The sequence below is a fragment of the Lepidochelys kempii genome, chromosome 11 (assembly GCF_965140285.1).
Source record: "Lepidochelys kempii isolate rLepKem1 chromosome 11, rLepKem1.hap1, whole genome shotgun sequence".
In the NCBI taxonomy this organism is placed as follows: domain Eukaryota; kingdom Metazoa; phylum Chordata; order Testudines; family Cheloniidae; genus Lepidochelys; species Lepidochelys kempii.
In genome coordinates, this window is record NC_136390.1 from 75015058 (window position 1) to 75303415 (window position 288358).

At 47.9% G+C, this 288358-nt stretch overlaps 1 protein-coding gene and 1 non-coding gene across 9 annotated transcripts; both read right to left on the minus strand.

Annotated features, from left to right (window-relative positions):
- Positions 1-32371: 32371 nt before the first annotated feature.
- Positions 32372-170617, minus strand: SH3BP4 (SH3 domain binding protein 4). 8 transcript variants are annotated; one of them, XM_073306875.1, is made up of 7 exons: positions 170535-170598; positions 131861-132130; positions 92308-92487; positions 75083-75345; positions 63677-66039; positions 38925-39113; positions 32372-32900 (listed from the first exon to the last, which is right to left on the minus strand). In XM_073306875.1, exons 4-7 carry the CDS (start codon positions 75198-75200, stop codon positions 32676-32678), a joined length of 2895 nt encoding a protein of 964 aa, XP_073162976.1. In that variant the 5' UTR covers positions 75201-75345; positions 92308-92487; positions 131861-132130; positions 170535-170598; the 3' UTR covers positions 32372-32675. The 8 variants fall into 8 exon arrangements, with proteins under 8 accessions (XP_073162976.1, XP_073162974.1, XP_073162977.1 ...); XM_073306873.1 differs by lacking the exon at positions 92308-92487; XM_073306876.1 differs by lacking the exon at positions 92308-92487 and having other exon boundaries at positions 131857-132130.
- Positions 170618-200141: 29524 nt separating this feature from the next.
- On the minus strand, positions 200142-200213 carry TRNAD-GUC (transfer RNA aspartic acid (anticodon GUC)). The gene has a single exon. It is a non-coding gene; the product is annotated as a tRNA-Asp (tRNA).
- Between the last annotated feature and the right edge of the window lie 88145 nt (positions 200214-288358).

Genomic DNA, 288358 nt, shown 5'->3' on the forward strand with positions numbered 1-288358 from the left:
CATACACTGGCGTAGCTACGCCCCGGAGAGAAAAATCCCCACCCCTCAGGTACAGATCTATGCCAAGCTGATCCCCGGTGCGGACAACTCCAGGGAGATAGAAGAATTCTTCCTCTCGGGGAAAGAGAGTAACTGCGGCGATGGGCGAACCCCTCCTGCCGCTGCGGTGAGGGTCAACACGGACCCCCTGCAGCTGCGCTGGTGTAGCATTGTAATTTCAACCAATTAGTTTAGCGCACGCTAAAGTTCTGTTGCTTTGTCTCCATTAAGAGTTTTACAAACTGCCGCTCCCCTCAAGCGAGGCAGCTCTAACATCAAGTCTTTAACTCCTCATCCCGACACTGATTCCTCACCAGAGCTGCTCAGTTTAAACCCAGGGAAAATCTGGGGGTTTCTGGCTGCCAGCCCTACACACTCATCCTGCGTTTGGCCTTCACAAGAAGAAGGATGGTCCAATGCCGAGGACCCTACCCTGGAACTTAGGAGGTCCGGGTTCAAACCCCTGCTATGCCACACACTTCTAGTGCGACCTTAGGCAAGTCACTGAGGCCCAGATCCCCTCAATCCTTGATTTCAATGAAAGTTAGGAGCTTACAGACTGAGGATCTGGGCCTTAGCTGCCCGTGTACAAGGCGATAATGGCCCTGTCCTGTCTACCAGGGACATTATGGGAACAAATACATTAAAAATTGGGGGGGGCGCTCAGGTACTGCAGTGACGGGCGCCCGATACGTACTGTAGGTAGCGAACGATAAATGGGCCAGAGCCACAGCTTCCCCTCAGGTACAGACGCACAGCCCCGTTTAAAGCCCGTAAAGCTACAGCTCTACCTGAGGACAGGAAGGGGCCAATAACTTGGCAAACGGAAAATCAGGGGGAACTGGAGGGTGCAGAATTAAATGGCAAGTTTACCAGCACACGGAGGCCAACACACACAAACCTCGCACCTCAAGAGATACCCTCAGGGAGCTTGTTTTACACCCCGTCATCAGCACAGTGCCCCCTGGGTGTTGGTCCCGTTCTGACTCAGGAGAAAGAGTGCTGCCCATTGGCTCACCATCATTGCTGCTGGCAGCAGCTCTGGTTTACCTTGGAGTTCTCCCCTCCAGGTCACAACCTGACGAAGTTGGCTTGGCCCAGAGGAGCCTACAGGATCAGATGAGACCAGTTCTCCAAGTGGCATGGCTATGGCACTGCATCTGTAAAGATGGGCTCTTCCTGGAGGGAAGAGACACAACCTGCCTTCCCTGCCCATCTCCCACAAACCCAGCAGAGTGCCTGAAATCCTCCAGAACTCACCCAGGTCAGTGGAATTATTGTGTGGACTGTCTCAGGGGGCAGCTTTCACAATGAAGGAAATAGGAAAAAGATTTAGCAGGACAATATTTGCCCCCTACCTTACTTGTGCCACTATTAATCATCTCTGAGCTTTAGGAGACACACTCTCCCATCCCAACCTCTCTGGTAGCTGGGTCTGGCAGGGAAGCTTGTGCCTCTGCTTATGATCTCAGACTGAAGTGTTCCACACTAGTGTTTTGGGGTCCAGCTGGAGACAGATTTGTAGAGGAAGGGGGCTCTCTCCTTTCTGAAAGTCAGGCCCTTCAATATGTCTCAAGCTAGGCACCCTGACCTGAGGCAGCCAAAATCACTAAGGCACTCTGGCAAATTTAGGCTTCAGTCTTTAGTCACACAAGTTACTGTGTTGTAATAAAATTCCCCGATAACTTCATTGCAGCAGCAGGGTTCTATAGGAAGAGAAGATCTAGGGGGAGGAGCAAACACCCAACTCACTGGTAATCACAATGGAAAAGTTAAGACAAACATGTATTAAAGAAATGGAATACATGGAATAAAGAATGGAAATCTGCCATTCAGAAATTCTCCCATCGAGCCATCTCCTTTCCTCCATGCAGTCTGACACGGCGAAAGCCCTGACAAACATACGCTGAACATCACACTCATGTAGACCTAGTGAGGATCCCAAATAACCACTGGAAAAAAACTATTTGTCACTCCATCACTCTGGGCCTTAGTTTCCCTATCTGTAAAATGGGGATCTATAAAATCTTCTCCCCACACCTTGTCTATGTCAATTGTAAATTCTTTGGCACTCCCTCTCACTAAGCGTCCGTGGCCAGAAGGGACCATTGTTCAGCTAATCTGACCAACCTCCCGCCCCCAGGCCAGAGAATTTCTCCAAGCTGAGGTGCTGCACAGATGCCTGGCTGGGGCAGCTGTGTTCTACTCAAATACTAGTGATAAATAATCTGACATTCCTGGGTCTAATCCAAGCCTTTGGACACTTTCCACTAACTGTTGTAGCAACCCCTGAGCAAATATAACTTGGTTTCTGCCATTATGGCTTTTTTCAGACCATAATGAACCACAGAAGACCTTCGCTGGCATGGAGCTACTTTCCTCCCTGCATGGCAACATGAAGCAGTAAGGGCTGGTATCTGCTGCTGATTCAGCCACTCAGGTATCTGGCTGGGTCTGAAGTTGATGCACATTCCAATGTGATGAAGCATTCCTGGGGGCAACTGCGCAATATAAATCAACTCAGGTTCAAGAGAGGAAGCCTCCAGAAATCATCCTGCATCTGAACCCAACAACCAGCATGGAGGAGCAGTGGGGCCAGACCAGTGTGTCAGTGCAAAGTCATTCCTGTGCAAAATAGGAGGCCGCTAGGAGCGTAACCTCCCTGTTTGGAAATATTGATCTCCATGGTCTGCTGGCCAATTCCCTGGATGGTGTCCTGATCCTGGGGGGGAGCCCCACTGGGTATGTCTACAGTGCAATTAAAACCCCGCAGCTGGCCCATGCCAGCTGACGCAAACTCGCAGCATAGTTTAGTTGCAGCGAACCTCGGGCTGGGACCCGGGCTCAAGGACCCTGCGAGGTGAGGAAGTCCCAGAGCTGGGATGTCTAAACCACAATTAAACAGCCCCGCTGCCAGAGCCAGCTGGCACAGACCAGCCTCAGGAGTCTAACTGCAGTGTTGGCATATCCATAGACATAACTGTGGGCATGTCCCCACAACTGTGGATGGAGTGGCTTTGCAGGATCAGGACTGCGTCCTAGACATCGCTCGGGACTGTTCACACAGCGTCTGGGCAAACTTTGTTCCATTTGTTCCGCTGGCACCAAATGAACTCTTATGAAATAACCAGTCGCATTTTATATTAAGGATCCATTTCTCAAGAGTTTGTGAAAGGCTAATGCGGGATTACTATGTTTTAACACACGGTTAATCAATTGGTACAGCTGTTAATCCAGCCAGGCTCTCTCAAGGAATTTTCAAGCTATTTTTCAGCTGGGGTAGTTTCTTTAATTGAGCCTTCTTAATAAACCAATCAAATACTTACTTCAACGTCTGGGGAAACAAAGCAGTCTTCTCCCCTGCTCAGTCTCTCACACTTGTATTTCCAGTAACCAGGTTTCCTGGCTCTTGTTTTAGCAGTCCAGATGCCCAACCTCTCTCCCCGCTCATCTGTTTGGTTTTCTGGAGCAGTTCCCGCAGCAGCAATCCATCAGGGCCTCTGACCCCTCAACTCCTTATTCCTTCACACTCCCTGCCACCCAGCACCAATGCTGCTTAGAGAGAAGCCAACACCTCGGACTGCGAAGGGAGAGTCAGGCCAATGTTAAAAGCCTCAGATTCCAAGGCTACCAGCTACTCATTTCCTCAGGCGCGTTGCAGGAGATTTCTGACATATTCTGGTAACATCGGTGCCTGGGATCACGCAGCAATTCTCCCGGCTGCCACAGCCTTTTCCTCCCTCAGGTCCCTGAGTTAAAAGCAGCTGATGCTCCCAACGCTCAGCTGAGTGACACTCTTGTTTTCAGACTCTGGTCCAAAGCAAAACGCTGCTGCCATCACATGCCCCAGCCCCCCTTGCCCGGGGAGCTAAGATCCTAAGTCAGTGGGGCCCAGAGCCTCAAAGGTAGGTAGGTGCCAAACTCCCACTGGAATCAATGGGAGTCAGGGGCTTAAATACCTTTGAGTGGCTCGGCCAAGCAGAATAGAGGCCTGAACTATGAGCCTCGTTTGGGGGGCAAGGAACATTTCCAGTGTGGCTGGGTGAAGGGATCAGCCCCGTTCTGTTAGAGCCGATTGGCACCTTGCAGGCTGTCAGCGTGGAGCTGTACAGCACCTGCAACAGGGCAGAGGCTTTCCCCCTCCGTGCTGGCTGGCAAGCTGAGGGGACAGAGCTGAGGATCCACCTATGCCTCACCCTGGCCAGCACACTGTCCACACACCTGCCTGGGAAGAGGATGAAAAAATAATAATACTTTGATATGAGGGGGAAAGGAGTCCAGGAGAGCTGGCTGTATTTGAAAGAATCCTTATTGAGGTTACAGGGACAAACCATCCCGATGTGTAGAAAGAATAGTAAATATGGCAGGCGACCAGCTTGGCTGAACAGTGAAATCCTTGCTGATCTTAAACACAAAAAAGAAGCTTACAAGAAGTGGAAGATTGGACAAATGACCAGGGAAGAGTATAAAAATATTGCTCGGGCTTGCAGGAGTGAAATCAGGAAGGCCAAATCACACCTGGAGTTGCAGCTAGCAAGAGATGTCAAGAGCAACAACAAGGGTTTCTTCAGGTATGTTGGCAACAAGAAGAAAGTCAAGGAAAGTGTGGGCCCCTTACTGAATGAGGGAGGGAACCCAGTGACAGAGGATGTGGAAAAAGCTAATGTACTCAATGCTTTTTTTGCCTCTGTCTTCACAAACAAGGTCAGCTCCCAGACTGCTGCACTGGGCAGCACAGCATGGGGAGGAGGTGACCAGCCCTCTGTGAAGGATGAAGTGGTTTGGGACTATTTAGAGAAGCTGGACGAGCACAAGTCCATGGGGCCGGATGCGCTGCATCCGAGAGTGCTAAAGGAGTTGGCGGATGTGATTGCAGAGCCATTGGCCATTATCTTTGAAAACTCATGGGGATCGGTGGAGGTCCCGGACAACTGGAAAAAGGCTAATGTAGTGCCCATCTTTAAAAAAGGGAAGGAGGAGGATCCAGGGAACTACAGGCCAGTCAGCCTCACCTCAGTCCCCGGAAAAATCATGGAGCAGGTCCTCAAGGAATCAATTCTGAAGCACTTAGAGGAGAGGAAAGTGATCAGGAACAGTCAGCATGGATTCACCAAGGGCAAGTCATACCTGAACAACCTGATTGCCTTCTATGATGAGATAACTGGCTCTGTGGATGAGGGGAAAGCAGTGGACGTGTTGTTCCTTGACTTTAGCAAAGCTTTTGACACAGTCTCCCACAGTATTCTTGCCAGCAAGTTAAAGAAGTATGGGCTGGATGAATGGACGATAAGGTGGATAGAAAGCTGGCTAGATCGTCGGACTCAACGGGTAGTGATCAATGGCTCCATGTCTAGTTGGCAGCCGGTATTAAGCAGAGTACCCCAAGGGTCGGTCCCGGGGCCGGTTTTGTTCAATATCTTCATTAATGATCTGGAGGATGGTGTGGATTGCACCCTCAGCAAGTTTACAGATGACACTAAACTGGGAGGAGAGGTAGATACACTGGAGGGTAGGGATAGGATACAGAGGGACCTAGACAAATTGGAGGATTGGGTCAAAAGAAATCTGATGAGGTTCAATAAGGACAAGTACAGAGTCCTGCACTTAGGACGGAAGAATCCAATGCACCGCTACAGACTAGGGACCGAATGGCTAGGCAGCAGTTCTGCAGAAAAGGACCTAGGGGTGACAGTGGACGGGAAGCTGGATATGAGTCCACAGTGTGCCCTTGCTGACAAGAAAGCCAATGGCATTTTGGGATGTATATGTAGGGGCATTGCCAGCAGATTGAGGGATGTGATCGTTCCCCTCTATTCGACATTGGTGAGGCTTCATCTGGAGTACTGTGTCCAGTTTTGGGCCCCACACTACAAGAAGGATGTGAAAAATTGGAAAGCGTCCAGCGGAGGGCAACAAAAATGATTAGGGGACTGGAGCACATGATTTATGAGGAGAGGCTGAGGGAACTGGAATTGTTTAGTCTGCAGAAGAGAAGAATGAGGGGGGATTTGATAGCTGCTTTCAACTACCTGAAAGGGGGTTCCAAAGAGGATGGCTCTAGACTGTTCTCAGTGGTAGCAGATGACAGAACAAGGAGTAATGGTCTCAAGTTGCAGTGGGGGAGATTTAGGTTAGATATTAGGAAAAACTTTTTCACTAGGAGGGTGGTGAAGCACTGGAATGCGTTCCCTAGGGAGGTGGTGGAATCTCCTTCCTTTGAGGGTTTTAAGGTCAGGCTTGACAAAGCCCTGGGCGGGATGATTTAGTTGGGGATTGGTCCTGCTTTGAGGAGGGGCTTGGACTAGATGACCTCCTGAGGTCCCTTCGAACCCTGATGTTCTATGATTCTACGGTCGTCCTTATCAACATCTCTCAAAGTGCTTTACAAAGGAGATCACGGTATCATTAGCCCCATTTTACAGAGGGTGAAACGGAGGCACTGAGGGGTAAAGGCACTTGCCCAAGGTCACCCAGCAGATCAGTGGCAGAGTCGGGTCTCCTGAGTCCCACTTTTGTGCTCGATCCATTAGGCAACACTGCCTGGTAGCAGCTATAGCCCTCCCCATCCCCCATACATGGACCAGCAAAGCAGGTAACCCATACAGGGGAATGAGGCAGTGCCCTACACTTTCCCCAGCCCCCTTAACTCCCCTGCAAGGTAGGTATGGGAGGCAGCTCCTAAGCGAGCCTTTCCTGAGCTCGGGTCTTTGCTCTGAGGGACAATCAGGGAGCGGGTTGGTAATTATGTTCCCTACAAAGGCACTGAGGTTTGTACCTCAGACGGAAAGCGTTGGTGAACAGGGCTGGCCTCTGCGGGGATGACAAGTGCCCATGAACATGTCGCCAAGCCAAACCTTTGAAGCCCAAACACCCCTTCGCTGAGTTGCCGATGCCTTCGTCCAGCAGCCTGTTCCCTGGTAACAGCTAAGGGCAGGACAAATGTCCGAGCCAGGCACTTGCCGCTCATGGCATCACTGTCATCTGCTGTTGCTGGGGAAACTGAACCCTGAGTTCATGTCTAGGCAGGAACAGGGAGGAAACCCTGAGCTGCAGAAGGTGTGTGAAGCAGGGTTGAGACGCCTTCTGCGAGCTCTGCAGGCAGCGAACCTTGACTTTCCGCCTCTAAAGAAATGTTTGGCTGTTGCTCTGCCCTGAAGGCAAATGCACGAGTGGTGTGAGAGAAGCAAGCAGGCACCAGATGCCTCATTGATCCCACGCTTCACTCAGTGGGGGCAGCTTTACCTGTTTGATCAGGCCCAGGTACCGATCTTGGGCTGCAGGACTTAAGCAGAAGTCATTTCTATGCTTGATCTGCTTTGGCCGTAAGCCACTCTCCAGCCCTGGCAATGAATTCTGTCAGTGCTTCAGACTGAATACTTCTCTTCTTCCCTTAGGGGACTGAGTTTCCAAAGGACAGGGTGAGATTGTTAGCCATGTGGCTTCTACGCACCCTAACAAGCCCTCTGCAGCTAAAATCCCTTCACGTTCCTTGGCAAATGCATCACTTCCAAATATTATTCACTCAGAATAGGCCTCCGTTTTGCAAAACTCACACCACTTGCACTGCACATTTAACGCCTCTTCACAGTTGTTTCCCCCTGACTTAAGAATCGAGAATGCTGTTGGGTTATTTTAACAGAAACATCCAGAGTCACAAGGGTAAGGATGAAAAACAGAAAAGCCTCAGCTGGAGTCCAATTTTGGTCACCGCTGTATAGAAAGGATGTAGAGAAGCTGGAAAGGATCCAGAGGTGAGTGACGAAGATCAAAGGGACGGATCACAAGCCAGATGATCAAAGGCCGAAGGAACTGGGTATGTTTAGTTTGGAAAAGAGGAGATTAAGGGGGGACACAATAGCGGTGTTCAGATACTTGAAAGGCTGCCATAAAAAAGATGAAGAAAAGTTGTTCTCTTTTGCCATAGAGGGCAGGCCAAGAGGCAATGGGTTCAAACTACAGCACGGCAGATTTAGATTAAATCTCAGGTAAAAGAATCATAGAATATCAGCGTTGGAAGGGACCTCAGGAGGTCATCTAGTCCAACCCCCTGCTCAAAGCAGGATCGATCCCCATTTAAATCATCACAGCCAGGGCTTTGTCAAGCCTGACCTTAAAAACTTCGAAGGAAGGAGATTCCACCACCTCCCTAGATAACGCATTCCAGTGTTTCACCACCCTCCTAGTGAAAAAGTTTTTCCCGATATCCAACCTAAATCTCCCCCACTGCAACTTGAGACCATTCCTCCTTGTCCTGTCATCCGCTACCACTGAGAATAGTCTAGATCCATCCTCTTTGGTACCCCCTTTCAGGTAGTTGAAAGCAGCTATCAAATCCCCCCTCATTCTTCTCTTCTATAGACTAAACAATCTCAGTTCCCTCAGCCTCTGCTCATAAGTCACGTGTTCCAGTCCCCTAATCATTTTTGTTGCCCTCCACTGGACTCTCTCCAATTTTTGCACATCCTTCTTGTAGTGTGGGGCCCAAAACTGGACACAGTACTCCAGATGAAGCCTCACCAATGTCGAATAGAGGGGAACGATCACGTCCCTCGATCTACTGGCAATGCCCCTACTTATACATCCCAAAATGCCATTGGCCTTCTTGGCAACAAGGGCACACTGTGGACTCATATCTTTTGGCCCAATCCTCCAATTTGTCTAGGTCCCTCTGTATCCTATCCCTATCCCCCCAGCGTATCTACCACTCCTCCCAGTTTAGTGTCGTCTGCAAACTTGCTGAGGGTGCAATCCACACCATTCTCCAGATCATTAATGAAGATATTGAACAAAACCGGCCCCAGGACCGACCCTTGGGGCACTCCGCTTGATACTGGCTGCCAACTAGACATGGAGCCATTGATCACTACCCGTTGAGCCCGACGATCTAGCCAACTTTCTACCCACCTTATAGTGCATTCATCCAGCCCATACTTCTTTAACTTGCTGACAAGAATACTGTGGGAGTCCGTGTCAAAAGCTTTGCTGAAGTCAAGGAACAACACGTCCACTGCTTTCCCTTCATCCACAGAACGAGTTATCTCGTCATAGAAGGCAAGTAGATTAGTCAGGCATGACTTGCCCTTGGTGAATCCATGCTGACTGTTCCTGATCACTTTCCTCTCCTCTAAGTGCTTCAGAATTGATTCCTTGAGGACCTGCTCCATGATTTTTCCAGGGACTGAGGTGAGACTGACTGGCCTGTAGTTCCCAGGATTCTCCTCCTTCCCTTTTTTAAAGATTGGCACTACATTAGCCTTTTTCCAGTCGTCCGGGACCTCCACCGATCCCCATGAGTTTTCAAAGATAATGGCCAATGGTTCCACAATCACATCCGCCAACTCCTTTAGCATTCTCGGATGCAACGCATCTGGCCCCATGGACTTGTACATGTCCAGCTTTTCTAAATAGTCCCGAACCACTTCTTTCTCCACAGAGGGCTGGTCACCTCCTCCCCATGCTGTGCTGCCCAGTGCAGTAGTCTGGGAGTTGACCTTGTTCGTGAAGACAGAGGCAAAAAAAGTATTGAGTACATTAGCTTTTTCCACATCCTCTGTCACTAGGTTGCCTCCCTCATTCAGTAAGGGGCCCACACTTTCCTTGACTTTCTTCTTGTTGCCAACATACCTGAACAGTTAGATAGTGGAACAGACTGCCTCGGAAGGTTGTGGAAGCTCCTTCCCTGGAGGTTTTGAAGAGGAGGCTGGATAGCCATCGGTCTTGGATGGTTTAGACACAAGTCCTGCCTCTTGGCAGGGGGTTGACCCTGGCAGGCCCTTCTAACCCTGTGGGTCTATGTAGAAGCCAGTCTCCAGCTCCCATTAACACTGCCTTGGTACACCCCAGACAAACCCACACAGCCCCAGCTCCTGGCTGGCACGGAGGGCATTCCACAGGTTGGGGCAGAGGGGAGGGAGCGATGCTGCTCTGGAGCTCATGTCATCCCCTCCACTTGGAGAAAGCAGGGGGGAGGGCTGAGTGCAGCTCCGTATCTTGGGAGTGGCCCCTTTCCCGGGGAGGGGAGAGAAGGGTACAGATCTAGCACATTTCTGAACTCACAACGAGGGCCGGCCCACAACATTTTGGCACCTGAGGCTGGGAGCTCAAATGATGCCCCCTTGCTTGGGCCAAAACTTTGAAAGGTCTCAATTCTGCCTTCTTCCTGTTCTACTCCTCTCATGGTGCTGCTCTGCTACCTACCCCAGTAAAGGAGAAGTAACAACTTAAAATGCCTTGTTCAAAAATTGTAAGTAACACTTAACTTTCAAATGCCTGAACAGTAAATGTAACTTTTCTTGTCTGCATAGCAAACACTGGCATTTTTATCTGTTTGAATAACCAAAGTGGTGCTTTCCATGCCTTCTTGGTTGCAAAGATTTGAACTGCTTCCTGCTGAAGGTCCACAGTCTGGGCCAGCTCATGCTCTATTGAGAGGGTTGCAAGGCCGACCAGCCTCTCCTGTGTCATTGTGGAGGGTAGATGTGTTTTTATGAACTTCAGCTTAGAGAAGCTGCATTCTCCACTGGCAACTGTTACAGGAAGTGTTAGAAGTATGTGCAGAGCAACAAAACCATTTGGAAAGAGGGTGGTCATCTTATTTGTGCACATAATATTCCAGAACAGCCTTTGGAGTTGATCCTGCTGAAATGTATCTTGAAAGGGCTTTCAGTTAATCACCTAAATCACTCGCATCAATATTGTGCATGTCATCATGTCAGCACTGTCTCTAGTGCGCTGCATTGCTGGTGTAGGTCTTCTTCAGGTATACTGAGGAGTTTTGGAATATCATACAACATCTCAAATATACTGCTGTGTTCCTTGAGCTGCATGAAATGTTCTTCAACTGACTATTGCACAGTCTAGCACCTGGCTAAAGAATTCAACTTTGAATTGTTGTTTGGGGTCTCTTATGGGATTATTCTGTGCCTCGTAATCAAAATGTCTTCTTCAGTGACTCTTGTATTCTTGAATGGGTGGAAAATAGCTTCAGTGTGAGGTTCCTCTGCCAATTTCTGTGTACTCTTCAGAACATTTTGAAATCCCTCATCTGACAGGTAAGACCGTAGGTATGACTTTACTTTGTCCAGTTGTTCCATTGCTCCAGATACATCAAGGTCAACACCTTAGAGTCTCTTGCTTACAAGATTTATTTCAAACAGTATGTTATGCCACAACACTAAGCCACACAGAAATTTGAAGTTATGTATTTTTCTGGTGATTCCATTTCCCTCTGCCACTGTTCTCCCATGAACAGTTCCTGTCATAGCATTATCCTCCATAATGGCAACTATGGCATCATCTATCTTCCCAATTTGGTGTTTGATAGGCTTTATCACCTCCACTCAACTTTCCCATCGTGTGGCACTCAGTGGTTTCAGTGTCAGAGAGGATGTTCCCAGATGTTGCTTCAAAATTTGCCATCGATGAGTTGATGCAGAGAAAAATACATTTATGCTTTGAATGACATTAAAAAATTCAGCAGCCTCACTAGAAGCTGATGCTGCCGCACTGACCACCAAGTTCAATGAATGAGAATAGCATGGGACAAAAAAAGCTCAAGGGTTTAACTCTCAGATCCATGTCTGCTCTCCTCTGTTCTTTCCTCTCATGTTGGCACCATTATCGTAGCCCTGACCTCTCATGTCAGCTATCGCAATTCCCGTCTCTTCCAGCTTTTTAAGAAGCACTTTTGTCATACCAGCTCCTGCAGTATCATTAATGTCAATAAATTCTAGAAAATGCTCTGACAGTCACCATTGCAGGGACATTTTCACCCGGTTCTGTTGTTACAAAACGCACCATTAATGTCCGGTGTGCAGTCCAGAATAACAGAGGAATCTCTTGCTGACTTCAGATCTGCCACAATCTTCTGTTTGACTTTTGTTGCCAGTAACTGTATCTCATTTTGAATTGTTTTTCCAAGGTAGTGGTGTGTATACATTTCTTGGGTGGTGACCCTTCTTAGATGATCCTGGAGTACAGCATCAAACTCAGCCATCAGCTCCACAATTTTAAGGAAGTTTCCATTGTTTGGCACATACAGCGGATCTGAAGTGCCACGCAGGGCTAGGGTTTGGGTTGCAAGCACTCTCACAATGGCAATGAGCCTTTTCAGAACATTTTGCCAGTAAAGATACTCTGATACAATCTTCTCTTGATGCCGATCATCTATGGTGACCTTTAACCTTAGTCTCATCTCAAGCTCTTTCCACCTATGGAATGCTCTCTGCTGATTTGCTGCCTTCTCATGGCATGCCAGATTTCTAGACAGATTTTTCCAGTCCTTTGTTCCTGTAGAACCCAGTGTGGCTGGAACATTAGACTGGAAGAGCTTGCAACAAAAACAGTATACAGCATTCTGGGTTTTTGAGTACATAAGCCAGGCCTCTCCACTTTGTCACCATTGGGGATTTCACACCAGTAACGTGTTGGATGGAAACTTCTATTTTCATTGTCTTTGGGGAACATGATGTTTTTCACTTGCTGTGGCCCATGCAGTATAAGGAAGTCCCTCAGGCTACTGCTCAAGTGGATCCACGGTCCTGAATCATCTAGACTTAAGGAACTAAACTCAGCAGCAGCGGTTTCTTTTGCCTCCACCACACTCTTCTCTGATCTACGCTTTTCTTCAGGAATGTGCATGGTTACATCCATTTGAGATGGAGATATGGATGCTGCAGTAATTGCCAGGTCATCTGCACTCTAGTGGAAGATCAGGCATCTCCTCACCACTCCCATCCTCCCTGGGGCCGGAAGGTCCACCGTGAACATTTGTGTCTATGTATCTCAGGAGAGCTCCTTCCTGCTTAGATAGAAAAGCTTCCTTTGCTTGCTTTCTTTTTCTGCATGCTGCCCCAGAGGGGCGTTTTCTTCTTTCACTCATGGCTGCTGTTCTGTGCCAGCTAGAGTGGCTCTCAACACTCAGTTGAAGGGGACAATAAGCAGGCTGGTAGCAGGGCCTGAGGGAGGGAAGAGATCGGCGTCTGAAGGGCCTAACTGGCTCCTACTACTTCAGTTGACTGCCTGCTCTCCTCAAGTGGGTTCCGGGAAGCAGCAGGAAACAGGAAGCGCCCTGAGAGCTGGGGTTAATCAGTCCAGGCTCCTGGGGGGGCTAGAGAGGTACATAAGAGGCTCCTCCTCCTCTCTCCCCCTGCAGCTCCTGCTGCTTTCTGTTATTCCCTCTCACCTTTTCTCCTGCCTGCCTGTTCTGTCTCTTGTGCCCTCCTTCCTCCAGCACAGCTCTCCACCATCTCTGCATCTAGAGCAGAGAGAACCAGCAGCAGACACAATTTTCTACACTCTGGGTCCTAGTGGCTCCCCCCTCCACAGTCTGGCACCTGAGGCAGCCGCCCTGCTCACAACAACAAAAACCCATAAATATCTGATGGGGAGGGTGGATCACCATTTGCAAGTGAGAAACTGCTCTTTCCCTTTCCCCTACATAGGAAGCCCCCCACCCGGAGACACGCACAAAAAGCCCTGCAGTCTAGAAACCACTGCTAGTTAAACAGCTCTGAGTCATTTCCCTCTCCCTTTATGTTTGGGGAGGAAAAAGCCGCAGATGCATCACAAAGAGAAAGAGCCCATGACTGGCATGTGACACAGCCCCTTTACACATGACCATACCAGCACCAGTTTCACTGTACTCAGAACATAACCTCTTTAGAGAGCCAAATGGCTGGGAATCCTTCACTGCACCTCAGGGCTGGAGGGCAGCTCAGACCCTGGCGCCTTCTGCGGGATAGAAGGGCTTTTATAGGGAAAAACTCCTCCAAACTCATGTCATTTCCCTCTCCCATCACAGCCCCAAAAGTGAAAGCATCACTGAGGTTAAAATGCGATGTGTTTGCATATATCATAAGAATCCCTACAACTGCATGCTACACAAAACACAATAAAAACCATTAATCCAATGTTTAAAAATGCAAGGATGCTAGCTTGAGTCTCTGGCTGGGCAATCGCAAAATCTGAGCCCAGGTGATGGCCAAGTCAGCATAATCATTAGCTCTGGGCAAATCAGTGAATTTTGCCTTTTTGGTTTGAGAGCGGTCTATGAACAAGATCCAGTTTCAGTCAGATTTATTCATTATTCAAAATTAGGTACCAGGCAACTCGAGGGATGAACGCTGGGTCTGCCAATTGTTCTCCGGTTGTATGTTTGTTGGACTAGTTAATATCTGAACGTGGCGAGACATGTGTTTGCTTTGACTCTACACACCTCACAGGCAGCTGTGCTAAGATTGGGTTCTCATTGGCTTCCCAACTCTCAGATTTAGAATGGTGAAATTTATCTTCATGGTGTCCACCAACATTCTTGCTAGTGAACTGGTCCTCTACAGTCAGAGCCTGATCCTACCCAGATCTAGACACATGCTAATTTCACGCATTGCCAGTAGCCCTGCTGAAATCAACTGGGAGGCACAGCCTTCGAGCTACTAAAGAAACTGGCCCATGCTGCACCATTTAACAGTAAGAGGGCTAAGTACCCCTTTGTTTGGGGTTTTAAATACTTCTATAACACCTGGCATTTTGATAGCACTTTATACGTACAGAGCACTGAGATGTTAACTCATTGATCTGTAAAACATGCTGGCTAAATTGGAGGTTAAACGTTCTGCTCCCCGGTTTACAGATTGGGAAACGGTCAGAAAGATTTCAGAGTAACAGCCGTATTAGTCTGTATTCGCAAAAAGAAAAGGAGTACTTGTGGCACCTTAGAGACTAACCAATTTATCTAAGCTTTCGTGAGCTACAGCTCACTTCATCGGATGCATACTGTGGAAAGTTTAGAAGATCTTATATACACACAAAGCATGAAAAAATACCTCTTCCCACCCCACTCTCCTGCTGATAATAGCTTATCTAAAGTGATCACTCTCCTTACAATGTGTATGATAATTAAGTTGGGCCATTTCCAGCACAAATCCAGGTTTTTCTTACACCCGCCTCCCCACACAAACTCACTCTCCTGCTGGTAATAGGTTACCTAAAGTGACCACTCGCCTTACAATGTGTATGATAATCAAGGTGGGCCATTTCCAACACAAATCCAGGGTTTAACAAGAACGTCTGGGGAGAGGGGGGGTAGGAAAAAACAAGGGGAAATAGGCTACCTTGCATAATGACTAAGCCACTCCCAATCTCTATTCAAGCCTAAGTTAATTGTATCCAATTTGCAAATGAATTCCAATTCAGCAGTTTCTCCCTGAAGTTTTTTTGTTGTAAAATAGCGACTTTCATGTCTGTAATCGCGTGACCAGAGAGATTGTTCTCCGACTGGTTTATGAATGTTCTAATTCTTGACATCTGATTTATGTCCATTTATTCTTTTACGTAGAGACTGTCCAGTTTGACCAATGTACATGGCAGAGGGGCATTGCTGGCACATGATGGCATATATCACATTGGCGGATGTGCAGGTGAACGAGCCTCTGATAGTGTGGCTGATGTTAGTAGGCCCTGTGATGGTGTCCCCTGAATAGATATGTGGGCACAGTTGGCAACGGGCTTTGTTACAAGGATAGGTTCCTGGGTTAGTGGTTCTGTTGTGTGGTATGTGGTTGCTGGTGAGTATTTGCTTCAGGTTGGGGGGCTGTCTGTAGGCAAGGACTGGCCTGTCTCCCAAGATTTGTGAGAGTGTTGGGTCATCCTTCAGGATAGGTTGTAGATCCTTAATAATGCGTTGGAGGGGTTTTAGTTGGGGGCTGAAGGTGACGGCTGGTGGCGTTCTGTTATTTTCTTTGTTAGGCCTGTCCTGTAGTAGGTGACTTCTGGGAACTCTTCTGGCTCTATCAATCTGTTTCTTCACTTCCGCAGGTGGGTATTGTAGTTGTAAGAATGCTTGATAGAGATCTTGTAGGTGTCTGTCTCTGTCTGAGGGGTTGGAGCAAATGCGGTTGTATCGCAGAGCTTGGCTGTAGACGATGGATCGTGTGGTGTGGTCAGGGTGAAAGCTGGAGGCATGTAGGTAGGAATAGCGGTCAGTAGGTTTCCGGTATAGGGTGGTGTTTATGTGAGCATCGTTTATTAGCACTGTAGTGTCCAGGAAGTGGATCTCTTGTGTGGACTGGACCAGGCTGAGGTTGATGGTGGGATGGAAATTGTTGAAATCATGGTGGAATTCCTCAAGTGCTTCTTTTCCATGGGTCCAGATGATGAAGATGTCATCAATATAACGCAAGTAGAGTAGGGTCAGAAAGGTGAAGCAACTTGCTCAGGGCAATGGAGTGACTCAGTGGCAGAGCTAGGATTAGGATTTAAGACCACTTGGTTCCTGTGCTCATCTCTCCAGACGTTACTGTGACAGAGATGGCAATTTCCTGCCATAGCCTGGAGCAGGGCCAGATTAACTCTCCCATGGGCCCGAGGTGACTAGATTTTGTGGGGCCCTGTATACAAGTCTTCTTCCTAATTTGAAGCAAAATGATCACAATTATGGCACTGAGGCTATTAACACTATACTAAACTTGCCTTTTAATTAACATAAAGCTGGTCTGTGGTTACATTTCAGTCTTAAAACATGTCAAGTATAGTTAAGTTAATTCAAAATAGCCTACTTCTTACCTTAGAACAGCTGCTATATTAGTTTCTTTCTGGAAGGCAGTTTGGGTGCAGGAGGGGGATTCTGACCTGGGGCAGGGGGTTGGGGTGCAGGGTCTGGGAGGGAGTTTGGGTGCAAGGCACAGGCTCTGACTGGGAGGCACTTACCACAGGTGGCTCCCGGCCCACGGCGCAGCAGGGCTCAGGCAGGCTGCCTGCATGCCGTGGTCCCACGCCACTCCCGGAAGCGGCCGGCTGCTGGCACGTCTCTGCGCGCCCCTGGGGGGAAGGGGACAGCGTGTCAACGTGTGCTGCCCACGCCCACAAGCGCTGCCGCCAGAGCTCCCATTGGCCGGGAACCAGCCAATGGAAGCTGCAGGAACGGTGCTGAAGGCGGGGACAGCGCGCGGAGCTGCCTCCCCTCCCCCCCACCAGGGGCCACAGAGACATTCCAGCAGCCGGCTGCATCCAGCAGCAGCGTGGGGCCACGTCATGCAGGCAGCCTGCCTGAGCCCTGCTGTGCCATGGACCCCCTTAGTCCAGGGCTGCAGCCCCTAAAGCCCCTGCATTAATCTGGCCCTGGCCTGGAGAGACTTCATTGGATGAAGTGTGAGGACCTTTAGGGGTCCGTTGTATTAAATGAATTTGGTATGGTTGTGGGCCATGACTCTGTGTAACCTGGCGGGGGGGATCTGAAACAGTTACCAACTTGAATCATAGGGGAAACCCCAGGTGTGGTTTTGAAGGCCTGACACCTACCAGAGCCTGAGGCTGGAGTTGGGATGACCTCTTGTAAGCTTTTTATCATGCACGTCGGTTCTTTTGTTGGGTTTAGTGTTTTCTCTGGAATATTTTCACCAGAAGAATAAAGGTGCTTGCTTATAGATAGCTGTGTGGTAATGTAATTGCAGGAATTACAGCTCTTCTAAGCCTTCAAAGAGTCAGCCAAGGACAGATACTGGTCTGTTTAGGCAGGGAGCTGGGCAGCCAGGAAGACCCCCTATCAGGAGGGAGAGAGATGCGGGCTGAGGAGCTGGGATCCCAAGGTGGATGCCCTTGGTGGATCGCAGAGGGGGAGCATGTGTACTGTTGATCTGACCTGTGACCAATGACACAACTCAACACATCATATTAGCTGCATTTTTTCTAACCCCTCAAAACAAAAAATCTCTCAGCTACTTGCCCCAACGTCTGCAATACACTAGTGAAAAGGCCTTGCTACTGCCATGAAAGAGTTGGCCACGTCTACTTCCCTGGGTAAGAATTTCAGCTTTCCACATGGCATCTTGCATTCCACCTGCAGAGCCTGCACGTGTCCCGGTACCCAAAGGATGATCACAAGTGCAAAGCCGGAAATACAGTTCCCAGGACTGTAGGCGCCGCATCAAGTCTCTTCACTGGTTGTGCAACAGAACAGCTCTTTGAGTTTGCATGGATGACTGTCTGGGAGGGCGCACCTGACAGTAGGGAGCGAGATATTCTTAACCAGACTGTCTGCTGCAGAACACAGGGCAGGGATTAATTATCACCTACAGATGCATTTATAGACACGAGTGTTATTTCTAGTTAAGTGAGGAGATCTGGAGAGAGCAACGGGCTGAAATGGGCCAGTCACAAAGTCAAGTTCTGCCAAGGAAAAGAACCATCCCAGGAGAACCTGCAGAGTAAGTTCTGGGAGCAGAAAAGGGTGACAGCTCAGGGACTGGCAGGAGCTGCCAGGCTGCTGGAATGGGTGTGACCCAGTTCTGCAGTGTCAAGTTATCACACAGCTGTTTGTTACCCTAACTGAACTGTTCCTAGTGCACAAGGCTTTGTCTACACTAGAAACCAATGTCCCTTTTCCAGTTGCCCAAGCACCAGCTAGAGCATTGGGAGCAATTTTCAAAAGCACCTATTCAGTGTCCAACCCCCATGGGCTTTGAAACCCTCCGGTAAGAGCGAGTGTAGACCATCCTCGGGGTTTTTTTCCACTGGGTCATGAAGCCCTGCTTTGCTCAACAGAACAGGGTTTTATAACCCCCTGGCAAAACTGCCTGAGCGAGACTTTGCATCATTGCTGGCACTCCTGCAGCCACACAATTGCTGGGAAACAGGGAGATCGCAGTGAGGTTTGGAGGGATTCAATTTTTTAATCAGTAAGTGTTGGTAAGTGTTGATTTCACCATGCACAAACCAGCAAAAAAGCATTTCCATTAATAATAATCAGCATTTACAGAGAGACAAAGAAACAAACAGGTTGCTGGATAACTTATGCGGGTTTGATGTAAGGCTATTCACTTTGTAGATTTTGACATGTGATGCTGACCATGTGTGTTTTAACAGTTATAAAGCTTTAACTTCTTGAATCTCAACATCTCTTGTCATTAAACAATCACTGTCTGACCCCCCAATTGTCTTACTCCTCATAATTTCCAACAGCTGTAAACATTTAAATCAATGAAAACCGGGGAAAAAAATGCTTAAAAATAAACATCCCTATTAGCTGTTGAAATTAAAATAAAATACAAAATTCTGCCAACCCCAATCATTTTTCGTGTAGTAGCTTCCCATACAGCCTCACCTCCCTCTCTGTCACACACACACAGTCACCTCAAAGCTGATGCGATATGGATACTTCTTACCTGTAGAGGTCACCTCTGTAGGGCAGGTCTAAGGCGTGTTGGCAGGGCAGTGTGGGAAGGAGCTGGGCACTGCTATGGTCTGTGCAGCTAAAAGCAGACTCAGGCTGTAGTGCCTAGAGCACTGGACTGGGACTCAGGAGATCTGGATTTTGCCACTGGCCTGCTGGGTGGCCATGTCTGAGTCACTTCACCTTTCTCTGCCTCTGTGAAATGGGAATAGTGAAACTGACCTGCTGTGTAAATGCTCGGAGATCTCTGAGGAGCGGGATATATAAGCTAGGGGTTAGCAGCAGTGCAGTGCCACTTAGCAGCATTAGCCTTCATTTTGTGGAAGGAATAGAAAGCATGCTTTACAAATAAAAGCAAACTACAACCCGTTTCCTCCCCTTCTCCTGACCTCACTAGGAATATTCTCCATTGCACTCGTCACTGAGCTATCTGGAACAGCATGCCAAAGGCAGATCTCCAAGGAAAAAAACTAGCAAAGGGCGCCGAGACATCTGGAAGGGAAGAGGAAAAAATCAAAGATCGTACCCCGAGGCAGAAATCCCACTGCCAGGCAAAGAGCTCTGTGTGTGGGAATCACAAGAGACAGAGTTCAGGGGGAGGTGAAGCCAGATGGTACAATTTTAGGTCACATTCGGCCCTTCATTTATGGGCAGTAACAAGTGTTATTTTATTGCTTTTCTTTCCAGTCAGAATAATAAGGCCACATAGCCAGGATCTGATGGTTTAAAATTCCAGAACCAGGTACAAAAAAGCAGCTCCCACCTTCTGCCAGACGGCAGGTCCTGTTCAAATCCTATCCCACCGCCCATCAGCCAGCACCTCAATCGCACTAACTCTCTGGGCTGTTTGGATCAGGGACAAGGCGGCATTCCAGAGTGCCGAACCCTTGCAGCGAACAGACTGCCAGCCAACCCGTGTGTCACATCCAGGGGATCTGGCAACCCCCCGGCCTCCCAGTTCATTGGCTAGGTGAATCTGAGTGAGCAAATGGAGGGCACATGAAAACCCCGCTTGAAACCACCAGTGAAAATAAAGTGCAGTAAGCTTGTCCTAGTGGCCGTGGGTAATGCATCCCTCCCTCAACGTGGCAAAATAGGTACAAGCAGTGCCCACGTTTGTGAAAGCTACGGTACGGCTGGAGGTCAGGCCTGAAACTCACCTGGCCAGTCTGCAACATGCCTGGTCCAAACTCAGCCCCAGACTTCTCTTAACTAGCTAAAACACACAGACTACGGAGGGGAAAGGGGCAACAAAGTACCCCCTTACAGATGCCAGAATAAAACACACTTCTATCTACAGGACAAAATCAGCGGGGGTAAATAACTGCTGAGCCATGCAACGGATGGCTATTTTACATAACATTTTTGCCACTGAAATGACCTTGGCAAAAACAAGGGCTCTGAATCCATTTACAAGCCCATCCTCGTCCCTTCAGCGCTCAGACGCTAAGCTGAGGAACTGAAGGAAGGAAAGCCCAGTGACAGGCACTAGGAAAGCAAGCAGCATCCGTTGCTAAGCAACCTTCTATGGTTCATTTATTTCTCTCAGCTGGGGACCAGAATGTGTCCGGGTGACTTAGTCCGTACCAGACATGACTTCACAAAGCAATTGCTGAAAGCTTTAATTAACGTTCAGTGGGGGAATCCAAAGTGGGGCACAAACCCACGGTTAATTACACTCCAGAGCTACTCTTGCACTATGTCCAGCTTTTGTCATAAAGGGTCAGTTTTCCTTACTCTTTGGGGGTGGGGGTGTGTCAAAGTGAGAGCGTCTTAGTTCCCTGCCACGGGTGCTTTAGAAATACATCCGAGGGAGCAGATTAGATAAGGGAAGGCAGAGTAAGAAGAGGAACTTGTTAGAGACTCCTACCAGACAATTCACTTGCTGTGCTGAATTCAACCAAACTCCTTTTTTTGGCAAAGTGTGAATAGCCTTATGGAAAATCTTACTCATATGAAACACTGGGAAAATGTTTCCCCACATCACACTCTTTGCCTTCCTTTCATTACACATGCGGATTCTAATATGCCAGCTGCTAATTTTTTTGTCCTTTCCTCCATTGCCTTCATGAATAACATTACATACTTAGCACTCTATTATGGTTATAGGATAATGCTTGTAATTATTGTCTTGTTCACCACTTGTGGCTCATTTGTCCCTTGTGTTTTGCAACTTTATCCCGCATTAGGTTTTCTGTGACTCAAGCAATATTTCTAATAAAACCAGGTGGTCATTTACAGCTAGGGTGACCAGACAGCAAGTGTGAAAAATCAGGACAGGGGTGGAGGGTTATAGGAGCCTATATAAGAAAAAGACCCCAAAATCAGGACTGTCCCTATAAAATTGGGACATCTGGTCACCCTATTTACAGCTTGGAAAGCCCCGATTTTTGTAGTCAAATTACACAGGCAGACATTGCAAAAATACCATCTCTAAAGAACTCTCCAGAAAGCCTGTTATCCAAGTGAGGAATCTGATGATCAAAGATGTGGCTGGGAGATAGCCGCTAATCTGCAGTGGGAGCCACAGTGCAAAAGAGGAGGACGGGCTCCATTAATTTGCAGTAGCAGAACCCACTTTTGAAGAAGGATCAGGGCCAATTATGTTGATTGAGGTCATCTGGGCCCATGAGGGGAAAAATGGGAGCCCCTGGCCCAGACATGCCAGGATTGTTTAAGAAGCAGGGGGCTGGATGGTCTATTAATTATCGGCCATCTGTGCCTTGCTGCAGTCAGGAACGAAAAATAATTAGAGCTTTGCAAGGGGCATTCTGTGCAGCCATGATAGCAGGTGAGTGCGTAACATGGCCTGTGCTCTTCCCACTCCCTCCTCTCACAAATCCTCTGTTCCTCCTTCCCCACCCCCCAGGAGAGATGGAGGGATCCACTCCCACCCACCTCCCTGTGCACGCGGCTGCTCCTGCCCTCTGGAGTTGAAGCACATGGAGACAGCACCCGCACACAGGGTGAACAGCTGCCCTCCCTGCTAGGAGACAGCGCCCCTTGTGGTAGTTTGGGAGAACAGCGCCTTTAATGCAGAGCAGGGAGTTCACAGAATTGTGTCAGGTTTCAGAGCAGCAGCCGTGTTAGTCTGTATTCGCGAAAAGAACAGGAGGACTTGGGGCACCTTAGAGACGAACCCATTTATTTGAGCCTAAGCTTTCGTGAGCTACAGCTCACTTCATCGGATACATTCTTGTTAGTCTCTAAGGTGCCCCAAGTCCTCCTGTTCTTCATAGGATTGTGGAAGATGAGGGTTGGAAGAGACCTCAGGCCTAGGAGGTCATCTAGTCCAACCCCCTGCTCGAAGGATAGGGCAGCCCATTAGAGACGAGCTCAGTCCCGCCCCAGCGAAAGCGCTGCGGGCCAGGACGCTGGCTGGCTGGGGCACTAGCTTGCTTTGACCAGGGTAACCATTAGGCACAACAGCTACGCAGACTTTCTGCATCAAAGTTCACACTCTGCCTATTGAGCATGGGACAGGGCAGCCAGGAAGTGTCTGACAGCCAAGGCTTCAGAACAGAGCAGGTCCTAGCTGCAGGTGTCACTTGATTGCCTTTTACATTAAACAGGCTTTGCTGCTCCAGTTAATGCCGTTCCCTTTTGCCAAGGGACGCAGGCATCTTTCCGCAGAGCCTGCGGAATAGCATCGAAAAGGATCTCACATTTGACTGTTGGTCAGTGAAACAGACCAGTAAGGAAGCAGATTAATTACTGCCCAGTAAGCACCTCCAGGGCACTTGGCACACACACAGACAGTCCCCTGGGCTAAGGAAAACTGACACTATAGATCGGACACATGGTGCAGTGGGAGATTGGGAGAAGTTTCAGCTTTAAAATACCAGTTAAAAAGTAATACAGAATGGGCTGGTGCCAGCCATGGCTTCTCGCTGGGGTAGGTTCTTGGATTTCATAAATAGACACTGACGCGCAAGTGCATAGCTGCATTAGGCAGTTTCTGAGCTCTATCTACTAGTACGGTCTCTCTTCGAGCATAGTGTGTCAGAGAGGCATGGAGAGAGCGCCGCATTGTTGTTGCATGTATTCCTGGTATGCCTTTATCGGCCAACGCCTGCAAATGGATCGTTATGGCTCAGGAACTGGGCCCAATACAAGAGAACTTCCAACAGCAATTCGTTGCATTCTCCGGCTCCGTGTTTTCATGAAACATCTCATCTCCAGTGAGCAGCAATGTGGAGTGGAGGAAGAGACCCCGGTGAGGAGGGAGGGATAAAAACGTAGCACGAGACAAGCCGCTTGAAAGACAATCAGCACGACCGAGGCAGCTTCTCCTGCAGTGCCTTACGCTCACAGATCGCTTCTCAGCCTGAGTGCGACTGAAGTGCAGCTCCAGTGAAATGCAGCCACCTCTGGGCAGAACAGGGGGCAGCCAAGCAGATCGCAGCACAAAGCCAAACATTTCCCTTCCCCTCACTAGGGCACAAAGGCCAAAAAAGCAGATTCCTGAAGATCTTTAACATTTCTTAAGAACAGGCAGGACCAGGATGTAAAATCCACTTCCCTCCCCTCCCCTCCCCAGATGCTGCTGCATACTATACCTTATATTTATGCTGGATGGATGAAAGGCTGATTCACCAGGGGTTCCAGGGACAAGCAGATATTCCAAGCAAAATGCTTAGACCCCCCCCCCCCCATTACCCCTCTGAGCTGTACTAAGACTTGTAATCAAACCCCAAGACCAGTCTTGACCTCCATTGTCTTTATCTAGGCACGAGGTTAGTTCAGCTGAAGCCTCTCCACACACGGGTTTGCGAATCCCATCCCCTTCCTTGTGAAGCAATGCTTGGACTCGTGCGCAGCTTCCCCCTTCCAACCATGAACCAACCGCAAACTGGAAGCAGGGCCAAGCCAGCTGCCTGAGGCTACTGCCAATGCCCCACGGCTAGCTGGCTGGGGAAAACGCTCGTATCATCACCAGCCAAACATTCTCCACCTCCCCGTCCGAGCTCCAGTACATTAGGGACACGCCCCGCGTGGGACCGCAGGCTGCTTCCCTGCAGCACGCCCCAGCGCTATGGTGCGGGAAGGCACTCAACGCAGGAGCCAGCTTCACCACTTCATGCCAGCTCAGGGCTCCCCTGCCCCAGGGGAATTCTCAGCTGGCCCATTGCTGGTGCAAAACGGCCAGAACAGGAGAGGTGATTCTGGGGTGGGGGCTTTGTATTTCGGGGGCGGGGAGCAGGGCACGGTACCAATTTTCTCAGGTTCTCATTCATTCCTAGAGTCCAAGGCCAGAAGGGGCCACTGTCTTGTAGTCTCAAAAAGAAAAGGCGTACTTGTGGCACCTTAGCTACAGCTTCATCGGATGCTCACGAAAGCTCACGCTCAAATAAATGGGTTCGTCTCTAAGGTGCCACAGTCCTCCTGTTCTTTTGGCGAATACAGACTAACACGGCTGCTGACGAACACTCAAACACAGACTAACACTCTGAAACCAGTCTGGTAGTCTGACCTTCTGGAACCTCTAGTTAGCTGCTTTCCCTCTGACCTCCCTGGTAGGGTGATCATATTTTCCCAAAGGGAAAACGGGACACCCCCAGGCTGGCCTGAGCTCCTCCCTTTCCCACTCAGGGCTGGGTTGAAGTCCCCCTCCCCCTGAGCCAGCCTCAGCCCCCAGACTGCCTGAGACCTCCAACCTCCCACCCACACAGAGCCAACCTGAGGACCCCTTTGCAACTAGCACGGGGGCCGGCCTGAGCCCCCCCACCGCATACGGGCCTGGCCCTCCAAGCCAGCCTGCTGCCCACGAGCCCCCTCCCGTCCTGTGGCCCCCTTTCATCCTGCCTGTGGGGCTGGTGGTCCAAGTTCCCTTGCTGCCTGCCCGCAGGGCCGGCTGGCCCAAGCTGCTCTCCCTAGCCCTCCCTCCAGTGCGGGGCTGGTGTTGCCACTTGCTGCCCCCCCCATTCCTCTGTGCCCCGCTAGGGTCCCACCCCACAATAGTTGGCAAGAGCAAACGGGACAAATGCCCAGTTTTGTCAAAAAAGTTGGGAGAGCCGGGACAGGGCCTAAAAAAGGGACTGTCCTGGCCAAAACAGGGCGTATGGTCATCCTACTCCCCAGTAATAAAGATTATGCCCTGTTGCATCTGTGCAACTCCACTGCCTTCATGTCATACCATTGCGGACACCTGTGCAAGCCCTGGGCATTGCGGTGCTCCAGCGGAGGGAGGGAAGTGGAGCTTAGCGAATAGCTGGTGACACATGGAGGATCAGACTCGCCCCCTGAGCCCCCTGGGCTCTGCAGGGGGAACATCAGTAAAACCTCCCAAGTGACCCTCACAGGGAGCAGGGCTGCCGAAGAAGCAACCCATTAACTCATCCAGTGCTGTGCGGCCACACTTCCAAGCCACAGTGAATATACCCAATGCACACCCCTTCTCCTCGTCCAGATATCTGTGATCATGGGTCAGACGTACGAACACACGATTACCACTGGAAATCTGGCCTTTATAGTGTACTAGGGTATTGTGCAGACTCGGAGCCTGCAGCCTCCTGTTAGTGGCTCTCTTGAATGGCCTGGATGAGTTTTCCTGTGGTCTAGGACTGTTCAGGTTTGCTGAGGTCCCTCTAGCTCTCCAAAGGCACGTTCCCTCTGAAAGCCAAGGCCAAGGAAGGGTCAGCCAAACAGCACTGGGCAAACACCCAGGATCTTCTTACGAACATTTCCACTGAGCTGCAGCTTTGCAAACCTTCCATTTGCAGCATTTGGATTTGGGGAATTAATTTAATGCTCACAAAGGGGATGGACTAATATCCCTGCCTTTACCTTGCCAACACCCACCAGCCAATACCAACTATTCTAGCTCATGAGTCCAGCCCCTCCCCCCATCCCAAATCATACTTAAAAATTGTGAGATTAACAAAAAGTTGTGGGTTCTTTTCAATGCCAGCTGGTTTTGCGCCTGTAGTGATCACATTTTCAAGATTTCCCCCTTGTGCTGAGAAGCTGAAACACTAAGTGCTAGACATTTTCATTTCAGGAGAGAGGTAAACTGAGATTCTCAGATGATCTTCTGACTCCAGGAGCTAAGGCTTTAAGAACATCAAATATCATTCGGGTCACATTGAAAGTCACAAGACTAGGCAACACTGTCCTGAAGTTGGCCTAACGGGCTGGTGTTATGTGTAAGGGGACTGTTGCCCCCTTACTAACATTCAGTGGGGGTGTTTTGGTTGCTAGCTCCCAGTACTCAAAGGGGGAAGGGTCGATGGGAAATCAGGACCCTGAGACTTTCAGACCCCAGGAACAATGGAGAGAGGCCAACGCTCCAGGTCAGCCCGAATGACAGGGCGGGCAGGCTAATCAGGGAGTCAGGAGGGCGGGGGGGGTCCCCTCCTCCCTGTGAGCAGGAATTGCCTGGGTCAGACAGAGTGGGGCCGAGCTAAGGAGAAAGCAGGGGCCCGAGCTGAGCTGGGGAGCAGAGCTGAGCCAGATCCAGAGGGACCAGAAAAGCAGCCCAGGAAGCAGGTCAGAGTTGGGAGCAGTCACAGATGCAGCCCAGGGGGAGCAGATCCTGTGCTGCAGGGCCTAAAAAAGGGTTGAAGACTGAGACAGCCTCAGAGCCAGGTGTGGTGAGCAACGGGGGCCAGCCAAGGGGGGACCCTGGGCAATGGGCCCAGCGCAGAAAGACACCCCCAGCCAAGCGTCCTTGCAGGCCAGACTGAGAGGGGGATCTTAACTCGACGTGGGGCTGATGGTGGGAAGAAGGGTCCCACCGCCCAAAGCCTGGAGGGGTCTGGCCATTGCAAGTGTTCAACCCGCAGCATCCCTGCAGCACGGCTAGGGCCGGAGAAGGGGCCTGGGACCTACAAGGAGCAGACTGTGAACTGCCCTGACGTCTAGAGACACTGTTTGTGATGTTCCCTGCCACAGAGCGGGGTGATGTGTTTCCTTTCACCTTTCCCATTTTTCATTATTCTTTTTTTAAATTAATTGTTAATTAAACAACTTGTATTTGTTTTAAATTGTATGAAATGATCAGGGAAGTGCCCAGTGCAGAGAGAGTACCCCGGAGTGGGGACACCCTAGCCCCTGTCCTAGCTGACCACCGCAGGGTTGGGGGTCAAGCCCCCCAGGAATCCTGGGCCCAGCCTTGTTGGGGTTACGAGGACTCTGCCAGACAGGAGAGTGGAAGGGGAGTCCTCAAGGGCAGGGAGGCCTCTGGGTAAAGGAAGTGGGAGCGAGGACTCAGATCCTTTCGCGAGCCCACTTCACCGGGGTCGTGCAGAAGCCAGGAAAGTTCCCCCCAATAGCAGGACCACTCCCCCACTTACATACGCAAAGCATTCCTGAATATCGCTGCAGCCTAGGCCCACTGCCGAGACTCTTAAGCAACAACAAGTGCCCATCATGCAGAGTTGTGCCAAAGGATGAGGTGAGCTTTCCCGACTGCATGAACCAGGAGTGAAATGAAATCACCAGAATCAGTGCACTCACGTGCCGTCCAGGTCAGCAGGCTGAAGCCAACACATATGCCACAGTATCCCACAGTATTCTTGTCAGCAAGTTAAGGAAGTATGGGCTGGATGAATGCACTACAAGGTGGGTAGAAAGCTGGCTAGATTGTCGGGCTCAACGGGTAGTGATCAATGGCTCCATATCTAGTTGGCAGCCGGTATCAAGTGGAGTGCCCCAAGGGTCGGTCCTGGGGCCGGTTTTGTTCAATATCTTCATAAATGATCTGGAGGATGGTGTGGATTGCACACTCAGCAAATTTGCGGATGATACTAAACTGGGAGGAGTGGTAGATACGCTGGAGGGGAGGGATAGGATACAGAGGGACTTAGACAAATTGGAGGATTGGGCCAAAAGAAATCTGATGAGGTTCAATAAGGATAAATGCAGGGTCCTGCACTTAGGACGGAAGAACCCAATGCACAGCTACAGACGAGGGACCGAATGGCTAGGCAGCAGTTCTGCGGAAAAGGACCTAGGGGTGACAGTGGACGAGAAGCTGGATATGAGTCAGCAGTGTGCCCTTGTTGCCAAGAAGGCCAATGGCATTTTGGGATGTATAAGTAGGGGCATAGCGAGCAGATCGAGGGACGTGATCGTTCCCCTCTATTCGACATTGGTGAGGCCTCATCTGGAGTACTGTGTCCAGTTTTGGGCCCCACACTTCAAGAAGGATGTGGATAAATTGGAGAGAGTCCAGCGAAGGGCAACAAAAATGATTAGGGGACTGGAACACATGAGTTATGAGGAGAGGCTGAGGGAGCTGGGATTGTTTAGCCTGCAGAAGAGAAGAATGAGGGGGGATTTGATAGCTGCTTTCAACTACCTGAAAGGGGGTTCCAAAGAGGATGGCTCTAGACTGTTCTCAATGGTAGCAGATGACAGAACGAGGAGTAATGGTCTCAAGTTGCAGTGGGGGAGGTTTAGATTGGATATTAGGAAAAACTTTTTCACTAAGAGTGTGGTGAAACACTGGAATGCGTTACCTAGGGAGGTGGTAGAATCTCCTTCCTTAGAGGTTTTTAAGGTCAGGCTTGACAAAGCCCTGGCTGGGATGATTTAACTGGGAATTGGTCCTGCTTTGAGCAGGGGGTTGGACTAGATGACCTCCTGAGGTCCCTTCCAACCCTGATATTCTATGATTCTATGCCACTAGAAGGGACTACCAAGACCGGGCAATTTCAGAACAGGTGCAAGCTCAATTCGGACCTCCAAAAGCTGCTGCCAATGCTGCACCAGGCCCAAATCTGGCCACCTGTTTAGCTCATGAGTTTCCTTAGATTGTTAACAACCACCTGACAGCCCACAGGTGGGAACCAGCGGGTGTTCGACTGTTCAGGTAAAAAACCAGAAACTGTTCTATCGTTGCGGTCACACCCAGTGCTATCGGGCCAGTAACACCACAGGTGGATCTTGGGGAATTGCTCTAGCGTTGTCTGAATTTTCACACACACTCCTCTTCCTCGGGGGCTTTACAGGAACCTTCCAAGAGTGATGAATTATCTGATCGTTTTCTCCGGCCAGAAAAATGCAAGAGGAGCAGCTGAGTAATACAAATGTCTGCAGCACACGTAGTCATTTCTCCGCCAAAGTGCCTCTCATTTTTAAAAGTCAAAAGTCTGTCTAGTATTTAAATGCAAATACCAGCGAGGGGTGGGGGGATGGGGAATGCAAATGATTTTATAGCTTGGAAAAAAATTAAACCTATGCAGATATTTGACTGTCAAGTTGCAGCCCTGCTCTGGTTTTGATGAGCTGCTTTCAAGGAGGGAAGTAGAACTTGGCTGAGAATTTGATGAAGGTACAAAGCTTCACGGACAGTTTCCTAGATATTGATTTTGTTTCTGTCAGGTACGCCAGGGATGGGAGGGGGGCTAATGGGTCAACCAGCTGCTGGAGGAAGAGATCATCCAGTGGGAACCCAGAGAGGTTCCACGCACCAAGACAGTCCTATGACGGAGGCAACTTCCCAGGAAACAGAGCATATCGAGACCTCTCCGGAGTGTTCAAACAACAGCTTTAATTGTAATATATTTCCCAAAGAGTTTTTAAAAACATTAGCTGTTAAGTACAATAAGCAATTGCTGTCCATACCAAAGTAATGCAACGTCCAGCCCAAGGCTCCACGGCAGGGCCTGACAGTGGTGGGTGACAGGCATCTGAATGGACACGTGGATTTTAGTGTGTGAAGGGAGGCGGATTTTTAAATTAAGGGGGGACAGGGGAGGGGGTGGGAAAGTCACGCAGTGATTACACCGACTCATTCCAAACCATTGCAGTTGTTTGGGCTCAAATGATTCTCCGGGAGGGGGAAGAACAGACTAGGCTGGGGTAGAATGGTGGGTTTCTGCTTCCGTTGAAATGTCCAGCTGGGCGTACAGGACCTGAGGTAGTCAGAAAATCTGGGAAAACAAAACTAGCCAGTAATTTCCCACCTTGTAAGAATCCCAGGAGGCTAAAGCATCTGCCCGGTAGATTAAACGCTGCTGTAAGAGTGATATGGCCACCCTGCTTCCCCACTGTCTTCATCTGAAGTAGGTTAGACCCTAATTCTCCAACTAGATCCCTGTGCAAAGCCCCTGTTGAAGCCATTCAGCAAGCTCTGCCCAGGCCTCTGCAGACCCACTGGCAGGATCATGGCCTTTTAAACAGCTAGCTTGGTGAAGAACACAACAAGTCTGTGCTTTGAACAACTACTTACAAGCCCTCTGCTGATGCACATGGCGTCATTTGGCAGAGTGAACTCTTTAGGCAGGTCTGCTCTCTGTGGCCAGTCAGAGGCTTTTGGAATGCACTGAACTTCAGCTTCCGTTACACAAGGATTCCAGCATGTCCACGCAGCGTTCAGGCTGGTGCATGAAAAAATATTTAAGGTGGTCTGTCCCTTTCAACAGCAACAAAAAAAGGAGCCCGCATGTGAGCGTCACTGCCTGCCAGGTTTTAACTCTGTGCTATGATAAGTTGCATAGGAAATGCCTTAAAGCCCCTGAGGAGAAAATCCATGAAATTAAGGTGCTATTCTTCATTAGTGGGAGTCTTGTTTCGAAGGGAAATTCTTTCAGGGTAACATTTGGAGGGGAAATTCGAGGCACAGTCTCCATTAAACTGTGTCTCCGTTCTTTGGAGGAGCGGGGTTCCCAGAAGCCACACGTGTCTCACTTGTCGCTCTACTCTCGGGAGATTCTGGCAGCGCCTGCCTGGACACACAACTCACTTGGGGTCACAAGAATACTTCTAAGGTCTGCCTGTCGTGTGGTGCAGGCAGACTGCACCAAGCAGTTTTTATTTTAGACACTGGATGAGACGGTCCTGTGAGGCCAGTCAGCAAAAAACTGTTCAGAGCAAACCTACTGGTGGATGGATGACTGACACCAGCTGTTGCCTCCTCTACAGGAACTTGACAATGGAGAAAAAGAATTGCGCCATTATCTCCTGCAAACATGCGATCGTGGATCCGTCAATACAAGACCACGATGCTTCTAGCGAGGTCATACCAACCTCTCGCTCGTCGATATAAAGCTCAAGGAATAAAAATAGACTTCCAATCTCGGTGATCAACCCAACAAAAACAGGTTTAATAGGGAACATTTTCACCAGTTTTTCACTGCGTGGGGCATTGTTATTTTATGTGATTTCACACTCAAAATAAACGTCTTCGTTCTGTGCAAAAATATGTTTTCCCTCCGTGTGAAACATTTCAGAGGTGGAGGGAGAGAGAATCATTCAAAAGGGAGGTGGCTGTTCACAGAAGGGGTAAGATTTCAGTTCAGTGTAACCATTTCTCTGACCGAGGATTATTTACATGGCAGACTGGAGGTCAGTAGCCTTGAGGGGTCCAATCCAAAGCTCAGGGAAGTCACTGGTAGTCTCACCACCAACTTGAATGGTCTTTGGATCAAACCCTAAAACTTCAAGAGCCTGACTGAAATGGCACCTAAGTCAACATAACAACTCCCACAGACTCCAATGAGCTTTGGATCAGATCCCAACTTAGCAAACACATTTTTTAAAATGAAATTAATACAGCTCTTCCCTCCTGACCACTTCTGGAGCATGCAGGTCCCCAGCCAGAGATCACCAAGATGCTCTTATTGCAGTACAGAGCAGTCAGCAGAGAGCAAAGTTACCTTCAAGGAGACTGGCAGCTTTGTAGTTAATGTCCCTAAAAAAGATAAAGAGGGAAGAAAGGGAGGGAACGCCGCTGAACCAGAAATCTTTCCGGCTCCTTCCAGAATGCTAATTGTAGCAGCAAGCAGGAGGGACGCCCCCCTTTGCCTGAGTGCTAAGGCAGCACTGACTTCAAGTTAAGAACTGCAGTGGTACATTTGAAAAATAGGTATTGTGTATTTCCAGATCCAGACATTAGAAAAAGTGTATATATAAAAACACAGATCAGAGAGAGCTACTGGGAAAACAAGTACAACTGCTTTTCTTTGTAACACTTTCTCAGGGCTGCAGGAGGTTCAGAGTTACTGCAATGGTGAATATAAAACAGTGATTCCAGAGTCTCACACTATAGAAAACCTTATAAGGGGTGGGGGGGTTGAGGGAAGGGAAAGGAGAAATTCACAATGTGCTTTGTTTTAAATACATATTTACATGATTCATGGTCAATTTCAGAAGTGATCATTTAAAAAAGTTCCTACACAATGTAAAAAATGCAACATTTCTCCCATCAAAGTGGTTTCAACCTTTGTTGCTCATTACAAAATTAGATATTTATTTGCAAACGTCTAAAAAATAAGTGTGGGGTTCCCCCCCACTGTTAAACTTTACAAATAGAAAGTGGTGTAACTGGTATCAACCCCCCAGCAGAGAAAACCCAGCTCTTCTGGACTCTTTCTACATGAGGGAGAACACTCAAAAGAGGTCCCGCTTCACTGTGCGATTCCAGTCCCAGTGCGAACATTCAAACTTTGGCCTTTTGTCAGCTCCCACCTGTTTTTTGTCCTTGGCTAAAACCAGGAAGATTTAAACATGTCAGGAATCCCCACCATCAGATGGCAAAATCTTCATGGTCTGGAGGGCTAAAGGCGGCTGCACGGAGTATGTCCAAGGAATTGACTAAGATCAGGGTTCCTGTTAAATGTTTCCAGCGCTTGGTGATGGGGTTCTTCATCTTATCCAGCCCTATGTGCAGCTCCTGGATGACATCTCGGTAGCTATCTCCAATCTGGTTGCTCCAGGTTAGCAGAAAGTCGTAGGCTGGTTTCCACATGGCCTGTGTTCCATGCCGGAGAGACAAAAAGAGAAAGCAAACCCCAACAGAATTGAGAGATCTGTTCTTGTTACTTAGACTAGACACTGCTCTGCTACAGAAACGAAGCAGTTTGCTGGGAATTTCTGTGGCTGCTTCGGGGCACAGGGATGGCAATACTAGAAGAGGCTCTGGCCCAGCTGAATGCTTTGGAGAACACACAACACTGGAGCGGGATATTTGCCCATCCCGCAAAGGGCTTACGTCCATCCCGATTCATAGGGCCCTACCAAATTCACGGTCCATTCTGGTCAATTTCACGGTCATAGGATTTTAAAAGTTGTAAAATCATGCTTTCAGCTATTTCAATCTGAAATTTCAGGAGATTGTAATTGTAGGGGTCCTGACCCTGAAATGAGTTGTGTGGTGGGAGTCGCAAGGTTAGTGTATGGGGCTTTGCGGTACTGCTACCCTTACTTCTGAGCTGCTGGTGCTGCCTTCAGAGCTGGCAGCTGGAGAGCAGTGGCTGCAGGCCGGGAGCCCAGCTCTGAAGGCAGAGACGCTGCCAGCAGCAATGTAGAAGGACGGACGGCCTGGTGTGGGACAGCCACCCTTACTTCTGCGCTGCTGCCTGCAGAGCTGGGCCCTCAGTCAGCAGCCGCCGCTCTCCGGCCACCCGGTTCTGAAGGCAGCAGTGCAGAACATTGGCAATACCGCCCCCCCTCCCCGCCCCCGCCTAAAATAACCTTGTGACACCTCGCAACTCCCTTTTGGGTCAGGACACACAATTTGAGAAACTCTGGTCTCCCCCCGTGAAATCTGTATAGTATAGGGTAAAAGCACACAAAAGACCAGATTTCACGGTCTGTGATGCGTTGTTCACAGCTGTGAATTTGGTAGGGCCCTACCTATTCAGCAAGGGACTTGCACACATTCAGCTTCAAGCAAGTGTTTAAATTAGGGCTGTCAAGCAATTAAAAAAATTAATCGCACGATTAATCGCACTGTTAATAGACAGGTTTCAGAGTAACAGCCGTGTTAGTCTGTATTCGCAAAAAGAAAAGGAGGACTTGTGGCACCTTAGAGACTAACCAATTTATTTGAGCATGAGTTTTCGTGAGCTACAGCTCACTTCATCGGATGCATACCGTGGAAACTGCAGCAGACTTTATATATACACAGAGAATATGAAACAATACCTCCTCCCACCCCACTGTCCTGCTGGTAATAGCTTATCTAAAGTGATCATCAGGTTGGGCCATTTCCAGCACAAATCCAGGTTTTCTCACCCTCCACCCCCCCACACAAATTCACTCTCCTGCTGGCGATAGCCCATCCAAAGTGACAACTCTTTACACAATGTGCATGATAATCAAGTTGGGCCATTTCCTGCACAAATCCAGGTTCTCTCACCCCCCTCCCAAAAACCACACACACAAACTCACTATCCTGCTGGTAATAGCTCATCCAAAGTGACCATTCTCCCTACAATGTGCATGATAATCAAGGTGGGCCATTTCCAGCACAAATGGCCCACCTTGATTATCATGCACATTGTAGGGAGAATGGTCACTTTGGATGAGCTATTACCAGCAGGAGAGTGAATTTGTGTGGGGAGGTGGAGGGTGAGAAAACCTGGATTTGTGCTGGAAATGGCCCAACCTGATGATCACTTTAGATAAGCTATTACCAGCAGGACAGTGGGGTGGGAGGAGGTATTGTTTCATATTCTCTGTGTATATATAAAGTCTGCTGCAGTTTCCACGGTATGCCTCCGATGAAGTGAGCTGTAGCTCACGAAAGCTCATGCTCAAATAAATTGGTTAGTCTCTAAGGTGCCACAAGTACTCCTTTTCTTTTTACTGTTAATAGAATATCATTTATTTAAATATTTATGGATGTTTTCTTCATTTTCAAATATATTGATTTCAATTACAAAGAACACAAAGCGTACAGTACTCACTTTATATTTATTTTTATTACAAATATTTGTGCTATAAAAACAAAAGAATTCACCTCATACTAGTACTGTAATACAATCTCTATCATGAAAGTTGAACTTACAGATGTAGAATTATGTACAAAAAAACTGCATTTAAAAATAAAACAACGTAAAACTTTAGAGTCTACAAAAGTCCATTCAGTCCTACTTCTTGTTCAGTCAGTCACTCAGACAAACAAGTTTGTTTACATTTGCAGGAGATAATGCTGCCCGCTTCTTGTTTACAATGTCACCTGAAAGTGAGAACAGGTGTTCACATGGCACTGTTGTAGCCAGCGTCACAAGATATTTATATGCTAGATTCGCTAAAGATACATATGTCCCTTCATGCTTCGCAACCACTATTCTAAAGGGCATGCTTCCATGCTAATGAGACATTCTGCTCAATAACAATCCAAAATAGTGCAGATGGACGCATGTTCATTTTTATCATCATGAGTCAGATGCCACCAGCAGAAGGTTGTTTTTGCTGGTTCAGGTTCTGTGGTTTCCGCGTAGGAGTGTTGCTCTTTTAAGACTTCTGAGCACATGATCCGTACCTCATCATCCCTCTCAGATTTTGGACAGCACTTCAGATTCTTAAACCTTGGGTTGAGTGCTGTATCTATTTTTAGAAATCTCACATTGGTATCTTCTTTGCGTTTTGTGAAATCTGCAGTGAAAGTGTTCTTAAAATGAACAACATGTGCAGGGTCATCATCTGAGACTGCTAGAACATGAAATATATGGCAGAGTGCAGCTAAAACAGAGCAGGAGATTGACTGAACTCCTTGGGGTAGAATAGTATAATTTAATGAACGCTTTTTTTGTTTTTAACGAGTATCATCAGCATGGAAGCAGGTCCTCGGAATGGTGGCTGAAGCATGAAGGGACGAACGAATGTTTAGCATATCTGGCACATAAACTTGCAATGCCAGCTACAAACATGCAGTGCGAACGCCTGTTGTCACTTTCAGGTGACATTGTAAATAAGAAGCAGGAGGTATTATGTCCCGTAAATGTAAACAAACTTGTTTGACTTATCAGTTGGCTGAACAAGAAGTAGGACTGAGTGGACTTGTAAGCTCTAAAGTTTTACATTGTTTTGGAGTGCAGTTATGTTTATAACAAAAAAAAAATCTGCATTTGTAAGTTCCACTTTCACAACAGAAAGAAAAGGAGTACTTGTGGCACCTTAGAGACTAACAAATTTATTTGAGCATAAGCTTTTGTGGGCTACAGCCCACTTCATCAGATGCATAGATGGAACATATAGAAAGAAGAAATATATACATACAGAGAACATGAAAAGGTGGAAGTTGCCATACCAACTCTAAGAGGCTAATTAATTAAGATGAGCTATTAGCAGGAGGAGGAAAAAAAACTTTTGTAATGGTTATCAAGATGGCCCATTTCAGACAGTTGACAAGAAGGTATGAGGATACTTAACATAGACTCACAGAATATCAGGGTCGGAAGGGACTTCAGGAGGTCATCTAGTCCAATCCCCTGATCAAAGCAGGACCAATCCCCAATTAAATCATCCCAGCCAGGGCTTTGTCAAGCCTGACCTTAAAAACCTTCAAAGGAAGAAGATTCCACCACCTCCCTGGATAACGCATTCCAGTTCTTCACCACCCTCCTAGTGAAAAAGTTTTTCCTAATATCCAACCTAAACCTCCCCCACTGCAACTTGAGACCATTACTCCTTGTTCGGTCATCTGCTAGCACTCAGAACAGTCTAGATCCATCCTCTTTGGTACCCCCTTTCAGGTAGTTGAAAGCAGCTATCAAATCCCCCCTCATTCTTCTCTTCCGCAGACTAAACAATCCCAGTTCCCTCAGCTTCTCCTCATAAGTCATGTGTTCCAGACCCCTAATCATTTTTGTTGCCCTCCGCTGGACTCTCTCCAATTTTTCCACATCCTTCTTGTAGTGTGGGACCCAAAACTGGACACAGTACTCCAGATGAGGCCTCACCAATGTCGAATAGAGGGGAACGATCACGTCCCTCAATCTGCTGGCAATGCCCCTCCTTATACATCCCAAAATGCCATTGGCCTTCTTGGCAACAAGGGCACACTGTTGACTCATATCCAGCTTCTCGTCCACTGTAACCCCTAGGTTCTTTTCTGCAGAACTGTTGCCGAGCCATTTGGTCCCTAGTCTGTAGCGGTGCATGGGATTCTTCTGTCCTAAATGCAGGACTCTGCACTTGTCCTTGTTGAACCTCATCAGATTTCTTTTGGCCCAATCCTCCAATTTGTCTAGGTCCCTCTGTATCCTATCCCTACCCTCCAGCGTATCTACCTCTCCTCCCAGTTTAGTGTCATCTGCAAACTTGCTGAGAGTGCAATCCACGCCATCCTCCAGATCATTAATGAAGATACTGAACAAAACCGGCCCGAGGACCAACCCTTGGGGCACTCCGCTTGATACCGGCTGCCAACTAGACATGAAGCCATTGACCACTACCCGTTGAGCCTGATGATATAGCCAGCTTTCTATCCATCTTCTAGTCCATTCATCCAGCCCGTACTTCTTTAACTTGCTGGCAAGATGTGGCAAAATAGATTCAAAACACGGGAAAATAGATTCAATTGATTCATCTTGATTATCACTACAAAAGATTTTTTTCTCCTGCTGATAATAGCTCATCTTAATTAATTAGCCTCTTACAGTTGGTATGGCAACTTCCACCTTTTCATGTTCTCTGTATGTGTATATATATATCTTCTTACTATATGTTCCATTCTATGCATCCGATGAAGTGAGCTGTAGCTCATGAAAGCTTATGCTCAAATGAATTGGTTAGTCTCTAAGGTGCCACAAGTACTCCTGTTCTTTTTGCGGATACAGACGAACACGGCTGCTACTCTGAAATCTTTCAGAACAGAGATTGCACACTACAATACTTGTATGAGATGAACTGAAAAATACTATTTCTTTGGTTTATTTTACAGTGCAAATATTTGTAATAAAAATAATAAAGTGAGCACTGTACACCTTGTATTCTGTGTTGTAATAGAAATCAATATATTTGAAAAAGTAGAAAAAAATCCAAAACATTTAATACATTTCAATTGGTATTCTATTGCTGAATTTTTTTTAATCACAATGTTTTTTTTTTGAGTTAATTGCGTGAGTTAACTGCGATTACTCGACAGCCCTGGTTTAAATGCCATCAACTTCAGTGAGGCTCAAGCCTGCGCTTTGCTGAATCAGGGCCCAAGTCCAGAGTCAGGCTGTTTGCTCATCAGCTCGTGATGCTTCATAGCAAGGCGACCCTGCTGCTGCCAGAACCCTGCAGCACGCCCAGCCAAGCTGTGCAAAGCTGGACCCGTGGGGAAGAGGATGACGGCTAGAGGCCTGCCGTGGTCAGATCTCAGCCCAGCATACTGATCCCTATTTCCCCTAACAAAATGTGAACAATGAACCCAACAAGAGCCCCCGGTTTGGGGAAAAACCTCAGCTCAAGCCAGAGGGCAGCATAAGAGAGTGGGTCAAAAGTTATTCAAACTGAAGTGACCCCAGGATTTCAGTCAGTCATTGAGGTGCTATTTCTTTTTAAAGGAGCAGCAGAGAGATGATTGAAACTGACCAGCGTCCAGCCCACCCCAAACCAAAACCACCCTGTGAGATGTGAGTACTGAGTCTACACTGGCGGGTTCATTGCTCCACTCCCATAGAGGTGTGGGGGGGGGGGGGGGGGGGGGGGAGGGTGTGAGTGTCAATCAGGGCATCACAAGCCATCAGCAGAAACACACTGTGATTTGCCTCCCTTTCAGAAAGGGAAAATTCGACAATTGTGAAGAGGAAACACTCGCTCCCCCTGCTGGCAGCTTCTCAGACTCAAAGACCAATGGAGCTTCTTCTCTAGGGGCCACTTTCAGGCACACTTACCTCTCCCGATGGGAAGGAACCTTGCTCTGGCTTGCCATCGCCAAAGGAGCGTTCTTATTTGCTGACACCTCAGCCAAAAAAACAAAAAAGGCAGCCGAAACCAGGCTATTGCACACCACTAGTCACACTGCAGGGCTTTAAGGGATTTTAAAATCTAGTCTCACCTCACTGTCCACCACTCCATTCCTGTCTCGGTGGGGGGCTTCATAGGCATCCATCTGTTGTTTGGAGACCTTGGCTAGCTTCTCTGCCAGCTCCCTCCAGCGCTGAGCCACTTCCACGGCCGTGGTCAGGAGCACAAAGTCCTGAATGAGCCTGACGACCAGCCCCTGGCAGTCCATTTTCAGCAAGGCCTGAGAGAAGACAGAGCAAACCAAGTAAAGGTCAGCTACAGTCCCAGGGTTTCATCTTCTAGTAGCCACAGACTGTGTTCTTCTGGCACTCTAGCCTAGCAACGGCTGAGAACAGTGACAACTCATTTCTACAATGACAGCAGCACTTCCTTCTTTGCTCTCAAACACAGAGGTGATAAAGCCTGTGAGAGAAGGAAGCCAAGGCCATCCCTACCAAAATCCAACTCAGTCTCCCCTTCTCTGAAACCCAGCAGCAAGGCAAGTCTTGCATTCCCCTTTCTGGCTGCATGGCTGGTTAAACAACCCCATCTGTGTACACAGGGAAATCTCTTTAATCATTAACTCCCCTCCCCCATACAACAGGTGGTGAAATACGGTCACTGGACCTGCGGGAAGAATTATCTCATTAAGTGGTTTCAGAGTAGCAGCCGTGTCATTATGCAAGGCACTGCATTTAGCCGTATGGAGTGGAAATCTATCAACTTCATGAACAAACTTGTACAGATACAGACAGACATCATCTTCCTTTCCAAATGCAAACAGATGGACATCGTACCAAAAGGACTGAAGGTAAAAAATCCATTACAATCTACATACCACACAGACTATGTTGACAGCTTGCGTCACACGCTCTCAAAGAAACTACGGAACCACCGGATCAACATCCTCTACAGCAAACGGGGAAAGATTAAGAATGAGCTCTCAAAACTGGATACTCTCATAAAAAAACAACCTTCGACACAAACTTCCTCGTGGCTGGACTTTACTAAAACTAGACAAGCCATTTACAACACAAACTTTGCTTCTCTACAAAAGAAAAAGGACACTAAATTATCTAAATTACTACATGCCACAAGGGGCCACAGCAATGGTTTCCTTAACCCACCCAGCAATATTGTTAATCTATCCAACGATATTCTTAAACCAGCAGAAGAATCTGTCCTATCTCGGGGCCTCTTCTTCTGCCCCTCCACTCCCACGAACATGATACAGTTCTGTGGTGACCTAGAAGCCTATTTTCGACGTCTCCACCTCAAGGAATATTCCCAACACACCTCCGAACAACATACTAATCCACAGAGACCTTCCTACCAACACTACAAAAAGAAGAATTCTAGGTGGACTCCTCCTGAAAGTCGAAACAGCAGACTGGACTTCTACATAGAGTGCTTCCGCCGATGTGCATGGGCTGAAATTGTGGAAAAGCAGCATCACTTGCCCCATAACCTCAGCCGTGCGGAACACAATGCCATCCACAGCCTCAGAAACAACTCTGACATCATAATCAAAAAGGCTGACAAAGGAGGTGCTGTTGTCATCATGAATAAGTCAGAATATGAACAAGAGGCTGCTCGGCAGCTCTCCAACACCACTTTCTACAAGCCATTACCCTTTGATCCCACTGAGGGTTACCAAAAGAAACTACAGCATTTGCTCAAGAAACTCCCTGAAAAAGCACAGGAACAAATTCGCACAGACGCACCCCTGGAACTTCGACCTGGGTTATTCTGTTACCCAAGATCCATAAACCTAGAAATCGTGGTCGCCCCATCATCTCAGGCATTGGCACCCTGACAGCAGGATTGTCTGGCTATGTAGACTGCCTCCTCAGGCCCTACGCTACCAGCACTCCCAGCTATCTTCGAGACACCACTGACTTCCTGAGGAAACTACAATCCATCGGTGATCTTCCTGAAAACACCATCCTGGCCACTATGGATGTAGAAGCCCTCTACACCAACATTCCACACAAAGATGGACTACAAGCCGTCAGGAACACTATCCCCAATAATGTCACAGCAAACCTGGTGGCTGAACTTTGTGACTTTGTCCTTACCCATAACTATTTTACATTTGGGGACAATGTATACCTTCAGATCAGTGGCACTGCAGTATGCCAACATTTTTATAGCTGACTTAGAACAACGCTTCCTCAGCTCTCATCCCCTAATGCCCCTACTCTACTTGCGCTATATTGATGACATCTTCATCATCTGGACCCATGGAAAAGAAGCCCTTGAGGAACTCCACCATGATTTCAACAATTTCCTTCCCACCATCAACCTCAGCCTGGACCAGTCTACACAAGAGATCCACTTCCTGGTTACTACAGTGCTAATAAGTGATGGTTACATAAACTCCACCCTATACCGGAAACCTACTGACTGCTACTCCTACCTACATGCCTCCAGCTTTCACCCAGACCACACCACACTATCCATTGTCTACAGCCAAGCTCTACGATACAACCGCATTTGCTCCAACCCCTCAGACAGAGACAAACACCTACAAGATCTCTACCAAGCATTCTTACAACTACAATACCCACCTGCTGAAGTGAAGAAACAGACTGACAGAGCCAGAAGGGTACCCAGAAGTCACCTACTACAGGACAGGCCCAACAAAGAAAGTAACAGAACGCCACTAGCCGTCACCTTCAGCCCCCAACTAAAACCTCTCCAACGCATCATCAAGGATCTACAACCTATCCTGAAGGATGACCCATCACTCTCACAAATCTTGGGAGACAGGCCAGTCCTTGCCTACAGACAGCCCCCCAACCTGAAGCAAAATACTCACCAGCAAGCACACAGCACACAACAGAACCACTAATCCAGGAACCTATCCTTGCAACAAAGCCGGTTGCCAACTGTGCCCACATATCTATTCAGGGGACATCATCATAGGGCCTAATCACATCAGCGACACTGTCAGAGGCTCGTTCACCTGCACATCTACCAATGTGATATATGCCATCATGTGCCAGCAATGCCCCTCTGCCATGTACATTGGTCAAACTGGACAGTCTCTATGTAAAAGAATAAATGGACACAAATCAGATGTCAAGAATTATAACATTCATAAACCAGTCGGAGAACACTTCAATCCCTCTGGTCACTCGATTTCTGATCTCCAAGTGAGTATCCTTCAACAAAAAAACTTCCAAAACAGACTCCAAGGAGAGACTGCTGAATTGGAATTAATTTGCAAATTGGATACAATTAACTTAGGCTTGAATAGAGACTGGCAGTGCTTGAGTCATTATACTAAGTGAAACTATTTCCCCTTGTTTCTTCCTCCTCTCCCCCCCCCCCCCCCCCCACTGTTCCTCAGACATTCTTGTTAACTCCTGGAAATGCGCTGGAAATGGCCCACCTTGATTATCACTTCAAAAGGTTTTCTCTCCCCCCACCCCACTCTCCTGCTGGTAACAGCTCATCTTAAGTGATCACTCTCCTTACAATGTATATTTTTTCATGGTCTGTCTGTGTGTATATATAAAATCTCCTCATTGTACTTTCCACTTTATGCATCCGATGAAGTGAGCTGTAGCTCACGAAAGCTTATGCTCAAATAAATTGGTTAGTCTCTAAGGTGCCACAAGTCCTCCTTTTCTCATTAAGTGGATAAAGCACTCTGCCTCGATTTTAGAGGCAGAGCTGGGTGCCAGATCTGCCAGGCAAATGCACTAAATATTTAGCTCCATACTGCAGTTTAAGCCTGTAAGAACTGAGAAAAATAGCAGCATGTAATAAAGATAATTAACTCAACATGGTCAAAATACATTGGGGTGATAGTGATAGAAGAACAGAACAAGGCTTTCACTACAGAGAAAAAGAGGGTACAAGGAATAAACGCACCCAGGTACTTGTTAATAACCAGAACATCTGCTAGCTAATAGCCGCATGCCAACGCCGAGAAGACTAGGTCTAGATCCGATGCCAGTGCCAGCCAGTTGCCTGGGCAAGTCAGAGATTTAGGTGGTGTGAAGGAAGCAGTCAGTCATTTTGCTGAGGACTCTGGCTCACGTTACATGGCTTTCATTCGGCACACACTAACTTTTTGTTCATGAGACTCGAAACTCTTTTAAGAGGAGAGTTTATTGATTTACAAGCTGTGATTTCTGAAAACCCTTCTCTGGGGTCGCTTCACCTAGGGACACTCTCCAGCCTCGCCAGTCTTTGACCAGTCCACAACGGACATTGAATGAATCCAGAATTCCAGTGACATTAAAGACTCAACACCATGTGACCTCAGCCTGGCTTTGCACAGGACTGAGCAAACAGGGATGCAACCTGCAGAAACCGGCCTGTAAGTGCCAAGTAGGACTCTTGCCCATGACATTCCAACTGGCCTAGGAAATTAAGGGCTTAAATAGTAATGAACAACATAGAATCACAGAATCGTAGGACTGGAAGGGACCTTGAGAGGTCATCTAGTCAGTCCCCTGCACTCATGGCAGGACTAAGTATTATCTTCTAGACCATCCCTGACAGGTGTTTGTCCAACCTGCTCTTAATCTCCAATGATGGAGATTCCACAACCTCCCTAGGCAATTGATTCCAGTGCTTAACCACTCTGACAGTTAGGAAGTTTTTCCTAATGTCCAACCTAAACCGCCCTTGCTGCAGTTTAAGCCCATTGCGTCTTGTCCTATCCTCAGAGGTTGAGAACAATTTACCTCCCTCCTCCTTGTAACAAAAACTGTAATGTCTCCTCTCAGTCTTCTCTTCTCCAGACTGAAACAAACCCAGTTTTTTCAATCTTCCCTCATAGGTCATGTTTTCTAGACCTTTAATCATTTCTGTTGGTCTTCTCTGGACTTTCTCCAATTTGTCCACCTCTTTCTTGAAATGTGGCGCCCAGAACTGGACACAATACTCCAGTTGAGGCTTAATCAGCGTGGAGCAGAGTGGAAGAATTACTTTCCGTGTCTTGCTTACAACACTCCCTCTAATACATCCCAGAATCATGTTTGCTTTTTTTTGCAACAGTGTTACACTGTTGACTCATATTTAGCTTGTGATCCATTATGACCCCAAGATCCCTTTCCGCAGTACTCCTTCCTAGGCAGTCATTTCCCATTTTGTATGTGTGCAACTGATTGTTCCTTCCTAACTGGAGTACTTTGCATTTGTCCTTATTGAACATAGAAATGACAGCCCGAATCAAACTTATGCTCCATCTAGTCCAGCATGCTGGCTGCAAAACTGGCCAGTACCAGTTGTTTCAGAGATTACACAATAACCCATTCATGGACAATTACCTACCTATGAGGAAAATCTCATCTTAGCCTCAGGCAGTTAGTGACTGATTTGTGCTCTGAAGTATGAGAGTTTATATCCCTTATTTACACAGGATTTAAAAAACGATTAACTGTAGATGAGAACATCCACCAGTGTCTAATCATTCTTTATGTCCTAAGCCCTTGGCCTCAGGGACATCTTGTGGCAGTGAGTTCCAATGGTTGTGTAAACATTCATTTCCTTTGCTCAGTTTTAAGGTTTGTTGCCTTTCAGATTCATTGGGTGCCCTCTGTTCTTGAGAGATAAAAGGCAGGTGTCTCGAGACAGGCAGAGTGAAGGTTGTGGTTCCAGAGCTACCCAACGCAGAACATGTCAAAGAACTTTAACAGGGACTCAGCTCAACAGTATCGGGAATACACACAATACTGGAAATGCACACAGACCGAAAGGGAGGCCAAGTGGATAAAATCCCCCAGCGGCATTTTAACTTAAACATGCTTGTATGTGAATGTGCTACAAGCAATAAAATACTTCCTCAAATTGCCAAAAGGTTTGTTTCCTTTGCATATTCAACCCCCATAACTACATCCCAAGGAGAAAATCATACTCCTGACACCATAGAGAACAGCACCCTAGGAAGAGAGAAAATTTATGTCTAGTTCCTAAGCTTTAAACTACCAAATCTCTCAGCGCGAAGTTCCCAGAGGCTCACATATTTATCACCTAAGAGTCTATCCTGCTCCCCCTGATAATCCCCCCTCCTGCCTGCCTGCCTTTTGAAATGAACCCTCTAGAAAGCAGCTACAGAGCACTTGCATTGTCTTGTTCTCTGGTAAGCAGAGGCAGAGGGAAGGAGGACTGCAATCAAGTTATGGGTGGGGAATTGCGTTAGCTCTTCTAACCAGAGCTCTCACTGTATTCCCGTATCAACAACGGAAGTAATAAACTCTTGTGTTAAGCAAACAAGGTAAGAAATGAAGGCGTATAAAACTTTATAAGTGTTATAAACTGCTCAGATAGGAGAGTGATGAGCTGCAGAAATATACTGGCATAACCTGCAGCGATGGGCTCGAACTCTGGAGCGACACTCTTATCAAGCCAATTGGGTCAGTGCCATCATTTCCCGAGGAAGATTTAAGACCGTCCCACAGGGGATTGGAACCAGCGTTTTCGCCTCCCGGCCATCTCCTGGAAACTGCCAAACAACAGTTCAAGCACAAATTCAGTACACTGAACAAGTGTGAACTGTAGTAGTTAACTAACAAACACGCCTACGGTCTCAGCTGAGAGAGCGCTCTCTCTGCATAATCACCTGTGTGCAGCGACCCCGGACGAGTCCTCTGCAGGCAGCAAACACGGGACTTCAGCATCCAAAGCAAGAGTGCCCTAGATCACGCAGCAGCTGATACAAGGAGAACGCCCCTCTCGCAGCCCATCCCTCCTCATGCACACTGTGCTTGTCACAGCACTCGGGGGTACACTCAGAGCCCAGGGCACGTGGTGTAGGGGGGCCAGGCTCTCTTCAGACGTGTTCCCAGAGTCCCTTGGCTAAGCAGCTGGGCTGCCCCTGCTGCCTTTCGGGCTCAGCAATCCCACCATTTCAGGGCCCAAAGGCCAGATCATTACCAGGGGCTCCGACTCTGCTGCTCCTCAATGCTGCAAATCAGCGAGGAAGGAAGAAAGCCTGGCTTAGCAGTGGCAAGGCTGAGTCACTAATTGCACTTGAACACAAGCATTTCGCTGTGTTTCCTAGACAATTTGAGTTAATTACATATGTACAAACACAGAAACTACCCAGTACTTAGCAAACACTGCAGCAAGCCACTCTGATCTCTTCTCCAAGCAATCCATGGCAGGGATGTTCAGGAGAAAAGATGCCTCGAGGAGGCAAAAGATTGCTGCCTCTTTATGTTTTAGTCATTTGAATGGATAGTTAAATCTAATGGCAAGCCACAAGCAGCGTGGGTTAAATGAAGTAGACATGCAGACTCTGAGAACTACCCAAAGACTCATTTACAGAGAAGTCATCATAAAGCCAAATTCATGAAATATTGAAAGAAAACAGTCCCCTCTTTTTACTATGCCATCTTATCTGTAAGCAGTCAAAATAGAATTTATTTATTTCTCTAAAAGTCTGGCTGGGAAAATGCTGTCTAGTTTGGCACAGGGACCAGTTATATATTGTACATGTAACCCTTCTGCCCGTCAGAGCTGATAGCAACAAGGGCCGGGTTCAGTATCTAGGGGTTCCGTTCCAGTAACGCAATGCAAAACCGGCTCGTGCCCCCACCCAGTGACCTGGGACAAACATATACCACCCCCTAAGAGGCAATACTTCCCCTCTTGCAAGCACAGAGTCTGAGTGTAGCAAAAGCCTTTTAATAACAGAGAGACAAGGTGGCATTATGTTGGGGAACCACCACCGACAGGATTCATAACACAAACCATGAGCAAAAACCCACCCCAAGCAAATTGGGCCGCATCCTTTCCTTTTGGTTCTTGAGTCCAGCAACCCAAAAACCACCCAAAGTCCCAAAAGCCCAACAACCCCAAAGTCTCTGTCCCTGGTCAGTGCAGCCTCAGAGTTCAAAAGTTTATCTGCAGAGTTTTACTTCCCAACCTTGGTGGAAATGGGGGGGGGGGGGGAGGGAGGGTTAATGGGCATCTTACGTGGTCCAAAGCTGACTGCCCCTTCTCTCTGCGGGACTCCGCTCTGCTCCACCAGCCGTCCCACAAGCCACTCCACAATATATCTTCAGCCCCCCCGCCCACTTAACACAACGCTCAGTGATTTCAGCTCTTTAGTGATTTCAGCTTGTAGCAGGGGAGCCTCTCTGCTGGTGCACCATTGGCCCAAAGTGAATTCAGCCCAGCAGCCTGTAACTAGACTCCTAGTGGAATCAAAACTAGCTCTGATATTCCACAGTGGAAAGAGGAGAAGATGCAATTGGCATGTAACGCCCTCACCAGGGGCCCATACCACCAGGCATTAATACCTGTCCCCAGCCTCTCTCAATTCGCTGGGTTTTGGAACCCATGACCCTTGCCTAACAAGTGTCTGCTTAGTTGATGGCGAGTCCCTCCATTGTAACAAAAGGCCAAGTACAGGTCCACTGTCCTTGATTCACATAATCAGAACAACAACAGTTTATTCTTCCTGCTCCAACAACAAAGAAACTGGGGCTCCTACAGCAGCCAAAGTGACCATCTAGGCGGGCTGGGTGTGCTTATGCAAATGAGATCAGCCCCTAAAGTTCTTTTCCACAATCCACCACAACTCACCACCAGATGTCAGGGTAGAGCTCATCCTGACTCTGCTTACATCCACATACACCCCCAGCGTGCACACCCATGGGTGCTTACACATCAATTAATGAAAATTAGTAAATTATTCTCTTACAGACAGCCATAATTACAATACTTGTTTTAGGGCGCCTGCGAAACTCCTTGCAACTGCAGATCTTAAACCAGTTTTTAAGTAAGAGGCATATTACTAATGTCTGTGGAGCCCACAGAATTCGCGGAAGGACTCCCTCTTCCTTGCAGGAGCATGCCACAGGATCTCAGCTTTTCTGGATGTTTCGAGCCTTCCTGGCAGGGAAAGAGACTTTTCCAGCTGAACTAAGAGTACATGGATGCCACCAAGTCTTAGGAGCAACCCAAAGCAATATGTATCTGAGAGGTGTGAACGGCCCCAATTCATCTCAGTGGATTAACTCTGAAACCTACGGACGATGATTGGAATATCCATGTCGCTCATGTCACCTCTGATCATTTTAGCAGAAACACCCATCTCAGGTACTTCTCCGCCAGCCCTGGATTGCTTCTCTCGGTGCTAAAACCCCAGCTGTCCCTTAACCAGCGGCAGCTTCACCCTCCCGCTACAGCTGGGATATTATGAGTTATAGATACAAAAAGGCACCAAAAGCGGAAAGTGTGAGGACAGATCAAAATATATAAAAAGTCAGCACAAACGTGCTGTTGTACTGAGGGTGCGAGTCACGAGCCCCTGATGTGAACATGGCTGAAAGCGAAGCCAGGCCAGGGCAGGAAAGTAAAGCCAACTGAAGACTTAGCGTTTACAAAAGGGGCTTGGAGTAGAGACAGAGAAGGGAGGGTGGGTGACCGAGAAAAGCAGCCACAATCCAAGTAGATGGGGTGATGGGTTGAAGAGAGAGAAGGGGATTATGGGACCAACCCCTGCCCCCACCTTGCCCCTTCTGCAGAATGCTGAAGGGAACGATGCAATAAGTGAAAGAACTTGATAGATTAAAAAGGAGACAAGAATTCTAATTTCCAGAGTCTGTCCAGCACTAAAACCAGACCAGGGCCATCAGGGCCCTGTAAATACCCTAGTAAATATGGCTGGGGATTCCCAGCCAGCGAAGGCAGCCCCCTTGGGCTGAATCCCAAGAGTGAATCGAAGCGGGTTCTGCTCTCTCTACGTGACCACTGTCCTCTGCCTGGGGCCTCCGGTCGTCATGCGTATGGGAGCTGTGGGAGCGCAGCCGAGGCACGACACCAGCAGATCAGAAGGGCGGAGTTTTACACCCATTACGCACGGGGGAACAACGAGCCATGCTGCAAGGCAGTGGAGACTCAGGCCTCTGGCTCAGAGCGAACCCTTGTGCTGCAGCACTACAGGGAGCTTCCTTGCTTTGTTCCCGAGCACGGGGAGGGCCACGCGGAGCCTGTTGCCAAGCAGGACAGAACAGCGAGGGCCGGCGTGGGTGGGTGGTCTGCAGGCAAGGCTGGGCATGAATGAGCAAGGGGCCAGGAGGGAGAGTCTCTAAGAGACGAATGGAAGATTGTAGAACTACAGGATTGAGAGAGGTGAAAAACGTGAGAGGCACCCGGGGGCGTGTGGGGCAGGACATGTTCACAGCAGCCGAGTGATGTTTCGTCCTCATGCGTCTACATCAGAAAGAGTCCATGAGTCTCTCTCACTCTCACCCCCCCCCCGCAAAGGCCCACAAATCAGGACAGCAAGAGCAACTGCTCCAGATCATCTCTGGCCTTTGGACAGCTCATGCCCTTTGCTGCAAAAACACATGCAATTAAATCACAGATACCTTTGCTTTCAAAGCGATTACTGGTCCAGCTGGGATTAACAGGGTCACAATAGACCTTAATCCCGAACCAGGCTTTTTTGTAGCTACACTTGCCCCTCCCCCGACCCCAATACAAGATAGCAAAACACACAGATTCATCTCTTAAAATACACTCAAAATATTCTGGTTTCCACAGACATCAGGATAAATCAGTGGCCTGAACATGGCTGTACTATTATTGTCACTGCTTGAAAGCACTACATTGACAATGCTCTTCGAAGTATTCATTACCCTCAGAGCTCCTCTCAGCCCTGCTACCAGATTAGCATGCAGCGCTGCACAGAACGGGGTTTGATATTCAAATGATATTTCAAAGCAGTGCAGACGAAAACACATTTAAAAGACATCTAGAGAGACAGCATTTGCATCCCAGCTCAGAAAGGCAGAATCCCATTTCCAATCTTCTAATAATGGAAAATAGCATCTGAGCAAAAGGGGAGTGGATTGCCCAAAGAGGAATTCAGTACAAAGCTTTGGCTGCTATTTAGCAACACGATGGTGTTTGCAGAATCATGCAAATTTCACCTCCCCTCCTCAGATTAATTTAGTGACTCTTCTCCGCATGCAAGACTCATTTCAATTTATGGAAAATCCATTTGTATCCCCAAAGGAGACAGTGCTAATTGCAGAGGGTGAGAAAGCCAGGGGCCTGATTCTCCATCGGCTCATATGGTCAGCGACGCAGCTGGCATCCTGCCTAGAGGATGGGAAGATGCACTTGGTGTGATAGAAGTGATGAAGTCTGCAACGCAGCTGACCTGTTGTCCTGGCTGATCCCTGGTGTCCTGCTCATGGCTCTGACACTTGCTGGGTGGGCATGGTGAACTCACACCCACTCCTCGGTGCCAACCGCCCTACCAGCCCAGATGGAAGTAATTATGGAATGCAGAATATTTTGTATTAGTTAATGACTCCTGATGCCATTGAAGTTGCCCAGCACTCCAGAGGTTCAAAGCATTGTGACGCATTGGAGAACATTACCACATATTAGTCTGCGTCCCGTCTTTCTGCAGTGCCATAAATAAAGGTAGCTAGCAGGGGAGGCGGTGGTGGTAGAAAAAGAAAAGGAGGACTTTTCTCTAGAATATCCAGCGCTCTACAGAGATGCTATAATAAAGGATTCAGAGGAGCAGCCGGGTCAGTCCGTATTCGCAAAAAGAAAAGGAGGACTTTTCTCTAGAATATCCAGCGCTCTACAGAGATGCTATAATAAAGGATTCAGAGGAGCAGCCGGGTCAGTCCGTATTCGCAAAAAGAAAAGGAGGACTTTTCTCTAGAATATCCAGCGCTCTACAGAGATGCTATAATAAAGGATTCAGAGGAGCAGCCGGGTCAGTCCGTATTCGCAAAAAGAAAAGGAGGACTTTTCTCTAGAATATCCAGCGCTCTACAGAGATGCTATAATAAAGGATTCAGAGGAGCAGCCGGGTCAGTCCGTATTCGCAAAAAGAAAAGGAGGACTTTTCTCTAGAATATCCAGCGCTCTACAGAGATGCTATAATAAAGGATTCAGAGGAGCAGCCGGGTCAGTCCGTATTCGCAAAAAGAAAAGGAGGACTTGTGGCACCTTAGAGACGAACCAATTTATTTCAGCATGAGCTTTCGTGAGCTACAGCTCACTTCATCGGATGCATACTAAATAATAAAGGAGTGATCTAAAGTAAAGCTATGATGGAAAAGCTACCCACTGCCTTTGAGAACAATCTAGGAAGGAAGGGGGATGTTACTCTGCTTTGTACACTGGATTTCTCTAGGGCCAGGAGCTCTAGCCAGACAGATGGGATGTGAGTCCCCCCTGCCGCATTAGAAACCTGCAGCCCCCTGGTGTCATGTGACACTTCTGCTCCACTCCTGGCTACTGATGTCTTTGAAGTAAGTTCTTACCTAAGCAGATGTTATCAATGAGGCCACGTTTTCCATTCAGCATGCCAGACCCGAGTTATGCAACAGGAAATCCAGCTTGACATGGCCCCAATCCCACACCCTCTCCCCTCCTCCTGCCCCCCAGCACAGCATCCCTCCCCGTTTTATAGTATCATCACTTTAGTTCTACTCTGCCCAAGCTTTTGATTTTCAGGGCGCTATGGACTTTTGTATTAAACACGCCCAGTTGCCCTGTGGCCGAGGGCAGGGGGAAGCGACGGGGTTGGAGACAAAGCCATGCTTTGCGCACCGGAGAATACATCTCTCTCTCTCTCCACCTTTGGACATGGGCAGAAGTGACCCTAAATTTCAGCTAGGAGGGCAATACTCCTTAGTCCACACTCCAAAATACCTTGACAGTCACTAGCTGATTCATAGATACTAAGGTCAGAAGGCACCATTTTGATCATCTAGTCCGAACTCCTGCACAATGCAGGCCACCGAATTTCACCCACCCACTCCTGCATAAAACCTCTCACCTATGTCTGAGCTACTGAAGTCCTCAAATTGTGGTTTAAAGACTTCCAGGAGTAGAGAATCCTCCAGCAAGTGACCCGTGTCCCATGCTACAGAGGAAGGCAAAAAACCTCCAGGGCCTCTTCCAATCTGCCCTGGAGGAAAATTCCTTCCCGACCCCAAATATGGCGATCAGCTAAACCCTGAGCAAATGGGCAACATTCACCAGCCAGATACTACGGAAAATTCTTTCCTGGGTAACTCAGATCCCACCCCATCTAACATCCCCACCCCACCCCATTGCAGGATCTGCCAGTACAGCCCAGGCTGGAGAAGGCCATTAGCTTTCCAATGTCCACACTGAATTAGTGTCCTGCTGACATAAGCATACTCCTCATGCTGTCCAAAAGGACAGAGGTCATCTGCTGCTAGGCTGTCTGCTAACTGTGGCAGGTCCCCCAGCATCAGGTACGCTGGACACACTGTGAAAGTGATTTTCACAATCAGTCAGAAGCACAGGAGGATATTTATTTTTTAAAACAGGAAGTGTAGATTCTGGAACAGTTCTAAATGAAAGCATGATTATAAACAACTATGTTGGGACACAGGAACCTTTACCCTCTGCACAAGTAATGGGAGAACCTAAAAGCTTAGCATCAAAAGCAGCTGCCCTTTGATTATAACCAGCAGTTGGGTCAGAGGGGGCTACTATCCCCTACCTTTTATTTTGTGCATTTCACCTGTGCTAAACAAGTGCTGTGGCATCATTTTGCCTGATTGAGGAATGTAGCTTCCTCCTGGAATTTAAACACTAAGAACCTTGCAGCCAAAAGCACATGTGCAGATGTTCTATGTCCATATCATAGAATCATAGAATATCAGGGTTGGAAGGGACCCCAGAAGGTCATCTAGTCCAACCCCCTGCTCGAAGCAGGACCAATTCCCAGTTAAATCATCCCAGCCAGGGCTTTGTCAAGCCTGACCTTAAAAACCTCTAAGGAAGGAGATTCTACCACCTCCCTAGGTAACGCATTCCAGTGTTTCATAGTGAAAAAGTTTTTCCTAATATCCAACCTAAACCTCCCCCACTGCAACTTGAGACCATTACTCCTCGTTCTGTCATCTGCTACCATTGAGAACAGTCTAGAGCCATCCTCTTTGGAACCCCAACGTTGAGAAGCTTTGGAGAGAGTCCCATGTTGCTGCTCTGCAGCTTTGGGCTACTTCAGCTGACTGGGGCTGAGCCCAAGAAGTGGGTAGAATGCTGCTGCAGTGCCCTTGGGATGGGAGGTCATGGGCAAGCTATTCCTGTGCCTTCTCAGCTCACGCATGTTCGATGCATTGGGACAATCATCTAGGGCCTGATCTTTTCCCAGTGGAAAGATTCCCACCAACAATCGTGTGTGAACTGCATCAGGCCCCTTAATTCTTAGTTGGGTCTTGCCTCCACCCTGGCCCTTATAGGGGCCTCAGCTGGTCAGGAGAGAATTCCCCCGGCATGCACGCAGTAGGGCCACATGCATGACCCGACGCTGCCCCAGGGAGCAAGCCTGGTAGCACCCAGCACTATGGCGACCTGCTCAAACTTACACCATAGCAGTTTTGGCCCCGTACCAGCCCAGAATGCCGATGGTGCAAAGGAGGCGTGAGGCCGTCTTCACCTCTCTGCTACTCCGAAGTTGCAGCATGAGGTCTGTGCCTACTTTGTCCCTAGAACATACCTGTTACTCTGAGGACATCAGCAGTGCCAGAACATTTTTCCAGAAGTCTGAATTCAACAACAACGCAAACGGCCGGATTTAATGGGATGAAAAATTCATTTTTTGTATAAACCTCAGTACTGGGCTAACCATCGTACTGTGCAAGAGAAGTTATAACATGCTGTGATTTTCTTCTCCTCTAGCATAACTAGTAGCACCCTGAAATACTGAATTTCAGGAAAGCAACATATTGCTAGAAAGGGCTAGAATGATAAAAACACTAGAAATTCCAAAGGGAAGTCATTATCTCACAGATACAACTCTGAAGAGCCTGGCAGTGTAGTTACTGCTTAGTGAATCCACTGGAGTTTCACTTCATTGCTCTTTCTAGCAGCAACTTCAGCTTGTAGGACATGCTGAGCTGCTGGGCAAAATGTTAAGAAGCAGATAAGTGCCTATGTCACTTTGAAAAATGAAGTGTTACCCATTCTCTAACTGAGGCCTGACGTGGACCGTGAGTACATACGAGGCCTCTGAACTAGGAGCACGCTGGGCATCTTAATACCGAAGGAAACCAGAATTGCTCTACTGTTCTGAACCGATCCTGCAGTGCCCTTTGTCTTTAGTGGGTCTGGGAACCAGTGCATCACACATAGGCCTCAGCTGAGCAGGGCACTTCAGCACACGCTTTAGGGCTTCACCGAGTCAGGAACTTATTTTCTGCTCTTCCTAGACTGAGACATGCCAGTGTTGTTAGGATATAGATATTCAGGCCTGTCTGTAAAGGCCTGTACTCTAAGAAAGTAGGTATATGATTATTATTTAGCTGGTTATAGAGGTATAAAAGAAAGAATTAAAATTGCTGTTTGCATGTGTAAGGGCTTTTTTTTTTTACTGAGACAGTCTGAGACAGTCTGTTTTTAAGCTACGGCCTTTGGCGAACCAGTGGGAGCAGCCATAAACTGGGTAAAGTATGGTTACATTCTTACATTTCAAACTAGTTAGATTGAAATAAGGCAATCTGGGGCTGTTAGAAAGGTGGCTTGATTTATTACCTTCAGAGAAAGGGAAGAGCCTAGAAAATGTAAAAGGAAATTTAGTTTAATAGTTTTTGTTTGATAAGAACTTTACTTAATAAACACAGTTGGGAAACCCTTATGTTTTTATAGATGTAGTTGTAAAATTTTTACTTTTGTATTGTTTTGTTATTATAGTTTTTACTTTGTTGTTGTTTATTTGCATGGTTTTGTCTGGTTTTGTAATTGTTTTTGTTTGCTGTATAGTTAATTTTGTTGGGTGTAAACTAATGTAGGTGGTGGAATATAATTGGGTTAGCTAATTACGTTACATATAGCTAAGAATATTACTATATAAATTAGGGGAAAACAGGAAGTAAATTGGGATTCGAAAATAAGGAAAAAAACTGATTTAAGCTTGCTGGAAGGTCACCCCAATAAACATCAAATTGTTTGTACCTTCGGACTTAGGGTATTGTTGCTCTCTGTTTATGCAAGAAGGACTAGGGATGTGAGAGGGTGAAGGAATAAGCCCCCTAACAAGTGTCTTTTCTGATTTTGACATCATCTTTGCAGGGGAGGTTGTGAAAGAGTTATCTATTTGAGTGGATGGCCTAGGTTCTGAAGACTGTCCCTTTTCCCCCTCAGGCATTACTGCTAATGCTAGATGAAAAATTGATTATTATCAAGAAGCCTGGATGATGACACGAAGTTCACTTTTTTGCCTCATCAACTTAGAGAGTCGAATGCCCAGGCCCAAGATGTGCGATCATCTACTCTGATCTCCTGCATAATACAGGCCAGAGAACTCCCTCAGAATAATTCCTTATGGAACTAGAGCCGAGCTTTTTCAGAACAGTCAATCTTGATTTAAAAATAGCTGGTGAAAGAGCATCTACCACAACGCTTGGTAAATTCTTTCAGTGGTTAATAACTCTCTCTGTTAAAATTTTACCCCTTATTTCCAGTCTGAATTTGTCTAGCTTCAGCTTCCAACCATTGGATCATGTTCGACCTTCTCTGCTAGGCCCACTGAGGAATATTTTCCCCCATGTAGGTATTTATAGACTAATCAAGTCAACCTTCTCTTTATGAAGCTAAATACACCGAGCTCTTTGAGTCCATCACTATAAGGCACAGTTTCTAAAACTTCCATCATTTTTGTGGCTCTTCCACAAATTTATCATTCATATCATCCAATTTATCAACCTCCTTCTTGAACTGCGGACACCAGAACTGGACACAGGATTCCAGCAGCACCGGCACGCACCATTGCCAGATACAGAGATTAAAAAAAAAATTCTCTCCACCCTTACTCAAGAATCCTGTTTGTGCATCCAAGGATTGCACTTGCCCTTTTGGCCATCACATAGCACTGGGAGGGCATGTTCAATTGATTATTCACCATGACCCCAGAGTCCTTCCTTTCCAGGAGAGAGTTCCCCCATCTTGTAAATACAGCCTACACTCTGTTCCTAGATACATCCATTTGCATTTCGGTGTATTAAAACAAATTGTTTGCTTGAGCCCCGCTTAACAAGCGATCCAGATGGCTCTGAATCAGCAACCCCTTCTCTTCATTATTTACCACTCCCCCAATCTGCGTGTCACCTGCAAACTTTACCACTCACTGTTTTGAGAAGTACTTCCATTCCAAACTATTTATAGGTCGCTAGTTTTGCACATTGCTCCTTCACTTTTGGAAAGTCATTTTTCTTGACTTTAGGATTAGAGAAGCCTTTATTCCTTTTCCAAACCAAAAAACAATTTCGAAGTGAAATGTGAGATCAGAGCTTAATCCAAGAGGTGGTTCTTGTGAGCAGATACTGGACAGAAAAGAAAGATCATATCAATGGACACAAGAGAAATCACCATTTTTTAAATTTTAAAAAAATATTACCCCTGAATTCTCATGCCTTGAGTCTTTCCTTAGATCAAGCTCTAGAAGCACAGGAGGATTATACATCTAAAACTCTGATTTCTGAAGAGGTGTCCACTTTCTCTAGGATGCGATCCCATCTTTTATCAATAGGATCTTTCACAGTCAAAAACCTTAAGTGTACTGAAGCCTTCAAGCAGAAGGCTGGGGTTGGTGCTAGCGACCCAAGAGATTTAAGACTCTTTGGGAGCAGTAGGTTTTTGCAACTAGCAATTCTCACTGTTATTTCATTATCTTGTGAATACTCAGACAGAGAGCGTTTTCATCCTTTCCTTCTTACTTAGGTGAGGCACAGCCCTTTAGAGCCAAAGACAATGAGTCCAAAGTAAAACCCATTTAACTATTACAGTTCTTCAATGCAATAAAGCAAACTATAAGAGCTCCTGAAGCATTTAAGAAGATGAGTAAATATAGTATTTCAGTCTTATAAAGAGTCCGTTTACATCCATTAAACAGAACTACACACATTGAAAACAGGCTGTTTCTAAGACAAAATCATCACCACCTTCTTAACCCCATAGAGCAGTGGTTTTCAAACTGTGGGTTATGAGAGCTCTGGTCAGTACCACCGACCGGGCCGTTAAAAGTCCCATTGGAGGTGCTGCCGGGCTAAGGCAGGGTAGATCCTACCTGTTCTGATACTGCGCTGTGCCCTGGAAGTAGCCAGCAGCATGTCTGGCTCCTAGACGGGGGCACACGGGGCTCTGCAAGCTGCCCCAGCACTGGCTCCGCACTCCCATTGGCCGGTTCCCAGCCAATGGGAGCTGGGGGGCAGTACCTGCGGATGGGAGCTGGGTGGAGCCACCTGCGCGCCTCCGCCTAGAAGCCAGACCTGCTGCTGGCTGCTTCCGGGGCGCAGGGCAGTCCGCAGTGCCAGGACAGGCAGAAAGTCTGCCTTAGCACCCCCGCTGCACCGCTGACTGGGAGCTGCCTGAGGTAAGCCTGTGCCCGAATCCTCTGCCCCAGCCCTGAGCACCCCAAACCCCTCATCCCCAGCCCCACCCCAGAATCTGCACCCCCAGATCAGAGCCCTGACCCCCTCCTGCACCCCTGCCCCCTCCCACACCCTGAACCCCTCATTCCCGGCCCCACCCCACAGCCGTCACCTGTGTACCCCTACCCTCTGCCCCAGCCCTGAGCCCCTCCCACACCCCAAGCCCCTCATCCCCAGCTCCATTGGGTTGCAGGTATCGACCATTTTTTTCAACTGGGTCACCAGAAAAAAAAGTTTGAAAACCACTGCCAGAGAACCTTCTACCTTCCCACCTCCACGCTCACACAACTTCCCCAGTCAGCAAAGTCATGCAGCACATCCTAATGTCACCAAATCCAGGTCTAGAGGAACCACAGGGAGGAATGTACAGTCCAGGGCCAAACCCCCCTGCCACGAGGATGTCTTGCCACCAACTCTGTCCCATTTATAGCAAGAGGGGCTGTTCGCTGGAGCAACTCAGATGATCCAAACTGCCCCAGCAGCACACTGGAAAAGACGCAATCTTTGAGGTATCCGAAGTATTTAGGGCTTTCAAAGTCAAGTCAGCATCTTATACTTCACCTGGAAATGCGGTAGCCAGCACAGATCACAGCAGCAGCAAAAACTCTATCCAGTTTACCACTCAGGATACGTCCTCCCCGCGCTTAGTCTGGACTGTTACGCCCCTCACTCCCCACCCCTCTGTCCACACATAAAACCCCTTTCACCTGAGTTTGGTGGTGCTTTAAACTTGGGCAAACTGGCCTGGCTGGAGCATGGTGCCACTTACGCTCTGATTGGCAACGTACCCACTTTACAGCAAGGGCGCAGGCTAAATCACTCAGTGCTGATAGTCCTCCAATGCCTTCCCACAATTCCCCCACGTGGCCAGAAGGACAGACACCTAGTCCACAATTCACCGGGGGAGGGGGGATGGGGATCAGAGCAGCACAAAGAACCATGGGATATGTCCCCAGAAGTCCTAGCAACGCACCCGGCGAGCGCAGCACCAGTGAGGAGGACCCAGTAACTTGGGCAGGGCCTTGCAATGTGGCTGCTCACATCCAGGCTAGGCTAACCCGGTGGCCCAGACTGCGGTGCCCATGGCCCGAGTAAGCTGGGAACGCAGACCTTTAGCCAGAGTGGTTTTTGCAGAGCTCAGGTGGCAGGTGACTTTTTAAGTCCTGTTTACTTCGAGCTGGATCTGTTTTAACCAGAAAGCTTCAGCCGAAATTTTCAGCAGATTAGTGATTCCGGGTCCCTCGGTCAGCATGCCTTGAAAAATCAGACATCCCAAAACAGAACGCCGGCCCAAGGTGCCTCTAGCTGGGACCCAAAAGCTCCTAGCCGTCACTTTTCAATGTTTGGGATTCAGTCTTCGACAGCTGGGATAACAGCAGGCAATAGACTCTCTGAGCTATAAACCCTTCCAGTGGTTCTGAACTCTTCTAAAGTTACATAAGACTGTTCCGATCTCTCCTGCCATCCTCCTAATTGGGTTCCTGGCTTCGTTTTGTACGCTTCTTTGCACGTGTGAGCTGTGCGCACAGTTCACAGGGATCAGGAAACTTCTATGTAACTAAGAATTATTTAAAAAAAACAACCCACACTGGCGAGGGTTGGACGACCCTGCTCCAAGCGAACTGCCTGTGTAACGTCTCACTTTCTGGATCAGGACTTTAAAAAAAGCTACATTCAAAAAGCAAGACAAACCTAGTTATTTTTAGAGGAAGCTCAATAATTCCCCAAGAGGCCAGGGATTCTGGTACCCCTAGGAAATAAGTAAAGGGAAAAATACATCTGCTGAACATCTGCGAGGGCCCACATTGAGGAACAGAATTTGGCCTGAAGGAAAGAACTGATTGCAAGTATATCCCTGTAAGATTGCAGAAAGATGGGAGCCCATGGATTTTTTCAAACCCTCTCTCTTCCATTTTTAGATGCTCATTTGCCTGAAAACCTCACCCTCAATTTTGAATGAAGAATTCCCTCAGCAGCAAAGAGGGGGGTAAAACCCCCAAACCTGTTTTTGCTTTTGAAGCAGAAGAGAGTCTGGGAGAGCTCTGGGGAATGGTCATGATCACCAGACAGTGCTGAAGTTAGGGATGGGTTAAACTGGCCTGTCAATGGGAAACAGAGGTTCATCTTGGCATTCTTCCATCCTACATCTGTTCCCTTTGGACTAATGGTTTGATCTCACAGTACTGCCCCGCACCTAACAATATTTCTCTTTTCAGCTATAAAAATAGCTCACGGCCCTTGAGTAGCCTGCCCCATTTGGCTTTCCACATCAAGGATTTTGTCTGAATTCCTTTCTACCTGTCCCTTCCTTAAAGTAGACTTTGTGTTTCTTTGTTCTTTTATTACATACCAGGTTTTTTTTAAAAAATGCATCCATATCCTTTTCCTTTTGAGCAGAGGCCTTCTCAGCAAGAACACTTCTTAAGGGTTGCTTTTCCTTTGAGTAAGAGCTTGTGCATTGAAGCTTTTCAATGATCTCGAGGCAGTTCAGCATTTGGGATGCCATTTTCCATTCCTATCAATGCCCTTCTGTACAAAGGTGAACGGAACTTCGTGTCCCAGTCACAGGCCCACTCCCACAGGCTCAAGCAAGATTGTTGCCTGCACGTAAAGACCCAACTGGAGGAACGCCATAAGCAGGTATGAAGAGGATCCTTTCTCTGGTGGATGGCAATTTAAATTGCTGTCTAAACAGGTAGTTAAGTAAAAGGCAGATGGAGTGCCTGCCATGGCCGATTTTTAAGAGCAGGTTGGACAAACACCTGTTAGGGATGGTCTAGGTAATACTTAGCCCTACCTTGAGGCCAGGGGACTGGACTAGATGATCTCTCAAGGTCCCTTCCAGTCCTATGATGCTATGATGTAAAAAAAAATAAAATAAATAAAGTAGCACCTGTACTCGAAGTAACAAAAAGCTGATATATTAAGCAAAGGGAAGTAAGGCCTTTCAGTCTCTTGGGAAGCATAGAGAGGAAGCGCAGGGGCAGAATATTCTCTCATTGACTGGAGAAGAATGGAACATACATGGCTGGGAGCAGAGATGGGGGCAAGACGACACCAGGTTTCTGCATGAATGAGAATCCTGGCCTATGCAAAACGCTTCCCCCTACTCCTCTTCATTCTCATTCTCCCCACTGAGGCGAACGGTCCATGCCAGTAGTAACTGACTGATGTTTTGCTACTTCTGCGTAGTCAGGGGTGTTAGGAACTGCACAACTGAGCAAGGAGACGCCCTGGCTCAAGTGGACAATAAAGAGTCTTGAAAACGCCTGTTGCAGATCTGAGCTAGTTCCTAGGCAAAGCCTCTCCACGTTCCTCTCCACAGCCTGCATCTCTGCTAGACTTCGTAAGTTATCAAAGCAGAAGGGGACGCTACAGCTTTAAGCCACTTCAGCTAAAAATGTTGCTCCTGTCAGAAATCTTCATCCACGGAGAAGAGGGATGCGCCTGGCAGCTCTCCGTCACCCTAACAATAGAGCAGCAGAGCTGGAATGGTGTGGCAGGAAGGAAAGAAAACTTGAAAACCCGATTCCCAGCCTTCCCCCACCTCCATGCACCACAATATATAACCCTGTGCAGGAGTCAGGAACCCAGCATCTTTCTTGGACCTCATCCTAGCTTCAGTCCCCTCCCTCACCCACACAGCATTTGCCATCCTTGCTTTGTCCTTGTTTAAGCCTAAAATTTTCCATTTAATATAATTTCTTGTCCACCTGCCGCTTCTCTTCCTGTCGGCTGGCTTCTGTACAGACTCTGCATGGCTGCTAGTTTAAACTACGGGAACTTAGTTATCAAAACTTTAACATGGCAGATTATGGGATGATTTACAAAGGATCAAAGTGGCAATTTAAATACGTCTAAACCCGTCTCTCTGTCACAGCAAGCTCTCGTTCGACAGCACTATTTTAAGTTTTCCTCAAACAATGTTATGAGCAACTTTCACTGTGAAGTTACAACAAAGAACATACCTGAATTTGAGGAAACCTTGACTGAGCTATTCAAAGCAATCCAGGGGATTTAGTCAGGGATTGGTCCTGCTTTGAGCAGGGGGTTGGACTAGACGACCTCCTGAGGTCCCTTCCAACACTGATAGTCTATGATTCTATGATACATCAGACTTAAAAGCTGATGTTTCAAAATGCTCTAAACGGTTTTGAAAAGTTCAACCCTAATTTTATGATTTATTCACTTTTAATTAGTTCATTAGGCAGCTCCCATGATCATATGAATTCTAGTAAAACTCAAAGTTTCTCTCTTTGGGGTCCAATATTTTCCCATTCTCCATAGGGATATCAAAATTAGGTAGGAGTTTTGAAAAGAGCTTTTTCAATTCTATCAGAGGGAACAGTCACAAATGAAACCCTGCACATGCTAGATTGGGGGAGCCATTACTCAACTACGTCCTTTCTTCATGATAAAGAACAAAGTTTACACCGGTTTCAGAGTAACAGCCGTGTTAGTCTGTATTCGCAAAAAGAAAAGGAGTACTTGTGGCACCTTAGAGACTAACCAATTTATTTGAGCATAAGCTTTCGTGAGCTACAGCTCACTTCATCGGATGCATTCATCCGATGAAGTGAGCTAAAGTTTACACCTAATCCTCAACATTCACCACTCCTATTAAATGACAAAGATGTGAGTTATTACACATTTCGACCCATTTTGTCTACGAATAATTTAGTTCCTAAGCCTGAAACCACCAAGAGAAGCTTTTGCTATTCAATAGTGAAGTTTCCATTTTAAAAATGTGATTTGATGTTGCCTAGTTATCTGCTTTTGTGAAAGACACCATTTCAAGGACAAGGAGTGCCGCAAAGCTTGTCTAAAATACAAGCCCTGAACGTTTTTGGCTTGTTTCCTCTGAACCACAGAGATCTGCTCTGCGACAACAAATTTTCAGTGAGATTTTCTAAGGGCATCTAAGCGAGAATCACAGGATTCAAGTTTCCCCTGAATGCAAACAGAAGTTTATTAGAACATTGCTGGATAAGCCATATTTTCAGATGTTCTGTATGACTAACATGACTACCCCTGTATGACTAACATGGCTACCCCTGTATGACTAACATGGCTACCCCTCTGATACTGTACGAGTACTCCATTGTTCAGAATGAGCCACCTAAATTCAAGCTGCTACAATCACATGATCTACCTAATATGCTTAAATGATGTTCAGGGAAAGGGAAACTGCAAACAGGTTCCTGATTAAAAATAACCAGCAGGAAAATCTTGATTAAAAAACAGGCTTTTTAAAATCCTGTATAAGTGAAGATGCAGAATTCCCTCTTCCCAGTTGCAATCTTTATAAGAAGCCTTTGCAAGAGCAAGAGGTTTTTAATTGACAGTTAACCAGTGTATTCCAGTACAGGAGTTGTTTTTAATTTCTTGCTATAAGCCAGTTTGTTGTGTCTGATTACAAGCGGTCACATAAAGCCTCCAAACAGCTGTTGATGCCCAACAAACTTTTAAAACTCTTTTTGTTTTAAGTTGCTTCACCTCCATGACTAGGAGCTCTTCACGATATTTCTTAAAGTACATATTTATTCCTGGCTTCAGAGGAGAATTAAACTCCCCATTTTAGCACCGATGACCACTTTAAAGCCAAAGAGTACTGAAGCTAGGGGAACAATTGCCAATTACTTCAATGGGCTTTGGACCAGCTACTTTTAAAATAAAACACACACGTCTACGTATCTGCCTAAAATCCTAGAGAGGCTCTGAACATATAGTGTCCACCACTCAACGAGAGAAGGATTGTGAAGTGCCTCTATAGCTATGTAACCATAAATGCCCCACCCTCCAATCTGGAGATACAGCTTCATTTGCATTTTGATTAACATTTTAAACTGTGGAACAGAGAGCATGTTTCACTGCAGCTATGGTGCAGTGCCCCACTATGCTTTACGATCACGATAATTCCCTATGCTGTTAGGGAATAGAAGATTTATAAATTGCCCGAGCAGTTAAGTCGTTTTCACTGACCTCCACTGAGAGGCAAAGCGGTCTATTGGATACTGCAGTGGAAGGAATGTCAGGAGACCTGGGTTGGATTACCAGGTAGCCACTGTCCTGGTGTGTGACTTGGACACGTCATTTCACCTCTCTGTGTCTCCTTTCTATGTTAGCTATTCAGGGTAAGGACTCTCTCTATGAGTATGTACAGCACCTAGCACACTGGGCCCCTGATCCCACTTGGAGATTTCTAGGCCCTGCTGTAATAGGAATACAGTGAAGGATGGCCAGTTTCCCATCAAAATGCGCTGCAAAAAACCCACACATTCAGATGTACTTTCATTTGTATGGACTGTTTACAAAGAATTGCATTCCTGCTTCTACCCCCAATTCAGAACACATTTCTTAATAGATTAAGAACCTCTCTGGCAGGCTGAGTACTCACCGCCATTAGCTCCTTCTGGAAAGATTTCCTCTCCTTGTTCTCAGTATTATTGCAGTCTTCTTTCAGCTTCTCCAGCACCGAGGCTACCCGTTCCGACTCGCTGTCCAGTTCCGCTCGACAGAAGAAAGTGAGCGGCAAGTTCACGTATCCCAAGGCGTCTGCGAACGAGCGCCAGCTGCTGATGTTCTCCATAAGCAGAGTCCTGACTGAGGCGTAGATGTAGGTCAGAAATTTGCAAGGCCTCAGGATTTGCTCAAGCAGTGCACTGGTGGTGAGATCAGGTCCAGAAAAATAGCAGGGCTTGACTTTCCCAACCACTAGCACGTTTTTGGCATGAACAAGGCCAATTTTTCCTTGGTAGTAGCCAATGTACCATTCCTTGGTCCACAGCTGGCCTTTCAGTTTGATCTTCTCTTCACTGAGCAGCGCGATGACATCTCCTTTCTTATATTCCAGTAAATAATGGTTCTTGTTTTGGCGCACTACAGTTTTAAGCAGTTTGCCATACTTCAGGCTCGCAACCGGCCGCTCCTGAAAGGCAGGATATTTGCTAGTGGCAGCCAGGGAGGACAGAATGATCTTCCCAACCTCATTCTTCTTGAGGAACCTTCTCTGCCCAGTGGACTTGATGGCACTTTTAGGAGGTGGCTGTGGTGTTTGCACGCAGAACTGGGTCAATATGGCGTCCTTGTCATCCTTGACCTGTATCCTCAATGTGAAGTCCGAGAGCTCATTGAAGTCATGGGACATGATTGGGAAGATGAGGCGGCTGACTTTCCCCAGCTTCATCTGGAAGCCTCTGACGATTTTGGCTTGTTCGCTGGCCTTCACCTCGTAATTAGTCATGTTGGAAAACATGCAGAGTTTCAGGTCCTGCGGCCGGGCCAGAGTGAACTGGTGCTTGCCCCACAGCTGCAGGGCCACGGGTGCCACACCGTGGATTTGCCGCGTAACCTCGGTCACTAAGAGAGTCTTTGGCGCACACTCGTGTCCAAAAATAGCCACGATGGTTTTAAAAGAAGGATGTATGTGTTTGGGGCCATAGACACCCACTGTGATCTTTTTACTGATGTAGTCCCAGACCGTGTAAGGATAGATGACGTTCTGTCCTTGGGCCACAACAGCTATGTACATACAAGGTTCCAGGTTATCCAGTTGCACCTGTATCGTGTCTCCATAGGAATAGCTGAGTTGCATTGGCGTATAGGGTCCTTCTTTTGTGTCACTCCGCAGGCACTGTAGTCCCACCAAGCTCTGACTCACGATGTCATTCTTGACCTCCGCCGACACTTTCATCTCCAACATGATGAACGTTTTTACCTCCAAGTTGCTCAGTTTAATCTCCAGCACCGGGCTTATGGTGCTGCATTTGTCACTGTTGAGCTCCAGGGGCGGGTCTAACAGGGCTTTCATGGAGATCTGCTGCGTTTCCCCCGGCAAGACGTGACCTTCTGGCACATGGATGCTGATGTTAGTATCTGGGAGCTGAACTGCTCCACCAGAACTATCCAGCTTGCAGACGATGTTGGTCTCCACAGGTTGCGTCTGACCCCAGCCAGGGTTCTGGCCAAGCAAGTCCAGGTCGTGGCACGACCGTGCCAGCTTCCTGTGGTTCAGCCAGGCAGTTCTAAAATCTTCCCTGCTCTGGAACTGCTCTGGGGTAGGAGATTTTAATCCAGTAAAAAACCCCGATGATGTTGGTATTTCCGATTTTGCCTGAAGGACAGACAGCTCCGACAAACTGTACGAGCGTTTACTTCTGAAGAAGGGATTGTCCCGCCTCACAGGCTGTTCAAACTCCAATCCATTTGTGGATGGAAGTTCAGCAAAGATGTTACCTATGCTGCTGTTCATTGCAGAACCGGCCCCTGTAAACAGAGGAGCTGCCGTGTCAAACAGCAGTAAGTCCACAGTGGTTTTGGGGGTGCACTCTTTGTCTGAGCTGGGTGTTATTTGCAAGTTTCCATTCAGAAACGGGTTGGTTTGGACCCCGTTTAAGAAAGGGTTGTTACTGTAGCTGTTGGCAGAGTTTCTCTTTACGTCAGTCCACTCTCCAAGCAGATCTAGCTCTCTGACTCCTTCGTCAGGGCTTTCAAGCAGATTGTCTATCATGCCACTGTCAGTGAAGGATGAGTTGCGGTAGTTTACAGGCTGGACGTAGGAGGAAGGTATGTAACCCATTTCTGTGGTATTGTGAGCATACCACCACTCGCCTCCTGAGGTATCCAAGACATAGAGGTGGTCACCCTTGGAGAACTTTAAGGTTGTGAAGTTAGTTGGGCAATAGTCTTTGATTGCTACAACTTCCTTTGCATTTACAAAAGGCGTGGGATTGTCTACCAGCAAGGCACTAGGAGAAGGCACTGCAAAGTGAAAAGAAACAAGTGTCACAAGCAACCTGCAGAAGTCATAACACTTATTTACTAAACCTTCATCTTGGAAAAGCAATTCAATTTCTTTGACCAGTGAAGGCCAAACAAGTTTTATCATATCATCTGATTATTTTACTTTTTAATCTCTTTAAAAATTTACCCACCCAGTACTTCGGATGCTTTGATATGTAGTGAGAGAGAGCTTCTGCCCTAAAGATCTTACAATCTAAAGAGACCAGACAGCCCAAGGGCTGAAGGGAAACCAGAGATGTGACTTGGCCAACATCACCCAGCAGCCCAGTGGCAGAATCGGGACCAGAACCCAGGACTCCTGATTCCCAGTCCAGTATTTTACCAACTAGACCACACTACCTCCCCTTTCAATTAAGGTCCTCACAACCTCTTGCTTGGGAGAATTTGGCACTCCATGCTCTTAAGTCAGTGCGCAGAAAGAAGGAAAAGGCTCTGATAAATGGCACATAAAGCAGATGATTTAATGGGGCTCAAGACAAGCTCTTGAGCTTACATGGAACTCTTCCTCAGGTCTCTGATGATCAAGAATGATGTAAACAAAATACAAACCTTCTAAAATTCCTGTTCCCCTGAACTGAGAGTGTGGAAGGAGACTTTTTTTTTATTAAACAAAAGATTTTAGGATTTATTCACAAGGACAGATACCGACAGACTAAAAATCAATCCTTCAACTAGTCCTCTGATCCAGCACAACCAACTCATATTGGTCTTCAAACACGTACTCAAGTCCTCATTGATGTCAGTGTGCTTTTCTCAATTGAAGTGCTAGTCACTTGTTACAGAGTTCCATGCTTTTTTTGTGTGTGTTCCGACCAAAATCAGCGTGTTGTCAGCTTTCCCCTCCCCTTCCCCAAGGTTTGCATTTCAAGGCTATTTAACAAAAATTAACTCCGTGTTCAAAGAGAGGTCCATGTAATGGGTCCTCCCAAAATAAACACTGCAGCTTACCACTGCTGTATTATCAAGAATGAACCAGTGTTTCCAAACTCATTTCCAGGGTAGTCTTCAACTGCAGGCCAAACTGCACAGTATTTTGCCACACTAACAGAGCTCCTGATACAAACCTAAAGCAATACAATATAGCCCACAGATAGGCAGCCTTGCGTCAGCTTTTTGCATCCACAGTTAGACCGTGTTTGCTGCAATAAATGCTAAAGTAAAACTTAGATCGGTCACCAGCATTCAAACATTTGTTATCTTGCTAGACAAACCAAAGATTTATGCCTAAGGGAAAAAAAGTCCACTTTTGTAAGTATACTCAGCCAAAAAAAAAAAAAAAATAGGGGCTAATATCTATTTTTTAAAAATTGTTCAAACTGGATTATCCCAGTATCAAGGCTGAGGCAGAATCAAGACCCTGCCGCTCAAAATAAAAGGGTAATAAAAGTGACTCCCAGATTCATGTATGCATAAAGCCACTAGCCCAATGTAATTCTATGCTGCCTGAATATAAACGGTTTCAAAGACAGAGAAGACACTTGAAAGGTTATTTTGATAAGCCATATTTTGCAACATGATGCTGTTATATCAGCAAAGAATTCAAAAAGTAAAGCTCACAAAAGGTCTTTAAACACCTCTGCTAGCTCTTTGCTATTGCAGCACATATGCTATACAATATTACACACTGACCTGATGCTCCCTGAAGTAACGTAGGCACAAAAAGGAAACATGGTTGAAATTTAAATGTTTGTTTTCTTTGAGAGCCTTAGGGATCCCCTTTGCTTTCTGCTGTTGCCTTGTGCTACCCTAGACGGGAGAACATCATACTTTAAATACAAAAATGTAGCCCCGCTACTGTAATTCTAGAAACTTGATAAAGTTTAAGGACTCAAAACTCCTGCAAAGATGGGGCTTGACACTATAAGCCAATGCCAAAGAGCTGTTACTATTGCTGAAAATTCCAGATGACAAGCCATGATCAACTTAAAGATCTCAGAGTGTTTTTTAACTATGGGAAATGAAACTTACGGGGATTTTCTTGCCCTTCAACCAAGGAGAAATGCCACTTTTGAAATAAAATATTAAGGAAAAAAACAAAGGAGCAATATGCCTATGTTCCTATCTACTTATGACTGGGAATGGTTTATGTCCAAGTTCTATGCCATATTCTTTGAGCTTTAAGGAGCTGTGGGAGTTGGTTCCCTTAATGAATACACTGTACTAGGTGAAAACCCCCTGTGACAGTACAGTTATGTGGGTAAAAAAGCCAAACATGTCTCAGAACTGACAAACTGGACGGTAACAGCCTGCGAATCCCAGGGATGACCGAGCCTGGTGACGTTCGGAACAAAAAGAGCCCTCACCCGGGCTTGCAGTTGTTTCCAGCACTCCCCACCTGACTCAGACGTTCCAGGCTTCAGAGTCACACAGACAGTGACAAGGTAGGTGAGGAAATATCTAGACTGCACACACACAGTGACAATTCTGGAATCTTAATTTGAGGACAGGGATCTTAGCCCTCCACTTTGCAAAGTCCATTTATTTACTGACTGTAACAACAAGGAGAGAAGGAATGACAGCTTTATCCAGTGCCGCTGGGCAGAAAGCAATGCTTTGACCAGAGCATTTCCCACTCCGTCAGAAACAGGAAGAGGGGAGAGGAGAGAGAGGGAGGGTGCATGCGGGGGCGGGAGGGGAATTAACTGTCCCCAACCCACATTTATTGTCAGTGAGACATGTAAACCCTCTGTGAAATCTTTCTGGCATCCCGCTATGAAGCAGCCATTAACTCAATTAAATGCCGTGAAACCTGTGTGAGGTGCAGCCATCGCTCTGGGTTACTAGCTACTTCTCTATCTGGCACCAATTCTCCCAGCGCAGCTGTGCTGTCCCTGGTCTCAGGTAGTTAACTGAGCCGCCATGACTTCGTGACTTGGCCACCCAGCTCTAAACAGAGGCCGGGGTTTGCTCTGTTAATTCCACTAACGTCACTAGATACTAGCCATAGTCTTTTCTCTAGATCACTTCTGGCTATGAAGCAGCCGCTGAGTATCTAAATCAACTGCTCTGTAGAGACCCGATCCTGCAGGGTGCTGGGCATCCACACACCAATCCAGCCAAACTTTTAAGCATGTGCTTCACTGTAAGTGTGGGAGGCCTGGTCTTCACTACGTAAAGAGCTGTCTTCTGAACTTGTGTTAGCTAACAGGGGAACCCTAGTGAAGACAAGGCAGGTTTAACATGAGTTAGGAAGTTGAGGTAAACTCTAGGCCCCCCCATACTCCATCTTGACCTGCTAACTCGTTTTTAAACTACCTTGTCTTCACCAGGATTTCACCTGCGCTTAGTTACCAGCTGTTAGCTCTCAGAGGTAGGTAGCAGAACAGAGGAAAGCAACACACTCTTGGGACGGGCAGCGGCACGTTTGCAGAATGTGGCAAGTGCCATCCGGGACACCTCGGTGCTCCACCCTCATGGGACGGACCCAGGAGCTCTGCATTGGCATTACCTTCCCCTTCTGGCACAGGAGGAAAAGCCCCCGCCATGAAGATCTCCTAAGCCGCGTAGGAGTCATGCTGTGCTCCTGCACAGTTTAGGAGCAGTGCACAGCTCCACATCCTCCAGCCACCCCCCCTTGCCCTCCGGCACGCCCGCTGGGCGGCAGGGCTGGCTGAATAGAAGAAAAAAAGTGTAAAGAAGCTGTGAATGTTGCTCACAGTCCCCCCCACCCAATTCAAGAATTTGACAGACAACTTGGTCTACTGGCTTCCCAATGCAAATGGACCTTGCCACGCACAAAACCTCTGACCCAGATGGAGCCTATTCCTCTGCTACAGTATACAAATCGCACGCAGACATTAGTTTTTCAGAATGATCTGGAACTCAGTTAATATTGCAATCATTCCCGCAATGCTGCTAGGAGTCTGAACACATGCAGGGTCATGTGGGTAACTCCCTGAATGCTCTGCTCCAGGAGGGCACTGCAGCTAGATGGAGATTAATACCACTATTAATTTCCAATGTGGAACTGTATCAAATGTCTTACTGAGATCCAGGTAGATTAGATCTACTGCATTTCCTTTCTCTACAAAAATCTTCTCAAAGATAGTGATCAGGTTGGCCTGGCATGGTCAACCTTTTGTAAAACAGTGTTGTATTTTATCCCAATTACCGTTCACCACTGTGTCCTCAACTACTTTCTGTTTCAAAATTTGTTTTAAGACCTTGCATACAATTGAGGTCAAACTAACAGGCCTGTAGTTTCCTGGATCACTTTCCCCCACCTTTCTTAAAAATAGGTCCTGTATTAATAATTCTCCAGTCACAGGGTACAACCCCCAGAGTTTTCAGATTCATTAAAAATCCTTGCTATTGGACTTGCAGTTTCACGTGCCAGTTCCTTTAACAGTCTTGGATGGAGATTAATGGGACCAAACCGGGGGGCCCAGATAAACTGTTTGACTTTGACTCCCTCCTCATATGTGGTAATTTCTACTTCATATCCTCATTACCATTAGCCACCCTGTCACTACCCCAAGCTCTTCATTAGCCTCATTAAAAACTGAGGCAATATATTCATTTTGGTGTTGGGCCATGCCTAGATGATCTTTAATCTCCACCCCATCCTCAGTGTTTAGCAGTCCCACTTCTTTGTGTTTTCTTTTCACAGAACCTTTTACTATTGGTTTTAATTCCCATTGCAAAATCTAACTCTGTTTGGCTTTTGACAGTTCTCACTTTCCCCTACACTTTCTGACCTCCAAGAAGTAGCTTTCCTTGCGGATCCATCCCTTCTTCTATTCCTCTTGGCTGTCTGCTCTCTCTTAATAATCTGTTTGAGATGCTTGTTCATTCATCTTGGCCTGCAACCCTTCCCTAAGAACTTTTCCCCCTAACTTGAGATACAGGCCTCAGGTAGCTTCTGCAACTTTGATTTAAAATAACGCAGCCGACCTCAGCCCCGATGTAGATACTGCGATGTCAACAAAATAATTCTTCCATCAACCTAGCTACTGTGTCTTGGAGAGGTGGATTTACTACAGTGATGGAAGAACGGCATCTGATCCTGTAGTGTCTATAATGCAGTACTGCAGCGGTCCTGCTGTCGCATTTCTAGTGTAGACATATCTTGAGTCTGTAGATCCAGGCTCTGCGACTCACTGCTGTGTGGGTTTTTTGTTGTTTTTTGTTTGTTTTTTGCACTGTAGACATACCCACTTGATCCTGCAGTGGCCTTAACTCCCGGAATACTCTGCTCCAGGAGCAGGTACCCAGAGGGCACCGTAACTAGGGTTCAACAAACTCGATACGAACACCATGTTTTTAACACAACGCAATAGGACTAGTGTGGAGACACTAAACGCAAATGCCTGGCTGAATCACAACTTTAAACAATCTACTAAGTTAACATTTTCAAACAAAACCCCAGCTGATAGCTACAATGACTTTTGATATTAAGTTCTACATTTGGCTACTCTTGAAACAAAGCCATCAATGGGGGGTTTTGTTGTTGCTTTTAACGACACCTATCATTTGCCAGCATTTGCGTCATTGTAACTGAAATTATTTCTCATGGCTCATTTAGACTAAGTCAGTGGCGAGATTATCTGGCACTGTGCTGGGTACAATAAGATTATTTTAAAAAGTATCCAAACGTCCATTACATTCCATTTTCTTAGAGAGTGTACTTCACTGGGGAAAGAAGAAACCCCAACACCTGGTTCTCCTTGGGGAAAGCTCTTAAACATTCCCTGCTTCTGTGCAAAGAAAAGGTAAAGAAGCCACATTGATAGTACATACCTTTCCTAGTTGGACAATAGCTACTCTGTACCATTCCCCGCCTTAATGGAATTGGAGGAATTGCAAACTGGTTTGAAGCTGCCGCATCTTTAAGATAAATTGTCTGTTCATGAATGAAAGTGCTTCCATTGATGTATTTAATGTAAACAAGTGGTAGGGAATGGTTAATGCCATTCTAGGATTCAGCCTAAGAGCGATGAAGCAAGGAAGCAGTCAGCCTCCAGCCAACAAACAAGCAGGTTAAACTTACGCACTGTTCAGTACATCATATGGGAGTAGGGAGATGTTCTTTACTTCGGGGAGGTGTGGACACTTGTGCTCACGGAAGGAAGGGGAGGGGAAACAAGTAAAAATCACACTAGGAGCCTAAAGCTGGGTGAAGAGCAAGTTCCAAAGAAATCAGTATTGTGTGGTTACTCCGCAGGCTCAGCACCGGGGTCTCTGAATTACAGAGCTAAAGTGCTAATGACACAGGTATTCCCACATTAAAGGCTGCCCTGAAGTTTGGCCCCAGTCTTAGGGCTTGCATACATGGGGAAACTGACTGCCATAGCTAGTACAGAATAACTGTTCTGGAATCATAGAATATCAGGGTTGGAAGGGACCTCAGGAGGTCATCTAGTCCAACTCCCCGCTCAAAGCAGGACCAATCCCCAATTTTTGCCCCAGATCCCTAAATGGCCCTCCCCTCAAGGATTGAACTCAAAACCCTGGGTTTAGCAGGCCAATGCTCAAACCACTGAGCTATCCCTCCCCCCCAAGGGGAGTTATTCCAGAACAGCTAGAGAGCTTTACATTCATATCCTACCTTATTCCAAAATAACGTAAATAACCCTTTACATTCCTTAATCAGGCAAACTATCAGCGTCGCCAAGTCTTATGATCTCATCATAAAGCTTATGAAAGATCATTTTAAAGTCCCAAAGTCATGCGATTAGGGGAAAAAATCTCATCTTTCATTGTAAAAAAGGTAAGTTCCTACCCCTTATGGTTGCAGTAAAATACATGAACACACAGTTCAAGGACACCCTAAAGACTCAGAAGCTGTAAAAGCAAATAATATGGGGTGGGGGGGTTGGGGGGGAAGGGTTCCTCTCTTTTGAAATCTCAAGATTGTGTGTGGCCTGACTCATGATTTTTGAATGCTTGAGGTTGGCAATACTGCCAATGTTGCGTGAGCTACAGAGTCTGCATTGTCTTATAGCATCAAAACTCCTGCTCCATCGCGGGAGTGCAGCCTGCCATTAGGACTTGTGATTTTCAAAGGGCATGTGGGGAAAGTGAAGGAAGAAATGGATTAAGGAAAGACAGGAAATGAGCATTTCTTCGTCCTCTGTATATGGCTGCCAAGAGAACACTCAAACTTTTCTAGTTGTTTTTCTTCTTCTGTCCACATCACCCCCCCCAGCTGTACGGGCCGCCTGAGCTTCACAGTACTCAAGGTACGAAGCTGACAAAGAACTGGGTTAGCAAGCTGGTCTAGAAGAAAACACCAAGCCATCTGTGTAAGCAGCAGCTGATGAGTCACAAGGACCTTTGCCACTATTATCCGGTGGAAACAAAGAGTAATTATTAGAGCCTGGCAAAAGGCCACATCTCTCACAGATGCCAAGTGGGCAAAATGGAGATGGTTTATTCTGCTGATGGGACATGTTTTAGGACTGCATGAGGAGTTGGTCCCCACTTGATGCTTTATGCTGGGCTGGGAGACCCGAAGGTGAGCGGTTTTCTCCAAAGATGCCAAGTCACGTGTGTGTCTGCACAATCCCAAGGACAACCATCGATTTTGGCTGACAATCCATTTCCAATCCTCCCCCTACACTCGCCTCAGTAGTGGGCGCTGTGGGTTTCATTCTCGTTTTTGATTATTCACTAACCAATTCATTTGTTGCAAGATAAAACGGACATGTTCCAGGCAGGAGGGGATGCGTACAAGGCCCGTGGTTAGTGCCGCAATGGAAGGCCCATCGCTGTCCTTCTGCATGCGTGAGGGGCAGCCTAGAGCTGGAGGATGGCTCTGCCATTTCGTGTAACGAGCCCCACAGGCCAGGGAGGGGAGAGCAGCTCAGCCAAGGATACATCTTCTCCCCCCGTCCAGCTAGCCCCCTAACTAGAACACAGGAGTTATTCTGCAGCCACTTGCTTCCAGTGAGGGAAACGAGAAGAGGGCTGGAATGCCTGGCTGCTGATTGACAAGGAACAGAGCAAACCCACTGAAGGAGAAGTAGCACTTAAGCAAGATCGTAAGTCACCATTGCTAAACAAAAACCATGTTTGTTTCAGTTCCATTTGTACCAGGCCAACCCGCTGCCCCCAAAGAACATACAAACGACCATACTGGGTCTAGTCCAGTATCCTATCTTTCCACAGTGGCCGGTGCCAGGTGCTTCAGAGGGAGTGAACTGAACAGGGCAATTTCGAGTGATCCATCCTCTGTCATCCAGTCCCAGCTTCTGGCAGTCAGAGGCCAGGGACACCCACAGCATGGGGTTGCGTCCCTGACCATCTTGGCTAATAGCCATTGGTAGACCTATCCTCCATTACCTTATCTCATTCGGTTTTGAACCCAGTTGTACTTTCAGTCTTCCAACATCCCCTGGCAATGAGCTCCACAGACTGACTGTGGGTAAAGAAGGAAACTGCACAAACTACTTTCCTGCCACTCGCAAATCAATGTTTGTTAGATAATGAACTAAACACAACTGTAACAAATTAGTTGAAAGTGGCCCTTTCAGGAGATGACAATGGAAATCAATCAGGAGCCTAGTCTATTTTCAATTGCTTCCACCATACCGGCTAGGGTCTGTGTTCACAGAGCCCTTGAATCCAAACTGCCTTGACACTGAGTGCTCCTGTCAGTGTGGAAGATCCCAGGTCTTTCTAAGCGTTTACAAAACCCCCTCAAAACGCTGACCCGCTAAGGAGGAGACATTTTAAACTAGAAAATTAGAGAAAACAAACTGCAGGGGAAGGCGATCGGTGCTGGTTAAGGGACTAGACTAGGACTCAGAAGATTGAGGTTCAATTCCTAGTTCTGCCACAGACTCCTTGTGTGACCTTGAGCATGTCACTTCACCCCTTCACTTCCCACCTGAGGAGCCAGTTTACCACCATTCCTTTCTCCCCAAGCCCCCTTTGTACGTCTTGTCCAGTACTGTATTATATGTGCATACAGAGCCTAATGCCATGGGACACTGGTCTTAGTCAGAGCCTCAACCTGCTACTGTAATACAAATATCAAACGCTGCAAAATTCTGCTCACCTTTGACGTCACTAAAGCTGGTTTCCGAAAACCCTTCGCTGAGATCGATCAGTGTCCCCTCGGACTTGCAGCGTGGGAGGCCACTGGAGTTGGCAGCACGAATCCTCTGAGCTGCCATCCTGAAACTTTGCCCTGTCCTGGGAAACGCTAGTGGGCCATGTTTCTTCTCGGGGTTCTTGCTGCAGGTGCTATACCATCTAGCATGGCAAATTCCAGCTGCCAAGAGGACAGTGTCCAGATGCAACTTTTACAGCCCGAAGAACCTGAAGGGAGAATAAAAGAGCTGGTTAGCGAAGGCATTTGCAGCTCACTTGGAGAAGTAATCAGGTGGCTGTAGAAAGGATGAACATGTGGTTGCAGCACTGAGGTGCAACTGAAGAGGTTCTGGTTCAAGCTCTTGTGGGTAGGGGTGTCTCCTCCAATGTGTCTAGCATAACGGGGCCCCGATCACAGGTGCTACACGTACCATTTACAAACAGAAAAACAGTTCCTGAATTCTTCTTGGGCATCAAGAACTAACTCCTGTACCGCTCCTAGCAAAAGCCACCAGTTCTGAGGAGCTAAAATCTCTGCTACCGACGACAACTGGACTTTGGGCCTCATTTCTCACTGCTGATAACAGTCTCTTTTTTGCAGAACGTAACCAATGCTCCTTCCTTTAAGGACCAGTTCAGGGTGCCAGTTCTCAGGGTTATAAATTAGTCCTTCCTTCCCACTCAGAGGCACTATACTGTAGGGTCTGTTACAATACGTACTATGGGATTGTAAACTGTGGGGTCTTGAGCGGTAGATCCTGAAATGCCAAATTATTAGAGTCAACTCACTGAGTGCACTCTTGGAGTCATTTTCTGCAAGTCAAACCACGCTGTTCCTGCCTCCTATTGAAGTACCAGGATGTTCTTGACATTTCTCATTAAGATTTCAGTACTGAGAGTTCCCGGGCTTTATAATATAGTGAAATACAGATACTGCAAAGGCAGGTGCTGGAATGCTTAAATCTCATGTGTCCGGCAGGCAAGAGAACGGCTAAGTGTCATGTGTCTTCCACAGCCAGCTTGTGAGAGGACACAGAAACGGCTGATCCCGGAGACTACCTATCAGCAGGGCAGCCACGCTGCACCAGGATGGTACTTGCACCATAATGATCCATTAGTAACCCCCTGCAAACCCAACAGGCACAAGTGAAATCTGCCATACAGAGGAACACCAGCCATTGGCACAAAGCACATTGGCACGTCCCACAGCATCAGGTAGGTAGGTCGTAAGAGGGATTAATACGTGCCCAAGTCAGTGGCGTACTACATTCAGACAACCAGTTGTACAGACAGCCCACAGTTTTTTGGCAAGTTTGGTGCTTGAGGCAGTGACAGATCATTAGCACTAGCTAGCTCACCTCCAACCTGTATCCCACGCTCTGCGGATCCAGGCTTGCAGAGAGGCTGTTAAGTGTTCCTTCCCACACAGATTCGTGACCGTTCTACACTGGCCCATGAGTGGGAGAACGGGGGCTCCTGGAACATCACTCATTAGGTAAATCTCTGCTTTCTGACTTGCTCAGAGGTGAAAAGTTTCTCTTCTCTGTACCTTTAACTCCACAGCCTTGTTAATTTTTTACTGTACTTTAAGTTAAAATTCTAACGTCGTATTTAGAGCAGTGGACCAACAAAGATTTCCAGGTACTTCTAATGAAAAAATCCAGAGCGCTTGTAACTTAAACATGCATAGACTTTCCAGATTAGCATTGTGCATTGTTACCAAGGCAAACAAGGGAAATAAGTAACCCTGCCCACTTCCCTTTAGGCTGCAGCACAGAGGATCTCGAAGCCTCTTCCACCATGGCCACAGGACAGCTATGAACAGTATTCCTGTTTTTTCTTTTCTCACAAAGGGGAAGGAGCTCGTGACACTTCAACATGTGGAAACTCATGTTTCTGTTAATTGCGGAGTTGCATACCTCAGGAAAGGGAAAGGATTAGAGCATCAGCATCAGATTTTCATTTCTAGTATCAAAATATCGGTCTACAAATTTAATAAAAATCAAAATTTGCCCCGAGAAGTAGGTACTGAAGGAAACGGTCAACACTTACTTCTTCAGACTGAGTTCTAACGTTTGCCTCAAGTGAAGTCATTACCCGCTTCCCTTTGCTAAGCACCAGTTACTATCAGTGCCAAGTTTACAATGGCGCCCGCGGTGCCATGGAGCCGGACCCATGCTCAGAAAGGGCCCCAGCTTGCCCTGCGGCCTGAGACCCCACTGGCTCCACCCACTTCTTGCTTCTCTTGGCCTGCCTGACGAGGGCTCCTCTTCACCCCCTGGCCCCATCCGCTGGCTTCTCTCTGCCCCCTGGCCAGACCCCAGTGCACCTCTGGCTCTGGGCAGCCTCCGCTTCCCACCACCTGTGGGTCCCCACCTGTCTCCCAGGCGCTGAGCTGCCTGGGACTGGTGCAGAATGCGTGCCGGGGGGGGGGGGGGGGAGGGGAGAGGACAGTGTCGGGGGCTTGGCTGGGCCCCCCCAGGCAAGTGGGTCCTGAGGGAGGCTGGCTGGGGCAGGCCCTGGCCTGGCTGATCACACCGAGGGGGCCAGAGCGACTCCCTGTCCTGGGACCTGCACTGGCGGCTCAGCCCGGCAGAGAGAGTTGCCTCCCAGCAGGGCCGGTGAATGCGGCTGGGAGGCAGGGCATGGGTGTCCGGAGGGCTGGGGGGGTGGGGGTGCTGGGCTGTGAGGGCGGGATCTGTGTGTGCTGAAGCACTAGGGAGTGGGGGTTTTGTGTGGGGTGCTGTGCAGTTGTGGTGGGGCGCTGGGCAGGGGTGGTGTTGTGCAGGACACTGCATTTGTGGCAGGGTCTGGGGGGGCGCTGGGCATAGTGGGTGCAGGGTGTGGCTCTGGCCATAGGGAATTGGAGGGCTGTTCCAGTGTTGGGTGGGGGGGGGGCTCTGTGCGTGGCATGGGCCCACCCAGGAGGGGAAGGGGCATGCTGGCAGCACAAGGCTGGGTGGACCACTGTGCGTCTGGCAACTGTGCCAATGCACAGCTACAGACTAGGGACCGAATGGCTAGGCAGCAGTTCTGCGGAAAAGGACCTAGGGGTGACAGTGGACGAGAAGCTGGATATGAGTCAGCAGTGTGCCCTTGTTGCCAAGAAGGCCAATGGCATTTTGGGATGTATAAGTAGGGGCATAGCGAGCAGATCGAGGGACGTGATCGTTCCCCTCTATTCGACATTGGTGAGGCCTCATCTGGAGTACTGTGTCCAGTTTTGGGCCCCACACTACAAGAAGGATATGGATAAATTGGAGAGAGTCCAGCGAAGGGCAACAAAACTGATTAGGGGTCTGGAACACATGACTTATGAGGAGAGGCTGAGGGAGCTGGGATTGTTTAGTCTGCAGAAGAGAAGAATGAGGGGGGATTTGATAGCTGCTTTCAACTACCTGAAAGGGGGTTCCAAAGAGGATGGCTCTAGACTGTTCTCAATGGTAGCAGATCACAGAACGAGGAGTAATGGTCTCAAGTTGCAGTGGGGAAGGTTTAGATTGGATATTAGGAAAAACTTTTTCACTAAGAGGGTGGTGAAACAGTGGAATGCGTTACCTAGGGAGGTGGTAGAATCTCCTTCTTTAGAGGTTTTTAAGGTCAGGCTTGACAAAGCCCTGGCTGGGATGATTTAACTGGGAATTGGTCCTGCTTTGAGCAGGGGGTTGGACTAGATGACCTTCTGGGGTCCCTTCCAACCCTGATATTCTATGATTCTATGAACTGCCGGTTTGTAAATAGTGCCCTCTCACTGGGCAGGGCGGAGCAGGGCCGCCCATGCCAGGCCCCCGGCCAGCTCCTCGCTCCAGAGACCGACCCCCCTGCACCACTCCCCACTGCCCCCTTGGGGGTCCACAAACAAGTTGGGCGCCAGGCCCACAAAAAGTTAATCCGGCTCCGATTACTATACTTGGCTTGAAAAATCCAGACATACTCAAGAGCTTTCCCTAGCAAGTACTGGATCCTCAGACCCCATTCCTTCAAGATTTAAGCTCTAATGCAACACAGCTTAATGTCTAGCCCTTGTGGTTACAAAGAATCTTCCTTCCAAATGTGAACCAGATCAACATCGCCTTCATCACTGCTCAGAGCAAGAGCTTCTGCAACTACTCCTAGGTGCCACAACGTGAAATTAACATGAGATTCTGGTCAGTTTCATGGCTGCCATTCCAAACCCTTTGGAAAGCAGTGAGAAATATCAAGAATAATTTTCTTGCAGGGTCCAGAGACAACAACCTGGTAGAAATCCTCGGCAACTTCCCCCTTCTAACAGGTGGGTAAGGCCAAGGTGGTGGTTGGGTTGCATATTTTATATCTCCATTATATAGATGTGTAAACCAAGGCACAGATCTTTCATTGTCTGCCCAAAGACAAAACATGTTAATGGCAGAGCTGAGAAGAGAATCCCAAAACCTCACTCCCAAGTACAGTCTCTTTCATAAGGCGCATCTTTCACCCCAGCTTCCTGGCCAGAACAGAGTTTCGTTTCTTCACAGAAAAGCAGAATATCAGCTCCAGACATCTCTCCCAATGACCCCAATGCCATATCCATTCAGGACTGGCTCATAAGACAGCCCAAACACTTTGATGAACCTCCAGGTCTATATCACAGCTGTGCACACGTCCCATATACACAAAGCAGGAAACGTGCAATAGAATGGATCACCCATTCTAAGAGCTCTCTAAAAAGACTGCTGGGATATAGTGCAAAAACTTCATTACAAAGGAAGAGGCAGAGTTATAGTGAAGACTTACAACCTTATCTTGGGGGATGGACTAGATGACCTCCTGAGGTCCCTTCCAACCCTGATATTCTATGATCTTTGAGACCCAATCTAGACAGACGTGTGCTGCTGACACAGAAAAGGCTTACTGGAAAAGCAAAGCAAGAGCTCTTTGTTTGGGCTTATATAGCCTCAAGCTTCCTTTTCTTTTCTCCCCTCCCTCCTCTGGGAGGCTCTAATCAAACCAGGTAGAGCAATCTGGATTAGTCATTTTGAGAAACTCCCCTTAGGTCTGGCCCTGGTGCCACATGGCTGGTAATTGGATTTAAGGCCCGCGCTCCATTCCACCTCAGCCATTGCAAAGATTTCCAACACCTCATTGGTCTGCTACGTGCAAACTGAGTGGCACTGGCCACTGCACAATTAGAAACCACTTTTCACAACCCACCAGACCTGAAGTGGCCCACACCAACCTAAAGAAGAGCTCTGCGTGGCTCGAAAGCTTGCCTCTCCCAACAGAAGCTGCTCTGGTCTCTCTAATGTCCTGGGACTGACAGCTACAACTACACTGCATCCCTACCCTAACCAGCCCTGAAACTCCCATCAAGACAAAGAGTGACCCTTGCTGCGTTGGTTTCGCATGAAGTTTTCAAGCCACTATGGCTATGTTCTTAGAACTTGGAGCTTTCCCCAGCAGACTCCTAGGTTAATTAAAAGCATAACCTCATCCAAAGGAAGTTGCTCCTGGTGATCTCTTTAATTTCAGCCTCTCTGTGGCGTGCTCTCTCTCTTTTTTTTTTTTTTTTTTTTTTTTGCAGCAAGACATCCCAAATGAACTCTTAGATGGACAGCAGCATATTTCCTAATGCCCAACAGCAGCAAATCTAGGATGGGCCTCGCACGCTCCTGGGATAAGTAGCACAGAGCCGACCTGCAGGAAGAAAGAGGAGCAAAGGAAGCAGGATAGATCTAATGGAGGTGGCTTTGCAAACCAAGCAGGGTGTGGGTGGGGGAAGGTTTAAACAATTGCACCTCAGGTATTTTTGGAGTCCTTTCAGAGGCTTTAAAATGCAGATACCAGTAGAGTCATGAAGAAAAGGATAACGCAAACCTCGGCCTCCCATTCCATGTCACGCTTATGCTCATTTACACAGAGATGACGGGAGCATAACCAGGCTACACACACTTCTCCACCCTCTTTGTAAAGGCTTCATAATCCTTTCGCAAAAAGAAAAGGAGGACTTGTGGCACCTTAGAGACTAACCAATTTATTTGAGCATAAGCTTTTGTGAGCTATAGCTCACTTCATCGGATGCATAATATATTTTACTCATTTGCACCAGACACCAACCTATGTGCAGTTCCACTGCAGATAACACTCTTGGCATTCGTCGTCCGGCCTGCCTAGCACAACATATGCCCATTCTGCTTATGGTATATTTCTCCTGCCCATTACTGATGAGACTGGACACTGTTTTCACTTGAGACCCCAGAAACTATATACTCTCCCCCCCCCTCCCAATTAAATGCCATCTCTTTGAAGCCAGCTGTCTTCGTTATTACACTGGTACCCCAAAAGCACCTAGATGTCCTTACCAATACCGTAGCTCCACTGTGCTAGGTGCCGTACAAACATGCTTACAAGAAGTGGAAGGTTGGACATATGACCACGGAAGAGTATAAAAATATTGCTCGGGCATGTAGGAATGTTATCAGGAGGGCCAAATCGCACCTGGAGCTGCAGCTAGCCAGAGATGTCAAGAGTAACAAGAAGGGTTTCTTCAGGTATGTTGGCAACAAGAAGAAAGCCAAGGAATGTGTGGGCCCCTTACTGAATGAGGGAGGCAACCTAGTGACAGAGGATGTGGAAAAAGCTAATGTACTCAATGCTTTTTTTGCCTCTGTTTTCACTAACAAGGTCAGCTCCCAGACTGCTGCGCTGGGCATCACAAAATGCGGAAGAGATGGCCAGCCCTCTGTGGAGATAGAGGCGGTTAGGGACTATTTAGAAAAGCTGGACGTGCACAAGTCCATGGGGCCGGACGAGTTGCATCCGAGAGTGCTGAAGGAATTGGCGGCTGTGATTGCAGAGCCACTGGCCATTATCTTTGAAAACTCGTGGCGAACCGGGGAAGTCCCGGATGACTGGAAAAAGGCTAATGTAGTGCCAATCTTTAAAAAAGGGAAGAAGGAAGATCCTGGGAACTACAGGCCAGTCAGCCTCACCTCAGTCCCTGGAAAAATCATGGAGCAGGTCCTCAAAGAATCAATCCTGAAGCACTTGCATGAGAGGAAAGTGATCAGGAACAGCCAGCATGGATTCACCAAGGGAAGGTCATGCCTGACTAATCTAATCGCCTTTTATGATGAGATTACTGGTTCTGTGGATGAAGGGAAAGCAGTGGATGTATTGTTTCTTGACTTTAGCAAAGCTTTTGACACGGTCTCCCATAGTATTCTTGTCAGCAAGTTAAGGAAGTATGGGCTGGATGAATGCACTATAAGGTGGGTAGAAAGCTGGCTAAATTGTCGGGCTCAACGGGTAGTGATCAATGGCTCCATGTCTAGTTGGCAGCCGGTATCAAGTGGAGTGCCCCAAGGGTCGGTCCTGGGGCCGGTTTTATTCAATATCTTCATAAATGATCTGGAAGATGGTGTGGATTGCACTCTCAGCAAATTTGCGGATGATACTAAACTGGGAGGAGTGGTAGATACGCTGGAGGGGAGGGATAGGATACAGAAGGACCTAGACCAATTGGAAGATTGGGCCAAAAGGAATCTGATGAGGTTCAATAAGGATAAGTGCAGGGTCCTGCACTTAGGACGGAAGAACCCAATGCACAGCTACAGACTAGGGACAGAATGGCTAGGCAGCAGTTCTGCAGAAAAGGACCTAGGGGTGACAGTGGACGAGAAGCTGGATATGAGTCAGCAGTGTGCCCTTGTTGCCAAGAAGGCCAATGGCATTTTGGGATGTATAAGTAGGGGCATAGTGAGCAGATCGAGGGACGTGATCGTTCCCCTCTATTCGACATTGGTGAGGCCTCATCTGGAGTACTGTGTCCAGTTTTGGGCCCCACACTTCAAGAAGGATGTGGATAAATTGGAGAGAGTCCAGCGAAGGGCAACAAAAATGATTAGGGGACTGGAACACATGAGTTATGAGGAGAGGCTGAGGGAGCTGGGATTGTTTAGCCTGCAGAAGAGAAGAATGAGGGGGGATTTGATAGCTGCTTTCAACTACCTGAAAGGGGGTTCCAAAGAGGATGGCTCTAGACTGTTCTCAATGGTAGCAGATGACAGAACGAGGAGTAATGGTCTCAAGTTGCAGTGGGGGAGGTTTAGATTGGATATTAGGAAAAACTTTTTCACTAAGAGGGTGGTGAAACACTGGAATGCGTTACCTAGGGAGGTGGTAGAATCTCCTTCCTTAGAGGTTTTTAAGGTCAGGCTTGACAAAGCCCTGGCTGGGATGATTTAACTGGGAATTGGTCCTGCTTTGAGCAGGGGGTTGGACTAGATGACCTTCTGGGGTCCCTTCCAACCCTGATATTCTATGATTCTATGACAGCCCTGGCCCCAAAGAATGTATGCTGTAATGAAGCAAGACAGGTAGAGGATGGGAAGGGAAGGGGGGCTGAAGTATCTTGCCACAGGTCACAGAGCGGAGCCGGAAGCAGAATCCGTGTTTCCTGATGCCCAGTCCAGGCCCAATAGACTAGACCACACTGCCTCTCAAACAGCTGCCTCGTCACCCTAGCACCTGGGCACCTCACCATCTTTGAGGTATTTATTCTCAAGAACTTTGTGGGGTAGGGCAGTGCTATTACCCCCATTGTACAGATAGGCAACTGAGGGAGAAAGCAGCTAAGGGTCTGTCTACACTATGAAGCTCAAGTTGGCCTAGCCATGCGGACATAGCCTGCATGGGAAGACACGACCTATGCCAACAGAAGATGTTCTGTCCATGGAGGAACAGCACCTCTATCAAGGACGTTAGCAACGCCCACAGAAGTACTTCTCTGTCGACATGGGTGTGTGTACACTGGGGGGGCTGGAGGATGGCAGTCTGCATAGTTATATCAGTCGGGGTGATTTTTTCACCTCCCGCACCAGCATGGATATGCCGAGATAACATTTAAGCGGAGATGAAGACCAAGTCATTTGCCTAACTCACACAAGACGACTGTGGAGGAGCAGGGAATTCATCCCTGGTCTCCCAAGTCTTAGGCAAGAGTGCTACCCACTGGACTATCCTTCCTCAGCCCTCCCACTGGCTCTGCCTAACACAGCACACGTAAATCATACCAAAAATTAGAATGATTTGACATTGAGAGTCAGCAGCCCAGACAAAGTTGAAGTTGCTTCCAATACTTTTCTTTTAAACTCTCTGCTCACAAATGGAAAAAAACAAGACTTGTAACTTGTAGGAAACACACACAAATCAGAACCCCTTAGATAGGGCAGGTCTTTGATAGGAACAGTGAGATAATAGGAAACATGAAGACACGCTTTTTAGGCCTCTAACCATCCTGGCTGAGGCTGAATGTTAACTGCTGAGTTTCTCCCACGAGGAAAGAGTGTGCCCTGAAGGATAGAGTGCTTTTGCTGGAATGCAACGAAAGGAAACTTACATTTGAGAACTAAAGGCTGAAACACAAAACGCTTGAATTCAATGTGTTTCCCCACAATCTTTCCCATCTCAGCATGTCTGGAATGTGGCTAATGAAAGGGGAGGGATGCATCAGATTTGGACAGAAGATTACCCCCAAGTTTGTGTAATTTTTGTTTTAATGACATTGTTTCAGGACATGCCACTAACATTCCAGAGTTTGGACTCAGAGATTTACAAATAAACTGAGCTTGAGTTGAAATAACAGACTCTATTGATCAAAAGGTTTGGGTCAGGCAAGACAACACAGAGAAAAGTAACTCCATTGACAAGAAGGGAAGATGGGGTTGTCGGGGAGAAGAACTGTGGAAAGCTGTGCCTTTAAAAGAGTAAATTTACACATTGCTAATTTTTGGGACATACAATTAATCCAAGCGTACCCTGCATTTATTTATTGGCCGCGATACAAGCAGAAGGGTGTAACCTTTCCTCTCCCTTAATGTGGAGGTGAGCGTTTCGCAGCAAGCAATGCTACAGAAAGGTGTATGAATAGTCCAGCTGTAAGACGCTTCGGTGAACAAGCGTAACAATTGCTACAGAACTCTCTTGCTCATGAATCTCTCATATAAAGGAGAAATAAGGTTTAGATAACATCTTCCAAATCAGCCATGCAGATCTGAACAGTTTTGTTGCTGCCCATCCCCATACTAACCACATCCTGGCTATCAGGGCAAGCCTGACAGTCAATAATTCAACTAGCATTCATTTAAGTAGCAACCCAGAGAAGCATATGGGTTTCCCAAGGGAAAAGGATAATTTACTTGCCATTCAGCCAGCTGGACCCTTCCATTCACCAGCATTCTCAACCAGCAAACTTTAGCCAACAAGCCATGAAGAGAGAAACAAACCTTTACTTTCACAGGCACACGCTACAGAAGTTGAGTGCACGTGTACTAAAACGATCGCATGGAGGGGAAGACGAACAGACCCAAAATGAAGCCTACCTTTCATACACTTGGTGCTACACAAGTATATGCAAAGACACTGCTCCTGACCTTGGGGACACATCCATCAATTTCCCCAAAACGAGATCTGAAACATGGATCTAATGCACACTTCTCCACTGAGCAACCTTAGAATAACTCTCCCAGACTAAACTAATGTGTTGCTTTGCGATCACACGTGCATGAACGCCTATTCCAAACAGTCACACACTATGCTGTCGATCTACCGGGTTGTTTTTAAATACTGTAGGCAGGGCATCGAGATAATCAAGAATCCTACTTCCCTGAAGCGTGTGCTTTGAGATCAGGATTGATACATATGCTAAGGGTGGAGCAGACAGGCAGAGCAACACGGACAGCAGTGCAGCTAATGTCTTTCCATTTTAGACCTAGACACTGAGTATCTCACGAGTAGCCCAGGGAATTCTCTGAATTAAGCTGTTAAAATGTATTGGGTGGTGGGCCAGGGCTCTGAGCAGTCAGTCTCTCTCTCTCTCTCAGGAGCACGGTCTCACTGATCACCATATGTGGGGTCTGGAAGGAATATCCACCAGGTCAGATTGGCAGGGACTGGGGTGGCGCAGGGAAGGGTTCGCCTTCCTCTGCGGCGTGCAGTGCGGGTCACTCAGCAGCATTAACTGGGTATATCTCAATCATTTTGCTGGCATTACAGGGGTTTCAGACACCTGTGCCAGTCAGTCCCTCCCATTCTCTGCCTGTGGCACGTAACAGTCCACCCTCCTGTCGTCTTTTGGTCTCATTTAGGGTGACCAGATGTCCTGATTTCATAGGAAGAGTCCTGATTTGGGAGGCTTTTTCTTATATAGGCACCTATTTACCCCATCCCCTGTCCCGATTTTTAACACTTGCTATCTGGTCACCCTAGTCTCATTCTGGTTGTGGGGTGCAGTGTGTGGGTGCCGGGTGGTGTTGGTGGACACACAGGCGGTCAGACTGATGATCTAGGTTGTCCCTCTAGGACTCTAGTAACCGGGTCACATCTCCAAAGACAGGAGCATGGCCTTATTTGTAATGAAGCAAAATAAAGCCTCTGATAGGCTTCCCAAGTCACACCAAAATTGTGATGAAGCTACACTTAGGCCTTGTCTACAGTAAAGTAGTACCAACAGAGCTAGATTAGTATAACTGAAGGGACGCAACCCCTCTAGTGTGGATGTAGTTATAGCTCTATAAAGCATCTTTATATTTGCATAGCAGTTCCTGAACAAAAAAAGGGGAGATGGGAGAAGTTTGGTCTAGAGGATAGAGCACTGGACTGGGAGTCAGGAGACCTGCGTTCTATTCTTTGCTCTGCCACTGGCCTGCTAGATGAACCTGGACAAGTTGTTGTGCCTCAGTATCCCCATCTGTAAAATGGGGATGATACTGGCCTCCTTTGTAAAGTGCTTTGAGAGCTACAGATAAAAAGTATTACACAAATGCTAGGGTATCATTATAAGGTAACAGTATAATTGTCCATACTCGGGGCTGTTCCAGTGTATAAATGATCCCCCAACAGACAATTATAACACAAAACTGACACGCAGACCAGGTATTACCGTGACAGATAAACAGCATCCAAATCACAAACACACATCAAGAATGCACTGGTGGCTCAGTTTAACTACTTCCCGGAAACACCTAACAACTTCCCCAGTTACGGTCTCCACAAAACATCTGTAGTACCTTAGCTCTCAACCAGGGGTACACATACCCCTGGGGGTACGCAGAGGTCTTCCAGGGGGTCCGTCAACTCATCTAGAGATTTGCCTAGTTTTACGAAAGGCCACATGAAAAGCACTAACAAAGTCAGTACAAACTAAAATTTCATACAATGACTTAAAAAGAACAGGAGGACTTGTGGCGCCTTAGAGACTAACCAGTTTATTTGAGCGTGAGCTTTCGTGAGCGACAGCTCAATAAATTGGTTAGTCTCTAAGGTGCCACACGTCCTCCTGTTCTTTTTGCGAATACAGACTAACAGGGTGGCTACTCGGATACAATGACTTGTTTATACTGCTTTATAGACTACACACTGAAATGTAAGCACAATATTTCTCTTCCAATTGATTTATTTTAATTACATGGCAAAAATGAGAAAGCAAGTTTATCAGTAACAGTGTGCTGCGAAACTTTTGTATTTTTATGTCTGATTTTGTAAGCAAGTGGTCTTTAAGTGAGGTGAAACTTGGGCGTACGCAAGACAACTAATCCGGAAAGGGGGACAGTAGTCCGGAAAGGTTGAGAGCCACTGCCTTAGAGTGATCACTTTCAGGCTACTGATCAGCCTCCCTGGGTATGAATGCCCAACAAAAAGTAAAAAGAAAAGGAGTACTTGTGGCACCTTAGAGACTAACCCATTTATTTGAGCATGAGCTTTCGTGAGCTACAGCTCACTTCATCGGATGCATACCGTGGAAACAAAAAGTAAGGGGCCATTCTTTAGTGAGAAGATAAACCTCCATGCAGTAGCAGGACACAGACACAGGAGCTGACGTAGGACTGGATTCCCATTAATGGGAACGTGTTCGCCACATCTGCCACGGTCCAGCAGTTGCCAACTTCCCAGATTTAGAATCTTTATGCATATTCTTGCATTTTCCGGAAAACACGCTTCCTAAAAACTAATCTTTCCAGCTGTGAAGACATGTTAGGCCTGTAAGTCCATCTGAATGGAGTGCGAATTTAAAGCTTATACACTCATCAAGCTCAAGTACAGCCTCTGTTCTGAGTCTGGCACTCTTCTGCAGTATAAAGTACCTCGGTGTGATCCCAGTATTAACAGACTCCCACACAAAACCCCAAATCCTCTCAAATCAGTCTGGAAGCAGCCTTGCTAGCTCAAATCAGCAGGTATTATGGGCACGTTAACCAGGCAACACGAGTAAACTTTTGCAGCAGAGACACTGATTTGGGGGAAATTGGCTTTTATAACTATGCATATTGTTACGTGTGCCCCCCGTGGCAGATCAGTTTCAATCAGTTGCTCATAATTTAATATAAATAACTAACTACAAAACCAGAAAAAAGAAAAAGGAGGACTTGTGGCACCTTAGAGACGAACCAATTTATTTGAGCGTGAGCTTTTGTGAGCTACAGTTCACTTGCATCCGATGAAGTGAGCTGTAGCTCACGAAAGCTCATGCTCAAATAAATTGGTTCGTCTCTAAGGTGCCACAAGTCCTCCTTTTCTTTTTGTGGATACAGACTAACACGGCTGCTACTCTGAAACCAGTGTTGCCAACTCCTGTGTTTATATCACAAGTCTCGCAACGTTAAGTTCATTCATGCCCCAGCTTCTAGACTTATGTAAGCACGTGGGAATCTCAAATTTCAACACAAAGTTTCTAGCCATCATAATAGTGTGGAGGGAGGAAAAAAAGCCCGAAATTGTGTTCCAAGTGCACTCTAAAGACACAAGCCAGAAGGCAAATAAATCAATTTAAGAATCAATTTTTAAGCCCATCTCATACTTTGGGGGGGGGGGGGGGCTTGACTCCTGAATTTTGAAGGTTTGGGGTTAGCAGTGTTGCGAAAAATCACATGAATCCTGTGCTTCTAAACTCCGATACAAGGCAAACCACCATCTGGAATCAGCTTGTCGCCTCCAGCCCGGAACAATCAACTTGCAAGAACAAAGAGCAGACAGCCTGGGAGCAGGGGATGCTTGTTGGGAAATCAGAGACACAGGTGGGCTTGGAAACAACAGTGGTGCAGGCACTCCTTCAAAAGAAGCTAAAAAAAGAACAGGAAAAGCAACCCAATTTGTTTACCCACAGCATCCTGAATGGATGTGGGAAACAATGGATGCATCATAAGGAACTCCATCTCCTCCTCAGTGGGCTTGTCTGACCATTGCCAGTGGGAGACAAGAGGTGGCAGAATGGTAGAACAGACCACAGAGAGGGAGAAGGACGACAGACTGTCTGACATGCTGCTTCATACTCGGGGGAAAGTTCAGAAACAACAAACAATATCTTCCTCCCTGGAGAGAAAGGAAAATGTAGGGTGAAAGGAGAGGGAAATGCATGAACCCAAGTTAGATTTGAGCCATTTTCCCACAAATTTGGCGTTTGGTTTCATGGACAGTAATTTTTTTTCATAACACTGAAGTGAGTAACACATGATGTCACAGAACTTCTCCAGTAGGTGGTACCCAATTAAAAAGCAGCCCCGTTTTACAACTAAAGCAAACAGATTTCTGAATGCATCCGATGAAGTGAGCTGTAGCTCACAAAAGCTTCTGCTCAAATAAACTGGTTAGTCTCTAAGGTGTCACAAGTCCTCCTGTCCTTTTTGCGAATACAGACTAACACGGCTGCTACTCTGAAAGATTTCCAACAGCAGTTCGAGCTCCAGCCTGGTCAGTCTGTTTACCAAGGGCTGTGCTCTGTCTGGAACACTGTGCAGAACAGAGCCCTCTAGTGGTTAAACAATATATTGCAAAGAAACATGTTAGACCCATAATGCAGAACACAGACGCTACACACAACCAGGGACTGTTTAACAACCTGAAAATCAGTAATCAGACTACAGTGGGTATTGGGGATGTTCTCATTTTATTCCTCCCAAAAGCCCAAAGGGACCACAGGAATTACTTGAACACTTTACAAGTTTGCTTAATAACTGAGCTAGCGTCCGCATTAATGCTAGTTGGTTTGCAGCCCAAGCAAGTTAAAAAGTGCAGCACAGAGATGAGATGTTCAATCACAGTATTCAAATTCACACTCCCTCCTCAGTTTAACTGACTCTCACAAAAGCTTTTCACCCCTCCCCCGCAGTTTACTTTTGTTAGATTTCTCTTCATTTTCTCCAAGAGTCTGCATCCTGGACAGTTAAGGATAGATATCAGCCTTCAATTATTTTTAAAAGTAACTCGCAGGACCGTTACAGTTTGGCATCCATTTGCGCTGTCAATAACCAACGCAGAGGAAAAACAATCAATGCTCTTTAAGAAAATTACAACCTCGAGAGCGACAATGCTTTTCAAAAGGATATCTGTCTTCACATAGAACAGCTGTGACAAAACACATTTGCATTCCCAAAATACCAGGCTTAGGAGAAAACAGATTACAGAAATGAAAGCCTAAAGACAGCAAACTATTATGCGTATACAGGTGTACTGTGCTTTGAGATCCACCAATACTGGCCGTGGATATGCAGGGTCAGATCCTCAACCAGTGAGGATCGACACAGCTCCACTATAAGTCGGCATAACTCTAGCTTCCATCAGGTGAGGATCTGGCCCAACACCTTGTTATTACAGATTTCAAAGCAAACAGCGGTTTGCAACATATCAAGAGCTGGGTGAAATATTACTGACCCCGTTGATAATCCAGTGCCTGTATTCTTCCGCATGATTGCGGGGCATAAGATACTGTTGTGCTGGGGAAGTTATTGGCTGCCAGCAAGCATCTGATCTACTGGCAATCACAGCTCTCTCTGAAGCTGACGGGCATGCTAGCCACCACTCAGATAGATGGAAGAGACATTTCAGCTTCTTTATGAAGTAGAGCTCAAACACCAGATGCCATAGAATCAGAACCACAGAATATCATGGACGGAAGGGACCTCAGGAGGTCATCTAGTCCAAACCCCTGCTCAAAGCAGGGCCAATCCCCAGTTTTTGCCCCAGATCCCTAAATGGCCCTCTCAAGGATTGAACTCACACCCTGGGTTTAGCAGGCCAATGCTCAAACCACTGAGCTATCCATCTCCGAAGGTGCTGGACTGCAGGGGAAGGCCTGAGCAAGAACTAATTCAGGAAAATAGGAGAGGTTTTCCTGGGACCGAGTCATTGATTGGTTCAGCTGCACGTGCATCAGAAGCAGCAAGGAACCAGAAAGCCAAGGGAAGCAAGCAGACTGAGAGAGCCCTATGACTAAGCCAAGAGCTTCTTTGGGCAGAGGACTGCCTGCAAAACAGGCTTGGATTTTGGAACAAGGAGATTGCCCGCTGTTTGTTCCTTTGTGTGCAATCTGCATAAACAAACAGAACTGTGTCAAAGAATACTGACTTATATTACCAATTTTCTCAGCCTAATGAAAACAACCAGGCCAGGCCCCGAATAACCTCAAACTCCTGCAAGGTTGAAGGATGCCCTCTGAGGCACAATAAGCTCACTCACAGACAGAGCTTCTGGCCAAGGCTGCTCTTGACAGAGATGGGATAGGGGCAAAATAGTCTCTCACCTGGAGAGTCTGAGGCATGTCCTAAAGACCATGCCTTTAATACCACAGGATTTTTCTGACAGTAACAAGGTAGCGTTTCTGAATAGGTTTCCCATTCCACCACCTGGAGGGAAGAGGGAAGCATGTGAAATAAGCACGACAGATTAAAATATCTCTGTAAAAAGAAGTTTATGAAACTTTGCCAGTCCACTTTCCCAAATTCCGCCATCCAAACTACACAATCTGTAAGTCTAGCCCCAGACCATCTACCCGGCTGACAACAAGAAGTGCATTATCAATTTATTATCAACAACCCATCCCCTTAAGAAAGGAGCAGCGGCAAAGAAAGCATCGATCCTTTCTCCGCCTACAGTCAAAAGATATTCTGGGCTGTTCTATAAATGGAGAGAGTGAGAGAGGTGCTGAAACAGTGTGAGAGTTGCTGAAACGTTGTCATTTTGCTAAACCTCACACACAAAATTCTGCATTTGTGTTCTGAGACACCATCCGAGATCAACTCATGCTGCTGATAACGCATGCCCATTATCAACCCTTGTTTGAGATATGAATAATATTGCTCCGGCTACCTTACCCAGACCTGAGGAAGAGCTCCATGAAGCTCAAAATCTTCTCCCTTCCACCAACAGAAGTTGCTCCAATAAAAATATTATTTCACCCACCTTGTGTCTCTCACCATCCTGGGACCAACGCGGCCAGAAGAGCAGCAAATAATATCTTTCTGAGTCGTTTAAAACCCTATTGATAGGGCAGGTTATGATGTGGCTGGCGGGATTTGAAAGGGACAGTTCCCACTGTATCCAGATGGAGCAATTGCAACGACCTGTACTTTCATCTGGGCCCTGCCGCCGACAGAGAGGAAATTTTAAAATTTGATAAATCACAGAAGTTATTTGTAGGTTTCCCCCCCTCACTATTAGCTGACTCAGTGGTTCTCATACTTTTGTATTGGTGACCCCTTTCACACAGCAAGCCTCTGAGAGTGACCCCCCCCAATTAAAAACCCACTTTTTTTTTTAAATATTGAACACTATTGTAAATGCTGGAGGCAAAGCAGGGTTTGGGGGTGGAGGCTGTCAGCTCATGACCCCCAGTTGACGGGAACCCACCAATGCAGGATTGAGACTAGACCAGATAACATAGGCCTTTCCCACATCAAATGGTCATGATTTGATTACTGAGGTAAACGCTACTGCCATGGGCTTGACTTTGCAGGATGGAGATGGAACATTCATAGATGCCCTAATTCCTTTGTACAGTAGGACAAGCTAATTCTGAACTCCTCGACAGAAGGTTGTTAAAGGACCTATACAATTTTAGCAGGTGGACAGGTCATCTAAAATTTTGGGGGTTATCAACACATCCCTTGTGCATATAGCAGCAAGAGAGTTGGTGTGGTAGGGACACACAGAGACCAGCAGGCACTGTATGTAGATTCTACAGTTAAGCGGGCAACACACATTTCCCTTGGTGTTGATGGTAAGAGACCAGGTAGGACCCCAGCCACTACAACTGAGGTCCTATCCTATTGGCAGCAATGGAGATGCTCCAACTCCTGGAACGGCGTCAAGAACAAAGCCACCGCCTCCGCCCCTTCCCCAAATCCCCGGCCCCGCCTCCTCCCCTGGGCGTGCCGCATTCCCCCCCCATTGCTTCCTGCGGCTCCCCCCTGCAGCCCTCCGCGCCGCCTGCTCCCCTGAACACGCCGCTGCTCCACTTCTCCCCCCTCCCCGTCAGGAAAGGGGGAGGCAGCGCGTTCAAGGGAGCAGAGGGGAGCGAGGGTGGGGGGGGAGTGCAGGAAGTAATGGGGGGGGGGAGAGGAACCCCTCTCCGCCCCAGCTCGCCTCCGCTCCACCACCGCCGCCTCCCCCGAGCGCCCCGCCGCTCGGCTTCCCCCCCCTCCCTCCCAGGCTTGCCGTGCAAACCCTGGGAGGGAGGTGGGGAGAGGCGGAGTGGCGGTGGCACATTTCGAGGGGCGGCATGGCAGGCGCCGGAATGCCGCCCCCAGAAATGGGCCGCCCCAAGCACCTGCTTGTTTTGCTGGTGCCTAGAGCCGGCCCTGGGCTTACTGATCTATTTTAAATAAAGAGACTGTAAATGAACAGAAAGCCACAGTGTGCAGTGAAAGACAAGGTAGTTACTTCTCCACATCACTCGTTGCAGGGTTCTTAAAATTACCTCATAAATAACTCTGCTAGAACCGCCCACGCCGGCGTCTGCCACTGGCAGGCAGCAGCTTGCTGAAGACACCTTTGGGAGAAAAGCATGCTTGCGCCTGGTCTGAAGTCCACTGACTTCACATCAGCCCCTCAATGCTGCTGTAAAACCAAAGGGCAGCTGAGGGTCTACACCAGCTGAGGACCTGGCCCCAACATCTTAGTGTTTATTGGGTACAAACTAGGAGAGACAGAGAGAGAGTGAGTATGTGTTGGCCCCAACATCTTAGTGTTTATTGGGTACAAACTGGGGGGGGGGAAGAAGAGAGCGAGAGAGAGAGAATGTGTTGGCCCCAACATCTTAGTGTGTGTGTGTGTAAAATCCTCTGATGTTTGATGACTGTGGAAGCAGGGTGGGAACTGGTCTACAACCTTAAGCAGTATGTCCAGAAACAGTTTCAAATGTTGTTTTAAAATGTGTGTCACAGTAGGGTGGGGGTTGGAAGTGATCAGCATCAGGGACCCTAGAAATCAGTTTGCCACAAAAAAACATGGAATTTGCAGTTTGAGAGAGAACTGTTAGTTTTTACATTTTGGGCAAAAACTAACACATTTTACAGTGGAACCCCAATGATCCTATCTAAGTGGGACCAGATCGGATAATCAAAAACTCGGATAATCAGGAGAATGGACGGAGCTCGGGCTGTCGGTTTAAAATTGTAAATTTATCAATAAAACATTGTGGGTCAATTGATACAGAGATATATTGTGGCTAGGCCACTAAAGTTCAGGGTTTCATTTTAATGGTGGAATTACGCAGATTTTTATGTTTTTTTAAATCAGAATTTTGGGGGGTTTACCATGGAAAACTAGGATCCCTGATCATCATGATGTGAAATGTTAATAGTAGAACACCCAGTTTTTACAGGGCTGGCCCCTACTCCCCTGAGAGTTGTTCTCAGCCGCAGATCTTCAAGCAGCTTTACAAAGGAAGTCGCTCTCATGATCCTCCTTTTACAGCCAGGCAAAGAGGAGAACAGAGTGGGGAAGGTCAGACCGCCGGCCAGTGGGGGGAAGAGAAGGCAGGTCTCCCAGAGGCTGTCCAGTGCTCTAACCACTAAACCACGCTACACGAAAAGAGTCCAGCTTTAGCGACTTGTGTTAAAAGGCAGAAGAGTGAGAAACACGAACAAACGCACAGAGACGCTCTCCCCCTGTGCTGCGCCATCAGCTGCAGCGAGGCCTGGGCCCAACCTCGGTCACTCAGAGGGGGGAGAGAGAGAGGGAACGTTAAGGAAGCAAACTGCTTAACTGGAGGGGAGAGGTGTCCAATCATCATGAGACTTTGCATGTATATAGCAGCTTTGAAGGACAAATCTCCAAGCGCTTTTATAGATTAATTAAGCCCCTGTGCCCCACGAGGCAGAAGAAAGAATAACCAAAAGAAATTCGCACAACCACTGGCGATAGTTTCTCTTAACAGTGCAATTAGCTGCTATACAGTGCTGCACCCTCCCCTCTCATCGGAAAGGGGGCACGTCAGTGGTGGTAACATCCCCCCATTATAGAAAACAATGTGAAACCCCAACTACCGTGTGCAGAATTTTACTCCCAATGAATTCAAGGAAGCAAGCATGAGGCTCATTCCCCCGGCTTAGCCCTCAGTTCTGTTTATACTGAGCACCCGGAAAAACACTCTGCTCTTTAATACTAGTCCCCCAAACAAAAAGTCTCTCTCTTTTCCACGGTGATAGGATGACTGTGAGCCAAGGACCCATTGATGCCAACTGGCAGAGGGTTCAGGGGTGCATCAGGGTTACAGGGATCCTCTTGGTCTGGTCTCTGTGTACTAGTTCATCAAAGGGGGTCATGGGAGGTCCCTCCTGAAAGCTCATGCCCTGACGCAGAAGGGTCTATTTACTCACAGGCCCCCAATACTTACTCGTGTTATGGTGGAAGGTGCGTTAAGCCATGTGAGCTGCGGGGTCCTCTGGGACTGATTGCAAACACAGGGCTGGGTTGCAACAGTAAGAGAGGGAGGCAGTAGGGTAAGTGAGGCCAGCAGAGGAACAGAGCTCCTTGTGGCATAGAACTGACTGGAGAAGAGAGCTTGGAAACTGTGTAAAGAAACTGCCGGTTCTTTGTTCCTACTGTGTTCAGGCAAACAGGACTTTGATTCAGTCCTGTTTCTTTACAATGAATGTACACAAAGTACCACTTGCCTCAACCTCAGGGCTGGCCAAAATTCAGGATTTTCATTGTACCAGAAGTTTAGATTTTCCAAAATCTGTTTTTCAACAATTTTTTCCAAAACTTCCAGTAATGCCGAACCCTTTGTTGTAGAGACACCAAAACATTGTTTCTGAGATGAAATATGCAAAATTACATACTTGTCAGCTTAGCTGCTGCCACTTACTGAAAAGCAACAGCTGAAACTGACATAATCAGTTTCAGGGGAGCTGCTGCTGCCAGGGTCTGCGGCTCCAGGAGTCTGTAAGCCCTGGGGTCCCTGGCCAGTCTGCATGCGGGGCTGTCTTGGACCCTGGAAGCTGGATGCACTACCTTCAGGCAGCTCAGAGAGCCCCAGTTGATCTGGGTTCTCAGGTCTTCCAGGCTTCCCTGCTGTAGACCTGGGAGCAGAGCCCTGGCTTGACCCAGGGCTCCATGGGCTTTCAGGCTCTTGTCTTCAAGCAGGGAGTCAGGAACCTGGCATGGTGGGGCTACCCAGAAGTCCTGGACAGTGATAGGGCTTCTAGTTGCCCCAATCTGCAGCAGGTAGACAGGCTAACCTGACAGCCCCTGCTCCCGTCATGGCTGCCAGGCTCCATGGCTGGACCCCAGGGTAGCCCAAATGGTGGGACTGTCTCAGATTTGCAGACCCTGGAACCTGGGGTCCCCAGCAGGCCATAAGGAATCCAGCACGCTTCCAATGGACGCTACCTGCCTGAGTTTTGTTGAAACTGTAACGGAGTCAAGAACACATTTCGTTTCCTCAGATCAGTGTTTTTTCCAACCAGTTCAATCTATTTCTCATCCTAAACAACCTAGCAAGGCCCTCACTGGCTAACTGCTTCGGCCATAAAGGACAACACCTAGAACCCTTTCAGTAACTTGTACTGCTCGGAGGTCCTCCTGACCTATGTAAATCGGAATACGAGTGCCCATCAAATATCACATCCCTTCGCCTTCCACGCTGCCCAAGGAAACGAAAGAGCTTTGTGAACACTACAAAATACCCAAACTGATTCCACCGTTAGCGTGGATATTAATGATCTTGTATCATGTCTCCTTGGGCATAATAAAGCATTCCATTTCTTGTATGACAAGTTCAATAATCCATCTGTGATTCACATACACATGTATGATCTCCTCCCCTGACTCCCACTATTTAGAAAGAGATAAAGATGTGCATTCTCTGATTACTCAACCACTGAAATCAAAGGCATGGAAGCAATCATTTTCAAAGAATGCACAGTCCTGGATTACAAACCAAAGTTGTAATTTGATCTTGAGGTTCGCTGCCATCTGTAAACTGGCTGCGCTGCACTTGTGGGGGGTATCGTGAGCAGAACGCATTGCCGAAATTAAAAAAATGTGTACAATAGATTCTTAGAGTTCTGAAACGATCGGTCAACCACACACCTCATTTGGAACTGGAAGTATACAATCAGGCAGCAGCAAAGAAAAAAAATACAGCACAGTATTGTGCTAAACGTAAACTACTAAAAAAACAAAGGGAAAGTTTTAATAAAAATATTTGATGAGGTAAGGAAACTTTCTGCGCTTGTTTCATTTAAATTAAGATGGTTGAAAGCAGCATTTTTCTTCTGCATAGTAAAGTTTCAAAACTGTATTAAGGTACTGTTCAGTTGTAAACTTTTGAAAGAACAACTCTAATGTTTTGTTCAGTTACGAACGACCTCCATTCCCGAGGGGCTCGTCACCCGGCGGTTCGACAGTACTAACTCTCAGATGACGCCGCGTACTGAGAGTGGCTAGAATTCTAGGAGATAAGCAACTGTGGCAGTATTCCACTGCACATTTTAATTTGGGGGGAGCGAGTTATACCTGGGATCCTTACAAACAAACTGATCTAGAACTACATTAGGCAAGAACTAGAATGGTTTGTCTTAATCAGCAACCGCCCTCCCTCTCCCAAACTAAATAATGGGCCAGGGGCAAGGTCTCCAGTGGATAGAGGCAGAAGCCAAAGCAGGGACTGCTGCACTGAGGGAGAGGAAATAAAGTAGGGTCCAGCCAAGGGCCGCCTGTCCCCCCAGCAACCCATGGACCCAGAACAGGGGCCACCCCATCCCTCACATTCTGGAGGATGCCCCACTGCCCCCACCCTGTGTGTTCGTGGGGGAGAAGTGTCAAGAGGAACCAGCCCGAGACTCCAGGGAATGGGAACAGCTGCAGAAGCAGCCAAGCAGGGACCTTCAGCCTTTGACTGGACTCTACCCTGTGCTGACTGTCTATCTGCACCAACACTCCTGCTCTCACTCCCTTCTGTTTTCTTTCCATGTAGCTGACCTCTTCCTAAGTAAACCCAAGCACCCCCCAAAATCCTGGCACTATCATGCTGTCTGCCACGATCCCACTGCTCACTCCACTCTGCAGAGGGGTTCTATCCCTTCACCACCCTGGGTCTGGCTCATCTGTTTGGCTGGTCAGACTGTGGGCTACTGTGTGTTTGAAAACGGCCTGGCACAGTGGGGCAACATTCTTGGTTGACCCTGAATTATGTTCATGACAGAGGGGCCTATTAACACCACTCAGCCTCCGCTGGGGTAAGCTTGGTTTAAATGGAGCTATGATAGTTTTCACCAACTAAGGATCTGCCCTTCGATGTTTGTCTACAAAGGATAAAGGGAGTGTGACGTTGCACTCTATATGATTTTATGAAAATATGCTAATGAGTGTGAATTTAATGTAACTGGAATATGCTCCATACAAAAGGTCTCTTGTAAGGTATTATTACAAAGCTTATAATCTACTGAGTCTGGTCATCCTATTTGTATAAATGTGTTACTCTTGTATCTGAAACTAGAAATATGAAACATAACCGCGAAGTCCTATTGTAGTTATGCAAAGTGTGGGCCATTAATGGTGGTTTGGAATCTTGATGGCTCCCATCAACCAGGACAATTGACTGTGGATGGCTCTGGTTGCAGGCAGGCCTTCCTATAAGTCAGGCTGGGAGGAATGAAGGCTTGGGGTCTCACAGGACATATGACCATGTCACCTGAACTGGAATCCATCTTTAACCTGGTGCTTTTCCATTGAGAAGGAGGGGTGGGAACCCAGAGAGGGACAAAGGATTCCCGCCTTGTGCAAAAGCTATATAAGGGGGTGGAACAGAACAAAGGAGGTGGCAGTCATGAGAAATCCCCTAGCTACCACCTGAGCTGGAACAACGGCTGAACCAGGGGAAAGAATTGTGCCCCGACTAGGAAGGCGTCCAGTCTGTGATAGAAGCTTATTGAAACATCTCTGAGGGTGAGATTTTTGTCTGCATTCAGTTTTCTTACTGTATTAGGCATAGACTTGCGTGTTTTGTTTTATTTTGTTTGGTAATTTCCTTTGTTCTGTCATTACTTGGAACCACTTGAATCCTACTTTTTGTATTTAATAGAATCACTTTTTACTTATTAATTAACCCAGAGTATGTATTAATACCTGGGGGGCAAACAGCTGTGCATCTCTCTCTCTAGCAGTGTTATAAAGGGTGAACAATCTATGAGTTTACCCTGTATAAGCTTTATACAGGATAAAATGGATTTCTGGGGGGTTTGGACCCCACTGGGAGCTGGGTATCTGAGTGTTGGAGACAGGAACACTTCTTAAGCTGTTTTCAGTTAAGCCTGCAGCTTCTGGGGGATATTGTTCAGACCTGGGTCTGTGTTTGTAACAGGTTAGCGTGTCTGGCTCAAACAAGGGAAGGTTCTGAAGTCACAAGCTGCCAGGGAAAACAGGCTCAGAGCTAGTCAGTTGGCAGTCCCGAGGGGGTTTCTGTGATCTGCCACAGGGAGGTCTAACGATTACATGAGAAGTTAAAAAAACGCAAAAAAAGGACCAAAAAAAATAAGAGTAAAATTTTAGAATTAGGTACTGAATGACCCAAACAAGAACAGGACAGAGTATTTCTGTATAGAACTTATTGATTTTATACCCTCTTCAGCTATACATTCAGCTTTCCCCGAGCGGCTTGCCACCTCATGGCTCTGAGACTGGGGTCCCACAGCGCTAGGCTCTGTGTGAACACACAGGGAGAGACAAGGTCCCTGGCCTGGACAGTTTGTAATCTACATTCAGCACTGCCAAAACTTGTAGTGATCCAAAGCGTTGCCATTTCAGGGGGCACGTAGTTCCAAGTTGTTTCTTTTCTTGCAGCTATTTTTATTAAACAGTATCTCTACACTTCAGCTTGTTTCGGCCGCCAATTTACATTGCACATGCCAGGCCAGTGCTTGGCTTGGAGGTAGTTTGATTTATAAGGCTGTGTTTATGTGTTTGTAAGAACAAACTGTTCTGCAGATTGCAAACAAACAGCGGATGAACATTGTAACCAAGTGCCTGAACAAAGTCAAGCAGGCAGCCACCACCCTTCTCAGCACATCAGAGAGAACATTGTTTTCCCCGTGAGACTCCCTTTTCCTCCGAGCAGGCTCAGTTCTAACAGCAGAGACAGCAGCACTGAACGCTGACCCACGCCTCAGCACCAACGGTGCAGCCCCAGAGGAGAGGACTAAAGAGGGTTTTAAGCTGTCTGGGGGCTGGACAGGCCCTTGATTTATTTCGCCAGCTGGGGGGCCCTATGTCATGACAGCCTCCTCTGGGCCGCCTGGATTCTCCACAGCAGCGGCCTCACCGTGACGCACCCCTTATCCAACACGCCCCTTTGGGCTGGAATTGGGGGGCAGGTGGGAGCAAAAGATGCAGCTGCCTTAGAGAGATCTTCTGCAGCACGTGTGCCGGGGAATCCTCCAGATACACGCCTTTCAGGGTCCCCTGTTCCCCACAAGAAGGTTGGAGCAGAGCTAGAGGGCCACAGGAGGAGTGTGGATCTCACCCTGGGGGTGAAGTTAGTCTCCCTAAAAGCAAATTCTACTCTGTCATCAGGTAACAGACTTCCTCTACTGACTGAGCCATATCCCCACCGGGGCTCAGGTCGGTTTAACAACGGTGCTCAGGCGTGAGCATCTGTGTCAGCCCTCAGCCCCACAGCTATGTCAACCTCATCTTTAAGTGGAGACCAGGCCCCACAGCACCATTTGTCCTCTTGTCTGCTCCTGGCGCAGTGAGGCTCTGGCCTGCCCCAACTCAGAGCAGACTGGAGACTTACTACCCAGCCCTTCTGCGGCTTTAGAAGCCATTCAATAATCCCAACTCTCTAGCTCTAGCCATAAAATCACCAAGCGCTCCCTTCCCCGCCATTAACCACCAGGAGCCATTTGTTTTCATAAAGGCACCTGCTTGGGAGCGCTGATCAAAATTAATATGTTCTCAGAAAAGTGTTGCATTTTTTGGCTTTTGCGTCTCACCCTTTCTGCCTTTCTGTCCTGCTTCTCCCCCCCTTTTTTAGGGGGGGGGGCAGGGGTTGTCTTCCCATTCTCTTCTTTGTTTGTTTAAAAAACATCTGAAAATTCTCCAAGGGAAGACTGTCAGGGGAGGAGGGAGCTACTTTTGGTCAAAAAGCTTTGAACAAAATAATTCAGCCAGCTCTTCCAATCATCCCTGTTTCCCACCCTCCCACTCACACAAACATTCCCACTGGAAGGTTAAGAGCCCCCCTCTGTAGCACCTCTTGTTATTTTTAAAAACACAGTAGCCTGAAAGCTGTGAATCGAGTTCTTACCCAAGTCATTTGATTTCTCCTTCTTTGCACACCCAGTCCTACATAATCCTTCCTTGTCTTCAGGAATCACTAATGAAATTAACACTCTTTTGCAGGCAACTATGAAACTAGTTCCAAGTTTTAAATTTAGAAAGCAGCAACACAGACAGGATGTGCGAATTACAGAGCTCATTTGCAAGCGTCAAAGAGAACTTGTGCAAGTGAGGAACAGCTACTAAATTCTGTGTTGCGATGCCAAATAGATAAGGAGTACAGTTTTTGAAAAGCATGTGACTGAGTAAGGAATCCAAGTCCCATTTGCATAAGGGAATCAATGAGACTTCGGGCCATGTCAGCTTGGGGAAGTGGAACTCAGGCCCTTTGGAAAGTTTTACCCAACATATCATTTTCCAAAAATATCACACGCTAAATTGCCATAAGGGATGAACCCCTACCTCCTCCCCTCAGCCCTCATGGAATGCCACTGACTTGAATGGGGGCCAGGATTTCACCCAAGATATTTTTGCTGTATGTAACACTGACACATAACCCTACCACATTCTACAGAAGACAGTCTAATGTATACTCCAGCCTCTGAGAAGTGCAGTAATGTGAGGTCAGTCTGTTTTAATCTTCTCCTCCCTTCTTGGATCTCAAAGAGCTGAGCCATTTATCTATAAAGGAGATACCGACTGGAATTCTTAAATTAGACGCATGAAAGAAACCTGCATTCACCTTTCATCATCTTAGCTTGTACAGTCTATTTTTGTTTCCTCAAGTCTTCTATATGGGCTGCAGATACCACATTCAAGAGCCGTGTTTGCTCTGACAAGCTCAAGTGACTTTAGCCGATAACCCATATTGCTAGGTATGTGTTTCACCCATCCCAGATGATGGATCATTACCACTAGCTTTTCCAGGCAGACAGGAATTCAGTTTGACTAAGAACAGTGAAACACCCCACCAAGGTAAGTACAAGGATGGGGTTATGAAATGAGCACAGGTGGACATGTCTCTGGCTTTGTTTAACAAGTAGCCTTGGTGACGCGGATCACAAAGGCCAAGAGGATTTGCACAAGTTTCAAATTCTCCATACCCAATTGGAAACCTCAGACTATTGACCTACATTAACATTCAAGTGGTGCCCAGACAACACAGCCAAAACCAGTAGCCCACTGTGCATACACACTGGAAGAGACAATTCCTTCCCCCAAGAAGTTTACAGTCTATACAGGCTCGACAGACAAACGGCGGGAGAAAAGCAGTATTATTTCCATTTTGCAGATGAGCAATTGTGGTACAGTGAGATGAAGTAACTTGCGCCAGATTGCACAGCAGGGCTAGTCACCATACCCAGCAAAATCCAGTGTCTTGACCGTAAGACCTTCCATTCCTTCATCATGGCAGTCAGGAAACACATCAATCAGATGTTCAGATCATAGGAAATAAGGGAAAGTAGCTCAGACAATGCAAGGAAGAGTTAGCCACGTGACTCGTGAGTTTTCAGCACGCCTCAGGTGGAACATTCACCCCTGCAGAGCACATACAGATTTGCAAAGCAAACTCCACATGCATCGGCTTGACTTTACGTAGACTATTTTGATTAAAATGAAGCAGCGTTAACCCCAATGTACTAGTACTCGCCTGCCCCCCCCCCCCCAGCAGAGATGGGAGACTACTCTGGACAGTAAAAAGAAGAGGTTACTCACGCTGTGCACTAGTCATGGTCCGAGATGTCTCTCTTCTGGGTGCTCCTTTTCAGGTGCCCAATGCGCCTTTGAGTGCAGACTTTCATTACCAGCATCCGTTCGGCTCACATGTTTGCCCTACACAACCTCAGGCCCCACACCGAGGCTCTACAGGGCTGCACAAGCAAACTACCCTCAGTTCCTTCACAGAGCCCCACAGAGGAAACTCTGAAGCAGAGGGGAAGGATGACTGGTAGTGGAGTGTGCAGAGGGGGACACTTCTGGAAGAACTCCAGTGGGTAACCTCTCCTTTGAGTAGTGTCCCTATGGATGCTCCTCTTCAGGTGACGCCCAAGCAGTTTCCCCGCAGAGAGGAGGGAGCATCATAAATCGAGTCCTGAACTGAAGACAAAACCGCGTTGCCAACTGCTGTATCAGCTCTAGAGGCAGAGACCAGAGCACAGTGCTGAAGAGAGTACGTATGTGAAACCATGTAGCGGCGCTGCAGATCTCAGAACCTGCAACGTCTTTCCACAAGGCCACAGATGTTGATTACCACATCGTAGGGTGAGCAAACGCCCCCAGGAGGAGGCTGAATGCTGGCAGCAGCATACCATGCAGCAGCATAGTGGGTACAGGGCACCTGGAACTCCAGAAAGCCTGCGACAAGGTCCCTCACCAAAGGCTCTTATGCAAAGGAAGCTGCCAGGGGATAAGAGGGAAGGTCCTCTCGTGGATCAGTAACTGGTTAAAAGTAGGGAACAAAGGGCAGGAATAAATGGTCAGTTTTCACAGTGGTAAGATTTAACTAGTGGGGTCCCCCAGGAGTTTGTACGGGGACCGGTCTTGTTCAACATGTTCATAAATGATCTGGAAAAAAGGGGTAACCAGTGTCATGGCAAAGTTTGCTGAGGATACATAAATTACTCAAGACAGTTAGGCCCAAAGCGGACGCGAAGAGTTACAAAGGGATCTCACAAAACTGGGTGACTGGGCGACACAATGGCAGATGAAATTCAATGTTGATAAATGCAAAGTAATGTATTTTAGAAAACATCGACAGTGATGGGGTCCAAATTAGCTGTTGCCACCTAAGAAAGGTCTTGGAGTCCTTGTGAATAGTTCTCCGAAAATATCCGCTCAATGTGCAGCAGCAGTCATAAAAGTTAACAGAATGTTAGGAACGATTAAAGAAAGGGAGAGATAAGACTACAAAAACCAACATAACGCCGCTCTATAAATCCACAGCACGTCCACACCCTGAATACTGCATGTAGATCTGGTTGCCCCTTCTAAAAATATATATATGACTAAGGGGATGGCACAGCTTTCATCTAAGAAGAGATGAAAAAGACTAGGACTGTTCAGCTTAGGAAAGAGACGACTGCGACAGTCCGTAAAATCATGAATGGGGTGGAGAAAGTGAGGGGAGGGTTATTTACCCCTTGAACACGAACCAAGGGTCACCCAATGAAATTAGTAGGCAGCAGGCTTAAAACTAACAAAGTACTTCTTCAAAACGCACACTCAACCTATGGGAACTCATTGCTGGGGGATGTTGTGAAGGCCAAAAGTATAACTTGGTTCAAAAAAGAATTAGATAAGTTGATGCAGAATAGGTCCATCAATAGCTATTAACCAAAATGGTCAGGGGTGGAACCCCATGTTCTGGATGTCCCTAAACTTCCGACTGCTAGAAGCTGGGCCTGGATGATGGGATGGATCACTCAATAAATTGCCCTGTTCTGTTCACTCCCTCTAAAGCACCTGCCACTGGCCACTATTAGAAGACAGGATACTGGTCTAGATGGACCACTGGCCTGACCCACTATGGCCAGTCTTATATTTTTATTAATACATACAGATCCACCTTGATACTGTTTGGGTGGAAACTGTGGAGCGTTTAGATCTATCTGCAATGGAAACAAGCAGTCTAGGAGACTTCTGAAGTCGTTTAGTCCTACCAGGTAAAAGCCCAACACCCGGGTGGAAGGCCAAATTCCAATCCCCCCGACCTAGTAAGGGAATTCTAGCTCTGTGATGGGGTGTACAAACCCCACACTGCAGAACAAGGGGTTCAGCAGCAGCTCTAGGCCCAGGCGGCCCCATGGGCTGCACCCGCAAAGCCTGCAGCCGCTGGAGCCGAGGCAGGCTCAAGGCAGATGCATTACAGCTCTAGTTGAGGCTGAGATGGCTGAGGAGGAACTGAGGGCGGTTCGCCTGACAGCTTTGGAACGGGGCAGGACGACGTGGAGGGCGCCTGTGCAGGTCGAACAGATACCACTAACATGCCTGTGATGGGAGGCGCATGGGCATGGAGAGCCCATAGTGGCGCTTCTCAAACAACCGTAGTGTCTCTCTCCCTTTCTCTCAAGGTTATGGCCAAGTAAGGTAGATTTGTGTTCTGCCTAAGCTGATTAGGTTTAAAAACCATAAACAAAGAAACATTTTGGGGAAACGGGGAAAATATTGGAGCCCAAGAGCCTCCTCTTCAAAAGAAAAAGGGGATGCATTTAAAATGAGGAACTAACAACAAATGCCAACAGTTTGAGATTGGTTGTATAAATGAAAGTCAGGAGAACGAAATCATGAACGGGGTTTATTTTTCCCCTTAACTTGCCTGGCTATTGTGGCAGTTTTGCAGCATTTAATTAGTCTTCAGTTAAAAGCAGAGAGAGTATTGGGCAATAGTTGCATCTATGTTAAAGGCTTGACTTCACTAGGTCGCTGGGGAGGAAGGTGTGTTCTCACCTCGAGCTGGTAAACTAGCATTAAAATCCTAGCAAAGACAAGGCAGTCTAGTTTTCACGCAGGTTGAACTAAAGACTACCAGAGTCAAAGGGTTACCTTAATCTAACTTCGGAGAAAAGTACCAACTGCCTTGTCTTCATTGGGATTTTCTCTCAAGTTAGTGAACTCCTGTTAAGACCACATCATTTTTGCAGTGAAGACAAAGCCTAAATGGTACAAATGAATGGGAAAACCCCAACCTGTTCATTCTTTCATCCTTTGTTCACAACACGCTTATTCTTGCAATGGAGCATCTACTCTGGACACAGATTATAACATCATGGCTACTTCTCTCTGCACCAGTGGAATGGAGTTCATCTTTTTTGCAGGGGAAGGGCAGGGGGAGAAATATGTTTATTTTTTTGGTTGGTTCCAACAGGTCAGTGGGAGGAGCCTTCAATAAAACAAATATGCCTTTTCCGGAGCAGTGGATCCACACTAAGACCCCAGAATTACAGCTTAGCAAAGTGCTACTGCCTTCCCCTTCTCTCCTTGCATACTTCCCCATTTGATTTTTGAAGCTGTGAAGCCCAGGATCTGTGACAGACAGGTGGGGCCACGCATCCATCAGAACTTAAGTGCTAGGTCAGTGTCTTCCTAATTTTATCAAACAATACTCCATCTTCTGCTGACTCTAAGCGGCTCACATATGAATACAGAAACTGCTGAGAGAGCCTACTTGTGTCCAGTTTGCTTTGCTGCCCTAAATATACATGAGGGTGTACCTTTTAAAGTCAAAATATGGTGCTCAGCTGCAGACTTGATGCTGCTGTAACCACTTAGTGTCTTATTTAAGCAATTCTTAATTTTTAAACACAATGTGATGATCCCTTTGCAAGGCTGGTTTTCTATTTATCGTTTCTCTTACTTAAAACTCAGTTAAAAGTTGGCTAGAAGTATTGGGAGATGAAAGTGCAAGGATAAAGAAGTACGGGAATGTAGAAAAGCGTGAAAACTTAGGCAATATACAGAGAAAAAAGTGAATAGTTTCATGGTTGGGAATTAATTTTCTAAAATACCATCATGACAATCTCAGGAATGCTCATTCTAGTCAATATTTTACTTAAAGACCGTTTGTGTTTTTATTTCAGTTTCCAGTTACAAAAATTCTCAAGGTAACACGACTAGTCACAGAAAGCTTAACAACCCGAAATTCAGTGAAATAAGTTTATAAAGGACCACATTTTCTAGATAGATGAGCTTTAGCTGTCAGTACCGTACTTCCAGAATTACCTGTGATTAGTTGGTCTCAAGAGTTTATCGTGTAACGGCCAGATTGCTATTCAAGCTAGACTTCGTGAAGTTCTGCCTACATCAACAAAATTTTCAAGCAAAAAAAGACAAACAAACAAACAAAAACCCCACACCTCATGTTCTGCGCTAAATAAAATACCAGTAACCGTTCTGTCACCTCCAAGTCTCTTTACAATGAAGAGGTAGGTTCTGTCTACATTCGGGTTCTTTAGGCCCAGTTTAACTGCACTGGTGCTTGTAGAGATGGTAACCGCCCCAGTGAATTACACTAGTGCAAACCTCACTTTGCACCAGCACGGCATGTCTGCATTAGGGGTTTGCACTCAGCCTAACTCACATGGATGTTGCGGCAGTCGTGCAGGCCCTGCATTAACTGCCAGGCCCCCATGAGACGCATATTCTGTACTTACTGGAGAAGCAAGGAAGCTGAAGCCAGTGACTCATGAAAGGTCAGAGTGGAAACCAACACTAGAACATGCCCCAGGTCACAAGACTGCTGTTAGCTAGAATACAGGTGGGGAATTTTCTACTAGCTCAAGGCTTCAAACAGAGTTTATGGAGACATGGAAGATTTAAGAAGTTTGCCTTTTACTCAAAAAAACCCAAAAACGTCAGTTGGAGATGTGTAAATTGGCCAATCTAGCAATGCCATTCTTCAATGGAAACAGGAGAGATGCTGTCTTTGTGGGAAGGAGATTACGCTGCATCTTCTTGTGATTTGAGGACTGCTGTCTACTCTAGAGCCAGGTCTCCACTAGTAAAGTAGGCTGGCATAACCACGTGTAGCCAGACAGCCGCCCCCCGCCCCCCAGACCAGCATTGCTGGAAACACAGGAGGAAGCCGGAACAGGGCACTTAACATATATTCCAGCACAGCCTTTGAAGCTGTGAAAGCACAGGTGTGCTGCTACAATGTGCCTCTGGGAACAGATACAAGGATTAAGCTCACAGCAGGCAGAGGCCCTGTGACAGACATGGCTCTTCGCCCCTACTAAATAGCGTGATGCACACACACCAACATCCTAGGTGGGAAAATATTTACCCTGATAAAAGAAATGTCCAGTAGTCGAAACTTATTGTTTCTCTCCCTTGCAAGTGTAAACTACTCTTGCGAAAGCTGGCGTCACCCCGACAGACCAGCCCCAATTTGGCATAAGAAAGGAGAAAGAGAATAAAGGAGTACAGAGGTATAAGTAGGGGACCTACAGCACCATGATTTTTGAGTGCTTTTCACTATCTATCTGCTGGTCAGATAAGTGACAGCCTCCCAAGGCTTCTGCATCTAAGAGGGTCCCTACGCCTTGTCCCTTATTCGTCTTTCCGCGGAATTGAGTGACCGATCCTGGCTTGGCACCGCTGGAATCGAGAGATGCAAGGAGGGTAAGAAGCACCCACACCTGATCTCCTATCTTTAGTGTACACATATTTTGAAATAGAGCTCTATACTTTGTTTTCTTTCTTTGGGATTGTGGCTTCAGTTTTGTAACTTGTTTGTGTGTGTAACATCTCTACATTTAAATAAGTAGGCACTAGCAATTTTGTAACCACATGATTAGAATCTAGCTTAATAAATTTTGGTAACCATTTATGCATAAGCCTGACTTGTTTTCTCTGGTTTACTGTAAAGCAGCCAACACAATTAAAGAACCTCAGCCATTTTGGCTCTAAAGCCTGGCCATTAGGTGAGAGTACTAAGAGCCTAGCGTTGAGTTGTGCCGCCTCCACGGGGCAAACTCTTGGGGGCACCTGTCAGTCAATCCTGGCTGCCCGCTGCGAAGGAGCTCTGAGCTCTAGCAGTTAAAGTCACGGGTGTGGAGAGGCTCTTAGTGCTGCCATCGGGGCACCTGTCAGTCAGTACTGACTGCCCGCTGCGAAGGAGCTCTGAGCTCTAGCAGTTAAAGTCACGGGTGGTTAGGACCTTGGGGCATCCGTCAGCCTAGCCCGGGCTGCCCGTCGCGAAGGGACAGTGCGTCCTAGCGGTTAAAGTCACGGATGGTATAAACGGGCATAGCTGGCACTTCACCAAACATCCTTGGCCGTCGGCTAACACCACGTCACTCCAGGGTGTGAAAAATCCACCCCCCTGAGCAACACAGTGAAATCAATTTAACTCCTGGAGTAGATAGCACTAAGTTGACACCTAGCTACCTCCTCTTGGGAAGGTGGAGTACCTACACCGATGGAAGAATCCCTCCTGTCGGCATAGGTAGCCTCTCCACTGAAGTCCTAGACCTGCCCTTGGTTTCATCCTTCAATTGTCAGTGGCAAACTCCACATCTTTAGTCTCGTAACTTTAAATCACACTCCTGGACCCCTAGACAGCTGCCACTATATTTAACAACTTATGCACAGCCTTAACCTTTGCTGGGGGGGGGGGGTGTAGGTGGGGGGGAAGCATCTGTACCATGTATAAAGACATTTGCAAAATTCAACTTTTTTAGGGAGAAAACTGATTTTAAACAGGGCTTTCCTTCAAAATCTTTGCTGGAAGAGACTGTTTGAAGGGCTGGATATAGGAAAGGAATCACAATAGGTTAAATCCTAGACTGATATCTACATTGCAACTTTGTCAAATCTAAATGCTTGTTTACAAGGGGACTAGAACAGAGTGTGAATTTAACGTGCTGTAGCTATTGAGGGAGTTACTCTGAAATAGCTAAAGTGGAATAGTTACAATGGAAATGCAATGCTTCCCCAGTTTCTCCAGGTAGACAAACCCTAAAACAAAGATTTTGAGGCCATCTTTATACATCAGATGGGAGCAATGAATAGAATGTGCTTTTCTTTCTTTTTTTTTTTTTTGAACTTTGCAGCTCATCTTTGATTTTGCAGGTAAGTACTAGATGGTCATGGTCAAGGGTTATATATCATTTAAAAACAATTTGTTGCTAACACTTTGATAACACAAAACAGATTTCTAAGTCATATATTCCACTCCATCCCTGCCCTTTTGTTGCAACCTCAGTTGCAATTCTAACTAGAGAAGAGATAAACAATAGCTTTTGCAGGGGTGCCAAGTTTCTTGTGTCTCAATGATTTCCAGAGCAAGTGGCACAGTTCACAGGTGAAAAGATTTGCTTTGCAAACCCAACCCAAGCTGTTAGACAAGCTAGATTTACTTCTGCCCCATGGATCCCTCACAACCACTGAAAAAATCCCACAGGCAAAATCCTGCCCTCAGCTATGCCCAGGGAATCTCACTTCCCTCAGACTCCACAGAGATGGGCTCAAAGAAGGGTCAGATAATCCCCTAGGCTGGTGGAAGAGGGAGCTCTTATTTACAAAATAAAGTGTGTGGATTTCCAACAGCAGTCTACGCCCTTGGCTGCATGAAGACATGAATGCTCTGCCAGAGGCTCCAGGTGTCTGTAACAGCCAGTCACAGCTGGCAAGGAGCCCAAAGACTCACTTCACACTTAGGTTTAGAATCATAGAATATCAGGATTGGAAGGGACCTCAGGAGGTCATCTAGTCCAACCCCCTGCTCAAAGCAGGACCAATCCCCAATTTTTTTTTTTGCCCCAGATCCCTACATGGCCCCCACATGGATTGAACTCACAACCCTGGGTTTAGCAGGCCAATGCTCAAACCACTGAGCTATCCCTTCCCTATGAGAGCTCCTGATTTTACCTGTCCTCCGGCAGTTTCACAGCTGAGGGGTGTTGGTGGTGGCTGGTGCTACACCGGCAGTTCATCTGGTCTGTCTTCCTGTCTGTTCTGGCCTTAAACTTTAGGACTCTGGTGTAAATCAGCATAGCTTCATAGACTTCAATGGCACTATCTTGTTTTACACCAGCTGACGATCTGGCACCTTAATCCCACCCAGCATTGCTAACACTCACGATATTGAGGTTCCACCTAAAACCCTCAGCTCCAGAGGCAGGTGATGATGAGACAAGGTGGGTGAGACAATATCTTGGATCCAACTTCTGCCAGGGAAAGAGACCAGCTTTCGAACTTGCAGAGCTCTTCTTCAGGTCTGGGTACAGTTTATTTATTTTCAATGAAAACTAAAAGTTCGGAGCACTCATGGCTGCAGAGAAAAGTTTGAAAATATGACTCAAGTGCACCTTTAAAAGGTTCAAAAAACTAGAATAGCCTCAAATTTATAACTTTTTAAAAACTCACGATTTTCAAGCCACTCTCGATTTTCTGGGCCTAACTCTTTAGCGCCTGTTTGGGGTTGGGAAGCCTGCCCCAATGAATCCTGACCACCCTACCTCTATGGTGTCTCCATGCCTGTACCCATCAATAAACAGGAACAACGGTAAATTCCCCACTTGGCAGCAGGAGCACCCAAACAATGGAATGACGACAGAAGGAGGGATAATGTGATGTTGGATACTGTCCCCTTAATGCTCAGATTTATAAAGCAGAAAAAAATATTTTCTCCTTCAAAGACATACAAAAACTTTTCTTAGAAGATGATGTTAAATGCAGGTTCTCTGTAGATATAACAGGCTAATATGAACTCCCATGCATCCAGCGATAAGGTTTCTGGAGCAGCTGGTAGGATAGAACAAAGGAGGATATTTTAATCCAATTCACTCATTTTAAAAAGCCTGAGTTGCAGGAAGTAGAGGGACTAATGGAATAAAGCGCAGGATTCCTAATCAGATTCTCCTCCCCTTTCACAATTCAAGCTAACAACCTGGCGCCAACAGTGCGGTCCCAACAGGACACATTCCCCACTCCTCCAAAGACTGCCCACAGCAGGGCAGAATCACACCGAGCCGCGCTGACCCAATAAGCAGGTTGGAAGCGGAGTGAGCAGGCTGAAGGCTTGAGATAAGAGCTGAAATGCTCAGACGGAAAGAGAACCGTGACACAGCCGAGAAGCAAATTAACATGCAGAAATATGAAGTTTTCTGTGAACAAAGGACAAACGTGGGAGTGTTCCGGGATGAGACGGCCATGAAAACTCTCGGTCCAGAGCAGGGACAGTCACTCACCACTGGCATAGCACAGGCGCTGCCTATGGGAGCGCAACTCGGTTCCACTTCCTTACTGCACTGCTTACGTGTTTGTTTGATTGTTGAAAAGGTGGCCTTGGAGTCTCTTTTAAAAGATGGGGAGCAGAGCTCTGCGAACACTCCCTGTTTCAATGTCTGAACAAGAGGCCAGATCCTCCAGAGCACTCAGCGCCCAGCAGCTCACTTTCTTCTCAGTGGGAGCTGAGCGCACCTGAAAACCCCATTATTCTCCACAGGGCAGAACAGGAAATGAGCAATGGTTAGACAAAGCAAGAGGGAGGATCTTCAGTTGAGCTATACTACCTGACCAGAAAACTGGAAGAACGTCATGGTTTACATGCATGTCAGTTACATGAAAAAATCTCAGAGACTTGGGCCACGATCCTGCAAAGCGCCCAGGAGCCAACCCCCAGGGCAGGGCCTGTCTTTCTGTTCTGTGTTTGAGCAGCACCTACAGGGGTACCAGTCCACGCCTAAAACTCCCACAAGCCACTGCAACACAAAACCGTGCACAAGCACAACAAACTGCAGGTTCGGGGCCTTGTTTTGTGCCAGTTATCCTCATATAATCAGAGCTGGAAGGGACCTCAAGAGGTCATCTAGTCCAGTCCCCTGCACTCATGGCAGGACTAAGTATTATCTAGACCATCCCTGGCAGGTGTTTGTCCAACCAGCTCTTAATCTCCAATGATGGAGATTCCACAACCTCCCTAGGCAATTTATCCCAGTGGTTAACTGCCCTGATAATTAGGAAGTTTTTCCTAATGTCCAACCTAAACCGCCCTTGCTGAAATTTAAGCCCCTTGCTTCTTGCCCTATCCTCAGAGGTCAAAAAGAACAATTTTTCTCCCTTCTCCTTGTAACAACCTTTTACGTACTTGAAAAGTACCATCATGTCTCCTCTCAGTCTTCTCTTTTCCAGACTAAACAAACCCAATTTTTTCAATCTTCCCTCACAGTCATGTTTTCTAGACCTTTAATCATTTTTGTTTCTCTTCTCTGGACTCTCTCCAATTTGTCCACATCTTTCCTGAAATGTGGCTCCCAGGACTGGACACAATACTCCAATTGAGGCCTAATCAGCACAGAGTAGAGCGGAAGAATTACTTCTCGTGTCTTTCTTACAACACTCCTGCTAATACATCCAAGAATGATCAGTTTTTTGCAATAGTGTTACACTGTTGACCGATATTTATCTTGTGCTCCACTTACTTCAGACTATTTCTCCAGTTTTCCAGATCATCTTGAATCATAATCCTATCCTCCAAAGCACTTGCAACCCCTCCCAGCTTGGTATCATCTGCAAACTTTATCAGTGTACTTTCTATGCCATTATCTAAATCACTGATGAAGATATGGAACAGAACCGGACCCAGAACTGATCCCTGCAGAACCCCACTTGTTATGTCCTTCCAGCATGATTGTGTGGCCAGAATAGGTGTTGCATAACTGCACACTCCCTCACCCATTCTGTAATGAATTTCAGAACAAACTAATCTGGGAAAACCCCAAAAGCTTCTTGTTCCTTCCTTCAAGATGAAGCGGCTGGGCTCTCCGACAGCCTGCCATGGATCTCAAGTCTTGGTATACAGTGGCCAAAGTTTTCAAACCTGGGGGCTTAAAGTTAGGCTCCTACACGGAAATGGCTGATCACGAGGGAAAATCAGGCCACATACATTTTGGTACCGCAATATGGATTACCATGGCACTTAAACACTTGCTTAACTTTAAGTATATGAGTAATTCCATCCCTGTTCAAAGCTTTTACGCATATGCTTATATCTGACCAACTTAATGCGACTTAAACACACGCTTAAAGTTAAGCACATGCTACATCAGGGCCTATGGTTTAGGCACTCAGGTTTGGAAATGTTGGCCTGCAGTCCTGGCTCTGTCTTATTGCACAAGTGCTACTCCCGTTGGTCAGTACTAGGAGCTGGAGTAAACCAGAAGGCAACTGTACACTCTCATTCTATCCTCTCCCTAACGGCACCACTGAACACCGGAGCTGAAAGTCACTTCCAGTTAGGGCTCTTTATTAATGTGACTAACCCTTTTCTCTGTGATTGCAGTTTCAAAGCAAGGGACCAAAAAAGTCTGAGGATTTGGCGCTTCCAAAGAAACTCAACCAGACACAGCTAATGTGGAAAAAACTGCAAACATTAAAACAAAATTATTGCAGAGCAAGTGGCATCCAGCTCCTCCCAGAGCCAGGAGGAAAGGGAAAGAGAATCGAGGATTAAAGCTCTCAGTTCAGTGAATTATGATTAAAAATAAAAATGATGGGTAGGATTAATGCACTATAAGGTGGGTAGAAAGTTGGCTAGATTGTCGGGCTCAACGGGTAGTGATCAATGGCTCCATGTCTAGTTGGCAGCCAGTGTCAAGTGGAGTGCCCCAGGGGTCGGTCCTGGGGCCGGTTTTGTTCAATATCTTCATAAATGATCTGGAGGATGGTGTGGATTGCACTCTCAGCAAATTTGCGGATGATACTAAACTGGGAGGAGTGGTAGATACGCTGGAGGGCAGGGATAGGATACAGAGGGACCTAGACAAATTGGAGGATTGGGCCAAAAGAAATCTGATGAGATTCAATAAGGATAAGTGCAGGGTCCTGCACTTAGGACGGAAGAACCCACTGCACAGCTACAGACTAGGGACCGAATGGCTCGGCAGCAGTTCTGCGGAAAAGGACCTAGGGGTGACAGTGGACGAGAAGCTGGATATGAGTCAGCAGTGTGCCCTTGTTGCCAAGAAGGCCGATGGCATTTTGGGATGTATAAGTAGGGGCATAGCGAGCAGATCGAGGGACGTGATCGTCCCCCTCTATTCGACATTGGTAAGGCCTCATCTGGAGTACTGTGTCCAGTTTTGGGCCCCACACTACAAGAAGGATGTGGATAAATTGGAGAGAGTCCAGCGAAGGGCAACAAAAATGATTAGGGGTCTGGAACACATGACTTATGAGGAGAGGCTGAGGGAACTGGGATTGTTTAGTCTGCAGAAGAGAAGAATGAGGGGGGATTTGATAGCTGCTTTCAACTACCTGAGAGGTGGTTCCAGAGAGGATGGTTCTAGACTATTCTCAGTGGTGGAAGAGGACAGGACAAGGAGTAATGGTCTCAAGTTGCAGTGGGGGAGGTTTAGGTTGGATATTAGGAAAAACTTTTTCACTAGGAGGGTGGTGAAACACTGGAATGCGTTACCTAGGGAGGTGGTGGAATCTCCTTCCTTAGATATTTTTAAGGTCAGGCTTGACAAAGGCCTGGCTGGGATGTTTTAGTTGGGGATGGGTCCTGCTTTTGAGCAGGGGGTTGGACTAGATGACCTCCTGAGGTCCCTTCCAACCCTGATATTCTATGATTCTATGAAGTGATTTAGCTGCTCAAATCCCATTGAAAGTCAATGCTAAAATAGATATTCAGGTGGCTAAATACAGACCAGGCACCTTTGAAAATTCATCCTCTGAGTTTAGTGGGACTGCTTTAATGATTTCCAAAAGGCCCCTTCCCATTGGTTTTAGTTATACCATCCAGGCTTCACCACCAATAAACTATTGAGTCAGTGGATATATAAAACCCAGGGTGGGTGTAATTGCACTTGTCCATTGCAGAAACTGGTGAAATCCATTCTGTCACAAGGTCTGAAATAACAAAGCTATTCTGGAAACTGGTTCAAGTATTCACATACTTTGCATAATCTATATTGAGAACTCCTCAATAGCAAACTACACAAAAAATACACACGGTGGTCGATTAAAAAGGTTTCTTGAATTAGCCCTCGATCCACCATGGCACCTAAACACATGCTAAGCTTTAAGCATGCGTAGCCCCATTATATTCAGCATGTGCTTCGCTGGATTGGGGCCTTAGTGTAGTCTCTATGCAGACATTGAGAAAGCAGAGGTTGGGGATATGGGAGAAAGGGAAAAGTTATTAACAGGAGGGGATCAGAGAGACTTTCTAACCATGACAAAACAGTCAGGAACTTGGAGCACCTACTGCTACAGCCTTGTTCCCACCAATTTTCTCTTCGCCAGAATAAATATAGGAAAAAGGATATTTGGCAAAAATCCCAACTAAAGAAGTACGTACAGGCTAAACCCTCCACTTAAGAACAGTACAATGTGCCTGTATCAGAGTAGTCCTCAAATCAGTGCAGTGAAAGTTGCTTCTTCACAGGGCGAGAGAGAAGAGTGCTTTACAGTCCTGGGAACGCGATTCACAGCAGCAGAAATGGAAAAGGACGTGCAGAGCTTTGGAAGAATAGAAGGAAGCTGAAATTTCTAAAGGGTAAAAGTGCAACCTACTGGGATTGGCACAGACTGAATGGAGATAAATGCCCTGATTTAAATCAGTGTTTTCTGTACTTTGAGAAGGGTAGTACACAGAATGACATTCCTAGGATAAAATCCAGGCTCCAGAATAAGCTGGCTCAATAACCTCTTCCGAAGGGTGGAGTGTTATGATGACCCTCTATCGTTCGCAACCTGAGACCGAACACCTGGCACCCCTCTGGTGTCACAGGGAAAAATATTTTCCTTGAGACCATTTAAAGCAGCAACAATACTCTGCACTTCTCAGCTGAGGATCTCAAAGCATCGTCACAAACAACTAATCCAGCCTGGTGGGGGCAGAATGTCAGTTTCACGCATGGGGAAACCGAGGCCCAGAGAGACTAAGTGGCTTGTCTCCTAGGTGTCATACGCAGCCCACAGCAGAGCTGGGAAGAGACCTTCAGACCCCCAAACACCTAGCCATGTGCTTCAGCCTTTTTCTGATTGAACGTCCCAGCCCAAGGCAGGCAGGCGATCCATCACCGTGCACGGCCTTGGTTTCTAACAGTCTTTATTGGACCATCCTGTTGCAAATTTAGCTCAGTCTTCCAGACTGTGCGAACAGAGCCGCCGTCTCTACAAGCCTTCCACTCACTGCTGATGCAAAAATGCTTACCCAGGCACTGAATGGTACAATTAGCCGGGATACACTCATTCTGCCAGAGGAGCATTGACCAACATAGATATGGGCACCAGGGGACCTTAACTAAGAACCTCGGAGACAAATCACTGAATTTCTTCAGGGTCACAGAGGGCTAAATCTCTGGCAGTATACTCGGTGCAGCAGTGTTAACCTGGTCCTTTGTAGAGCTTATCATGCCATAAAAAGCACTCTCCTCCCAGGTCAACTAGCACATGTCCAGTAATTCTACAGCACCAGAGCCAGTAATAAAGCAATTATACGCATGCTAGTCTGTCACACACAGTCACAGCGCATTTGACAAAAGAGCAAATGAAATACAAGTTTGTGTTTCATTATTATGTACCATGGTTCAGAGACTTCATGGACACAATGGGTGGTTATAGCCAGCTAGTCTGACCTCTCCTATAACAGGCCAGAGAAGATCACCCAGCAATTCCTGCACCTAGACCAACAACTTGCGACGGAACCCCAGCATAGCTAGCTAAACACCTGTTGGATGGCGATCTCAAACAAGTTTTATTCCCGCCCCCATTAAAAAAAGTACAGGTCAAACATCTGACGTTCAAAGAATTCAATCAAGAGACAGAATACTAATGCAAATGCTCAGAACCACATGCGTATATGAAAAAAAGTTTGCTCTCTGTAGACCAGAGAACAGGAGAGCTCGATCTGTTCCCAGCTGTGACTACTAAGGTGCTGAGAGACCTTGGAACCTACAGGGATAGACAGGCCGATCTGAAGAAGTGTCTGCAAGTTGGTCTATGAGGATTCCAACCAGCCCACAGGCCTGGGTTTCTTCCTCTCCATCCCTCCTATTGACACAATGGACAAAGACCAGGGCTGCCCACCCTCTCCATGGTGCAATCGAAAGTTTGGCTATCATACCACGAAGCCAGCAGTTGCATTCCCTTTGGGACTTCTGCTTTAGCAAATGTCAGTGGTTAGAGCAGAGGACTGGGAGCTGACAGGGGACTGAGCCTCACTGTCCCTGAAATCCTCCGTACCTCAAGTTAGCTGGTTTGTTAAAGGGGGTACGATAGCAGCCACATGGGCATTAAAGGACTGGAAGGGAGACTGAGTCACAAAGTGAAAATGGGTGTAGAAATTGTTACTCTCCAGTTTAGCTTTGGCCCATAAGAGCCCAGTTTCTTCAGCATGGCTTTGGCCCATAAGAGGATTTTGGGGGGTGATGTTTGAGTAATACTTCACGTCCCTCGATCTGCTCGCTATGCCCCTACTTATACATCCCAAAATGCCATTGGCCTTCTTGGCAACAAGGGCACACTGCTGACTCATATCCAGCTTCTCGTCCATTGTCACCCCTAGGTCCTTTTCCGCAGAACTGCTGCCTAGCCATTTGGTCCCTAGTCTGTAGCTGTGCATTGGGTTCTTCCGTCCTAAGTGCAGGACCCTGCACTTATCCTTATTGAACCTCATCAGATTTCTTTTGGCCCAATCCTCCAATTTGTCTAGGTCCTTCTGTATCCTATCCCTCCCCTCCAGCGTATCTACCACTCCTCCCAGTTTAGTATCATCCGCAAATTTGCTGAGAGTGCAATCCACACCATCCTCCAGATCATTTATGAAGATATTGAACAAAACCGGCCCCAGGACCGACCCCTGGGGCACTCCACTTGATACCGGCTGCCAACTAGACATGGAGCCATTGATCACTACCCGTTGAGCCCGACAATCTAGCCAGCTTTCTACCCACCTTATAGTGTATTCATCCAGCCCATACTTCCTTAACTTGCTGACAAGAATACTGTGGGAGACCGTGTCAAAAGCTTTGCTAAAGTCAAGAAACAATACATCCACTGCTTTCCCTTCATCCACAGAACCAGTAATCTCATCATAAAAGGCGATTAGATTAGTCAGGCATGACCTTCCCTTGGGGAATCCATGCTGGCTGTTCCTGATCACTTTCCTCTCATGCAAGTGCTTCAGGATTGATTCTTTGAGGACCTGCTCCATGATTTTTCCAGGGACTGAGGTGAGGCTGACTGGCCTGTAGTTCCCAGGATCCTCCTCCTTCCCTTTTTTAAAGATTGGCACTACATTAGCCTTTTTCCAGTCATCCGGGACTTCCCCGGTTCGCCACGAGTTTTCAAAGATAATGGCCAATGGCTCTGCAATCACAGCCGCCAATTCCTTCAGCACTCTCGGATGCAACTCGTCCGGCCCCATGGACTTGTGCACGTCCAGCTTTTCTAAATAGTCCCTAACCACCTCTTTCTCCACAGAGGGCTGGCCATCTCTTCCCCATTTTGTGATGCCCAGCGCAGCAGTCTGGGAGCTGACCTTGTTAGTGAAAACAGAGGCAAAAAAAGCATTGAGTACATTAGCTTTTTCCACATCCTCTGTCACTAGGTTGCCTCCCTCATTCAGTAAGGGGCCCACACATTCCTTGGCTTTCTTCTTGTTGCCAACATACCTGAAGAAACCCTTCTTGTTACTCTTGACATCTCTGGCTAGCTGCAGCTCCAGGTGCGATTTGGCCCTCCTGATATCATTCCTACATGCCCGAGCAATATTTTTATACTCTTCCCTGGTCATATGTCCAAACTTCCACTTCTTGTAAGCTTCTTTTTTATGTTTAAGATCCGCTAGGATTTCACCATTAAGCCAAGCTGGTCGCCTGCCATATTTACTATTCTTTCAACTCATCGGGATGGTTTGTCCCTGTAACCTCAACAGGGATTCCTTGAAATACAGCCAGCTCTCCTGGACTCCTTTCCCCTTCAAGTTAGTCCCCCAGGGGATCCTGGCCATCCGTTCCCTGAGGGAGTCGAAGTCTGCTTTCCTGAAGTCCAGGGTCCGTATCCTGCTGCTTACCTTTCTTCCCTGCGTCAGGATCCTGAACTCAACCAACTCATGGTCACTGCCTCCCAGATTCCCATCCACTTTTGCTTCGCCCACTAATTCTACCCAGTTTGTGAGCAGCAGGTCAAGAAAAGCGCCCCCCCTAGTTGGCTCCTCTAGCACTTGCGCCAGGAAATTGTCCCCTACGCTTTCCAAAAACTTCCTGGATTGTCTATGCACCGCTGTATTGTTGGCAGGCTTCCTGAAGGGAAGTTACAGACTCCCGCTGATACAGAGACCACAACATTAGGAGCTCTGGGGAGCAGGGCCCCTTAAGAATCCCTAGCACCCAGGGGACAGGTAGGCACGTAGGGGACATCCCTCCCGACTAGGAAGAGAGGGGACGTCTAAGGAGCACTGTTCATACCAAGTGACCCCACAAAGGCCTGAGTGTGAAAAACTGAATCAATAGAAGTTACAGCAAACGTGCGACTCCAGAAACTGGTCTGTTAAAAAGAAAAGCCACAGAAACTGGGACAAAGCTCCAAGAAAGGAAACAGAGGGTGGGTTCTTATTGTGCCCACGCCAAGTGAACAGATGCCTTGCTCCAAGGGATCGTGAGAGACTGTGGAACGAGCTACCTCCCTGTCCCAACCCCACCCCTACCCCGTCCCTGCGCTGTGTGCAGACTGGGCCTAGCGCTTGCCAATGTGCGATTATTAGCTAACAGGAAAGTAACAAGAAGAGCAGAGGCATCTGGCCTGGATCTGCTGCTGCAAGGCATAAATTAACAACTGTTGTGCGAATCATCCCCACGCCCATCAGGGTGCATCGGGAGGAGACAATTACATTCAGCAGGATGGGGTGGAGAAGCTAACCACAGGCTGTTCTTAATCGCGCTTCCACACCCTGCATCTATTATAACCCTAACCTGGGGACATATAGTTAGCACTGACGCAAAGAAGGTAGACTATAGGACGCAGTTCTCACCTACAATACAGAAAGAACTCTGTGGCAGAAGTGTTGATTAGCCCCTTGTTAGTCTGAGTGTTCAGAGACCCCGACTCCTCCACGTATCAAAGCGGTTAGACAGGAGGAGCACAGTCAATGGTTCCCTCTGAATTTTGTGTGACACAAGTGGCTTTCCCATTGCTGTAAGAACTCCAGCTCCCTGAGTGGCAGCAGGCAGGTCTATGGAAACATTCATCCATTGACCTGGCTGCATCTACACCAGAGGGTAGGTCGCCACAGCTACGGAGTGAAGAGATGAAGATTTTTCCTCCCCCTCACCGCTGTAGCTATATTGACCTGAGTGTTCAGTATTGGCCAACCTTAAGTGTTGCATCTGTATAATGGGTTTAAAAATAATTCCCTGCCTCATGGGGTAGGAGGACAGCTTTATCAATGCATGTGAGCTGCTCGGTGACTACAGGGATGAGTGCCACAGAAAAGCCTCTAAATGGAGACTAAAATACGGCTGCATTGAGGAATGCAATCATGGTGCGCCTCTGATTTGTCTTTTCCCTTGGAAAGTCAGCCACCCAAGGTCTGACCAGGCCCTATCTCGGTTAGCTTAAGAGCTCTGACAAGATCACAGCATGGAGAAAGTATGGCTGCAGGCTACGTAGTCGTCGTTTTAGTCATGGAAATACTAGGGAGCAGGAATCAAGCCCAGGTCTCATGCTGCACTTCGGACTCTGTAGTCGCTGGGAGCTGAAAGCAAGCAACGATCCCAGTATCTCTGCTACCGAACTGGCTGGTTTACACTCTTACCTCTCCAAGCACTTTGAACCAGGCCTGAACTTGCTTAGCTTAAAACGAAATCAGAGAAGATTCAGTACAGTTGGCCCAAGCAAGACATTCCTTTTAGAGCCTCTACATGGTGCCGGGCATTTGGAACCTTCCCTATCCCCCCGCAAAACTAAGCCCAGAGATGCCTACTCCTCTACTCTCACCAAGCGTGCTATTCCCCTGAGCTCTGTGAGCAGCTGGGCAGGGGACAAATTCAAGTGCTAAGGACGGTTCAGGAGAAGGACAATAGCCTTGGGCACGGCTCACCCAGAGCAAAAAAAGTCTCTGCAGCAGGGGTTCTCAAGCTATTTTTGCTGGGGCCCTCCTTTGAAAATATTTCAGGCTTTGACGACCCCCCTCCAAAAAAAGTGATAGCAAATTACTCTACGTACTCATAGGAGCACTAAATGAAGCACGTAATCATTACCCCCAGAAGACAATAGCCTAGTGACCTAGAAGAGCTGCATCACGCCACTGAAGATGCCATCGCTTGGCTAGACGACTATACACACACTAAATAAATAATTATCCCTGAGGTCAAAGGCACTGAAGCCTTTCAAAAAGTGTAAAGCAGGGCGAGCATATTTCAAGGTCTCACATAGAGGACACTGCTGGGGGTGGGGAAGGAGGTTGCAGGAGTACCTTACCACACCGCCCTTACTTCTGTACTGATGCTGGGGTGGCGTTGCCTTCAGAGCTGGGCGCCCCGCCAGCAGCTGCCGCTCTCCTGCCACCAGCTCTGAAGGCAGCGCCTCTACCCGGAGCAGCACAGAAGTAAGGGTGGCAATACCACACCATCTCGTGACCCCCCCTACAATAGCTTGGAAACCTCTTTTTGGATCGGGACCCCCCCCCGTGTGAGAAAGACTGCTCTACAGCTGGAAGTGTTCATATGCCACCTGTCCCAACATGTTTAAAGAAGGCCTGCGAGTGATCTGATCCCAGCACTTCCAAAACTGGCTTGGTACCCTTCCATCCCTCAAAATACAGCTGAGTCAGGTGTATAATGAGCAGCCATACACAAACAAAGGCTAAAAACTCACAGCCCAGTAAAAACCTTCCCCAGGCAGCCCTGGGTAAGGAATTCTGTTTGCCCCCAGAGGATTCCACAGCCCCGCTCTCTCTCGGGAGTCTCTGCACTAGCCTTTGGGTGCAGTACGCTCGTATACAGGCTAAGCGACGCTGAACCTCTGCAGTGCTGGGTCCCCCTGGTGTAGCCTATAGGACTAACCTGCTTACTTGCATATTATATATATCGATAGACCGATCTTTTCTTATAGTTTAACTATTAGGTTTATTGTAATAGGTTTATAGATTTATATTAAAGTAAGTTTGGCTGTAATGCAAGAGACCTACAGGTCACATCCTGTATGTTAAGCAAAGGCAAAGTTAGCACATCTATATGAAGACCTTTTACCCAGAAAAGAAGTTGACCTATATCTTGTTACCTAAATAGATAAGTATCCACACTCGTCTATGACCTTTTATCTAGACCAACAGACAATGGAGAATGGCATGGGGGGAGGTTTTCAATGTTGTACCCACAGACTTAACAGGTACACCACAAGGAAACTTATGTGCGTATATACCGGTCATCAATACGCACAAATATACTAGTCTATGGGGTAACCTTTTGTGGGCGAGGAATGAAATTTGGGCATAGGAGGAAGGATTTCAGGCACTTTGCCCTATAAAAGAGGTGACCCACCTCGAGAGAGTACTCCATTCTCACTTACTCTATCTTACTTACTTTCACTCACTCCTTTCTATTTTATTTTATTCTATCTATCTACTAGGACTACTACTATTAGTAGAAAGAAAAGGAGGACTTGTGGCACCTTAGAGACTAACCAATTTATTTGAGCATAAGCTTTCGTGAGCTACAGCTCACTTCATCGGATGCATACTGTGGAAAATACAGAAGATGTTCTTATACATACAAACCAGCAGGAGAGTGGGGTGGGGGAGAGAACACCTTTTGTAGTGGTAAACACCCATTTTTTTCATGGTTTGTATGTATAAGAACATCTTCTGTATTTTCCACAGTATGCATCCGATGAAGTGAGCTGTAGCTCATGAAAGCTCATGCTCAAATAAATTGGTTCGTCTCTAAGGTGCCACAAGTCCTCCTTTTCTTTTTGCGAATACAGACTAACACGGCTGTTACTCTGAAACCTGTTACTATTAGTAGGCTATACTTGTTTTTTTAAACTAAGTTTCAAGGGAACTAGGCTAAGCTTGGTCTCCCTAAGTTTTATTCTTAGTTTATTAGGTTTTGATTTTAAGTTTAAGTTTGTCAAGTAAACCCTAAGTTCTCTTTAATAGCTCTTAGCATTAGTTTCGTCTAAGCACTGCATCCCTCACTCAAGAATTGAGAAACCTGAACGGCAAGGCTGTCCTGTGTCTCTTACCACCAGGTTATCAAGGAAGGGTGTGAGTATATTAACCAAAGCTTTGTTGCATATAATACTGTACTATAGTATGTATCTTTTGAATAGCACTAATGCAATTTTCAGAGTAGCAGCCGTGTTAGTCTGTATCCGCAAAAAGAAAAAGGAGGACTTGTGGCACCTTAGAGACTAACATAACATTTGAGCATAAGCTTTCATGAGCTACAGCTCACTTCATCGGATGCATTCAGTGGAAAATACAGTGGGGAGATTTATATATACAGAGAACATGAAACAATGGGTATTACCATACACACTGTAACCAGAGTTATCGCTTAAGGTGAGCTATTACCAGCAGGGGGGAGGGGGGTGGAAACTTTTGTAGTGATGATCAAGGTGGGCCATTTCCAGCCGTTGACAAGAACGTCTGAGGAACAGTTGGGGGGGGGGGGAATAAACATGGGGAAAATAGTTTTACTTTGTGTAATGACCCATCCGCTCCCAGTCTTTACTCAAGCCTAAGTTAATTGTACCCAGTTTGCAAATTAATTCCAATTCAGCAGTCTCTCGTTGGAGTCTGTTTCTGAAGTTTTTTTGTTGAAGGATTGCCACTTTTAGGTCTGTAATCGAGTGACCAAAGAGATTGAAGTGTTCTCCAACTGGTTTTTGAATGTTAAAATTCTTGACGTCTGATTTGTGTCCATTTACTCTTTTACTTGTCAACTGCTGGAAATGGCCCACCTTGATTATCACTACAAAAGCTTTCTCCCCCCGCCCCCCACCCCACTCTCCTGCTGGTAATAGCTCACCTTACCTGCAAAAAGAAAAAGAGGACTTGTGGCACCTTAGAGACTAAACAATTTATCTGAGCATAAGCTTTCGTGAGCTACAGCTCACTTCATCGGATGCATTCAGTGGAAAATACAGTGGGGAGATTTATATACACAGAGAACATGAAACAATGGGTGTTACCATACACACTGTAACGAGAGTGATCAGGTAAGGTGACAGGTTTCAGAGTAGAAGCCAGGTTAGTCTGTATCCAGAAAAAGAAAAGGAGGACTTGTGGCACCTTAGAGACTAACAAATTTATTTGAGCATAAGCTTTCGTGGGTGAATACCCACTTCGTCGGATGCAACTTTGTAACTCTGGTTATTTTACCACTTACTTTCTATTATTGATTTTAATAAAAAGTCTTTAAGGCCATATCTGTCTCAGTGTGAGCTTCCCGTCATACCCCCAAGGGACCTCTGTAAATTCTGTGGAGCCTGACTCAGAACAAGAACTTTTATCTTCTGATCAACCAGATTGGCGAGCATAAGACCCATACTAACTAATATTAATTAATATCAATTAAAATAAAATAAAATAGATCAATTGAATTAATATTAGCACACCCTAAATCAGGCAACACTGGAACAGGGTGGATTTCACTCGTTCAGTCACAGAGGTTCAGAGCTCTGTCCATCTCCCCCAGAGAACACATTCTTTGTCTTGGTAAAAAGAAGCAGGCCATGCTTTGTCTTGGTAAAAAGAAGCAGGCCATGCTTAGCTGTGACAAATCGCTGTCACAATAGAGAGCAGCTCACTGCCTGTTCCCATCAGTAAGGCTGGGAAACCAGCCCCTTCGTTGAGAGAGAAAGGGGAAGGTATGCAAGAGAAAGCACTAGAGATTCACCCAGCTGCATGCCTGGGATGCCAGACTGAGCCCCCTGATCACTCCAGGCATGGAGAATAGGTGGAAACAGCTTCAGAGAAACGCTAGGAAAGTCACTCATTTCATTCCAACAATGAGCTATTTTCAGTCACAATGAAGTCGTACTGGAAACCAAGCTAGTGGGTGGGCGTGTGATTTATCATGGCCACAGCAAGTGACAGGAAGAGCCATTTCATGGAAACCTCAGAGGGTAGAAGAGGGAACAACTCCCTTTTTCCACTTCCTCAAAAATGGGATCATCCTCTCCAACACCACCAACTCTGAACAAGGCCATGAAGCCTGCAGAAATCTTACTGGTGGCACAGGGCTCTAGCTGCATAGAATCTGGGGGGGCTCTGTGGGAGTGGAGCAGGTGGTTTCTGGAATGGTTTTTGGGGGGAGAGGTGGGTTTAAAAGGAAGAAGGAGCTTGAACTTTGTAAACCCTCTAAACCCTTTCAGAATTCAGATCCATTTGGAGAAGATCTCTACATCCCACAAGCTTAAAATGAAACCACAGGTCCCTCCCAGCTCCAGCCACTTCTTAAGCGACTGTTTTTTAACCTCTTTTTAGAAGATTTTCATTGAGCTGCTACTTAGAATCATAGAATATCAGGGTTGGAAGGGACCTCAGGAGGTCATCTAGTCCAGCCCCCTGCTCACAGCAGAACCAATCCCTAATTTTTGCCCCCGATCCCTAAATGGCCCCCTCAAGGATTGAACTCACAACCCTGGGTTTAGCAGGCCAATGCTCAAACCACTGAGCTATTCCTCCCTCTACCAGGATGCTCTAGTAAAACTCAGACCTAGCATTGCCCAGGCCATGATTTTCCTACAATCTTGGGTGTTTGGGAAAGTACATGTTGGGGGTGCAGAGTGAGAGTAAACAGAGAGTAAACAGATTTTCTTTGGATGATTTTAGAGTTATTAAGCACTGGCTAGGGTCATTGCTTCCACCGGGCACCAGGCGATAAATATCCCTGCCTTCAAAGCCCTGCGTCAGCCTGCCCCGCTCACATCTCTGATCTATTCTCCTTCGGCATTGCAGCCAGTCTCATCCAGGATGCCCAACTGTCACCTCCTCCTTCCACAGGCACCTCAGTAGCTTCTTCCATGCCGCCTCCTATGTCTGCAATCCCCCCTGCCTACTATCCAAGCCACCTCACCTGGTGCATTCAAACTCCCCTTGAAAGTTTCCATCTGCCGCACCCCTTAGAAACCAAACACGAAACGAAGACTGTTTCTTAACAAAGGAATCAAACCAGGAAGGCGTGGCCACACCCTACGGAGGAAAGGGGAGCTCTGACCATCCTCCTCCTCTCCTTGTCCATTCATGACCCTCACTTGCAGTCCTGTCAGATCAGAGCTGTACGCTCCTCAGGATAAGGATCTCCTACCTTCCTTGCAGGGGAGGTGCCCAGCACATAGAATACTCAAAAAAAACCAACAACCCTTTCAGATGCCTGCGTACACTAGTGCCCACAGCTGTTTTCAATACCGATCAGCAGGTACTGAAATCCTAAATACCACTGGCAGCCACAGCTTTGATTCCCTGGATACACAAAAACTTCCATGTCCACAGGAAGGTCGTACTACCCCTTCTGTCACCAGCACTGTCCTTTGCCGAGCATTAGCAGGCATCCAGGACCTCACAAGTCAGCTCCCCAGCAGAGGATAAGTCAGTGACGTGGAGTCTGGGTGTACCCTAAGTGGAAGTTGCTTTATTTACAAACATACAGCAGTCCTGGAACAGAGGCAGTCACAAACAGCATGCAGGAAGCCACTGCTTCCTGGAACCTCAGCCAAGCTCCTGTGCCCACTTCCTAGGAAGCAACCTCACCTCAAGAATTCACTCTAATAAGAGACCAAGGCAGAGTGCAAACTTCCCTGCTGCTTGCACAGTTCCCTCTACTGAGAATCTTGCATAATACACAGCATGTCTTCCCAAGACTAACCATTTGTTCACACACAGAGGAAAGAAACATGGAGAATTAAGTGTAACAGCACCACCTAGTAACACCTGTCTTAGCCTGCTAAAAATTTGCCCTAGGAATTTGCTGGAATTATCGACTGACAATGAACACACAAATGCTGAGTATAGAGCATTTATAATCCACAGTCCCCCAAAAGACTTTACAAGAAGAGGGTAAAATAAGTATCTCTATCCACATTTTTACAGACAAGGAAACTTGGACACGGAGGGTGGGATTCTTCAGAAGCGCTTGATGGCCTAACTCTGCTCCCATTGAGGTCAGCACGAGAACTCCTTCCAGCTTCAACAGGAACAGCATTTGGGCAGTGCTGAGTGCTTTTGAATATCCTGCCCAGAGATTAATTGACTTGCCTAACACCAAAGTAAATCAGTCCGAGCAAGGCCTTTAACCCAGGATTCCTGATGTCCCATTTTATGCCCTATCCAGCGGGCCATAATTCCTGCTGCGGTGTCTAATCTTTGAAGACATTTACAGCCTCTGCAGACAGTTTCCTCAGTTGTTGGCGATACTAGCAAAGACCCTGAACAACAATGCACAGAGTCGGCCCCTTTGGGGTGCATGCACACCTGCATGCATGGCCTTGAAGCTATGGAAACAGTGATTATTCTAAAAAGACATCGTCATAAATTCTCACCCCCGGCTGTATGCATAGCCAGGGAAGTATTTCAATGATGGCTGAATAATCAGTGTCCTGGAACCTTGGCTTACAAGCCCTCTTTAACATTAACAACCTTTTGGTCAAAGATTCGCAGGTTAAGTACTCCCCCCCCGGAGATTCATTTGGTCTTTGCTCAGGAGCTTGGACAAGAGCCCTGCTTCAGGCTGTTTCTTGGCATCGTGAAAGTTCAGAATGGCCACAATGTGTATTTCAGCCCAAGGCTACAGACACTAAACGTCTGATGAGAAGAAGCCTGCTGCCGCACTCATATCGTATCTGTCACTGTAAACCTGGATGCCTTATAGCTGTTTGTGCAGAGAATTGAAAGCATCCCTCACTGGGCTCTGGTCACTCAGATGCTTAAAACTGCAGTTGCAAATGTGATGCTGTTGCAAAAAGCAAGTGCAATTTTAGGTTGCATTAACAGAGGCACAGCATGCAAGTCACGCGAGGTTACAGACTGCTCTACTCTACTGTGTCCAGTTTTGGTCACCATTCTCTAGAAAGGATGCAGAGAAGCTGGAAAGGATCCAGAGGTGAGTGACAAAGATGATCAAAGGGATGGAACACAAGCCAGATGAGCAAAGGCTGAAGGAACTGGGTATGTTTAGTTTGGAAAAGAGGAGATAATGAGGGGGGACATGACAGCGGTCTTCAAATTCTCGAAAGGCTGCCATAAAAAAAAAGATGGAGAAAAATTGTTCTCTCTTGCCAAAGAGGGCAGGACAAGAGGCAGTGGGTTCAAATTAGAGCAGAGCAGATTTAGATTAAATCTCAGGAAAAAATTCCTAACTGTGAGAACAGTGGGACACGAACAGACTGCCTAGGGAGGTCATGGAAGCTCCTTCACTGGAGGTTTTCAAGAGGAGACTGGACAGCCATCTGTCTTGGATGGTTTAGACATGACATAAACCCCGCATCCTGGCAGGGGGTTAGACTAGATGGCTCTTGCGGTCCCTTCCAACCCCATGGTTCTAGGATTTTAAGCATGTGGCTATGGCACTTACGCTGCCCAGAGACCTACCACACTGGTCAATCCCAATGGGTTTGGGAGACCCCTTTCATTCTGGGCTATATTTCTCCCAGTATGTCCATCCTCATTAAGCCTCAGTGAGTTTGTAATGTGCCCACGTAGCTATTAAAAGCCCCGCACTGTCCTATCAATGACTGTTCTCCCTAATCACTTACATGGTTCGTTCCCAGACAGATACTCCCACAAAAGGATGGGACATATTCCAAGAAAGTATGTTTGCCAGCAGCCTGTTCCTCATCAAGGCACTGTTGTCCTTACTTTGGACACTAGGCACAATGGAGGAAGCAACCCACAAGCAAGCGACTAATGGACACTGACAGGCAGGGAGAGAAAGCGAGCTCCTTTTAGTGACGCTCCCTTCAAATGCGCTAAGGGATACTAAAGACAGTCTACCATAGGGCACGAGGAAACGAAGGGCCAAACGTGCAGCGGGCTCGAGGAACACCAAGAGCAGAGTGTCACACCAGCCTCCCGAGAGCACGTTTCTGCTGAATCAGACTGCTAGCACCGGGCCTCCAGTCAGCATTTCTCAAGCTAGATGAATGCCAACAAACACTGCCACAGCAGCACCCACGTAGGAGCAGCGGCTGTCAGGCAGCTCCTCGCAGCCTCCTTCCAGCTGAACCTTTGCCCAGAAACAGCATCTGGGGGGTTTACACAACAGTTTAACTCACAACTGCCAGGGGATCAGAAAGGCTGACGCTCCCTGGGAAAGGCTGGCCTCAGAGCCTCTGGCCTGACTGAAAGCACTGAAATAATACCGGTTCTCATCAGCTTCCCGGTCTCAGGCGGGTGTCTGCACTACAGGGGCTATGGCAACACAGCGACGGAGCTGCAGGGGGGATACTTCCTACGGTGATGGAAGAGGTTTTCCCCATCAACGTACGTAATCCACCCTCCCGAGCGGTGGTAGCTAGGTCATGGGAAGAATCATCCATCGACCCACCTGCAAATACCCCGGAGGGGAGATTGGCATAGCGGTGTCACTCGGGGGTGTGCATTTTTCACACCCAAATGCCATCGTTATGCTGCCCTAACTTTTAAGTGTAGGCCAAGCCTTACTTTACATACCATCCAGGATGGGTTTGGGCTGACATCTGAACTTGGGCCCTTCTCTATGCCATCAGAGATCACCCATCACTAACACACCTCGAGTTCAGACAGGCACAACGAGCAGGTGTGGGGGGCGGACGGGGTGATGGGCTGGATGCCGAGCAATTTTGAAAACCAGACACCTAAACGAGTGGTCGAGATATAGGCTCAGGGACCCTTTTTTCTTAAAGTCTTGGTCCACAGGTTGCACTGGTACCCCATCTCCTGGATGGTTTATCTGGACACTATGCGTTCTCAATTTACCTCTCATTTTCTTGCTGGCAAATAAACCTTTTTGGATTAACAGACAGGAAAAAAAAATTCAGTCGAGTAATAGCTTCTTTAAAAGCTTAACCTTGATTTAATGTTCTTACATACGATTTAATTATTCCAGGTACTGATCTCAGTTTATCTTTTAGTGGATTACACTCTACCTACAGCTACTCCAAATACTGCTAGGGACTGTCCTCTATATTTGAGCCAGGGCTATTTGGCATTCAGACAACGGACAGTAGATGTGTTTAAATCAAAAGCTAATCCAAACATGACTTTTAATCACATCTCTTCTGAAAATAGCACCTTGAAGTGAGCCACACTGATCGTTACATTTGCAAGATGATGTTTTGGCTATACCTGGGCCTCGAGTACCTTAACTGGTTGGCATAACTAGCAGTGTTTTCTCGTGAACGCACGATGATGGGCCAGGAAGGAAGCGAATCTAACTGACTATGGGTAAGTGACTTTGTTCCAAGTTCACTGCTCTGCCCATGCAGCCCCACTCTAAACACGAAGATTCCCAGGTGCCATCAACACATGCTAGATGCAACAAGCAATGCTCATCAGCCTGGTGTGCGACATTGAGGCTCATAAAATCCCCCTTACATAAAGAATGCCATCTGGGATCCCACCCACGGTGCTTCTTTTCCACTAGAGGTAGCTGAAAGTTTTACGGCACATGATGGACTCAGGAGATTTGGCTTTTTAAGTTCCTGGCTCTGAGTTGGGACTGACTGTGTAACAGTTTGGGCAATCCGTGCCTCACTTTACCTACTTGTATATATTGAGATGAAGACACTTACCCACCTTTGTGAACTGTTGGGACATCTACAGATGGCAGATGCTGCTCAGTATTATTGTTCACTCATTAACCACAGAGTCACGAGATCCATTTACAAATCAGCACCTTTGAGGCTGCCTTTTCCACAGCTTTTCTGATGAGCAGAAGTTTTAGTCCTCTCTGGATTTCATTCCTTCCCCTCAGCCTTAGGCATTGCTTGAGGAGCTCTCCAATTCAAACCTTAGGGGCTAATCCCAAAAGCTTGTCTCCAGAAAGATGCATCAGTTCAGTTTAAGCTGTAATTTTAGAAAGATGTAGTCAACAAGTGCAAAAGTCTGAGCGGCCAATCTGATTTCAGTTTAAGTGAGGATTATTTTGGTTTACCTTCAGTCTGCTTCTGGCTGACTAAGGGCTTGTCTACCTTTGGGAATTTACTGAAAAACTATTCTGGAATAAGAGCTTGCACACAGGGAGTTATTCCAGAATAGCTATGTCAGGAAGTTTCCAAGTGCACACAAGCCTTTACCCATGTGGTTTTGCCTGCAGCACTTACCTACCAGTAACAGCAGTACACTGTCAAAAACAAACGTGCATTGTTTCTTTAGCAAACCTGACAAGACCCTGGAAACAGCGTAAGGGCTTCTAAGTCTCCTCACAGGCCAGGATATCAGATAAAAGTTAGATTTAAATGGGAAAAGAAAATGGAGACAAGCTTGCTTCTAAAAGGAGGACTCCCAGGGGAGTGAAGCCAAACTAACTAAAGGTGTGAATTCACAGTGCTTCAAATCTCATTAGAACCATGAGGATGCCCTCATGTCAGAAGTGAAGTGGCTTTAGCTGCCTTTAGCTTATACTGAATTAGGCTAAACTGAACTATGGACACTACTTCTGCAACAGCGTCTCCACGCAGGGGTTTAAAGCGCTGTAAATTCAGCTTAGCTCCCCATGTCGACAAGCCCCAAGATTTCACTGTTTAGCCTCGGTCCTTCTCAGGTTCACATCAACAGGGGCACAAACAGGCTCATCGGCTGCCCGCAACTGGGGGCAGCTAGTTATGATCCCACAGACTTCAGTGGAACTATTCATGTGCTTCAAGTTAGGCACCGGCCATGCCAAGTCAGGGCTTAAATCCCAGAGTCAGTCTTTCCTGAATACAGACTGGCAGAGCTAAAGCAACATCTAAAATATGCTTGAAGTTGACAAGAAACCCCACACATGTAAAATATTTTTTGCTTGAGTTTCTTGCTCTGTGGAGTTGCCTTCCAATAAAGAAGGCAATCTAGTCTATACAGGTTCTCAGACAACCCTCCTCAAGGTAGTACCCGAGCGCCGTCCCATCATGCACTGAGTGACACAACTAATGCCCATCACATGTGGTTCATTCTCTCCCTCATCCTCTCAGCAGGGCAAGAACTGCATGACCAGGAGGGATTTTGAGCTCATTTTTCAAATGCGCACTTCACGAGGAAGGTGGAGCGGTTCGGGGTTGGCCCTGGTTTCTGTGGGAGCTGGTTCCTCATGCGGGGGCCGACCCCCGGCACAGACGAGCTTCACCCTTTTCACCTGAAGCACCGTTGGTGCTAGTGAAGCCGAATTGTTATTCACAGTCCTCACCCCACAGCTTCAGGAGATCTCTTAGACACTCTGGGCCCAGCCCGCCTTGAAGAGGGTTGAGAGCTTGGCTCACTGTTCCACAGGAAGTGAGCAGAGAGAGCTGAGGACAAGCTTGATAGGCGTTGTGGAAAGGTAAATGGTGTTGACTCAGCCAGACCCAATACGTTAATGGTAACGAGTGCGTGTCAATGTTAGGTGCATGTCTTACACTCAGGCTCGAATCCAGCAAAGCAATTAAACGCATGCTTAAGTCCCACTGAAGTCAACGGAGGTCATTTAAACACATAGCTGTGTATGTTTAGCGTAGGGGCCAGGCTCCAGGTATCTTACACCTGCGCTTGAAAGCTGTGCAAGTTCCCCCCCTGCACTGCCACGTGACCCCGACACTCTCGTAAGCAGAGTTCATGCCGCAGGAGTCGCCTCCCACATCCCGCCTGGAGTTCTGCGCCTCTCAAGCCGCTGCGTCCCCACCGCGTCCTGCCAGCCGCTTCTGAACGAATAATCCATCCCCCAAAGAGACCTGTTTCAGCGGAGTAAAAATCCAACACAGGCATTTACCTGTCAGGTGTCGGGACTAGCATTCCTCACCATTTTGCTAACCATTCGCCAGGGGTTTATTTACAAACGCTCTGTTGCACTAGCATCTTCTGCGGTCATTTATACCTGCCCAACAGTGCACCTCCTTTCAACTCCTCTGCACTCTGACTGGATGGCCTTTCCCATCCGCTGTGAACAGGTGTGCCAACCGAGCTGCAGAGCCCTTTAGCGTGCGCCCCGGGGCTCCCACTCTTTTCCTGTGGCAGGGGAATAACGCAAGGATTTCTGTGGCGACAGACTCCGCTCTCAGACACGGGACTGTGGTGACTTAACCCCAGGATCCGGCAGAGGAGTAAAAGCTGAGCTGTTACGGGAAAATATTTTTACACCACCACAGACCTCGTCCATAAAAGTTACCAACAGCCAGCCAGAGAGATGGCGAAAGCTGCAAGGAAAGTAGGTGGGTTTTTAACTTGTGTTGTGATGGGGCACAGCCTGCGGCATCTGTGCTGGAACAGTGAATAAGGAGGATACGTGGTACTTTCCCTTCAGCAGCAATGGCACGGATTCCCCAAGAAGAAGCTCAAAGGCTGGCCACCAAAGGCCCCGACCCTAAAAGGATGTGTGTACAGCTTTACTCATGCAACTAGTTCCATCCGAGCTGTTGACAGAGGTGCATACGTTTCTGCAGGCTCAAACCCCAAGGCCTGGCCTGTACGTGTTTTTTTTGTACTGCTATACCAATTAGGGGTGCAATGAATCTACGTATACTAACACAACCCATAGTGTGGATGTGTTTATACCAGTATAAAAAAGGTACCTTATACCCAATATAGCTCATTACATCAGTTTACAGGCAGAGGAAAGGTGCTGATACCCGTGTAACTGAATCTAGACTGGGATTCATTATACTGGTACAACTCAGGTGTTTAGACAAGCCCTTAGAGATCCTGCTTGGGGCAGACATTGGAGCCAGTGGGTCACAGAGCTTAAGTGCTCTTGTAACCAAAATTAGATGAGACTTATCTGTGTACAAAGTACCTTGATACAACGATGCGGATAGCTTCTTCAAATTATTTTAAATGGAGCTCTCTAAAAAGAGAGAAACATCCCAGAGTACAGGAGAGCTCTACACCTAGAAACCAAACTGAAGCAGGACACTTATAGAAAAGGAGGACTTGTGGCACCTTAGAGACTAACAAATTTATTTGAGTGTAAGCTTTCGCATCCTTTTCTTTTTGCGAATACAGACTAACACGGCTGCTACTCTGAAACCTGTCAGGACACTTATAGTTAGAGAAAAAATTAAAATGTTTTAAGTTGCTTAAAACATACAAAACCCAAAACCAACACACCCCAACCTGACAGTGCACCCAACCCACATCTCCAGCTCTTGCTACTTTCCTGCAAGTCTCAGCTTCTTGGGTGTCTCTCGTATAGCCCTGGCTACTGGAATTAGCTGCCGTATGAAAATCTCAGCAGTCTTCTAGCTCTCACACTTGCAGAGGAAAGCTGGAAAATGTGACCTCTAACAGCTTCAGAATCAGAAGGCAGATAAAAACTACCCAACGTTTATTATTGTTTTAAATCTCAGGTTTCGACTGCTTGGGGTCAGCAATACTGCACCACAGTTACTCCACCCCGCTCGGGGGGGTGGGGGCGGAGGGAGCCAGTGAATGCCAAGCCTATTGTTTCGGAATTTATTTTGAAATCATTTGGAGGTTGCAGAGTTTGGGGCTGCGCTAGAAACTTTTGCCAGGTCAGTTGGGAGGACTCTTTTTTTAGTTTAAGGACACCTACACAGCTACACCGCTAGCATAGCTGCAGTTATACCATATATATATATGCAGCTTTTGACGGCATCGCACATTTCACCCGCTGAACTGCTACTTAGGTTGGAAGCTCCCGGGGGGCAGGGACCTTCTCTTTGTTTGGTTTGTACAGCACCTAGCACAACAGGTCCTGGTTCATATTTCGGCTCCTAGTCGCTATGGTAGTACAAAGAAATAAAGCTGTGAGAGTGCTTTTGCCAGTACAAGCTGCGCCCCCGCTGGGCAGGTTGGCTGGTATAGCTACACCGGGGTGGCCAACCTGGGGCTCCAGAGCCACATGCGGCTCCTTGTCTAGGCACCGACTCCGAGGCGGGAGCTATAGGCACCAACTTTCCAATGTGCTCGACCCCTGGCTCTGCCAGTCCCTGCCCCCACTCCACCCCTTCCTGCCCCCTCCCCTGAGCCTGCAGTGCCCTCGCTCCTCCCCCATCCCTCCATAGCCTCCTGCATGCCACAAAACAGCTGATCGGGCAGTGCAGGGAGGGAGGAGGCGGCACTGATCGGCAGAGCTGCTGGTAAGTGGGAGACACTGGGAGCGGGGTTGGGGAGCTGATGGGGGGCTGCTGACGTATTACTGTGGCTCTCTGGCAATGTACGTTGGTACATTCTGGCTCCTTCTCAGGCTGGCCACCCCTGAGCTATACAGTACAGCTATACTGGCAAACCATTCCTAACGTAAAAACAGATAGTCTCTGCGGGATTATGTTGCATTGGGCTATAGCAGATAGAAACGGAGGTTTCAAGAGAAGTTCAGCAGATAAAGGAATTCAGCAGGATTTCTGCATAGATTCTGTCTATCGGCAAACCAACATTACATCTAACAGGATATGTACAAAGAAATAACCCTAAACGCTGGATGAATTCACAGCAGACCCCGGATTTTTTAATTGATAATTTAGCATCGTCACAGTCAGTTTCAATGTACTCTCTTAATATTTTAGTACTTCAGAGCAAAGAACATACTGTGATGATCAGAAAAAAGCCAATTGCAAGTTTTACAGGCTGGAGTTTTATTATGTCAAAGAGGCGCAAGGCAGAATATGAAGAACTTAAAACGCACTTTTTTGGGGGAAGGATTTTACACATTTTCTTTTGTATTATTCATTTGAAGAAAAGAACAGAGCTCTAGGATCATAAGCCAAACACTTTTGTAGATAACACTGATGTTCAACCGTGCTTGTCCTGATTTCAAAGCAGCAATCATTTTTGCAGAAAAAAATATCCGTGTGTCTTTCCTACATGATTTTTAAATTCAAGTAAGTTAGAGAGTTCAGAGATGTAATTAGGATTTCTGCTGATTGGGCTTCCTCCTCAGGCAGCCAACAATCCAGATTCACCACACACAAGCAAATACAAAAAGTTTTAGAAAAATACAGCTGGTAAGAAGACCTTTTCGCTTACGTATAATCATCATCATATAACATAAATCCCAGTTATTTCAGGTACCACATTAGTAACAGCTTTAAAACGAGAGATAAACAGAAACGTCTCTGCACACCTAGAAACCTACTGCAATACCTGATCAAAAATTGCTACATACTAGATTTTTAAACATTTGTTTTTCGCTTCACAGCTGATCCTTCATGAGCTACAAGCCATCCAGGCCAAAAATTCTCCTAGAAACAAAAATCCCACAGCAGATGCAATGCTAATGATTAGGTTTGCACAGAAATATCTCAAGCCAAAATATCAGGTCACAGTTCAAGCACATCAGGTTTCAACACCTACCAGGACATTGATCTTTTCTCACATTGCACTAACCCAAGGCCGTGCGGGTTTGTTTAAACACAGTCATTCACTCCACATCCCTTCCTCCAAAGACTTTCCTGATGACAGCTGTAAGATGCACACACATGGTGATCACTGTCACATGGCAGAGAGGTAGCAGGCCCTGTACCCAAGACTCTAGGGCAGCCACTACTGACATACTGCACTTGCTTCTCGGTACCTTGTTCTGAGAAAGCTACAAAGTGACAGACTAGATCCTACCAAGATCTAACCCAACTCCAAAGTCTGCAGACAAACTGACTTCTGTGGGAGTCTAACTGGGGGGTGTTCCCTGCTACACTGCCCCCCCCCCGATGAATTTTGGGAGATGATCTCAGAATTTTATTCCCACCTAATTCCGAGTGGAAAAGGTTTGTAGGAGCATCACTTCTCTCCAGTTCTCCCAACACCAGGCCTCCCCAGGGGAAGAGAAAGAGGCTTTTTGCATATACGCCTCTGACCAAGCTTATCAAAATCAGTAGCCACAGACGCACTCTCACTTAACACGCTACATCAGCACGGCACTGTGTCACAGGGGAAGCTGAAAGGAAGAGCTAGGAGAGGCTGCAGAGCGCCACACTGGCTACGCAAGGCTAGTCCACTTCATCAGGCAGCCAGTTCCACACGGACAATGCTATTGTGTGGCTGCTACTAGTGCTGTCCATCGAATGGGGCTCAACTCCGAGGCCAAGGTCCACCGCAGGTGTCCGGACTGGTGCTTGGGAGATGTGACGGGTGTTCACGCCTCACTGGAGGCCAAGAATGGGTGGGGAGAAAACAAAAACAAAACAAAAAAGATCTGTCATGCTTAAGCGCAGTAAGGGTGAGCAGCATTGTCATGGTAGTTCTCTTCTCGCCAATGACCCTGCAAGACACCACGCTGGACGAGTACGAATGCACCCAAAATCGCTCTCCCAAGGCCTAGAGAATAGCGAGCTGCAAGATTTTTAAAGCAGACAAAAATAAATTTACAGCAGCTTAGAAGTCTCAGCCCAAGGGACGTGGCCTCCCAGTGCCCATTAAAACGAACAGAAGTTGGGTATCCCAAATCCCCTGGGCAGCATTGAAAAATCTCCAGCTAAATGCTAGATTCTGACAGACAGCAGGAGTAAGGAGCCATGAATAAGGAGAAAGGAGGCCAGACCCTCAGCTGGTACCAATCAGCACAGTTCCACTCAAGCCAACAGGACTACTTGCAGAATAAGGTGCTAGCTAGCGTAAGGGTGGCAAGTACCTGGCACAGCACGTGCCCTCCAGTGCAAGCAGTTTGAGCCCTGTGGCTTCAATGAGTTAGTTACAAGATCAGGGCTTCAGCAGGTCGCTGAGAGGAACCAACTCACAAACGCCTGCTTTAAAAGTTACAGACTAAGCCTAATTTGGGGGCAGATTTTCTCAGGATTCCATCCCCTGCATGCAGGCAAGCGAGCGGGTTGGGTGAGCACAGGCACACTGCAGGTGTGACCTGGGAAAGCGGGAGCCTCTACAGGCTTTCTAAAGGAGCCCAAGGAAATTTAAGCCTAAATTCCATTAAAATTTGGGCACCTAGCCCCCCGCTTAGGCTCCTTTGAGAAGTCAGCCTCACCTCTTCCACATACAGAATTAAAACCCTAGCTCCATAATCAGGGTTTCTTCACTGCCTAGCCTCCAAAACAATCCAGTTTGCCCTTAAAGCAATAAATTTCTCCAACCCCAAATGTTTTGGGCAACATCCGGACCAGGAGTCTCTATTTCTCCAGGATGTTCATGTACAGAGTCCTCCACTCAGCCCCCGCTCCCCCTTGACAGAACAGCATGGTGCAGGGAACAGTGTTATCCAACACAATAACTACAAATAGCTCCCAACAGACATGTAACAAAAACAGGAGAAGAATGAGCTGGTGCACTGCCAACAATAAGTTTCCTTTGTACTGCTGCACAGCTGGTCGCTAAGATGTACAATAAATATGAAAGGGGTGGCTGGGAGGCGGGCCAGGCTGTGTATGCTTTGCTCGCCTCAGGGAACACACACATTCACGGGGAGTAGTCTCAGGGTGCTGCGTCTGGGCCCTCCTTTCTGATTCCAGGCGTAAGGGATTGTTTTGCAGTTCTCCTCCGCAGCTATCTACAAAGCCCAACGGCTGCTTTTTTCATCTGCTTTGGCCAGCACGCACTTCCCCAAGCTGTGCACCCGCTGGGTCCGAGCACACAGCTCCCGGCTTCAGGCCACAAGCCTCCGGGGTGTGCTCACGACACAAGTCAAGTTGCCCTACGCTTGGACAAAATCAAAGCCATCTTACAGAGGGATCACACCATGCAGTGCTTATTTCTGTTATGCCTAGAGGCTGCAGCCAGAATCAAGGCTCTGTTGTGCTAGGCACTGTCCAAGCACAGAGACAGTCCTGGACCCAAAGAGTTTATAATCCAAATAGACAAGACAGAGGGTGGGAGGGGAAGCAGCAGCACAGAGAGGTGAAGTGACTTGCCCAAGGTCCTACAGGAAGGAGTGGCAGAGCCAGGAATAGAACATGGGCCTCCTGGATCCCAGTCCAGGGCCACAGCCACCAGGCCCTGCTGCCTCTCTGGAGGTCTGATCGCCAGTGAGAAGAGGGACATTCACAGCACCTTCCAGCTGTAAAACCTGGGCCCCAGCAGGGAGGAATCCGGCATCTGCGCAGACACGCATTGACCAGTGGGGCTCTGCAGGCACACAGGGATGTACCCACAGAATTGGGGCTCCAAGGTGTTTCTGACAGACCACAGAGCAGCTCTGTTCAAGAGAAGTAACACGCGAAGATTTTCAAGTGGGATAAGAGTCCCCCTCCACTTTCCCCCTTCCACCTCACAAAAATGGAGTAAGATATTCCTCAAACTTTGCACAAAGAAAGGAGACTTAATTCCCTTTGGGAAGAACAAGGCTAGTAAATTCTGCTCCAAAAGGTATTTAGGAAAGCAAGGTGAGGAGGGTTAGGATGGGAACTGCTGAGCAACTAACTGCAGTGGTTGGGAACTCTGCAATATAGGGTAATTACATGCGAAGTTGCCAAATACTGTTTGGACTTCTCTACGTGCACCCCTAGTCCAGCAGTTGCTTACCCAGAACTTTCCCAAACATCTACCTTGAGAAAGAACAGTTAGACTTTAAGGTCAGAAGAGACCATCATGATCATCTAGTCTGACCTCCTACACAATGCAGGCCACAGAACCTCTCCCATCCACTCCTGTAACAGACCCCTAACCCCTGGCTGAGTTACTGAAGTCCTCAAATCATGGTTTAAAGACTTCAGATTACAGAGAACCCACCATTTACACCATAGTAGAACCTCAGAGTTATGAGCATCAGAGTTACGAACAGACCAGTCAACCACACACCCCATTTGGAACCAGAAGTACGCAATCAGGCAGCAGCTGGCGGGGGGGGAGGGAGGAGGAGGAGGAGAATACAGTACAGTGCTGTGTTAAATGTAAACTACTAAAAAAAAGTGAAGGGAAAATAGCATTTTTCTTCTGCACAGCGAAGTTTCAAAGCTGTATTAAGTCAACGTTAGTTGTAAACTTTTGAAAGAACAACCCTAACGTTTTGTTCAGAGTTGGAACATTTCAGAGTTATGAACAGCCTTCGTTTCTGAGATGTTCGTAACTGAGGTTCTACTGTAGTTTAAACCTACAAGTGACCCATGCCCCATGCTGCGGGGGGGGGGGGGGGGGGATTCCTTCCCAACCCCAAACAGGGCCATCAGTTAGACCCTGAGCACATAGGTGAGACCCACCAGGCAGATACCTGAGAAAGAATTTTCTGTAGTAACTCAGAGCCCTCCCCATCTAGAGTCCCGACCGTTGGGAGTTCCCACAGCTGGTCTAGGCCCAGAAGATATAACTAGGTGTCTTTTCAAATATTAGAGCAACGAGTCCTCCAGCTAAGCCAGGAAGAGGGGGAAAATCTTCACCCTCCCAATGATTTCTAAGGTCATTTATTTAAAAAAATTCAAGTTTTCTTTACAAGTAAGCAGCACCAAAAGGGGACACAAACCTAGGGCCCTTAAAGCCCCACCCTGAGGCGCAAAAAGGGTGCGTTTGGAATTTCCCAATCCTTGAGTCTGCTACTGTATTGCCACATTAACACCGGTTAGCACTAACAAAGTGTTTTGCTTTACAGAAGGAGTTCAAGCAGCCCTTTATACGCAGTTTGCAATCAGCGCTGCAGTTCGCTGCTAACGGAAATTACCAAGGGCCTCAGCCACAGTTCAAGGCTCAGAACGGCTCCCTGGCACACCTACTAAATCGAACAGATCCAGCCTTGGAGCAGCGTATAGTCTCCCTTAGCGCTTTATTTGCTCTGCTCATCCTCGCAGCATAAAGTTCCGGGGCAGTGCGCAGGAGCTGCTGAGAGCTAGCGTACATACAAGGAGAAAAAGCCTGACTCTGCCATTATTGAGAGAGCTGATCTCTTAGGGGAAGTTCTAGAAATATCCGCAATAACTGTGGACCAGGCCAGGAGCAGCAGAACCTACCATGATGTGTCTGTAACTAAAGAGGGGCACGAGGTTTGCAGCACTAAAGGAGCAGCAAGATTCGAAGCCAAACATGCACACAGCCCTTCAATTTACACAAAAAGATGGATTTTTAATTACCACCCAACTTCCTCTTTTCCCAGGGGTGGGAAACATATTGAGATCATCTGACGCTTTGGCTCCCATCTCTCTCTGAAGCCCTGCAAGGTGTTATCTTAGCTAGAGACCAAGCTGAGATTCAGCAAGAGAGGTCTCACACACGTGCCACAGGCCCAGTTCTAATTACACACTGGGAAGCTGTGTGTTTGGACACAAATATCTTGTGAGGTGACAACAGCGAAGGACAGAAATTCAAGCTATGTAGGAATTTTCCAGAACATATTTTCCTTCCACTATTGTAGGAGATGGTAAAATGAGGACTAAAAAGGGGCAGTGACTTACAATCCAAGATTTTCTCCCCACACACAGACAGCGCCTCCTTAGCATGAGCGCTCATTACCAACACTAGCAAGGCAAGAGCAGAAGTTCGGATGCCACTCAGTTTCCACTAGGAACTGCATTCGGCCCCTTTTACTCACAGTAAGTTGTATTGTTACTTTGTCCCCGCAATCTACCCGGGGCTGTTTGCAATCTGGGGGGTATGGTACAGCTCAGTGCAATTAAAAGGTGGCAGAATCAGATTTTCAGTTCTTATCTGAAATACTGAATCAAACATCTTACTCTCATTGTAAGAAGCTAGAGTGAGCATTAGGAGGCTGTGTGGCCAGAGACAGGGACCTGGACTGGGGCTCAGGAGACCTGGGTTCTATTCCCAGCTCTGCCTCTTGGGCTACTGGGTGACCCTGAGAAAGTCACTTTCCTGCCCCATGCCTCAGTTTCCCCATCTGTGAAATGGGGGATAAGATGACTGACTTCTCCTTTGTAAAAAGAAAAGGAGGACTTGTGGCACCTTAGAGACGAACAAATTTATTTGAGCATAAGCTTTCGTGAGCTACAGCTCACTTCATCCAATGAAGTGAGCTGTAGCTGGATGAAGTGAGCTGTAGCTCACGAAAGCTTGTGCTCAAATAAATTTGTTTGTCTCTAAGGTGCCACAAGTACTCCTTTTCTTTTTGCAGATACACACTAACATGGCTGCTACTCTGAAACTTCTCCTTTGTAAAGTGCTTTGAGATCTACTGAAGAGGCAACACCACTTAGCTCTTATACGAATTATTACCCCACAACTCTAGATAAGGTCTTTCTGATAAGCATACTATCTACTACCGTTGTCAAACACACACCTCTCTCTAACAGGCTGATGACAACAGTGGGTATTTAAGAAGAGCTGTAATTCATTAACACGTTGGCATGGACAGAATAATTGTTTTATGTTTACAGAACAAATATGCTTCCAGACACCTATCAGGTGAAACCTTGATATCAAAGTCAGGACTATGCTCAAGCCCAATCACTAACAGGGCATAGGGGGTTTCTGAGCAGGATGCTGCCCCCAAGATCTCAGTAGTGACCTCCCGCCACATCGATCTTTTAGATCAGCTTCCTGATATCATGTGTCTGAAGATTTTTTGAGCTCTGGTATATTTATCAGATTTATTCCAGCAGTGCCTTTGGATCAACAGCGCTCAGACCCCCACTGTGCTGCAGAAACAGTCCGAAGGTCTGACAGTCTATAAATAAATATTTAGCTCAGCCAATCAAGCGCTACCCATGACAATGTCCAGCCACTGCGCTGGAGGAAGTGCTCATTTTTAAAAAGGAAGAAGTGGCCCTTTTATAGCGATGGTAAATCTGTCCACTCTGAAGTTTTCTTCCGACCTGACCAACGGGATGCCAAGTGTAGGTCTCCCCAGAGAAGTTATTAACACAAGGCATTCCAACCCCCATTTGCACTGTAAGTGAACCGACAGAGCTAGAGGTAAGATGCAAAGGCCACTTCACTTCTGCTGCCGTGAAAATGCATTTATAGAAAGAGGGCCACTCCGCCCCCACTCTTCCCCAGCTCAGGTGCAGGGCACATTCCTCTGCCCAAGAAGCATGCTGGCCTAAGCTTTCCCTCACCATGCCTGGTCATGCCTCGCATCCTGGAATCTGAACCTGTGCATGTTTCAAAGGCTCCTATTAACAGCCACAGTAACAGCTGCTGCCTTTCCCATGTATGCTGGTAATCACACCTTAAAGTTGCTGCCAGGCCATTCCATCAGGCTGGACAGGGAAAACGTGGGTGCAGATGAGCTTGCCTCTCTCCAGCCCACGCAGAGGGAAATGCTGCACACACCAAATGCTGGGGAAGATTCACTGGCCACCTCTCAAGTGACATTTAAATTTCCTTGTTCCACTATATCCCCAACAGCCAAGCCCAAAGGATTTTAACCACCTCTTTGGAGTCACACCAACCCCATGAGAAAAACCCAGCTACTGGCTGATTTCTGGCAGAGATGAGGTTCTCCTGGGATGCTCTGGAACCGGTTGATTTCAGACGTAGGCAGGGCTACGTAGCGGCAATAACTTCGACAAGACAATGCTGGCACTACTTAGCAAAGCCAAAGTCCAGATCACTCGCTCCCAAAAGCGGGCGGATAAGGTTAACATATCCCCTATTGCTATTGTAGCTATTCTGGGTTCTGGGTTTTAGTGCTTATATGCAATTACTGAATTGGCTGACAATGTACACTTGGAGGGGTGTCAGGTTTTCCACTGGAGAACTGCCGACATGTGTTTACTGTGCAGTCAATTAAAGGAGCAGAATACACTGGCAAGGGGCTCCGTGAAGATTTATTATATGCCACATGCTCCGTCGCAGCCTGTGGGGAGGGGAAGGCAAGATGCTTCTAGTCTAGCTTACAAGTGCTCTGCTGGCCTGTCGAAGGGCGATAGAGGTGGGCTTTGAAGGCTGCGTGTAGCATCTTCTAATAGAGGCTTGAAGTTAGAGGTGTAAAAGAGATGGGTAGAAGATTTCCCTCTGGATCCAGAAACCTCAGCCTGCTCCGATTCACCCAGTGTCCACTCCCTGAGACGCATACACCACCAGGAAAAGGTTACATTTTAAACATGGTCAAATGGGAAAAGCCTCTGGATCAGAAAACACTCCAGCAAATAGAAAATGAAAAAGCATCTAGGCACTCGGTGCCTGTCCCATTGCTACAGGATCACAGCACCAAGCATGCACACAGGAGAAGAGACTCACGGGTGAGCGACCCCAGATTGCTAACGGGCACAGCTCTGACCCGTTACACAGGGTTTAGCTGAACACTGCCAGAGTCCGGATGGACTGCCTGGCTAACTGACTCCATTAAAACGTTTCCTGCAGTGATTCACTTTCACGTCCAGTTCTTCATGAATCTTTCCAAAAGGCATGATACAAGGAGCTATTAAATTGGTCCCTTGGCTTTCCAAGCCACGCCTCAATAACAATAACAATTACTTCAACACTCACTGATTTCACATCCGATGAAGTGAGCTGTAGCTCATGAAAGGTTATGCTCAAATAAATTGGTTAGTCTCTAAGGTGCACAAGTACTCCTTTTCTTTTTGCAAATACAGACTAACACGGCTGCTCCTCTGAAACCTGATTTCACACTGCAATTGCTCAGCAGTAATTTCTGAGTCCAGGCAGCTGAAGAGGAGAGGACAAAAGGAAAGATTCTGTATACACCTTATATGGACACGTATGCTATAAACTGTGACATGCCGCTGCCAGAAGACAGGGCTGGATGGATCACTCAATAAGTTGGCCTGTTCAGTTCACTCCCTCTGAAGCATCTGGCCACTGTCGGAAGACAGGATACTGGGCTAGATGGACCACTGCCCTGATGCAGTATGGCCAGTCTTATGTTCAGCTAATACCAGAGATCTGCTATGAGAGAAGGAAGTAACAAACCCACATTAACGCATTATGGCTTTGTCCCCCTCTAGTGGCTGGTCCACAGAGAGAGGTTTGAGCCAGCTACTGCTTCCAAGCCCAGGGACACGGTCCTTCAGCTTAAATGATGAAGGATTATGCTTCTAGAGGTGGAATTCAATGCCACAGAGGTGTCCTGGCCCAGGGTGCCATTACAAACGCACACAAAACAATGGGGTTCTGGTCCACACCAAGGGCTCCCAGACACTACGGAATACAAAATAACAGTGCCGCAATTATCTGAATTTTTTTCTGTGTGTTTGACAGCCCTTTGTGTAGTCTGCTTCCATGGCCAGTGCAAGTCTTACCCAGCTGCAGAGGAGACACACACCTGAAGATGGAAAATGTGGGTGTCAGGAGGGCTCAGGGACAGATCCCTAGGACCTGCAGGCTGAAGTTACATCGCATTCGTTGGGGGAGGAGATTGTGTTTTGTTCGGTTGTTAAACAAGTTTGATTTGAAGCAGTTGGTTTCCCTTTAAAATTTCTTTTAGTTAGGTCCAAAAGCAAGACCTTTTCAGCAAAAATATACACTTTATCCACGTCATGCAACCCCCCTTCTTCCCCGGGACATTGGTCGGTTTTCTGTAGCTACAGCCCACAAACGAGAACTGGCCAGAGAGATGACATATGAGAGAGCCAGCTCTGCACTCTTCTGACCCTGTCCTCCCCTGCCCCAGGCCTGGCTTTTGACATCTCACTGTGGGATACCAGCCTCTGAAATGTGGACCACCACATCCCCCCTTTTCCACCCCACTTGCTGCCCCGTTTCCCACCTCTACACAACCACAGCTCACATGCCGCTGGGTCCACTTAGCTTACAAAAGCTACTGCTATCATCTATATGACCCTCATTGTAGGAGCAACATTCTACCCTCACTGCAGCCCTAGGAGACGGGGATGCATTAACTGCATTGTCCAGAACAGAAGCACGGAAGGTAAGTAGCTTGTGCAAAGATGCAGAGCGAGGAATAGTACCCATAACTCCTAGCACCTTAAACACAAGCCCATCCTTCCGCTCCACTAGCGTGCTGCCCACATGACAAGCCATGAGCAACGTTCCCACCAGGGCTGTCAAGCAATTAAAAAAATTAATTGCACTGTTAAATAAGAGAATACCATTTATTTAAATATTTTTGGATTTTTTTCAACATTTTCAAATATATTGATTTAAATTACAACACAGAATACAAAGTGTACAGTGCTCACTTTATATTTATATTACAAATATTTGCACTGTAAAAAAAATATTTTTCAATTCACCTCATACAAGTACTGTAGTGCAATCTCTATCATGAAAGTTGAACTTACAAATGTAGAATTATGTACAAAATCTGCATTCAAAAACAACACATAAAACTTTAGAGCCTACAAGTCCACTCAGTCTTACTTCTTGTTCAGCCAATTGCTAAGACAAACAAGTTTGTTTACATTTGCAGGAGATAATTCTGCCTGCTTCTTGTTTACAAGGTCACCTGAAAGTGAGAACAGACATTCACATGGCACTGTTGTAGCTGGTGTCACAAGCTATTTACATGCCAGACATGCCAAAGATTCACGTCTCTTTATGCTTCAAGCACCATTCCAGAGGACACGCATCCATGCTGATGATGGGTTCTGCTCAATAATGATCCAAAGCAGAGCAGACCGACGCATGTTCATTTTCATCAACTGAGTCAGATGCCACCAGCAGAAGGTTGATTTTCTTTTTTGGTGGTTTGAGTTCTGTAGTTTCTGCATCAGAGAGTGTTGTTCTTTTAAGACTTCTGAAGGCATAATCCACACCTCATCCCTCTCAGATTTTAGAAGGCACTTCAGATTCTTAAACCTTGGGTCAAGTTCTGTAGCTATCTTTAGAAATCGCACATTGGTACTTTCTTTGTGTTTTGTCAAATCCGCAGTGAAAGTGTTCTTAAAACAAACATGTACTGGGTCATCATCCGAGACTGCTATAACATGAAATATATGGCAGAATGGGGGTACAATCACAGAGCATGAGACATACAATTCTCCCTCAAGGAGTTCAGTTACAAATTTAATTAACACATTTTTTTTTTAAAAAAGAACACCATCAGCATGGACGCATGTCCTCTGGAATGGTGGTCAAAGCATGAAGGGACATATGAATGTTTAGCATATCTGGCACATAAATACCTTGCAATGGCCAGCTACAGAAGTGCCATGTGAACGCTTGTTCTCACTTTCAGGTTTATCTTAGCGATTGGCTGAACAAGAAGTAGGACTGAGTGGACTTGTAGGCTCTGAAATTTTACATTGTTTTGTTTTTGAGTGCAGTTATGTAACAAATAATAATATAAAGTGAGCACTGTACACTTTGTATTATGTGTTGTAATTGAAATTACTATAATTGAAAATGTAGAAAAACATCCAAAAATATTGAATACATTTCAATTGGTATTCTATTGTTTAACAGGGTGGTTAAAATTGTGATTAATCATGATTAATTTTTTTAATTGCTATTAATTTTTGACAGGTTTCAGAGTAACAGCCGTGTTAGTCTGTATTCGCAAAAAGAAAAGGAGTACTTGTGGCACCTTAGAGACTAACCAATTTATTAGAGCACAAGTGAGCTGTAGCTCACGAAAGCTTATGCTCCAATAAATTGGTTAGTCTCTAAGGTGCCACAAGTACTCCTATTAATTTTTGAATTACTCATGAGAGTTAACTGCCATTAATCAACAGCCCTAGTTCCTACATCGTGAGAGTTTGGGACAACAAGGTGGTCAAGACCACCTTAGCCAGCAGTACTGAAGCAGGACACCTGAGGTACGTTGCCGTGGAGCCAACATCTCTAGCTCCCACGGGGAGCAAATACTTTGTCTCTCAACAGTCACTTGCCTAGCAATGACTGAGGAGCATTCAGAGGTGTCGAAGGGAGTTTCATCCAGGCCTCTGCTAGGGACAGAGCAGCTCTGATGCAGAACAAAAAGGAGACAGACATTCTCAAGAATGGTACCATACACACTCTGACCAGGCTTTTCCAAGGAGCTTTAAAGTTCTCTATCCACAGATTTGTGGAGATCTTCCGATTTCAAAGCAGTTTTTCAACAACGCAGATTTCAAAACAGGTTTCCGAGTAGCAGCTGTGTTAGTCTGTATTCGCAAAAAGAAAAGTACTCCTTTTCTTTTTGAGATTTCAAAACAGTCTCTCACCAGCCTGTCCACACCCATATCCTGATAAGCAGTGGAAATTTTAAAACAAGCTTAAGAAGGTGGCTGGATTGGATGGCCCAGTCCCGTTGCAGGAAATCACCACAAACAGCTGAAACAAGTGTGAGACTCAATATCACTCAGGTCTGGGGATCTTCACCCAAGGATTAAAGTAACAACCCTGAGTTGGGCCTTATCGACACAAGAAAGCTGCACCAGTCTAAATACAGGTGTGATTAACCAATTTAGCTCAACTGGTGCAAACGCATCAATAATTATTTTGGTTTAAGTCAAGTTAGCTTAAAATCGATTATGCAGAGGTTTAAGCTACACCGGAGCAAGCATGTCCACACAAGAGTTTGCACTGGTTTATAATGAAACCAGACAAAGTCAGGGTAAGTGCATGTGTCAATAAGGCCTAAGGTTTTTCAAAGGCCCGCAGAGAAGGTGAGAGGCAGCAGGAGAATTTCAGCCTTGCTTTTCGAGGAGAATGTCAGAACAGAAACTTGACAGTCTCCAACAAGCTTGCAGAGATTTAAGCAATTCCTTTTTTTAAAAGGAACAAACCAAGCTACATACCAGTTTTCTGCCTGGCCAATCAAACCCGATACTAGGGTCTGAAAAGCTAGTTAATGCGTATTCATTATAACGTGCAAATGCACAGAGAATGCTTTTTAAAGTATACGGTACATGCTATTTTCAGTGAGAGATGCGTTTTTGCCTCCACTCCGTGTCTGGACCCTCCAACTGCACCTGGTAAAGACCCTACTTCCCGTAGAGTGGGAAATGTCTGGTAGAGGGACAAACCTGACAATCAGTGCCAAGAATCCAATGTTGCCAAGAGGTGACAGCCATCTGAGCCTCTGCGTCCAGTCTTTCCCAAGTCCACAGAAATTTTAATACAGCTACTCAAGAGTACCATCACAAAAATATTGCAGCCAGTTTCCTGAACACCTCAACAAGAGACCCTAGAGCGGGACTGAAGTAGAATACGCAAGCGTATCTGATCCCAAAGCCATGGAAGTTCAGGGAAAGTCTTATTGATGTTTGCGTGCTTTGGTTCAAGACCTTTCTGAGAGGAGCGAGGACCAGTCCCTCAACTGATTTAAAGCAGGGTAGCTCCACGGACTGCATTATAGCAAGGACCCACTCACCCCAGCCGGAGGTCTGATCCACAGTCCCCTCGTGGTATGCAGGTGTAACTAGAGTGACCAGACAGCAAGCGTGAAAAATCCGGACATGGGGAAGGAAGTAATAGGCGCCTATATAAGACAAAGCCCCAAATATAAGGATTGTCCCTATAAAATCAGGACACCTGGTCACTCTCAGTGTAACACTTGCCCAAGGTACACCACATCGTACTGGAGGAGTGAGCAGAGACCCCCCTCAGAGAAAGGAGGTATCGACCACTACCCTTCTCAAAAAGAAAAGGAGGACTTGTGGCACCTTAGAGACTAACCAATTTATTTGAGCATAAAGCTTTCATGAGCTACAGCTCACTTCATCGGATGCATGCAGTGGAAAGCTCATGCTCAAATAAATTGGTTAGTCTCTAAGGTGTCTCACAAGTACTCCTTTTCTTTTTGCGAATACAGACTAACACGGCTGCTACTCTGAAACCTACCCTTCTCAAGTGTCAACTTCTTAAAAAAAACCTTCTCCTGGTGACGAAGAGAAGATCTGCACAAGGCTTTACTCGAATGTCGCAAAAAACAGGCAATGCCTTCTCCAGCATTTAAGACGACAGTTCTTCTGAGGCTGGCTTGTCTGTGTGTGTGTGGGGTGGGGGGCGCACAGGAAGGGAGATTACAAGCCAAATTTTGCCTCTTAAACATGCTTTTGTGGCAAACATTAAAAAAATATATAATTATTTGGTGTAAGCACCATTTTTTCAGTCTCAATTACGTTTTTCTCTAGGCTTTTCTCCCAATCACCATGGGCTTGTCTACACTACCGCACAGGGTTGATCTAAGACACGCAACTTCAGCTACGTGAATAGCGTAGTTGAAGTTGACATACCTAGATCTCCTGAACGCGGTGTCTTCAATGCAGTAAGTTGACAGCTGACGCTCTCCCGACGATGCCGCTTACGCTTCTCATTCTGGTGGTGTGCCGGAGTCTACAGGAGAGCACTCAGTGGGGTATCGCATCTATACCAGATGCGATAAAATCAATCCCTGCTGGATCAATCACTGCCCACCGATCCGGCGGGTAGCATAGACAAGCCCTTAGTCTACACACCCTCTCAAATACACAGTCCACAGACATTTCACCTACCTGCTAACTGCTGTGCACAAAATAGCTGCTTTTGCATGACTGTGGCAATCGTCAAGGGCTTGCCTAGGCTAGGATAAAAGTGTATTTTAACAAGGTGTTAATGTTTAAAGACTACTCTGATGTAGACAGGCCTAGCCGCATTTTAAACACGTTAGCTGGTACAGGTCAACCCTAAACGAAAACACATTAGCCAACATGTTCAAAAATACACCACCTCCCCTAGTTAATCCAGCCCTTGGTGGATTAAAATGGCAGCGAGTACTATACTAGGAAACTGTATCTTCTGGAGGCAGATAATGCTACAAATAATATCTCCCCAAACACAGAGGAACAAAGCATCATTCACTAGGACCTGCTGGTAGAAGTTCCAGTTGCCTGCATTGTGTGTTTCTTCACAAGAGTGGCAGGTTGTCAACAATTAATTATTTACAGACTGGGTTCATTAGGAATATCTTCCACACTTTATTACAGACTTTAAGTTAGCTCACAGTTCCACTTCCACCAGTGACACTGTATATAGAAATTCTTGATTGCAAATCCTTTGTGAGAAGAAAACATGTTGTTGTTTTTTATGGTTGGAGGTAAGGGGAACAGCTCCCTAAATTTCCACAGTTCAGAGCCTACCCTGACTTCCAGCTAGAGAACCCTGCACATTCATTTTGAAGCCAGCTCCACCCTGGGTATCACTGATCGGATTTCAGTTTTTAAATGCTACAGTCAGGATGCTATTGACTGGGAAAGAGGGTGGTGAGAACAGAAAGAAAGAAAGGAAATGCCATGAATGTGAGGAAATGATTTGGCAAGGCTGACTTTTGTTTTTTTTTTCCCTCAAGTTAGTTGCTGTTTTTTGGCAACAGGATCAGTTGCAGGAATAAAGTTTCATTTTGTTTAATTATAGCTCTCACAATTCTCCAACCACAGGAGCTAGTCCAATAGTTTTCTCCTAGCTTTATGTGAACATTTGAACAGTCCAAGTGTTAAAGTTTAACTTCTCCCATTAACACAGGACTTGAACTCATAATTGAAATAGATTATTTTTATTCACTTGGCCAACTTGGCAATATCCAGCCACTGCAAACTGCCAAAATTCAAGATAACAGCATGACAGAATTCATGCAACAGCATCTAGCAATAAATTTTATCAATCCTGTTTCTCAATGTATATTTTGACACATCAGCAAAAAACAAATTTGAAGTCAAGAACATGAAACAACTGAATGATGGGTTTCAGAGCAGCAGCCGTGTTAGTCTGTATTCGCAAAAAGAAAAGGAGGACTTGTGGCACTTTAGAGACTAACCAATTTATTTGAGCATAAGCTTTCCACTGAATGCATCCGATGAAGTGAGCTGTAGCTCACGAAAGCTCATGCTCAAATAAATTGGTTAGTCTCTAAGGTACCAAAAGTCCTCCTTTTCTTTTAACTGAATGATGGTTGATCACTTCAATTGGGATCAAAGCCCAGTTTATAACTACAGCAAAGCAGGGCGGATTGATTTAAATCCAGGCAATTTAAATCACCAAGTGGAAAGCCTCAATTTAAATCATTGATTGTAGTCAACTTTTCCATTTGTACTTTAGTTATTTTCTAAAGAAAGGTTAATATAGCAGTTAAAACAAGTTGATTACAACCAAACGGAGTCTTGGGACGTAAGTTTCCCTGGTGGGTGGAGTCAAGTATTAATTTGAGAACTGAGCCCATTAGTGCTTAGGCAAGCAAAAGCTATAAAACAGGAACGTGAAACCACCAGGCGGGGCTTAGAGGATGATCCTGATGAAATACAGGATGGTGTCTCCTGAAATCAGAGGCCGGGTCCCAATGCCTCTGATGACTTTGCCCGTCTCTTTCATCCAATAGCACAGCCTCTGGGACTCCCACAGGATCAAGCTCTTAATACAGTACATGACCTATCCTGTCTATTTATAAAGCTTGACCGCACAAGATAGATATTTTCTTTATATAGAAAAGCAGCCTTTAACTCAAAGTTTTTGAGAGGGCTCATTGATTCAGCATGTTTATGTCTTATTTAAAATAGTTTAAGAGATCATCATAAGACTGGGCCTTCACATATTTTGTATTATTTCAGACTTCATTTTAAAACAGGTTTATTTTACAGAGGGAAAAAACGTAAACACTGATTTTTATGCACCGTGAAGCAAAGCCCTGAATTTGAGTTCGCATTAGAGTCTGAAAGGAGGATCTTGCAATATTAAGCAACGAACAGGCCTAAGTATTAATGGTCCCTTAAGTTTAGGAAAAAGCTTGTCTCTCTGGAAATACTGCCTTTTAAACCTGGGAGGTTTCTCATACTGTTAACTGACCAGCAAGTGGTTCACAAAGCACTGTCTGAAGACATACTGTTCTGGTGGCATGACAAAGACAATATTAATTTCAGCAACAATAAAAAAAAGTAAACCTAATCGTAAGTTGGCTGAAGCCTGTGGGACCTGCTTAGGTAAGTCAGTGAGTAAAACTAGAACAGCTAATTTCTGAATTATTTTTCAGCTGAGTGAGCCATAAACATAGATGTTCACTGTGTCATTCAACTGACATTTTATTACCTAAGACATCCTGTCTACACAGAAACTTCCATCTCTCTTCAGATAAGGCCCCCTAAAAACTGCCTTCCAAGTGTCTCCCTCCCAATAAAGGCCTCTTGGATCTTATTGAGAGTCAGAACAGGTTGACTAGGCAGGGAACCACTAAATTTACACTGTCGGAGTGCGGACACATTTTATGGTCTGGGGAATACGCAGAGCGTACCGGGTTACTCTGCAACATGCAGTTGACTACGTGATATCACAACAGGGAACCATCCCAGTATAATGAACATTTACCATAGCAAACATCCCTGGTTACACTCCAAAGATATTTTGAGTCAACTAGAACGTATGGTTTAATTTTGTGGTAACGATGGCCCCATCAAAAGAATGATAGTACTCTGAAGAATATCCACAGTTAACATTCAGTGGAGCAAGGGTGGTCTGAAACCATAAAGAGGATGGGAAGGAAATAATTTAAAAGGCTGAAGAATATTATGTAACCCAGAGAATTCTCCTACTGCAAATTTCCACTGGCAGTTTAAGATGATTTCTAATGGACAGATCTTACTGGCCCTGCAGCCTACGTAAGTGCCTAGACAAACGCAGGCAGACGAGAAAATAACTAAGCCTCAAACCTATATTTTGAAAATATATATAAAATATAGCTATAAAGTTATTTCTCATCCTCCATCTGTATGCACCTGTCAGAATCATGCAAACGAAGACAGCAACTACATTTACCCAGACTTGCAGGAGAGCTCTAGGTAAGCTTGAAAGCTTGTCTTTCACCAAAACAAGTTAGCCCAATAAAAGATATTCCCTCACCCACCCTCTCTCTATTTATCTGCCACATTTTAAATATATGAATTCCTTTGGCCAGTCGTCCTCAAGCATTATCTTCACCAGGATTCAGGTACAGCGGCATCTTGTGCAGTATAAAGCAAACTTAAAATAACCATGTAAATGAGCTTAGAAGTTTTTAGCACTAGATCCCAAACTGATTTCTTTCAACAATAAAAAAGAAATGTTCTAGGGGCCTTACCACTTCATTGACATCCCAGCAGTAAGTGATGACCACCAAGCGGCAAAAATAATCAAACACATTAACAACCAGGCAAAGCAGAAAGACGACCCCCTAACAATAGCCTCTCGCTCTTAATCACCTCACAAGAAAGTGAGGCCAAAAGCCTTGAGGCTGAAACCTTTCCCAATGGAATCCAGCTAAAGCCTCCTCCAAATCACGCAGACACTTTCCTTACATTCCACATCTTTGAAAAAAGCCTCAAACACCAGATTATCTGAAAATGATGCGTTAAGAGATCCAGTCTATTCTCCAGTGCCACATAATCCTTTCGCAAAAAGAAAAGGAGGACTTGTGGCACTTTAGAGACTAACCAATTTATTTGAGCATAAGCTTTCGTGAGCTACAGCTCACTTCATCGGATGCATACTTCCAGAAGTCTGGATTTGAAGTTTGCAATTGACATTACTATTTTGGTAAAAGTTTCTACTGTAGACAGGACCGAACACCTCTGTTCAACTGCTATACTGCTCCCCATATTGTGCAAAAGTGTGAATGACAATCAGAACATGTTACCAGTAGATTAATTCCCAAGAGGCACAGTAACTCAGTAACCACCATTAACCACTCCCCGGCCTACCTAAGATCAATACCGTCGCAAGTTAGTTTGCATGTTACTACACACACACGCGCGCCCCACTAGCCTCCTAAAAATACCGAAGAGGCATCTCTCAGTAAGGCAGACAAAACAAATTTGGAGTTTCTACACCAAGACATGTTAATGCGAATTTTAAAAGTTACACACGGTGTGTATCTGAAGTGCTTTGCACAAAGCAGCCTTGATCTTTAATTACTGCCCCTATACGCTAACCACAGTACAAACCACCACCTCATCAGGTATATTTTGAAGACAACATGGGCTTGATGCTCCGCTCAAGAGCAGCTCCAATGAACTCAATGCAATTACACTCGTATAACGGAGGAGAATCAGCTGCTTAACTTTAAAACCCCTTTTCTGATTGTTAACCAAGTGTCCCAGAAAAACCACCATCTTTGGATGAGATACAGCTTGCAAAGTGTCGGATCATTGCATTGCCAAACAAGTTTGGAAGAGGAATGCTTGAAAATATCAAGCAAACAGCAGCACAGCCAACCTGAACCATTAAAAAAAAAAAAAATCACATCAGACCCCTCCCAAAGAAATCGTAAGAAAAACATTAGGGTCCTTTGTGTTTGCCGGCTACTTAGAGTCTTTAGTGTGCACTGTGAGGGGCTGGATCACAGAAACTCCCTTGGGCTGCCAACTGATGTGCCAAGACTACTACTGCCCTTGTCTTCCGTGCCAATTTGGACTCCAGAACCCTGCCTGGTTGTGCCAGACGCGCTTGCCGGCTACAAACACAGACCCAGGGCTGAACAACGTCCCACAAACTGCAGGCTTAACTGAAAGCAGCTTAAGGAGTGTTCTTGTCTCCAACACTCAGATACCCAGCTCCCAATGGGGTCCAAACCCCAAATAAATCCGTTTTATCCTGTATAAAGCTTAGACAGGGTAAACTCATAGATTGTTCGTCCTCTATAACACTGATAGAGAGATAAGCACAGCTGTTTGCCCCACCCCCCACCCCACAAGGTATTAATACGTAATCTGGGTTAGTTAATAAGTAAAATGTGATTTTATTAAATACAAAAAAGTAGGATTTAAGTGGTTCCAAATAATGACAGAACAAAGGAAATTACCAAACAAAATAAAATAAAACACGCAAGTCTATGCCTAATACAGTAAGAAAACTGAATACAGACAAAAATCTCACCCTCAGAGATGTATCAATAAGCTTCTATCACAGCTGGACGCATTCCTAGTCTGGGCACAATTCTTTCCCCTGGTACAGCCCTTGTTCCAGCTCAGGTGGTAGCTAGGGGATTTCTCATGACTGCCACCTCCTTTGTTCCGTTTCACCCCCTTATATAGCTTTTCACAAGGAGGGAATCCTTTGTCCCTCTCTGGGTTCCCACCCCTCCTTCTAAATGGAAAAGCACCAGGTTAAAGATGGATTCCAGTTCAGGTGACATGGTCACATGTCCTGTGAGACCCCAAGCCCCCATTCCTCCCTGCCTGACTTATAGGAAGGCCTGCCTGCAACCAGAGCCATCCACAGTCAATTGTCCTGGTTAATGGGAGCCATCAAGATTCCAAACCACCATTAATGGCCCACACTTTGCAGAACTACAATAGGGCCTTAGAGTTATATTTCATATTTCTAGTGCCAGATACAAGAGTGATACACTTATACAAATAGGACGACCAGACTCAGTAGATTATAAGCTTTGTAGTGATACCTTACAAGAAACCTTTTGCATGGAGCATATTCCAGTTACATTATATTCACACTAATTAGCATATTTTCATAAAATCATACAGAGTGCAACGTCACATGCACCTGGTTCAAAACTGCAAGCTTCTCTCTGCAAGCATAAAGAACAGAAACTTTCATTTACAAAAATAAAAGCAAGCTGAAATCATAGAATCATAGAATATCAGGGCTGGAAGGGACCTCAGGACGTCATCTAGTCCAACCCCCTGCTCGAAGCAGGACCAATTCCCAGTTAAATCATCCCAGCCAGGGCTTTGTCAAGCCTGACCTTAAAAATATCTAAGGAAGGAGATTCCACCACCTCCCTAGGCAACCCATTCCAGTGTTTCACCACCCTCCTAGTGAAAAAGTTGTTCCTAATATCCAATCTAAACCTCCCCCACTGCAACTTGAGACCATTACTCCTTGTTCTGTCATCAGCTACCACTGAGAACAGTCTAGATCCATTCTTTCTGGAACTCTCTTTCAGGTAGTTGAAAGCAGCTATCAAATCCCCCCTCATTCCCTCTTCCGCAGACTAAACAATCCCAGTTCCCTCAGCCTCTCCTCATAAGTCATGTGTTCCAGTCCCCTAATCATTTTTGTTGCCCTCCGCTGGTCTCTTTCCAATTTTTCCACATCCTTCTTGTAGTGTGGGGCCCAAAACTGGACACAGTACTCCACAGTACACAGTACTCTGGCAAATGAAATCATTTGACCCCAGAAGCTGTAACTTAAAGACGGCCACCAAATGTCACAGTACCAACCAAAAACAAGTCATGAGATGGTAACACCGGCCTAACAGGAAGCTAGTTCAACCTTAACCATAGATCAGCTCACTAATGAGCATGCATGCTGTTGACCAAATCCCTTTTCCTAAGACATGTTCTTCTTGAGCATGTCTGAATTGGTAGCACTTTTGCCCTAGGGCTGGATCACAGAGTTGTGAGTTTGAGTCCCATGGTAGGAACAGTGCTGCACAGGCTGAGAGGTTATCCTGCCGGGGAGAGAGCAAACAGAGGTCTCCTTGGTGTCGACAGATGGAAGTTAAATGTCAGGGGAACCCTAATATTCTCAAAGTCACCCCTCAATGAAACAGGCTCTAATATGCAAGACAACGTGTCTATTGCTGGAGTGCCCAAAGGTTGCTGTGTTGTCAGATTACTTGATAAAATGCCAAGACACAACTTGAGGAGGAAAAGAACCCACTAAAACCAAATTCAACTGTTTGAGCTGCTGAGAATAAAGCTCTCGCCTTGTGTCTGAGAAGGTGTGTATTTGGGCTGGGAGGAAAAAGAAGGGAACTTACAGAGAAAATGAGAGTTGGGCAAAAAATTGAAGGAAAAAGAAAAAGAGTATCTGAAAGCATCTACTACAACTAGAAAGAGAAGCCATTTCAGCTCCTGAAGGCACTTTTAGGTCTTATTGTTTATTGCCTCCTACAGAACACAGGCTGTAATTCATATTTCTGAAAGTTATACATTCTGCAGCTTAATTAGACACAGGGCTGTCCTTTATGTCAATACACGAACCCTCTGGGTACTGCAAGTACATAGATCAGATTCACACCCTCAGTGGTGAATGCTGCGAGAGAAAACAGCCACCGAGAGCCAGAGCGGTGCCCTCTGACACGCTTACATTTATAAAGTCGACCAGTGTTACTCTTCTAAATCACCTAGATGGAGGATTTGGAGGGGGAAGAAGGGGAAGTGGAGAGAGAGGTCTCATGTCAGCACGGTCTGCGTCCTTTATCCCCTCCATGGATTAAAGATGTAACATCACCTTCCACAGCCCCTGACAATGAAAACCCAGGGCCTGAAGGCTGGTGTGTTAGCGGGGTGAATACAGATGTTGTATTCATGCTTTACTCACATGCAGTAAGAAAGTGGTAGATAGCAATTCCAGTCCTTGTAGAGAAAGCCAGGCAACGACATTACAGCTGTGTATCGCAAACTGCTCCTTACAAATACATAAGCCAATATTAGAGCAAAACTAAACATTGTTTAGAATTTAAGAAGTCTCATTTGACAGCAACTCCTGGTGCAGAGAGAGTTACCAGCCGATTGATTACTCTCTTACTGTTCAAGTATTTCTTTAAGTTATGCATTAGCATCTGAAAGCATTCATGTGCGCTCAATGTGGGAAAGCGGCAGGGCCTAGTGGATAGAACAGCGGACTGTAAGCCAGAACACTTGGATTCTGCTCCTGGCTCTTCCATGGGTCTGATGTGAGACCTTGGCTAAGACACTTTACCCTTCTGTGCATTGTTTCCCTACCCACCCATTGTCTGCATGGGTTATTCTGATTGCCTGCTCTTCAGAGCAGGGGAGGTCTCTCCCTGTGTATGTACAGGCCTTGCACAATAGAGCCTCAGTCTCAGAGTCTCTATGTAGTACTGTAATATAAATAACCATCAATTGCCTGAAGTGATGTGTACACACCCACAGCCCTTCTCACCTGCTCTGACCCCACCCCATCAATCAATCATCGGGTATGTAACTTGGCCTCAAATAGTTGCCATGCAACAAACAACGCTAGCAGCTACCACATAGAAATACTTTGCAAAGGGAAACGCTGCACAGTAAAGAGTCCTAGAACTGCACCATTAACATTTCACTCTGCAGCCAGGCCCCCCTGTAAGAGCAGACAGGCGTGGCATTATCTGAGCAGCCACTGCTATCTTGCCAAGACACAGGGCCAGATCCTTGGTTGGTGCAAATCAGTATGGCCCCATTGATGTCACTATATTAACAGATGGGACAATAGGAAGATGTTTAATCCAGACTCTTCTCTCCCTTAACAAAGCTAAATGAGACTGGGAAGCCCAGCAGATGCAAAAATTTTACAATGAATGACATTTTTCCTGGAATTACCACAAGGTTTTGGAGACTGATCCTCCTGTTGTGAACCAGCATCAGTCAGTCACCAAGAAGTCAACGTTTACCCACAATGACAGCCACCATGTGAGCCAGAGCTAAAAGTATAAGCTGCTACAGCTTGAGCTACACAGAAAAAAGGTCCCAAGAGCTGGGGCTGTGAAAGACTCATTGCCTCTGTGGACTGGACACAGAGAAGGACCCGAACCATCCATTCACCAGCGAGCTACAGCAGCAGGTAAGCGTTCTCTCAGATATCACTGTGGGTAGAGAACCGCAGGCAAATAGCAACTAGGGCGCTTTTCTTTGTTGGCCAGCGTTTCTGAAAAGCTTGCCTAACGTTCCAATTTTTATTCAAGAAACACCTGAGCGCTCTCTACCCCAATGTTGTTGAACTTTCCATGAAGTTCAATCAGGGTCTGCCTTGAGGTAGGTCAATATCCAGCTTGCCTGCTGTTTGCAAAGCTCAGGCACTAAGACTGGGGGCAAAGGGGGAAAAAATATACCAAGAGCATCAGAACACGTGATTAGGTATGTACTTTTTCTATTTATTTCAAAGGCATCAGCTTTTCAAAATTCCAAGTCTTTGTGCCAAATATGAATGCAGTACAACTTGCAACACCCTCTTGGAAAAAAAAGGCCTGAAGATGCTCTTTTTCTAGACGAGGTTATGTCCATATTTTCCCTGACCTCCAATGCTGCATAAGTAGCACTTCATACATAAACTAATTGCCTCAGCGCAGAAAGGTTTACGTTATAATACAATTAATGAACGGCTTCTTGTTATATTTAAATGCATTTCTTTTTTTTCCTTTTTTTTTTTTAATAATATGCTATTATTAAAGAATTAGATTAAACAGTCTCATCTGAATAATCCCAGCAGGTTAAAAAAATTTTTTTGTTTTACAAACTGATTTCTGCTTAAAGTGAAAAGAGAATTATGTTGTCAAGCACAGAGTCAAGGACTGGGTTTAATCACTGCATAATGTACGATCCTAATGTATATTTGATTAAAAACAACAGCAATTCTATTTTAAAACAGCAGAGTCTTCCAATTCATGCACCTACCCACTTATGGAAAGTCATGAGACAGGAACAAATTACTTCCTGCATCTCGCAGGCAATAAGATTATGCCCATTTCAAACAGCTATGTTAGACTTCCCCTTGTACCAGTCAGAGGCAGTGTGTGTAGAGCACTGGTATTGGAAGGCCTGGGTTCTATCCCCAGCTCTGCCTTTGGCCAGTTGAGTGATGCCAGGCAAGTCACTCCCCCCCCCCCACTGTGTGCCTCAGTTTCCCCATGTGTAAGTGGGAGGTTATGATGCTGACCTCCTTTGTAGAGTGCTTTGAGATCTGCTGATAAAAGCACCATGTATCCGCATTTTCTAACAGCTTGCATAGCTGCAAGCGTTCTACAGCAGAGGGTCACCGCCACTCCCCCTTATCCTTCCCATACTGCTAGATCCTGGCATGGAAGAGGTTAAGCACCAGTGTTTCAAAGGTGCAATGTGATCGGATTCTTTTTTAAAAATCCCAAAGCTATTTGGTAGTGGCTCCCACACACTATCCCTCCCAGCGACATCTCCAATATGAAGGCCGTGCACCACCACCTTTCATCTTCTACAGTTGCGACAGAATTATAAAACTTCCACCATCCTTTGGATACCAGCCAATCTGGTGAGATTTCTGACCTAGCTGGCTCCGTCTTCTTCCTGGTTTCCCTGCCATCTTGCCCGACAGTACGAGTGCTGGAATCAAGTCACTCTGCAATCAACAAGCTACATGTCCACTGAAAGATGTTAGTTTTCACCCAGGGTCTCAAGTAACTGTGCTCTTTTTAAACTCATCTTTCTCATTGCCCTTTATAGTTTTGGTCATCCAGCTAATTTTTGACCAGTTTAGAACACTGAGTCGTATCTCAGTGTCGAGCACTTACATCCATATGTAGCACTTCAGCAATCCAATGCAGATACGTAGCTTTCAATCTCAACACCACTGAAGTCTTTGGAAGATGTTGGATACATTTTTTGCAAGCTGTATCCTCTCTTGATTTCTTCAACACATCTTCCACCTGATGTTACTAGACTCCCTAAGTAGCAATGCAAAAGGTAGGCAACACTTATACCTCAACAGCCAAGTGGTGGACCAAAGGAATAGCTTCCCCTAATAATACACCATCTAGGTGTATTTGAAGAGTGGTTCCTTCTGCTAGTTTCAGATGTAATGGCTTACAGTTTCACCGAGTGATCGCTTTAGCTGCGTATTAAGAAAGAGTAGCGAGCCCTTGTTATTATATCCGTCATTACATCCTCCTCCCTCACACAAGTTCTCTTTCTAGGCTAATTAATCCCAATTTTATGATCTCATTACACAGTGTATACACTCAGCCATGGCTCTAATCATGCTATTTGCTTTTCTGCAAGCAAGCCTTTTCAATCCTTTATGTTCGACATTGGTGAGGCCTCATCTGGAGTACTGTGTCAAGTTTTGGGCCCCACACTACAAGAAGGATGTGGATAAACTGGAGAGAGTCCAGCGAAGGGCAACAAAAATGATTAGGGGACTGGAACACATGATTTATGAGGAGAGGCTGAGGGAACTGGGATTGTTTAGTCTGCAGAAGAGAAGAATGAGGGGGGATTTGATAGCTGCTTTCAACTACCTGAAAGGGGGTTCCAAAGAGGATGGCTCTAGACTGTTCTCAATGGTACCAGATGACAGAACGAGGAGTAATGGTCTCAAGTTGCAGTGGGGGAGGTTTAGATTGGATATTAGGAAAAACTTTTTCACTAAGAGGGTGGTGAAACACTGGAATGCGTTACCTAGGGAGGTGGTAGAATCTCCTTCCTTAGAGGTTTTTAAGGTCAGGCTTGACAAAGCCCTGGCTGGGATGATTTAACTGGGAATTGGTCCTGCTTTGAGCAGGGGGTTGGACTAGATGACCTTCTGGGGTCCCTTCCAACCCTGATATTCTATGATTCTATGTATTTCATGAGGCGAGGTAGCCTGAACTAAACAAAGTGTTCAGATGACAGCCAAACCATCATGCTACAGGGCATCAGAGAACTGACTTATTCTCTAGCCCATTTTTAGAGAATCCAGGCACAGCGTGGTTGCTTTAACAGTTGCTGCACGTTAGCCACGCAACTGCACTGAGCTATTCAGTAGCTTGTAGATTTTTTTCCCCTGAGTCAACCAGACTATTTCTCTCGAAGTCTGGAGACAGAATTTATGATGCTATTTCTCTGGCACGCCTACTCCAGGCTATGAATTGCCTGTATAGCCACTCTAAATGATGGCTCTTTGACACGTGAGCCCTCTCTTGGAAAGCTGGAAGCACCCAAGGAGGAAGAGCTCCTCTCCACAGCACATGATTCACACCAGCATCACTTGGCAAAAGCATGATGGTCGGATCCAAAGTCAATGAAAACATGGCAATTGCCATCTTGGCTGACACCCAGGACTGGACAAGGGACCTCCCAACTCAGAGCTAGGCTCTCAAGCTGAGAACAGTAAGAGATTAGTATCCTCTTTGGAAGAGGCGCAGAGAGAATGCTGTTGACACGCACTGATCAGTGGGTTACAAACACCCATTAGCTTTGAAGCAGTCCCCACACACGGTACAGAGTCCTCCTGTGTGTGACCCAAAATACAGCATCTCTCGGCCCTCCAATCGCATCAATTGTGCACTTTGGCTAAGCAAACAAAAAAGATTTAGCAGCAAACAGAGGAAGTTTAGCTATCAACAGGCCAAAAATTAAAACCTCTCCGGGATGCTGTAGCTGTGTTGATACATGAGACAAGCTGGGTGAGGTAAATAGCGTACATTACCTCACCCACCTAGTCAGCTTATCAAGGAGTCAAACCTCTGTTCAGCATCGTAAGTAATTTCGCTAAGAGAAAAGTTTCTCTGGGGAGACAGTGCTAGGCTGCTATTTTAACCTCTACGCATACCTCAGAGAGATTACTCCAGCTAAGGATTTAAGATGGCACAGCTCCACTGATTTCACCAGAGCTACGGTACTTTACACAAATGGAAGATGTTGCCCTGTATAATGTCCTGCAAACCCTCAAGCAAGATACTTGTGCACACACGCAGCTTCAGGCAGGTGAGCCATCCCACCGGCGTCAATGAGCTAAATCCTGACCCAGTGCAACCAATGACTGTTTTGCCATTTACTTTTGCAAGGCCAGGATTTCACCCCTCCAGCCTATTCACTTCCTTAGATCTAAGCACACTGTTGAATTGGATCTCAGGCACAAGACTGGATTCACACAAGCAGTACTAGGGAAATTACACAGACGGTTAAGGTGACTGCCGGCCTGGGTGAAGAACTACAGAAACAAAATAACTCAAAGCCTGCACTAATCCAGAAGGATGTTCTCTCACCACATGTATTGAAGCCCTCTGTTAACATGATCTAACCACCACACTGCAACCAAAAAGGGTGAAGGAGAAGATACAACTTCTTAAATCTAAGCAACGGTCAAACAACTGGCAGATGAGGGCAACAGAGAAGCACCGACGTATATCTTTAAGATTGGTGCTTTGGAGAAACGTTTATTTTGGTAGCTGATCATCACTCACAACAGGCAAGCCTCACCCAGCTGGCAGAGATTTCCTCAGACAGAACCTGCATTTAACCAACCTTCAGGGTATTGTGCGAGGCCTGTCCCCTAGACCAGCATTTCTACTTCATGGGGGCAACCTATTCTCACAGCCTCTGGCTTGAGGGTTGGATTCCAGTTCTTGGGGAAGAAACAGGAGGAATAATGTTAGACACTACAGAGCTGGACTCTCGTTTTGCCAGTGCATTTAGCAAGCAAGTTATATTTCAAGCAACGCGTGGAGCGTCATCCACACGCCTACCGCACTCCATGACACCCTGCCGCACAGAAGCAGCAACAGCCAAGCCAACGAGGACAGACTCACTGCATCATGCGGGAAGTCTGGCTCAGTGTGCCGGCTCCGGGAGCATCACATCAAGAAACATGAAAAAAGATCAGCCTGTCCTTATACAAACCCCCCCTTTGTTAGGGGAAGAGCCATCCCTGCCCACTCCACACTGCTGTGGTAATCGAATCGAAGGGACGGTCATCAGATGGGAGCTCTGGCACAGACGGAAGTGGAACAACTCCTGCTCCACGGAAGCGGGTCAGCAGAAACATGGAAGGTGGCTGGGCAGGGCGCACGCACCATATTTAATGTATAATAAGATACTTTCCGGGGCTGCTCGGATCATGCCTGTAATTAGGACGGGAGCCAAAGCCCGCTGAAGTGAATTGAAGAATTCCAGCTGACTCCAGTGGGCTCTGGTGCAGGCCCTTCGTGAGCTCTTCAGGGGAGAGATTGTGTCTATTCTACTTATCGGTAAAGCAGCTAGTATTAGTCTGGTGCTAGATAGATAACCACAACAACATGTAACCTCTCTATGGCAAATCCTACCCACCCTGTCCCTCCACCCCTAATCCACAGACCTCACCTCTTCCCCACGCCCAAAGCCCAATGCAGGAGTAGCCAGGTAGCACACCCTGACAGGCAACAACTTCAGGCTCCGATGACAAAATTCAGCAGTTCCCACTTTGTCCCTGCGTTTACTGTTTGCTTTGGGCCTTGAATACAAAACTCCCACTGCTTGCAATATGAATACCCAGCAATTTAGTGCAAAGCACCCAGCCATGGAGGGAAGCAAAGAGGGAACGCCACCAGATGAACAGCTGTAGGCATCTCTCTGCTATTCCAGGGACCCTTAAGAAGTCTTTTTGTCCACAGTTCTGAGGGGGCTTTCTGTTCCCCCTTCTACGAATGACATTTTTAAATTTGGTGTTTTAATAGATCGAGTTCTGAGAAACAAAGGGGAGGGGTGGAAATAGACTAAAGTCTTCAAACCATTTTTTAAAGTTTCCAAATTACAGGATCAGGGGAAGCTTCCAAGGTAACTTCCAAATGTGCACCCCAAACTTCTGAGAAGGACTGAGAGCTCCACCCACACCATCCGACTCCACATTTAGGGTCTGTTATTTATTCACCTCCAACACAAACATCTGAAGTGCAAACGTCACTCCTGAGATGAAACATCTTGCTACCAAGTAAAACTACAGGCAAGGCTCCATTTCCCAGGCTAACGCAGGTCCTGCAGAATGTAACGGTCTGAAATGCTGGATCAAGCAGGAGCCATGGAAAAGCAGCTTCTCGGACACGTTCAGTGCAACAGCCTAGAAAGCAGGGATACTGGGGATGTCACAATACTGAACCACTGAGATAAGCAAAAAATCAGACCTGCCCTCTCAATCTTAGGCCTGAACTGATCAGATGTAAGACATAACAAGGGTCAGAGCCATCATAAAGAGAGGATTAGCACTTGTTTCCAAATCCACATTGCATTTTAGAAACAACTACGGCACCATCTGTTGTTATTGAAGGGTCCTTCGTGGTCAGTGTTTCCTGTTGTCCAACTGATACCAAAAGAGAACTAGATGCAATTAATTATTAGTCACAAACAGCACATGATTATGGGCTTGGCAACAGTCTTAGCAGCTTCCCATGACAGTGAGATCTGATGGAAAATGTGCCTAGGCTCTGCTTGACCAAAGGAGCAATCACAGGAAGTTTGGTCTTGACAAGAGGTTGGGGTTTCTTAACAGAATGGACAATATCTGGGAACAGTGAGCCAGTTTTTTAAGAGCCAGACCCTATTGTACGGACACTTGGAACTTACTTTGTCTGTTCAGAAATGCAAAGTGCAGAAATAACCTGAGTCATTTTAGGGCCTTCACAAAATGCCAACTTTTTATTACTATAGAATCATAGAATATCAGGGTTGGAAGGGACCTCAGGAGGTCATCTAGTCCAACCCCCTGCTCAAAGCAGGACCAATCCCAACTAAATCTATCCAGCCAGGGCTTTGTGTGTAACAGCAGCACCTCAAAACCCCAACTAAGACTGAAGCCCCACAGTGCTATGTACAAACAGGGACAGAGAGACCCTGCTGCTACAACCTCTCAGTTTAAACAGACAAGACAGCCATCGGGACAGGGGAGTGAGTCACAGAGGTGAAATGACTTGCCCAAGGTCACCCAGCAGGCCAGTGGCAGGGCTGGGAATAGAACCTAGTTCTCCTGACTCTCAGTCCTGTACTCCATCCACTGGGCAGCACGGCTCCTCTCTCTCTTTGGGGTTAGACTGTTCATCAAATATTTGTAAAGCACCCCTTAGCTACAAAGGATAACCACAGGAGATGAATGCTAAGGGACCTTCCACACAGAACGATCATCATTTTACAATGTATGTTAAAAATGTAGCTTAGTTTTCTAAAAGACACAGATCTACAGAACTGACTATGTACCAAATCAGGCTCACTTTCCTGTTGGAGGACTGCACAAGTGTTTTAAGAGAACTAGTGGAAAGAGCTTCCTCTGTTATATACAGTAGAAGTTTGGCAGAGTTAAGTTACTCAACAACTGCTGTCGTAACATTTATTGATGAGGAAGATGACACACACACACCCAGCATCTGTACGGTGCTGGCTAGCAATTGGGATGGTTTAAGATTCCAGCACTCCTACAGAAGTTTTAGGTCCTTCAAAAACATAATATTCCACAAGTACGAGAAACCCGTTTTCCCTGTCTGAAAACTAACGTTTTTACATTTCCTTTACACAAACGAATGCTTTGGAGGCAACTTAAAACCAGTGTTTCCCAAGAGAATACAAAGAACCTCAATAACAGCCTAATACAGTTTCTGTCTCCATACAATGCCATTTAATTTGACGAAATAATAAGGATTTAAGAGTATATTTTTGTATAAAGGTGTTGTTACCTCACACAGGCTGTGAACAACAAAACAAATCATCCTTTGAAAATTCAAGACCTCCCCTCCATCTGAGGATACCAAAATAAAGCAAACCTCTGAACAGAGAAATTGCCTTTGATAAAGAAACAGACTATGTTTTAGAGACCCCTCAGCAGATCCTCGGCTGGTTTAAATGGATTTGATTTCAGGGAAACTACGTCGGAGTTCCCCCCCCCCCCACTTGGTTTACTGTTGCACTCAAAATTTTATGAGCTGAACTGATTTAATCTTTTACCCCTTTAAACAGCGAATACCAATAAACTTAGTTCTCCTTAATTTTTATGACACAAAGTAGAGCATAACCAGGAACACAGTGATATTGTGTATTGAACCAGACCACGGCTAACCAGTGATAAAAGTTTAATATAATGCTGCATTACTCTTTGGCAGTACTTCCACATGCAGGTTTAGCTCAAGCAGAGCCTGGGAAAACCTCTCTCATTCCTCCTTCCCCAATGAAGATTTCTGGTGTGAAGCCCAGAAAACAGGCAGGGCTTTCGATGCAGCTGCTCCCCTCCCCCATCTCCCCATGACAGTAATAAACCCAAGACCACCACAGTGCAAGTTACCTCCCAAATCCCTCTTTAAGGGAAGACCCTGTCCCTGAGCTCAGGGGCTGGCAGGGGATGCCAAGAGGAGACCCACGCTCATGCTTCAGACACAAATGACCAGGAATAAAACTGCTTTAAAACATGGACAAGCCACTGAAGCGTGCAGGAAAGGGGAACTTTGAGGACTGAGAAAGCAATGTTCCCCGGGGCAGCCCCCAAACCCAGCTGACGCCCCCCCACCCCCTTGGGTTTCATTTGCTAAAGCCCCAAGACAAGCCTCACATGACAGGAGGCTGGGGGGGGGGGGGTGGACCAAAACATGGAGTTTGACCCTCCCAGAGACACACCACCCCAGAGCGCCCCACTCCCCTCTCGCTGACAGTCTGGGGGGTGCTCTAAGTCACCTCCCTGTTTACACCAGCCCTGACCCCAGGGACTTCAGTCCCCATTCACTCCACAGCACCAGCACTAACTGCACCAGTCACACACACGCACCCTTTACACTGGCCCAGACTCTCCAGGAGTTTCTTCCCCATTTACAGCCCACCATCTGCCCCGACTCCAGAGCAATCCACTCCCCGTTTACACCAGCCCGTACTCCCGGATTACTCCCCACTTACAGCCCACCAGCTGCCCCAACTCCGGAGCAATCCACTCCCCGTTTACACCAGCCCGCACTCCCGGATTACTCCCCACTTACAGCCCACCAGCTGCCCTGACTCCAGAGCAATCCACTCCCCGTTTACACCAGCCCGCACTCTCGGATTACTCCCCACTTACAGCCCACCAGCTGCCCCGACTCCGGAGCAATCCACTCCCCGTTTACACCAGCCCGCACTCTCGGATTACTCCCCACTTACAGCCCACCAGCTGCCCCGACTCCGGAGCAATCCACTCCCCGTTTACACCAGCCCGGCCCGCACTCTCGGATTACTCCCCACTTACAGCCCACCAGCTGCCCCGACTCCGGAGCAATCCACTCCCCGTTTACACCAGCCCGCACTCTCGGATTACTCCCCACTTACAGCCCACCAGCTGCCCCGACTCCGGAGCAATCCACTCCCCGTTTACACCAGCCCGCACTCTCGGATTACTCCCCATTTACAGCCCACCAGCTGCCCCGACTCCGGAGCAATCCACTCCCCGTTTACACCAGCCCGCACTCTCGGATTACTCCCCACTTACAGCCCACCAGCTGCCCCGACTCCGGAGCAATCCACTCCCCGTTTACACCAGCCCGCACTCTCGGATTACTCCCCACTTACAGCCCACCAGCTGCCCCGACTCCGGAGCAATCCACTCCCCGTTTACACCAGCCCGCACTCTCGGATTACTCCCTACTTACAGCCCATCAACTGCCCCGACTCCGGAGCAATCCACTCCCCGTTTACACCAGCCCGCACTCTCGGATTACTCCCTACTTACAGCCCATCAGCTGCCCCGACTCCGGAGCAATCCACTCCCCGTTTACACCAGCCCGCACTCTCGGATTACTCCCTACTTACAGCCCATCAGCTGCCCCGACTCCGGAGCAATCCACTCCCCGTTTACACCAGCCCGCACTCTCGGATTACTCCCCATTTACAGCCCACCAGCTGCCCCGACTCCGGAGCAATCCACTCCCCGTTTACACCAGCCCGCACTCTCGGATTACTCCCCATTTACAGCCCACCAGCTGCCCCGACTCCGGAGCAATCCACTCCCCGTTTACACCAGCCCGCACTCTCGGATTACTCCCCATTTACAGCCCACCAGCTGCCCCGACTCCGGAGCAATCCACTCCCCGTTTACACCAGCCCGCACTCTCGGATTACTCCCTACTTACAGCCCATCAGCTGCCCCGACTCCGGAGCAATCCACTCCCCGTTTACCCCCGCCCCGGGCGCGATGCGAACGGGGCCGGGCGCCCCCGCCTTACCCGGGGCCGCGCGCTGCTCCCTGCGATGGCCGCGGCGCACGGTGCCCGGCGCGGAGGAGCAGCGGCCCCGCCCCAGCGCAGCCAGCCCGGCCCTGGCCGGCCGGGGAGCCGCGCTGATGTCACGGGCGGGGCAGGCAGAGGGCGGCGCCAGCGGCGGCCACTCGCACGGCCGGGGGCGGAGCGGGCGGCACGGTGCCCACGTGCGCGGGGGGGGGCTGGTCAGGCAGTGGGGGCCGGCGGGGAAGGGGCCGGGATAGCGGGTAGGGCGAGCCCCGCTGCAAGGGGGAGGACACGGGAGCCGGGCGCGCGAGCCCCCTGCGAGGGGAAGGGAGGGGGGACCGTGCATGCCGGAGCGCCCGTGCAAGGGAGAGGACGGGGAACCGTGCACACGAGCCTCCGCGCAAGGGAGAGGACAGGGTGCACACGCGCCTCCGTGCAAGGGAGAGGACGGGGAACCGTGCACACGAGCCTCCGTGCAAGAGAGAGGACGGGGAACCGTGCACACACGTGCCTCCGTGCAAGAGAGAGGACGGGGAACCGTGCACACGAGCCTCCGTGCAAGGGAGAGGACGGGGAACCGTGCACACACGTGCCTCCGTGCAAGAGAGAGGACAGGGGAACCGTGCACATGCGCCTCCGTGCAAGGGAGAGGACAGGGGAACCGTGCACACGCGCCTCCGTGCAAGGGAGAGGACAGGGGAACCGTGCACACACCTGCCTCCGTGCAAGGGAGAGGACAGGGGAACCGTGCACACGTGCCTCCGTGCAAGGGAGAGGACAGGGGAACCGTGCACACAAGCCTCCGTGCAAGGGAGAGGACACAGGAACCTTTCCCCACCTTTTCCAATAGAAGAATGGAAGGAGGAAGAGGGAACAATATTGGGGGGGAAGAGCAGAAATGTTTTATAAAAAAAAACAAAAAAACCTCCAAAGACACAAACCCCTTTGTGAACATGCTCCTGGCTTACAAAAGCTTTTGGTTAATTAGTGAATTTCATGGATGGATCATTTTTGGCCTGCTCATCTGCCCAGTGAGGGACCAGTACTTTACCCCCCTTCCTGCATCACCAGGGTGAGTGTGGGGAACAGGAGGAGGAGGGGAGCAAGGCTGAGTGGCTCTGCCCACACCAGGGTACCAGCCAGCACAGCAGGGGCAGGGGAAGAATGGATTACCCACACACACAAACACAAGGGGGCAGCAGGAAGCAGAGTGGGGGCTTGTCTACACACAGCAGTTGCACGTATTTTACTTAAATGGGTCTAAAAACCAATGTCGTTAAACCAGTTCAAACCCCTGTATGGACACACGTACACTGGTTAAAAACTGGTTCCATCTGTGTAGTCTGCATTGTACACTTACAATGAACCCACCCCCCGCCAAAAAATTCAAAGCAAACAAAAGTTTTCATCAATTATTTTCACAGGAGAAAAAAAACCAACCACCTCCCTTCCCAAATAGAATCACAACTTTAGTTAAACTGGTGCAACTTTTGTGTGCAACTCTCAGAGTGACAGTCTGGCTTCTTTCGGGCTGGCTGGTAAGGATTCAGAGACCATCACCCCCTCTAACCGTGCTGAAAACACCTCTCCATTCTAGCAGTGCTAATGCAGATCTTTTCGTTTCCCAGCATTTATTAGTAACAAAAGTATTTCCTCAGCAAATGGCCCTTCTAGATATTTATGTTGCAGAGGGTCCTTTGATGAAAATTAGTTCATGGATCTGCCAGGAGCATGTGACCCTCTGGAACAAGGCTGTTGCCTTGGCCAGTAAACTTAAAAGACGGGATTAAAAGGAGATCTGTGGTGTTCGCATTCAAAGTGTTTTCTTGGTGGATCTGGGAGGTTAGCAGGGACTGTTCATAGATTTTTTTAAAGCCAGAAAAGACCATTAGATCCTCTAGTCTTACTCCCTGCACATTATAGGCCACGAAGACATTATGCCACTGAACACGATAAACACAATCATAATACTAGGATTAAAAATAGTGGGCCAGATGGAGGAAAACACTTCCAACTCTTCAATAGGAGGAAGGATTTCCCTCCCCCTGGAGAGGAGCAGCAGGTCTGGCCTTGAGATTGGGGGTCCACCAGAGGCTGGGACCACCCTTGAGGTGTGCCTCTACCCCACCTCTTCTTCCCCTAGCAATATGATCTCCTTGTACGTTTCCGGCAGACAGAGCTCTCCGAGAACTGTGACACAGATTAGTGTGTTTGCTATTCAACACACTGGATCATGGCAAAAGCTGAATTAGGACATTCAAACTTCCGAGGGTGGGCATGCCAGTCACTCATCTGTGAGGTAAGATGCATCCTCAAGTAAGAGCTAAAACCTGAGTTTAACCCGAACTGTCTTGGTCAGATGTCAGGTTTAATCATTGTGAATATCAGGACCCTATTACCAGCAGGAGAGTGGGGTGGGGAGAGAGAAAACCTTTTGTAGTGATATTTCATGGTATGTGTGTATAAAAACATCTTCTGTATTTTCCACGGTATGCATCCGATGAAGTGAGCTGTAGCTCACGAAAGCTTATGCTCAAATAAATTGGTTAGTCTCTAAGGTGCCACAAGTACTCCTTTTCTTTTTACGAATACAGACTAACACGGCTGTTACTCTGAAAGGACCATATTGTTATTAGTCATTACTTGTGTTGCAGTAACACCAGGTGAGCTCAGGGCTCTCATGTGTTAGGCACTGTGGAAACACATCATAACCCGGAGTTTACAATCTAAATAGACAAGGCAGGCAAAGAGTGGGAGGGGAAAGAGTGAGGGAAAGTGTCTTGCCCAAAGTCATAGAGCAGGTCAATGGCAGGTCTTCTGACTGCTAATCCAGCGCTCCGTCCATTCGGCTATACTGCCTCTCAATCAGGTTGATTGTCCCTTAAGTTTTATAGGCACCTAACTACTGCTCTTTGGGTATGGATGTCATCTTGCATCTGCATTTAGCACCAGGTGGGCTGTATCTATTTTGAATTTATTCTCCTTTATCTTTAGCCCCACTGGTTTTGGGATCTGTTCAGAAAGCGCTTGTTGGACAGGGATTTTCCACTCCATCAGGGAGAGCCAGGCGTTGCGTACTGAGTTGGAGGCAGGACTTCTCAACAGCTGTAGCTTTCTCCTCCCAGTACATGATGGGTGTCTGCTAGAGCTGATTCGGACATTGATGCTCCTGTCCCGCCCCCGGATAGCTATTGAGTCTGAAATCTGGGACTGTCGACACTTTCCGCTAGGATTGCAGAGGCATTTTGATTACTGGAAACTTACTCTCTGCTACCAGGGCTAAATTTAAGGTAGCTTCTTGCCTGACCTTGATAGCCAGGCTGCCTGGATCCACCCTCTTAGCACAGTACTGCTAATCCCAAGCAGTTTAAAATGACGAAAATCACAGGATAGGCTCAAAAATCAAGCGATGTCTAGAAATAATAAGTTTGGGTTTCTGTTTATTTACCTTCTGTTTTCTGAGCTGTTAAAGTCACAGTCAGGCATTCAAGCATTCCTCTGCAACCCTGGGGGCTAGAAAAAGTGAAAGCTGGGGTTCTCCTATAATCGCTTAATTCCGGCAGGGCTTTCAGGAAAACACCAAATGTCGTGAGACTCATGGTTAAAATGTGGGAGTTGACAATGGAGTTACTGTCTTCCTGATCTGCTCCCATTCTTTCAGAGCTGTGAGGTTTGAAGTCAAATTTAGCCAGGTTCGTATACTCAAAAGGGATCCCACGGAGGCTTAGAAAGCTAATTCTGTGGTCAGGTTGATTGGGGAGGCAAAGATTACCACCTGAAATGATCTTTAAAAAATCTAGCTGGGAGATTACAGGGACATGGCTGCGATGCAGCAGGTGACCCACAAAATAGCATTTCTTCCAGCTGTTTTTGCAAGTCATTTGCATTAAACACAAATAAAGTGGCAGAGCCTCCTTTACATTAAGGCGTCTTTACGGGGCACCAGCAGGGTAATAGGGTCTGAAAGTGAGCATACATGTAATATATTCCCACTTTAAGGCCCCTTTGTACTGTCAGTGGCAGCATTGTCAGCTTGTTGTTTTTCTTAAAGCACAAACTCCTGGGATTATGGGAGAATCTCAGCTTTCACTCAAAAATAAAAATAAGTTTCTCACCTTCATGGCTGCAGAGGAAAGCTTGAAAACATGTATGCTCCAACACCAGCAGGCAAATACTAATAAAAGAAACCAAATGTACGGTCTCGTTTGCTTTTTAAGACTCATGATTTTAAAGCCATGATCTTGTGAGACCAAACTCATGGTTTTTGAATGGTGGAGAGCAATGGCATGGTATGGAAAGGCCTCGGTACAAGTGAGAGCCAGACCCAACCACTTTCAAATACTTAGTGCAAAAATAAGAATGGCCCTACTGGGTCAGACCAAGGGTCCATCTAGCCCAGTATCCTGTCTTCCAGCAGTGGCCAGTGCCAGGTGTCCCACAGGGAATGAACAGAACAGGTAGTCATCAAATGATCCATCCCCTGTCACTCATTCCCAGCTTCTGGCAAACAGAGGCTAGGGACACCACCCCTGCCCATCCTGGCTAATAGCCATTGATGGACCTATCCTCTATATATCTTCTTACTATATGTTCCATTCTATGCATCTGATGAAGTGAGCTGTAGCCCACAAAAGCTTATGCTCTAATAAATTTGTTAGTCTCTAAGGAGCCACAAGTACTCCTGTTCTTTTTGCAGATACAAACTAACACAGCTGCTACTCTGAAACCTATCCTCCATGAATGTATCTAGTTCTTTTTTGAACCCTGTTATGGTCTTGGCCTTCACAACATCCTCTGGCAAGAAGTTCCACAGGTTGACTGTGCATTGTGCGAAGAAATGCTTCCTTTTATTTGTTTTAAACCTGCTGCCTATTAATTTCATTTGGTGACTCCTAGTTCTTGTGTTATGAGAAGTAGTAAACAACACTTCCTTATCTACTTTCTCTACACCAGTGATGATTTTATAGACCTTAATCATATCTCCCCTTAGCCGTCTCTTTTCCAAGCTGAAAAGTCCCAGTCTTAATAATCTCTCCTCATACAGAAGCCGTTCCATACCCCTAATCATTTTTGTTGCCCTTTTCTGAACCATTTCCAATCACTTTCCCTTTAAACTAATCAGGTTTCAGTTCTATGATGTGTGCTGGCAATACATGAATTTCCAGGGCAATAAATGAGCAGGGGAAGTGTGTGTGTGTGTAGAAAACCGTGTCTTTATTCTTCACAAAGAAACAAAACGCGGGCCCAGGTCCCCTTTTCCCATTGCATGTTGCCCTCAAGGTACCCAGCATTCCTTGATACTTTTCGAGAATAAAATATAGGTGGGGAGCAAAAGCTCGATCTTGAGTCCTCTGGCCATGATCCAGTGAAGCATTTAAGCCCATGCTTAACTTTAAGTATTTGTAAAGTCAATGGGACTACTCATGTACTGATACTATTAAGCATGATCTTAGGTGCTTTGCAGGACCAGGGCCAGAATGCTCAGTACTTTGCAGGATCCTATCCTAGAAGCATTTTAGCAGGTAGTAGAGAGAAAAATCTCTCCCATAGTTAAAACTACAAAGGTAAATGAAATATTAGATACTAGACATGTTTTATATAGGGCCAAGTTGATTTTGCTTCCTTCAAGAGACTTAGATTTAGCTAATGACTAAGAGCAGTCTAAGCAAATTAGAATTTATCGAGCCGTTAGGGTGGCATGGAAAATGTAACCATGCTTGATTGAGGCTGAAAACCAAATAGAGCTACCTACGCTGTAATTAACTGTTCCAAATTAGCTACCTCTGTATTACAGAAGAGCTAAAAGAAACAGAATGTCCAAACTCATGAAAGCCTTCCTTCTGGTGTAATAGATTTGTCACTGAAATATACAACACTACAATGGCAAATGCAAGGGAGAAATGTAGAATGCATTCCAAAAAGACAGTGGGGCACTTAGAATCTAGAACCTAGAAATAGAAAAATAAATAAATAAACTGTCAACAGGAGCAGGAAGATGCTGCCCCAAAGCAAGGAAGGAAATCAGAATTGCAAAGACAAGCCAAGAACCAGCTGTAGCTTCAGAGATGTCAGACATGACTCTGAAAGGTTGTTCCTGCAGTAGAAAACCACAGTTCTGTAGGGAAGGAAATACGACCCTTGTCAAATGGAAGAGAAAATGAGCTAATCAGTATTGTTTATGGTACTCTACTAAAAGGCTTACTGTGGCAACATTACTGATAAAGCCACATGCCAAAGAACAAAGATAGGTGTGTACCTGGGGCCAAAGCTGTTATAGCAGGGATAAAGGAGAGAAGACAGAACTGTGGGGGGCGGGGGGGAATCAAATTAGTATCTAGAAGTCTGTGTACTAATGCGAGAAGTATGGAGAATAAGCAGGAAGAACTCGATATGCTAGTAAATAAACACAACTATGACATAGTTGGCATCACAGAGACCTGGTGGGATAATCCGCATGACTGGAATATTGGTTTAGAAGGGTACAGCTTGCTCAGGAAGGACTAGCAGGGAAAAAAGGAAGGAGGTTGAGATGGAAATAGGAGACAGACTTGCTGAAAGTCTCTGGGTCAGGATAAAAGGGGTAAAAACCAAGGGTGATGTCATGGTTGGGGTCTACTACAGACCAGCTAACCAGAAAGAAGAGGTGGGTGAGGCTTTTTTTAAACAACTAACAAAATCAGCCAAAGCCCAGTACTTCGTGGTGATGGGAGACTTCAGCTACTCAGACATCTGTTGGGAAAACAACACAGCAGGGCCCAGATTATCCAACAAGTTCTTGGAATGTATAGGAGACCATTTTTTATTTCAGAAGGCGGAGAAAGATACTGGGGAGAGGCTGTTCTAGATTTGATTTTGACAAATAGGGAGGAACTGGTTGAGAATTTGAAAGTGGAAGGCAGCTTGGGTGGAAGTGATCATGAAATGAGTTCATGATTCTAAGGAATGGTAGGAGGGAGAACAACAAAATAAAGACAATGGATTTCAAGAAGGCAGACTTTAGCAAACTCAGGGAGTTGGGAGGTAAGATCCCTTGGGAAGCAAGTCTAAGAGGAAAAACAATTGACGACAGTTGGCAGTTTTTCAAAGAGACATTATTAAGGGCACAAGAGCAAACTATCCCACTGCATAGGAAAGACAGGAAGTATGGGAAGAGACCACCCTGGCTTAACCAGGAGATCTTCAATGATCTAAAAATAAAAAAAGTCCTACCCAAAGTGGAAACTAGGTCACATTACAAAGGATGAATATAAACAAATAAAAGTACGTAGGGACAAAATTAGAAAGGCCAAGGCACAAAACGAGCTCAAACTAGCTAGAGACATAAAGGGTAAGGAGAAAGCATTCTAGAAATATATTAGAGGCAAGAGGAAGACCAAGAACAGGGTAGGCCCGTTACTCAATGAAGGGGGAAAAACAATAACAGAAAATGTGGAAATGGCAGAGGTGCTTAATGTCTTCTTTATTTCAGTTTTCACCAAGAAGGTTGGTGATGTTTGGACCTCAAACATCATGTCAGTGACATTCATTTTCAGTGAATGTCAGTGAAAATGAGGTAGGATTAGAGGCAAAGATAGGAAAAGAACAAGTTAAAAATTACTTAGACAAATTAGATGTCTTCTAATCACCAGGGCCTGATTAAATGTGTCCTAGAATACTCAAGGAGCTGACTGAGGAGATATCTGAGCCATTAGCAATTATCTTTGAAAAGTCATGGAAGACGGGAGAGATTCCAGAAGACTGGAAAAGTGCAAATATAATGCCCATCTATAAAAAGAGAAATAAGGACAACCCGGGGAATTACAGACCAGTCAGCTTAATTTATGTAAGATAATGGAGCAAATAATTAGGCAATCAATTTGCAAAGATAATAAGGTGATAAGTAAGTCTGCATGGATTTGTCAAGAACAAATTGTGTCAAACCAACCTGATAGCTTTCTTTGACTGAGTAATAAGCCTTGTGGATAGGGGGAAGCGGTAGACATGGTATATCTTGAATTTAGTAAAGCAAAACTGGTTGGAAAACCATTCCCAGAGAGTAGTTATCAGTGGTTCACCGTCATGCTGGAAGGACAGAACAAGTGGGGTCCCGTAGGGATCAGTTATGGGACTGGTTCTGTTCAATATCTTCAATGATTTAGATAACAGCATAGAGAGTACACTTATAAAGTTTGCGGACAATACCAAGCTGGGAGGGGTTGTAAGTGCTTTGGAGGATAGGATTAAAATTCAAAATGAACTGGACAAACTGGAGAAATGATCTGAAGTAAATAGGATGAAATTCAATAAGGACAAATGCAGAGTACTCCATTTAGGAAGGAACAATCAGTTGCGCACATACAAAATGGGAAATGACTGCCTAGGAAGGAGTACTGCAGAAAGGGATCTGGGGGTCATAGTGGACCACAAGCTAAATATGAGTCAACAGTGTAACGCTGCTGCAAAAAAAGCAAACATCATTCTGGATGTATTAGCAGGAGTGTTGTAAGCAAGACATGAGAAGTAATTCTTCCGCTGTACTCCGCATTGATTAGGCCTCCACTGGAGTATTGTGTCCAGTTCTGGGCGCCACATTTCAGGAAAGGTGTGGACAAATTGGAGAGAGTCCAGAGAAGAGCAACAAAAATGATTAAAGGTCTAGAATACATGACTTATGAGGGAAGATTGAAAAAACTGGGTTTGTTTAGTCTGGAAAAGAGAAGACTGAGAGGGGACATGATAACAGTTTTCAAGTACGTAAAAGGCTGTTAAAAGGAGGAGGGAGAAAAATTGTTTATCTTAACTTCTGAGGATAGAACAAGAAGCAATGGGTTTAAATTGCATCAAGGTTGGACATTAGGAAAACCTTCCTAACTATCAGGATGGTTAAGCACTGGAATAAATTGCCTAGGGAGGTTGTGGAATCTCCATCACTGGAGATTTTTAAGAGTAGGTTAAACAAACACCTATCAGGAATGGTCTAGATAATACTTAATCCTGCCATGAGTGCAGGGGACTGGACTAGATGACCTCTCAAGGTCCCTTCCAGTCCTATGATTCTATGATTCACTCTGAGCTGGTTCAAAGCCATTAAAGTGGAAAACCTCTCATTGGCTCCAGTGGATGTTTGATCAGACCCTAATTTTGTACTCAGCATGAGACTCCACCTTGACCCAGATTTTCCAGGCAGGTCCTCAACACCACTGAACCTCAGGTACCAACTGCCTCAAGTTCGACACCCAAAACCCAAGGTCCAGAATTAGCAAGCCCTACTGAGACTTGGCTGTTAAAGGCCTCCCCAGCCCTGGAACTATCTTGGTGGAACTTACGCTAAGTGAAACTTGTCAGGTAAGGGGCAGATTCCATCCCTCTCACTCCTGCTGAGCAGGGCCTCAATGTCTGAGGTGTCCCATTGAAATGAACAGAGCTGCTCTCAGAATAAGGTATTGCACAACCCAAGTGACAGGGGTTGGGGTGGGGCAGAAACTGGTCCCAAAAGGAACAAATAAGAGCTCTGTACTGGCCCCTGCGACCTTTATGTGTCCACACCTCCAGGAGCTCTGGCAGAGGGCGGCCCAGCGCAGAAGCTGGGACATTACATTCAAGCCCCTGTGTTGATTCTTTTCTGGAGCCAGTGCAGGAAAAATGGCCGATGTCGTGACTCACCGTATCATCGTTGGGCTGTCAACTCTTGCACTTGTGTCTGGAGTGCTCGGACCAAGATTATATGGGTTCCTCATGCCTCCTTCCCCCCCCTTGCATATTTGCATACCTACATAGCCCAAAATCTATAGGATAAAATGGAATTCCCCACCCCCTGATAGAAAAGGTTTAGGTGTCTGGGGATTTCTTAGTATGGCCAGTATCTCTGAAGGAGTGGCAGAAAGGTACTTTGGCCCAGATCTGCATTGAAATCAATAGAAGTTAGGAGTCTAAATACCTTTGTGGATCTGGGACCCTTGCTTATGTATATTCTTGTCCCTAGCACTACTTAGGAATGTGTGTTTCTGCAGTATCAGCCCTGTTTTTGCCAGATTCTGTGAGCAGGGCCTGCCTCTTGCTCACAAACTGACTTTGCTTCAGATCAGCAAAGTGTAGACTAGTACTTTAGCCCAGGCCTCAGGCTCGTAACTGACCTCTGACTCAAGGCCTCAAGGCTCAGGCCCTCTTTCTACTACATGGAGAATAATAAGTAAAAACCGCACGTTTAATATCCTGCAGTGATGGAGGCTCAATTCTTACGACGTCTGACCTGGCCAGCCTGCTCTGGAATATGTGGGGGAGAACAGCATCGTCCTGAGGGATTTTGGGGAAGACTGGTTAATTGAGAAGAACAAAAAGCTTCCAGAGCCTGTAAAGGGGCCTTAGAGTAAATGAGAGTCAGAGCCCTTCAGCGTAGAGTGTTTCTTAGTCTGAGCGATCTGCGCAGGTGTCATCATGCTCGGAGAGCAACAACAACATATATGATAAATTCATCTCCCAAAGGTCATTTGCATTTTTAATAGACCGCCGCTGTGTGTTGCTCGGTAAAAGCAATGAGGTTTCAAGCAGAAGTAGCTGACCAATGGGAGTGCAGGTCTTTGTCTAAAGCCGAACACAAGTGGCAAATATCTCTTCTTTCCCTCTCTGCCCCCCCATTTGTTTTTTCCTGATTTTAATTAGGTTCCTGTTCATTGTGATTATTAATTTCCTGTCCCTGGTGCTGACTCCTGATGCACCTAACTATATTCTTTGCAGGAGTACAGTATGCTTAGCTGGAGTGAATAGTAAAACAAGACAATAGTTAAACCGATTCCGTACACTGCCAAACAAGTGGCTGAGACAAGTCACCTCAAATAGCTTTTGCCACCCTGCTCAGCCTAGCTGATCAATAGTTTTTGGCGCATCGTACGCTGATTGTTAATTAAATGAACGATGTAAACAGTGCAAAGTTAATTTAAGAACTAGCTTACACTGTAGATTTGGATTTATCAAAGCAAACTTCCCCACAGCTAGCTCACGCCGTGCTCTAATTGAAACCAGTCATGTGGGGCTAGGTTTTTGGTGTATGATATTTGAATGGAGCCAGATATCCTGGGGTTTTTTTTTGACAAACAGCTCAGGCTCAGTTCTCTAACTGCATCCAAGCTCCCCTCACCCACAGGAGAATGGGAAGCTGTAAGGCGCCAGGTGCAGCTCCGAATGCTGCGTCACCCACCACTGGCATAAATCAGAGCTGTGGAAGAGAAGTGATAATTTACACCTCTGTTGTCCAGCGTCTAAGTGACCTTACAGCAGCGGAGGGCCGGCACAGTATAACTCTGCTTCTCCACACCTCATCGCAGACTCCCGTTCCCCCGACACACCCACTGCACCAGGGCCAGGGGGGTAGCTGACTCATAACACAGCTATACACCAGTGGAGAGACCCCTTGTGTACGGGGAATCCTCCACTGGCCTTTTCTGGCCAGTTCCCACCACTCCAGCAGTGCAGATGAATGTAGCCAAGTGGCAAATCTAGCCCCATGTGGCTGCCTGAGGATTTACATGGCAATGCTTAATGATTCTTCCTGGTTGGCCTCTTTGGACCATTGGAAGGTCAGGGATATCAGACTGGAAATGTAGTAGGTTATTGGCCAAATTTTCCTCTGTGAAACTGGTGTATGGGAGAGGGGGTATTTCAGTTAAAGAACTTTGTGAATTAGACCTGTGGAGATTTACAATGATAAACCAAAGTTTACTTTAATGAACCCAGCAAAATGTAAAGTCACTCTTAAATTAAACAGTTTAACTAGTCTATTTAATTTAAAATCACTAAATCATGCACCAAAGACTGCTGACCAACTAGGCTGAGCAGGACTGCAAAGCTATTTTAGGTGCCTTGCTGTAGCCTATAGATAGAGGCAAAGGAAGTATAAATATACACCCATATTCTGGCCAATGCAGCCCCCAACACAGCAGTCCACATGGATCGCTCCTGCTGCTGCACGGTGGGCGTGAATAGGTATCAGTCATCTGATGCACATATAAGCCTGGATCTCATTGCATTGTTTGGAGCTAGAATCAGAGCTGGCAAACACAGCCTTGCGTTTGCCCTGCTTGGACATGTGCAGACACCCATGTACAGCACACCACCAGAATTCTGTGTATTTCATACATTTCTCTCACCTATGAATGTACTTCAGCTGTTATTCTGTTTGTTATGAAGGGCTGATGCGATGTGTTGCCGCTTGTGGATAGCCCCGTTATTACAGCCATCCTTTGCAAACACAGGATTTGGGGCATTAGCCAAGGGCACTGACTATTTAGTAACATTAAAGGAAAATATATATCAAACCACAGTCGGGAGCCAGACTTGTAATGGCCACAGTGCTGAATAGTTATTATCTGAATCAGTCTGAAAATTAGCAGGGCCACAAGCTGCCAAGAGGCTGTGGCTTGATTCTGCTTCTGTTGCTGTTATGGGCAGCCGTGTGCTAAAGAGCTTGTATGAGACCTTGCCTGGGCCTTCAGTGGGGTTAGAAGCTGCAACCTTTAGTACTAACTAAGCTAACTGAGCATCGCTTGCTTGAGGTAAAGAAGCAGCCCTTGTCACATGTAGGGAGGTGGTGGAATCTCCTTCCTTAGAAGTTTATAAGGTCGGGCTTGACAAAGCCCTGGCTGGGATGATTTAATTGGGTATGGGTCCTGCTTTTGAGCAGGGGGTTGGACTAGATGACCTCCTGAGGTCCCTTCCAACCCTGATAGTCTATGATTCTATGTAGCTGTAGTAGACTCTTACCCTCCTCTGTGGTCCAGTCAAGAACCACACTCTCTTAAGGCCTGCTCCAAAGCCCACTGAAGCCAAGTGAAAAGCTCCCACTGATGGCAGTGGCCATTGGATCAGTCCGTTGGTGTGAGCTACACCGACCTGGAAAGCAGGAACTCCAGACGAGCCCTTCCTCCCGAGTTCCACATATTCCCATGGTGCTGTAGTGCAGCCCTTCCTACCCAAGAGCCTGTTAGCCGGATCAGAAGGCAGCATGTGTGCTAACAGTAACTGTTCTGCTTGGCCTGGCTTCTGACTTCGTGTCCTTCCTTTCTGAGGACACTTTTCAGGGGTGCTTAACCTTGGCAGGTATGGAACAACAGTAGCCATATTATTGAGCAATAATGTCAGGAAACAGGCGTTTCAGCACTAGAATCCAAAAGGCAAAGAGCTCTGGACTAGTTCAGTTTCCGTACCCTGCCTCCCCGTTTTAGAACCGTTTCACCTTTGAAACCGTGTTGTTTGCGTTTCCCGTATGGGGAACACTTCAGGAAGTGATACTTTGGAGCAATTAGGCTCAAACCGGATGCTATAACAAGGCCGTGTGTTTATAAGAAACTGAAAATAAGCTTAGAGGAACGCCAAGCTAAAGTTCATTGAGGACTTTCTATAACACTGTTTCCCTGTGGTGCCCATCAATTATTTAAGCAGAACTTCTTAATAAATTGAATTGAAAATAGATTTAATCCGTTACATTGCCTTCATTTCACCTAAGTATTAATTGGGAAGAGGCCAGTTTCACTAAGATATGCCTGTTATTCATAAGAGCACACCCGCCCCTTTCTTATCCTGGCTGGAGCTGCTGACGCCACTTCGGGAAGTGGAGTTACCAATGGAACAGAGGACTCCAAAGACATAAGGTTTGGATAGGGCTAAATATTTTAAGGTGCTACAGCATCACTGGGCACAAATGGTGGGTTTTCAAAAGCTCTTATTGGTGACAGACCTCTGCCCCCATTGATTTCAGTGCTGAGCACTTTTTGAAAATACCACCCAAGCGCTTCTGAAAATACCACCCAAACACTTGAAGGTGGAGCGCAGAAAGACTCTCACCGTTTTGCATTAATGGCTCAGTGGCTGTGCAGCACCGACGCCGAGTTCCTAAAGCCAGACACACACCAATATTTGCCAGATACTCACAACTATCTCTCTATGGCGAAACCCCGGCCCTGTTGACGTTAATGACAAACCTCCCATCAGGTCGTTGGCATGCATTGGAATGTGTTGAATGTGACTGTTTTGCCCCATTCTCACATTTTGGTATCACGACGCCAGTGAATCCTGGTATGTCATCATGCAAATTGCTTTCCGGAGCAGTGAAACTGAACACTTCTCTAGAACAGCACTTTTAATAGAGCTTCATGCGTGCAGCAAATCCAACAAGCGATCCTGAAGAATCTATTCCAACCAGGCTGGCCTGCCCCTTCGTGGAAATTCATTGTGTCCCCACGGATCAATGATTGCCCTGGTAAACGCTGTGGCACGCTGTGCAATTTGCTGCTTTATTGACCCCTTTTAAAAGCACCATTTACTAGGACAGAGCCTGTTCCTCCATTGCGGGCAGCGGCTAAGCTCCCTTGGGCTTTTAATGGCAGCAGAGCAGGGGCGGCCAGTGTGCGTTGCGTTCGCATTACGGTGGCAGACAAGCAGCATCTGGCCTGGCCTTCGTGAACGTTTTCTCTGTGTTTAAACATGAACTAGTGCGAGCCAAAGAACAGAGAGGCTGAAGCAGTGCACGCTCCAGAGCTTTGGGGGCCTTGCAGATCCAGCAGGCATCCATGGGGCCCTTGTGGTGGGTTAAACCATTCAGAGGAAAGGTCAGGCTGATAAAGCAGCATCTCCTCCCTCTATCAAAGGCTTGAAGAGCAGCCCTGAGGAAGGAGAACCCATGCACATCAGTTTTCCATGATACCCAGCCCAGATTCCTCCTGCCGTCCACCCGTGCACCCAAGGCGGCTCAGAGCGGGGTACAAATCACGCTGACTAAATCCCCTGGCTAGTCCAGGTGGCAGCATGCTCTGATCTGGGGCTGAGCTTTGGGCTCTGAGGTCATGTACCAAAAAGAGCATAGCCATTCTGAGCATCCAAGTTTGGGCTGCGGGGTGCGTGGGGTGCCTTTTAGGGGTACATCTAGCCTTCAAGCTGGGGGCGCACTCTCAGCTCGAGGAGACACAGACATGCTTGCTCATATGGAGCGAACACATTACAAATCGAAATGTCGCTGTGGCGACACGAGTGGCAAGAGAGGCTCCCCCGCAAGCACGATCCCTTCCGAGGCCCTGCCTACGTACTCAGCTGGCTGGTTGCTTGTGCCACCATCGCTACACGTCCACGTTTAGCGCACCAGTTCCACCAGGCTAGCCTGGATGGCTCCTTCCCTTCCTGCTCCGGGGCAGATGTGCCCTTAGCATCGCTGATACTGGGTCAACATGGATTGATTTGTTCAAATGTTGCTTCAGCAGGTGGCTAATAAGAAACATCCCTCTATTTATTCCCAAAGGGCAACCGAAGAGCCATCCTCCGTTTGCCAGGCTCCCCAAACAGAGGTTTCTGCTTTGTTTTCTGCGTGAGATTACGCTGGGCTGTCATGAAAACAGGAAAAATGTACGTCTCCAACACAACGCTCTCCTGTGGATGCGAGTTCCTCCTCTCTTCGTCCAGGCACGGTTTTTGATTCCGATCCCAGCTCTACATTACGTACATTACACAAGATTTCCACCAAGTAAAGTGGCTAATGGGAAAACCAATCGTTTGATGCACTACACGGGGAAATCTCTTTTGAGATTTCTAGCGCAGTACCCCAAGGTGAAGGGAAATGCCCGCTTGGATACTCACTGAAGTGTGGGAGTGTATGCATTTCTCTCTAGCCCAATGAATTTGAGATGATGTCAGCTGAACTGCCAAGTGGCAAATATATACAAAATGAACATTGTCCGTGAACACTGTGGCAGAGGAGATGCACACAATGGACTTCTAGGCCAATCCACCTAACAGCTGGGGCTTTCATGCTCTTTTCATTTCAGATCCTTGGCCCGAGGCTTACTGCATTGATCTGCAATAGCAGGGGACTTTGCTCTGATATATATTAATGCCGATTGCCTGCACTGGTATGACATTAAATAACCAGCTGTGTAAGGATAAATTCCCACTCCCACTGTGGGAAATGATTTTTTTAGACATAGGCAGAAATCAGCAAACCCAATGAAAGGGTTCCTTGAATTGGTTTAATTCCTTTTGCTGCATGTTGCTGATCACTGCACTAATGGGTGAGCCAACAAAAGGCCTGGAGGTTCAGTCTGAATGAGGTTTGACTACTCAGCGTGAGAAGGTTTGCATTTTTCACCCTGCTCTCTCTGATGTCATCCCATCCTTCTCCTCAGCCTGATCCTTCTCCTCCCTCCATTCCCCCCAGCCACCCTCTGTCTGCAGTCAGCTCATCTCAGGCTGCATGTGCTTTCCACACACCACCAGTGGTCTCTTGTTGCCCTTGTCTTCTCCAGATTTCACATACTGGGCAGCTTCACTGCGGTGGAGGTAATGATGAGAATACCTAGCTCTTATAGAGCAGTCTTCATCAGTATGCCTCAAAGTGCTTTACAAAGGAGGGCAGTATCATCACCCCATTTTACAGACAGGGAAACTGAGGCACGCAGGACTGGATTTGCCTGAAGTCACCCAGGAAGTTAGTGGCAGAGCTGGGACTAGAACCCAGGTCTCCTGAGTTCCCATGCAATGCCCTACCTCCTGGGCCTCACTGCACCAGGCAGCTCTAACCCCACAGAGCCTCACACCATGCACAATTGGAAGAGAGCAGCCCAGCAGCCGTTCATCCTCCTCTTTATTAAAGCCCTTTGGGGTTATTTGGGGGGTGAACGCAGTGCCCCTGGAAGGGAAGCAGACCTCCGTTCTCCACACAGCATAAGCAGCGGGGTGGCAAGCTGCAGCCTCATCCTACCACAGTGCTTCTGTCTGGCTCGTGAGACCAGCAGGACAGAGGGTTCCCACTTCCGCTGCTGCTGAGACTGCACACAAGAACATGACTTGGACTGTTAATTACAGGTATTACAGAAGCACTGAGAGGCCCCATTCACACCCCACAGCTCCGGACTCCCAGTCCAGGGGCCTATCCACAGAGCCCCAATACCTCCCTGCTGCAGCATTTGTGAGATGCATACCTCTTGCCTAGCAACTGGAGAGAGGCGACCGTGCTCTTTTCCTATAGGCTGCTGAGAATCCATGGCTGTAAATCACTATTGACCTGGGCTGGATTTAAACTATCTAGCTAGAGATAAAAGGCTCCATATCCCATTACTAATCCCATGAAATATCCAGTCCCTTTATGCATGCTCTTTTAGACCTGTGCTATTCAGGAATTTAAAGCCATGTCGAGATAAAACTAGAAGCAAAGGGCTGCCATTTCAAAATCAGATAAAAGCCTGGCAATTTGGGGAGAGCTTATGAATTAGCTGATCGTGACGCTGAACCAAGGGAGCGACGTGGAGCAGAGAGTGTATTAACTAATTAGGTTGAGTATATCAGCGTATAATAGGGTAAGCAGGTAGTGTACAACGTCTGTGTATCACCCTGATCAGGAGCAGTTAGTTCCCCAAAAGTTGGCACCGGAATCTTGCTGAGAGTAACCTCTGGATAATTTAAACTCAAAATAAAATCCATGGGGCCGGATGTGCTGCATCCGAGAGTGCTAAAGGCGTTGGCGGATGTGATTGCAGAGCCATTGGCCATTATCTTTGAAAACTTTGAAAACTCAGCCCGTTTGGGGGAAGTCCCAAATGACTGGAAAAAGGCTAATGTAGTGCCCATCTTTAAAAAAGGGAAGAAGGAGGATCCTGGGAACTCCAGGCCAGTCAGCCTCACCTCAGTCCCTGGAAAAATCATGGAGCAGGTCCTCAAAGAATCAATCCTGAAGCACTTGCATGAGAGGAAAGTGATCAGGAACAGCCAGCATGGATTCACCAAGGGAAGGTCATGCCTGACTAATCTAATCGCCTTCTATGATGAGATTACTGGTTCTGTGAATGAAGGGAAAGCAGTGGATGTATTGTTTCTTGACTTTAGCAAAGCTTTTGGCACGGTCTCCCACAGTATTCTTCTCAGCAAGTTAAAGAAGTATGGGCTGGATGAATGCACTATAAAGGTGGGTAGAAAGTTGGCTAGATTGTCAGACTCAACGGGTAGTGATCAATGGTTCCATGTCTAGTTGGCAGCCGGTATCAAGTGGAGTGACCCAAGGGTCGGTCCTCGGGCTGGTTTTGTTCAATATCTTCATAAATGATCTGGAGGATGGTGTGGATTGCACCCTCAGCAAGTTTGAAGATGACACTAAACTGGGAGGAGAGGTAGATACGCTGGAGGGTAGGGACAGGATACAGAGGGCCCTATACAAATTAGAGGATTGGGCCAAAAGAAATCTGATGAGGTTCAACAAGGACAAGTGCAGAGTCCTGCACTTAGGACGGAAGAATCCCAGGCACTGCTGCAGACTAGGGACCGAATGGCTAGGCAGCAGTTCCGCAGAAAAGGACCTAGGAATTACAGTGGACAAGAAGCTGGATATGAGTCAACAGTGTTCCCTTGTTGCCAAGAAGGCCAATGGCATTTTGGGATGTATAAGTAGGGGCATAGCGAGCAGATCGAGGGATGTGATCATTCCCCTCTATTTGACATTGGTGAGGCCTCATCTGGAGTACTGTGTCCAGTTTTGGGCCCCACACTACAATAAGGATGAGGAAAAACTGGAAAGAGTCCAGCAGAGGGCAACAAAAATGATTAGGGGACTGGAACACAGGAATTATGAGGAGAGGCTGAGGGAACTGGGATTGTTTAGTCTGCAGAAGAGAAGAATGAGAGGGGATTTGATAGCTGCTTTCAGTTACCTGAAAGGGGGTTCCAAAGAGGATGGATCTAGACTGTTCTCAGTGGTGGCAGATGACCGAACAAGGAGTAATGGTCTCAAGTTGCAGTGGGGGAGGTTTAGGTTGGATATTAGGAAAAAACTTTTTCACTAGGAGGGTGGTGAAACACTGGAATGGGTTACCTAGGGAGGTGGTGGAATCTCCTTCCTTAGAAGTTTTTAAGGTCAGGCTTGACAAAGCCCTAGCTGGGATGATTTAGTTGGGGATTGGTCCTGCTTTGAGCAGGGGGTTGGACTAGACGACCTCCTGAGGTCCCTTCCAACCCTGATATTCTATGATTCTATGATATGCAGGACCGGGGCAGGGGGTTGGGGTGCGGTGTGCAGGAACGGGCTCAGGGCAAGGGATTGGGGCAGAGGAGGGGTTCAGGGTGTATGAGGGGCTCAGGACAGGGGGTTGGGGTGCACGGGGGTTCAGGGCGCAGCAGGGGGCTGAGGGCAGGGGGTTGAGTGCAAGACAGGTGTCGGGTGCAAGTAGGGGGCTTCGGGCAGGGAGTTGGGGGCCAGGATGCAGGAGGGGCTCGGGCTCCGGCCCGGCGCTGCTTAGCTAAAGTGGCTCCGGGGTGGCAGCAGCACGCACCGGGGCCAGGGCAGGCTCCCTGCCTGCCCCAGCCCTGGCCCCACGCCGCGCCGCTCCGGGAAGAGGTCGGCATCACGTCCCTGTGTGGCCCCTAGGGGAGGGGGGGCAAAGAGCTCCACGCGCTGCCCTTGCCACGCCTCCAGGTACCTCCCCCGAAGCTTCCATTGGCCGCGGTTCCCCGTTCCCAGCCAATGGGAGCTGGGGGGGTGGTGCCTGGAGGAAAGGGCAACGCATGGAGCCCTCTTCCCACCCCAGGCCACAGGGACATGGTGCCGGCCTCTTCTGAGAGCGGCGCGAGGCCTGCAGCACTACGGGGGGCAATCCCGCAGTCCGGATCCAAAGCCCTGTGGGTCCAGATCTGGCCCGCAGGCTGTAGTTTGCCCACCCCTGCTATAGACTGTGGGCTAAGCAGGTGGGCAAAGGAGTGGGAGGGTGCCGAGAGGCTCTGGTGCTTTGCCCGGGTCGGTGCAGGTCTCTGCTGTCCACAGTGGAGGTGTGACCCAGGCCAACCCAGCACAGCTCTCAGACACACTGGAGAGGGACAAGGAGCCTTCATAGGATCATAGAATATCAGGGTTGGAAGGGGCCTCAGGAGGTCATCTAGTCCAACCCCCTGCTCAAAGCAGGACCAACCCCCAATTTTTGCCCCAGATCCCCAGATGGCCCCCTCAAGGATTGAACTCACAACCCTGGGTTTAGCAGGCCAATGCTCAAACCACTGAGCTACCCCTTCCCCAGCCAGTGAGGTGACAGGGCTAGGTCCTTTATCCCAGGCAGTAAAGACTTGTGCTTTTAGGATTCAGAAGTCCTGGGTTCAATCCTCACTACCAGTGACCCATCCAGGGACATCACGTTCTATAGCACAGCAGCTAAAAGCCACAACCAGCCTTAACTCCTGCATCACAGTAACACAGTAGCTCCTGATCCTGCAACCGGCAGCACACAGGTTGTTTAGCAGATCGACGCCGAGAGCCTTCAGGAAATGGCGATGCACAGAGACGCAACAGTCTGCCCATTGCTACCCTTCAGAGCCCCAGGGCTTTATTGGGTACTGAATCACACCCAAGAAATCTCGTCATTTGTTGTCCCATTTAAACCTTACTGCTTTCTCATAGCCTCGGCAAGAGCCAGCAGCACGGGGGAAACACATTTCCTGGAAGCTGCGTTCTCCTCAAAACGTGTCTGCTCGCTTCCCGAACAGGATACTGAACATACGGCTAGGCCAGCGCAGGGTTCCTGGAGACCCGAGTGGGAAATCCAGGGACCGCCTCCCCCAGGTGTGTTCTGGTCCATGTTGGCCTATTGCAAAGCTGGAGAGTTTGCTCTTTTGAAGTAGTTAGATAAGCCCCATTGTAGGGTTCCTCCCTGTCAAGGTCAGGCCTCCCCCTACCGGCGGCTTCGGCAAGTCAGTAGATCGGCTGGAAGTTTGTCAGGGTGGCCTGACTTGCGGCCGCACAACTGCCTGATGGGCACTTCCTGTCCCCACCGGAGGACCCAGCACACCACCTGGTGGCAGGGATCCCCGGTCCCTGGGTGGGGTGCACACCAACAGTCTATGACTCCAGCCCCTCGGGGCGTGGGGGTTGAAACAGTCTATGGTCTCAACCTCCTGGCTAGGCAAATAGCCACAGTCTAGGGCTCAGGCCTCCTGCATGTGGTCTGAGCAGTTACATAGTCTTTGACCCACAGCCTCCTGGCTGGGGCAAGCAACCACAGTGTGGGGCTCTGGGCTGGGCAGGGCAGAGCAGGCAAACAGTCTATAGCCCGCAGCCTCCTGGCCAGGGCAGGCAACAACCTAACAGTCTCGGGTTCAGGCCCCTTTGGGGGTGCAGGCTAGGCTCTGGTTCACAGGCTCATGGTCGGGCAGCCATTCCTCGGGCCTGTCTCCAGGGTCTTCGTCCCTCTCAGCCCTTCAGTTTGGTGGCAGCATTTTAACTAGAGCTCCCCTGAGCACCCTGCTGCCTACAGCTGGTGGAGCTGGCCGGGCACACGGTGTGTGGGGGACGGGAGCAGTAATCAGACTGCAGCATGCCACCGGAGGGTGTGAGATACGTGTTCCCCCGGCACTGCAGTGAGCCCTGCAGGGCAATGCGCCCCACCAATGCTATCTGGCACTGGGAAGCCCTTACCAAAGCAGCAGCAACACTAGCTACTGAGAAAAGAACAGGAGGACTTGTGGCACCTTAGAGACTAACACATTTATTTGAGCATAAGCTTTCGTGAGCTACACTGCAGTGTCTGAGAGCCTCACAATCCTTAATGCGGCAAAGAGTCCTGTGGCACCTTATAGACTAACAGACGTGTTGGAGCATGAGCTTTCGTGGGTGAATACCCACTTCGTCGGATGCATGGAGTGGAAATTTCCAGAGACAGGTATAAATATGCAAGCAAGAATCAGGCTAGGGATAAGGAGGTTAGTTCAATCAACCAGGGAGGATGAGGCCCTCTTCTAGCAGTTGAGGTGTGAACACCAAGGAGGAGAAACTGCTTTTGTAGTTGGCGAGCCAGTCACAGTCTTTGTTTAATCCTGAGCTGATGGTGTCAAATTTGCAAATAGACTGAAGCTCAGCAGTTTCTCTTTGAAGTCTGGTCCTGAAGTTTTTTTGCTGCAGGATGGCTACCTGTAAATCTGCTCGTGTGTGTCCAGGGAGACTGAAGTGTTCTCCGACAGGTTTTTGTCTATTGCCATTCCTAATATCTGATTTGTGTCCGTTTATCCTTTTACGTAGGGACTGGCCAGTTTGGCCGATGTACATAGCAGAGGGGCATTGCTGGCACATGATGGTGTATATTACATTGGTGGACGTGCAGATGAATGAATCGGTGATGGTGTGGCTGATCTGGTTAGGTCCTGTGATGGTTCGCTGGTGTAGATATGTGGGCAGAGTTGGCATCGAGGTTTGTTGCATGGATTGGTTCCTGAGTTAGAGTTACTATGGTGCGGTGTGTCATTGCTGGGGAGAATATGCTTCAGGTTGGCGGGTTGTCTGTGGGCGAGAACTGGCCTGCCTCCCAAGGCCTGTGAAAGTGAGGGATCATTGTCCAGGATGGGTTGTAGATCACTGATGATGCGTTGGAGAGGTTTTAGCTGAGGACTGTATGTGATGGCCAGTGGAGTTCTGTTGGTTTCTTTCTTGGGCTTGTCTTGCAGCAGGAGGCTTCTGGGTACATGTCTGGCTCTGTTGATCTGTTTCCTTATTTCCTCGTGTGGGTATCATAGTTTTGAGAATGCTTGGTGAAGATCTTGTAGGTGTTGATCTCCGTCTCAGGGGTTGGAGCAAATGCAGTTGTACCTCAGTGCTTGGCTGTAGATAATGGATCGTGTGGTGTGTCCGGGATGGAAGCTGGAGGCATGAAGGTAAGCATAGCAGTCGGTGGTTTTTCGGTATAGGGTGGTGTTAACATGACCGTCACTTATTTGCACCGTGGTGTCTAGGAAGTGGACCTCCCGTGTAGATTGGTCCAGGCTGAGGTTGATAGTGGGGTGGAAGCTGTTGAAATCATGGTGGAATTCTTCCAGGGTTTCCTTCCCATGGGTCCAGATGATGAAGATGTCATCAATGTAGCGTAGGTGGAGAAGGGGTGTGAGTGGACGAGAGCTGAGGAAGCGTTGTTCCAGGTCAGCCATAAAAATGTCGGCATATTGTGGGGCCATGCGGGTACCCATAGCGGTGCCGCTGATCTGGAGGTGTATATTGTCACCAAGTTTGAAATAATTGTGCGTGAAGATAAAGTTACAGAGCTCAGCAACCATTTGTGCTGTGGCATCATCACGAATACGGTTCCTGACAGCTTGTATTCCATCTGTGTGTGGGATGTTTGTGTAGAGAGCCTCTACATCCATGGTGGCTCGGATGGTGTTTTCTGGAAGATCACCAATGCACTGTAGCTTTCTCAGGAAATCAGTGGTGTCATGGAGATAGCTGGGAGCGCTGGTGGCGTAGGGCCTGAGTAGAGAGTCCACACATCCGGACAGTCCTTCAGTGAGAGCGCTAGTGCCCGAGATGACGGGGCATCCAGGGTTTCCGGGTTTGTGGATCTTCGGTAGTAGATAGAATAACCCCAGTCAGGGCTCTAAGGGTTTGTTGATTTGTTCCTGCATTAGTGTAGGGAGGGTCCTCAGTAGATGGTGCAGTTTCTTAGTGTATTCTTCAGTGGGATCTGAGGAAAGTGGCCTGTAGAATTTGGTACTGGAGAGTTGTCTGGCAGCCTCCTTTTGGTAGTTCATGATGACAACAGCACCTCCTTTAACAGCCTCTTTGATTATAATGTCAGGGTTGTTTCTGAGGCTGTGGATGGCATTGCGTTCTGCTCGACTTAAGTTATGAGGCAAGCAATGTTGTTTTTCCACAATTTCTGCCTGTGCACGTTGGTGGAAGCATTCTATGTATAGGTCCAGACTGTTGTTTCAACCCTCAGGAGGAGTCCATGTGGAGTTCTTCTTCTTGTGCTGTTGTTGGGAGGGTATCTGTGTATCAGTGAGCTGTTCAGTGTTATCTTGAAAGTATTCTTTGAGTCGGAGACAGCAAAAGTAGAGTTCCAGATCACCACAGAACTGTATCATGTTTGTGGGGGTGGCGGGGCAGAAAGAGTGTCCCCAAGATAGGACAGACTTTTCTGCTGGGCTGAGTGTCTAGCTGGATAGATTGACGATATTGCTGGGTGAGTTAGGGGTACCACTAGGGGACCTAACCAGATCAGCCACACCATCACCGGTTCATTCACCTGCACGTCCACCAATCTAATATACACCATCATGTGCCAGCAATGCCCCTCTGCTATGTACATCGGCCAAAATGGCCAGTCCCTACGTAAAAGGATAAACGGACACAAATCAGATATTAGGAATGGCAATCGACAAAAACCTGTCGGAGAACACTTCAGTCTCCCTGGACACACACTAGCAAATTTAAAGGTAGCCATCCTGCAGCAAAGAAACTTCAGGACCAGACTTCAAAGAGAAACTGTTGAGCTTCAGTCTATTTGCAAATTTGACACCATCAGCTCAGGATTAAACAAAGACTGTGACTGGCTCACCAACTACAAAAGCAGTTTCTCCTCCTTGGTGTTCACACCTCAACTGCTAGAAGAGGGCCTCATCCTCCCTGGTTGATTGAACTAACCTCCTTATCCCTAGCCTGATTCTTGCTTGCATATTTATACCTGTCTCTGGAAATTTCCACTCCATGCATCCGACGAAGTGGGTATTCACCCACGAAAGCTCATGCTCCAACACGTTTGTTAGTCTATAAGGTGCCACAGGACTCTTTGCCGCATTAAGGATTGTGAGGCTCTCAGATGCTGCAGTGATGAACCTTTGCCAGGTACATTATAGCTGGTTTAGAATACAGACAGGCAATAATTTATAGAGAGAAATTCGGTCTTTGGAGGCTGAAGACAGAGCTCTGAAGATGTGTTCTCTGCCTCACATTGCAATGGAGCTCAGGCGTGCCCGAGGGGGGGTACATATACCGCCCTTATCCCCTCATAGTGTCTGAGTGCTTTCCAGCTGTGCATTAAATGATGTGACCAACTCTCCTCCTCTGTCCAGAGGGAGAGTAGTGTGTGCAGTGAAGGGTTTTGTTCTGAAATTGTATATGGAAGTGTTTCACGTTGGAATTATAGATCTCTAATGGATACCTTTCCCCTTTAGGAAATGAGATTGACAAGGAACGGTAATATTTAAATGAAGTATTTGAGCTAAATAGCAATCTGAAGTCTTCCTTCCCCTCCTCTGATATAAAGTAAGCAATCAGATCATAAACCCCAGCCTTGCTCGCCAGCTTAGCATGTTGACTGTCCACGGTAAACATCTGATGAAGTGAGCTGTAGCTCACGAAAGCTCATGCTCAAATAAATTGGTTAGTCTCTAAGGTGCCACAAGTACTCCTTTTCTTTTTGCAATATGTGAGTTAATGGCATTGCCTTCCATACAGACTTGATTTTCCTCCCCGAGCCTAAATTACACAAACGAAAATAGGTTTTGTTCATGATGGATATTCTCCTGGCAGCAGAATGACTGAAGCTGCAAAAATGCCATGGCTCAATGACAGTTCTATCTAGAACTAAATGCTGAGATTAGTCCATTTTATCGGAGCTAGGAAGAAAGCACCACACTAATGAGAAAGGGAAAACTACTGGTATTGAACGATGGCTCTCCTGTTCAGAGACTATCCCTGCATAGCATGAAAGGAATAAGAAATGGTATGACTTTAACGCGCCCATGTCAGTTTATTGTTAACCCTGAAATTAGGCATTAGAATAGAAAAATTCAGAAATCTACATGAATTGTGCCCCATGCTATATTGTGATACTGAACTGGATTAAGAGATTTGGGGCTTGTCTACACTACCGTGAAAAAGTCACCTCCCTGAGTGACACAAGTTACATCCACTTAAAGCCCTGTCCACACCAGCTCTAGGTCACGGGGAGACGCTCTCTCGTGGGCATAGCATGTCTTCATCAGATGCACTCCAGCAGCACAGCTGTTAGCGTAGACTAGCCCTTGGAGTCTGACCCACAATCCGCTGAAGACAATGCCATAGACTTCAACACACTTTAGATCAGGTCTGTCGTCCTCAGCAGTTACACGTCACTCAGACTTCTTATCTGAGAAAGTGAATCCGCTGAACTTGGTGAAAAGAAAAGGAGGACTTGTGGCACCTTAGAGACTAACCAATTTATCTGAGCATAAGCTTTCGTGAGCTACAGCTCACTTCACGAAAGCTTATGCTCAGATAAATTGGTTAGTCTCTAAGGTGCCACAAGTCCTCCTTTTTGCGAATAGAGACTAACACGGCTGCTACTCTGAAACCTGAACTTGGTGAGTGACAGAAAGGCCCATTGCCAGTTTCTAGCCCAACCCCTGTTCACCTTACTCAGGCTTCTAAACTCCCGGTGACTTCAGTGTGAACAAAGAGCAGCACTGGGGTGTGCAGAGGATCTTGTTCTGAAGAGCTAAGCAGAATATGTACTGGATAGGGAAAGTGCCAACACCTTTTGCTCCAGAGCCCCGGGAGCTACTGCTGTTTCAATGGCTGTGTGTCACCTAGTGAGACTATGTCTGCATTTGGATGTTGTAGCAGATCACTGACTCACCACTGCGGTGCATCGCTGGTCGTCCGGGAATTAGCCTGATTCCAGCTCTCAGAGCACCTCCTGTTGGCCGGCGTCTCTCCTGCCTCAGGCCCCGTGTCCCTCCTGGACCCCGGTGCCCCTTTCCCTTGGGGTGCTGCCCAGCACAGTACCCCCACACTCTGGGTCTCCCCTCCCAGGGGAACCCCCAACCCTCTATACCCGCCTTGCCTCAGTGGCTACTGCCAGTCGTCATCTAGTCCCCTTTCTCTGGGGCAAACTGCAATCTGTAATGGCCACTCATCACTGGCAAGGGGGTTGAACCTGCTGCCTTTCTTGGCCCAGCTGTATCTCTGCAGCCCCAGTACCTCCTTTGGCCTTCAGCAAGGCCTCAGCCTGGGGACTCGCCAGGCCAGAGCTCCCCAGCTCTGCCTGCCCTTCACCAGCACTGTTCGGCTTCAGGTCCACGTGCTCCCAGGCAGCTAGATCCTTCCCACTCCAAGGCTGGAATGAGATTCCTGGCTGCTGGGTCACAGTCCCTCTTATCAGGGCCAGCTGTGCCCTGATTGAGCTAGCCACACCTGGGCCAGCTATCCAGCCAGCCTCCCTCAGCTGTTCTCACTCCTTTTCTAATTGGGTCCCAGCCACTGCCCTCTCCAAGGGCTGCTTTTAACCCCTGCTCTCCTGGAGTGGGGCAGGTGCCCCACTACAGATGGACAGTATTCAACACTTGCTGTAGATTTCTCTAGCTACTTTGTGCCAGTGTTTTTGAAACCCATTCTCCTGAGAGAAAGCAAAAGATGTATACGGAAGCAGAGTGCCAAATTCTCTCCTGGTTTAACTTCAGTCATTGAGCATGCTGGGCAAACTGTTCTATGGAGAAAGAGGTCTCAAGGGGAAGTACAACATTCAGCAAACGCTTCCTATGCTACGCTACCAAGGGCCTTCATCTATGACCCAAAGGGGACCAGCTTTAGGTGGGAGAGGGTAATTCAGTAGCTACACTTAGCCAAAAGCTGTCTGTGCTATGCCAGCTACAGGGTGCCAGCTGTGATGTGCCAGGAGGGTTCAGTGGTTGGAGGCTGCCCCACAAGTCTGAAGACCTTAATCTACCACAGATTTCCCATCTCACTGGCAGCAAGTAACTCAGTATCACAGGACTCCGTTCTCCTTCTGTAAAATGGCAACAGAGCTGTGGGGAAGATAAAGGCTGGAGTTTATCAGGAATTTCCCAGTCAAGTATTTTTCCTCAGAAAATTCTGATTAGTCAAAACAGAAGCTTTGCAGGAAAGGGTCATTTTCTATACATCTCCCAGTTTAAAACATGTGGAAAAAAAAGTTCTGAACGTTTATAAATGAAAAGTTTTATTTTTTTCCGTTTGAAACATTGAACAACTTTTATTAATTTATACTCAAAACTATTTTTAAAGGCCCAGTGGAGGAGATGATATGATGGGATAACATGATTTTGGCAATTAATTGATCTTTAACTATTCATGGTAAATAGGCCCAATGGCCTGTGATGGGATGTTAGATGGGGTGGGATCTGAGTTTCCAAAGAGAATTCTTTCCTGGGTGTCTGGCTGGTGAATCTTGCCCACATGCTTAGGGTTCAGCTGATCGCCATATTTGGGGTCGGGAAGGAATTTTCCTCCATGGCAGATTGGAAGAGGCCCTGGAGGTTTTTCGCCTTCCTCTGTAGCATGGGGCACGGGTCACTTGCTGGAGGATTCTCTGTTCCTTGAGGTCTTTAAACCACGATTTGAGGACTTCACTAGCTCAGACATAGGTGAGAGGTTTATTGCAGGAGTGGGTGGGTGAGATTCTGTGGCCTGCGTGGTACAGGAGGTCAGACTAGATGATCATAATGGTCCTTTCTGCCCTTAGTATCTCTGAGTCTGTCTCTAAGGTGCCACAAGTACTCCTTTTCTTTTTGTGAATCAGAGCTGTTTCAATTGACTCACTCCAATTGGTTTTCCAGATTATTGATTTGCAGAAAATGTCGAGATTTCGACTTGTCCCTGTCAGTCAGCACAGGATTTTTTTCCTAAAATCTCAACAATTCCCATGGGACAGGCAAAGCAGGTCCCACCCAGCTGCAGGAAACCCACTGAAGAGCACAAGGGGGCATGTGTGTGCCTTTAAGTGGATGGCAGAGCTGCACAGACAGGACCCCGCTGATCTGTAGCGTTCCCTTCGGTTAAAAGAGCAGCCCCTCCCCGGAAACGCCACACCTCAGAAACATGTTCCCATCTCCAAAAACCAGGTTTTGCCACCAGAAAAATCTCCCCTGTTCCCAGGTCACACATGCAAAACTGAAAGTGCACACAGCATCCTTTGGAGGACTTTAGTGAAACAGAACCGCAAATGAGTATTAATTGTGCTAGGGAGTGACTAATCTGGATAATTTCTCATTTATTTGGATCTGGGTGGGATCAAAACTGCGACTGAACAAATTTGGTGACTGTTTTCAGTCTTGTCTTACCCCAGTTGATCATGTTCATTTCACGTGGTAAGTGACAGCCCGCCTCACTTATGAAGTTCGCTGCTTTCTGTATTTTTCAATGTAGTTAATTGAATTGATAATTATACTTGCCTGTGTTAGGCACAGCTGTTACAGATTATTAGGGCCACTTAATATGATGATCTGTCAGAAGTGTTAGCTACAGTCATGTCCACTGTGAAGCAAATGATTTGAACTCCCAGCTAAATATCTGGGAAGCTCTTTGCTGCAGCGAGTAATGTATTCAGATCTATTCCTCTTTCACCAGGCCTTGAGTTACATGGGGTTACCTGAGCTCCTCATGCTACACAATGCAAACACGGGCTCAGTCCTCAGGAAATAGAGCCAGGAAAGAATGGTCAGGCTCACAACTAACCCTCTTCTTGTACTGACAGGCCTCCATAGTCTGCATTTCAAGAACTTGTACATATGGGGCCAACTCCTACTCACTTAAATTAGCCTCAGCGACTTCACATATGAGTCTGGCCATTAATCCCAGCTTGCTTTGTGCTCAGTATGGTTTTCAGAGGAACACTGTTCTGCAGATCTGACACTGGAATAGCCCCTAGTTACACATTACACGAGAGAAAGCCTCTGCCTCCTCTCTATTCCTTCATCCAGGACCCAGTGGCTCTTTTTTGGGATTTGTTCCCTAGTTAGAATATCAGGGTTGGAAGGGACCCCAGAAGGTCATCTAGTCCAACCCCCTGTTCGAAGCAGGACCAATTCCCAGTTAAATCATCAAAAGAGGTCACCCTCCCCGTCGGGGAATTGAACCCCGGTCTCCCGTGTGACAGGCGGGGATACTCACCACTATACTAACGAGGAAGTAGTTCTGTGCTACTGAGCACCAGATGTGACTTCTCATAGAATCATAGAATATCAGGGTTGGAAGGGACCTCAGGAGGTCATCTAGTCCAGCCCCCTGCTCAAAGCAGGACCAATCCCCAATTTTTGCCCCAGATCCCTAAATGGCCTCCTCAGGGATTGAACTCACAACCCTGGGTTTAGCAGGCTCAAACCACTGAGCTATCCCTCCCCCCGTACTTCTCACTGTCCTACGCTCTGCCTCCCAGTCCTGCCTGTTTATTGTGAGCGCTCAGGGTGAAGTCCTGGTCCCACTGAAGTCAGTGGTAAAAGTCCCACCCAGGATTTCACCCGCAGACTCTTTAGTGACCTTACACATCAGAGCACTAATCGGAGGCCTAGGTGCTCTGTTGATATCTGTCTGGCCTTGATTACTAGCTTCTAATAATCTAATAATAATAATTGTGGAATCTCCATCATTGGAGGTTTTTAAGGGCAGGTTAGACAAGCAAGTGTCAGGGATGGTCTAGATAATACTTAGTCCTGCCATGAGTGCAGGGGACTGGACTAGATGACCTCTCGAGGTCGCTTCCAGTCCTATGATTCTATAATTCTCCCCATAGCTCTTGGATTCAGATTCCTGGCACTTGTTCCCTTGCGTTGACAGCTTAAGTCCCTCTTGGCTGACACAGGCTTTGACATGTTAAAGTCAAGACAGGCCTTCATTCCTCCAGGCCATGCTGCTGATCTGGGTGGGAGGTGGGTGGTACACCAAACACAGTGAGAGCCATTCGGGACTCCAAAGAAAATAGACAAGCATTATGAGAGCTAGGAGAATGTGTGTAGCTGTTACCTACTCAGCCAGGTGTAATGTCAGATTCGTTGGTGTAAAACATACAAGAGTGTTGTTGCAGACGTTTCAGTAAAGATCACAGCTCAGAGCAAATTAATGACAGCATTTCCACCTCTCGTGATTTTATCATGAGTCTCACACTGTTTGGTGTTTTACTTAAAGCCCCAGAGATGAGAAGCTCACCTTTCACTAAAGATGTCAGTTTCTAGTCCTCCTGGTTGTGGAGAAAAGCTGGAATAAATGACCCCTAAGGGCTCACAACAAGAAGGCAAACAGAAAGACCCCACATTTATTATGCTGTCAAGGTTCCTCCCCCACTCTGAACTCTAGGGTACAGATGTGGGGACCTCCATGAAAAACCTCCTAAGCTTATCTTTACCAGCTTAGGTCAAAACTTCCCCAAGGTACAAAATATTCCACCCGTTGTCCTTGGATTGGCTGCTACCACCACCAAACTAATACTGGTTACTGGGGAAGAGCTGTTTGGACGCGTCCTTCCCCCCAAAATACTTCCCAAAACCTTGCACCCCACTTCCTGGACAAGGTTTGGTAAAAAGCCTCACCAATTAGCCTAGGTGACTACAGACCCAGACCCTTGGATCTTAAGAACAATGAACAATCCTCCCAACACTTGCACCCCCCCTTTCCTGGGAAATGTTGGATAAAAAGCCTTACCAATTTGCATAGGTGACCACAGACCCAAACCCTTGGATCTGAGAACAATGAAAAAGCATTCAGTTTTCTTACAAGAAGACTTTTAATAAAAATAGAAGTAAATAGAAATAAAGAAATCCCCCCTGTAAAATCAGGATGGTAGATATCTTACAGGGTAATTAGATTCAAAAACATAGAGAACCCCTCTAGGCAAAACCTTAAGTTACAAAAAAGATACACAGACAGAAATAGTTATTCTATTCAGCACAATTCTTTTCTCAGCCATTTAAAGAAATCATAATCTAACACATACCTAGCTAGATTACTTACTAAAAGTTCTAAGACTCCATTCCTGGTCTTTCCCCGGTAAAGACCAGCATATAGACAGACACAGACCCTTTGTTTCTCTCCCTCCTCCCAGCTTTTGAAAGTATCTTCTCTCCTCATTGGTCATTTTGGTCAGGTGCCAGCGAGGTTACCTTTAGCTTCTTAACCCTTTACAGGTGAGAGGAGCTTTCCCCTGGCCAGGAGGGATTTCAAAGGGGTTTACCCTTCCCTTTATATTTATGACATATGCGTTGCGCTGAGTGTCCCTGACCACACTGTACAGCTTTATTCCAGGCATCTCAGAGCTCCCAGTGTTATTACTGATCTGGTGCAGCCAGGTTAATCACAGACCGGGGTAGCGTCCCCTCCTGACCGCAAGTCGGATCTTAGTTGGGGATTGGTCCTGCTTTGAGCAGGGGGTTGGACTAGATGACCTCCTGAGGTCACTTCCAACCCTGGTATTCTAGGATTCTATGATTATTTGTAACAAGGGCAAAAATGAACAGACTGATGACATCGGGGCCAGGTGACAAGTTGCACAGTAGCAGGGTGACGTGTGCAGGCACTGTAATGGGATGGGCATTTTGGTGTCCCTCTCTGCTGCTCAAAACAAAGCACAGAAGAGCAGCTACTCGCATTTAAGAAGGTCATCTTGACTTGGGTGTTGACCCTGTGCCGGAGGAGGGGCTGGAATTGAGATACAGCCAGCCTGGTCAAACCCAAAGGTCTCAAGTGAATAATACGTGTCTTTACAACCTGTGCCCTGTAAAGGGATTCTGACCTGACTGCTGGGATGTCTCCTTCCCCAGTAATCCTCCTTCGGACCAAGCATCTTGGATGCGACACGACGTCAATCAGTGAGTGTTTCTGAGTGAGGCTGTAGCCCCATTTCCCAAAATACACTGCTGAAGTACCCTCGAATCGCAGCAGCTGCAGGTCTAGTGCTGTTACAAAGAGCCAAGAGTGAGCAAAAATAACCTCTGTAGCTGTGAGCTTCTAAACAGTCCTGCCAACTTTTTCCAAGCCCCCTCATGACCTGTGGCCAGTGCTAGAAAGGGGCCATTTCTTGCAGCCCCATACCTGGTTTCCTTGCACATCCAATTCCCACAGGTCCCGTATGCCCTTTGGGCCTGGAGTGCAAAACTCAGTACCGGGGTGTGCGCGGGGTGGGGGGGGGGAGAAGCATGGGCATGGACCCCCCCATCTGTGGATGCACAGAACTCCTCTGGGGTCGGCATGGCAGATGACATCTCTGGCCTTGGGGCCACGGGAGGGAGAACCAGCTCCTCCAGCCGCTTGGCGGGCAGGGGTATTAGCCAGCTGCACGGGCACAGAAAGTATCCTCCCAAAAGCAGTCAGATTTTTATTCCAGTGCACACCCCTGCTCAGTACTGACCCAGTCCTGGGTCTTCTCCTTAGCAGTTACAAGTTGCCATAGGAAACATATGTGTAGCAGATTTTAGCATGAGGACAAGCATCCGCAAGGGACTATGCTATGCAGTATGACAGATATGAACCCAAGGGCAAGCTTCAATTACTTAGGGTGACCAGCTGTCCTGCTTTTATAGTGACTGTCCCGGTACCAGGGCCTTTCCCTTACATAGGGCCCTATTACTCCCCACCCCCTGCCCTGATTTTTCACACAAGTTATCCGGTCACCCTACAACTAGTGTAAATACAGAGTAAGCCCACTGAAATCGACACTTCCTCCAAATGTACATGGAGCGAAACTGGCTCCAGAGATGAAAGAGGCCCATGTAACTTAACACTCTGTGCTATCTAACATCCCGCCTGCAACCCCCACCCCCCACCCCTACCCCACTGAGACTGCGGAGATCCGTTGCGCTGAGTGTCCCTGACCACGCTGTACAGCTTTATTCCAGGCATCTCAGAGCTCCCAGTGTTATTACTGATCTGTTGCAGCCAGGTTAATCACAGAGCGGGGTAGCGTCCCCTCCTGACCGCGAGTCCGATCTTTAGAGCTCGACGTACAGGAACTTCCTCTCTGAGGCAGGCAACACCACCAAAAAGGGCCAGCTAGCAGTGGCCAATAGCGACTTCAGTCCTCTCAGGGCCAGGTCTCACTGATGCATCTGTAGTGAGGTGCAGCTGGGCCCCTCTAACTTCTGCCCTTGCTGCCCTCTCAAACCAGCCATGGATGCCTCAGGTTGATGCAGTCACCAGTGTACTTTATTTATAGCTATTTCCCACCACTACCGTACTATATACAGGATTTCACAGCCAGGCTTCACAAGCAGCAGACTAGAGCCACCCACCCCTCTCTCCGATGAAGTGAGCTGTAGCTCACGAAAGCTCATGCTCAAATAAATTGGTTAGTCTCTAAGGTGCCACAAGTCCTCCTTTTCTTTTTGCGAATACAGACTAACACGGCTGTTACTCTGAAACCACCCCTCTCTGCCTGCCTTTCCCCACCCCCCCGCTCTTCTCCTTTTCCTTTTCCTTCCTCCCTCCCAGCCCTGTTATAAACCCTGGCTAATTAGGCCGGCAGCTGTTGCTGGTTGCCAGGCAGGCACAGGCCTACTCAGCCAGCTCCAATCTACTCTCCTTGACCGGGGCTGGTGTGGCAGGGGGCTGGTTAAGCAATCCTTACCCAGCACCCTGTCATAGCATCCCTATTACTGATAAAGTCAAACCACCTTTAACCCTGTAGTTGTCGCTGGCAATGCATATGGAATGTCTCCAACCACCTGATGACCTGTGCAAGCAACACCCAGGGTTCAGATCCATATAAGATTACAAATACGCAGGTTTGCTAAATCCGTACTTTTATATATAATTTCACCTTCTTTTGGCTCCAGGCCCTCTGCAGCTCCTTCACGGCTGTGGCTGCTAAACCAATTCTCCTTAGCATGGGCGGTGACTGTTTCATGACAGTTTACTGCCTAAATAGATGAAGTCATCCACTGCTTTCATGCTTTGTCCAGAAGCACAGATGTCCCTCAAAATCCTTCCCCCAAAAGCCTCTAATTGTTGGAAGATAAAAAATAATAATCCTAAAGCCTCAGATGCACATAAAATGGGGCGTGAGGAATTGGTTTAATAATCTTGGCGGATACATGGGAGATCACAGACATATATCATGTAGTAATGATGGTTGGAAAAACAGCTGATGGAGCACTGGCCCAATCCGTAATGTTGCAGTAGCAATCAGGAGATGTATGATGATGATTTATGGCGATATTATCTTCACAAAGTAAACAGAAAACACGGAGGAATGGAGGCTATAGGCAATACAGTGATCTATCACACAAGCAGAGCCCTGGTCTACCAAATGTCTCCTAGAGCTTGTATTGCAATTCTGAGCTTTAGAATTCATAAAAAGATGTAACGGGAGAATGTTTTCCATTTCTGGAGTTAGGCTGAGGTTTTCCCAGACTGATGGGAAACCTGCAGATGCCAGGTGGGGAATTCATAGAATCATAGAATCGTAGAATATCAGGGTTGGAAGGGACCTCAGGAGGTCATCTAGTCCAACCCCCTGCTCAAAGCAGGACCAATCCCCAATTAAATCATCCCAGCCAGGGCTTTGTCAAGCCTGACCTTAAAAACCTCTAAGGAAGGAGATTCTACCACCTCCCTAGGTAACGCATTCCAGTGTTTCACCACCCTCCTAGTGAAAAAGTTTTTCCTAATATCCAACCTAAACCTCCCCCACTGCAACTTGAGACCATTACTCCTTGTCCTGTCCTCTTCTACCACTGAGAATAGTCTAGAACCATCCTCTTTGGAATCACTTCTCAGGTAGTTGAAAGCAGCTATCAAATCCCCCCTCATTCTTCTCTTCTGCAGACTAAACAATCCCAGTTCCCTCAGCCTCTCCTCATAAGTCATGTGTTCCAGACCCCTAATCAGTTTTGTTGCCCTTCGCTGGACTCTCTCCAGTTTATCCACATCCTTCTTGTAGTGTGGGGCCCAAAACTGGACACAGTACTCCAGATGAGGCCTCACCAATGTCGAATAGAGGGGAACGATCACGTCCCTCGATCTGCTCGCTATGCCACTACTTATACATCCCAAAATGTCATTGGCCTTCTTGGCAACAAAGGCACACTGCTGACTCATATCCAGCTTCTCGTCCACTGTCACCCCTAGGTCCTTTTCCGCAGAACTGCTGCCTAGCCATTCGGCCCCTAGTCTGTAGCTGTGCATTGGGTTCTTCCGTCCTAAGTGCAGGACCCTGCACTTATCCTTATTGAACCTCATCAGATTTCTTTTGGCCCAATCCTCCAATTTGTCTAGATCCCTCTGTATCCTGTCCCTGCCCTCCAGCGTATCTACATCTCCTCCCAGTTTAGTATCATCCGCAAATTTGCTGAGAGTGCAATCCACACCCTGTGATGTGTGATGGGCCCTGTGAAAGCATTCCTGTCATCAGGGATAGATTTGTGTTGTCCTTTTCTGTTATAGTATCGCTTTGCCATTTTATACCATATTACATTTAAAAAACTGTATTAAAAACATTATTCAGGTCACAATGTCAAGCACTCAAAAGTTAAACTATGCCAGAATTAAGTTGTTTGTGCAACCTTAATTCTGCCCCCTTGTGCATATGCCTTATGAGACAGTCTTTCGTTACATGATCACACATTATCTTTTTCCATAGGCCTCATTCAATGCACAGGATGGACAATGCTCAGGGAATGAGGCAGCTGCTCAGAGTTTCTTTTCAGCTTCATCATTCCATGTGTGGTCCCCAGCAGTGTTCCCTCTAATTTTTCCCACCCATGTGGGAATGAATTTTGTCACACATCACCTCCGTATTGGTGCACATAACACAATTCATGTGGTGGGGGTGGGGCCGAGGGGTTCAGTGTCTGGGAGGAGGCTCAGGGCTGAGGCAGAGGGTTGGGGTGTGTGTGTGTGGGGGTGAGGGTCCCAGCTGGGGGTGCGGGCTCTGGGGTGGGACCAGGGATGAGGGGCTCAGGGCTGGGGCAGAGGGTTGAGGTAGGGAGGTGAGGGCTCCGGCTGGGGGTGCGGCTAGGGATGCGGGGTTTGGGGTGCAGGCTGCCCTGGGGCTACGGCGGGGAAGGAGGACCCCCTCCATCTCTCTCTCCCCTCAGCAGCACTTGGGCTGCAAGGGAGAGGTGCCTCTCCCTGCTGGAGCAGCTCCGGGGCTGGGGCTGCAGGTTCCCCGGCCGCGGCAGGTCGGGGCTGGGTTGGGACCAGGGGAGGGGCGGGTTCCCTGAGAGCCTGCGCGACACTTAATAGCCTGCTGCAGTCATGCAACTTACAGAGAACTTAGGTCCCCAGGCCTGGCTTCCCACAAACCAACCAAACCCTGCTCTGCATACAGCATCATCCGCCCCCTTGTGGGCCTTGTTATGGCCCGTATCTCGTAGTATCGGTGTGCTGCCCATGTGTCAATGAACTTTTCCGCAAACCACCCTGGAGAGATAGGAAAGCATGATCTCTGTAAAACAGGAGGGGGACTGAAGCACCGAGAGATGAGGGCCAAACTTTGCAAATGTGTCGGCTAATTTTGGGTGCCCAACCAGAGACACCAAGGGAGGGATTTTTCCAAGAGCACTGAATATTTTTATAGTATTTTTTTATATTCTAAGCACCGTGCCTGCTCACCTGTATTAACACGGGCAACCAGCTGGAAGGAAGGCACTTTCTTGCCAGAGGCTGACTCTCACATCCCTCTATCTGCATCCTCTCTTGATAAATGAAGGTGGAGGGGGGAGTGGTAGCTCCCTTTTATGGACACCCAGCCAGCCAGTTAGCTATAAAGTCCCTCTTGGTGGCTGTTTGCTGCTTGCTTTACCTGTAAAGGGTTAAAAAAATCCACCCCCCCCCCCCAAAGGAAAGGCTGTGGGCACCTGACCAAAAAAGCCATTGGGAAAGCTAGAACTTTTTAAATTGGGGGAAAAAAGCCTTCCCTTTGTCTGTTGTTGTTGTTCTTCGGGGAGAGGGGACAGAGCAGGACAGCACTGGAGTTATGCTGTAAAATGCTTTAAAACCAGGAATGAAAAAGCATCAAATCACCTCAACCTTACTTATCTGAAACCCCAAATATGTAAGTAATCAGGGAATGTCTAGGAAGATGCGATCAGGGTTATTTCTTTTATTTCTTACTGGCTTGTGGACTCCTCTTTGCTAACGCCAGATGCTCTTGTTTTGCTTGTAACCTTTAAGCTGAACCTCAAGAGAGCGATCTTGATGCTTAATTTTTGTAATGGTTTCTTTCCAGCAAAAAGCTTAAGTTCCAAATGTATTTTCTTTCTTTTTTGTTTTTAATAAAATTTACCTTTTTAAAGAACAGGATTGGATTTTTGGTGTCCTAAGAGGTTTGTGCATGTTGTTTAATTAGCTGGTGGCAATAGCTAATTTCCTTTGTTTTCTTTCTCAGCTTTTCCTTGGGGGGGGGTGGGGGAGTGGTGTGAAAGGGCTTGGGAGTACCCCACAGGAAGGAATTCCAAAGTGTGCCTTCCTGGGCTCCAAAAAGGGGTTTTGCATTTGGGTGGTGGCAGCATTTACCAAGCCAAGGTCAGAGAGAAGCTGTAACCTTGGGAGTTTAATACAAGCCAGGAGTGGCCAGTATTAATTTTTAGAATCCTTGTGGGCCCCCTTCTTCTGCACTCAAAGTGCCAGAGTGGGGAATCAGTCTTGACACCAGCGATGTAGAAGTCTTCTCTGATGGTGATCCTGGGCATCCGATGAAGTGAGCTGTAGCTCACGAAAGCTTATGCTCAAATAAATTGGTTAGTCTCTAAGGTGCCACAAGTCCTCCTTTTCTTTTTATATAAACCAGTAACAACTTCAGAGGCCTTTGTCAGCCAAACAGTCTCCCAGAGCAGCCTGCAGAAATGATTCCATGTTTTGGGTGACACCCAGTTCTCTTGGTTTCAGTCCTAAGCAATGGGCTTAATTTCCCTGCCTGATTCTTTCAAGTGAAGTAAGAGAATTTGGCAGCTGGGCAACAGCAGCTGATCCAGCAGTCTGGTGACTGCAACTCCAATCAGTTGCTCTAGAGTAGACCTGTGCCTGGATTGGGCTGGGCTGAGGAGAGCTAAGAGGCTGCTTAGCCCATTAGGCAGAAGGTAGAAAAGACCCAGGAAGGAAGCGCAAAGGGGATGAAGTGTGACAGGGTCGGGCCAGATGGCTATAAGAGAGTAATTTTTTTTTTTGAAGCAAAAGATGTTTTTAGCTGCATAACACACTTACAAAGTAAAAACAGCCGCATATGCAATGTGTAACACAGCAACCAATCACAATTGTTTTCTCATTAGCTTCAGGGGAGGGAAGTGTTCAAGCTTGCCTGGGCCCAGAGCGGCGGGCTTCCTCGACTCTCATGGTCTTCCACCCTTCCGAGTTACCTGGTGGCCCAGAGCGAGGGGGCTTCATCGACTCACGTGGTCTTCCACCCCCTCGAGTTACCTGGCGCCACGCCCGAGTGTCACCAACAATTCCCTCCTCTGAAAGCACCCAACAAGAGGGGCAGGCTGTGGGGTGGACAATCCGGGGGCGGGGGGGCACGTGCACCCACGTGTGAAAGGACCCCTCTAAGGTGATGGTGTCCGCAGCAGCAATGGCTGGGGCTGGGGTCCCTTACTCTCTCCCCCAATCAAAGGGTCAGACAAAGGGACCCGGATGGGGACACCGAGCAGAGAACCTCGGACAGCACCCGCCACTCCTCAAAAGCATCAAGGGAGTCAGTGGACACCGCCCAGAGGAACTCTGCCTGGAGGCGTGAACTGACAGAGGATCAGAAGACAGCCCCACAGTCACAGGAAACTCCATCGGCCAACCTCCTCTCTCTGGTTTTATAGATGGCCATTTTAGCCAGGGCCAGGAGGAAGTTAACTAGGAGATCCCGCGACTTTGTGAGGCCATGGATGGGGAGTACATAAATAAAAAGGTGAGGGGAAAAATGCAACCAAAAACGTAATAGGAGATTTGTGAGGAACTGGAACAGGGGCTGCAGCCTGGCGCACTCCAAATATACGTGCGCCAGGGTTTCCCTCACACCACAAAAGGGACAAGTATCTGGGACAGGGGTGTACCACGCCAAGTACGTGCCCGTGCTCACAGCTCCGTGAAGGAGCCGCCAACTGATGTCCCCGACGGGCCTTGGAATGAAGGTGGAATATAGGCTGGCCCACCAGGGCTGCTCACCCTCCAAAGGTGGCAGAAGGTCTCACCACTTTGTGTCGGGGCGGGACACTAGGATGAGGCCGTGAAGGGTGTGGAGCACGAGCGTGTATAGATGTTTCCTTGGCGCGGTTTGGAAGCATACCGGCTGCAGTTCATGCAGCCGGCTCGCAGTGAAGGGGTGAGGGAGTTGATTGGGTCTGCGGGTCCAATTAAAAGGTCTGGCGGGCCTGGGGTAGAGGGTGGGCGGGGCGTGCCCTCGAGCAGGACCCAGTCGAGGTAAGCTCGAGCAGTGGGCGGCAAAGTGGCCTTCGCCTCCTGAAGTATGCACCGGGGGGTGCGAGGTCTGAAGAGCCCCACGAGCCGGGTGAGTGTCAGGGGATCCAGCCAGTCTCCCCAGTCGTAGTCCAGGAGGTCTCCGACTCTCGTGACTTCTGCCAGGATCAAGCTCTGGCGCACCGAACGGGACTCCGCCACCTGCACACAGAGCTGGGGGTTGTGTAGCAGGGGCTCCGCGAGGAGATCTACCCTCTCGGTGGCCGCCACAGACCTGATTGTTAAAAACAGTTTCCAAGTCCAGAGCAGGTCCTGGTAGAAGACTGGCAGCCCCGAGAGGTCTCGCGGAAGACCTCCCGGACAGAGATAAAAGAGCTGCTGGTCATATCGGAGCCCTCGGATGCGGCGCAGGATGGCCTGCGCCAGCGTGCTCCACGCCGAACTGCCCACACCATAGAGGAGCCTCTGTAGGGTCTGGAGGCGGAAGACACGTACCTGAGTGTGCAGACACTTCAGGCCCTGTCCTCCTTCCTTCAGGGGTAGATGGAGAACCCCTACAGGGGCCCAGTGCGTTCCTGACCAAAAGAACCCCAGAATCGATGTCCGGAGGTTGGTCAGGAAACCCGGGGCCAGGACCAGGGTGTTGAGCCGGTACCAGAGCATGGACAGGACTAGTTGATTAAGCACCAGCGCTCTCCCTCAGAGGGAGAGACATCGGAGTAGTCCCATCCATTTCCGGAGCCGCTCTATCACCGCGCCTTCTAAATTTTCCCAGTTTTCCGGCGGAGAGGGATGCGTGGCAGAAAGGTAAATGCTGAGGTAGAGCAGCGGACCCGCGCTCCACCGGATGGTCGAAGCATGGGTTGGAGGGAGCTCGTCTGCTGCCAGTCTCCTACCGCCAAGCCAGAACTCTTGACCCAGTTGACCCGGGTGGAGGAGGCTGCCGAATAGAAGGCCTGGCAAGCCTCCACCCGTGCCAAGTCACCGGCGTCCTGGAGCACGAGGAGCACATCATCAGCGTACGCCAACAGGACCAGCTGCAGCTCCGGCTCCCACAGCACCAACCCCGTCAACCTCCTGCGAAGGAGACAGAGGAAGGGCTCGATCGCCAGAGCATACAGCTGGCCCGAGAGGGGGCACCCCTGCCATACTCCTCGCCCGAAGCTGACCAGTTCGGTCAGGGTCCAGCTGAGCTTAACCAGACACTCTGCGGAAGTGTACAGCACCCGGAGAAAACCCACAAACTGGGGTCCGAAGCCAAACGCCTGCAGAGTGCTCAGGATGTATCCGTGGTCCACCCTATCGAACGCCTTCTCCTGATCTAGGGATAGGAGGGCGAACGACAGACCGTCTCTATGCCCGAGTTCCAAAAGGTCCCGAACCATAAATGGGTTATCAAACATACTAGCGGTCCGGGACGGTGTAGGTCTGGTCTGGGTGGATCACGTCCACCAGCACGGATCCTAGCCTCAGCAAGATTGCTTTCGCTACGATTTTGTAGTCCATGCTGAGGAGCGAGATGGGACGTCAATTTCATAAATCGCAGAGGTCCCCCTTCTTCGGCAATAAGGCGAGCACAGCTCGCCTGCACGAAAGAGGGAGGACCCCACTCTGCAGAGACTCGGCCCAGACGGTGACTAGGTCTGGGCCGAGGACGTCCCAAAACATGCAATAGAACTCCACGGTCAGCCCGTCCATGCCTGGAGACTTATTAGTGGGCATACGACGGAGGGCTTCCGAGAACTTGGCCAGAGTGAGAGGCAACTCTAGCCGGTCTCAGTCACTCGTGCTGACTGCAGGGAGCTCCTCCCAGAGCACTCTGCAAGCGCTCGGGTCGGTCGGATCTGGGGAGAAAAGACTTGCGTAGAAGGCTCGGGTCCTCCCGCACATCTCCGCTGGTTCCGTGATGGGGGTGCCGTCTTCTGCCAGGAGGCAGGTGACGTGTTTCTTGGCCCCCCTCATTTTCTCCAGGGCATAGAAGAAGCGGGAGCTGCGATCCATCTCCCAAAGGAGGCGGATGCGGGATCAAATAAAGGCACCCCGGGCCCGATGGTCCTCGAGGGCCCGGAGCTCCTCCCGCTTCTCCCGGCACGCTCCGCAGAGGAGCGGGTCTTCAGGGCTGGTGGCCAGACGCCTCTCCAGCTCTAAGACCTCCCGTTCCAACTGCTCTATCACCGCATTTCTCCGTCGGCTGGTGCCCCGGGTGTAGTCGTGGCAGAAAAGCCGGGCGCGCACCTTCCCCAGGTCCCACCATCGCCGCCCTCGCCAGGCCAGCCAGAATTCCCGGAAGGACGTCACGAAGCCCTCATCCTCCAACAGGCTGTTGTTAAAATGCCAATAGGCCGGCCCCGGCCTCTCCGCACAGAGGGAGGCTGTCACGGTGGCTAGGTGATGGTCAGAAAATGGGGCCAGCCGAATGCTGGAGGAGTGGGTTCGTGAGAGATGGAAGCGTGATAAATAAATGCGGTCCAACCGGGAGTGGCTCGACCAATGGGCTTCCACCCGGACAAAGGTGAACATGGAAGTGTCATCCGGGTGGCGGTCACGCCAGATGTCCACTGGGGAGTGATGTTCAACTATCTCCCGGAGGGTGTCCACAGCGGCCGGGCACTGCTCGGTCCCCGAGCGGTCTCGTTCCTTGAGGGTGGTATTAAAATCCCCTCCCAGGACAAGGCACTCGTGAGAATCTAAGGTGCCGAGGAAGGCGGACGCCTGCTGATAGAATTGCAGCCGCTCCGGGCCCGATGTCGGGGCATAGACGTTAATGGGGTTAACCACGAGCCCCTCTATACGGACCCGGAGATGCAGCAGGCGACCCTTCTTGGCCTCGGTGACCCCTAGCACCTTGGGCTGTAGATCGGGGGAGAACAGGGTTGCCACTCCAGCCTGCTGAATTGTGGAATGACTAAAGTAGACCCTGTCCCCCACTCCAGCCGCCAACTATCTTCGGCGGTCGGATCCGTATGGGTCTCCTGCAGGAAAATCACAGAGTACCCTCCCTCCCGAAGGAAGGAGAGCACCTGGGACCTGCTGAGAGCCATCCTACAGCCCCGGGTGTTCAACATTGCGATGGTGAGAGGTGTCATGGGGAGGGCTGGGGGGGATCCTCACTGGCAGGGACACTCGCATCCCCCAGCGGGCCGCGCAACAGTCCTTGACCCATCCTGTAGGTGAGTAATTGGTCAGGGAAGACGCGGACCCACCAGTAGACCGCGGCATCCTGCTTCCCTGTCCCTTTATCTCCCCCCATGAGAGCCCTTGTGGCCCGGAGGATTTGAAAAAAATCCCCCCATCGCTGGAGAGCAAGCTATACCTTGTTGCGGGAGCCACGGACATCCTCTAAAAACTTCCGCAGCTCTCCTCGCAGCTCATGGGGGGGTGGGGTTACGGTTTCCTGGTTGTTCCCCAGCGGGGCCCTTGGTGCAGCCCCATGGCCCACTACAACGGGCAAGCAGGGTGCGGACCCCCGACGGGGTGCCTGATGGGCTGGAGCTTCTAAGCCCGCCTCAAGCCCTGGGGCGATAGTGGGCGATGGAGGGAAAATAACAGCCCCAATGGGTCGGGGCAGGAGAACGCAAAGGCCGCTCCCTGGGGGTCATTGGTTGGAAAAGGGAAGGAGACAGCTCCGGGGGCGGCGATAACATCGCAGGAGGTAGACTGGATAGGGGTAGGGGCAAGGGCAGGGGCAGAGGCAAGGTTCTGGGTTTCGGGAGGCAAGCTGCTGGATGTTGGTGCCTCCCGATCAGGTTCGAGGGTTAAGGGGGTGGGGAGGGAGCTCTCAGTGATACCAGGCACGGGGTCTATGGTGGATTTAGCTGCCACAGCATCAGGAGGTGGATTATCTTCTGTTGGGCCGCCGCCCGGGAAGAAAATCGATTGCTCCGCACCAACGGGGGGTGCCCCTGGAGGCTCGTGTCCCGGCCGCGTGGCGCCGGCTGTCACCTGAGCAGGCTCGGTGGTCGTCAGCAGGGTGCCATCAGCAGCCGGGTCGATGGAGGAGTCCAGGGGCTCCTCGGAGGTGGGAGCAGAAGCAGCAGTTAGGGGGAGGGAGCATGGGGAAAAGAGGGGTGGAGTGAGGTCGCCCAAATCGAGGTTTGTTGGCAAAAGGTCGTCCTCCCCCTGGGCGACTGGAGTCAGATCTAGGGCCTCGATATCCTTGAACATGGAGGAGAGGACACTTTCCGTCGCCCCGGGGTTCTCCCCGCTGGCACCCGCCACGACGGTTGCCTCGAGGTTCACAGGGGCTTCAGGTAGTGTCAGGACAGAAGGGGCTTCCTTGAGGGTCTCGGAGGGGAGGGTCTCCCGTGGAGGGGAGACACTACCTTCTGGTGCTACCACGTCTTTCCCAGCTGACACTGGTGGATGGGATGCACTCGTGGGCAAAGCGGAAGGTTTGGCATCGGTGCCCCCCTTCCTGGTCTTCCGGGGGGCCTCCGCCTCGGGTAGATGAGGCAGAGCTCAAGCCTTCTGCTTGCCTCGCTTCCCCTGGACTAGGGCCCAGCTCTCCATGGCATCATCTGGGGGCTGGTTAGCAGGGGTCGTATCAGGGGGTAAAGGCGATGGCTCAGGGACTTGGGGGGGGGACGGTGGGGCGGCATAAGGGAGGGAGGATTCTCCCTGGGGCAGGCTCTCTCCCATGCTTGGTGGTATCTCTGCCACACCCTCCTCCATAGGCCCCGCCAGATTGTCAGCAGCGAGAGCGGGGCTCTCCCACTCGTATGGGCATTGTAGGGGGGTGCCCCTTGGGCCTGAGCGGGAGAAGTGGTGGTCCGAAGAGGAGGGGGGCGGGTTCGTGTATCGGGTGGCCAGGGGTGTCGGCAATGATGGGGCCGATGTCCTGCCGGGTCTCGGGGATCCCAGGTGCTCCTCCTTGCTGGGCTAAGGGGCAGTCCCTCTGGACATGCCCTGACGCCCGCAGAGGTAGCACCAGGCTTCCCCCATGCAGAAATACACCCGGTAACGGGCCCCCTGGTGGGGGACTAGGAAGGACCCCTCGAGCGCCTCTCCATCACGTGCTGCCGACGGCAGTAGAAACTGCACTTGCCAGCGGAAGGAAAAGATGTGACGGAGGGCGGGGTCCTTGCAGCCCAACGGGAGAGGGCTGATGACAGAAACAGGTTTCCCCAGTGTGGAAAGGGCGGGTAACAGGGCAGCATTGGGAAGAAAAGGAGGGACGGAGGTCAGGACCAGGTGGACGCCCAGGTCCTCCAGTGGCTCTAGGGGGACAAACACCGCCCCCACCGCCAGGCCCCTCTCCACCGCCTCCTGGGCGGCAGCCTCCGATGCTAAGAAGAAGATGACCTTCCCATACATTTTGGAGGCCGCCACAATGGCTGAGGGCCCCACTACCCTCGCCAATGCCCGCACGTAGGTCTCCACGTGGGGCGAGGCAGGCACCAGGAGACATCAGACACCGGGCTTCCTTGTCATGAGGGGGAAGGGGACCCGGCCGCTGTTGATGGTGGCGGAGGCGGTGGGGGGAGAGATGACGAGGCAGCAGGCGGGGGGGCTGCCGCCACCTGGGCATACGTCCTGGGGGGTGAGGGAGGGAAACCCTCAGAGCCGGTGGAGAGGGCAGCGGGGAGGGACGCCATGGTCGATGGCTGGGCCACAGCAGTGGGGGTGGCCCCTGCCACGGAGGGCCTGGTGGTTTTAGCGGGGCCCTTCCCCTTCTTCTTGCCCTGGCCTTTCCCGCCGGCTGGGGAGGCTCCCCTAGAGTCTGGGGAGGTGGTGGGCATGGCAGCGGCGGAGGTCACCCCGGTGCCCCCCATTGCCGATGCCCCAGCAGTTCCAGGAGGCACTCTAGACAGCTGCATTCCACAGGGCCCTGGGCTGGAACCCGGAGTAGAGGGCAAGGCCCAGATTCCTCCCAAACCTCCCAACTCCTGGTCAGACACAGGCGGAGTCGACCTGGACTGTGAATTCAGAAAAATGGCCAAGCTGAGGGCTGCCGTGAAGCTCCAAGGCGAGCAAATCTGCCAATAAGTGCAAGACCCACTAAGGTAAAGCAGGAACTTTGTTACAGAGGCTTTCAGAGCCTGTGGTGGGGAGGACATTATGAAATACACCTCAGGAGGTGCTCTCCAAGTTGTTTGTAATGTGGAAAGAGACAGGCACAGGGCCCTACCCTGTCCCAGGCTGCTTGCAGAGCACAAGCTTCCAGAGTGCAGATTCCAGGGCCCTTCTCAGTGCGAAGCTCTCGAGAAAGAAGATTTCCAAATCAAATGCTGAGCTCCTCTGAGAGCAAGCTCTGAACGCTGTCGGGCAGACCCTCCGCTGGGGTAAATAGCACATAACAGGTATCATGGCTCCAGCTGCAACTGCCAAATGCTAGGCCTCTCGATTAGCTGCCTGGTTTTTACCGCTCCAGCAGAACCAATGAACCTTATAAGTTCCATCTACAGATAAATGCAACAAGAAGTCTCGGAAGGAATGGCTCTTTCTAGGTTTGGTGGGAATGACCCAAACTGGCGGCCCTCCTGCCAAAGGATTCCCCTAGCTCTCCCTTGCTAAAAGAACAAGCTGTGAAAGTTTCTGATGACGTACACTTTGGAGAGATGTCTTTACCAGGAAACATAAAATATTCAAAAATCACTAAAGGCCCATAATCTGAGAGCATTTGAGAACTGAACCTGCATCTCCAAAGACAGTAACTCTTCTGGAATAGTTTCAACCCGAGAGCAAATATTTGCTTTGCTATAGTGTCTTTCAGGGTTGTTGCAAGTTTTCCCCTTTCAAATACAGACTGATCCAACCGAAGCACAGGAAGAATTCTAGGTGGGCAGGGTGTAATTACCTGAGCTGGATTTGAGCCAGGACAGTCCTATTCTTCGGGGAAATGTCGTGGAATGTTTAATGAGCACAAGATGTGGTCAGGGCCTCAATTTGAACTCTCCCCTGAAATCAGCAAGACTTTTCAGCTTTGCCTGGGCCCAATCCTGCAGAGTGCTGAGTGCCCACCACTCCCAGTGACTAAAGGCAGTCGAGGGTACTCGGCATGCATGCAGCTGAGGTTCTATACTGGGAAAATTCAAGTTCAAAATGCCATGTAATGATTTAAAAAAAAAACCAAAAACTGAGCGAGACTGTCTGACAGCTTCTATTGATTTGGGGTCAGCTGTGTGAGTATTGAAGTATTATCATCTTAATATTGCTGCCTGTAGGCTAGTATTATTATGGCCAATTTTAGCTGTGTACAGCCATAGAACGGTCACACAGAGAGTGTTGCAACCTGGCCGGGTGAGTGCTAAGGGCCAGTCATCCCGAATAAACAACAGGTTCCTGCAGCCAGTTGAGCTAGTCAGCCGAAATGCGGCCATACAACAGAATTCCCTTTCGTTTAGTTGGGGCTGATTTGGGCACACAGTGTTGGTTCCTATGTTTTAAGGCCAGGAAGGGCCCGGATGGTCATTGAGTCTGGCTGGAAAACGAGAATTCTATTTTGGGGAAAATGTTCTTGTTTCAACGTTTGTCTCCGTTCAACATCAGGCTGAAAAGGAGCCCCTTCCAAAACGTTCCTGAGTAAAAGAGAGACCCACCCCACATCAGCTCTCTGGGAGACCCCAGTTCAAGCCCCTATTCCCAATCAGCCAGAGCAGGGACTTGAATCTGGATCTATCACATCCCCGGCGCATCCCTTACCCCAGCGGTTCTCAAACTGGGGTCTGCGAGGGAACTCCAGGGGTTCCACGAGTCATGTCCAGGGCTTCTGGCCCTGCTGATCAACCCCTCCCCCTCTCTCCCTGTGCCTTCTGCATGCCGGGGAACAGCTGTTCAGCGGCGTGCAGGAGGCATTGGGAGGAAGCGGGAGGAGCAGGGACAGGACACGCTCAGGGGAGGGGGCAAAAGAGGTGGGGAAGAGGAGGGGTAGGGGTGGAGCGGGGGTGGGAAAAGGTGGGGGTGGGGCCTGGGGGGAAGGGGTGGAGTGGGGGCGGGGTCTGGGGCTGAGCAAGGGTTGAGCACCTCCGGGAAAATTAGAAGCCGGCTTGGGGATCCGCGAAAATTTTAAAATCAAAATGGGCGTCCTCGGGTTGCTGAAGTTCGAGAACCACTGCCTTAACCCATTGGCTATGCTGGGATAGGTCCTACTTGCTGCTTTGGACCAGAAATTCCATCCCGGACCTGAGAAACCTTCCTGAAGAAAGTTGGATTGAAACTGCTACATTTCTGTGAAAACTTTCAATGAATCGTCAATTTCCGATGAAAAATCATTTTGCCAAGAACTGCCTGACTAGCTGTAGGTCAAAACTCCTACGTAACGCGGGCCAGAGAATTTCACCCACTGCGGCCTGCACTGAGCCCACTGAGTGGTGGCAACGGAACAGACCATTTAGATGCCTGGCAGGGATATTCAAGCCAGCGCTCTGAATTCCTACGGGCTGCGGGCTGGCCCTTTGTGGCCAGGGAGCTAATGTCAAGCCTCTTTGGAACAGCTTTCATCCCTTCCCCTGCAGCCGCCAGGGCAACAGAATGTGGTGCTTTGACAAGATAAGACACAGGACATTCCAAAGGATTGCGATGGTAATTCCACCAGATAAGCTCGCAGGAAGACACTCCTGCAGGTCTAACCTCCTGCTCGCTTCAAGGATAAAAGAATAAAAGCAACCGAAGTCATTCATCATATGAAGAAGCTGAAACAAATCCAAGGGTCACTGGTGACTGGGTCCCAGCTAAAGACGAGTGAATCATTTGTAAAGTTTTTTTTGTTTTTTTTTTCTGGACAGATTTGGCCTATTTCCACTAGCGTGAGTGACCGCCGCTGAATTGAATTGAGGTGACTGCCTTTTCACAATGTTTTCGTGTTCCAATGTGGCTGCACACACTGAGCACTTGAAATGCAGGCTGTGGGGGCTTGTGCAGCTGCCCTCCAGTTGGGTTGTTAGCAGGGAATGAACCCAGAACTGCTAGCTCCAAAGCATAAGCCTCTACCACTTGAGCTGAGAGGCCTAAACCCATTGCCTAGAAGGAGGAGCAGCCTGATATCCTCTTAGCCACTAGCCATGAGGTGGGGGCATCTGAGTACCACTAAGAGGGAATCATTCCTTCAGAGCCCACCAGAGGATCGAAGCCCTGCCCATCTCAGACAGTCTGGCACCTATTTCCTGAGCTGTGGGGGTCTGACTTTCTCAGCTGGTGGTTGGGGGCCAGGTGGCTCCCACGATGCCTATCAGGGCTGCTCCTGGAGCCTGCCTGCAGACTCAGGAAGACATTGCCATATCAGTTACACACGGATCACATTTTCAAGCTTGTTTTCCTCCACCATGAAGGTTAGAAACAGGACAGCTGAGCTTCTGATGCTATCACATACACTCTAGGAGCTGGGGCCTGAGACCTGTGTTTATACTGCTTGCATATTAATCTGAATCCACAGAGGAGCAGCCACACCTGAGAAGGCCAGCCGACTCCACAGACTCGTGTTTGGAACACCTGCACGATCTCCTGAGAGCAGCAGCTGATCTGGGCTTCTCAAGTGGGCGGCGCTCAGCTCACGGGTCATGCACAGGAGCATATCGCTCCTTTTCTCACATTGGAGCCCTGCACAGAGGTGTCAGGCACTGGTTCCAGGTAGTCAGGCCTAGTGGTTGGAGTGCAAGGTCAACGCTGGACATAGGGTCGGGACCGGGCCAAGGGCAGTGCTGGAACCAGGATCCAGGGACAGGCCATGGGTCAGAACCAAGGTCAGAGTTCATAAGCAAGCCTAATCAGTATCGTAGCTAGAGTCCAGATGCAGGCCAAAGATCTAAGCTGCAGTCTGAGGGCCTGGGGGTCAGGAGGCAGATGCAGGGCTGGAGCAAGGTCAGAGTGGGGCGAGGACAAGGCTAGGGCAGGCTGGAACAGGGCTCAGGCAAGGCTGTGGCAGGAACGGGACCCGGATCTAGAGCAGGCTGGGAGCCTTGGGAGTCTGTTACACCGCGAGGCAGCAGGAGGGTTCCTGATGGGGTGGCAGCGCTGCTGGAGGGGTGAGTCATAGCCGCTGAGTGAGCAGCCCTGGTCTGGCTGCAGGTTTGCCTTCCAAGTGGGGTTGTCAGGTGTCCGGTTTTCGACCAGAATGCCCAGTCGAAAAGGGGCCCTGGCGGCTCCGGTCAGCACTACTGACCAGGCCGTTAAAAGTCCCGTCAGCAGCACAGTGGAGCTAAGGCAAGCACCGTGCCTGCCATGGCTCCGCGCGGCTTCTGGAAGCAGCAGCATGTTCGTTCTCCGGCTCCTAGGCATAGGGGCAGCCAGGGGGCTCTGCGCGCTACCCCCCACCTCAAGCACCAGCTCCGCAGCTCCCATTGGTGAGAACCTGGGAGCTGCCTGAGGTAAGTGCTGTCTGGAGCCTGCACCCCTGACCCCCTCCCATGCCCCTACCCCAGCCCTAGCCCTGATCTCCCTCCTGCCCTCTGAACCCCTTGGTCCCAGCCCAGAGCACCTGCCTGCACCCCAAACCTCTCATCCCCAGCCCCACCCCAGAGTCTGCACACCCAGATGGAGCCCTCACCCCCCCCCCGCACCCCAACCCCCTGCCCCACCCTGGAGCCCCCTCCCTCACTCCGAACCCCTCAGCCCCAGTCCGGAGCCCCCTCCTGCACCCCAAAAATCCCTCATTCCCGGCCCCACACCACAGCCTGGAACCCGCACCCCCAGCCCACACCCCAAGCTCCTGCCCATATTCCGAACTCCTCGGCTCCACTCCACAGCCCGGAGCCCTCTCCTGCACCCCAAATCCCTCATCCCTGGCCCCACCCTAGAGCCCACACCCCCAAGTGGAGCCCTCACCCCCTCCCGCATCCCAACCCACTGCCTCAGCCCAGAGCCCCCTCCCTCACCCTGAACTCCTCATTTCTGGCCCCACCCCAGAGTCCTCACCCCCTCCATCACCCCAACCCTCTGAGCCAGCCTGGTGAAAATGAGCGAGTGAGTGAGGGTGGGGAGAGCAAGCAATGGAGGGGAGGATGTAGTGACTGGGGGGCGGGGCCCCAGAGAAGGGGCATGGCCTCAGAGGAGGGGCAGGGGTGGGGCAAGGGTCTTTGGTTTTGTGCAAGTAGAAAGTTGGCAACCCTACTTCCAAGAAGTGTTGTGTTCTTCCAGTGTGAGGACTGGGCCTGAGATCATGAAGTGTTTGCAACGGTTCATGGCACGTGAAATATACTATGCCCCATGCACTCAGTAACAGCACCCTCACGGGTAACCTTTGTGACTATTCCAGAGAGCTCTTGCCGTTCCAAGAAGCATAGTGTCAGGCAAGCAGGAGCTAGGCACCAAAACACAATAGCCCTGTGTCAATGACTGTGTCAAACTCAGAAGGGTAGAGTGCACTGTAATTAAAGCATATCACTCTAAAATGATGTGAAATGTCAGACGTGCCTTTGGTGCTGACATAGTAATCCCAGGTGCTATTCCACACAGCAGTGATGTAAACTTCCACAAATTGTGCTTTTTATGACGCTCTTAACAAAGGCAGCCTTGTAAAAGTTCTGCTTGGATGAGCTTTAAACCATTAGAGATAACCACTTGGCTATTTCCGACTGAGACCTGAAGAGTTCGTATTGCATGTTAAAACACGCTGCCTTTCTGTATCAGTGACTTTGCCTTGCAATGCTTCATTGTTTCAAGGTCACAGTAAATCAAGCAGTTTGGCTGACTGCTCAGGAAAGAAACTAAAGTGGAAAGAATATTTTTTAAAGAATGCTTGTGCCAAGTCAAAATTTGATTTTATTTGATTGACAAGTTATGGAGAGGGTAAAAAGCTTTTTTTTTTTTTAATAGATTTATTTCTGACTGCCTATTCTTTACAATGCCTTCCTGGAAGCTTAACAATAAAATGTTTGCTCCTTAACGATTTTGTCCTAACACTGAGATCTCCCTGGGTTTCAGGGGGAACGGGATTATTTGCCTTCTGTGATGTCTGCATACATCTGATAACACTAGGCAAAATTCTGAGCTGTCATACTAATCTACTTCAAATGTAATTCTGCTGAAATTAATAGAGTTGTTCCTGATTTAGACCAGTGTAAATAAGAGCAGAAATTAACACAAATTTGTTAATGTGGGTAAATGCAGCTACAGGAAATCAAAATCAAAGGTTTTGGTTTCACAAAAACAGTGGCAAGTATGGTTATTGATTTCTTCATGACATAGGCACCAACTTTCCCTTTCCCCTGGGTCCTTGACCCCCCTCTGCCCCTGGCCCCACCCCCACTCCACCCCTTCCATGAGGCCCCAGGCCTGCCCCTCCCCAATTGCAACCCCTTCCCCAAAGTCCCTGCCCCAACTCCGCCCCCTCCCTGCCCCTATTCCGACCTCTTCTCCAAATCCCCGCCCCGGCCCTGCCTCTTCCCTGCCTCCTCTCGTGAGCGCACCACGTTCCCACTCCTCCCCCGCTCCCGGAGCGTGCTAACGCTGCCAAACAGCAGTTTGGTGGTGGCTGGGTGGGAAACGCTGGGAAGTAGGCGGAGGAGCGGGTACGTGGCACACTCAGGGGAGGAGATGGAGGAGGTGGGGCGGGGGGTGAGAGGAGCTTGGCTGCTGGTGGGTGCAGAGCATCCACTAATTTTTCCCCGTGGGTGCTCCAGCCTGGAGCACCCTCAGAGTTGGCACCTATGCTTCATGATACAATAGTCTGAGTTATAAAAAGAAAGGACAGGTATTCAGTCACTGGTTCACTCCTGCGTTAGACCAGTTTTATCCTGGTGCACTTCCAGTGACGTCAGTAGAGTGACACGGACGTAAGAGTGGAACAGCACAGCGGCGAATCAAGCCCTTAGAGTGAAACCCTGGCTCCTGTGAAGTCAATGGCAAAACTCCCATTAACTCCAATAGGGCCAGGATGTTACCCTTAGAATCCAAAAGACTTCACCCATCTGCTTACATCAGTGGTCACGTTTTGGGCCTGTACTTTTCGATGGTGCCCCTTTCAGATGTCATTTGGGTTGTTAAATAGGGTTCTTTGTCCATAAGTCATTGTCTACTTTATACCTCAACTTTGTCATCTAGCAAATGAGGCAGATTTAAAGGGTATTAAACCCATAGTGCTAAAGTTTCTAAATGGGCACTCTGCAATTTCATGTGTACAAAGCCCAGTAACTGTCCGACCTATGTATAGTCATTTATTCAAACTGATGGATGACCAGCCTAACCCTCAGGTGTGGAAGGCACCCACAGAATTATCTGACTTTCCCCGTATGGGGCATGTCATCATGAATTCCCATGGCACTGAGACAATTTATACCAGCTAAGAAGCTAATCCTATCGCATTGGGATCCAAATCACTTTCATCCTGGCACGTACACTTGTTCATTCGTAGATCCCACGGCCAGAAGGGACCACTGTGATCATCTAGCCTGACCTCCTGCATAACCAGTGCTTAATTTGTGCCAGGGCTTGCCGAGGCTGAGTCCTGGGACCTCTAGGCTTGGCAATTCAGAGCCCCGGGAGCTCTGGGATTGCTGCATCAGTTGTGAAAGTAAAACCATTGCTTGAGCCTCGCTATGGTAGGGTGTCTGGGAATTATTTTTTATTTAATCAGAACGAACCACTGAACCCCCTTTGGACGCAGGCCTTGTGAAAAGAGTGGGATGATCTAGTAAACAAATAACTGATATAACTTTTCTAATAGCATGTGTGCATTCAGGTAACGCATACATTATAATTCCTTCACTGTTCTGCCCCTTTATACCATATCGCCAGCCCTCTGCCTTTTTGCTTAGGTTAGAAAACAGCTTGCACTGTCATTTAAACCAGGGCAGTAACTAAATTATTGTATCATCTTCAGTGCTTTCCAATACAAATTTTGCAGTGGGCAGGCTAGTGATGGTGGCTAAGCACATATTATCATCTTAAGGAAATTCTCTGCCTCCCCAAGTGCTAGGCACAGCATTGTGCTAAAAGCCCCAACTACACGGTGGGGTGAGGAGTTCTGTAGACGGCGGGCAGTGGAACTGGCGTGTCAACGACCCAAGAGCCTCCCCCATGCATTTGGGAGCATCTCAAAGTCAGCAGAAACACCATCAATAATTGAGCGAGAAGACGAGCTGTTCTGAGCTTTCACGTGCACAGCCCTAGCATCCAATATTTATTTTCAGGCCTTAAATAATGTATCAGAAAACTCTTCCACCTGGATATATTAAAGCAAACAAATTCATGTCACAAAAAGTTCATCAGCAAGAGCCTCTCTGAAGGAAAAAAAAATCAGCACCCCTCCCCATAAACAACACGTTGCTCCCTTTTCTCCCCCGTTGAGATTTCTGTTACATCACTACCAACTAATGAATGGTTCATTTCCAGTTACCCACATAAATAGATTTCACTCTCGTTTCTACATACTCAAAAATAACCCACTTCATCTGAGCATTTTCTTCAGTCCCAGTTAAATCAATACAGAGCAGAATGTGGAACCTAGTCCAACCCCCTGCTCAAAGCAGGACCAACACCCACTAAATCATCCCAGCCAGGGCTTTGTCAAGCCGGGCCTTAAAAACTCCTAAGGATGGAGATTCCACCACCTCCCTAGGGAACCCATTCCAGTGCTTCACCACCCTCCTAGTGAAATAGTGTTTCCTAATATCCAACCTAGACCTCCCCCACTGCAACTTGAGACCATTGCTCCTTGTTCTGTCTTCTGCCACCACTGAGAACAACCAAGCTTGATCCTCTTTGAAACCCCCCTTTAGGGAGTTGAAGGCTGCTATCAAATCCGCCCCCACCCCACTCTTGTCTTCTGAAGACTAAATAAACCCAGTTCCCTAAACCTCTCCTCACAAGTCATGTACCCCAGCTCTCTAATCAGTTCCGTTGCCCTCCGCTGGACTCTCTCCAGTTTGTCCACATTCTTTCTGTAATGCAGGGCCCAACACTGGACGCAGTACTCCAGATGTGGCCTCACCAATGCTGAGTAAAGGGGAATAATCACTTCCCTCGATCTGCTGGCAATGCTCCTACTAATGCAGCCCAATATGCCGCTAGCCTTCTTGGCAACAAGGGCACACTGCTGACTCATATCCAGCTTCTCTGTAATCCCCAGGTCCTTTTCTGCAGAACACCTGCTTAGCCAGTCGGTCCGCAGCCTGGAGCGGTACATGGGATTCTTCCTTCCTAAGTGCAGGACTCTGCACTTGTCCTTGTTGAACCTCATCAGATTTCTTTTGACCCAATCCTCCAATTTGTCTAGGTCACTCTGGACCCTATCCCTACCCTCCAGCGTATCTACCTCTCCCCTCAGTTTAGTGTCATTTGCGAATTTGCTGAGAGTGCAATTAATCCCATCATCCAGATCATTAATAAAGATTTGAACAAAACCGGCCCCAGGACCGACCCCCTGGGGCACTCCACTTGATACCAGCTACCAACTAGACATCGAGCCATTGATCAGTACTCACTGAACCCGACAATCTAGCCATCTTTCTATCTACTTTATAATCTATTCATCCAATCCATACTTTTTTAACTTGCTGGCAAGAATACTGTCGGAGACCGTATCAAAAGCTCTGCTAAAGTCAAGATATATCACGTCCCCTGCTTTCCCCATATCCACAGTGCCAGTCATCTCATCATAGAAGGCAATCAGGTTGGTTAGACATGACTTGCCCTTGGTGAATCCATATTGACTGTTCCTGATTGCCTTCCTCTCCTCCAAGTGCTTCAAAATGGATTCCTTGAGGACCTGCTCCATGATTTTGCCAGGACCTGAAGTGAGGCTGACTTGCCTGTTGTTCCCTGGGTTCTCTTTTTTCTCTTTTTAAAATATGGGCACTACATTTGCCTTTTTCAGTCATCCGGGACCTCCCCCGATCGCCACGAGTTTCCAAAGATAATGGCCAATAGCTCTGCAATCACATCAATCAACTCCCTCAGCACCCTTGGATGCATTAGATCTGGACCCATGGACTTGTGCACATCCAGCTTTTCTAAATAGTCCTTAACCTGTTCTTTCACCACTGAGGGCTGCTCACCTCCTCCCCGTACTGTGTTGCCCAATGCAGCAGTCTGGGACCTGACCTTGTCTGTGAAGACCAAGGCAGAAAAAGCATTGAGTACTTCAGCTTTTTCCACATCATCTGTCACTAGGTTGCCTCCCCCATTCAGTAAGGGTCCCACACTTTCCCTGACCTTCTTCTTGTTGCTAACAAAGCTGTAGAAACCCTTCTTGTTACCCTTCACGTCCCTTGCTAGCTGCAACTCCAGTTGTGCCTTGGTCTTCCTGATTATACCCCTGGATGCTCGAGCAATATTTTTATACTCCTTCCTAGTCATCTGTCCAAGTTTCCACTTCTTGTAAGCTTCCGTCTTGAGTTTAAGCTCACCGAAGATTTCACTGTTAAGCCAAGCCAGTCACCTACCATATTTACTATTCGTTCTGCACATTGGGATGGTTTGTTCCTGCACCCTCAATAAGGCTTCTTTAAAATACAGACAACTCTCCTAGACTCCTTTCCCCTTCATATAAGCCTCCCGGGGGATCCTGCCCATCAGTTCCCTGAGGGTGTCCACGTTTGCTTTTCTGAAGTCCAGGGTCCGTATTTTGCTACTCTCCTTTCTTCCTTTTGTCAGGATCCTGAACTTGACCATCTCATGGTCACTGCCTCCCAGGTTCCCATCCACTTTTGCTTCCCCTACTAATTCTTCCCTGTTTGTGAGCAGCAGGTCAAGAGGAGAATGGCCCCTGTTTGGTTCCTCCAGCAGTTGCACCAGGAAGTTGTCCCCAACACTCTCCAAAAACTTCCTGGATTGTCTGTGCACTGCTGTATTGCTCTCCCAGCAGATGTCAGGGTGATTGAAGTCCCCCATTAGAACCAGGGCCTGTGATCCGGAAACTTCAGTTACTTGTCCAAAGAAAGCCTCGTCTACCTCATCCTTCTGGTCTGGTGGTCTATAGCACACGCCCACCACGACATCATCCTTGTTGCTCTCACCTCTAAACTTAACCCAAAGACTCTCAACAGGCTTTTCTCCAGTTTCAAACTGGAGCTCTGAGCAATCATACCGCTCTCTTACATACAGTGCAACTCCCCCACCTTTCCTCCTGCACCTGTCCTTCCTGAACAGTTTATACCCATCCATGACAGTGCTCCAGTCATGTGAGTGACCCCCCCAAGTCTCTGTTATTCCAATCACATCATAGTTCCTTGACTGTGCCAGGACTTCCAATTCTTCCTGGTTGTTTCCTAGGCTTCTTGCATTCGTGTACATGCACCTAAGATAACTAGTCGATTGCCCTACTTTCTCAGCATGAATCAGGAGGCTTCCTGTCTTGTACCCTCCTCCTTGTGTTTCCTCTTGGTATCCCACTCCCCCACTTACCTCTGGGCTTAGGTCACCATCCCCCGGAGAACCTAGTTTAAAGCCCTCCTCACGAGGTTAGCAAGCCTGCCTGCGAAGATGCTCTTCCCTCTCTTCGTTAACGTTAATGTTCAGTCTCCCTCCCACAGTGTTACACGTAGCCGAGAGACCTACTCCACTGGCCACCGCCAGTCCACCAAATCTAGGAATCACATTATGATTTTAGGGGTATGTTTATAAAACCTGCTCCACCCTATTGGGTAGAAGGAAATCTCTGATACATTGGGACAGCATCTGACCGGACAGGGTTAGATTCCTATATCCGTGAGCCCATGATCTCCGAGTAGCAGGGGCTCTCAGATCTGACCGCAAGCAATGAATTGGTGACTGCAGATTGCCCACATTATGCTCCTCCATGTTGTGCTTCAGGTCTTTTCCCATGACTTGCTGACTGTCCTGTGAGAAGGAAGAGAGGGGTAAGGGGTTGCAGGTAACCAGGTTTCCTGATACAGGAGGAGGCTGCCAAGAAGAGTCACACTGGCTCCCCTCACCCTTCCATGGATAGAGGGGCAGATATAAGGAGTATTGGAGGCTGTAGCTAGTATGTATTTAGGATGAAAGCCACCCTTGTGCAAGAGACCTCTGCACTGCTCCATTAACACAAGTTGTGCAGGTGTATGGCCCCTGCACCCAGAAGAGGTGGGGGTCCCCAGAAGGCCCTGTTACACACAGTCTTACAAGCTTTTTTTTCACTTAGCGTGAGAGCAGTGACCAGGCTTTGAAGAAATACTGGTGTATTGGTGGTTGTGATGTGGTCTCTCTGGGGAGCTGTTGCAAACAGCGGGAGAGTTTGTTGTCTGTCATGATCGCCCTAACTAGAGTCAGTTCTGGGGGAAGTATTGCTTCCAGGAAATCAGGCACTGCTATTTGTGTGGAAATTTCAGAGGGAGGGGTTTGCCTACATACTTCTTGCAGGGGCAGATTAGCCACTGGGCCAATGGAGGGACCAACTGGGGGGCCCTGGAAAAATGGGCACCCCCATGCCCCGACCTGTTCCACCCAGTGCTCCCCGGCAGGAGCGCTGGGCGGGTGGGGGAAGCCCCCGCACCCTGACCCCACCCCCTTGCAGGAGCGCCGGGGAGGGGTGGGGACTGCAGGCAGAAAGGGTGGGGAGGGGCCCCCACTTGCTCTGGCCCTGGGTCCCACAAAACCGTAATCCGCCTCTGGTTGCTTATGGCCACTTCTGCTTATGACCACTTTGTTCAGTGACTGGTGTCTATAATGTAAATCGACAAGCCACACTATGAAAATACCTAGATTCCATATAATTGGTTTCTCCTACAGTCGGAACTGGCCTGCAAAGCCCTGACATCTGCTACTGCTCAGACCCTTCAGTGCTGCCTCTAAATACTATTCCAGAAAATGGGCATATTACACAATAACCACACAATCGCTAAAGGCTGAAATGCCAAGGGCTAGTTATTGAAGAGTTTGTGGGCATTTTACCCAACTTATATGTAGCAGACATGAAATTATTATACACAATGCAGAGTGGTGGGGTGGGGGGAGGAGCCCTATATAGCTAATGCAACAGGATCAAAAACTAGTAAAATGTGCATGAAATCTGCATGGTCAGCTCAGTCCAGGTGTTTCTTGCAGCCTCCTTTCCTTCGACGAGCAGCCTCATTGGAGTCAACGGGCACACTCGCTTGAGTAAGGGCTACAGGAATGATCCCATTGTTCATTGCAGTAGTAGGATTTGAAGCCAGTCAGGTTAACCACACTCGTTTACTTCTCTAAGTCACACACAAATATTTCTACTAGCCCTACTGTGGACCCAAACCTGCAAACATGGGGTTGAGTTAGAGAAGTGCCTGGAAGGGATTCCAGACGCGCCTGAGCCTGTTTACACAGGCCCTTCCAGCTCGCCCGCTTACAGGTAAAACACATCTTCTGGGGCATATCTGGTGATGGCGTTATTGCTCTGGTATTTGAAGCCACATTGCCTTTGAGAAAAGAAGGCACTGTGAAGCTGACACAGGGCTGTGTACTGTGTTCACATGCTTGATCTTAGAACACGCAGAAACTTATATGGCGTGAGAGCCAGGCGGGACTTTCCACTGCAGGTGGGAGTGCTCAGACAGTATGCTGGCATCTGCCACATCCTAAGGCTTATCTATTGGCCTGGGCTTGACAGCTCATGTTACAGCTGCCCTGAGGTATCGCTCCCTAATCTGGCCATAGGAACTCCAAACTCTGCGGTACAAGAGGATCTTATGAAATGGAATGAAAACGAGAGCAGCAGGGACAGACTACAGCGGCTACGGCTAGGTTATGAATGGAATTAGAAGACTAGGATAGAGAGGTTCCTACCATTGCATCTGAGGACAAGGTTTGTCATATCCAGCCAGCCTCTGATGTTTCTTCACCACTTAACTGTACCAAGCAGGAAGTGAACCGTCCCCACTGAGACGGCAAAGTCGGAGGAAATTGCTTCTGGTAACTTTGTGATGGTAACATGCGAGGCCAAAGTCCTCCCCGTTAAGGTGAGCAGAGCTCCCCCCAGGAGGAGCCTGCCACATTCTGTACTGGTATGTACAGGCCGCCAACAATTCAGGTGGTTGAATTCAAGCAGCGCTCTCCGAAGGGGAAGTGATCTGGGGGCAGATTGTTTACAACACCACTGTGAACGTGACCCTACAGGACAGTGCAGCAATAACTAGCATAGAGGGGGGAACACCATCACTCCACTCCTTGGGACTTCGGGTAAAATTTTCCGACGTGTCTAAGTCCCATTTTCAAAAGGGACATCGGCTCCTAAATCATTTAGGTGCTTTTGAAAATTTTACACTTTGAAGTCAATGGCAAAACTAATCACCACAGTGCGAGCAGCTGGATTGGGGTGGGGGGCGGGAGGGGGCAGACTCGTAGGTTTTTGAGGTTGTTGCAAAAGTTTGTCTGGGGTCTAGTCTACACTAGAGAAGGTTTGCTGGTAGAGCTTGTGAAATGTGCTCTGGCCAGCATAATTTATACCAGTTTCTGGAACGAAATAAGCTATTTAGGCAAAAGCACTTTAATACCTGTATAACTGCATCTAATTAGGGCTTTTGCCAGCATCAGAGAGTGTCACTGGAATTCCCATGCCAGGACGCCTCCTAGGCCCTGGGCCATGCCCCACACTCACCCTGGCCGCTGCCGTGATGTGTCTAGGTGTTTCAGCATGCCAGTCTTAAGAGACTCAACCCTCTGCCTGAGCCACAGATCGTCCACCCCACCCAGGGGCTGGCAAAGGAACAAACCCAAATGAATCATCCCAGAGATGTCGCAAAGCCCTCTTCCCTCAGAGGACTTTTGTAAAGCTGTGGGCCCAGCTGGGCTTTCTGGCTGGTGCAAAGGTACGGTCCCACCACAAAAGGATCCACACCAGCTCCTCCTTTCCTTCCAGGAGGGGTCGCCAGGCAGCGATCAGCTGAGTGTTTGCCTTTAGCCAGCCCTTGCTCCAGGAGCTGAGGGCTCAAGACCTGCTCTGCTCACTGGTCTGCCATCAACTGAGTTGGGTTTCGACCTTTTAAGATCCTTCCTCCAATTCTGACATCTTTCAAAGGTGCAGCAGGGCAGGGCCCCCTGAACCCACCTTAGCTCATGAACTCTGTGTTGCCTAGTGTGGGGTTTGTCTACCCCACCACCAAGCGTCATTAAAAAAACCCTGTCAAGTTTCCAGTGTAGATCTGGCCTAGGATAACAAAATGAGCATTGCTGCTCTCCCCATAGTAGTTACAGACTGCTCTCGCCTCGATTTAATGGGTAACCAAACTGCATGCAATATAGGGTTTTGAGCACCGCCCCCTTCTCCCCCAATCTCTCTCTTTTAACAGAGTGAAACAATAGGGCAGATCAAGGTTCTTGAAAGAGAGCAGTTTTCAGGAGTGGGACAGGATGAGAAAATAAAGTCCTTATCTACAGATCCTTGGGATCCTCCCATTTGTTCCACGGACTCAGATGGGTCTGGGATCAGCGATACAGAGATTCCAAGGCCAGAAGGAATCACTGTGATCATCTAGTCGGCCCTCCTGTATAGCACAGGCCAGAGACCTGCCCCACAATCCTTCCTAGATCAGATCACTTAAAAAAATATCCTGTCTTGATTTAAAAATGGTCAGTGATGTAGAATCCACCACAACCCTTGGGAAATTGTTCAATGGTTAATTACTCTCACTCTTCAAAATTTATGCCTTATTTCCAGCTGTTGGATCATGTTAGACCTTTCTCTGACAGACTGAAAAGAACAGTGTCAAATATTTGTCCCCCTTGTAGATACTTAGACTGTAATCAAGTCTCCCCTTAATGTTCTCTTTGTTAAGCTAAACTGTTTCAGCTCTATGACTCTCTCACTATCAGGCCTGGTTTCTAATCCTTTAATCCTTCTCGTGGCTCTTCTCTGAACCCTCTCCAGTGTTTCACCATTCTTCTCGATCAGGTCTTTCATGATAAGTAATATGCCACCCCACAACACCATCTCTAGAGTCACTGTTCAGACTGGGGTCGCACTTTCAAACAAATAAAGTAATCTGAAACTCTTATTTTGTGTTACGATAGTGCCTCGGAGGCCCAGGAGTGGGCCAGGCCCCCAGCGTGCTAGGCGCTGAACAAACACAGACCAAAGAGATGGTCCCTGCCCCAAAGAGCTGACAATCTCAGTCAGAGGAAGTTGAGACCAGTGATCTCCTAAAGAACTGGCTATGAGTATCTCTCTGTAACTATGTGGCCTGCATTCCCTATTAACAAGCTTTGCTTCTGTACAATGCTCATTTATTTTTATCTTCCTTCTCTTGGGCTTTTTCCCTTGCCAACAGTGTAAATCAATGGCAGAACTATAATCATTTCTGACTGCTCTGTATTTTAAAGGGAGCTCACCTCCCTGAGGGCATGTTACAAACTCACATCCAGCTCTGATTCCTTTTGAACCGGGACAAACAGGAAAGCATTGATTCTCCATCTCGAAGCCTACGGGGGGTGGGGACAAACTCTTTGTTCTCAGCCAGTGACAAGCTGGGGCTTTGGTTTAACTGTCGACTTCAGCAAAGCCAGCATTATGAGAGCAAGGCCTGAATGATCGTGGGGGTGAAGCAGCTGTCTGGGAGAAAAACGGTGGCAATTATGGTTACAAGAGAGGGCAGGAAAGCTCAATTACTGGCTCAGGTGCACGCGCTCATGGTCTGTCACTCACCTATTGGCTTGGTCCAACAAGGCCCTCATCATAAAAGGTGAGTTGCAAAGGGTTTTGACAAAAACTGACCTTGTGCGTTTTAGTCGCTGCTTTATGATGTGTAAAGAAACCCTGAAAGGCTTGAGGTTTTCCTGTCTGTTTCCAGTGCTGAACACCCAATCCTCCAGCCACGGTGCCTGGGAGCTGTGGGTGCTCAGTGCCTCTGAAAATCAGGCCTAATGCATCAATTGAGGCACCCAAATTAAAGGCCACTTCTGCAAATGTCTGCCTCCCTCAGGGGAGTCACAGTGCCATAGCAAGGTGTCAAGGTTCCTTCCCCACTCTGAACTCTAGGGTACAGATGTGAGGACCTGCATGAAAAACCCCCTAAGCTTATTTTTACCAGCTTAGGTTAAAACTTCCCCAAGGTACAAACTATTTTACCTTTTGTCCCTGGATTTTATTGCTGCCACCACCAAGCATCTAACAAATATATAACAGGGAAAGAGCCCGCCTGGAAACGTCTTTCCCCCACAAAATCCTCCCAAGCCCTACACCCCGTTTCCTGGGGAAGGCTTGATAAAAATCCTCACCAATTTGCATAGGTGAACACAAACCCAAATCCTTGGATCTTAAGAACAAGGAAAAAGCAATCAGGTTCTTAAAAGAAGAATTTTAATCGAAGAAAAAGTAAAAGAATCACCTCTGTAAAATCAGGATGGTAAATACCTTACAGGGTAATCAGATTCAAAACATAGAGAATCCCTTGAGGCAAAACCTTAAGTTACAAAAAGACACAAAAACAGGAATATACATTCCATTCAGCACAACTTATTTTATCAGCCATTTAAACAAAACAGAATCTAACGCATATCTAACTAGATTGCTTATTAACCCTTTCCAGGAGTTCTGACCTGCATTCCTGCTCTGGTCCTGGCAAAAGCATCACACAGACAGAGAGAACCCTTTGTCGTCCCCCCCCCACACACACTCCAGCTTTGAAAGTATCTTGTCTCCTCATTGGTCATTTTGGTCAGGTGGCAGCGAGGTTGTCTTAGCTTCTTAACCCTTTACAGGTGAAAGGGTTTTGCCTCTGGCCAGGAGGGATTTAAAGGTGTTTACCCTTCCTTTTATATTTATGACACAAGGCAATCCTTGGAATCCAGGAGACAGGTTCATGTAGCCCTCCCCGTTTGGTTCTTATCCAGTTCGGAATTGCCATGCTTTTCTTCCAGACTGACTTCCCCTTAACTCTGACCTGAAATCCACCTTCTTTACCATTCACTGCCCTCCTGCCCTCCTCTTTGCTCTGTTCTCACAACCCTCCACAGTTCTTTTCTCTTCACCTTGCCCTACACCTAACTTACCCCTGGACTGAGCTCAGTCCCATGCCTCGGCTCCACTCCTACAAACACTTATGCACCTGCTGAATGGTAAGTATTGTCATTCCAGTAAAGCTGAGAGGCTCCAGCTGAGCTCAGGGCCTCATTGTGCTAGGTGCTGTATGAACAAATGGTAAGAGACAGTCGCTACCGCAAAGATCTTACAGTCTCATGCCTGTTTCCCTTCATTGACTTTGGTGGCACTGCTGTTGTCTTGTCCCATGATAATCACATCAGGTCATGAAGTAAGGACTCTGACAGGGTCCTTTGTGTCAGGCATCAGGGCCTGCAGCAGAGTCGCTCTCCAGGCAACCTAACGAGGGCAGCAGGCCTGTAGCAGGCTGCCTGAGCAGCTGGAAGGATCAGTAGACCGGCTCCTAAGCCCAGCGGCAGCTGCTCTGAGCATTCACCGCTGGCTGCAATAGCCCCTCTGCCTGCTCGTTCCCAGCCTTGTTCCACTCCTGCTCTGGCCTTGATCCCAGTCTTGCCCCACCTTGTCTCACTCTGGGGAAAACCAGGCCTGACCCTCAGCTCTGATTCCTGACTCCAGCTCTGGCCCTTGGCTCTGACCCTTGGCTCCGGCTCTGATCACTGGGCCTGACTCCTGCAGCAACCAATGGGCATGACCCCCCCCCACACATCACGGTCCCTGGTGCTTTGTAAGGGCTCGATCCAAGGTGTCCAGTCTGAAGAGCATCACGTGCCTGTACAATATTACATCCAAAAGCCTGGGCAGGTGTCAAAGCCTGCTCCTGACATGATGCGCAGCGTGGCTTGACCTGGGTCCCGTCTCTACTGCTGCACATTGCTGCAGTGTGTCCCGCCCCCAGGCTCACCAGAGAGGAGGTTGTTTTCTGAGATGCTTTGGTACTGATCAGAGGATCTTTTATCTTTTGACCATTTATTTCAGCAAATGTTTCCCTTGACAGGGCATCAATATCCTTGACTGTGATCAGTCCTACCTGAGCTTCCGAGCTTTCACCTTGGCCAGATCACCAGCTTCCTCCCTCCTGTATATAACAGCATGTGATGGACGCCACTGAGAAATCAGCTGAGTGCCTCACTCCAATCCTCTGCACCTCCTTACTTCAGTGGTGCTCCCCTGGCATCAGGCTAGTGTAAGTGAGTGGAGGATCAGGCCCTCTGTATGAATGGTGGATTTATGTGGCAGATGTGAAAAGCATCTGTAGCGTCTGGGTTTCCATTCGTCACGTTGGTCTTTAGCTGAGCCCAACAAGCTATGACTTGGGTGGTGGTACCAGCCGTCGCTCGGAGCACTGAGAAAGCCTTGCTCTGTCTGCTGGAAACAAGTCATCTCCCAGCTGAGCTGGTGCTGGCATTGCATTCCAGCCCACAATTAAGTCAGGTGAAAGAGTTCACCAAAGCAAACAGACAGACAGTCATTCATTGGTGTGTATTTTCCACAGCTGGCGATATCTCTGGATGGAACACGCAGACTGGGACAAGACGCCGTTTTCAGTTCTTGCCTGCAATCGTTACTGGAACCAGCGTGACACAATTCCTCTCGCAGGAGCTCACAAACCATCTCCCGCATGCTCAGAAACTGGCAGCCAAATGTAACCGTATTCTCACCACAATGACAAAACACAGAGGACATGCACAGAGAGGCCCAGGCTAAACAGGATGGCAGAGCCTCAGTTGTGCCCTAAGCAGCATCTGGCAGCACAGGAAGGATTTGGATTCAGAACAAGAAACCAACTTTGCCCTCTGTGTAGGAATAACCCTCATTTCACAGCCCTGGTTATGATCTCACTGGAACCATTTGCACTCCACTGAAATCAGTGGAGTTATTCCTGATTCTCACTCCTGCAAAGTGAGATCAGAATGCAGCCCTCACTTCATTTCACTTCACTTCACTTCTCAACTCCTATTCCATTTACATGGGGGGAGAGGTGGCCATGGTTCTTAGGCACTCCTGGTCTTCAGAGGTCTTGGAGTTCCAGTCCTTTTCCCTTCAGAGTCTTTTCATTGTATCCTCAGTCTTCCATGTCCCTTCTTGCTCTCCTCTTCCTCCCATGCTTTCTTTGCTGGTCATTCTTCTCCTATTCTTATCACACGTCCAGCTCACCTCACACATGTGCTCTCCAGCCTATGTATCATCCAGATTCCCAAGTTCATCTTCCCCTTAATTTCTTCCATGTGCACTCTGTCTGCCCTTTGCTAGCCTGCCATTCTCCTCTGGGGGGAGGGATAGCTCAGTGGTTTGAGCATTGGCCTGCTAAACCCAGGGTTGTGAGTTCAATCCTTGAGGGGGCCATTTAGGGATTTGTGGCATAAATTGGGGATTGGTCCTGCTTTGAGCAGGGGGTTGGACTAGATGATCTCCTGAGGCCCCTTCCAATCCTGATATTCTGTGATTCCTGAGTATATTATTTTCTGCTACTTGTATCTTCTTTTCTTCCATCTCTGTGAGAGCCACTGTTTCCAAACCACAGAGTAGGCAGGGACAAAGACATGCAGCGTACACTTTTCCTTTCTGTTTGTTACTTAGTTGTTGGCCCCACAATTCTCCCACCGCCTTTTCCACTGCTGCCCATGCACACTGGGCTCTCGCTGCCTCTTTCCAATGGCAGTAAGGGAATTTCCCAAGTACACGCATTCTTTCTTCTACGTCAGCTTCTCGCCTGAAGTTTCAATCAGCAGCTCTTCTTGCACCTTCCCTACTTACATCACTTCAGTTTTCTTTGCATTTGCCTTCGAATGCAGCCCTGCAGATTTTAATCGTGGGATTGCATGAAACTCTTATACTGGGGAGGATCTGCCTGCTCACATCCTGGGACGAATATGCGAGATTGCGTTGGCCTGGTGGGATACGCTGGCAGTGAAGGACCCTGCCTAAGCTCTGCAGCCTGGTTCCCAGTAGCCCCTGGCTAGCGTGAGTCCTGTTTCTGGTGCCTGCAAAGCTGCCAAACCACAGAGGGGAAACACTGTAAATTGCTGCAGCCTTTCCCTGGCCTCCCCGTGGGTTTGTGGAAAGGAGGCAGTGGGTTGAAGTTGATGGATTTACTCTTGGTATAACCAAGAACTGAAGACTGGACAGCTGCAGCATTTTATGTGGGGAACAGATTTATTGCATAGAATCAGAGACTATCAGGATGGGCAGAACTGCAGGGATGAGATAATGGTGTAGGGAGGAGGGGTTTAGATTTATTAGGAACTAGGGAAGCTTTTGGGAGAGGGGGAGCCTATACAGGAAGGATGGGCTCTACCTAAACCAAAACGGAACCAGATTGCTGGCACTTAACATTAAAAAGGTCATAGAGCAGTTTTTAAATTAAAGGCGGGGGAAAGATGACAGGTGCGGAGGAGCATGGGTTTTGGACAGAGACATTCCTTAGGGGAGGATCTATTAATGGAGATGCTCTTTGTCCTAGTAGGGATTAGAGAAGGGAAGATAATAAAATATGGGTACGATCCGATGAGAAACAGTCAAATGAAAAAGAGTCCCATTCAATTACATCATGTAATGGCAGACAGCTACAAAGTGACAAGTTTTTTAAGTGCTTATATACAAATGCTAGAAGTCTAAATAATAAGGCTATAAAAATAAAAAACTCACTAATAATGGGGGATTTCAACTATCCCCATATTGACTGGGTACATGTCACCTGAGGACGGGATGCAGAGACAAAGTTTCTTGACACCTTAAATGACTGCTTCTTGGAGCAGCTAGTCCTGGAACCCACAAGAGGAGATGCAATTCTTGATTGAGTTCTAAGTGGTGCACAGGATCTCATCCAAGAGGTGACTATAGCTGGACCGCTTGGTAATAGTGACCATCATATAATTAAATTTAACATCCTTGTGGTGGGGAAACCACCACAGCAGCCCAGTACTGTAGCATTTAATTTCAGAAGGGGACTACACAAAAATGAGGAAGTTAGTGAAACAAAAATTAAAAGGTACAGTGCCAAAAGTGAAATCCTTGCAAACTGCATGGAAACTTTTTAAAGACACCATAAAAGAGGCTCAACTTAATGTATACCCCAAATTAAAAAAACATAGTAAGAGAACCAAAAAAGTGCCACCGTGGCTAAACAACAAAGTAAAAGAAGCAGTGAGAGGCAAAAAGGCATCCTTTAAAAATTGGAAGTTAAATCCTAGTGAGGAAAATAGAAAGGAGCATAAACACCGGCAAATGAAGTGTAAAAATATAACTAGGAAGGCCAAAAAAGCATTTGAAGAACAGCTAGCCAAAGACTCAAAAAGTAATTCGACATTGGTGAGGCCTCATCTGGAGTACTGTGTCCAGTTTTGGGCCCCACACTTCAAGAAGGATGTGGATAAATTGGAGAGAGTCCAGCGAAGGGCAACAAAAATGATTAGGGGACTGGAACACATGAGTTATGAGGAGAGGCTGAGGGAGCTGGGATTGTTTAGCCTGCAGAAGAGAAGAATGAGGGGGGATTTGATAGCTGCTTTCAACTACCTGAAAGGGGGTTCCAAAGAGGATGGCTCTAGACTGTTCTCAATGGTAGCAGATGACAGAACGAGGAGTAATGGTCTCAAGTTGCAGTGGGGGAGGTTTAGATTGGATATTAGGAAAAACTTTTTCACTAAGAGGGTGGTGAAACACTGGAATGCGTTACCTAGGGAGGTGGTAGAATCTCCTTCCTTAGAGGTTTTTAAGGTCAGGCTTGACAAAGCCCTGGCTGGGATGATTTAACTGGGAATTGGTCCTGCTTTGAGCAGGGGGTTGGACTAGATGACCTTCTGGGGTCCCTTCCAACCCTGATATTCTATGATTCTATGATTCTAATGGCAAAAATTGTTTTAAGTACATCAGAAGCAGGAAGCCTGCTAAATAACCAGTGGGGCCACTGGACAATCAAGATGCTAAAGGAGCACTCTAGGATGATAGGCTAAATGAATTCTTTGAATTAGTGAAGAAGCTAAATTAATTCTTTGCACTGGTCTTTACGGCTGAGGATGTGAGGGAAATTCCCAAACCTGAGCCATTCTTTTTAGGTGACAAATCTGAGGAACTGTCCCAGATCGAGGTGTCACTGGAGGAGGTTTTGGAACAAACTGATAAATTAAACAAGTCACCAGGACCAGATGGGATTCACCCAAGAGTTCTAAAGGAGCTCAAATGTGAAATTATAGAACTACTAATTGTGGTTTGTAATCTATCATTTAAATCAGCTTCTGTACCAAATGACTGGAGGATAGCTAACTTGATGCCAATTTTTTAAAGGGGCTCCAGAGGTGATCCCGGCAATTACAGGCCAGTAAGCCTGACTTCAGTACCGGGAAAACTGGTTGAAACTATAGTAAAGAACAGAATTGTCAGACACATAAATGAACATAATTTGTTGGGGGAAGATTCAACATCGTTTTTGCAAAGGGAAATCATGCCTCACCAATCTATTAGAATTCTTTGAAGGGGTCAACAAGCATGTGGACAAGGGGGATCCAGTGGATATAGTGTACTTAGAAAATAAACTTATTTAAATAAATTGGTTAGTCTCTAAGGTGCCACAAGTACTCCTTTTCTTTTTGCGAATACAGACTAACACGGCTGTTACTCTGAAACCTGTCATAGTGTACTTAGATTTTCAGAAAGCCTTTGACAAAGTCCCTCACCAAAGGAAGTAAAGTAAGCTGTCATGGGATAACAGGGAAGGTCCTCTCATGGATCAGTAACGGGTTAAAAGACAGGAAACAAAGGATAGGAATAAATGGTTAGTTTTCAGAATGGAGAGAAGTAAATAGTGGTGTCCCCGAGGGGTCAGTACTGGGACCAGTCCTATTCAACATATTCACAAATGATCTGGAAAAAGGGATAAACAGTGAGGTGGCAAAATTTGCAGATGAGAGAAAACTACTCAAGATAGTTAAGTCCAAAGCAGACCGTGAAGAGTTACAAAGGGATCTCACAAAACTGGGTGACTGGGCAACAAAATGGCAGATGAAATTCAGTGCTGATAAATGCAAAGCAATGCACATTGGAAAACATAATCCCAACCATACATATAAAATGATGGGGTCTAAATGAGCTGTTACCACTCAAGAAAGAGATCTTGGAGTCATTGTAGTTAGTTCTCTGAAAACATCCGCTCAATATGCAGCGGCAGTCAAAAAAGTGAACAGAATGCTGGGGACTCATTAGGAAAGGGATAGATAATAAGACAGAGAATATCATGTTGCCTCTATATAAATCCACAGTACGCCCACATCTTGAATACCTCATGCAGATGTGGTCAAGGCCAGATTAACGTAGGGGCTTTAGGGGCTGCAGCCCAGGGCCTTGGGCTAAGGGGGACCCTGCAACAGGCCTGCTGACAGGGGGACAAAGGGCACAATTGCCCTGGGGGCCTTAGTGATTTAAAAGGGCCCGTGGGCCCCGGCTGCCATCAGCAGCGCAGTGGTGCTAAGGCGGCTTCCTGCCCGCCCTCGCTCCGAGCCATTCCCAGAAGCGGCCGGCATGTCCCTGCGGCCCGTGGGGTGGGAGGGTGTGTGATTCCGCAGCTCCCATTGGCCGGGAACTGCAGCCAATGGGAGCTGCAGGGGTGGTGCCTGCGGGCAGCGGCACGCCACGGAGAGCCCCTGGCCCCCCCTCCTAGGAGCCGCTGCCAGAGGGCTGTGCCAGTTGCTTTCGGTAGCTGCCCGAGGTAAGGGCCAACCCCCTGACCCGCTCCTGCAGCCCCACCCCTTGCCCCAGCCTACAGCCTATACCCCCTCCTGCACCCAAACTCCCTCCCAGAGCCCGCATCCCCTTGGACAGGGGCCCCACAAAATCTAATAGCCCCGGGCCCACAGGAGAATTAATCCGGCCCTGGATGTGCTCACCCCATCTCAAAAAAGATATATTGGAATTGAAAAAGGTTCAGAAAAGGGCAACAAAAATGATTAGGGGCATGGAACAGCTTCCGTATGAGGAGAGATTAAAAGGACCAGGACTTTTCAGCTAGGAAAAGAGATGCCTAACGGGGGATATGACTGAGGTCTATAAAATCATGACTGGTGTGTAAATCAGTAAATCAGGAAGTGTTATTTACTCCTTTTCATAACTCAAGAACTAGGGGTCACCAAATGAAATTAATAAGCAGCAGGTGTAAAACAAACAAAAGAAAGTATTTCTTCACACAACACCCAGTTAACCCGTGGAACTCTTTGCCAGAGGATGTTGTGAAGACCAAGACAATAAAAGGGTTAAAAAAAGAACTAGATACATTCATGGAGGCTACATTCATCAATGGCTATTAGCCAGGATGGGCAGGGATGGTGACCCTGGCCTCTGTTTGTCAGAAGCTGGGAATGGGCGACAGGGGATGGATCACTTGATGACGACCTGCTCTGTTCATTTCCTCTGGGTCACCTGGGATTGGCCACTGTCGGAAGACAGGACACTGGGCTAGATGGACCTTTGGTCTGACTCAGTATGTCTGTTCTTATGTAATAAATCAGCCCTCTAAAAATCAGCTTAACAGAATATAAGAACATAAGAATGGCCCTACTGGGTCAGACCAAAGGTCCATCTAGCCATCGAAGATGGAGTCACGCCGTCCTCTTCTTAAGAAGTTTACAACCACCTGAAAAACTCACCCAACCTGCTGCCAGGATGGGCTATGGGATTAGTTTGGCTAGAACCCGATTTACCAGAAATCGGGTTCTACTGAAACTCATGCACATCAGCCCAGGGCTGTAAAACTTCTGTGCAACTGAGCTAAAACCACACTTGCAATCCTGGTCACTCCTCCTCCTCCTAAGCCTTTCCTTAGCTAAGTTTCCTGAAACACTCCCGTATTCCATCCCCTACAACCCAGAGAGCTCGGGCAGCAGCAGACATGTACACGTAACCCGGGATCGGAGTGTATGTCACCTGCATTTAGCACAGTGGAAGACACGGAATAGGGACACACACTAAGCAACCAGGCAGTAGGGCTGCATGGACCCTATCACAGGGCTGTGGCTTCTGATAACAGTTATCGGGCGGCTCTGTCTAATGGACAGCACATCGGAGCAGCAGTCAGCAGTCCTGCCTTCCTGCCTTCCTTCCCTGGCTCAGCCACTGACCTATGGGTGAACTTGGGCAAATCACTTCCCTCTCTGTGCCTCTGTTTCCCCTCCCACCCTGTGTCTATTTAGATTGTGAGCTCTTCATCATAACAACTCTCTCTTATTCTGAATATGTACAGTGCCTAGCACATTGGAACCCTGATCTCAGCTGAGGCCTTCAGGTGCTACTGTTAATAATAATTATAAAAGAGATGAGGGGTTCTCCGTGAAACCTACCTACAACTCTAACAAGAACATATTTAAAATCAATGCCAAATTTTATGAAACTCTGAAAGAAACAAGGGTCGTTAACAAGACTTCGTTTATGCCTAGCTAGTAACCCAATAATACAGAACATTTGGACCGGCCCTACTCTGTGCTGTAGTTAGTCATTGCCATATGAAGGCACCGCGGAGGAACTCTGACCCAAAAGCTGGGGAGCAAAGAGTCGGCTCTACAGACAGGGTTGGCCCCCTTGAGTGCCCCAGACACTGACCTGGTTGATTCTCAGTATGGTTTTTGCCCACACACAACCTGCTTAAAGCTGGCTTAGCAACCAGGGCAGCCTAGCCTGGTGCGTAGGGCTGGTCCCGTCACACTGTTCTTTTGCAGGAGAGACCGTGCCCCTCCCTGTGTCTGTGTGATCACTTTGAATGGCTCTTCCTCCAGGTCTCTGTGGGTTAGGACATCCCAGAGTGCACCACCCACTGGGCTGCTTGAGCCCCCATGTGCTGAAGTCCTCCCGACACCATTCCCTTCTCCCGCAGTCAGGAACAGCCGTGTCCTCTGCTCTCTTCGCTGCTTTCCCATAAAACAGCAAGTTAAGCTCAAGATCTTGGTCCTTATCTTCAAGGTGCTCAGTGGTCAGGGCCCAGCTCTGAAACAAGAACTGCAGGAGACGACTCTGCTCCCCCAGCACCACAGAACCTTCTGCTTCAGGGGCACAGACCATTTGTAGGGGAGAGCGAGCTCTCTTGGGAGCCAGTCCCAGACTGTGAGCTGAACTCCCCCAGGAATGCAGGACCGCCCCAACCCAGGCTATGTTCTGCCCCCACTGCCAGGCACACTGGTCTGACCTTCTCTCTCTAACAAATACAGTGTAAGGACTGGGGCTGGTCAGAGGCAGGAGCCAGGGGTCAGGAGTCAAGCCAAGGGTCAAGCCGGAGCTGGAGTCAGGGGTAGCAGGGAGGAGCTGGGATCTGGAGCCAGGCAGGAACTGGGAGTGGAGAAGAAGCTGGGATAAGGAGGGCAGGAAGGCAAGGCTGAGGTTTCAGGCAAGTCAGGGTCCACAGTAGCAGCCACCCACAGATTCACCAAGATGCTCAGACAACTTCCTGAGCCTCCTTCTGACTTAAGTAGTGCATCCGAGCCAATCAGTGGGGCCAGATGTCTCCCCCAATCGGGAACTTTGTCCACTATGCCCTTCTCCAGTGGGTTGGGTGAGCTGCTGGCTGGTGACCAGGGTCTGCGTGCTCCCCTGGGGTCCCTGGTTCAGAACCCCTGATCCTTCACACCCAGAGCAGTAGGAACACGCAAGTTATTCAACAGAACAAAACACTCCACTGCACACACATCCCCCGCTCTGGGGAGAGGCGGGGAGAGCGAATGATCCAGGCGTGACAGCTGTTAGCCACGTTACTTATTGCGCTGCAGAAAGATGCTCAGATCCTGTGGTGACAAGGGCGATATAAGAACCTGTACAGAATCATATCAATTTTCCCAGAATGCACTTAAAGAATCACAGTTAGGTCTGGGCTACACTTAAAAGTTTTGCTGGCATAATGAGGTCAGAAGTATGAAAACAACCGCACCCCCCAACCCGACATAGCTGTGCCAGCAAAAGCCCCAGTGTAGATGTAGTTATAACTCCAAAATGTACTTTTGTTGGTATAATTTACCTAGTTCGGGGAACTGGCGTGAGCTGTTTCTCCACTCGGAGCATTGGCTGGTAAAGCCAGACATGCCCAGCCCTTCGGGTGGAGGCCTGGACTCAGGCAGCGTGGCAGTTGTCAGCATGCATAGTTTGGCTGGCAGAAAAGCAGTGGACCCAAGAAAAAACAAGTGATTTGTAACCAGTGAAGCTGACCATGCCTGTAACAAGACAACAAAATCAGTTCCAGCTAACAAGGGCTTTCTTTGGGCTGCATTCATCCCAAGCTGCCATATTGGTTTGGTTACAATGACCACAGGGTTAACATAATATGTTTAGTTGGCTCAGTGACGTTGCTAGGTTCCAACCTTGGGGATACCCCTCTAAACTGTAGCTCCTTTCCAGGGACTTTGTTCATTCCACTCCCAACGTTGCCTGCATTCCAAACGAATGCGCTGTTGTAACTGTGCCTTTGTGGGTCACAACTGAGAATACCAAATTCAGACTGTGCCTTTGTGGGTCACAACTGAGAATACCAAATTCAGGACAAACTGCTGAGAAACAGGGCAGACACCCCCCCAAACTGATGGCTATTCTCCCATGAGATATACCAAACCAGCAACAAAAGTAAACTTCTGTTTCACCACACTGGCTAACAAGAAGTCAGAACAGCAGTTTCCTTAGGCATTCCAGTCCTTGTATCACCTCCAAAAACACTAGACTTAAAGATGAGTGGTTATTAAAACCACTTTAATCAAATAAAAGGTTCTTCTGATCCCAGAGGACCAGCCACATACCCAGGTCAATATATAACTCAGATCTTACACAACAATCACGCTGTTGCCAATCCTTTAGTATCTAAAATCTAAAGGTGTATTTAGAAAGAAAGAAAGAAAGAAAGAAAGAAAGAAAGAAAGAAAGAAAGAAAGAAAGAAAGAAAGAAAGAAAGAAAGGTGAGAGTTAAAATTGGTTAAAGGAATCAAATACATTCATTAATTGCTAAGTTCTTGGATCAGGCTTGTAGCAGTGATGGAATAAACTGCTGGCTTAAGTCAAGTCTCTGGTTGCTTCCAAATTATTGGAAGGTCCTCAGTCCCTTGGTTAGAATGCTCCCATTAGTATAAGTCCATAGTCCAGAGGTTTGAACAGGAAAGAGGCAAAATGGAGATGTTTGCAGGGCCTTTTATAGCTTCTGCCATGTGGAGGGAAACCCATTGTTTCAAACAAAGCCCTCAGCACAGCTAGTGGAAAATCACAGGTGACAAGATGGTGTTTGGAGTCACCCGGGCAAGTCACATGTCCATACATGATTCCTCTTAGTCACAGTAGAAGTCATTACCTATACCTCCAACAGCATGTTCACAGGACAGTCCATTCAGGGTAGGTGGGCATCCTCCATTGTGATTTAAATGCTCCTTGATGAACCATTTAATCTGAATAGTCCCTTCAAGATGTGCAGGCTAAATACCTTGTGGGCGTTACCCCAGGAGCCAACATTTGAAATCCAGGTATAGAGCCAATACTCATAGCTTCAAACACAAAAGTGATACATGCATACAAATAGCATAACCATATTCAGTAAATCATAACCTTTCCATAGACACCTTACTTGACAACCTTTGTACAAGATTTGTTGCAAATATATAACAGTGGTTGCAACAATGATCTATATGGTCATATTTTAATCAGATAACGTCACATGTGTCCCCTGACTTTTACTGCTGAGAATGATTTCCATCTGAAATACAGACTCATGAAATAGAGGTTCCTGAAAGGGTTAGCTACACCAGAGCAATAATCTCACTTCAGTTTACATTTCCTAATCAAAAGGAGTTAGGCACCTAAGCCCCTTTAAAATATGGCACTTAGGCTCCTAAGTCACTTAGACACTTTTGAACATTCTGCTCCTCTCCAGCTAAAAAATTTCAAACCCTGATGCCTAATGTATAACTACTAAATCCATAGGTAATTGGCTAAAAGTGTTCCAGGAACCTAGCAATGGACTGAAACCTTGGTCTGAAAACGTTGGTCCTTGTTTAGTCTTGAGCTGAGAGATGGCTTATTTGTGACAAGCCAAAATTTCCTCTTCCTGACCCAAAAACTCATGTGCAGCTCTGAACTCCGAAAGTCCTGGGCAATTATCAGTTCCATACCAATAACAATGGATTTAAAATAACAGCCACGTATAAAATCCGATAGACGCACAATTCCTATCTTCTATATTAGCATTTGGGTTTTTTTAAGTAACACCAAAAACTGTACAGTTTAGCTTCATGGGATCATTATTACTCTGGAAGAAAGCTGCTTTTGATCAGGAAAGCATCATCGCTTCTCTGAAGTGTATGCATTCGTTATTTGATCAGAAAACACTTTTAAGAATTAAAACGTAGGCTCGTGCCTCCAATTTCCCCTGCAGACAGTTGGGCTGTGTCTGACGTTTCTGCCTATCTCAGTTTTTCAGAAAGTGAAGGACTTTAGGTAGGACTGATTGATTTGCTTAAGACAGGTGTGTTGTGTTGGTAGCAAAGCCGATGTGACATCTGTAGCTGCTGAGAGTAATGGAGCTGTCACAGCAAGATTTCAACACAATCTTAATTTGGGATGAAAACAGCATTTTCAGGTGGTATTAAGAGTTATGTCCTGGGGAACAAAATTAAAGGAAAATGTAAATCTTATGGGAAAACTATTAAGGTTACAAAAAGCTCCTTCTTTCCCCCTTACTTTCAAGCCAAAAGAGTTATTCATAATTTTGTTGTCTGTAATTCCGCAGGGTCAAATAAATGGAAGCTCCCAGTAGATCATTTCTAAAGTAGGAAACCTGCCAATTCATACGCGGATTGATGGCATGTTTCACTTTTTTGTAATAATCTTTACACTATATTAAAAGTCAAGTTCGACTTACTCTAAATCAAAGAGATGAAACTGAACCACAGAAGTGGACTATTGAGGAGTGAGTCACTACACGGTGAGTTATTTAGTACCAAAATAGCACAAGAACTTTCAGCATACTCGCATTTGAAAATAATCAAGAAAATAATGACTAGTAAGAACATTATTATCAGGGCTGCACAGAAATTGTGGGGGACCCAGGGCAAACTCAGAAACTGCAGCCCCCCCCCTTAAAAATACCACGGAGGGGAAGTTGCGGGACGGTGGGGTGAGGGGTGGGGTGGGGTGGAAGGAAAGCACACACTGCATAATAGCTTGGCTCCTGTTCCACAGGGCTAGACTCAACTCCCTGTCCCATTGTGGGAGCCGGGCCACCAGATCACATTTCAGTGAGTGGTGCTGTGACCCTGTGTGCCAGGTTGCAACGTCACTTTGTTTGGCCCTGATTTGTTTGGCCCCTCCGTGGGCAGCCCTGATTATTACTTGTATTCCAGAAAGCCCAGCTGAGATTAAGGCCCCATTGTGCCAGGTGCTGTACAGGTGAATTTATCACATTATTCTTTTACCAGACTATTTCTTTAAAAACAACAACAACAACAAAGCCAAAATAAAACCAACCGCACAGGAATTCCCAGAAAGGATCAGCCAGATTGTCCATCTGGCTGAATAGTGGTTAGCACCGGAAGCTTCAGGGGAAGATGCACGAAGCCCTGCGGTAGGCAGATGTGTGGTAACCTTCCCCCCGTGAAGGTCTCTTTCTATCCCCTAAAGGTTACCGATTCAGTTAAACTCTGAAGCACAAGGTTTTATAACCCTTCCAAAATTTGAGTATTAACTCTTATAATGCTGGATATTCTTGACATTCATTATAACTGTCCAATCTCTCTTTGAAGGTTGCTAACTTCCTGGCCTCAGTGACATTCAGTGGCAATGAGTTCCACTGTCGAATTACATGTTGTGTGAAAATGTATTTTCTTTTATCAGTTTTGACTGTGAACACAGAAATGAGAGGACTCAAACACAGAGTTATTAAAGGATGCTGGTCTGCGTTCCTGCAGGAGGGGTTTGAATGCAGCAGGGAGGAAGACTGGGTCAGTGCTTAGGCCACTAGCCTGGGAATACAATTACCTGCTCTGCTACAGCCTGACTGTGTGACCCTGCAAAAGTCACTTCGCCTCTCCTGCGCCTCCGTTACCCATGTGTGCAATGCGGATACCTGCACTGCCCTGCCTCACAGAGGTGAGGCTCAGATGAATGCATGGGAGGTGCCCAGCTATTGTACTACAGGGCAGATCAGAACTGTACCATCGGGGAGACTGAGAGGAGACCACATTGGCTAAAAATCCAGCAAAAGGTAACTGGTAAAGGTAACAGTAAAAGGTAACACAGCACCACCGGCTGCCCATTGAGCTGTGACAGGCAGCCCCACTGTTGTATTAATTTAGATTGAATGTATGGGCTAGAGGTGTTAAAATAATCCCGGTCCTGTGCAGCATTAAGGAGTGGTGAAGAAGGTCTGCAGTTGGACAGACAAAGCCCTCAGTCTGCTCCAGCCCATGGCAAACACATTATTAAACATCTTTTCACTCTTTTATTAAAGATACGGAAAAGAAGGAAAACCAGTTAAAACATTTGCAATGTAAAGTATTAAGTGACAGGTTTTTAAGTGAGGCTTTCAGCTTAACAACATCCCTCCTTCCCTGGCCCTTGAAGAAGAAGAAGCCCCCCGTATTCTCCCCGTATCCCTGCCCATCAGGGCCCAAGGCAGGTGGAGGGTCCAGGGGTCCCCACAGTGGCCTGGACTGACCCGCTTTGGCCCAGGCTCCTGGGCCCTGCCCCCCATAGTTGCTGCTCTCTGAGAGCTCAGCTGACCCCAGAACCAGGTCCCCCCGCCTGGTAGGCTCTTACTGGCTGCAAGCAGCCAGTGCCCTGCACTGTCCAACTCCAGCTTCTGACCTGGTCAGGGGGGAGAAGAGGAGCAGGGGTCGGGGCTTCATGGCAAGGAGGGGCTAAGGTGAACCTTAGCTCCCCCACTGGGAAGAGACTGGTGCGGCCCCTGCTGCTGTTGTTAAAGGCTGCTCATCTCAGGTGGTGTTTGGGATCCAGCTGGAGCTGGTGGGGTGGTGAGGTTCCTGGGCCCCTCTCTCCAGCTGGGCTGGTCAGGACATTTCTCAGGGTCAGGGTGAGGAAGGCCCCAGGTCCCAGGAGATGGTGGGGGTGACAGCCGTGCTGGTGAAGCTCACTCCAGTAGCCTCCATCTGTTCTTCCTTTTGTTCTTTTCCTTTCCCCACAAAACCTCATTCTTTTAAGGACCCAGAAAGGGAGTGACAGGCGGAATAGCCCGTCCCCTCATTATTTTGTCCACGAATTGGGCCTAATATCGGACACAGCAATTTTGGTTCATTAATTTCCAGTTCCCCATCTTCTGTTTTTACCAAGCATAATTTCAACAGTCTTTGGATTATATCAACATGGGCTTTGTGGTTGAGACTCAGCCAGTTTCTCTGTCCGGTTTGCTTGCACCTGCTCCCCTCCAGGTTTGTTATTATACATTACTGTGATGCGGTATGAGTTTCACAATCCAGCTCACAGGTAGCAGGGGCATCGGGAGCTGGAGGTGTAATTTCTATCTGAAGGAGACAGACCCATGCTAGCTCGGATCAAGCCCCCATGCTAGAAATAGCAGTGTAGCCTCGGCAGTGCGAGGGGAGGGAGGGACTGGCTGCCCAAAATACAGGCCTGTCGGAAACCATAGATACCTACTCAGGCAACTAGCTCCTCCCACTGCATGCGCCATTGCGCATGGGCCTCTGCTGCTGTTAGCATGCTAGCTCGCTTGGAGCTAGCCTGGGTATGACTCCACAAGCTCCAAATTACCCTCCAGCTCCAGGGGAGACACAGCCACAGACTCCTTCACTGCTCTCCGGAGCCCAGCACTTGTCACTGGCTGACTCCAGTCCTCTGATCCTGCCCTGAGGCCTCCTCTTCTTGATGGTGTCTTCTGAAGCAGATGGCAGATGGTTCATGACGGCTCATGACTGGTCACTGCAGCTCATGACTGGTCCCTATGGCTCACAGCTGGTCCCTATGGCTCACGACTGGTCCTTGTGGCTCACGACTGGTCTCCATGGCTCCTTCTTTTTCCTGCAGGGTTCTTCAGGGGCCCGGATGGTTGTTCCCCATCTCACATGAAATAAGGCCCTTCTGGGGTCAGAGGGTGGAAAGTCTCCTGCGATGACGGTACACCTCTTTGCCTTTAGATAGTGGGTGAGGTTCTTCCACCCTTGCTCAGGGCCACAGAGAGGCTAGGCGGGTTTGCCCACGGTCACCCCCTTTCTGGTCCCTGGCTCAGCTCCAGCTGGAAGCCATCAGCCAGGAAGAGCTGCCTGAAGACGCATGGCCCATTTGAGGTTCTCCCCTGGCTGCCCGCGGCTGATGCTCAGTGAGGCAGGGAAGAACTTGCCTGTGAGAGCATTCCCCCGAGCAAGTGGGCTGGGCAGCACCTGTGGCAGTCCCTGGAGCAACTGGAGATCTGAGCGGTTTCCAGGGGCGCGGAGATCATTCACCTCTGCGGAGAATCCTCTGAAAAGCCAAGCACTCAATCAACAAGCAGCCAGCTGCCCAGCAGTGGCTTCGCTCTCCGGCTGGTGACGTTGTTTGTGCCTTACCCTTGTCTGAGAATGTCACATCACTCACCAAGAGTTAATTCTGGCGTAGGAACAAAACCAGCGCCCGCTCTGCAGACATGGGTCCAGTTTGCTCAGCTTTCAGCCTCGGCGGTGAGCTGGTGACGCGCCGAGAGACGGGACAGAATCATTTCTCAGCAGCTTCAGGAGCTAAAAGGCACCTGCCGTCTGATCTGCTATGAAGCACCCTTGTGGATTACCCATTTCTGTATTTAACATGTCATGTGTGACCGGGGATAACGGAACACTCCAATGCAGATGTTCAAAATGGCCCTAAATCCTTAGGAGTCCATATCCCATTGACTGCACCCCTGGCCTGTATCAAACTACCCAAACACACTTCTAGGAGCACCTAGGCCCCAGTTCTCTGACCAGCTCTGAGCCCTCCTTGCACCCGAGTTAATGACTAATAATGTGTTAGTAGCTTATTCATGGAGAGAGAGACTCATAAATTCCCAGCATGTCATGGTGCATTCATGGGTGGTGGGTAGAATAGGTCTCCCCTGGCACGTGCTGCTGGACTCCCGGATGTGGGTTTGGCAGGGGAAGTTTTTGCTTTATTATGCCCCATGCAGGTTCTGGGGTGACTGAGGAGGCGGTATGCGCTATTCAGTTTCCTGGGCTCATCAGTAATCTCCCTGGACTCCAGATAGATTATTGATGAACCAGGAAGCTGAGTAATACATACTGCCTACGTAGCCACCCCAGAACCTGCATGGGGCATATCAAAAGCTCAGGTTCTTCTTTGGGAAGAGACTCTGTCATGCTGCGGCTTTTCCCAGGAGGCTTGGGATCTGGGGAGGGGAGGGGAGATGCGGCGTGGCTGCTTCTGCGGCTGGCTCAGGGCTTCTCCGGGAAGGTGTGGGGGGGACTCGGGGCTCCTCTGGCTGAGGTGGGTAGGCGCTCGGGCCTCCGGTCAGCCCAGGGCTCCTCTGGCGAGGGGGATGGCACTCAGGGCTCCCAGCCCAGGGCACGGACAGAAGGGGCGGAGGGCTAGTCTCCTCGAAGGGAGGCTCTACCAGCCGTGCATGGGTGGAGGGATAGCTCAGTGGTTTGAGCATTGGCCTGCTAAACCCAGGGTTGTGAGTTCAATCCTTGAGGGGGCCATTTAGGGATCTGGGGCAAAAATTGGGGATGGGTCCTGCTTTGAGCAGGGGGTTGGACTAGATGACCTCCTGAGGTCCCTTCCAACCCTGATATTCTATGTGATTGTCTGAATAACACCACTTATGCTTCAGACAGTGGGGGAAGATGACTGCACCAAGGCAGCAGAGTTAGGCCCTAGAAATCCACTCTACTGAAGTCAAAGGGCCAGATCTTCAGTGTCCATTGCAGCCGGTGAGCAGCTCCCCAGCTGGTGTGAAGCAGGGTAGCTCTGTTGAGGTCAATGAGGGCTGAGGATCTGGCCCACACAGTGCAGCTTTTCGGTGAGATTTTCAAAGCTGATCTGGGCACTTGGAGGCCCAGTTCCTTGAAATCCAGCCCTCCTGTGCTCTGCTGTCACACAGTATTCGGATGGGCCGAGAAGGTTCTTCTCCGAGGAGGCGTCTCCTGTGACGTGATGATCCACCCACGTTCTCCTCGCCTCAGCATTCGAGGCTTCAGTTCAAAGCTGTTCACCCTTGGGCTCAACCTTAACTTGGCTGGGCAATCTCTCCTGTATGGAATTAGGACACACTCTCCAGTCGGCAACTCAGAGGCTGGCTTGCTGCCTTGGACTAGCTGGGGACAGACATCCAATGCCAGGCCTCGGAGGTTGCACATGTGTAAAAAGGACCCCGGATGTTTTGATCCTCCCGTTCAGACCCAGCACGCCGTGATCCAGCAGCATGAGAGCTTCCAAGAAGCACGTCCAAAAGGAAAACCGCGTGTGGCAAAGAAATGTTTCTGTCTGTGGAGCAGGGAGGTCTGATGATTGGATGAGGTGGCTGAAAGGCAGGACTCCTAGATTCTCCCTTTCCCTGAGTCATACAGAGACCCTGGGAAAATGATTTAACCTCTCTTTTAGGTACTTCTCTTGCCCCAGTTGCTGCACTGTTTGAGCGCCTCACAATCGTTAATACATTTATCCCCACACATCCCCTTGAGGTAGGATTATCCTTACAGATGGGAAACTGAGGCAGAGAGAGACCAAGTGAGCTGCCTGAGGTCACACAGGAACCATGTAGAAGACCAGGGAACTGAATCCAGATCTCCTGAATCCCAGGATAGCACCCTCAGCACTGAATCATCCTTCTACTTTCTGCCTCGCTTTACATGTATGTAAAATGGGTACAATACTAGCTGCCCCTCAGGAATTATTGTGAGCCTTAACTAATGCAAAGCCCTTTAATCTCCTTGGAGAAAAGACACTATATAAATGCAAGGTATTACTTTGCCTCCAAATATCACTTATTTTTCTGGTTTCAGAGTAACAGCCGTGTTAGTTTGTATTCGCAAAAAGAAAAGGAGTACTTGTGGCACCTTACAGACTAACCAATTTATTTGAGCATGCTCAAATAAATTGGTTAGTCTCTAAGGTGCCACAAGTACTCCTTTTCTTTTTACTTATTTTTCTATAGCTCCACAGATATGCGCGACATTTTACAATCACATATAACAAGCATCTGATTGTCCCCGCTGGCATCATCAATCTTATTTGTGGCCCCAGTCCTTTTGTGCTAGGCACTGTATAAACCTAGAACAAAAAGATGATCTCAGCCCCAAAGAGTGTCACATTATTCTTATTCCATACAATCAGCTGGACCACCTGTTTATCCCTCTTTAAAACCCAAGTGGAGTCTGCCTTTGGGGCGAGTTTATTTCTATTTGCAATTTTCCCATAACATTTGTTTCTGCTCATTAAAAGTTGATGGAGAGTAAGCAGAGCTGAAAGGAGAGGTGAAAAGCTCACAGACATGGAAAATACAAAGCCATTTGATTGGGATTCAGTCAGCTATTCTCTTTGTTCACGTTTACCCATTAGCCAGAGTTTCTCTGACAAGTAACATTTCCAGTCCGTGCATAGATGGATGGGTACCAAACTTGGGGCCAAGTGGCATTGCAAGGAAATCATGCCGTGTGCTCCCTTGTGAGAGGCCATGATGTTGGATGTTTACTGTTAATGACTATTTGTTTTTAAAGGCAGCCAGAGTGTGATTTCATTAATTTGTTCCTCTGGGTCTAATCCTCCTTCATATCCCCAGCAGTAAGCATTGTATTCATTCCCTCCTCTCTAGCGTTCTCATGTTTCCCTCTCTGACTGGTCACAAGGATGTTCAGACACGTGCTCTGAAACCTGCATATCTGTATCATTTTCATGATCCATTTGCACTGCTCTGGCTTGAAGCTTCATGAGCCGTGATATTCCCTCTGAAGCAAGGTCAGGAGCGGTTCCGGCTCATTCTTTTCCTTTTCTTTGCCACATGGAGTTGCTGCGATAAACTAAAACACTGTACTGATTCCGTATCAACTGGTTTAATCATCTCCGACCATATACCATGCAAAGGCAATGAGAACACAGAATATCGCGGGTACAGAATAAAATTAGGGACACGGTAGAGTCACTAATTTCTAACGTTAGGGAGGTCTAGGAGCAGTCTCCTGATTCTCAGTGCCTCTCCTAGCATGTGCACAGCTGTGGAAATCTTTCCCTGCCTGAAAGGTAGATCTAGTGCTGGGAAGATCTTAGAATCATAGAAGATCAGGGTCGGAAGGGACCTCAGGAGGTCATCTAGTCCAACCCCCTGCTCAAAGCAGGACCGATCCCCAACTATATCATCCCAGCCAGGGCTTCCTATTCTGGATTGCTCCAAAACCTCTGATCAGGGTTTAGCCAGCTGCAAGCACTGTATTTGGGACTAGATTTAAACATGGTGTTGGCACCAGGTGCTTTGGTCTGTCTGCCAAACGCAGAAGAGGATCCTGGGCTGTCCTCTAACCTTAGTGGGCAATGAGTAACATCCTGGAGAGGCAGTGTGGTCCAGAGGGTCAGACACTGGGCTAGGAGTCAGGAGAATGGTGTGACTTTGCACGTCATGTCCTGTTGAGTTAGACCATAAGCTCTTGGGGGAAGGGTCTGTCTCCTACGTGTGTGTGCAACACCTCGCACAATGAGGCCCTGAGCTCAGCAGGCACTTTAAGCGTTACTGAATTGCTGCCACAGACAACCCTAGCTAGAGCTAATGTTATGCATCCTTCCGAACTCTCTGGACTTTAAGGCGCAGTGATCTTCCTGTTCTTCCACGGGCAGCGCACCCGATTACTTCTGCTGCTACCTGCCACGACAACAGATCGTGGGTGTCGGTCCCCAGTGGATCCTCTCCCTGGGCACCAATCATACCTGCTGTTCATTTGCCTGCTGTTGCCATGGTATTTCATCTGCCAGGCGGCCATAAGACTGAAAGTGTAATTTCATGCCAAACAGAAAGGACATAACCAGTAAGAAGAGGTTAGACCGCACGTGCCATGCGATGGGACAAGAGCTTTGTGCTAGACCCCCCTTTGCTCAAGGATGGAAATACGCTGCTTGTTTCTCCGCTGCTTCTTTGGCTCATCCCATCCCAGGGCACTTTGCGTTCTGCTTTCTTTCGGTCTGTCACACTCTTCTCTCCCAAATGCCTCCTGCTCTTGAGGCTGGCCTTTCTGCCACAACCTGCAAGGGGACTCCCAAGGTTTGCCCTACCATGCTGCAACCTCCCTGGGCTTAGCTTGATCTGAGGGCAGGGTGGTCCCGCAGATGCTGAGCCTGTGAAATCACTGCTCTCCTGTGTGCCTTGTCTTATGAGACCTAGCAGATGTGCTGTAGTGGATGAGCCTTGGCAACGCGTCTTGCCGAGAACTCCCTCTGAACACCGGGCTGTCAAGGAGGATTACGGCTGTCATATTAATTGGAGAGTATTTACAAAGCTGAAACTGAGGGAGCATCACTGCAAAACTATGGCAGGGTAAGGAGTGGCTCTTTTGACTCTGCATTTCCCCTTCATTGTGAAGTCAAATGGGAGATTCATGCAGAGACATACCTGCAGCCACACTGGGCAGGGTTATGGAGCAGAATGCACAGTGCCCACTGATAACCCCCGTCCCACCAAAGCATCTTTTCACATTGTTATGCTGGACAGTGTGAATGCCTGCCATCAAGTGAGTCTGTGCTCAAAAGACACTCACAGATCTTGTTAAAGCTGATGGGTGTGCTAAGCATCCTTTTTTCAGACTAAATGGAAAGAGCAATTAAGCCCTTCACATGGTGAGATAGCTGGAAAGAATAGATGCCACCGCCCAAGGAAACGGGAGGTATGTTGAGGCCTGAATGAAAACTAACCCAAGGAGATTAACAGGGATATCCCTAATTGCAAAGGCAGGGGCTAAGAGCATGGGTTTGGGCATCTGTCTATGTCTTCACTAGAAACACTGCAGCTGCGTTTCAGTGCGGACACGCGCTATAGCGACGGGAGGGGTTTTCCGCCTCCCTGAGAGCCGGTAACTAGGTCAAAAGAAGAATTCTTCCATTGACCTAGCACTGTCTACATTGGGGGTGAGATCAGATGAATTATGTTTCTCAGGGGTGTGGATTTTTTACATCCCCGAGTGACATGGCTGGGTCAACCTAACTTTTTAGTGTAGATCTGGCCTAAATGGGCATTAGAAGCAGAAAGCCAGAGAAGCAGTTAGGAGTGTGACCCTGAGAAAGAGAGAGACAGAGCTTCTTGGACACAGAACTCACTGGAGAGGCAGGCTTGGGGATCTCTGCTCAAGGATACTACCTGCTGCTCTTTGTTCCTGCAGCTTTCCGGCAAACTGGACTTTGTGCATGTTTTCTGTAAGCACACAGGACTTCACCAAAGAAATACCTGACTCGTATTATCAATTTCTCCTCCTAACGGAAACAACTCTGCAAGGCCCTGAATGCTGGCTAACCACCCAGGCCAAAGGAGCAACAGTATTCATTCATCTAGATCTAATCTCTGCATTTTAATTTCTCAATTCTCCCTCTGAAAATCACATGTCAAGGCCATCCTGGTTGCAGTCTTCAGTATTAAATACAACAGATGTCACACTAATGATTATGGATTGCAGGGTGGGATGTTATTACCCTAGTGAGTGGGTGGGTACCTGTGATCATAATGATAAGGAGATGCTGTGTGGTACAATGAAAAGTAGCTTGTGACATGACGATCCATATTCTTTTGACTAGTGTGAATTGTAATAAAACATGGGAAAGTATCCAGAGCAGCTGCGTGGAGTTGCTTTTGAAACATACAGCAGAATCACTGCAAGTGTTTGTTCTGCTTGTTCTGTTCTAGCTCTGTCAAATGAGGGAAGCCGTTAGAAGTGGTGATCTCTCCGGAACGTTTGAAGTGTTTTTAACAGACTTTCAAAGAGGCACCTTCAGTAAATAAATACATGGAACGAAGAGCTACTTTATTGCTCAATTTAGTGACTTTTTGGTTTCTGTAGCGAGGAAATGAGTGTCAAAGTGACCAGTGACAAATCTAGCAACTTTCACTGCCAATTACAGTGACATTCAGAGAAAGAATTTAGAGTGGGAGCCATGTTAGTCTGTATCAGCAAAAACAATGAGGAATCCTTGTGGCACTTTGAAGACTAACACATTTATTTGGGTATAAGCTTTCATGGGCTAGAACCCACTTCATCAGATGCATGGAGTGGAAAATACAGTAGCAGGTATATATATACACAGAACATGAAAAGATGGGAGTTGCCTTACCAAGTGGGGGGTCAGTGCTAATGAGACAATTCAATTAACAGTAGAATACTAAGTAAGGAAAAATCACTTTTGTAGTGGTAATGAGGGTGGCCCATTTTAAACAGTTGACAAGAAGGTGTGAGTAACAGTAGGGGAAAATGAGTATGGGGAAATTAGTTTTTGTAATGACCCATCCACTCCCAGGCTTTATTCAGGCCTAATTTGATGGTGTCCAGTTTGCAAATTAATTCCAGTTCTGCAGTTTCTTTTTGGAGTCTGTTTTTGAAGTTTTTTTGTTGAAGAATTGCCACTTTTACATCTGTTACTGAGTGACCAGGGAGATTGAAGTGTTCTCCTACTGGTTTTTGAATGTTATGATTCCTGATGTCAGATTTGTGTCCATTCATGCTTTTGCGTAGATACTGTTTGGTTTGGCCAATGTACATGACAGAGGGGCATTGCTGGCACATATCCCACTGGTAGATGCGCAGGTGAGCGAGCCCCTGATGGTGTGGCTGATGTGGTTGGGTCCAATGATCATAGAATCATAGAATATCAGGGTTGGAAGGGACCTCAGGAGGTCATCTAGTCCAATCCCCTGCTCAAAGCAGGACCAATCCCCAATTTTTGCCCCAGATCCCTAAATGGCTTCCTCAAGGATTGAACTCACAGCCCTGGGTTTAGCAGGCCAATGCTCAAACCACTGAGCTATCCCTCCCCCGAATGGTGTCCCTTGAATAGATATGCAGACAGAGTTGGCACCGGGGTTTGTTGCAGGGTTTGGTTCCTGGGTTAGTGTTTTTGTTGTGTTGTGTGTAGTTTCTGGTGAGTTATTTGCTTCAGGTTGGGGGGCTGTCTGTAAGAGAGGACTGGCCTGTCTCCCAAGGTCTGTGAGAGTGAGGGATCAGCCTTCAGGATAGGTTGTAGATCCTTGATGATGCTCTGGAGAGGTTTTAGTTGGGGGCTGTAGGTGACGGCTAGTGACGTTCTGTTACTTTCTTTGTTGGGCCTGTCTTGTAGTAGGTTACTTCTGGGTACCCATCTGTCTCTATCAATCTGTTTCTTCATTTCACCAGCTGGGTATTGTATTGTATTGTGGGTATTGTGGGTATTGAGAAAGAAGTCACCAATATGTATAGTCACAAAATCATTCACAAGCAGCTCAATAGTGTTAACAAAATCCATTCCATGGTCTTCTTACTACATTCTGCTGCACACCAAGTCAACGTCATTACATCTCATTGAGCACGTGCTCGGAAGGAATCGCATTCCAGGGCTGCTTGGGCCACCCCACCACACCTTTCATCCGAGCAACTCTCCTCGCTGGGTAAACTGCCTCCCCCACCCTGCCTGCTTAATTAGCCGTCTTTCCCTGCATCACAAGGTGTGCTACCAACTATGGAACGGCGAGAAAGAACATATTTGGGTAAAAACAAGCCCTGGCTAATGTGCTGCCCTCTCCAAAGTGTGCCTGGCTTTAGCAAAGTATTTTTCCCTTTTTTTTTTTTTTTCCACAAACTTCTTTTCCTTGCCTGCAGATTACAGTGATCTCAGCCCAAGAGGCTGGGATCTGGCAGGTACTACTGATGACTCAGCATGGTCTGGCTGGCAGGGTTACAGGGGATTTTCTATTTGCTAGATTCTGCAGACTCAGTTTTTATGAACTGGGGTGTTGGGTGGAACAGATAGGTGGCTTTGGTCCCAATCCTGAGACCCCTGTGCCTGTGTCCTATGAAGCTGCATGGGTCAGCCTGCAGGACGGGGCCTTCCTGGGCATCCTATTAACAGAATTACCCAGTGCATCAAATGCCAAATCCCAGTGCCTTTGCACTATCAAAATATCAGCTTTCCTTCTAATTGGCATGGAGGTGGCAGACTGGATAAAGATGTCCCCTTTCTTTCATGCTGAGATTATAAAGAAAATGCATGCTAACTGCCAGAGAGGGAAACCTGTATAGCACAAAGCAATACATTACAGGAGCTATTGTTAAACCTAAAGAACAAACGAGCAAAAGGAACTCCTTTGAGGTTAATTTAGCCGGAGCCGTGCTCCTTGGGGTGTGATCAGAATGCAAAGCAGGAAGGATGCGCTTCCCAACCAGGATGGAGTGCTTCTCACAAACGGGTAAACAGAGATAAGGGTTACAAAGCATTCTAATTTGCCACCCTAATTAAAGCCAATGATTTGCTTTAGAGCTGCTTAGTTGCTTGGTGAGTGCAAAGCTGGAGAAAAGATAGCCCCATGGTGAAAGTGCTGGCATGGGAAATAGAAATCTGGCTTCAGTTCCCTGCTCTGCCACTGACTTCAGGTGTGACCTTGGGCAAATCACTTAGTCCCAGATCCAAAGGCATTTAGGCTCCTAACTGCCACTGAAATCAATGCAAGGAAGTTAGAAGCCCCAGTCCCGTTGTGCTATGGGCCATAGTTGAGGGGGAGGGATAGCTCAGTGGTTTGAGCATTAGCCTGCTAAACCCAAGGTTGTGAGTTCAATCCTTGAGGGGGCCATTTAGGGATCTGGGGCAAAAATTGGGGACTGGTCCTGCTTTGAGCAGGGCGTTGGACTAGATGACCTCCTGAGGTCCCTTCCAACCCTGATATTCTATGATCAGTGCCTCAGTCCCCCTCTGCCCAATGGGGATATAGCTCTGTCCTATTTCCTGGGTGGGGTGAGGATACCTTGAGCTTGGGAGACTCTGGAACACTGTGCTGATGGAGGCTTTAGAAGCTGCTAGGGACGTTCTCCTTGTCTCATCCTGTTCCCACTGAGGCTGGTGGCAGAACTCTCACTAGGTTTGTCTACACTTGGCAAGACCGCGACACACCTCGCATCTGCCCGACAGCTTCTCGCACTGATGCGCAGCCCGCTGCGCCCCCCGTCTCATGGCACCTGCTTGGACCACGTAGCAGGGGTTTCTGCGTTACTGGGCGGGAGGGGATGAGGAATGCATACATCACTGCTGCAGCTCCAGCCCCGATTCTCCATTATTCGTGTCCTTGTGAAATGCTGCCAGAGCAGAACGCTCCATACACATGCAGGCAACAGACTCTGTATGGGTGTAAGTGACTCCACAGATTGCAAAGCAGCGGAGGCTGAGGCCCACAGGGATTCCCATAACACCTGGAAGATGTCAGGCAATCCTTCCTCCTGCAGAGCAGATTACTCTGCTGGAGGCACCAGGACTGATTTCTGATCGCTGGGGCCCGCTGGGAGTTCAGAATTCTCCCCTCACTGATAGTACAGTGGAACGCCCATATCATTGGGACCTCAGACTGAAGTGAGTCTTGCCCATGCATACAGCTGGCATAATATTCTCCTTACATTTGTTTCTATACTGTGAATAACTAGGGTATTACCTGCTCTGACTGTTCAACATTAGCCCTGCAGATCATGAGATTGTTTTAGCCGGTCATGAGCTTTTTAAAAACAGTAAGTGTGAGGTTCTTTTTATTTGCCTTCTGGGTTATGAGCCTTTCGGGTTCTCTTGGGCATGTTTTCCAGCTCTGATCCACAGCCATCAGGGCTAGAAACTTTCTTTTTTCTCATGAAACCTGAGAGTGTCATCTAATCACATGACTCCAGGAGGTGGGGCTTTAAGGAAAACAGCAAATATCTCAAAACTCATAATAAAGTTGGCCACACCATATCTACTTTGTCCATAGTTTAAAAGAAAACTGCTCTGTTGTAAGACATCTCACCCAGGTGCTACCAGATTTGTGTTCGTATTTTACCAGTTACTATATGTTTGTTAGATATAAAGTAATGAGGACCAGTGACCAAAATACTGCCACTGACTGGTTCTCTAGGGTCAGATTCTTTGTTGTACCCCTTAAGACACTCAGCACAGGAGTTGAGCCCAGGCAGGGGAAGGTAAAGGTGGCATTAAGCTGTCTTTTCAGCTGGCTAGTCCAGGGCAGCTCCCATATGACCCCAGCACAAGTTAGAGCAGCCCCATGGGATACTCTGACCTACTACAGCCTTTCATAGCTGCCTAGAGGGTGCTCTGCAGACCAGAATAACAACTGTCATGCCCCCAGCATGACCTTACCCTGGAGACTGCATGGAAAGGTTATGTTTAGCAGCCTGCATCAGCCCTGTGCTGGGGGAATTACCCAAGGAGCCATTCCAACTCATGTACACCCAAGCCTGGAAGAGAACCTATCCCCTGTTGTCTTGAGGTGTCAGCCCAATGGCTGTCTCTGTAGGACCTGATCCTTCATGGCCTGGCAGCCGGCGTCATCCCTGGCACAAACAGAGAGCCAGTCAGAATGGTAGCCATTGATACCCACTTTGCAGGAGTGCGACTGACGACACAAGGTGCAGGGCAGTGCAGAATTGGATCCCTTGGCTCTTGTGAAAACAAGTCCTGTCTTATCTGTTTAGTCCTTGCACTTGTCCTGTTGTACCTTGTCTTGTAACAAGGCTGCCTGGCCATCCAGGTATCTCTGGGCTGCTCAGACTACTCAGTGCGACAGGACCCTGCCCCTCCAGCTGAGACGCTGGGGAAGAGCTGCACTCCCCCACCCGCAATATCTCTTGTGGTCTGGCTTGCAGTTGGAGGCAGAACTGCACGCCCCTTGCACAGGAGGGAGAGGACAGGCCGCCCGGTAGGCTGTTCTGAGGGGGATTTGCCTCAGGAAATGTGAAAGGTAACCGTCGAGTCCAACTGGGCCAGGCCACTGGGGTAACTGTCTGTGACAGGCGCAGTACGCGGCACGGTCAGGAGTTGGCCCAGCATGAATAAACAGCTCTAGAAGGGAGGCCACCACCCAAGAGGGAGCGTGGCCTAGTGGATGGTGAGCTGGCCTGGGATTCCAGAGACCTGGGTTCTGTTCCCAGGTTTGGCCTGCTGCGTGACCTTGGGTTTGTCACTTGGTGTCTTTGTTACTGCTTGTACAACAGCTAGCACCGTGGGCTCTGGCTCTCGGGCAGGGCCCCTTAGTGCTGCTGCCCTTCAAATGCTAAGAATCGGCTGAGAGTGCAGGTCAACGCTGAATTTCAGAAGCTTCCCTCGGGCTCCTCCTCCCGTAACCCTCAGCCATGTTTAGTCCATTGGAAGATCAGCTCCTTGTCACAGTCGAGTAGTATGAGGATGAGCAAAGACATAAGCCTAACAAAGGGAAGGCAGGCTGGGCATTTGCCTACAGCACAGACAGGTAATTGGCAATTTAAGCCCCTAATGTGTTCTTCCCACCTCTAGCAGGAAAGCTCCTACTGGTTTTTAATTGAATCTTCTTCACACCTGACTGACCCCAAGCCAGTGTTTAATGCCATAGAAAGCTTTACTTTAGCGAATTGAATCCAAGACCCGCTGCCTTAGCAAAGTCAGTGGAATGGGCATTCGCAGGCATGGCAGGAAGGCTAGAGGGTGAGCTCACGCCTCCTTGCCGTGCCAGGGCTCACATCCCGTCTGTTATGTTACTGAGGCATGGAAATAGGCCAGTGGTTCCTGTGTGAGGAAAGAGAGACAGAAGCCACCCCGGAGCTGAATTCCACAGCAGGTTCCCGGCTTGAGGGACGGTAGAAGAGCAGGGAGGTGGAAGGGAGCAGTTCTCATGCAAGGATAGTGGGTGAAGATTTGGGGCCAAATCCCTGGCAGCAGTCATCATCAGCCTGTCCCAAAACCCTCGTCTGCCTATTCAGACCTTGCTGCCTCATTCCCAGGAACAGGCCATCGGGCTTGTGCGGCCACACTCACCAAGCACGTCATTAATTATCTGCATGAAGCCCCCTTCTGAGACCAAGGGCCCATTGTGCTAAGTGCTCTGTGTACATAGAGCACGACACGGTCCCCGCCTCAAAGCAGTTACACTTGAAGTAGCTAGTGCAGACCACTGAAGGACGGTGACCCCTATTTTACAGACGGGGGCACTGAGGGCTTCTCTACCCTTGAACATTGACTGCAATAGCTATTCCAGCATAATTATCCGGTAACAACTCGCCCTGTAAGATGAACTCGTGTTATGAATGAGGCCAGAGCGTCTGCCTCAGCAGGCATGCTGTTGGGCAGCTGGAGAAACACACAGAACGGGCCGAGCAAAAGAATCCCTTCATCGCACGCTGCTCAGAGAGGGAAAACTGATGGGACTTAGGGATGTAGGCAGTCAGGTCTAGTGGGCAGAGCAGGTGTACAGGCTGGGGAATGAAGCCAAAGCTCAGCACCAGAGTCAACTGCCAGTGACCCGAGCCGGGGCCCAGCCAGAGTCAGAACCAGGAATCGAAGCTGAGGGTCAGAGCCAAGATCAGATGCCAAATGCCAGAGCCAAGAGTCAAACAGGAGTCAGGGTCGGAAGTCAGAGCTGGGGTCGGAGCCAGGACAAGTCCCCGAGGATGAGAGGCGAGGGGTACGGGCCGGAGGGGAGGCAAGGATCAAGCCCAATGGGAACGGGAGTGAAGAGGAGGAGGAGCAGAGCAGGAACCAGGAGCAGGGCTGGATGCGGGAGGCAGGCACAAGCAGGATCCAATGCAGCCACAACAGGAAACCGCCTTGTTGCTCAGACAAATTTTCTGTGTCTCCTCCTGGCTCAAATAGTGTTGTTGAACCAATCGGTGGAGCCAGGGGACCCTCCAATCAGAGCTCCCATGCGTGGTGCCTTGGCTGGGGCTATAGCCCTAATCGCTTCGCAGTCCACCAGGTTTCAGTAGCCATTGGGTTGAGGCCAGGATGCAGCAGCTCTCTGGGGACTCCCAGGCCTGGGTTGAAGACACAGGACATCACAGCAAGCAGTCTAGGATGGAGGGATGGCAGAGCCTTGTTTGTGCCCGAAGTGACGTCTGAGGGTGCAGGACACATTCAGAGTTCCCTGTGTGGACACTCTTATTCCAGATTAAAAACGTCCACATGGGGGCTTACACCAAAGTAACTATCCTGGAATAGCTATTTTGATAAATTTCCAGAAGTAGACAATGACTTGCTCAGGTGTCGCTGGCAAAGGTGGGAACAGGACCCAAATCCAAAGAGTATCAGTCGAAAGTGCTATGATGGACAATGAAAAGGTTAAAATATTGGCCTGTAAGTAGCTGGAAGACTTCCAAAGCCAGCATGGTGATGAATATGGAAGTTTCCCTTTCTTAGTTCTTTCAATCTGCTGCAGACTTCAAAGACCCCTGTTCTGGGGTTTGTTTGGGTGTGTGTGTGGAGTGTAGGTTAGCTTTGCAATACACTGAGCTAAAGACTTTGCATTTTTTAACGTGAGCTTGTATACGATATAGTGCAGCAAACCAAACCCATGGAGCAGCCATATGGACTCTGAATTTTTGCACTGCCGACATCTCAGCTCAGGATTAATTTTCAAGCTGTTATCTTTAACCTCCGATCTTCTGCATCTGTTACATTGTGTGCTCCTACCTCTGCAGTCCTGAGTTACTCATAAAACAGAGCAATAAACATCGATGTACCAGTCTCTGTTTTTCAGCAGCTAATTGTGGCCACTGACTCGGAATTGGAGCGACTGATTCTGTTTCCATTTCGCAAGCTGTCTCCAGGTAGACCAATGGGCCGCAATCGGCTTCCATTTTTCTTAGAGCAACGTGTCTTAAAGTGGCTGGGGAAACCCACTGTAACTGGCTCAAGGGCCATTTTAGTTTGTAAACATTCACTCAGTGCCAGCATCATCTCAAAAGCCAGAGATGTCCATTGCGCTTGGCACAGGTCGTTCAGTCGGATGTGAGAAATTGCAGCTCGGAGCTGAAATCAGAAAACTCATTGATCTTTGGCCCCTTTACAGCTATGCAACTGGGATGCTTTTTAGTTTGATCTAATCTAGTCTGGGTTGGAACTGACATCCCTGAGGGTAGCAAACCAATGAACAACCAGCTGTGCACAACCTATTTTGATTACAATGTAATTTCCCCCAGCCAGTCATCATTGTGCAGTGCCTAGGAGAATGATAAATGTTTTCCAGGTGCTGCTTGCAATTTCAGAGGGCACGAATTAGAAACCCATAGTCAGAGTTGTGATATGCCACATGAATCGGTCTTCTTTATTAGAAACTAGCTTATCCATCAAGGAGGAAACAATAAGATTGCTGATCAACAAACAGCAGAATCTCCCCAGAGCAATATAATGAGCTGCAGGCTTGCACTTTTATTCAAATAATAATGCAGGTGCCTGCTCCTCTAATAGCCTGTAAAAAGCCTTTGCTAACCAATCTAGGCTATAAATCCGGACAGCAAAGGTGATAAAAGCTGAGAGACATAGTAGGGTCTTGCCCTCGCATCCTGGCCTCCACCCAACGGCTACTGTTAACCGCACAGTTCAAATTGGTTCACAGTTATGGGGAAGATTTTCCAATTCCAAAATGGGAGACAGGTGCCCAAAGCCCTTTGACTTTCAAAGGGCGTTGGGCCCGGAGGGTATATTTGTGCCTTGTAATTCTCTCTCTGGCTTAGATTTGCTGTGAGTTTACCAAAGGCTTCTTTCCCAGATGTGCGTGCCACGCCTGCCCGTGGGATGTGGTGCTCGGTTTAATGGCTGTTCAGTGCTGCCTTTCACTAGTGCCGTACCTTCGCTTTGTCATCAGTCTGGCACAAGCAGACAGCTTAGGTGCTGCAACTGCAATGCCAATCGCTCTCCTATTAGTCTCAATTAATAGGGAGCAAACAGATCTAGCCAAAATGAAGGCACTTTGGCCTTGTATATAACCTTGCATCTACAGTCCTGACTGACTGCCTCTTTAAAGGAATATATTCAAGGCACAATACCAATCGCAAGAAAGGAAACATGGAAGATAAGTGATCCAGGCAGACAGAGCTGAAAGAGTTTGGTAATAGAGCAGAAAGTTTCCCCACAAAAGGATGAGATAAAGATACAGCAATGTACCACTGGCCCTGAGGAAGTAATTCTCACAATGTTGCACACCACGGCGGCTTGGAACTGCATGTTGGTGGGAAATTGCTATTAACAGTACGGGGTTTGACATGCACTTGAGCAATTCTCAATTCACCCAGCAGAGGGCAGTAGTTCCCATCCACACTACCCAGTCCCGTACAGTAACCTTGAAAACTCACCGCCGATCAATCTTATCAAGTCTCCTCTGCCACAGGATGGTGGCATCTGTACAAGTGCTGTTGTGATAATGGAACACACACTCCCGCCCCACCAGCACCTGCTTTCAGGACACTTTGTCATCCTCAGACCTACGGTATTCTGGGAAGGCATTTAGTTGACCAGCCATCCTAAGAGAGCGTGATGTTCCTGGACTTGTTTTGGTACCCAGAGCTTGTGCTGCTCCAAGCACAGACCCCTCAAAGAGAAGGTGCGCCTGGAGCATACAAGATGTAAACACTTCCCAGGCAAGTCAAGGCCTTGGTGATGAGGAGACACAGGACACTTGGAACCTTCCTGCCATGGCTTCCATAACAGCTGATGGCAAAACATGGATGAGGGAGAGTTCTGGAACCCGGAGGGCTGCTATGATGGGTGGCTTTGGTCAACAGCACTGTGTCTGTTCCTTTCCTTATTTTCCACTCTACATTGCAGGTCTAATGGGTGCCATGCCAGCGAAGCATCAACCCTCAGCCTTTGGCAATGTGCCTAAGCCAGCCTGGATCCAGTCCCTGCTCATCAGACAGAGCCTCTGCCCATCCTGCTCTTGGTAGAGATAGGGCAACATGTCCTTTCTAACTGACCTTGCCTCCAGCTCCCCAGTCCAGCCTGATGGGAACGTCCATGGAGAAAGGTGTTCCCACCCTTCAGGGCGAGGCTGCCAGCTTTAGCTTGACAAGACTCTACAGTCACCGACTGACATCTGACTAGCATGGGCCAGCTGTCTTTTCTTCCCCCGTCCCCCCACCACTTACTTTTCTTGGCCTCCGTTTGGGGAAATTGATTTAACAAAATCACAGCTTTGTATATGAGCTGCAAACGTTTTAGTGGCAGCCTATTTGTCACCAGGGGGTCGGGCTGGATGACCACAGTAGTTTCTTCTGGCCTTATAATCTATGTCTCACTCACTGCCTTAATGAATTGCCGCAATGAATTTATTAACAGAGCTGGGAGAAATTTTTTCCATCAAAACTTTTATTTTTTAGCAAAAAATGTAGGTTCAGGCCAAACATTTTGTGAATTCATGTCAGTTTCCGCAAACTTTTGATTAAAATAAAAACCCTAGCACAGAAAGCTGAAAAAATTGAAACATTTTTGAAACAAAACATTTTGATTTGAAATGACCTTGCTTAGAAATCTCCTTTGATTTCATTTAAAAATACACTTAAAAAACTCAAAATGTACCAAACTATTTCACTGGAGCGTGACTGAAATGCTCAGAGCGACCCCCAAATCATTTTTTAAATTTCTGGATTTGCGGAAATGTTTAAAAAAAATTCACTTTCATGTCGACCCAAAACAATTTTTTCTCCTCTTTTTTTTTTGGAATTGCCAGCCAGCCAGAAAAAAACTATTTTTGCACAGCTTGCTTATTGCTAGTACCATGCTAACCTGAGAAACGGGGCTGCCCGCAGCATGCAGTTAGTCAGGTAAAGAGCTAACATCATGTGTGGTCTTTGAGAAGTCTGAGATCACGGAAGAGAACCATCACACTAAGGGCTTGTCTTCGCTACCGTGCTAAATCGGCCACCGTGGCATCAATGAAGTGGCTTTGATTTAGCGCATCTGGTGAAGATGAACTAAGTCAATGGGCGAGCGCTCTCCTGTTGCCATAATTATTCCATCTCAACGAGAGGCGGAAGCTACGCCGGTGGGAGAGCGTCTCCCCTGGCCATAGTGTGGTGTAGACACTGCTGCAAGTCGATGTACTTGCACAGGGGGGTGATTTTTTCACACTCCTGAGAGATGTAAGTTACTTCGACTTAAGCGGCGGTGTAGACAAGCCCTCAGCTTTAACGCTAGGCTAGCAGAGGAGAATAAGACCCAAAGCTCTGAAGAGCAATTGAAAAGAGAAGGCATTTTTAAAAAGTTTTCTCTCTTGGAAAATCACTTCTATCCATTCTCCTGGCTTCATAGAGTCTTCCAGGCTAGACAGGGCCTGAGTTTCTAATGTAAATAAATAAATAAATAACAGGGAAAAAATAGCCTTAAAAATTTTGGGCTTCCTGTATATGCATAAAGATGTAAAATAGGGCACTAGCCCATTATTTTGACCTTTGCAGATCACCTTTAAGCCATTTAACCCTTTCATCCATGTTTCAAATGCAGGTTTCCAGCCTCCGATGGAGCAATGCAACGAAATATGCTTCAGAAGCTCAACAAAGAAAGAAGCAGGGAGGTTGTGGGACCATGAGTTAATTTGTACCAGTGCCAGCTTTGGATAACCCTCTGCGCTCAGCTGGTTTGGTGCATGACTAGGACTAGCTAAAGCCGTGTGTTTCTGCAAAGCACAATTCCTGCTGAAGTAGGATGGAGCAGAAGAAATCTATTAGCTAGACTGTGATCCAAGCCAACATCAGCATGGCTGTAACTGTTGCCTTTGAGAAGCCCTCCCCCCCCACCCCCTTATAGCATTAATATCCTGTTCAAAAATGATGCCAAGAAATTGCTCGCATTCCATCCCAAAACAACAAAAATACAGAAGCCAAAGTCCCCGACCCCCTGTCTTTGAACGGAAGAAATGCGTTTATTTGTGCAACTCTGGCTTGCAACACTAGCTTTGATACCATTGAGTCTGCCTGCAATTTACCGATCCCTTTCAGCTACAAGTAACACAGCAGAAGCTCAGTTCAGCTCACGCTTTAATTTGCTTTGTTTATTTCAGTGCGTCCAGGGAGATCTGGGTTTGAAGTGCTGGCAATAAAAAATTAAGTGGATGAAATTTTAGGTAACTGTTTGCCACTGGGGGATGTAATTCACCAGTTCCGATGAAGAAGGAACAGGAGTACTTGTGGCACCTTAGAGACTAACAAATTTATTTGAGCATAAGCTTTCGTGGGCTACAGCCCACTTCATCAGATGCATAGAATGGAACATATAGTAAAAAGATATATATACATACAGAGAACATGAAAAGGTGGAAGTAGCCATACCAACTGTAAGAGACTAATTAATTAAGATGAGCTATTATCAGCAGGAGAAAAAAACCCTTTGTAGTGATAATCAAGATGGCCCATTTCAGACAGTTGACAAGAAGGTGTGAGGATACCTAACATGGGGAGATAGATTCAATTTGTGTAATGACCCAGCCACTCCCAGTCTCTATTCAAGCCCAAGTTAATGATATATAATTTGCAAATTAAATGCAGTTCAGCAGTTTCTCGCTGGAGTCTGTTTTTGAAGCTTTTCTGTTGCAAACTTGCCACCTTTAAGTCTATTACTGAGTGACCAGAGAGATTGAAGTGTTCTCCTACCGGTTTTTGAATGTTATAATTCCTGACGTCAGATATGTGTCCGTTTATTCTTTTGCATAGAGACTGTCCGGTTTGTCCAATGTACATGGTAGAGGGGCATTGCTGGCATGTGATGGCATATATCACATTGGTAGATGTGCAGGTAAACGAGCCCCTGATGGCATGGTTGATGTGATTAGGTTCTATGATGGTGTCACTTGAATAGATATGTGGACACAGTAGGCATCGCGCTTTGTTGCAAGGATAGGTTCCTGGGTTAGTGTTTTTGTTGTATGGTGTGTGGTTGCTGGTGAGTATTTGCTTCAGGTTGGGTGGCCTGTCTGTAAGCGAGGACTGGCCTGTCTCCCAAGATCCATGAGAGTGATGGGTCATCCTTCAGGATAGGTTGTAGATCTTTGATGATGCGCTGGAGAGATTTTAGTTGGGGGCTGTAGGTGACGGCTAGTGGCGTTCTGTTATTTTCTTTGTTGGGTCTGTCCTGTAGTAGGTGACTTCTAGGTACTTTTCTGGCTCTGTCAATCTGTTTCTTCACTTCAGCAGGTGGGTACTGTAGTTTTAAGAATGCTTGATAGAGATCTTGTAGGTGTTTGTCTCTGTCTGAGGGGTTGGAGCAAATGCGGTTGTATCGCAGAGCTTGGCTGTAGACAATGGATCGTGTGGTGTGGTCAGGGTGAAAGCTGGAGGCATGTAGGTAGGAATAGTGGTCAGTAGGTTTCCGGTATAGGGGGTGTTTATGTGACCATCGCTTATTAGCACCGTAGTGTCCAGGAAGTGGATCTCTTGTGTGGACTGGACCAGGCTGAGGTTGATGGTGGGATGGAAATGTTGAAATCATGGTGGAATTCCCCAATGGCTTCTTTTCCATGGGTCCAGATGATGAAGATGTCATCAATATAGCGCAAGTAGAGTAGGGACATTAGGGGACGAGAGCTGAGGAAGCGTTGTTCTAAGTCAGCCATAAAAATGTTGGCATACTGTGGGGCCATGCGGGTACCCATAGCAGTGCCGCTGATTTGAAGGTATACATTGTCCCCAAATGTAAAATAGTTATGGGTGAGGACAAAGTCACAAAGTTCAGCCACCAGGTTTGCTGTGACATTATCGGGGATAGTGTTCCTGATGGCTTGTAGTCCATCTTTGTGTGGAATGTTGGTGTAGAGGGCTTCTACATCCATAGTAGCCAGGATGGTGTTATCAGGAAGATCACCGATGGATTGAAGTTTCCTCAGGAAGTCAGTGGTGTCTTGAAGGTAGCTGGGAGTGCTGGTAGTGTAGGGCCTGAGGAGGGAGTCTACATAGCCAGACAATCCTGCTGTCAGGGTGCCAATGCCTGAGGTGATGGGGCGTCCAGGATTTCCAGGTTTATGGATCTTGGGTAGCAAATAGAATACCCCTGGTCAGGGATCTAGGCATGTGTCTGTACAGATCTGTTCCTGTGCTTTTTCAGGGAGTTTCTTGAGCAGATGGAAAACTGACGGGGGAGGGGAAACTCCTTCTTCATCCTGACAGGTTTCAGAGTAGCAGCCGTGTTAGTCTGTATCTGCAAAAAGAACAGGAGGACTTGGGGCACCTTACAGACTAACAGCTGCTTCTCTGAAACCTGTCAGGATGAAGAAGGAGTTTCCCCTCCCCCATCAGTTTTCCATCTCAGGAATTGATACCAGTGTATGGGGATGGAAGAGGATAATATCTCTAATGTACAAAACTGGATTGCAGACTCAGACCCCAGTCCTGCAAAGCACTGGCCTATGTCTCTGCACCAGAGTTGCCCAGTTATATCGTGCAACCCAGATGATGCCAGAGCATTGCAGTGTACGAACCAGGTAATTTCTGCAGTTCCCAGTGCAGCATGGGATAGCAGCAGGAGGACTACTGGCACCAATTTAATGTAACAGCCACGGATACAGGGTTGTATTAGCCGTGACCCTGAGTAGCTTGCATTGCTTTAGGACCAGAGAGCCACCACCGGAAGACAATGTAGGCAAGACAGTCCCAAGACAGTCCCCTCTAGCTAGAAGGGAACTTTTTGCCTAGACTAGGCATTAAGGCTGTGCTGAACTTTGATTTCCCAGGGCTAATTGCAGCCTGGCGAGTTAAACGCCAGCACGAGTGTTTGCAGGCCTGTGGGTCAGGGTGCAAATGTTCTGCTTCTGAGGCAGGCCTGAACGTGCTTTGCTAGCTATGTCGTGCTGGAGATTTGCACAGAACAGTGCCTGGTACGGACCCTGTGAGGCACAGGAGAAGCACTTCTCTTCCTTTCCCGGAACTCCAGGCCGGTGGGAGTGCTCGGCAGGCACGCAGCTTCCAGAGACTACAAATGAGCTGGCCTCGGGGGGGGGGCAACCCTCTTTTAAATACAGCCTGGGGTCTCCGGTGGCAGGGCTGGATGTGGGGGCTGCACAGGAAAATGGTGGCTCCAGCCTGGAACTCAGGGAAAGGGAACTGAGCAGAAAACCACAGCAACTTGGCTACCCGCGGAGGTGCTCGTGCCAGGGGCCTCCCTCCCTTTCACTTGCTGGCCAGAGCCAACCCACAGCTGCAGCCTGGTGCTTCCTTGAGGGCCAGGGCTGACCCTGGATTGCGCTGCTGGTGCCTTACTTCCCCAGAGAGAGGAGGCAGGGCTGGAGCTGAAGGCCTGCTCGGGGGCAACCGCCAGCTGCAAGCAGGGCAGGAGAGTTTCGGCTGTTGTATCCCTTGCTCAGCTTTAAGGTTGCCAGAAGGGGGCCTTGTAAGACAACCCCACCACCAGCCCTTGTGGGGCTTTTATTTTCAGTGAAGTCCCTGCTTTAAAAGGTGCAGCGAAAAACCTGAGGCCCAGGTAATCACAACTGTCCACTAGTCTGAAATGCCTTACGGGGCCCAGCTTGTGACCCTGTAAAATAGACCCTGCACCGTGGGTCATCGGTGTCTAGCCAGTCATTCTACTCAGATTGCTTTTAAAAATCAGCAAAACTCCTTTCTTTAAAGTGGCTTGAGCGAGTTCAGGGAGCGATGCTTTGCCCGTGATGCGTCTTCTACCCCATTTATTAAAGACTCGAGGAAATAACCAACTGGGTACAATCAGCTCAATGGCCAACTTTGTTGAGCCGGAGCAAGTGGTCAGAATTAGGGTACGTTGGTGGATTGTAGACTACTAAATGATTCTCTTTCGTGTCAAAGCTCTGATGGCATTACAGGCAAGGACACAGTACACAGTACTTTCCTGCGCTCCACCCAGGCAGTTCGTATTTCTAGCAAATGAAAGCTAGTGATATGTTTTTATGGTAATACACATATAATACAGATGATGCTGTAGGCGTTTCCAGCCCAAGTTTCCTGTCCCCAATCATAGAATCCTAGAATATCAAGGTAGGAAGGGACCTCAGGAGGTCACCTAGTCCAACCCCCTGCTCAAAGCAGGACCAACACCAACTAAATCATCCCAGCCAGGGCTTTGTCAAGCCTGACCTTAAAAACTTAGAAGGAAGGAGATTCTACCACCTCCCGAGGTAACGCATTCCAGTGTTTACCACCCACCTAGTGAAAAAGTTTTTTCTAATATCCAACCTAAATCTTCCCCACTGCAACTTGAGACCATTACTCCTTGTTCTGTCATCTGCTACCACTGAGAACAGTCTAGATCCATCCTCTTTGGAACCCCCTTTCAGGTAGTTGAAAGCAGCTATCAAATCCCCCCTCATTCTCCTCTTCTGCAGGCTAAACAATCCCAGTTCCCTCAGCCTCTCCTCATAAGTCCTGTGTTCCAGCCCCCTAACCATTTTTGTTGCCCTCCGCTGGACTCTTTCCAATTTTTCCACATCCTTCTTGTAGTGTGGGGCCCAAAACTGGACACAGTACTCCGGATGAGGCCTCACCAGTGTCGAATAGAGGGGAACGATCACGTCCCTCGATCTGCTGGCCATGCCCCTACAGATACAGCCCCAAGTGTTATTGTGCCTCCTTTGTGACTAGGGCCCAGACATCAGACTAAACTAAAACTTCAGCCACAGCTACTTCATGCCGATTTTATATAATTTCACGTTCTTAGGTCAGGTTGTTTCTTTGTCAGCACAAGCTTATTCCCCAGTGAGTTTGACTCGAGATCTGCTCGTTTTAAAGCAAAACCATTTATCGTGTAGGATATTACCACAATACTGAACTAGAATGAAACAAGCTTTTCTCCACACACTGGTTAGTGCTGTAGCTTATCTGTTTGACAGGGGAGAAAAAGCCCTAGTGAATTGATGTTCCTTTAGAAATCTGACAATTGATTGCGAGATAGAAGAGAACCGAAAGCAAAATGAAAATACTTTCATATTCTTTAGGCACTTAATTTTAAGCAAGAATAACGTCGACAATGCATTCCAGAGCATGGATGTGTCACTGCGTTCCATTTTCTCTGGCCCTGGAACTATAAACACCAATGACTGGATTGAGTCTCACAAATCGAGAAGGAATCCTTGGCTTTGGAAAAACGTTATAACTATTAGGAGTGAAAGTTACCTTAACAAGGTGCTCTGGCTGTGATTTTGTTCTGTTTGTAGCCAGTGTCCTCCATTTATTTTGGTGCAGTCTCTGACCCTCTGCAATATTGACCTACACCATCTGCAGTGAGAGCCTGTGAATTGAAGTGACCCTACAGGCAAGATTTTTACCTATATGTAAGCAGGGTCTGAATGAACTCTCCCCTGATGGCTAGCTGGGTTTCTTTTCTACACTCAGACTCTGTGCTTGCAAGAGGGGAAGTATTGTCTCTCAGAGGCGCCCAGGGGTGGTGTGTAATTGTCCCAGGTTCTGTGTTGTATCGATGGAAAGGAGCCCCTAGATATTGTTATAAAAAGGCAGTCATCTGCGAACCAACTGAGCGGCAAACAGTGGAGAGGCTAACAGTGGGAGTTTGCCTGGGGAGAGCCCACTGAGGCTTTCATCTTGCAGGCTTCTCTGAGTAGTTACTACAACACCTGAGGAAGCTCATAGAAGGAAGGTAATATGAATGGGGACTGTTCAGCTGTTGTGACCTGCACAGGTTGTGCCCTGTTTGTCTTTCTTCCATAGGACAGAAGCAACTTTGTCTGTACAAAGTGCAAGCTGGTCTCCATATTGGAAGAGAAGGTTCAAGGCCTGGAGAAACAAGTATTGACCCTGCGTTACATAAGAGAAACTAAAGATTTCCTGGACAGACATCAGGATATGCTTCTACAGGCACAACATTCTGAAGATTCAGAGCAGGCTGCACAGTGGGAACAGAAGGATGGTGAAGAAATTTGGCAGCATGTGACCTCCAGAAGAAGAAAGGGGAGCGTCCATGTACCAGCAACGCAGATACAGGTAAGCAACCATTTTCATGTTCTCTCCACAGGTACTAATGCGGAAAGTAGACTAGATGATACATCTGAGGGAAGGGAACAGAAGGAGACTCCACCGATTGGAAGGCATGAGATGCACTGTCTTAGGGAAGGGAGTTCCATGTCCACCACTCCCAAGAGAAGGAGGAGAGTGGTGGTGGTCAGGGACTCCCTCCTCAGGGGGACTGAGTCATCTATCTGCCACCCTGACCAGGAAAACCGAGAAGTCTGCTGCTTGCCAGAAGCTAGGATTCACGATGTGAGGGAGAGACTGCCGAGACTCATCAAGCCCTCGGATCGCTACCCCTTCCTGCTTCTCCACGTGGGTACCAATGATGCTGCCAAGAATGACCTTGAGCAGATCACTGCGGACTACGTGGCTCTGGGAAGAAGGATAAAGGAGTTTGAGACACAAGTGGTGTTCTCGTCCATCCTCCCCATGGAAAGAAAAGGCCGGGGTAGAGACCGTCGAATTGTGGAAGTCAACGAATGGCTACACAGGTGGTGTCGGAGAGAAGGCTTTGGATTCTTTGACCATGGGATGGTGTTCCAAGAAGGAGGAGTGCTAGGCAGAGAGGGGCTCCACCTAATGAAGAGAGAGAAGAGCATCTTCACAAGCAGGCTGGCTAGGTTCACCGGGGGAAGGAGACCAAAGCCTGAGGTAAGTTGGGATGTGGGATACCGGGAGGAAGCACGACCAGGAGCACGCAAGAGGGGAGGGCTCCTGCCTCATACTAAGAAAGCGGGACGATCAGTGAGATATCTTAAGTGCCTATACACAAATGCAAGAAGCCTGGGAAACAAGCAGGGAGAACTGGAAGTCCTGGCACAGTCAAGGAATTATGATGTGATTGGAATAACAGAGACTTGTTGGGATAACTCACATGACTGGAGTACTGTCATGGGTGGATATAAACTGTTCAGGAAGGGCAGGCAGGGCAGAAAAGGTGGGGGAGTTGCACTGTATGTAAGGGAGCAGTATGATGGCTCAGAGCTCCGGTATGAAACTACAGAGAAACCTGACAGTCTCTGGATTAAGTTTAGAAGTGTGAGCAACAAGGGTGATGTCGTGGTGGGAGTCTGCTATAGACCACCGGACCAGGGGGATGAGGTGGACGAGGCTTTCTTCCGGCAACTCACAGAAGTTACTAGATCACAGGCCCTGGTTCTCATGGGAGACTTCAATCACCCTGATATCTGCTGGGAGAGCAATACAGAGGTGCACAGACAATCCAGGAAGTTTTTGGAAAGGGTTTGGGACAATTTCCTGGTGCAAGTGCTGGAGGAACCAACTAGGGGCAGAGCTCTTCTTGACTTGCTGCTCACAAACCGGGAAGAATTAGTAGGGGAAGCAAAAGTGGATGGGAACCTGGGAGGAAGTTTGGGTGTGGGCTCTAGGCTGGGGCAGGAGGTAGGCTCTGGGAAAGCATTTGGGTGCGGGGGGTAGGCTCTGGGAAGTTAATATTGGGGTGCGGTGTCTGGGCTCGGGCAGGAGGAGTGGGTGTGGGGGATGTGCTCTGGGAGGGAGTTGCGGTGCAGGATCTGGGCTGGGGCAGAGGTGCAGGAGGGGGCTCAGGGCTGGGGCTGAGGGTTGGGGTGCAGGGGGTGAGGGCTCTGGCGGGGGCACAGGCTCTGGGGTGGGTCAGGGCTGGGGATGAGGAGCTTGGGGGCAGACAGGCTGCCCTGGGGCTAGGGCCAGAGAGGAGGATTCCCCCCAACTCTCTCCCCCACCTCTGATGCCCCACACCATAGCCTCACTGGGGGTGGGGGATGGGGCTGCCCCTTGCCAGCATGGAGCAGAAGCAGTGACTATGGATGGGGCGGGGGTGCAGGAAGTCACTCCACTCACCCAAGCCCCAGGTGCTCAGGTCCAGGAAGCCCCCTCACCTCCCCTGTGGTGGTTGGGTGCTGGAGGGGGAGGGGGCTGCCATCAAACGTGGCTTCCTCCCCTGCTGCAGCCTGCTGCCCCACACTGTAGCTTCACGGGGAGCAGGGGGGCTGCTCCTTGCCCCGTGGCTGCAAGCTGGGGGGGGGGCAGGATCAAGCGAACTTTGCAGCTTAGACACAGCCCTCCTTACCAGACTTAACTATCATCAGCACTCAGTTCTGCGTGCCCTCAGCCTGCCTGGGACACCCTCCGAGGCACGCAATCCATGCACGGTAGTTTTGCGGAACAGAGAGCAAAGATTATGCAGTTTGGTCCTGATTCAGCTAAGCCTGTGCTGGGGCTGAACTGGGACCTCGGAGACAACAGAATGTTTTCGTCTCTGCTTTTATACACATAGGAGTCATGGAGTGGCGTTGCAGATCATCCCAGAAAGGACATGGCTGAGAATCTTATCCACTAAGCCATCTCCCTGAAGAAATAACAGCCCCTGCATGCTGGTTTAAAAGCATGAGTAACACCATGCTGTCTGTGGTTAATGGCATTATTAATGTTCACCATTAACACCATACTCAATATTTTTGCATGGTGCAAAGAAAATGTGCCCTGCAGCTGGCACGTCTGCTTGATTGAGTCTGATTTACCCCATTTAAGAAACAATTATTAGCATCATAAATCTGACTACAATGTTAAAAAGCAAATCTATTCCTTCACTCCAGGGATTTTTGCATAAGTCATGCTCGTGAGCTGGGGTTTCCGAAGAAGTAATCAATGGGAAAAAACAATCTCTTGCGCTTGTTTTTGCAAGAGCGACAGGCCAAAGGTGATGATTTCACTGTGCAGTGCATATCATGCACGCACTATGTTAATATTCGGGGCAGGCGGGTAGTTTACGATTAGCTGCCGGTAAACACATTCTGGGTCCGAGCACACAGCTCCTGGCTTCAGGCCACAAGCCTCCGGGGTGTGCTCACGACACAAGTCAAGTTGCCCTACGCTTGGACAAAATCAAAGCCATCTTACAGAGGGATCACACCATGCAGTGCTTATTTCTGTTATGCCTAGAGGCTGCAGCCAGCTCTGTCCAAGCACAGAGACAGTCCTGGGCCCAAAGAGTTTATAATCCAAATAGACAAGACAGAGGGTGGGAGGGGAAGCAGCAGCACAGAGAGGTGAAGTGACTTGCCCAAGGTCCTACAGGAAGGAGTGGCAGAGCCAGGAATAGAACATGGGCCTCCTGGATCCCAGTCCAGGGCCACAGCCACTAGGCCCTGCTGCCTCTCTGGAGGTCTGATGCCTTTTAAATTCCAGGTGGTCAGGCTCCCTCGACATGACACGGGACACTTACTTTTATTTCCCTTAACCCATTTCCAGCGATTGCACTGCGAGAAGTCAGCCGAAACCCACTGGGGAGCAGGTCCTACATTGCATTGAAATAGCTGCATTAACAAGTCACTCTGACTCACCAGTTGCTATGAAGCAAGCCCTGAATTCAAGAGGCTTATCTAGGCAGAGGTTGTCATGCTCGGGCTCAAGTTACCCCTGCCGGCTCTGGGAGACACGTCCAGTGACTGGCGGCCCTGCCGCCTTCCCCTGCACTCTGCCATGGCAATGCAGCTGTACACGTTGGCAGAGCTGAACTCCCATGGGGCCAATGCACACTGTGTCCTGGAAGAAGCTGCCAAGACGTGCTATCCCAGCTGGTTCGCCATGGGGCCCCTTCCCACGCCAGGCCACCAAAGAGGCGCTGTTCTTCTGAAGTGACAGCCCAACCCTGTGTGTGATTTTGTCCCTCCGTCCGTGTGAGCTTGCGCAGGGGACAAGTCGCGTTCCAGCCTTTATCAGAAGTTGTCTCACTACCTGGCTCAGAGCTGGGCAGAGCACTCAGGTCTGCTGACCCAGCCAGCCACACCTACGGGTACCGGCTGAGATCAGGGCCCCATTGTGCTGGGCGTGGCGAGAGATACTGCCTGTCCCTAGAGCTTACACTCTAAATAGACAAGACAGACACGGGGTAAGGAAGGGAAATAGAGAAAAGGACTTGCCAAAGGTCACACATCAGGTCAGTGGCAGAGCTTGGAACAGAATCCAGCCTCCCTCCCACAGAGTCCCTCCTTTGAGCTGGGTGAGTTCTGGGGTGTCTCCTGGGCCACGGCTCAGAGGCCTGTCTCCCGGCTCATGGTGGCTTTGCACTAGCTCCCATCAGCACGGCTTCCTGCAATAGCGCTGGGCACGGTGGGGTGCTGTGAAAAACTGGATATGGCACCAGATTGTTGGAGCTCTTCCGAAGCATTCTTTGCAGGGCTTGGGAGATGAGGCTCCTGCATTGGCCACTTGCCCTGGGCATGGTGCTCCTGGAACTTAACGCAGGCAGAGGCGGAAGCAGGGCTCAGAGTTGGGTCGAGAGCTGTGCTCATGACATGCTGGTCCCCAGAGAAGAAAATGTTACCTTGAGATTTCCAGCATCTTTGGCTAAAAATCTCACAACATTCTAGTGTGTGTGTCCCCATTGTGTGCGTTGTGGCAACATGCAAACCAGAAAAATCGCCCCCTTCCAGTATTGCGTGTTGACACTGAATCAAAAGTGTAGGGATAAGTTGAGACAGGGTGCGGGGGGGCAACACTAGAATCTCCCCTCTCTGTCCTTCTGAAAAGCCCCCGAAGGATTTCAGGCTCATGGTTCTGGTCTTGGCCCATCTCTAAGACAGTGTGAAATGCACTTTCCTGACTTCTTTTACCTGCGTATGCAGCTGTTGCAGAACAAGAGTGTGTCTCAGTCAATGCACCAGTATTGGTCTCACTGGGCCAGGCTATATATTCACTCAGGCTTTGCCTTCCACGTTGCTGTTCCCGACTGACACAAGAGCAAATCAGTACACCAGACACATTTCAATTCACACACCAGCCCAAGTATGCAGCCTTTGTTATAGACCGTGGCAGCACCAGACACATCTGTCACCAGCAGGAAGCTAGTGGGCTCTGACACTTGTGGAGAAGAAGAATAAATGACAGGACGCAGTGAAAGAGCCAGTGACTGGCTTCGAACTAGTTGGAATTTACTTGGGGCAATGTGAGGGCTTTGTCTCTTCCTTTCATACCCGTGCGGATCATGAGCCTTTGAAGTCTGCTGCTTTGATATTTCCTGAGCTCACTATCTGCACATAATAACTCTTTAAGAGAGCTGCAGAACAAACCTCCAGGCTGGAGACATGCGTTGGAAAGAGATACGGCTGAGCATTTCAGGATGTTAGATATTATACCTGCTGAACAGAGCAGGGATCTGGGTCTGATGCAGGAACCAAGTGCTCATCTGCCTTATTATTTATTATGTGTATGGCAGTGGCCTCTAGGAGCCCCAGTCATGGGCCAGCCCCCTGTGGTGCAAGGTACTGTACAAACACAAAACTAAAGCAGGTCAGAAAAATTCTGAGGAGAAATTTTTTTTCACTGGAATTTGTGAATTCGTCATAAATGGAAACATTTCGCAGGCAGGGTGATTTCAATGAAGTGCCAGCAGAACCCAGCAGAGGTTAGAAACTGAAAACTTCCTGCGTTTAGGGCATTCAGTTTTTCAACAACAAAAAAGCTGACCCTTTTAGTTTAGTTTCACTTTGGTTCATTTGACAACCCAATTTTCTGTTAAAAACTCAAAACCAATGAACAGCTCAGATGGATATTTTTCAACCAGCCCAACTCCCAGCGACTCAGATTGGGTGAGAATTTTATCCTGTCTGTCTCCCTGTCTCTCTCTAGCCCACTTGCTGTGAGGTCCCTACACACCACACTGTTTCCCTAGCAGAATCTTCCCTAGATTTTTCACATTTCGGTGATGTTCACTGCTTCCTGTCATTACTCGTTTTCCCTTCCTCAATTTCACCCACTTGCATCCCACCCACTTGTGCTCTCTGAAACCATTCTTGTCTCTCTTTGCGATTTCCACCCTTCAGTACAGAAATAAATTGACTTCTCTGGATAGATGGGTGATGCTCCCCTTCTACTGGTTAGTGTGCCAAGCTACTCATAATTAACTATTTAAGCCACTGCTCAGTCTATGATCAGGCCCTTTTACCCCTAAGCGGCAGAGCTGCTGTGCCATGAATTCCCTCCAATCTGTCAAGATCCATCGGGGAATGTGGCTCCTAGAGCTGAATGTATTATTGGTCTTGCAATAGAACTGCCCACCGAGAGCAGGGTCCCCGGGTACAAACAACCCCTACCCTGAAGAGCTGCCAGTCTAAGCAGACATGACACACACAGGAAGTTTTGTTATCCCCACTTTGCACAGGGGGAACTGATGCAGAGAAATTGTCACAGCATCATACAGAGAGTCTGCACAAAGCCTCAAATTGCACCTAGCTGTTTAGCATCCCCTGCCAGTGCCTTAACCACAAAACTGCACCCCCCACACACTATTCCAGAGCCATCTAGACAGAGCTGGCTGCCACCCCACTCCAGGACACGGGGCTTCTGCCTATGCAGTACAAACCCAGGTCATCCATCACACTGGAAACCCATGTCGAATGGATCATCCACTCGCTCCCCAAAGTCTCAGTTCAAAGCTGCTGTCCAGGTTGCTCCCTCCCATTCACTGCAAGTGCTGTTGGGCAAGTGGCTGACATCAGGGGTGCCAGAATGGGGCGGGGGGGAGGGGGGAAGAGGTCCATGGCCCCATCTCTTTGTACCGGCCGAAGGGCGAGTGACCAGAGGAGGGGCTGGAGAGGAGCGAGCAGGGGATGGGTTCTTGCGGGGAATGGGTGGCAAGAGGGTGGGGCCGCAGGGGAAGGGGTAGTGCTGGGGGAGAGGCCACCATTTGGGCAGCAGTGGCCCCCACACTTTTAGGGAGCTTCCCCCACTTCTGGCCTACATTACCGTGGCCTGTATTTTTCCAAGCTGAATCTTTTTGTGTTCTGTTCTGCCCGTATGGCTAACGTCAGCCGGCTGGGAGGGGCTGCCAATGGAGCAAGCGAATACCATTTAATCGATTCTGGCAGTTTCATTAGTGGGCTGTTTGCTCCCTCTTCTAAATCACTAATGAAGGCACTTAATGAGACCAAATCTGACACAAACCCTGAGGTCCCTCAATAAGCGTTTGCCCCACCCTGATGCTTGCAGTTTAGCCAGTCGCCTCTGTTTTCTGTCCTTCAGCCAGTTTTCATATCCAGCTGATCTGAATTAATTTTGAGGGTGACCATTTTGCAAGACACTGTCTCAAATCCTTTATTAAACTCCAGGCCTTTCCCTTCATTGCTGCATGGCTTTGTGCAGCTATTAAAAAAGCAATCAGGTCAATCCAGCAAGGTCTTTGGTTTAAAAGCCCATACTTAGGGGTTTGATGTCCATCCCTCTATTACTTGATCAATAGCGCCCAGAGCTATATGGCCTGCTTTGCCTGGGGATAGACAGGTATCTAGGAGTCTGATCCATGAACATCAGCGAGCTGAGCAGGGAGCCCCTCAGTCAGCCAGTAGGAACTGTCGAGGGGGGGCCAAAGACCTGCCCCTCACAGGGCCTGAGCACCTCCCTCTGCGTGGGATGCTGAACCCTCTCCTGGAGTCAGGTGCCTAAGCCTTTCACACGACCTTCTGCTCTGCCCCAGCCTTTAGCTCAGTGGGTAGACTAGGGCAGAGCTGTATTCAAATCGGCCCTCTGCCAGCAACGGAGCAAGGATTGGAACGTGGGGCTTCACCAGCCCCCACGCAGCAAGGTTGCTTTCTTCCCTAAAGCTTCTCGCACTCCCCCCATCCTCTGCTGGGGGTGCTGCTGAGGATCCATAGTTCCTGTGAAGAGGAGTCAGAGGGTAGGATCCCTGGACAGCCAACTGGGGGCCATCACTTCATGAGCTCCTATCCCCTTTCCCCTCTGCAGGATGCGAGCCACCGGTGCTCGGCTGCCATGTCCTCATTGGCCTGGCAGTGCCCAGGAGCAGCCAGATCAGTACTGACCTACCTGCAGTGGAAGTAAGCAGCCCGGCTACCCCTAACACCTACAGAGCAGAGGCTCAGAGTCCTCCCCGGGGCATCTGCTCATGACAATTGTTTCTGGGCAGTGAGGGGACCATAGGGGGTGGGGGACACAATCCAGCAGTGTTGCTGTCCATGGAAGGAAAAAAAAGCGACTCTGAAATTACTGTTCCAGGGGAACACTTTCAAAAGGGCCCAAGTGACTTAGGAACCTAATTTCTATTGGCTTTCCATGAGACTCCTAGGGGCTAGATCTACAAATGGGCTTAGGGGATGAAGTCCAAACTTTGGCTCCTCAAAACCCTTGCTCAGCTGCCGCATAACCCTGTCAGCATTTAAATCCCCTTGGTGCCAGAGCTCCCATTGATAAAGCCCCCAGAGTGCTTAAATTTCTGCTGCTCAGCATGTGTGCGGCTGCCCCCGTCCTGACACCCAGGAGTCTGACAGTCAGCGCACGCTTGTCCGCTGGCTGCGAGCGCCCAGGCAGGGAGCTACCGCAGAGCATTTTAAAGCACTCAGCGTTACAGGACAAGTGGTGACACAACCTGTCACGATTGCACCCCAGGACGTTACACCCCTCCCCCAGGATCATCATCATCTGAGCAGCACTCAACCCTCCAAAACATTGGATCCACAACCCCTTCACTTCTCTGAGCCCCTCCTCCGGGTGTGTCTCAGCTCAGAGCCCTCAGTGCACCAATGTCTGCTGGGGCCACACACACCCCCCCCCCCCCCCCGGCTCAAAGCACCTGTGGGCCCTGACCACCCCGGCTTTGGTTTGGTTAGTGGAGGAAGGGAGACAGGAACCCCTTTTGCCCCATCTAGCAGGTTTGCAAAAAATAACGCAGTTGGGGGGGGGGGGGGGCACGGACACTATTTGCTGAATTTAGCCCGGCTTCGCAAACCGTGTGAGCTGAAAAAGAATCCTCCCCCCCCCCCCCCCGAAACATTGTAATGAACGATTTGGACTTTTTGTTTCAGAAATGTAGGTAAGTTAATGGCGGGGGGAAGGAGGGGCTGAAAAACACCCCAAAACTCCATCCGGTCTTTGAAAAAATTTGAGTAAAAGGAACTGAAAAGTCCACGATTTGCTCAGCTCCAGGTTCGCTCAGGTCTATAGGAAATATCGCACAGGCAACACCACAACCAGGCTATAGACATGGGGCAGATGCTCAGCTGGTGTCAATCACGAGAGCTCCAGCTCAGGAGCTGCTCCTGGGTGTCTTCCTGGAGCAATTTCCTTGCAAATTAATCACATCAGTTTGTGATGCGTTTGGATTCCTCTCTCTGTATCTTCGCAGAGGGCCATAATTGTGGTATATGGGACTGCCCTCTTTCTCCCTTCCCCCACTGTCTATTTTGATGGGACTGCAACTGAGTTATCCTCAGTGAATATTGGGCCCCATGAGTGTATCTCTTGGTGTGACCCAAGCTTTAAATCCTTCTGTTCAAGCCTGAGCCGATCAGACTCACTTTCTTTTCTGAAAACAAGGCCCTTTCCCATGCTGGATGCTTAAGAGGCCGGGTGATAAGGCAGCTCAGCAGTTGATGGGACAGGTGCTGGTGAATTTCAGACTGTGGTGGGAAGTTCAGGGGGTTGCTGCATGTCACCGCTGCAGCCGCTCCCTAGCCGGGATGATTCGATTTTTCCCTTGGTGTAAATACAGAGAGACACACACCATCTTTCACTGGAAATGCCTCGTGGGAGGTGTAAGTTTTATTGCATAGAAACATGGCAGCAAGAGTAGAAACGCTGGAGAAACGGAAAGCAGCCTGGGCTTGTGCCCACGATTTAATCCAGGGTAGGATGGAGAGGGGCTGGGGGGGGGGGACTGTGCAGGGCTGGGCATTATCCCAGAGTGACCCTAAGGGCTTCTGGTGGAGAGCTGAAGGCTGGCACTACAATGAGCTTGTGCTAACTGGAAGGTTTTGTAATATTAGTCCCACAGAGGGGGAGAGGACAAGACAGATGGGAATTGTTTAGCTCATCTGCAGCATCTCTCTGCCCAGTTCTTACAAACCTCACGCGCGGGTGGAGAGAATCACGCTGGCCAGCCGTACGCGGTGCCACCCATTTACTCCTGCAGGCACAGCATTTCAAGTGGCAATAGGGCAGCCGGAGCCTGCCCCCCGCCCTTTGGACGTCTTTCCACGCACTCTGGCGGGCACTGGATCAGGCTACCTAGAGTCTCTCCCCCTTCTTTCTCCACCCAGCCCCTTATCTAGCCAAGCGTGCATTACCACCCCGAGTTATCCACTCCCTCATGCCGGTGGTGGCTACGCACAGGTTTAAGTGCAGTGAAGACGTAGGCCAGTGCTGTGTGACCATGGCAAATCATTTACCCTCCCTACGGGAGAGACTGCCAGCAGCCCTATCCCAATGTCAGGTGCTATGAGACGTATGTACGAGACATGCCGCAGCTGGACCATACGGAGTATTAGGACTTCTTAATAACTCTTCCCCTTGGCATTTACTCACGGAAGGTTTCAGAGCAGAATGCCTGGGAACCTGCTGTTCAGAGGGAAAGGGTTTTATTTCTCATTCGTAAGACACTGGACACCAGCGGACCTGACAAAGAATGTGACGGGCGAGACACATCAGTTAAGGTGACAGGTGGAAAGACTAACAAAGACTAATCAACCATTAAGGACAGTAACATGCTACCTAGAGGCTACTGTAACCACCTCCACTTGGGCTGACAGTGAGGTTTGAACCCATGACCACCAGCAATAAGCACGTGCCTCTATCAGCTAAGTTAAAAGATCAACTCTATCAGCTGGCCGCAGTAGTGCGCTCATAAGCCTCTCATGAGGAATGAGCTACTACAGAGGGGTAAAAATGTACCCTCTCCTAGTGATAGTTATTCTGTGGGGCTGAGTAGCTTAGGAATTGTAGTCAGACATCTGAACCAGCGGCTGAGAACACAATATTTATGACCCCAATTCAGCAAAGCATTTAAACAAATAGACTCATAGACTTTAAGGTCAGCAAGGACTATCGTGATCATATCACAGAATCATAGAAGATTAGGGTTGGAAGAGACCTCAGGAGGTCATCTAATCCAAACCCAACTAAATCATCCCAGCCAGGGATTTGTCAAGCTGGGCAGTAAAAACTTCTAAGGATGGAGATTCTAGTGCTGCACCACCCTACTAGTAAAATAGTGATTCCTAATATCCAACCTAGACCACCCCCACTGCAACTTGAGACCATTACTCCTTGTTCTGTCATCTGCCACCACTGAGAACAGTCTAGATCCATCCTCTTTGGAACCCCCTTTCAGGTAGTTAAATGCTGCTATCAAATCCCCCTCACTCTTCTCTTCTGCAGACTAAACAATCCCAGTTCCCTCAGCCTCTCCTTGTAACTCATGTGTCCCAGCCCCCTAATCATTTTCGTTGCCCTCCGTTGGACTCTCTCCAATTTGTCCACATCCCGTCTGTATTGGGGGCCCCAAAACTGGGTGCAATACTCCAGATGAGGCCTCACCAGTGCCGAATAGAGGGGAATAATCACTTCCCTTGATCTCCTGTCAATGCTCCTACTAATGCAGCCCAATATGCCATTAGCCTTCTTGCAACAAGGGCTCACTGCTGATTCATATCCAGCTTCTCGTCCCCTGAAATCCCCAGGTCCTTTTGGGCAGAACTGCTGCTTAGCCAGTTGGTCCCCAGCCTGTAGCGGTGTATGGGATTCTTCCTTCCAAAGTGCACTTCTGCACTTGTCCTTGTTGAACCTCATCAGATTTGTTTTGGCCCAATCCTCCAATTTGTCAAGGTCACTCTGGACCCTATCCCTACCTTCCAGCGTATCTACCTCTCCACCCAGCTTAGTGTCATCTGTGAACTTGCTGAGGGTGGAATCCATCCCATCATCCAGATAATTAATAAAGATGTTGAACGAAACTGGCCCCAGGACTGACCACAGACATTGAGCTGTTGATCACTACCCGTTGAGCCCGACAATCTAGCCAGCTTTCTATCTACCTTATAGTCCATTCATCCAGCCCATACTTCTTTAACTTGCTGGCAAGGATACTGTGGGAGACCGTATCAAAAGCTTTGCTAAAATCAAGATATATCACATCCACCGCTTTCCCCATCTCCACAGAGCCAGTCATCTCATCATAGAAGGCAATCAGGTTAGTCAGGTATGGTGAATCTTGGTGAATCCATGCTGACTGTTCCTGATCACCTTCCTCTCCTCCAAGTACTTCAAAATGGATTCCTTGAGGACCTGCTCCATGACTTTTCCAGGGACTGAGGTGAGGCTGACCATTCTGTAGTTCCCTGGATTCTCCTTCTTCCCTTTTTTAAAGATGGGCACTATATTTGCCTTTTTCCAATAGTCCGGGACCTCCCCCGATCACCACGAGTTTTCAAAGATAATGGCCAATGGCTCTGCAATCACATCAGCCAACTCCCTCAGCACCCTCAGATGCATTAGATCCGGACCTATGGACTTGTGCATGTCCAGCTTTTCTAAATAGTCCTTAACCTGTTCTTTCACCACAGAGGGCTGCTCACCTCCTTGCCAGACTGTGTTGCCCAGTGCAGCAGTCTGGGAGCTGACCTTCTCTGTGAAGACTGAGGGAAAAAAAGCATGGAGTATTTCAGTTTTTTCGACATCATCTGTCACTAGGTTGCCTCCCCCATTCAGTAAGGGTCCCACTCTTTTCCTGACCTTCTTCTTGTTGCTAACATACCTGTAGAAACCCTTCTTGTTACCTTTCACGTCCCTTGCTAGCTGCAACTCCAATTGTGATTTGGCCTTCCTGATTACACACCTGCATGCTCGAGCAATATTTTTGTACTCCTCCCTAGTCATCAGTCCAAATTTTCGCTTCTTGTAAGCTTCCTTTTTGTGTTTAAGCTCACTGAAGATTTCTCTGTTAAGCCAAGCTGGTCATCTGCCATATTTACTATTCTTTCTGCACATTGGGATGGTTTGTTCCTGAGCCCTCAATAAGGCTTCTTTAAAATACAGCCAGCTCTCCTGGACTCCTTTCCCCCCTCATATTAGCCTCCCAGGGGATCCTGTCCATCAGTTCCCTGAGAGAGTCAAAGTCTGCTTTTCTGAAGTCCAGGGTCCATATTCTGCTGCTCTCCTTTCTTTCTTTTGTCAGGATCCTGAACTTGACCATCTCATGGTCACTGCCTCCCAGGTTCCCATCCACTTTTGCTTCCCCTACTAATTCTTCCCTGTTTGTGAGCAGCAGGTCAAGAGGAGAATGGCCCCTGTTTGGTTCCTCCAGCAGTTGCACCAGGAAGTTGTCCCCAACACTCTCCAAAAACTTCCTGGATTGTCTGTGCACTGCTGTATTGCTCTTCCAGCAGATGTCAGGGTGATTGAAGTCCCCCATGAGAACTAGGGCCTGTGATCTGGAAACTTCTGTTAGTTGTCCAAAGAAAGCCTCGTCTACCTCATCCTTCTGGTCTGGTGGTCTATAGCACATGCCCACCACAACATCATCCTT

What these genes read in the sequence shown, in the direction of transcription:
- SH3BP4 (XM_073306872.1), bottom strand. Translation starts at nt 75,200, where the DNA reads ATGGCAGCTCAGAGGATTCGTGCTGCCAACTCCAGTGGCCTCCCACGC. An exon ending in CAGCTTTAGTGACGTCAAAG is followed by an intron (nt 66,040 to 75,082) that starts GTGAGCAGAATT and finishes TTCACTTTGCAG; the next exon opens with TGCCTTCTCCTAGTGCCTTG. An exon ending in TCCAGAAGGAGCTAATGGCG is followed by an intron (nt 39,114 to 63,676) that starts GTGAGTACTCAG and finishes GTCTTCTCTCAG; the next exon opens with GCCTTGCTGAAAATGGACTG.